General features: G+C 40.8%; 2 protein-coding genes and 1 long non-coding RNA gene across 16 annotated transcripts in view; 2 read left to right on the plus strand and 1 right to left on the minus strand.

Moving 5' to 3' along the window:
• The first annotated feature begins 75,040 nt into the window (after positions 1–75,040).
• On the plus strand, positions 75,041–175,045 carry LOC125182190 (uncharacterized). Of its 9 annotated transcripts, none has more exons than XR_007161368.2 (4): positions 75,041–75,859; positions 171,012–171,142; positions 172,643–172,767; positions 174,342–175,045. It is a non-coding gene; the product is annotated as an uncharacterized lncRNA (long non-coding RNA). The 9 variants fall into 9 exon arrangements; XR_010831780.1 differs by lacking the exons at positions 75,041–75,859; positions 172,643–172,767 and adding exons at positions 166,468–166,523; positions 169,760–169,860; XR_010831778.1 differs by lacking the exon at positions 172,643–172,767.
• A 6,212-nt stretch (positions 175,046–181,257) lies between these two features.
• On the plus strand, positions 181,258–209,897 carry EGLN3 (egl-9 family hypoxia inducible factor 3). Its single transcript, XM_048058753.2, has 5 exons — positions 181,258–182,000; positions 201,825–201,944; positions 203,867–204,003; positions 204,693–204,766; positions 206,111–209,897. Exons 1-5 carry the CDS (start codon positions 181,644–181,646, stop codon positions 206,146–206,148), a joined length of 726 nt encoding a protein of 241 aa, XP_047914710.1. The 5' UTR covers positions 181,258–181,643; the 3' UTR covers positions 206,149–209,897.
• A 22,880-nt stretch (positions 209,898–232,777) lies between these two features.
• Positions 232,778–288,358, minus strand: part of NPAS3 (neuronal PAS domain protein 3) — a 616,070-nt gene continuing 560,489 nt past the window's right edge. For all 6 annotated transcript variants that reach the window (XM_066998071.1, XM_066998070.1, XM_066998069.1 and 3 more), the window contains 5 exons: positions 264,248–264,441; positions 258,071–258,177; positions 243,174–243,321; positions 239,871–239,986; positions 232,778–237,046 (listed from right to left, as the gene is read on the minus strand). In XM_066998071.1, coding sequence (XP_066854172.1) covers positions 235,737–237,046; positions 239,871–239,986; positions 243,174–243,321; positions 258,071–258,177; positions 264,248–264,441 — 1,875 coding nt within the window. In that variant the 3' untranslated portion in view covers positions 232,778–235,736. The remainder of the gene's footprint in view (positions 237,047–239,870; positions 239,987–243,173; positions 243,322–258,070; positions 258,178–264,247; positions 264,442–288,358) is intronic.

The raw sequence follows: 288,358 nt of genomic DNA on the forward strand, positions 1-288,358 counted from the left end.
GGGATCAAATCCTTTGTGTTATGTACTTGTAAGCTTTTTCTGTGCAAGGTGGATCTTGAAGACACCTTAAATACCTTTTGGAGGCAGCTGGTCAGTTATGCTTTTGGTTTAAAAGGATAGTAACCTAGACATCGGTGTTTTAGATAAACTTGGAAAAGATAATTGTGGGAAGTATTTCTTTTTAGCAGGGAACAGAGTAAAATCTGAGCCCTGAAGGTAGCTTTATGTTTGTCTTCTGCTAGTAACAGCTCTTGGGGGTCTAGCTCGAGTCACCCGGAATAAGAGCATACCAGCTGTGTCACAGCACCTCCGTCAGACACCAGCTCCTGACAGCCAGCTGGGACCCCCCTGCCCACCCGCTCCCATGGCCAGCTCCGCCGGGGGGCCTGGCCAGGCACAGGCTGGGTCCTGCAGAGACATCGTCAAAAGCCTTTGGAGTGGGGGCTGCCGTCACCACAGGAGGAAACTGTGGCAAAAAATCAAGCTAGAAGCAGGTCTGGGATGTGTGTGTGCATGCATGTACGTCCTGGGTCGATTATTGTTGTGTACGTATATATATAAAAATGCGTAATTTCCACAACCATCATGATCTTTAAAATGACGGGTTGTTTTTCCCCTGAAATGGATCAATGAATTGGATCCCCTTCCTGGTAGATAATACCTTCTTTTAATTTCTTCCTCAAAGATACTTTTCTAAGTTCATGGGCTCAGACCAGCAATACTCAGTTGTAATGTCTGTGTGATTATTGTGCAGCACTTAATTTGGAGACAGAGGCTGTTGTTTTTTTTCTGGATCTTAAGTAACTTCTGAAGGAAAACACCTGAGAATCCCAAAGCAAGACTTTCTCACTAAAATTTAGCAAGAAACACTATTGTTTTTTGTTTGTTTGTTTTAAAGACAAAAGCATACAGCTTTCTGTGTCATTTCCATTGTTTCTCTGTTGGTTCTGCTATGGTCAGCCTTAAACAGAGTCATCACTGAGCACAATAGCTGCTGTAGCTGCTTTTTTCTTTCTTTTTTTTTTTTTTTGTGTGTGTGTGTAATGGTGATTTAAAGGAGAAAATTTGGCATCACAGTCCAGAGCTCGGTCAAGCTTCTTCTCCATGTAATGGGAACAAATGAAATGCTAGATCTGGAATATCCCGGAGTGGGATCACGGCAGACACACCTCTGCTTTTCTTACCAAATTCAGTACATCAGCACAAGATCCTCCATCTGTCTAAACTGTCACAGCGTGATTGAAGACTGAGAAATGACGACCATCCACTCTCCCTGAGATATCCAAACTCTGATCCAATCTCTAAAGTGGCATTAACATCAAGCTATTTCTTCACAATATTTTTGCAGTGGCAGCTTGTGTCTTTCTCAAACGCCGCAAGTGCTTCCAGCGAAGCAGAATGGGGAATTACGTTACGCAACATCTTATCGCTGAATGCTTAACACAATGTAAAATGCTGGGAGGCGGTCTTGGCTGGAAGTCAGGCTGTCCTGAGGTGGTTTTCCTGGTGAATCACTTCGTGGTGCTTTGTGGATTCCCTGAGCCAGTCTACAGCACATGCTTTACAGTTTGGCTTGTTTGTGAGTGGAGTTCTTGTAATAAAAACAACAACAGCCCCCCAAGAAAAAAAACAAAACAAAACAAACACAACAACATCAACAAAAAAAAAAATCACCATCAAAAAAAACAACAAAAAAACAGTTTTGAGGTGTAGAAGGCACTGGCTAGCTTTTCATTTTGTCAGTAGCACCGTTTATTTTAATAGCAACTAAGATGATACACATGTGCAATTCACGAGCTGCATCTGTTTACGGATCAGGTATTTAGACCTTACAATTGGGATGCATAGAAACACACTTGATTTCAGAAAGAGGCCTTTCGAATATCAGGGGCTCTGTTTTACACCCACAACAGTACTTTGCGTTTTGCTGTTGCTTACATTGTAGTGCTGCGTGGCTCCAGATGCAAGTAGCTCCATGGTGTTTTGCTGCCTGTTAATGACTTTTTATTTAAAGGCTTATTCCACTTTCCTATGCAGAGAGGGCCCTCTGTTAATTGCCTTCTTCATTCTGAAGGAATTTTTAAATGAGTTATAGTGATTCTAATCTAAACTTGGCTCGTTATGTGAAATCATAGGGACGTATGATGGAATAATATCAAACGAGAAGCTGAAAATGAAAATTTTGTTTGTCTTTGGACAAATGTCAGGGTGAACTGGGGAATTAAAATTATTTTACAAGGCTTTTGGTTTCTGTGGAGCTTCAGCTCTTGCAGAATGGATGTTTCTAGTGTTTGGAAAAAATGTAGGAGTTATTTCCCTCAACAGAAAGCATAATCTTGTTTTCAGGTGGCTGTGTTGAAATTTGACACAATCTGAAGCTGATACTGGTGTTAAACCCCCAGATTTACCGGATGAAAAAGTAAATTACTCATGTAAATAGAGCAGTTACCAAGGTAAGAACTTTTAGTTGCAGAAGAGTTGTTTTAAGGGGTGATAATAGCACCCTGGTTCTTGAGCTGCATGGTTGGACTGGGGGGTCGGACTGTGGACGTGTAGCCACGTGTGGGTTGGAGATCCTTCACGCCATAAAGGTACCTGCTAGCACTAGGAGGATGCGCCAGTGATTTATTTATTTAAAGGTTTGGAGGGATGGTGTTTGGGATTAGAAACTGAATAATCTTTCTACAGGCTTTGCAGTTTAATCTCGTGTTATATAAACCGGTGTTTTGATAAGATGTCATATTCCTGCGGCCTTGCCACCTGTCTTAGGCTGGACAGGTAAGCATGGAGCAATAATTGCCAAATTTAATGCAGGACGTAGCAGCTGCAAACCAATCAAAGAGTATCAGAAAAGACAATGTGTGCAGAGAACAGCCATCCTCCATGGTGGCAGGATCGTGATGGTGATCTATCACGGCCTCTTACTGGCTAAAATGGTCTTTCATAGGTTACCAGAAGACACTTGGTTGTCTTTTGTTGCTCTTTCTTAACCTTGGAGGGTGCATATTGTGTACCATATCCGTCTTGTCACAGCAATAGACTGGATTAGGTTGAAAATGTTTTAATGGTGTCTAGTTTAGTAGGTGGTGCATCTAATCCTTATTGCTTGAGCTTTGGAAATTAAACATATGGTTAAAGAACAACCTACTACTATCTTCCCACAAAGAAATTAATCATAGTATTTCTTTCATTTAATCCTGTTGAAGAGGTTATCTAGATAATGTTTGAGGAAGACGCCTAAAATTTGATTTCTAGTTGTAGATGATTGCTTTTTGAATAGCACCAACAGTTCCTGGATGTGAATCTTTACTAAGCTTGCATATTAAGCTGAAGTACAAGCTCCCTGCTCTAAGTTATCTTTGATAATTGGACCTAACATAATCAACACATCACTAATATTCATATAGTTACAATATCAAGTCTGATGCTTTTTTTTTTTTCTTTTTAATTTCCACTCTCATCTGCAGGTGAAATTGTTTTGGGGCATATCTTGCATGTTGTCCTCCCAGCAATGTGAGGTGGGCACTATATCTGAGGCCAATATTTCAAGATGAGAAGATGGCATTGCACATAGCCCTCAGAAAAATTTTTTTGGGGGAAAGGAATTGTTTTGGTGATGACTGATCTTATTTGTCTTTGGTGTGAAATTTGTTTGCTTATATTTCTCGGGTCTATTTAGGTAGAAAATCTAAGTATTCATGGTCACATAGGAATTTAAACCAAAAATTCTCCAGGCAATCTTTGTGTTCCTCTTCTGCTTCTATATAGTTAATTGTTCTCTTTTCCATTTGGATTGTTTTTCATTCAAGTTGTTCTTGATTCCTATATTTCAAAAAGCAAGAAATGGATGCCTCAGAATATGGTTTTGAATGTTGCTGCTTAATACACACCAGTAACATTATGAAATTCTGGAAGATGTCCTTGCATAATATTCTTTCTGGCATTATGGGATTGTGATGTCTGATCATCTGAGGAGTTAGTCAAATTCAGACCAAGTGTGTCTTTGGATGTCTAGTTACAGATACCAGATTTATGACAGCTTGTTCTTCTGCTTATGTTATATTACTGACTCAAAATTAACATTTTGGAGAAAAATCCCAGGGTATTGCATCCCAGGAATAGAGAAAATTATATGCTTTGGTAACACTTGCTGAATTTCAATCAGAATTATCAGATAGTTTCCAAACTCAGGGTTAGCTTAGTGGATGACTATGAAAATCTTTCTTGTTTATTAATCTTGTTCAAAAAAAAAAAAAATAGAAAAATCTTCAACACGCCTCCTGTGTCACAGAGTTATTCCAGTAGGCTAGGCAAAAATGTAGTGCTCAAAAGCTCAAATCAAACTGACAGAGTATAACATGCACAGTCTGTCATAGACCATAGAAGTAGGTTCCATAGGGTCTGCTGAATTCGTGGTGTCTAATCAAATGGAAAGGTGGTCTCCACTGAAAAATGAAGAAGCTATCTATACTCAGGGAATAGGAGACAGTTTCTGTGGAAGTGAGGCTTCCCAGGCCAGGACGCAGCTGCAGGTTATGCCTGCAGTGTGATGGCACCTAATGCTGAGATCCAAAAGTGCACTGCAGAAGGATTTGTGCAACGCTCTGCATTTACTTGGAAATAGTTACACGAAGTCATCTTCATGCTGAAAAGAGTGAAAGGGTGTGTGAGGAATCACAAACAAGCTGAAGCACACAGAGGTGCCGGCTCTCATCTCCACACAGTGCTGCATCGCGTGAGGTGGACAGCCTGTACGCATCTGCATGACATCTTGGTTTTCAGTACTGCTCCTGCTAAATGTGATGTGCATATGTGCTCGCAAATGGTCTGTCTTGTATCTGTGGAAAGTCAGGAGGCTTGTTCAGATGAGTGGCTGGCATAGTCCAAGAGTTTCAGCGTTTGTTCTTTGGCTGGTGACTGCAATCTGGGGAGCAAATGCTACGCGGGTTGGTGGTAAGTTGATTGATGATGGCAACAATCCTTTTAAAGCCTTTTAAAATACACATCCTGTGCTATACCAGTTCAATGAATGTCTACCTGCTGCACGAAGCAGTCCCATTGGGAAAACCTCTTTTACCTGGTGTTTCAGCAACATCAAAATTCTTCATTCAGCTACTGATAAACCCTCTGCACTGTGCATTACAGTGGTTTGTACCGCTGAGTGCTTTCTTGGATTACTTGAGGCCTGGGTTAGAAGGACAGCAGACATCAGAGGGAACGTGGATAAGAGGCACAGCAATTGATTTGTGGCCATTTTGTTTCACCCGGTGAGTTAATGTGTGTGTTTTGACAGTTGGAGACTGAGGTTACCAAAGGTAAATCACCGAAGTTGCGATAATGAAGGAAAACAAGATGTTGAAATGCTGACCATGCAGTGGTGGGGGTCTGTGGCAGACCCCCTGACAATGAGGGTGAAGAGGGTCAAGTTTCTACCAACACCTAACGTGTCACAAGACTGAAGGTCACAGACCTACTTCTTCATGGGAAGTCTGTTTGAACCAACTTTTCTGTCATTCTTCACAGACTGTGGAAAAGGTCAGTTTTGATGGGGCAGTTAGAAAGGGAGGGATATAAGAAGGAGCAGTTGCCAGGTGAAGGAACCATACCAAAAATTCACATGGAATATAACAGCAACTCAAGCAGCAGGCGTGAGGAGGAATGTACAGAGCCGCAACAGTTAACTGATAGGATGACAGAGTGAAAATACAGTGAAAGTACTGAGAAGGCAGTGGTGACATGGTCCCAAGATGATCTTTACAACATTGTATTTCCTTCAATGCTATTATGAGTCAATAAAAATTACAGTTAATAAGACCAAACCCAACAGAATAGAAAGCACTATCTTCTGAGCTTGAACCGAGGAAAAAAAGGTCAGGAAAGGCACGCACTGCAATATATTAAAGTCTGTTTCCTGTAAAACAGAACAGCTTGTGAGTTGGGCAGATTTATTTTCCTTCTTATTAGCTCGGTTTTCAGAATAGCTGTGTTATGGACTTGTCCTTTATTTTATTATTGTTGGTACAACATCAGTGACTTTTTTTTTCCCTGAAAATACATGCGATGAGGCTCCTGTGTTAGCCACCGGGGTCGAAGGTTGATTCATCCTTATCCACAGTCAGGGACTTTTGTACCGGAGGCAGTGTCATTGTCATGAATGACTCCATTATTAAGAAATCATAATGTCTCTGTTTTCTGTGAAGTATTGGTTCTGGGAGAGAGCAGAAAGAAGAATCTGATTTCCACTAATTCAGTTTGAAGCTGTTCCCTGTGGAACTTGAAAATTGCTTATTTATGAGAGATGATTGTTCTCATGAAAGGTCTGAAACTGTAAACCAGAGAAAGCAAGGACTGCTTTTGCAGTTATTTTCTTTCTTTTTGTTTATTGCAGGATTTCTGTAGATATTCTTTTTTGAATTCCTGAATGATGTGTGGTTGAGACAAATTATTAAAACGGAATACTTTGTCTCACTGTCCTGGATTTTCATCAACAAGAAAAAACACTCCATAAAGAACTTTTTTTTTTTTTTTTGTAGGTGTCAGAACAATTAAAAAATGCTACTTAGGAGCCTTCATTCAGGGATTAGACCTTCGTTGTGTGTCCTTTTGCTGTAGGTGAAAGGAGTGGGTGGGAGCTTCTGCTCTTGCTGGAGGCAATTTTTTAGCATCTTTGGGCTATAAGGGCTCTGAGATCTCAGCAAAACCAAGGATCTGTGTAACTTGCATTTCTGTTGTCGCCATGTCCAATCTCAAGGGTAAGGGATGTGGTTAGCCTTGCTAGCTGAAGCTAGCACCAGCTTTGGCTGTCTTGCTAAAATGAATATGGACACTCACTTGGGGAAACCCAGCTTTTAGTCCCTGTTATCACATCCAAATGAATTTAGGAGATTATCAGGGAGGCTATACCTTCCTTTTCCGCACGTTTCAGGCTAGGCATCCCACAATCCACACTGTGTGTTTGGTCCCATGTGCACTACTTCTCAGCTTTGCTTTACACCTGATTGAAAATTTCACTGTGGGAATGAGACAGGTTTCCTGGTGGCAACTCAACTGGTACGTCAGGGTAACCACGTCTGAACCCTGCAACCCCTGGCAACAACTCTAAACACCATGACTTATGTCTTGAGTGGCAGCACTCAAGGAATTAGAGCTCACCTCTACGTTGTGGGTGAAGCTTGCGAAAGTAGTTACTGCTCTCTGCTTAATTAGCCTGTTTGTCAGACCGGCTTGATGTACTGGTATAACAAGCCAGAATGTCAAGTGGATTACAAACATCAAGCTGCTACACTTTTAAGTGAGCTGCAAGTTTAAGGCTTCTAGCTCAGATCAACCTTCTCCCTCCTTGTGAAGCCATCAACCAAAGACACCCCAAGCAGTGCCCCTTAATGAGGATGTTTCCTGCTAACATGTGGTCAGTGAGAGCGGGAATCTGCACTGGTGGAAAGGAAACAGCTGATTCCCCCAGATGTTCCCAGCTGCGTGATTTTGCAGAGCTCTGCTCCAATTAGAGATTCATTTTCAGGACTGTTAGTACTACAAAAAGGAATGCAGTTTTGAAGGGAAGATAATCTGTTTTCATGATCAACAGTGGGTCAGCAGTTTCGAGAGCCAAAGGGTCTTCCAATTATTCTTGTCCTTGTGTGTCTGTCTTTCAAGATGCTTTTCATATTCATCATATGCGTATACAAATAAATGAGCAAAGCAGGTAAGCTGCTCTGGGGTGGGGCCGTATGATTTTTCTCATCTCTAACCACAACCCTGCTTCTATTTAAGCTTATTGCTACCTGTTCTGTACATTGTGTGTGAAGATGACTGATTGATCCTTTTTTTTTTTTTCTTTGCAACAGGTTTTTACATCCTCGAAGGCTGGAAGGATGGGGTGGGGATTTAACAATCTTCTATAAGCTAAACTGCCTCAAATAATTTCTCAAGTCTTTTCTGAAACTGGATGCTATCTCAGCTGAGGCCTTATCAGCATCAACTGAAACTGAAAGATTGTATTCTGAAAGACACATGAAATAATCCTGTTCATACAGCTTTGGTTGATGTTTGCCTTTCTCACAGTAGCATTATGTTGACTTGCCTTCTGATTGGTATCTATTGTATTCCCATCCTATAAGAGCTGTTCCCTAGCCAGTTAGTTGCTGTCCCAAATTCATTCAGTTGGTTATCACTATGAAAATTCAATACTCTACATTAAGTTCCTATTCAATTTGACTCTTTTTTCCAGATTGCTTCTCCAGTTTGTTTATTTTAAACTGTTTGTCTTCCAGTGTACTTGCAGTTCTCCCAACTTTGTAATATGCAAATTTAATAAGCAGAGTTTTTATTCAATTGCCCAAATTATTAGTGAAAGCACTGGGTGAAGTTGGAAGTGGTGCCGTTATCCATGAAATATCCAGTTCAATGCATCTTTCCTTTTAGACAGGAAACTGTGGATTACTACCCTTTAGGACTAGAGTCTGGTGATGTTTGCAGCCATTCTATAGCAGTTTGATCTAATCTTTGCTTCTGCAGCTCACTTATGAGAATGTCATGTTGGGTAACATCAAAGGCCCTTGCTAAAATCAAGTTTCGACATCTATTGCTTCTTCCCTGTCCACAAGGCCAGTTGGTCTGTTGTGGAAGGAAATTAGATTGGTTTGGTATGATTTGTTCTCTACCGTTCATCTGCTCTAGTGCCATCAGTGGGTTTATAGGTGGTATAGATTCATTTTACTAGTTTTCTGGTAAACGAACTTGACAGGTTTTTAATTTCCAGCTCCTTTTTTTCCTCTCATTGTTAGAGATGCAGTAGATTTTTTGTCTGTCAGAAGTTACCTATATTCTCTGATTTCTCCAGGATGACCACTAATACTTCTGAGGTTAATTTATGTTTTAAAAATTATTCTGGAACAAACAACATTATGCCCTACAGGTATGATGGCTAAGTTATCATAACCTATTCTTCTACTTGGGGCTTGGTTAAAAAAATCAACTCACCTGTGAATTGTTGCTTTAGTTTCATTAATTTTACTTACTTTTCACATATTTTTCTTAGAAATACTTGAGTAACTGTGCCATATGTAATCTTACTTTTTTTTTTTTTTTTTTCCTGTTGTTGTTGGTATAGTATTAACCGTCTGCATTCTGCTGATATTTCTAGTGTGACCTCCTATATGATGGCATTAAATATTTTGGACTTTTTGTGTTTTCTGATTAGTTTTCTTCTTTTCTGAATTCCTATTCTAAATTTCCTATTCCTGTAACTGGTGAGGTATTCCTGTTAATGTCCCTTCCTAGTTACATCTGACTTTGTCTTGCTATTTCTGATTTTGTCCCTAGATGCCCCTGCTATTATTTTGTACTCATCTTTAGTAGCATGACCCAGATTGTTTTCTATACACTTTCCCCTTTTTCATCCTAGGTCAATAAACAGCTTGTGACTTATCTAAATTACTTTTTTTTTTTTTTTTTTTTTTGCTATGCGTCTTCTCCTTTCCTGCTTTAGGACCGCTAGTGCTTAGGTTTTCAGTATAATTTATTTGAGGTACTGGCACCCTAATTTCTTTTTCCTTAAACTCAAAGTAAGAATTCAAAACGGGCAAGTTTCTATGAGTTTACAGAAATTACATGCAAGACAAGGCAACTTTTTACTCAGCCTTCCTAGGGATCACTCAGTCTATCACTTCTTGGTTGCTGTCACCTTTAGTTTCTCATCTGATTCCTCCTTATATGTTAACACAAATCTGCCAGTCCTTCCTTATGTTCCTTTTCCATCCTCCTGTATCAGAAAGCGTTTTTATTATTGCTACTCACAGGCCTATGTCCCGCTGTACTCCCCTCCCAAAAGCGGTCTGGGCAGTTATATCCCTGCAATTACTGCTTTCAGTGCCCTGCATGACCTTGCCAAGTGAGGTGTGTGTGCATTTTCACAGGAAGCCTCATCCACATAACTTCAGTAAATCCTCAGCATGACATCTTCGTCTTTCTTTTCTTCTTCAGTCATTGCTGTTACCACAAAGCAGGTTTAACTCTGGATCTCGTCCAGACATCACAGCGTTCTCAAAATAAGACAGCAATCTTTATTCTTTTTAATTTACCTGTTCCTCCAGAAGAAACTCTGCCATTCACTTGTCGGTGATATAGCAAACCACACGGCCTTGGATCAGTACATCTCCCTAGATGCCATGCACTCCACTTCATGCTCCTGTGAAGCCATGGAAAGCCCTTGAATTCGCTATTCATCCATACCAGGTCATGGGAGGAGCAGAAGATGGGGAAGGGAAGCGATTCATATCAGTTATTGAAGAGGGGATGGCATGTGTCATAAAGCCACTGAATACGTAGTGAATGGGTCACGTAGCCTAAGCTTTATCATTTCTTGCTCTCAGCCACTGAGGTATGAAATATTGTTTGGCACTGTTCTTCCCCTGTGGGATGCTACTTAGGCATCCTAGCAAACACCTCGTGTGCAATGTCTGAGGTAAAATGAAGCAACTTAGAATTTCTTAGAATATTAGTAATGAAGCTAAAGGGAGGTGATCCTCACTTTATATCATTATGGCTATTCTCTGAAGCTGGGAATGGAGCTTTGCAGATTGAGGTAGGGAAAAATGTCAAATTGTTATCAAAATTTGCAAAGTCTGCAAAGTCTACAATTTATGTAGAAATCCTGGGTGGTTTTCTGACATTTGGTGATAGAAGTACCTTTTTCCAGTGACTAAAGGGAAACTGAGTAGGGAGAGAAACAGTGGTGTAAAATCTATGGATTAGAGCAGTAGATTATACTTTTGTGACACTTTGTCTTTTTATTTAGAAGATTTTGTTCCGATTCTCAATGGGGCCACTGGCAAAAAACGTTTTGTAGGTTGTTTTGAAACTGCTGAATCTGGTAGGGGTAAAGCCTGTCATTTTGGGTGATTTTAAGAAATGGAGAAGCCCATGATGGAAGGAGCCATAAAGATGACTTGGCTACAATAGGAAAAAGCGCAACAGAAAATGTCTGCTAAACCACTGACAGAAGAAAACGCCTGCCAGCCTGGCAAGCCTGCCGGTGAGCCAGAAGCATCCTTGGGAAGGGGCAGCTGGGCTCTCTGAAGGGCAGCTGGGTACCTGAGAACCAGAGACATCCCGAGATGCCATTGATAAGGAACTGTATCATCTGGAAAGGCAAAAAGTGGTCTGGAAAAAGGGAAAACATATTGAGAAGGTAGGAATTGACAGCAGATATTGGCTGTTTTAGCTGAAAAAGACCAGAAAAGTAGTCTGGGAAAAGTAAAATTTCCTATGAAAAAATAGGAAACATCATCTATTGACTGTTTCAGGTGAAAAACAGAAATTAGCAGTATGTATTGACTGCTATAAGTGGTAGTGGTGTCCTACACCCTCTTATGTCTCTGTGATATAAAAATAACTTTTTAAAAAAAATTTAAAATGGAGCCTCTCTCTGTGACATCTTCCCATGCTGCAGGAAATTTTCCTTTTCCTACAGGACTTCCTAAAAAAAAATGGAACCTTTGCTGAGGATGCCTTGCAGACTGCAAGCTCTGTTACACAGATCATCTTCAAAATGAGTCTTTGTCTGTTGTTTCATTTGCCTCCCTTCTGGGACGGGTTTGATGAGGTAACATTTTGAAATATATATATATACATATATATCAAATCTACAAATATGCATTTAAGTAGTCAATCATAAGAATATTTGCCACTTTACATTGTAGTAACCTGTAACATTTATATGCGTATTTATAATATATAATTCATATCATATATTTATATATATATATATACACACACTCACTATCTGATATACTATTGACTGGTGCTATGCTATTGATTATATATACTTTCTTTGATGGTAATAATTTGCAATAGCTTGATTTATACTTGCTTTATTAATCATAGGTATACCTTCTAGTGGTGACTTCTAGTAATCTGTTATAATGTAAAGAAATTTAGGAAGTTAAGTCTTCGTGTCCTTGCATGTTACAGAATCCTGCAAACCTACTGTCACAATCTCTGTGTACCCATAGACCAGTTAATCCTTTTGGTTGCGGCAGCTTATTGCCTCCCCTCAGCTCTTGCTCTCAGCCCTGTGTCTTAATGACAATGGCACAGCAACAAGCTGTGGGTTGAAGACAGGTCACTGCTTGTCTTCAGTCAGTGCTCTTAATTCTTTTTCTTCTAAATTTCCTATCTGTCTTCAAATAGCGCAGGCATTAGGTAACTCTGGTATTAGTACTAATAACTATCCTGGTCAAAATGCTGAGAAATCCCGGCCCTGTTCAAGTCAGTGGGATTTGTGTCATGGATGCACAGTGTCAGGATTTCACCTTGGGGCATCTGAATTGTTTGGAGATACTGTGCTACCTTGCTTTCTGTTGTGCTGAGTGCAGCCTACTTACCGCTTATTCATTCTCCTTAAAATTCAAACCTTAAGCCAACTAAATCCACTGAAGTGGAGCTGAGTATTTGTGAAAGACAAGTGAAAGTCTCTTCTCAATGCATAAACATTTGTATTGTTCTTGCACTCAGTGTAAATGGCTCTGTGAAGTGAATTTAGCACTGACGAAGTGTGCATATTTGAAGGCTCTGATACTGGAGTTCTCTAGTCCATCCATCCGTATCACCTTCTGTTCACAGGGCGCAGATAGCCTGAGCTATGAGTGCTGTATGAGACTGTTCCGTCTGTGGTTGAACAGCACAGCTCCATGTGAGGGTGTTGTGTTTTTTTTTTTTAGCTTCTTATTTAGGGCCATTAGGTATGTTGAATGTAGATGAAGAATAGAATTAAAATATTTTTTTTCTGATTAAAGTCCATTTGCAGCACTTCTTGCTGAGTTTATCTCTGGCAAGCTGCCAGAAAGCTGCTCGCAGCTTAGATTGCGCTTTAGGTTGCACTCAGGTAGTTGGGTGGAAAAAGCTCTTTTCGTTCCCTTGAGAGACATTTGAGTGGGACTTGCTTTCATTAGCTTTGTGATATTGTTTCAGACCTCTCAAAGCCATAGGAAGCTCCACCCTGTACTTACTCAGCTTAGGCTTTCATTCTATCACCTGCTTTGTGCTCCACTGGTGATGATGATGACGGTACTTTCTGCTGACTCTCTGCTCTTGTGGTTAGCCAGTTGGCACCATGGCATGCAAACAAAAAGTGAAGGGTTCAGCTGGAGCATGCCCTGGAAATGTGGGGACAAAGGTTTCCACCGCTTACCATCTATTGCAGATCAATTCCTAACTTATCGGGGAGCCTGGAGACAGCTGAGGAACTGGAAGGTAACCAGGAATAACTGAGAAGGAAAAACATCAGAGGTAACAACAATCAGAGGTTTTAAATTCATGCAGATCTGTACTGGTGGTAAACATAGTCTCTTTGGGCGTAATGAAAATTTCTCCTAGTGTTGGATAATCTGATCAAATTATTTCCACACACTCTTTCCTTGTGCTGATATTAACTGTTCCAGGTTTGGTTAAAACAAGACATTAAGTTGAGCATTATTCAAAACTTTACTCCAAGGAACAAAGGCATTTCTAAGGGATGGAATGATTTTTGATACTTTATGTGAGACCATGTCTTTCCTACAGGCTTCTTGGCTTTCATTGGCATGTAGAAATCAAAGTATTTCTTAAAATAATGTGTTCTCCTAATGTTAATTATAAAGTTTATTTTCTACCTTGAACAGGTAGGACTTTTTACCATAGTCAGTAAATGAATGCCAGTGACAAGCGTCCATACATCTTAATTTTCCCTGCTCTTGATAGGATGCTTCGATCCTGACTCAAAGTGAAAGCTGTCTTATTTTATACAATATTGAAAAACCATTATAACCTGAAAGATGGGATTGCCTGGTATTGAATCTTCATGTCTCACTTGATGGAAGTTCAAGGAATTATGTTGGTAACACTGTGTCTCAAAATCTTGATGATTAGTTATTTCTTTTCATTATGAACCATTCAATAAGTAATTGAAACGATCATCTGGGGATGATGAAAACAGGAAACTGGATTAAATAAACTTCCTGTTTACAAAGCATTTCTGAATGGAGATGGAGCCTTGCATGGAGCATTGCTAACTTCTGTTTGGAAGAATCCACTTCTGAAGGTTGTGACCTGGCTGGAAAATGAGCACTTCAGGAAGCTGGCTGACTGGAAGTGCTGGGTTAGAGCCAAGCCTGTTACAGGCAACTTTGGCTGGATGGTTCATAGATGTCAATGCTACAGCATTATGCTTATGCTTTGGCTTATGACTTTGTATTATCTTGACTTACTTCAGTGTGTATGTGTATTTTTGGTCACTGAAATAATTAATTTTTGCACTTTGTGAGCATACTGGTTCTATGATATATCACGTCATATGCACCTGTGGATCAAAAGCAAACTCTTGATGCACTCTGGGTGTCTTAGGTGTTTTCTAATGCATGGGAAGCTGAAAAAAATATATTTTTTTTCTATAGCACCTTACTTCTTTGTCAGCTGAATTCATTGCCACCATCTCCTCACTGTTCCTAATCAGCTACAGCTCCTGTTGTTTTCTGCAACTGGCTCCCACTGCAGGTCTGTCCCAGTCACTGCAGCTCCAAAACTGACCTGAGAGCCGGACCTGTTGTGATGTTTTGATGACGAGTAGAAAGTATGTTGCATAACAGTGTGGTGAGTTAGATGCTTTTTTATTATGGATCTAAGCACTTATGGCCAAGCCTGGGCAAGCAGACACTAATAAGAGCCTAGGTAAAACTAAACAGCCTAGAAGCATGTAGCATTGTCTGGTAAGGAAGAACAAATATCCTGGCTTGACTGGAAGTTCAGACATATGGAATTTATAGACTATCTTTAACTGTGCTTTTATCTCAGGCTATTAATCCTTGACAGGGGAATATGGAGTGAAGGAAAAATTCTGGGCTCTGAGGACAGTGGAGCTGAGATGGGGGGACAGTCTGTGCAAACAAATGAATTCAGCTTTCCAGTAGCCACTGTGAGCTCCCTGTGTTTTCTTCTTGTGATGCACGTAGAGCAGAAACATTATTATTTTCCAGCTTGTGGGTTTAATGAAAGCTTTGGAAACCTGGCCTTGTTTTTCCCCACTCAGAGCTGGCTTTCAGATGCTTTTACTCTTTGGTTTGAAAAGCCTATCTACGTTGAAAAACTGCCTGTGTCGGAGTGGCATGAACCCATACTTTGTGGTTTATGTTTCAAGTCAAACCCAGGCATAGTTGCAGTGCTCAAAGTGTAGACCTGAAGGTAAATTAAATACAGTACTCCTTCACATCTCTCTTCTCTTCTTGACCTGCCATAGTTATTGCCACTGAAAAAGGTGACACAAGAATGACTCTGCCTGTGCACATTGCAGACAAATAATCTGATTTCATCGCCATATCCATTTTGCAAATATACCCAGAGCTTCGCAGTAACAAACTCTTATTTATTCAGTTCCTAATTCCCATTAGAAATGTGTTCTGTACTAAAGTTTATCTGGAGTCTCCAAAGCCTCATTTTAGGTCCAAACAGACATTAATTAGAGATGTTATGCTCTCCTCTGCTCCTGGGTTTTTCATGCATCACAGCTGGAGTTTGTTTATATTGCAACTCAGTGCCAAGCAAGGCACACCCAAGCTCAGGCTCTGCACACAGTCGAAATCTTTAATAAACAAAATGAGGTTAAACCCATTCTTTACTTAAGGAGGAAAAAAACCACCAACCTTTCAGTCTCTTGAAAGCCTACAGTTTTTATTTTCTTTATTTGTTTCCTTTTAATTATTTCATGCATTTTAGAGGCAGAATCCTGGTTTTTAGAAAGATGAGGAATGACAAGACTGCTCTTTTCCGTTGTCCTCCTGCTTACTGTTATTGTCCCTCTTTGCTTGCTCTTTTTCTTTTCAGTTTCTATACTCTTTTAAATTTATGCCCTTCCTAGCGGAAAGTCTGTTTTGTGGTACAGCACATTTTCTAAGCTTTTGCTTGGTTACTCTTTTCTTTGTTTTAAAGCTTTTGATGCAAAGACATCGGTATTTTAGTTCATGGATAATATCCTTTCCAAGTTCCAGTTTCATTTGGTTTGATTTTAACATACTATACAGAATAACATTTTTTCCCCTTTCTGCCTTTGCTTACCCAGCTCCCTTTGAACTTTCTCAATATCTGAGGATGTTCAGGAATGATGATCTCAGTGCGCTTGTATTTATTTGCTGAGGTTGTTTCTGTACTACAGCTGTAGATATTTCAGTTTGGAAAGAAGCGTGGGGTGCTAGTTACAGACTACCTGGGGGAGCTCAGCTGGTGAGCGAAGCAGATGCCAGTATGATGGCCTGTCTGGGTCTGCCATGACGTTACTCCTGGTTATTACTGGCTGCCTACACCAGTCCACAGCTTTTGGGTGCTGAGGGAGGTTTCCCCTCAATGCCTGGGAAGGCCTGGACAACCAGGTCGCTGACTCTTGTTGCTGGAAATGTTTAGTATGAGGAGGGAGCAAATGCCTACTTCTGTAGCGTTGTACAAGCTCATATAAGTCAGCTGCACAGAAACCGTGGCTCGTCTGGGCCTCGTCTTTGAGGCCGAGCTGTGCGTGCTGAGCCCTCCTGACCCTTTGGGGTTGCCATGAGGCGCAAGCCGGCCGGGCACTGTGAGGCGTTTGGTGCTGTACACAGTGTTTGGGCTGAGGGACAAGGGACTGGGGATGCCTGGGGACACAACCTCTGCTTCCCGGCCCCCACAGCTCTGCTCCTGGCTCTGCGCGGTCCCAGGAGGTGGTGGAGCCAAAGGAGGGCCCTGCCTGGCGGCAGTTCGGTTGCTCTCTAAAAATGGAGGTTGCTCTGGTTGGAAACCCAGAGGAAGATACAGCTGAGATCGGTCTTTAACAGGGAAGCTGAACAACACGGGGCAAAGAGATTATGAGGGAGTATCCCCCAGCTTTTTGTCAGGTTATGTACCCTGATGTTGACAAACCAGTAGTTTGGACTAAAATATGCTTTGGTGTCACTGTGGAGATGCAGGTTGGTTGGTTGTGCACCTTGCCCACAGCGAGCCTGTGCAGTCACCGCCTTGTTGTACCCCAGCCAGCTCTGCCAAAGCCAGTGATGGTCAGGTCTGGGGGGTGGTTACCACACCTCTAATTGCACAGTGGTTTCATGCCTAATGTGGAAGGTGTTTTTACCTCGCTGCTTCATCTTCAGTGTTCCAGCTGCTCAGAGGCAATGCACACAGCTGCACGGAGGGCACAGGCACGGGATACCAGCTTTGCAGAAGGGCAGGATCTGCTGTGTTTGGGCTAGACTGACATCCATCTAACCTGAGAGACGTCTTACTGTTATAGCTCTTCTCCTAATGCGTAAATAACAGACAAACATAATATTCCCTGCTGCAGTTTAAAGGGGGGAGGAGATTCAGAGAGTTAAACATTAGTTACAGTGGTCTGAAACCTGCAAACTCCAGGAACCATTTAAGCCTTCTCAGCAAAGGTGGTATCTTGTGCTGGTTCAAAGAATGAAACAGATTTGCTTATTTCTAAACCAAGATGGGTTTAGTCTTCTGTTGCCGGTGAAGTAAATCCATCATTCGTGTGTAATCATGTCTTCAGGTGAGGATTACTGTAAGAGATCCTGCCAATAATGGTGATGGGAATGTGCATACATTAATGAATAGATAAATACACCTTATTGATTCCACTATCACCTCCTCTTGGATTTTTGCTCACAGTGATGACCGTGGAAAAGGGAAGTGAGGCAGACAATACTGTGCCCAGGCAGTGCCTATCCCTTGTAGGGCCACGCTGCAGTCCCTAGGGTGGCCCAGTTGCAGTGCTCACAACGCACACTGTATGCAGTTAGCTCTCAGCACTGCGAAGAGTAGCTTGAACCTGCACTAGGCAAGTTTCACAACTTCAGATGCTTACCAGTTTCTGAACTTGACATTAAGAGATGGTTAGCTCAGTAACGGTGAACTTCACAGTCTGCCATAAAGCTGATGTTTTCTGGAGCGAGGTAGACAACATGTGCGAACTCATGCCTACTCAGCATAATGATAGGTTACAGTGTCTGCAGTGTTAATTGAAATTACAGCAAAGCCAGGTGTATAATATACAATTTCATTATCTACAGCCAATTAAGCTTCATTGTGAAGTGGCAATGAACGTACCATTGCAAATGTTTGCAAAACTGTAAACTGTGTGACCATGAGATTAATTTGTTTGTATTGGTATATCACTGTTTTTATCAGGCTGGCATGAATGGATAAGTTTTGTCTGAAAAAAGAAGACAACCCTTACCTAAACTGGGCTTTGGTTGTTGGTTTGTGCCTCTTCAAAGAGACCCATCATTTCTTTTCAGATGGTGGAAAAATAAGTTGGACAAATTCTCACAGAGTGCACACTGCCTAATTTTTACTTTGATAAGATTGTTGATATTCATAATAATCCGCATCTCTAGATCGTACTAGAAATACAGGAAATCAAAAGGGAGACAGTAACCCACAATCTATAAATGAGATTTATTTAATATAACTCTTGAAATTAAAAATCATACTGCTTAGGGTGGGATGCAGACTTTCTGGAGCTTCTGACTGTTCTCACTTTTTCCTATATACAGAAAATATCTGCTTTCTGGTCCAGGTGCTAATTCAGTCACCTGAAATGATGAACAGATAGGTCTAAATGACAGTATATGATTAAAAATGTGGTGATTGCTGGGGTCTCGTGCAGGAAAGGGAGGCTTAATTCCAGTGTTTGAAGGTTAGCATCATCATGCTTCTATCTACATCCCACTAACAGCTCATAAGAATTGAAATCTTCTAAAATGGAGAACGACAGCTGTGACTCATGGCCACTGTATCTTGGCATTTACCCTGATGAGGACATTTTTGTCAGTCGTTTGAGAACAGGCTGAATTCCCTAACTTGCAGTCTCTGCACCTATGAGAGTGAGCCTCTTCCTTCTCAAAATAGGTTCCTACACAAATTGTTCCTGTACAAAATCAGTCAATGTTTGGGTGACTCAAACAATGAAAATAGCAATGGGATCCTGAGCCAGCTGAAGAGTAAATGCAATAAAGACTGATCTCCTCTTTGAGAGTGTTCTGCCTCATATGTTGTTGTTAGAAAAGATCTCCCCTGATAAAACTCCAGGAGACACCAAAACTATTAAGTCTGAAATATACATGAGAGGCAGCTTGCTACCGGCTCATCAGTAGATTAGCCTAGGCCACAGTGCTTGTCATTTCTCCAGAGCATTGACACGTTGCAGCGAGGAAATGAGAACGATCTCATCTTTCCTAAGATATACTGGGAACAAAAGAGCAAGTCCTCAAGTGAGTGCCTTTTAGATGGTAGGTCAGCCTCATGAGCTTAGTCATATGAGAGGTGAAAAAAAGCTCTTTGACATATTGATACAGGCCATGTTTTTTCGTTAGAGCAAAACCGAATGTGTTAAGGGTAGCAGAACTGGTGCTAAGGCAGTTGCTCACGCTGAGTGGTTATTACCGCTGGCTAATGCTGTTATTCCTTTGCTCAAATCCTGCAGTTCGTTATTATTTCCCCCCTTCTCCCTGTAAAGTAAAAGCACTTGATCTGACCTTAAGTTTCTGTTCATTACAGCCTTCAGAGCCGCTGTCCCTTTGCTTATAAATCAAACTCCATCACAAATATCTGCAGTTTTAATGCTATGGCCATAGCACTCCTGATGTTGTTATAGCAACGGCGCATACTGTATATCTCAGAATATCCCACATTATATCCATGAAATAAAATATTTTGTGTCCTAGCAGGTATACAGTATTTGTGTTGTTTTAAAGGTTGTATGGAAGCTTCTACCTTCTTTCTCAGATAAGAGTCCTGTTTCACTGCACTTGCTGTATACTTCCTGGGTTTCTAATCATCCGTGACATTTGTCCCAGCAATGCTCCAGACGCTGATACATCCCTTTTGTAGTGGAGCAAGCAGAACTGCACGTACTGCGCCAGCAGAGAGTGAGCAATTGATTTATACAGTGGCAGCAAAGAGAGTGGCCACTCTCTCTTGGGATAAATGTCGGCAGCAAAAGTATTAATGTTCATAATTAAAACTGAGCAAGACCAAAAGAGAGGTAAGCTTGCCTGGGGGGAATATGGGATGCACGGCCAAATGTTCACATTTTACTGTAAGCTACTGGGATGGAGCAGAAGTGATGGAAGGACCCTCCTGTGCTCTGAGGATGGAGAACTAGGAGGTTGTCCTCATCCTTCTTAACTCCCATCCTACAGTGACACGGGGATTTCTTTCTGCTCAGGGCCTCTGCTTTTTCTGTACTTCTGAAGAAGCCTCCTCACTGTCACTTCTAGCTCTGCTAAGCACAACACAGCCCTCTGCTGTGTGTGAGTGGGAAGTCTTATAACTCGGCCTCCATTGATTTGCGCTAGCTGATTTTTCAGGCACAGCTCATATTGATGTTGCCCACCTACTCTCCTTTTTACTTCAGACTGAAATAGCGTTTGCGTGTCAGTTTAATGCTACCAAATATTTTACTTGGCTTGAGGTGAAAGTCAAAAATTGGTAGTTTCTCTCCAAAATTTCACAGATGAGAGCTCTTCACCCCCATCAAGCTTCTCTGCAAAGGAGAGCCTCAGCCCACACCAGTGTGAGCACACAAGTGTCTGCACACTTGTTGTCGCCCCAGGGGCCTCAGGTGTGTAGGGCAGTGCATGTGCTGCAGTGCTGGTCAGATGCTCTGGCTCTGACTTCTCTTCAGCATAGACTTTGTCTTATATGTACAGAACATCTCTTACACAGGGGACTTTTTTTTTTTCCCAGGCTGTGTCAGAGAATCTCAGGAGAAGGAATTGGAGCTGCAAATTCTGTGAATTTCTGTGTACAGAAGTTGCCTCAAATGTAGTATTTTCTGGGAGAAGACATCCAGTGTAAGTGTGACCTTCTCTGCAGTTTTACCGTTAGCCACCATTGTGTTAATAGTTATCTGAATTTACAAAGGCTTCATTTATGTCTGCCAAAGTAATACTCAAAGCCACTGCATGTTTGCCATGAAAGGGTGCTCCTGACCATGTGTTTCTGGCCATTCTCTGTAATGGACCTTTTTCTGTTCCTCATATGGCTGTATGGTGTTTCACCATACCTTTTCTGTGTGGTGAAAAAACAGAACAGAGCATATGGAAAATTTAATAGGACAGAAAGACTCTCATGTCCTTTGGAAAGTACAGTCGCTGGATGCCTCCTGCCTGTGTTCTGCTTTTACGTGCTTATAATACAGAGGTTACAAAGTTGCAGGAAAGCAGTGGGTGGACTAGATGACCTGCAAAGGGTCCTTGTCAACCTCAGCATCTCTTTGATTAAGGGGCATGATGCTAAAATCAATTAAAGCAATAGGAGAAAAAAATCTCTCTCACCCACACATGGCGGAGTAACAGCAAAAACAAAGGAGTGAAAGTTCCTTAGGTTTTGGTTGTTGCTTATGCTGATGTTATCAAACAAACCAGTGCACACTCCTTGCAGAACAGAACATAGGATAGGAGAGCCTGTTGTTAGAGAGAAATGAAGGGCTGGTTTCCAGCAAAGCAGATATATAATGGCACTTTTTTCTTTCCTGAACAACGCACACAACTGTGCTTTCTTCCTAGTGCACGTTTGAGGCATACTGAACTCTTCTGTAATTCGCTTGAACTGTAACATCTTTGAAAGGTCACATCAACAGCAGGCAGTTGTATGGAACTGGCAGCTTTTGCGTAGGATCAGCAGGGGTATTTCAGGCTGGGATGAAGGCTGCTTAGAAATTTATGTGGAGCTTGCTTATGTCATTCCAGGGCTAGTATTTTTTACTTTCGCAAGCATTACAATTCATAAGTTGAATATGTAAAAAAGACGGACATGAAACAAAACAAAACAAAAAAACCTTCCCAAAATAGGAGAAATCAAAACCTCAAGTTATTTACTACCTGGGTAGTAAGTCTGAGTATCTGTTTACTTGTCCTTTCCACACCATGTGCTTTGTTACATAAAAGGTTTTAATAGCATGCAGTGTCTTCTCTCTGAATTATGCATGACAGTGTGGTCTGAGTGGCAACCTACAGACTGCATGTGGTCCACACATGCTCCTGTCTATTCAATTGCTCAAACACTGCCCAGAAATCCAGACTCCTCCTCTGGCATGCATCCATGCTAGAGCTTGATCTGACATCTCTCCCAGTATGGATGGACAGGAGGTAGGTGCTTCCAGGTCATCTGCAAACCTGCTGTTGCTGCTTTTCCTGATGGCAGGGTGAACAGCAGAGCATATCAGCAGGCACTATGCAAGCTGTGTCCGAGGGAGGGAGATGATGAAGTGTTTAGGCAGTGCTTGTGGCTGTAGGTGTGTGTGAGGCATGAAGGTGTCACTGTACACGTGTGTGGAGGAGGGATGGTTGCAAGACCTTAGCAGCAGGAGCCTGGAGCCTCTGCAGTGAGACGAATCCCAGCAGAGGCCAGCTCCTGGGTACTCCAGCAGGATAGCAGAGCTCTAACTAGAAAGCCCTAATGAAAGGGCCACAAAGATAGCGAAAGGTAAGCCATCAAACTCAAGCTTCCCTGTGATCAACTGATCAGCTCTCAAATGTAACTGGTGCAACCTCTGACTTTACATTGCGGGCTGGTGCTGGACTCAAGTCCTTATATGCACTTAGGTCTGTTTTCAGCCTGACCTCTACTTGTGCCTCATTTTGCTTGCAAGAGTTGGAAAGGCTCCATAATGTCTTCAGGTCTGCTTACTGATTTCGATGATATAAATGGGTGGCGGTGTACAGTTGTAATCTAGAAGCCATCAGGATGAATCATAAATGGACCTTGCTGTCCCTTGAGATCATTATTTAATCTTAACTCCAGTCAAAAATGGACCTAAATTGGAATGCTGGTTCTCAGTCCCTCCAAATTTGGGGAAAGTTTGAATTTGGGCCTGGATTCTGGTGGTGCGGTCTCATTTCCAATCCTGTGACTAAGTAGACCAGGAATCCAACTTCTGTATCTCTCAAAACATTAATTTTCTTTTGTGTACCTGGAACACAGCAGTCAGACTGTCACTAGGTCCATTTGTTTCACAGTCATCTGAGGTGGCCAGTAACAGATGCTTTGAGAGAGATGCAAGAAACTCTGCACTGGAACAACTGGCTGAGGTTCTTTTTGATCTTTATTTTAAAACTTTGGATGTGGAGACCACATGGCCTCCCTGCGTGATTTTTACCACAGAGCCCTTGCTTCTCAGCCTGTTCTTCATTGGATGCAGCAGGACCTCGCAGGGACTGTAGCTCTGCTCAGTGAGCAATCCATCCCCATGACGTGCTTTCTTGTTCTATGCCTAGATATAATTTCTGCAGCCTGCTGTTAAACATCCAGCATCAGTTTGCTTCAGCAATGATACAGAAAATATGTCTGAAAGGAAGCTAGAGAGAATGAATCTCAGGCGTCACTGCTTTTATAGCGCATCTCTGCTATGCTTCTGACTTTCAGCATGTTTATTGGTTTATGTGGAGTGAATCACTGTACGTAACCCCTGGGGCTGTTGTCCAAATAATTGGACAGTCATCTTCTGCATAACAGGAAAACTAAAGGGAGCAATGATTTATCAGTTGTCCTGCCACCACAAATTCATTTTAGTATAATGATGATAGGAAATGTCCTGATTCTCTAAAATTAAATGAAACAGAGCAGTTTTAGAATGAATTAGATTGCAGCCAACAGATAGATTTAATTGCTACTGTTTCCCTAAAAATAAAAGTGCAATTCAGCCTCATGCACATTGTAACGGGACAACTCACATAAAAAGAATAGGTTAACAGCGGAACAATCTCTGGAAAGATGAAGCAAGTAAGATAAACACAAACCACTGATATTAACTCGCTGAATAACCTTATCCTAAAATCTGAATTACTTATGTTGTTGCTATATTATTTTATTTAGCTAAGACTCACTTTTAATGCTTTGGTTATAGAGTATCTCGTCAGAAATTCTGCTTAGCTAATAAATACACAAAAAGAAATAGGTTTCAACAAAAAAACAGATTAAACCAAATTTCATGGGAAATGCTATTAACTCTTGTCAACAACTGCTGGCTGTTCATGCAAGATAATAGATACCCTCCCTGGATTGTTTTTAACTCGCTTTGGATGTACATTTTGTAAAATAAAACAGAATTTCAGCTTGTGGCTGTAGGACATTATCTTGGTCTTCTTCAGCTTTTGTTTGCATCACTTATAGTAACTTCTGTTACCTTTATTAGGAAAAAACTGGTTAAAACTAGACATGTGTTCCTGAATACCCGCTCACAGCTTGAGGGGAATATAGCAGTGGTTTTGACAAGAAAAACCATTATTCATCATGCCTCATTTAGCAGGCATCAAATTTTACATTTTCCCTCTGCCAGCTATTCACTCTCCCGCCCCTTCTCATCAGTCAAATACAATTAATATCACCTTAGCTGACTGTTCACTTTGATTATCCAGTCTAGTAGTATTACTAGTTTCCTTTCTTGACATCAGAAAACCATGAGCAATGATTTATAACCAAGTTAAAACAATATTGCTGGCATGTCCATATACCTGAGCTTCTATTCTCTTTCTTACTCCACATACCTTCCAGACTAATTAAATGCTCCCCTCTTGTTTCCTTATCCTTTGACTCCCTATCAGCCTTAGTATTCCTCGCCATCTTTCACTGTGAATTCCTTTCTGCCATCAACTGTTGTGTACAACGCCTTATTGACCACTGCTCAGAGAAAATTCTATTTTTTGCAGTTTCTTTGTCCTTGCTTCTGGTGTACCTTCCTTGTAAGTTCGTGGTCTGTGACCTCTAAGATAACATTTTCTATGACATTTAGTCAACAGCTTTGACTATGTTAGCTCAATGGAGTCTTTCAGCTGATGTTCCCCCACCTCTCAGAAACAGCAACAAAAGAGTAGTCAGCTGGGAGTAGACAGTTGCTGAGATTAAATTAACCAATTTGGTAGGCCACCTGCTGGTAGCCATCATGCTGCTTCTTCAATTATACATTTTACTTAGATGTAGTCTGAACACTGCAAATATTTCTTAAATATTTGGATAGCCATTGGGCATGAATCAGCTCTGGGAGATCATAGCTGGGATCAAAGACATCAGAGGTGGGAAAGCCCTGAGGGAGTCTGGGTGGGTTTATGTCCCTCGGCCCACACCAGGGACGTGAGGGTTAGGGAGGTGTGCTGCCTTGGTGCTCTGTCCTGTTGTGTTTTCAATGCCCTGTGACACCCTCTTTTCTGTGAGTTACATGGGTTTTAGAAGCAATGATTCTTGCTATAAAATATAAACAGTCAGAATAAGGACCCAAACCTTTTACTGGGCATTTAGGAACAACGTTACACCATCTCTGTTTGAATTAGGATGTTCGCACAAAAGCCTCACCTGAATGAATTAGTCATGCTGCCCTCCTGGGAAGAGTGTTGTGCAATTGTCATGGAGGACTGTCAGCACTGGAGCCATTCCTTTGGCTGATGCCTTCTAAATCTGGAGTTGTCTTCTGGCAGCTGGCTTGCTGTAGGCTTGCTGGGTTTCATTTTGCACCGTAGCACTGATGGGAGTGCAGCAGGTAGGAGCCTCCACAGGTGGTGGAGGACTCGTGTGCTTCTGTCTTCCAGAGTTTTTGTTGCAGAACTTGCCATGCTCCACTGTGGTGGTGTTGTTTTTAATTATTTTTTATTCATTTTTTAAAATTCAGTTAATTCGCTCTTGTAACCATATATGGGTGAAAAAGGCAAATTTCAGTTGTTGCAAGAAAATGGTATGCTTTATGGCTGAATACACTGGTGCGCTCATAAAACTCAGGAGGTGCACTCATAAAACTCAGGAGAAACTTAGAAAGCAAGCTACGCTCCTATGTCTGGTTTGAATATAGTTTAAACTCTACAATGCATGGTGAGAACAGCTTGTGCCATATAAACTATTCCATCATTATCTAACCAAAGTTTCTCAAACTTTCTTAGACTAATTTAAACTATTTTAGAAGACAAATTATTTTGTGGATGTCCTTTATTTGTATTTCCATAGTTCTTGTACCCTTTCATTTGCTACCAAAAGTCTTTTGACAGTAGTCTATTACTTATGTGGGAAAGTAATGGTTAAAAAGCTTTAGTGATCATGTAGATGGCTTTAAGTGTAACAGTTAATATTAATGAATACTTAGAATACAAACATTAATTGGAAGAGGAACTTGTTCCTCTTTTTCAGGTAGAGGCTTTAAGGACATAGCTGCAGTTTCTTTCTACCTTTTGGCTCAAGGAATATTTAAGTATTCCTTGAGAAATTGACCAGCTTCAATAAAGTGGTATTGGTAGCATCCCAGCACTGAATACTGCATACCTATGACGTGAAACGTGTGAGTCTGAAATCTTGAGAGAAGTGTGGAGGGCTTGGTTAGCTGCTTCTTTCTGGAGGAAGCTGAAGGTTGTGAATCCAGACCAGAGAGGAGCGCTCCTCTCCGTACAGCAAGTTGCCATCATCATAGATCTCTGGTTTCATCGTCAAGTCTCTGGTTTGCGTTTGCTGTTACTGCTTCCATCTTGAGATGAGCACCTCAAGGCATCTACTTGCAGGTCCGTGTATGCTCTGAGGAAGGCAGAAGCCATGGGGCTGTGGAACAGCACCGCTCATAGCAGCGTTGTTTAGACCTGATTTGACTTTAAGTGACGGTACTGCTTGAGCCAACATAAAACACAGGGTAAATCTGTGACTGCCTGGAAAGCACAGATGCTTTGGGGTAACATGCTTGCTCACACTTCTGTTGAGTTTATCACCGGACACCTAAAGTAGCTGCAGATGTACCAGGGAGGTGAGGAGATCCGTAGGGTCCCATTAACACTTCCCAGCTAACATGTGCATGCCTTGTAACGTAGCACGGGTCTATTATCCACACTGTGATTGCTTTTGCCCAGGCAAAAGTCTCCCAGTGTGTTATTAGGAAAGCTGGGCACTTGAATTTTGGGCTCTGAATTCTGCAAGCTGGCAAAGAACCTGGGGTGCTGAGAAATTGAGTACTGTGTTGCCCAAAGTCTTTGGTGAGCCTATCTTAGAGATCCCTATCGTTTGATTATTTTAATTTCATGTGTTCCTGGAGGCCAGAGGGAGGATCAGGGTCTCACTGTGTTAGATGCTACACAGACATGTAGAAAGAAACTTGCCCTGCAGGTCTTTCAATCTGCATGCAAGAAGATTAAAGATTAGAGAAAAGGAAATACCATGCAAATATAATAATCATATGATAAGTAGTAAATGTTGCATTAGTTCCACATTAGACTTTCCCCCTTGTTTTCTTGTTATATTCCTTTACTTTCACCACCAAAGATAAGAGGTAAAGAAAGAGCTGATGTTTTCCACTCCTGTTAATGTATCCCACCTATGGCAAAAGAGCAACTGACATCTTGTTGGTCTTTAGTTATTGCAGTTCATTTATTTTTCCTTAAAATCTATTATTGTTGGAAGTATTAGCATCAATAATCATATTTCTTACTTTTATGGTGCCTGAGGACTGACAGAGCCATACTGGCTCTGTATAAACAGAGGAATAAGCACATTTCTTAGTTCAGCAGCCCTTTTTTTCATCTACATTGAAGAAAATGAAGATATTTAAAAAAAATAAAAATAAAAATTCAATAATTGAAGTAATATTATCTACTTAATCCCCAACCCTCTTAAGGGACAGCTGAATTTTGCAGTCTGGAGAAGTCTACATTTTCCAACTTATATCTATATGTAAAAATTTACGTACACAGTCTAATCTATATGCTTTCCTGAAGATTTTGCTTCACTTAAGTGAAGTACGTCAGTCAGCTGGCAATACTTGAGCCATGTATGAAAGAGAGTCAGTTTTCTTCATATATTCTTCTTTCTAATTCTGCCTATAGCTCCAACAGATTTCATTATTTGGTACGCCTGTGAATTTAGTAAAGCAAAGTACATAAAATTTACCCAAAGCCTCCTGTTGTATCAGCATCTGGTACTTGCCATAATGCAAAGTAGGAAGAAAGAAAGAAATCATAGTCCTACTGAAATCAAAGAGAAAACTCACCTCACTCCGGTGAGGACAGGATTTCATGCTATTCGTATCGTCAAGTGCGTGCCACTGGCTTCTCTTGGATGGTTCCACCTACAGAAATTTTCTCTTATGTCCTGTGTGAAGAGGGTCTAAAATGTAGTTTTTGTTTTTTATTGCTCAGTGACATTTTGGTCTGCTAAGGAGCAAATCTAACAACTGGGTCCTAAACCCTAATGGTGACCAAAGAAATGTCTGAAAAATGGAAGGAAAGAATTTTTTTCTTTTTTTTTTTTTTTCCTCAAAAGCTGAGTGTCTAAGACGTTCAGCGACAAGACCTTTTCCTAAGGCATGTTTCATACAGCCTCACCAGCATCAGAACGACAATTGTTACCCTTCACTTTTTCAAAGAGCTGTAAATGGTCTCACATTGACTTTTATTTCTTGTTGCAGCTCCATTCTGGAGCTCCACAGCTGAAATTTCCCTTGACAAATATTGCTATCACTAAGTTGCAGGTCTAAAATGATCTAAAGACTCAGTCTTCAGCAGGGTCTGGTGTTAGGAAGCACAGATCTCTTAGGGTAGTTTCAGGAATTTCAACCATTTTCCGGTTTCTCCTCCCAGCTTTTCACAGCAGGCACTAGATGGTGCTATGTTACTGAGTTTTTCTTTAGAAAACACTATTCAATTTTAGCCTGCTTTTTCACACATGGAGAAGAATAGGGCTTCTCTACCCACGTTTGAAATGTGCATATAATAAAAAGACCCTAACACTAAACTTGAGTTTTTATCAGTGCAGGGCCAGCTCCAAATCTGAACGTCATTGCAGCCCAGTCTGCTTCTTTGCTTTTCTTTTAAAAACGGAGCCGCTGTTGATGTATTTCCTTGGTCCTTGTGGAGTATGTGACGCTCACCAGAGACCTGAGGTTGGTAATAATCACAATATCCCATCTATTTCTTTAATCTCTTCCTGTAATTCTCCATCTCTCTCTCTCTCCTCTCTCTGTTTCTGTTAACTCACTTCCTCAAATGTCGGTTAAGAACATAAAGAAAAAACCAAACAGCTCTGTTTAATACAATTTGCAGTATTTTTCAACAATAACAACATAAATTAAAAGGTGGAGTGAATAGGTTCAAAAGAAAAAAAAATCCATATTGTCTACTGCACAAGAGAGTACAGGCAGGCTTCTCAGCACAATGCATCGAGTGCTGTACAAGGACAGTTCAGGCAGGCTTTTCAGGCATCTCCCATTTTGCTGCTTAAGTAATTGAGCTTTGTCTTGAAATGTGTCTGCATTTCTCCTCCTGAACTTGCCTGGAGCCAGTTCTGCTGATCGTATCAGTGAGAACAGAGGGCTTTAATTGACCCGGTCTCTTCCCAGCCCCGCCCCCCCTACAGTTTTTGCTAGTTTGAAATGCCAGGTTTGCTGTTGCATTGAGATGTTGTTGTAGGAGAGGTGCTGGTTCATGGGCTGTCCTTGCGTGGGTGGTTGTGGCCCTGTGTCCAGCTGATAAGGGAAGAGGGGGAGATGAAGGGTTTCTCTGGTGCTGTGCCAGGCCTTCTCCTCGGGCCGTACCCATCGGTGGCTGGATCCCCGGTCCAGCTGCAGGGATGGGGGCACGGGGCAGCCTGGGGAGCCCATCTCCCCCAGGAGACATCTGGGAATAGCCCAGGTGGGAACTCGTGGGGGGCGTGCAGAGGCAGGTGTGGAGCAGAGCTTACCAGCTGGGTGGAAGCGATCTTCAGAATCTTTCAAGCCTGTTTCTCAATAGGCTTTCTGCAACGCCATCCTTTACCTCTTCCAAACCTTCAGAACAGAAACAGGGAAGTCCATTCTCTCATCCCATTCTATCCGAGGATGAGATTGAGCTTTGAAGAAGGGTCTTTTCACCGAAAAAACCACCCAATGTATCTAAGAATCTAAAGTTATGTCTTCTAGGGCTTCTTTAAAGTTTTTCTTTTGTGTATGCAATCCAAAGTTGGCTGTATCTCCAGCCAACAAGCATGCAAGATGAGATATTGGTCCCAAATGCAGAGTTTGGAGCTTCTGAATCTGTCTCTACTCCAAATCCAGAGAAAATGTGAAAGCTGGTTTGAGATTTGAAGGGTTTGGGGGCCAGATTTAATTCCTTCAATTTTTCTTCCTTGGTCATATTTCTATTAGGATGGATCTTTGCACAACGTAACTTTAGTAGCAGATGCTTACACTACACCGAAGATCTAAAACATCAATCAAAATGAGAATATTTTCTCATTACTACTGACTGAGGTTACACACGGGTTTGTTAAAATAGATGGAAAAAAGCCATTGAAATGATCTGATCACAGAAGTGTGGTAAAATATGTTGCAATATGACCATTATATTAAGGAGGAAAAAGACAGGAAATTTTCTGTGACAGAGGCTGTGTGCGAGCTTGAGGTGCCCTCAGAATTACCTGGGCAAAATTCAGCTGAACTGTATATTTCAAAACCTGAGACAGGAAAAAGAGCAGTACATATTAGTCTCTCATCTGTAGGAAAATAGTTAAAATGACAACAAAGACAAGAAAACCTACATTTCAATTTCAATACATCTGTTTGAATTATGGCTATTTGGTACTTTTGAGAATAAATTGCATTTGAAATGGAATCTTTCTAATGACTTATCTTCCAGGCAGGTATTGTACACACCTTTTTAATGCATTTTACATGTTTGGAGGGGGGAAGAAAAAAGATGAATTATGAAGAAGTTAAGAGGAAAATAATTTCAGGAGGTAATGGATGAGCTCTGTCTGGAAGATTAATCAAGGCAGTTGCAAGAGAGTGCCAAAAGCATAACTGAAGTAGAACTAAATATCTGATTGTAATTAAAACTTTAGCCTTCTAATGGCTCCATGAAAGATATTTTAATAAACGTGAAATGCACTTTCTAAATGGCACGCTAACTTTTAATGACTTGGGTGTTTTGTTTGATTAGTAACCTGGACTGTTAAATTAAAGCCAACTGCAAATGCATGATAAAATATTGATGGTTTCAGGCAAATGAATTGGGGGAGTTATGCTTGACAGATTTTTGGTATCATTAAGGATTTTAACTGGTGGAAAATATATATTGCTGGTGCTTAAAGATAGTTAAAGAGGATCTCGTCATTTATATGCCCTAGTTTTAATTTTACAGTAATAATGGGAAAAAAATCTGAATTATTCACAGATGGTTGGTCAAGAGAGGTCACTTAATTTAAAAAGTGTTATTTTAATTACACCTGTTTCTCATTTCCGGCATAGAAAATTAAATATTTGGCGGTATTTGGTTATTTCTTTTCTTAGAATGCCTGGAGCTTTCTTGAGGCTTCTGTGCATGCTGTGTGTGTGTTAAAGAAGGATGACTGACATGGTAGAAAGACTTTTATTGTTTCTTGTATAAGCAGCTTTATTGGAAGTTAATTAAATTAAAAAAACATAATGGTGTCTGCAGGTTGAGGAAATAACACATGGGATTTCCAAACGAAGTGGGGATGGTCCTGGCACTCAGCCTCTTTTTAAAACAGATTTATTGTATTATCAAAATTCAGCAGCATTTCTGACGTTTTCACATTATTGAAGAGGAGAGAGTCAAAGGACTGTGGTGAAACAGGTAAAAGTTTCCGTGGTTTTTGTTAGTTCACATCAGCTTAGAGTGTGTTCTTATACCCAGAGTATGCTCTGATTTTATTATAATGCGCCAGACTTTACACAGACTTTATTCTCTTCTCTTCTATTCATGCAAAGAACATGGATCAAAATAAGGCACAGTGCCCAGAGCAAGGTTAATAGAGCAGTACTTCAGAGTAGTTAGAGTATATGAGAGTTCATTGGAGAGGAATTAAAAGCAATGTAATCTGCATGCATGTGCCGGAGCAACAATGAGACTGAAATCATACTTCCACTGAACTCAAAAGATACCTTGCGTGGATGTTCACAGGACTAGGCTTTTCCTAAAGCTGCCATCACCATTGTTATGTCTTTGTCTCCTCTCGTTCTGGTTTCTGTTTGCTGCACCCAGGCAGCTTCTCAATGCACACTCTTGCTGCTCTGTGGGGAGCCCACTTTTTCCTTGCAAGCTCTGCAGTAGCAGCTCTGCCTTATTTTCTGCCCTCTGATTTTCCTCCTAGGTGAAGGTGGCCAGCCTACAGCAAAGCATTGGGAGGAAAAAAGAGAAGTCCTCTGGCTGAAGCCACGCAGGAGTACCTTGGTGGGGTGTCACAGAATAGTAACTGTGGGCTTCCCAGCAGTTCCAGACCGGGTTTCAAACCAAATTTGGTTCCTGATAAGAGGGAAGCTGGGAACACAGCCTGTGCCATTCCTTTCTGAGAATGTCTGAGGCAGAAGCTGGGGAAGACAGGCTGAGGAAAAACAGTAAGTAACGGCAAAAGTAGGCAACTGCCATCTGAAACAGAATATGCAGTCACGAGAATCTGAGCTATCTTATGATGCCACCTGGAAGTGATGGGGAAATACCACAGATGAAAGAGTACTTAAATGGAAGCTCCAGTTTGAAGACCAGTTTGAACCTGTATAGGGAAAGCAGGAACCTCCTGCTGCCTTTAGGTAAAGTCTAATGGCCCCGTACTCCTAGGCAGAGGGCTGCGGGACTCAGTAGGCTGTGAACTAGTTTGCAGTGTCTTTTGACTGATATAATTTATCCTGGGGAGGAAGGACTGGTGAGTTAGTGAGAGAGAAAAATCTGCATATGCACTAAAAGGAAGCCCCAGAGAAACCCAGTACATCTGTGTGTCCATTTGCGAGAAGTTAGCTGGTTCTGGTATCTTTTGCCATTAAAGAAACCTCCAAACTGTGTACCTGTGGTGGTTGCTCTTCCATATTTCATGTTGTGTTCCACTTGCTTTGTTCCTCCATCGTCAGTAGACACTACATGATCCACTAGACACCTCAGGTTAATTTTATGCATGTGAATATTTCAACTAGAGCATTTACAAAAATCAGTACCTTGGAGTGCAAACTCTTCAGGGCCATCTTCTCATTGAGCCATGTACAATACTGAGTACACTGCTGGGGCACAACCAATAAATTATAACTCCCTGGAGACTCCCATTTGTCAGAGAAAAACGCATCCATGTTCAATAAAAGATTCTGTCACTCTATTGCTGTCTGCAGCTCTTTCAGATTTATATATTCAGCTGATGATGAGCCATTCAGTATGATGGGTGTGATGTGTCTTTCCAGTTGGACAGGATGACCACAAATGTTATTAAATTCCACCAGTCTGCTGATGGAAGACAAAATCTGTTCCCGCACAATATCAGTAGTACCAGCATAAGAGATAATGCAATATTTATTTATGTACAGGAGGCCGTAGATAAATTTCCCATATTGTGAGCCTCATGGAATGCTGAGCACTCATAAATGATGTACCAACTTTATCCTGGCAGGACTGGCAGATATAAACACGATGATATTCCTGACTGGCTCAGTTTTACTGTCGTACAAATGCTTTAGTATATAATGTAAAAGCATGTCTGAGTCGGTGAATGCCCATTTTTGAGCGTAGCCAGATGGATTTCTACTGTGGAGGCCCCTGTTTGGTGTCTAAATTTGCCTCCCACGCTCTCTCAGTATCAGCATGCTTGGAAGAAAACCTTGATTTAAGCTGTTTATGGAGGTTCCATGCTTGCTTGCACAAGTCTTCTGATGTTCAGCCAAAAGGCTGGCTTTATTCCTCACCAGGCTGAGACAAAAACACTTTTAAAATGATTTCCCTAAAAAAACCCAACAACATAGAACAAGGGGGAAGTGGAGTTTCTAATTGCTGATTTCAGCTGGTGGAACGCAGCCAGTGTGACATTCTTCTATTTCTTCAGTTGAGGAGGTGGATTTCTCTCTATTCCCTTTGAATAGCTCATCTGGATTTTTTAAAACTGTCTGAGCAACTTTTTATAACAAGATAGGTACCCACCTCCCTGGCAAGGATGGTGGAGACCCTTAGGGCCAGTTTGGAGGAATCTCTCAGACTTGGTGCGTATAACCATTCCTGGATACAGCAAGGATGTAGCTGGAACAACCCTTGGCTGAGGAATTTTTGACACCTCTTAAACTAAGGGAAATGAAATTCACAGGTGCAATTGTTAAACTGAGTACTTTTTTTTTTTTCCCCCTTTTTTTCCCCTAAAGTGCGTTATTGAAAAATTGGTAGGATTTAAAATCCATGATGATGCATGCTCAGTACTTCCTGCCCTATTCTTGTGGCAGTATTTTTTTCTCTTTTTTACTCCATTATTTCTTAACTCTTTTAATCCTTTTCCGTGCTCTAGTTGATTTGTTCTGGATCAGAACAAGAAAATAGTAGATCTTGTAAGTCCTGGCTTAGCCTCCTAACCATTGGGTTTTCTTTTCTGCCTGAGCAGGAGTACCTACCTGTAAAGGCCAATATGTTTACCTCTCAATTTCTGGAGGAACAAAATGGAAGGGGGCCCTTGTCCAGTTGCATCATAACACACCTAAAATGGTTGTAGCAAATGGTGCCAGTCTTGGCTTGCTTGTTGAGCATTTTATTCAGTCTCTCACTTTGCTATGTAATTTATATGAATTTCTAATTGTGACCTTTTATTCATTTTTCCTATCTTCCCCACCTGTTCCTAGCATATGTTCCTCTACAGCTAGACTCCTCATAATTTTGAAACTGCTGAATATTTTCCCCTTTAATTCTAACATATTTTTTTCTTGTCCTTTCCAGGCATCTCTTTCTCGTCCTCTTATTTCCTGTGTCCTGACACCTCCTTGCCAAAGTATTTTATCAACTTGATCTTAGTTGTTATCATATGGGTGCTGTGGCTCAGTCTTCCAGTTTTCCAAAGTCCTTCCATGTTATGCTTGCTGCTAAATGCCCTCTTTTCATCCCCTCTGCATCCTTTACGTAAAAGGAGTTGGTCTGACCCTGCAGCCTTCATCTTAAAGAGAAAAGGAACAGTGAGGGGAGGGTGGATAAAAGCCTGGGGACACTGGAGAATGCCAGTCTTTGTGGGCAGTGACCCACTGGGATTGGTGCCAGGATTTACTGTGCTGGGTATGACCTGGGGAGCTGTATCCCGTCTTTCTTTAGCCCTCGCTGCCTAGGGCTGCCCAAGCATGCTAGCACAGGGCACGGATGCTGCAATCGAATGTAATGTGGGTGCTGGTGATATGATAAGCATCACCTCTGGTCATTTTGTATTGCCTAGCTTAGAAATGCTGCCAAGACTTAGAGCCAGGGACCAACGTCCCAGTAGCAATGGGGTCTTCACTATTTATGGTTCTTAAGTAGCACGGGTTGAGTGTAGCAGCCTAAGTCCTTCCTGGGTCACTTTGATTTCTGTAAATTGATGTACTGATAAACTCCCTATTAATTTTCAGGCTTGGCAGTGCCCAAGGTAAAATAAGTACACTAAGCAGTGGAAAGAAGGGTAAGTGTATCATATGTACCATGTTTTGAAGTCAGAAGCTACTTTTGCTTTCATCTGATGGGAGTCCGAAGCCTCAAATGTCAGCGGCTTTTCTCCAGTCTCTGTAAGACTCCTTTCTCATTACACTAGCTGAAGGCAAATTCACAAAACACATACATTAATAAAAGATGCTGTATAGTGGCTATTCTTATGGTGAGAATGGAGACAATATCAAGCAAGTAGGTATGTTTCCAAAATGACCACCAAGTTTTGACCCACAGCTCTGGGTGCATAAAGATTTGCAGTAGAGTGCGTGCACTAGGGAGACCTCAGTTACCTGGATTGCACAGGGGCACCCACTTACCCATAGAAACTGAAGATTGTTTCTGATAGTGAAAACATTTGGAGGCAGAGTGAGAGGGCAACATCTGAGGCCAGCTAAGGGCCTGTAATAACAGCTAATGAAGCCAGAAATTGCCTTCTGCAAGGAGACACAACTATAACCTCCTGCCACCCCGGTCCATGTTAGACAACTGGAACTGCGAAATACAGTTCAGTATCTTGTCAAAATTCTCATGTAACACTTCTATTGAATCTGTTTTGAAAGTGTGGTCCTTAGTGGGATTAAAAAAAAAAAAAAAAAAGGGAATGAAAAATGTCCTGTCACGTTCCAGGTTACAAACTGTAGCTGGAGTAATAAAAGGTCACTTTGCCATTCAGCATCCATTTCCTATTCCTTTGAAGTCCAGCATTTACTAGCAAGTAAACCAAGATACTTCAAAAGTTTTACAGCAGTGTGGCGAGGCAGAGACATAAGTACACGAGTAAAATAACTGATTATCTGGTGCTGCCTTTGCTGCTAAACAAAATGGGGCCCAGCCTTGTTCTCTCTGCATCTCTGCACTGTGCTCTCCTTAGAGTTGTCTCTGTCTGGCCTTCTGTGCTGTATCTTTTTTACAAGGGTGCATCTCTTTGAAGTGCGTGGAGTGGAGGAAAAAGCCTTTTCTTGACATCTCCTTTGTTATGCAGCTTTCCTTTGCTTGGGAGGACTAGAGAAATATTTCATCACCTATTCCCTGTCCCTTTCCTCTCTCCTCCTCTCTCTCCCCAACTTGTCACATCACAAAAAGAGAGGAAATACCTAGAAAAAGATGTTTGCCATCCTCAAGCAGAAGAAAAGAATTAGGTAGGCTGCAGTGTTTTTTAAAAGGTAATTTCTTTTGCCAAGCTGCCCTTGTAATCAGATAGGAACATCTGGAAGCAAACAAGCAAACAAGCTTTCTCTGGTCATGGCTGGCAAACAAAATGTTATTAAAATCATCACAGAGTCTTTTCTCAGGGATGGGTGTTTGCAAGCACTGCTCACACTGCAGATTTTATGCCCCAGCCGTCCTGCGACATGCAAGCCCCCGAGAGCTCCTGTGCCGGAGACGATGCGACCCTTCAGCTGCAGGGGGCAATGCAGCCCAACCCAATCTGCTTCTCCAGCCTTTGCTATAATCAACTATTTCTGACAACAAAGGCCAAAATTGTGCTTGCGGTTTGGGGGCTGCGACGCTGAATTCTAGTGCAAGGATCAGGCTCCTTTGTGCGGTGATTACACATTGTACGAAAAATCCTTCATCAGCCACTGAGACATGTCCACTGCGTGGAGCGGAGATGTCTGCGTTGTCTGCAGTACGGGGGCTCACTCAGGTGAAGGACTGGTGCCAGCACTGAAGTGCTGCTCCTGGGGAGATGCTGCCATGCCGGGGCTCCCGCGTAGTGCCAGCAGTAGCAAGCATTAATGAAAAAGGAGGGCTCAGGAATCTGGTGTGCCGCTTTCTTCTTTAAACACGAGTTCTTTCACAGCCAAAAGTAGAGTTATTTGGCAAACAAACTTATATGTATAAGTGCTGTTGTTGGATGAGTCCCCCAAATTGGTCAAAGCTGTGGGTCAATTGGATAGTCGGAAACTTGTGCAGGAGTAGCAGCGTAAGAGCTGGTGCAGAGAGGAACAGCAGGGAGCCCCAAGAGTCCTGTTTTTTTCCATTTTAGTCCCTGACATGCTTGATGCGGTGCAGAAGTGTCTTCATGTGCTCCAGGTATGAGGCATTCGTTGCGTGGGTGATTTATTGGTGCTCAGGGACGAAGTTGTGGTGAAGGGCAGTGGCCATGCTGCTTTTGTGTCTCTCCTGTCTGCAGTGTGGGGCAGATGGGCTAGCAGGATGGGTGCTCTGCAGTACCCACAGAAAAGCCAAAAACAGAGGGGGAGAGGAAGCTAGTGGTGGGGATGCTGGATGTAGGGGTGGGAAGTGTAGTGGGGGGTCAGAAGCTGATGGTTTGGCAGTGGGTTAATGTCCATTGAGTAGAGACTGAAAATGGCATGTGGGAGGTGGTCAGAAAGGCTTGTATTAGCCTGCTGGGTCTGGCTTCTTTGCCTCCGTGGCATCAGCTGCTCTGGACTGTACTGCAGAGAGCCTGACCCTGCTCTGGTCCTGAGCCAGGCCCAGCCTGCACGCCTGCAGCTGGCCCTTGTGGTTCCCCCAGTGGCACAACACTCAGATAATTATTATTGCTTGTCTTTGTTCCTGAGTGATGTAGATGTTTCTTAGGCACCTCCTGATATCCAGACTCATGAGAGAAAGCACCAGGAGCTCAGCTCACCACTGGTCCTACAGGTGAGCGACAAGCAAGCAAAAGTGGCTATATTTTGATGCCTGTAAAAGTCACTGTATGGCTTGTGGTGTGAATATTTTATAAAGGTATCGCTTGAAAAGCTCTGCATGAGACTGTCTTTTCTGATGGTGATGGAGAGGATGCTGTTAAGACAGGTGTTTTGAATCCACGCAGGCTGGATGGTGGGGCAAGGAGAACTCTGCCATTTGGGTGCTTCTCTTCTGCGCGAGGGCATGGCATGGGACTCTAGCATCTCTTGCACAGTGAGTTCAGTGAACGGTGGAGTTTATTGCACTTAATTTGCTATGGATTTGTGTCTCGTGGTGAGGTTATTTCTTATCAAAGTGCAAAGATTGATCCAAAGCTTGATCTGCAGTAATGGTATGTAAAAAGTATCTCCGATGTAGTTTCTCTAACATGTAATGGTGCAATTTTGTTCCCACTAGAAACTTTCCTCAGCAGAAGCAGTAAACTTGTGTCAGATTTGGTTAAAAAAAAGACAACAGGTTTGGTATTACTGTCAGGAAGCAGAACTGGCAGATACAGACAGCACAACATGTCAACCACAACGCCTTGGAAAGCTGGATTGAAAAATAGTAGCTGATGTTCTTATTAGGATCCTTAATATGCAATGCAAACCAAAATATTAGCAAAGATGAAATCTAATATTTGAGCATGTAGAAGCCTAGCAATTTTGTCTGGTTATTTGCAATAATCAAGTAATGTAGAAAATTAAAAGTTAAGATTTGTGGAGCTTTTTATAGTGTACAGCTTGTCTAATGAATAACAAAGAAACACTGTTTTTTAAAATCAGAAAATGGATTTATTTGTTTCTTGTGTATGAAGAGGGAAAAAAAAAAAAGAAGTGACACTTAGAACTAGGATAACCTTGGATTTCCCAGGCGGCTCATTTGTAACATCCACCAGCAAGCCAGGCTGCTGGGCCCTTGACATTGAAAAAACTTGTGAGGAGCCCACTGCTCTCATCTGAACTTTTCTCAAGTCTTCAGAAGCTCCTGTAAAGGAGAAAGTGTTCGATTTCCACAGTTAGATTCTGTAACGAGTCAATGATATTACTGTAAAACTTCCAGCTTAAAAAAAGGGTTTTAGAAAGGATCTGTAATTTCAAACTCCTTGTATAGGGAAGCGTTTGCAGTTTGGGACATCTTGTGCAGCTAGGTCCTCTCCTGCCCCACCACCTGTCCCCCCACCACGTGCCTACCTCAGCCTGGGAGGTGCAGCTCACCCCTCCGGCTGGCTTCTGCCACCCTTCTCCTGGGAAGCAGTAACTCAGGCTTCAGCGGTGTTTCTGCTTCAGGTTTTATAAATTACTGCCCTCCCTGCACGGGGCTGGCAAAATGGAGCTTTCTGTTTGTGTAGCTGCTCTAGATACAATTTTATTATTAATCACATCAAGGGAGGCTCATAGGTTTTTAGGGCTAGAAGAGACCATTACAGTAATCTAGTTTGGAAAATTTCTTCCACGGTGTTTTTGGGTTTTGTCAAAAAGAAAAATGGTCCTTGTTTTCCCATGCCCTTAAGCCTTAAGGTGTAATTTAACTTTTTCATAAACCAAACAAGAACCATAGAATGATCATTACCATAGAATACAAAAAAGTGTTTTCATTTATGGGATAAATTTCTGAAAATTATTTTTTGCATATTAAAAAAGAAATCTACCCTAGTTTTAAATGGGAAGAAAGAAAACCCTTCTAGCAAAAATGCAGGCAAGCTTTTTAGCTGTGATGCCACGGGGCTGTCCAAGGGTGGGTGTACAGGTGCAGCACGGTCGGATGTGCCCCGTGAAGCTGAGCGTTTTGTCTGCGTCTGGGTAACAAGCTGAAATGGGTCATAGAGGAATTCTGCTCACATTTCCAACAGACAAAAAACTTTCAGCTATTCTTGACGTTCAACTCTTAGGACTCGCTTAATATTCAACACTAGTTTCATCATCAAAGAAATTGAGGCAAAATTAAAAATTCTTTTCCTGGGCCTGTTATTTTCACAGCTTCTACTTCCTTTCAATTTTGATACTGCCATCCATTCTGATAAAAGAAAATGATGTGTGAGGAGCAAGGCAGGCAGGAAGAGACAGAACTAGAAGTGCTTTTCAGCACTGACTTCACCTCTGCAGAAGTTTATAATAAGGTGTCTGCAGATCACTCCCTGCTGAAAGCTCTAACAAATAACACCCTTGCTCTCGGAAAGTGAATTAAACCAGTACCGCAGTGCACTGCTGCTGGCGAGCGCCGCGGCATGCTGTGATCTCCTAACAATCAGTCTCTTGTCTAGTGCCGTGGAACGACTTTCTGCTCCTTCCTATCGAGCACGGATGACTTCTGTGCCGGTTTTGTGTGTGCTGTGTCCCCCAGCCCTGAAAGCTTTTTGTTAGGAGGAAATGCTTCCCAAAGCTTGTTATGCGTATTGGATAGGCTCCTGGGGCTGGCTCCTAGGACCCAGAAGAAAACTCTTTTCAAGGAGCCTGGTCTGCGAAAACATCCTCTTTGCCATTTGATCTCCAGACGAATGGGTGAAGGGGGAGCCTGGCCCAGGTGGGCACTTTGAAGGGCGGCGTAAAGGTGGTGTGCAGCGTTGGAGGGAGCCTCTGAAGCCCTGAGTTACGGCCTCCTGAGTTACTGGATATGTCACCATTTTCCAGGTGATCTCAAGCGAGCCAGCCCGTTTCCCACGTGCAATGCTTGGGCACTGCACAAAGGATGGACCGGAGGACTTTGAATACATTTGCACTGCATTTATAGGGGCAGCACCTCGGCTGCGCTGACCTGGCTGATGTGTCCCAGCTGTACCCAGCGCTGCTGGGCTTCCCCCGCGGGAAAGCAGCGTATTGTGCCGTAGGGGTGTACCCGTGGGAAGGGGATGAAATGGGAGGTTTTCTGTGGTGAAAGGAAAATTGAATGGATTTGGGCCGCTGCTCTAGACTTCAGTAGGCTAAGTACAAAAATCAATGTTAATGCAACATTACAGCTGAGCTTTTAAACCTGCTGGTTAACCTGTGAGGCTCACTCTGTAATCTCACGGCCCCTTTTTGAACTCTGCCCAGGCCAGTATCTGAAACATTATTTATACAGAAAAATAGTGAGGTTCTTCACTTTTCTGTAACTCCAAAGGAGTTTTGCAAAACATTAAATAGAATTTGTCTCAGGACAAATTAAATATTTGGGAATTCTCACTTTAGAAACTGAAATTTTCAAAAAGCTCCCACGTTTTCCAGAATACGGAGAGACAGACAGCCCTGCTCAGCAAGTGTTCATTCGCACACTTGTGTTTCTCAAACCCCTCCAGCAGAAAAAGGTAGATCTCTAAATGTATCTTTGGACATGGTGCTTTGCTCTTTGGGTTAAGGATTTCCTTCTGTGGTCATACACTCATCGGCACGATGCTGCCTGCCCCCGCCAGGCCTCGAGGCATCGCTGTGTTAGATGGTATTGCTGCTGGAGTCGCTCTTGTTGCTGTTGGATGCTGGCAGTTAAGAGCTGTTTTTGTGATTTTAATGTGTATTCATACTCCATATGACTATCAGCAGTTTTACAAATACTGCTCTTTATGTGATACTGCTCTTTGCATAAGAAAAAATGCTTTAATTTACATAGTCTCTGGAGGGACAGCAAACAAAACCTGTAGCCTGATTCTTTTTCTTGTCATTATCTATTTCTCTGAGAACTTCTTGCATGTCAGTTTGCCAGTATAACCTGATAATTTATTGCAATTAATAGACATGAATCTATTAGCAGCAGAACATAGGGGGCATTTGCTGTTCTGGTGACCCTTGTCTTCTCTTCCCTAATAGCACATGCAACTCATACGGCCCTGGCTGTAGCTTTGGATCCTCCAAGACTGCAGAGAAGATAAAAGGCTGTGCAGCAGCCCGGAGGGGTGTGTTACATCCCCTTTCATGTGATCCATCGTGGGGACGGGCGCAGATGCACTTTCCTGTGGTTAAAAAAGGAAATATTTTTAAAGCTGCGTAGACATTATCATATCTCATGTGTGTGAAAGGGTCAAGCTAAGGTTGTCATGGGGATTGCGCCTGAAATCCTGGTGGCACTGATGTCTGCGGGAGCTTTGACAGCCACATTAATTGAGTTTTGCGGTTTGTAAGCCTTCTCTCCTAATGTTGTTGTTAATGCCACACACAGAAATCTGAATGCAGTGGAGTTCCCAGGAAGGGGCTGTAACAGCAGTGCCTCAGTGCCATTCATGTGGGCTGCGACTGGGCTGGCAGAGCACGTGAGTAGCCATCCGTTGTCTCGGTATCCTCTTCCTTGGGGCTGAGCTCTGGTGAGGTCCCCTTCTGGTTGGCTTTGTTTGGGATGCTACTATTTGGTGTGCAGTCCTCAGGGATGAGGACTTGGTTAACTGGCTGGGAATGGATGGAGAGGTTCCAGCTCTGAAGGGATGCTGTAAAATTGGCTTCCTGTTTCTTTCAGCCTCAAATTTAAACTCCTCAAAAACGAATCCCTTCACTCCCCAAATAAGCTCTTTACTTCTGCCTTTCAACCCTAAATAGCTTAGCATATAAGTAGCTTCTTTTTGAAAAAAAGTCAACGCTGTCTGTGTTTCTGTGATCAGATGCTCAGAGTGAATTTCAGTCTAATCCTAGTTTTGAAATTGATTCAGCTCAATGACCTTGGGCAAGTTACTTAACCTCTCGGTGCCCCAGTTTTTCCATTTGTAAAACAAAGAACAGAATATCTTTGTGAGCAGGGTAAATATGTCCTGAAGCTTAATTCAGATATGCCTGTTTTTAAAGGGCTTTGAGCTCTGTGGCTGGAAGCATGATGGAAGTGTAAAGCAAGCTTCTTGGTTGGGAGTTTTGTCTCCTGGCCCACTCCACGCATTGAGCGCACATCCCAGCCAAAGCGGAGCCTTCCTGTAGCCATGAAAGAAAACACCAACAAGAGGTTTGTACTTGCTAGGAGTTGTGCTAGAATATCTTGATCTCACCTCTGCTTGGATCTACAGCAAAGCAGAATCGCTTTGCCCCTGTTAGGCATCACGCTAAGGAGGAACAACGGAAGACGAAATGTCAGCTGTACTTGACCCTACTGATTTCCAGCCCTATTTGGTTTGAAACACGACATGTGCAGGCGGAGGAATTCTGGAAGCAAAGTGGAAGTGTTGGCATGCCCGTTTGCATACTAATACACCCCGAATGCCATTATTTTTCCAGCTTCCACAGCTGTGTTATGACTGTACTAGATCTGAATTCTAAAAACCAGCCAAAAGGTTTGTTTGCATGTATATGTGCACTGAGGTTTTGCAAGCAAAACTGGAAAGCTTTCTAGTTGTCGCAGTTGTGGAGGTATGTTTTTTTTTTAAAACCCAGCACACTTTTGTGCTTACACTAAAAATTATGGATCAGCTGTATTTTAACAAATGTCTGCTCCCTGAATTTATGCAGTTGATGGCCTCTGAGCTCAGTTTGAAAGGTTTTCCCCCCTCTGTATTGCAACTGGGATTTCTTCCATAGATTTTTTTTCTTTTTCTTTTTTTTTTTTTTTAAATAGAAACAGTGTTTTATCTTCGTATCTTTGTCTTGTATAAAAGATAAAAATCTATAGTAATTCTTTCCTATGTAGACTGCTCTATTTTTCCCGTAAAACACTCTTGCAAATAAGTCTGCAGATCTTTCAACACAATGCCTGAAGCATCACACATGATAAATCCTTCCCTAGTCTCAGCTTTCTGTAACCTTCCCCATTCCTCACAATGACACACACTTTCTCTCATTCATCTTTTATTACAATTCAATATTGTGCTTGAATATAATTAGTTTGTATGCAGTGTTCCCTCCCCCCCCCCTTTTTTTTTATTTGAAAAAGGACAAACTACTTGTTCCCATGCACATTCATCTGAAAATTCAGTGTTATAGGTTCCAATATATTTACACAACAGGTACAGAAAGGTATTGGGAAAAGAAGAAATATTTTTAACATCGTAAACCTCTAGCAAAAATATGTATGTAATAGAATCTGGTACTGTGGTATTACACACATTACAACTGTCACTGTGACTTACAGCCTTAGTTTAGCTGAAAGAAAATCTATAACCCTAGAAATGCAACAATGTCCGAGTCACAGTTCAGAGTAATAAATGTTTTTCACAGAATACTGTAATCCATATTTCCAAAGCTGATACAACAAAGGCATTTCTACTAGAAATCTTTCAATTTCATGGGCGGAGGCTCAGAGGGGGGGAGAGAATGGTTAGGAGAAATGATAAGCAATAAAATGCCTGTGTTCAGAAATATTAGCCCTCTGGCTAGTGCCTTTGGTTCACTGTTCTTGCCCCTGAATTACATCTTAATAAAGTATCATGGTTTTTGATGCCAGTATGAAAAAATAACTTTTAAAGTCTGTAATCTCATTTGTGGGTGATGAGCAACACTAGGCTGCAGACAGCTGTGTGTGAGCACTGTGGTGTTCCCCATATCATGGACATCCTGTTTCTGGCAAAATATGCTGAATGGCAGTCCTCCTGAGCAAGTGGTGGCATTCAGCTGAGATGTACTTTAGGGATGATATGGGCTGTTTTGTCTGATCAGGGCTCTTGAACACTCTCCTCAGGGTTTCGGTGTTGGGAGTTGCCAGCCACTTGTGCCTCTTTTGGGTCCCACTCAGGCATCCACTGCTGAGCTCTCTTCCTCTGTGGTGGGACATTGATGGCTTCATGCCTTCAAATTCTCGCCTTGGGAACCTGAACTGTGAAGGCTTCTCCCAGACGTTTAGTTTTGATTCACCTGAGCTATATTTTCATCAGGAAAAGGATTCTCAGACCAAAGGCAGTGAGAACCCTGGGGTGTCCTTGTGTCCCTGGCTTTGGTTTGACTTTGTGTATAGGGAGAGAACTTGACCACAAGCCAAAGCAGTGAGGTTATCCTGGCAGGACTTCCTGCTGGTGACAGCAAACAAATATATCACACTATATATTTCCTTTCTCAGAAGGGCATAGTTTGAGTAGCTAAGTAGCTTGTGTTTTGGGCTCCCAAGACCTTCATTTGTCTCTGCCTTCAAACTTCCTGGCAAGCTTGCTCATGTCTATTAATTTTCTAAAATTCATGAAAGCAAAAAAAAAAGAGCAAATTGCATTAAAGTAATCTGTAATCATTTGAGTTACAGTATGAGTGAAATACTCTCATAGCTGAGCAGTTAAAATGGAAATGTAGTGTTGAGAAGCTATATGTGCCATAGTTTATTGCCCACTCTACACATTGCAGAATATCAGGTTCGTTCCAGTCAAGGTTAGTCAGACATTTGTGTTTGGTTTTATGTATAACCAAAAAAAAGAAGAAGAAAAAAAAAAAAAAGGAAAATGGAGACACCAGTAATAGGAAAAGCCTCTGCTTTATTAGGCCCTCCATTCATTTGTTTCTTAGGAAATCGGAGCAGGGCAGATATGCCAGCTCCCACGACTGCCAGGCAGGGTGTGTTTCCCAGCAAGTGAGCAGGTGGCATGAAAAGGCCAGTGGGGGCTGGCCTGTGCTGAAGAACAAAGCTTTTAATCGGAAATGCAGAAGCTCAGCATATCTAGTTGTATTATCATCTTGAAGCATTGCAAATGCGTGGTATATATAGCACTAACATTGCCCCTACTATGCTGAGACATCATGCTTGCTTTAATGCACAGTACTAAAAATTTCAACTTCACATAAATTAGCTTTATTAGCTACTTTACTTAGTCATCATTCCTATTACTGCTTCATTACATATCTGATTCATAATCATTGACTTATGAAGAACAGATTGCGAAGAGTTCCCCCCGCCCTCTGTCTGCTCCTCACCTTCCCATGCTCTATGCTTCCGCTAATACAATGGCACGGCGGATAACACGGATCCCTTTTGAGTCTCGGTGTGGGACAGCCAGCAATGCTCTGTCCTTGTAAGGATGCGTTTCCCTCTCAGACCTGCTGCAGTCTCTATCAGTCGTGATTGGAGTGTCTGACTCACAAGGATGAGCTAATTTTGTTGGCAAGATCCTGCTTTCCTGAGCCAGGACAATCATATTTTTTCTGGTGCTTGGGTGGCTGTGATAGGAGTCTGAAATATTGCATGTGTGTAAAATAGTCACAGCATAAAAATATACTTATAAAACGTTTAGGCTATGAACAGTTTACTTGCCCTTGGTACATGGGAGCAGACATAGCAAGGGCATTTTTCCGTCTCACCAGTGGGAAGAAGCAGTTCATCACCCGGCTTTTGTGTTAGGAGGCTACATGGCTCTGAGGCTGGTTTTTACATCCACCGAGGCATGACTTTAAAGTTGGGTGCAGGATGTAGCTCTTCTGCTGAAACAGGCATCAAGCAACTGGGGTTTCAAAAATGCCCAGGTGGTGTCTGGGATTTGTCATGTCTGTTCCCTTGGATGTTAGGCTGGTAGCATGCTTTGGGAGCGTTCAGAGCATGAAGCTGTATGTTTCGGAAGGAGAAGGTAGGAAAACCTTCTTGAAAGAAAACTGTTCTTTCTTTGTGTTGTCTTTATTTGCTGCTGTCCTTTGTTTTTTGATTGCTATGGCAGCATTGTCTTCAAGCACTACAGAGTTTCTCCAGTGACTCATAATTTTGCAGCAGCGTACGTGTCACGCCAGCTATCCACGTGTTTCTTGTTTGCAAAGAGGTGCCTCTAGATGTTTGCCACTGCTTACAAGAAGAACTGTGTTTTTCCTTCAGTTGCCTGGAAAGAATTCTGCAGTCATCAGGCTATTCTTTTACAGGTGAAACTGGAAAATTGTTCTAAAAGACTTTTCTATGTAGCAGAAAGGATGCTGCTAGCAGGGACGTGCACATCACGTGGCTAATACTGGCACCCACCATGCCTCAGGTGAAAGGTTTTGGCCTCAGGAAGGGGTTTGTGCTAGTTTTGCTTGCTGCAATGAAGAGAAAATTTGAAAATCCCAAATGCCTTGTAGAATTCCTATGACCTTTTGGTAACTTTTTAGACACATGCACTTGCTAAGCTCTAATATGCATGTGGTCACTGAACTGGCACTCTTCAAAATTAAATAGACCTAATGCAAATTACTAATAATCTGAGAAAGCTTTGTGCTAAAGAGGCTGCAGTAAAATTTCACAGGAGAATCCTCTTCTGCAGGCTATGTTAAATGGCCTTGTTAGACATTTGAGTATTGAGTATCATTATGTAGTGATTTGAGAAGAGCAGAAAAAAATTGTAAAACTGCTAGTAAGATTCTCACGGCAGATCCATTATGGCTAGTCTCACCAGTAATAATTTAGAGTTTTAATTTTTTCAAGTGTCCCTCAGGTTTACTATATCCAGCCAAACGGTTCTTGGAAAAGTTGGCAGAATGGAAGCTTTTTTATGACTTGTCCCCACTGGTGGCTTTTTACAGCTTCCTCCCAGATACGTGTGTGCACATGGATGCACACGCATGCACAGACACACACAAGGAGTTTCAGAGAGCAGTATGAGGTTGTCAAGCTCCGTGCAGCTCCCAGCTTAAATCACACGATTCAGAAACCAGCAGCAGCTTGATGCTGGGCCTTTTTTCTTGGTTTTAAATATATATGAAAAAAAAAAAAAGAACAAAACCAAAGGTGGATTGATTGATACAGGAGCTCAAAGAGTGATAGCGGGTCCTGATTTGAATAGCCTTCCTGAAAAACCACACCTCTGTCTCTGGATTTTACTCATCAATCAATACCCATCTGTTTGAAAAGTGAAGCACCTGCTGAGAAGCTGGTAAGACCCCTGGCACACAGTGTAAATACCCTGAACCTTGGGATTTATATCAGCCGTCAGGGAGAAAAATATATTTTCTACCTAATCGGCACAACACAGACAAAGTTATCCTCGCTGGGTGCCGGGCTCGTGATTCAGAGCCATCTGGCGCAGACAAACGGGGGCTGGAGAGGTACGTGCCTCGGGGTGTCTGCTGCAGGGAGGCAGTGAGATGGTGCCCAACGTGCCGTGGTCGATGCATTCTCACCAGCTGGGATGCGGGTTCTGGGGCTTTCCCCAGCCCTGCTGGCCACTGCCATGGGCAGAGCTGGCCACAGGTGCGGTGTGAGTGGTGGGGTGGGCACCTGCACGGGTGATTTTACACGGACATGTTGAAATTAGCCTCAACATGTGCAAAAACTCTTTGACAGAGCCTCTTGCAGCAAAGTCCCCAGAACATGAATTTTGACAAGGAAAGAGCCCATTATTATCAGTGATGTTTCAACCATTATTTTATGAATATATTCAATGACAAGAACTAGCTTGTTTCCAAGACAACAAAATTCAAACCCCGTCCATGATTGCTCTAAAGGAGGCCTCCTGTCATTTCATTCCTTTGAAGAAACTCACAATTTGATGGGCAAAATGCCAGAAATAATTAGACAGAATAGCACCATAAACCCCAATGGAAGCACAATATCTGCTGTAAGAATTTCCCACCAGAAATCTTGAAAATCAAATCAAAGCCTGGATAAAATCTTTTCTGTTGAGGATATGAACCAAAAAGAAAAAAAAATGGGTGGGAGAAGACTATACAGTTTTCTACTTCATCAAAGAGAATACTAAAAACTGTCTTTGTGACTTGCTTGTGTCTTCTCGTGAAATAATAAGTGGGCAGGGCAATCAAATTTAAAGCAGTATTCCCCAAAGCAAGGTCAAAACTGCTAGAAATGTTCATTTCATTTTTATTTGCTTTTCCTGTGAGGTATCCACTGTGGCTATAATTTCCCATTCTTTATGGGGAGATCAAAAGATTTGTGCTGTGCAGTGTAGGAATCAATTCAGTTATCCTGGCAGCACGCCAATCTTTATTACGTTATTTGTTAACCCAAGTTATTGCAGAATAGAATAACTGTTCTATGGGATAAATGAGGGAGTTTTTCTTGCTTCCTTGACCTTGATTTCCATGCTCACACCTTGTCCTCTCAGCACCCACATGCAGATAATGATTGTCTGTGTTAGAGTGAATGAAATATCACTGCAGATCCCACGCCGAAGCAAATCATTGAGTCGGTGGCGTGTAAGCTAACCAGCAGCCTGCATTGTTTGCCTTTGCATTGTGCAGCATATAGAGCCTTAGGTGCTTCTTACGCTGGGTGGGAGTCTCCCCTCTTTACTGGCAGTAAAATGAGGCCCAGTGACGTGAGCTGTCTTTGCTCTTTTCTTCCTACTAGGCCATTTCTGTAACCCTTAAAAAGCTAAGTAAATCAATCAAGCGATCCTCTGTGAAATATTTTTTAAATCTTTTTCATTGTTTATGAGCATTGATCTATTTTGTTAGTTTGGGGGATGTACATTAAAAGTAGAACTTGGAGTTTTCCCTGAGTAAGCATCGCATTTTCAAGTCTACTGGTTCCTCACTGGGAATTTTTCATTTATATTTTCTCAATAGAAAATTGCAGGTTTTGCATAGTCAGATTTTTTTGTAGAGAAAATGGAGGGCAGGTTCTGTTTCGCATTCAGCTGAATTGGTCTAATTCAAAATAGGCTTGATGCCAATCAAATTGAGTAGCTTTGGGACCAAGTCAGCTTTTATCTGTGTCCCACAGAGCAGCTGCAAGGACCTCAGGTAGTGGAAATCTGTGGGTATCGTGCACCAGTGTTGCTCCGAACCTAGACCCTGTGGCCAGGTGCATTTCCCGTTCTGCACGGAGCTCTCTGATTGAAATTGCCGTGCTGGAAGCCACTGCCAGAGGTTTTTGGTGGTGTGTACTGCCGGGGGACTGAGCGTGGGAAGGGACAGACCGGAGATGTTCAGGAGCCTAAGGTAAGCCTAAGATTTAACTTCAGGGAGATGGGGTAGGAGCATGCTGATAGGTAGCGTGCGCTGTGAAACATCAAACTGAGTTGAACCCCCTAGGCTGATTTAACTCAGTATGGCAAAATTAGAGATTTCAGTACGGAAATTTTAGTAAGGGAGAGGGAGCAGGAGCAACACTTGCAGATTCTTTCAGAATGCTCTCTACTGTTAAAACCAGGTTGTTTCTTTTCTTTTTCTTATTTCTTTTTTAACCCTATTTTGAAATAGAAACAATTGTCAGAATCTCAGGATTTTTCATGGGATGAGTGTCCTTCACGGCAACAAATCCCAATTGCAATTTTTCAGACCAAAGTTAACGGCATTAATTGACATCAGAAGAGCGCAAAACACCAAAAAGTGGAGTGTGTGGTGAGAAAACCATGCTCTGAGACTGGAAGTTGGGAAACAAGGAAGAGTAAATACTTGCCTTTTGTTGTCCCTCCCCTAAAAGCCCCGTGGTGGCTGGGGAAATTCAGGAAATACCTGTAGGGATAGACGGTGCCAGTTGGGCTGCTGCTGTGCAGCACTGCGTCTGGACAGGGAAGGGCAAATGCTACCACACCCTGCGGGAGAAGAGCAGGGGATGGGGAGGAAAAGATTCTCTGCCTTTGGGGAGAGGCCCCATAAAGGGCCTTAAATGCTGACTTTCAGAGTATTTTTTTCCCATTTTTCTGCCATAACCTAAAAACGTTTCTGTCTCCCAGCAGGTTGAGACAAAGGTGTTTACAAAAGCACTAAGCCTGACAGTCCAGCCTCATAGAATCAAAATGGGAAACTTAAATTCATAAGCTTACTTCTTTAAACTGATGGAAATAGATCCAAACAAAACAAAGCAAAACAAAAGCAGTAAGTAAACATGTTGGAATGTACAATGGATAATGGATATGGAGGGATGATCTAGTCATGCATGCTAAACAGATACATTTATGAGTATAAATTTAATTAGCATCTGGAAATTAACAAGAATAGAAAGAAGGGCAATGTGTTCTTAAGTGAAAGCGATGAATAGGTACTGTTTGGTGCATATAGATAAATGAGGATTTAATTTGTAAGGCATAATGAGCCAGGTGTCCATAAAATACATACACATTTTTTTTTTTCTACTGGATATCACAGTGGATAATGATGTAACACTTCAAGGTCAGTCTGTTTCTACCCATTCATCTCTTTTGGGGGATTTGTTTTTTTATAAAGCTAACTAAAGTACATAACTAACTACTAACTAACTAAAGTTCATTTCCCTTGCAGTTACCTGTCTTCCCATGAAAGACCTTGTCCTTATCAGTACCTATTTAAAGCACATAGAAAGAAAAATTACACCCTATTGTGTTATGGGGGAAGCCATAGAGGCAGAAATGGAATGATAAAATCAAGTTAGAGGATTCCTTAGTGTTTAAAGGAGTTATACTTTCCTGTAGTTCCCCACAACATCGGTGTTGAATAAAGAATTAATTCAGATCTAGTTTGAGAAAAGAAGGTTCCCTACAATCACTGTTTGCATGGTTAATGTTGAAAACAGGTAAGTTTTTTAGCGACGCAATCTCAGGCAGTTGAGAGGGGTGTATTTCTGCTTACAGGAGAGGAACCCTTGAATAAAAACTATGATGAGTTTACTTTATTCTTATTCTTGCCTATTATTTAACAGCATATTTGTGATTACTGTAAACCAGTCTGTTTTTTTTTTCTTGTGTGTGTCTAGATAGCTTAAGATATTTTGCAACAGAGTATTATTTTATGTGACAAATAGCGTGTGATGGAAAGTCAGCTTTAAAGCTCTGCACAGAGCCATGAGCTGTGGTCAGCCTGAGACCGTTTTAAACACAGGAATGGCCATGGTGGGTCAGAGGCGCGGGCCATCTAGTCTGCTCTCCGGTCTCTGGTGTGGCTTGTAAGGGATGCATGCAGAAAGAAGTAGGGGGACATGGCAAGTGTGTGGCAATCCTGTCTTGGGTGTCTGCTTCAGCTTCCCTTGTGGGGGCTGGAGCACTCCGCACACTCGACACCTGCAATTTTTGAGGCCTCTATAATCAGCTTGTATTGGGAGCAAGGTATGGGGGATGGTTTTCTGCTAATCAAGATCTTTTCAGGGTGGGAATGTAGTGCTGTGTCAGCCAGACTGCACGTACCTCTCCCTTTCCTGCCTTGTAGAGAAAGAAAATATGTTCCAACTCTAAACTGTCAATTCGGTATCCTAAATTCATTACAAAACGCTGAATTAAGTATAATGCTCAGCAAGGACTGGGAAGGTAGCTGTCTGGAAGCCTGAAGGAGGGGTAGGCAAGTTTTGACAAGTGCATATGGATCTATAAATGAGAGCTTCTGTCTTCTCACCATGCCTAGGATCTTTTCCTTTCCATCAGTCCCTTTGCCTAGTACAATCTTCAAAACACCCAGACTTTGCATGTTTTGATGATCGTTCCTATTTTTTCTTGTTAACTGAGGAACTTACGTCTTTGCTAATTTTACATTTGAAAACCAGCCGGCCTTTGTCAAAGAGGGATTTAGTTGCTGCTTTGATTTTCATTCCTCAGTCTGTACGTTGACTGAGGCACGTTCCTGTGGAGAAATGCGAATCCAAGAGTAAGTCCTCGTATGTGTGTCCCTGCGGGAATGGGGATGCATTTCCAGATGCATAGCAACTGGAACTAATATTTCTTGATGCTTGAATCTGAAAACATTGTTTTAACATTGGTTTTAAAACAGAACTTTCTGGGTTTGTTAAAAAAAAAAAAAAGTTAAACCCTAAGTACTGTGTGGATCTATGAGTTCCCTTTTCCCTGTCACCTATAGGAATCTCATCCATCTCCTTAAGCATTTCAACAGAGACTACTACCACTTGGAGTGAAAAATTAATGACAGCAGGAAATCCTGTTGTCCCAGTGATGGATAGGACTGCAAGGGTTACATGTTGCATTTTGGTGATGTTCAACAGCGTGAGGAAAGATTAGTACAGTCTTTTTTTCTGGTTTCCCATGTTTCTGGGAGTGCCAGCACAGACCTTGTAGCTGGGTAGCAGAGCCAGCCTCTTCATCAACATTTTGCTTTTTTCAGGTGCTGCAGCAGCTTCTTGGCATCTCCAGCAAAACTGGGGTGCTTGTTTGTCTATTTGCATATTTGCTTGCATTGCTGCTATTCTTCAAAAATGGAAGACAGAGAAGAGAGAAGGTTTCTTTTTTCTTTTCTTACTTTTTTTTTTTTATTTCCTTTTTTTCAGCTGCTGTGCAAACAAAGCACAAGGACATTTTATGGGAGAAAGTAAAGGCATTTTTCCTCAAACCAGATATCATAGAGCTACTACATGCAATAGCTGCATGCAGATTTCTGCAGGAGGAAAGATTTTCTCTCTCTGTTTCTGTTTTACAAGGAAAGGTGTTAAGCACCCTACATTTAATGCTGGGAGGCATTGCTCCCAGCTCCTCATGCAGTAAGTAGCTATCTTGCACTGGCGGGCAAGGGATTCCACTCGGACTCAGGGACTATTGCAAAGGACTTGAGGAGGAGGAATATTTTGATCACTCTTTGAGTGTATATATATATATATATGTATATATAGTTTTGAATTAACACACCAGTGATGAACATATCTGCTTTAAATGGCCTTGTGGTGGCGGAGGGAGAACGAACAACTTCTTACTGACAGTTGTTTCGTGATAAATTTAGCGTGGCAGTAAAAAAAGGGTTTACATTTGTACGTATGTCTTTTATGAACAACAGTTTTCATCCATTTAATAATGACCTCGCTTTTCTCATGAGAACAGCACAATTATCAATCTGTCTGTATGGTTTCTGTGGTGCAAGATAGCACGTCCTGTTACACTTAATCGTCTCACCCATCTGTGGAGTGCTAGTCTCGCCGGAAGACACCTGCTTTCTCAAATGTTATTTTAAGGATCAGATCCATTGCAGTTGATTGTGTGATGCCTGTTACGGTGGTTGTGCTTGAGGAGAAAGATGGGTAAAAGCCAGACTTCCTAGCAGGCATGTGACTTAGCAAAAACAGCCGCTAATTAAAAAAACAAAAGACGCATGCACATAAAGCCTATGAGCAAACATCTCTCTCTTTGCATAAAGTATTAAAGTTCAGCAAAGGATTTGTCATAAATTGAAGCTAATGGTTAATTTAATACTTCTTCATGCTCTTTTGGATATGAAAAGTACTGTCTAGATTTGCTAGGGTTAAAATAAGCAGGGAAGGATTGAGACGTTGTCTGTGGTTTTGCCCACGAAGGCTTTGCTTTATTTTCAATTTATATATTTTTTGGTCTGAAAAAGCCCCAGCGTTTCAAGATTGATTCAGGATTGGCAGGCTGGTTTTTGAGCTTGGAAATCCTCACACTGACATTATGGAGCAGGAGAGAAAAGGTTAGGTACAAACGTCTTTGCACTTCCCTTACCCTCCTGAGGAGTGTGCTTCAAAGCCAGCACTTTGTAAATTATCTCTTGTCCAGGTTCCCCTTTTCCTGTGCTTTACCTCTCAACATCTGGCTGGCCAGATAGGGCTACCTGCACCGTCCTTCTGCCATAGGGGACAGAAAACCTTGAGAGTCCCCTGCACAAGTACCTGAGAAGTGCTGGAGCAGGTTACTTCTCGCTGAGCAGTTGTGCCATCCTCTGGGCTCCATAAAGAAAACCTGCCCCCCTCAAGTCCACACTCCACTGTTTTAAGTAAAGTCTTTTAACTGCAAAGTGTAGCTTACAGCATTATGTGTGTGAGTTGGTATACGTGCTCCTTAACATTTTCGTGCATTTCTGAACTTTAGGTTTGGCAGAAATAGGTCGCTAAGAAACCAGAAATTCTTGCCACGTAATATAGGATGCCTTAAACATAATTATACAGACTTTGGAGGTTTATATAAACTTTGGGTAAAAATGGTGAGATATAGTATCTATTCCTGAGCTTTGGAACTGTATTTGCCACCCATTTAAACAGGACTGCCACATAAATGAGGGTACTGTGATGCTGGAATGGGGTTACACGAGGGAGACTCTGATCCTGCCTTCATCTGCGTAAATGGTAAAAGCTTACATTAACCAGAGCCAAGTGGCAGCAGGGTAATAGGCATCAATAATTACTAATAACACTGTAGTATTAGCATTTTTTACTGGAACTTTGTTTTTGTGGAAAGGTGGCTTCTTGCTGGTAGGAAGGAAGGTTTTACTGGATTGTGTAAACCTAGAATGGAAGCTTAAAAGAAAAACCCAGAAAGGAGGCTTGGCTACTGAATTAATGGATTTTTTATTCACTTTCTTTTGGCTTGAATTGCTGGCAGGGTCTCAGGAATAGTGATGAATACTCTGTGTAACGTGAACTCCCAAAGCTACACTGTGCCATACCTCCATGCGTATGCAGCAGAAGTCAGGGTGAGAGCAGGGTGGTGGCACTGCCCCTCTGCCAGCCCTGCTGCGATGAGGGCATGTCCACTACGGAGCGATGCCACCCAGAAAGGATGTAAAAAGGGAAATAGGTTCAGAAATGAGCCACATGTGCAAGCGTCTGTTTAGCTACTTTGGAGGAAAGTTTAGGGTTGACTTGATCACAGCCTACAAGACCAAACTGAAGTTAGCCAAATTCAAATAAAAAAAAAGGCAATTCATGTATGTCATAAAGGATTTCTCATCAGTGGAAATTATTCATACCTAGAGTGTATATTGTATCTATTTCTAAAACACTATTATTTAGCTTAAATGGAATCCCGAGAAAACCTGTAAGAGGCCTGTGTTATTTTGGGACATCACAAAAAAGGCCATATCTATAAAATTTAGAATCTATGATCTCAGATTAGTTGTTTGCTGTGTTGTCTTTGACAAGTGGGAGGGATAGCAGTGTGCTGGGTTTTGCCACCGTAGGAGAATACTGAATGAATTATGATATTTAATAGTTCTGTAGGGAGACAGAGGGGTATAAGTGGACATGAAGGAAACTAACATTATCTTAGTCTATGAAAGAAGCACTACAGTAACAGGAAATAATAGGCTACTAAATTTGACTTTGGTTGCAGGCAAGTTCCTGGAGATTTTAAGAGCTCAGATCACAAAATATACAGGGAATTGTGCTCTGATAAAAGTTACCAATGTGGCTTCAGAGGGAATACGTTTTATATGGTACAGCTAGGTAAGTTATTTTGTGAAGCTCATTGAGAGGACAAAAAATGTGATGAAGGTAAGGAAAAGGAAACAAATGTAAACTGCTTGGATCTTACATTAAGTCAAACAGCAGTGGCTAGGATTGAGAAAAGGGACCCATTTCTGAGGATATGAGGCCCGTATGCATGACCACAGATAAGCAGAAGAGCAAGAGTGGCTAAGAACTGTGAAAGAAAATAGAGGGATGATCCTTAAAGAAGTAATTTTACATTTGGTGTGCTAAGGGTGCATTAACAAGCATTTATTACTAGCTTACCCATCCACACTGATGGCAAGTGGAAGTTTGCTTTTAAAGGAAACACTGCCAAATCAACACTGAGCACCTCTGGAAATTCTGAAAATGGTATCTGGATCCTTCGAGCTGAGAATACATCTCATGCTGCAAGGAACATGACTGTAACCTAGGAAAAATAGCAGGTAAAGAGGATTTAGTTTAGTCTCTATCTATAAGCATACTGAACTTACAGCAGGTGCAACTGTATCTTCAAAAAATTAATTCTCCCTCCTTCTATATTCCACTCCCCCGGCAAACAAAAAGAACCCCTCAAACAGAATTATAGGGCAGAGGAAGGTAGCAGGTAGGACAAAGTGTTTGGGGAATATGGCTTTATGAGATATTTCTCAGATGTCTGACGGAACAAATTCAAGCTTCTTTCTTTTCTGTTAAAGATTTAGTACATAGGAATCAGCCTTCTACAAATAAACTGTAAAAGGTATGACTGGAGAATATTATACTAGGATAGATCAGAGTCTTTTGTGTCCTACATGAGCGCTGGTGCACAGAAAGCAACACAACTCTCATCAACCCCCCTCAAAAATGTTGTGTCCTAGTATTAAGTCAATCAAAGTTGATTCCAATGATGATGTTTTCCAGGTCTCTAAAAACAGAGCAGAAACTGTTTAAAACCTGCCACATTATTGTGGCCATTAATGATCACAATTACAAGTTGAATCACATACTGATTGATTTCAGATCTTATTTCTACCCATTCTATTTCTTTGTTCATATCTCCATCAACACATCATGTTCACAATTCTTATTCAACTAATTAAACTGAAGACAGGCACAAGAATTAATTTGACCATGTGTTTTTATTTAATCTTGTGCTTTTTCCATGTAGAAGAGATACAACGATGAACAAGAAATGGATTATTCTAATAGTGAGGTTATGTCATGCTGCCAGTCTCTCATGCTAGTGAGACTTAACTGTGCAGCTGATCCACTAAGACTTGTTAGAAAGCAATCCAGATGGAACCAGAGGGGGTCTCAAAATGGGAGATTGACCTGTAAATTCATTGAGGTCCTGGACTGTGCTTGTAGACAGATACGTTGGGTGTTGCCTGCAAACAACCTACTTATCCATTATTCACATTTGTATTCCTACAGGGCATTGCTGTGGAGAGGGAAACCTCCCACCCCACTGGTGGCCAGCAGCTACTGAGCTCTTCCTGGCCTCTTGAGGCTGTCGACAGACATTTTGTCTTGGCTCTGGCAGCATGAGCAATGCAGGAGTGGTGGTAGGACAACATTAATTCAAACCAAATCCCAGCTCTGATTTAGTACACTGAAGTGTCTGCATACCACCCACACTCGGTAGAGCAATTATTCAGGATCCTCGTCATCTGCAATGAATATGTTAAACCTTTCTGAATTTTATTTGGGCTGTGTTTTACCTAGTGGAACCTCTCTGTCACCACTTTGCCTGCATCTTACAGTGGTCATGAATTGCATTTCAGTCATTTGCACTCTGAGAAAACAACAGTGATATTTTCAAAGCCTGGTTGTTCTCTGCTTGTATGTGTATGAGCAAGAGACCTATGTGAAGTATTATCTACCTTACCAAGTCACAAAAAATAAATAAGTACAGTCTCAGCCATAACATAAAGAAGCTGACCAGAAAACAGAGAATTAGTGGTGACATAGCAACTATTATTGCTCTGCAACTGAATGAATGGTATAGGAGCACAATGTATATTACTCCTGCTGTTATGGCTCTATTTCTTATATCTGTGGAGCAGCTTCTAACACAGGCATAGCAGAGAGCCAGCAGAAATACTGCTTAGCATAGCTACCCAGCTGGGGAAAAGCATTGAGTAATACAAACTCGGTATTGGCATAAATGCAACTTCCTTTGCTTCCAATTTAAACACTATTTGACCTTCTCATCACAAATGCTTCGCTTTCTGATTTTTTACCTTCCTTTTGTTTTAGTTACTTGTTAGATCTGTTGCAGGAAGATCACAACAACATTTACGATAGTGATTCATTTAATTTGAAATTTAAATGTAAAAAGTTTTGACTGATAAACAAGTTGCGTATGTGAATTGATTTTGCAAGCTGGGACACTCATATCCCTCTTAATTCTTTAGAAGATCAGAAAATCAGTGTAATTTCCTAGCTTTATTTATGGCTATGTAATAGATTACATACTTTCCTGATGTGTCTAAAATGCCATTATAAAAGTCAACGCGTCTGTAGAACCGAGAAACATGAACGAGAAAGGAAATGTTTGCCTAATTCAGGTATGTGTTCATACTAGGCTTACTTTTTGATAGTTGCTAAGAGCTCCTGGAGCTGTTTGAAGCTTGTGGGAGATGAAAATGCTCAGCAGTGCTGTAGTTTAATTTGTGTAATCTGTGAACTTTTCCAGCAGAAAATAAAAGTAACCTTTTGTTTTGCACAGTTCCTAATTGAATCGTGGATTTTTATTCATTTATTTATTTTTACCTAGGAGTTTGGTGGAAACAAAGACAAGCCGGGATTAGGTACCCTTTTGGAGGAGCAGGTCAGCTGGTGGTTATTAAGCACGGTGAGACTAGTGCAGCTTCTAAATGAAGAAGTACCTAAGTACTGATTCCCAGATGAGATCCCCCAGGAGCAGAGATGGTGGCTGAGGAGCTGGCTGCAGCCTGCCCCATCGGGGTCCTCCTTGCCTGAGGACCTGCCATCAGTGGTGTTCGTGTCAGACTGCGTGCTTCCTCTGTGCTGAACAGGTCGTGGTTCACGTGGGTAAGGAGTTGCTATCTCTTCCCATAGTTCACAATCAAATTAATGGCATAAAGGGCAGAGTTTATTCAAGAAGTAAAAGCAGACAGTTTCAGATTCCTTATTCATACACTGGAGAGTACTGTTGTAACAAATGCTGCAATAGGCTGTAAAGTTGGGTTCTGCGGCTTGACATAATGCTAGCGTTAACTCTGGCAAACAGAACTGTTGCTCAGATCTTCTGTGCTCAGCAATTAGCTACCGTGAATGCTTTTAAAAACAATTTTATATTAAAATAGCTATGGATATGTATTGGATATTTACCTGAGAATTTTGTTGAGGGGGGAAAAAAAAAAAAGAAGGAAAGATAAGCTGGGCAAAGCCATATCGGTAGATATGTGCAGAGGCACAGGTATTGCAAGTACACAAAACTTAAAACCTTGGTGTTTATCATTATTAAGATTTTAAAATCTTTATGAAGTATTTAATTGAGGGGTTTTTCTTTCCAGACAAGTGATTGCCTCTCAAGTTCAGTCTACAGAAAAAGAAAACCATTTGGTTTTGGAAATGACACTTTTTAGATTGTTGCTAGAAAATCTTGTTCAGCTCTTTCTTACTTTTTAATTTTGAGGTTGCATCTCTTTTATTGACTTGTGACTTGATGTGACAAAAACTCAGAGGATGTTTTCTGGAGTTTGGTGTCTGAGTTGAGCTTATCATCAAAATTAGATCGGTGTCTACAATGAGCTAGAGTAGCTTCGGTAATAGGTACATGCCTACAGTTCACAAAGTCTTTAAAAGATTTTGAATGCTACCCACCAAAGTGCACACCCCATCCACTTACTGCTCTGTACAGAAAAGTGGGATTTCAGTGGTACCCAAAATGGTATTCCAGAGACTGTAAATAATCAGGCTAAAAATGGAGATTACCTCAGTGGAACCAGGACATAGGAACATATTAACATGTTGTTATGACAATAAAGTGGAGTGGATTATTCCATTTTAAACCAAAAACTGCAGCGAACGAAGTTAATTACAGGAGCATCCTCATTATTCACCTAGCTCCCTTTCCTTGCTGTTGACTCCCCATTATATGAACGTTGTAAGAGTATAAGATGTCAGTGAGCACGAAGTGCAGTGTGAAGCTGTTCAGATACCAGTCCGAGAAGCATTCAGTAGAAAAATATGATAGAAAACAGTGATAACAAGAGGAGTTAGGTCTGCTAGTTAGTTTACAAGGACAAAGGGTTAGATTAACCTAAACCAAGTCAAACTGTTCTGATTTTAAAAAGCTGTGAAGCTGCAACCCGGTGTGTGGGACCAGCGGCAGCCCTACCCCAAAGCTGTTGAGCTTACAACTGGACAGTTGTGTCTCAGTCATCCCGTGCTTGCATGTGGTGGCCTGCTAGTGCACAGCTTGCTCATTCCTGCTCCTGTGGGCACACTTTCCATGGTGCAATTTTCTCCAAGTTTGTCTCAGGCGTTACCTCTGTTCATGCATCCACAGGCTTCTTGGTTGCTTCAGAAACCAGCTGACCCTTTTCTTGTAGCAGCAAGCTCTGCTTCCTCTCCTGGGAACTCTTTTGGCTGCAGACTCAACCTGTTCGAGTCTGTGTTACAGCAGGGATGTTTTCTAACTCTGTGGGGGCCTGTTTGTCTTCAGCTTTTTGCTTTCTCCAGCATTCAGAAGTAATTACCGAATAATTAACAAAAAAATAAAAGGTCCTTGAACGACACAGCAGACAGGGTGGGCTGCAGCACTTTTGTTCCTGGTTCTTCATTTGTTTTGTGATCATGGGGGAGTTGTACTGCCTCTTTCCCTCCCAGTCTTTATCTGCCTTATTTGTTCAGGCTGTGAATACCCCACATTAGGAACTGTCTCTGATATATCTGTATTAGTGTTTAGATCAAACAAGCACCGATTTATAATGTAGGTTCCAGGCTCTATTGTTGAATATATTGGATTTGCAGGCTGCTCCTACGCTATCCTGAAAGAGTGACCTTGACGAAAGATGATCTTGGCAGAAGCTGGCCAAACTGATGGGTGTGTGTCTGGCACGCTGGCTGATGTTGAAGGAGACACCTGGCTTCCTGGCTTGCTTAGCATCTGACTTACTATGCCCTGCACTGCCTCTGACAATCAGATGATGACCAAGAGCCAAAAAACAGTGGCTTTTTATGGATGTCCTTTTTCAAGAGAGAGTAAGCAGTGTAGGATTTTCACCATTTACACATAGTAAAACACTTAAGAGAATCTTCTTTGAGTCTATATGCATTTTCGGATGCTGCGTTTATCATCAATGCACCCTGTGCCAGGGTATTCTCTGCCCTCCCTGCAGCCTTGTTCTGAGCCTTTCCTCAGTCAGTGCATTAATGTATACGGCTGCTGCTCTAGGAACTGGAAGTGCGTTAGGATTTCAGCATTTATTATGGTAAAGAAGTATCTGTGTAAAGTAAGCTGAGAACATCCTGTAGAACAAAGCTGCTGTGTGTCATGATGCTCATTAGACCTCCATGCAAAAGGTGAAGCTGGTTTTATTCGTGTTGAGTTTTAACTCAGAGGACAAGCCAGAAGCAAATATCTTATGTGTGTTTCTTGACACAAATGGAAGCACCTGTGCACACAAGTCCTCCTTTGCTTGAACTCCTGTCTTGAGGGCTTCCTAACAGATAACTCATTCTCTGTCGTGAGAGCACCACATGCAGATTTGCAGATGCAGAGACTCTGTTTATACTAATCTGTGTGGACTCCATACACAGACTTTTGATACTACTGGTGACAAGACTGCTTTGATTCGCCTATCACCGTGTATGAGGTGGGCTAAAATGCCTTGTTCCATAGGGGCAGCACTTTCATAGAACATGTGCTTTCTCCTTGCCATGCTTAAATGTTTTCACATGCTCTCTCTTCATTAATCTGTCTGTTTCACTCTCTGGCCATCCACTGAAATGATTTCTCCCTTATGGTTTATTGGTATTTACAAGTATAAGACTTTCTTTTGAGCTGCATGCAATTCATTTTTAATAAGGAGTAACATATACTGAAAGCACTTATAAATGTTCCGAGCCTGTGATTCTTAATTGTGCTGTGTGTATTTTGTGAAATACTGCTATCCTTCACACCCTTTTTGCTTGCAGAGTTACAGTGCGTTATGTAGTAGCAATAAACGTTAAATAACCTGCCTGCCACCCAGTCCCACTTTGTGGTGCTTGTATAATTGCAGAGGCTTTTGGAAATTGCATTGTGAGGCTCTGATTTGATGGCGACATACAAACATTTCACTGTAAACACACTTTCATTACATGAGATTTCATTACCAGAGGTTTCGGCTCTAATATCCTCTTTCCTTTGAGGATCAGGGCCAACATCACAGTAACCACATTGTTAGCAAGAGCAAGGTGAGATTAAGAGTGTGGACTCCATTGATCGGAGAGCTTCAGAGTAAGGGTGCTAAATATTCCTTATTAAGTGGGAGCTCAGCTTGGCTCTATGTGTAATGACTGCACAGAAGCATTTGAATTATGTTGCCTTGAGCAAGTTGGGAAAAAAAAAAGAAAAAAAACAGAGTAAGATTGATATCAGATTCTTCACCATTTATTTATCTCTGTTATTCATGGGTAAGCTACTGATCTCACACAGGTGTCTTAGCACAGAGGCTGCCACTCTTCCTGGGAATGGGGCTGTGGCTCCCCACCTCAGGTGGCTGAGTTTCACACTTAGTACTCAGGCTGTAGAACAAGCACTCGTTATAGCTCGAAACATGCAAATACATTTCAAAGACCAGGTGTATGACCACAGAGTGTGTGGAAAGCCATGAACCCCTGCAGCTCCCAGAGCATCACATAGGCATCAGTGAGTGCTGATCAGAGTGCTGTTTATACCAGCCCAGCATTGGGCCCACTGGGCTCTGGCGCTTCCACAAAGCTCCTGAAAATGGTTCTCTTGTCTCCTAATAAAACTCTATTAGCATCCTTGTTACTCCAGCGTGTGCACCTTTGTAATTAACAGCTCACAGATGCTGTATTTTCTTCCTTGATGTTTCCCTCCCCTCTATTTTTGCCTTGTTTCCCTTTGTGAGTTGGTGAGGCAGTGCTGAGCTTGGTACTGGCTTCCCTTGACAGTAAGCATTAAGCTGTTGTAAGCGTCTCCCTCAGACTGTTAATTGTCTTGGAATAATTCATTAGTGAACGTGCTTGCTTTCTGCCAGCTATGTTTCATTGGTGAAAGCCAGGCTGGGCTTGTGCGCTCCTTTCCAGCCATGGCCCCTGCCCATGGCGCTAACCTCTTTGTTCAGAGGAAGAAATTGTTTTCCAGCCCATGCATTGGGGAAAGATTCAATTATACCAGTACATGGAGGGGACTGCCGCTACGGAGGGTGGCAGGCACTGAGCAGGTGCTGTCTGGCGTGGAGTTTCAAAGGTGGGCTGGAAGGCGCTCATTGGGTTTCTCCGCGGTCGTGTGTTGCAGGCATGCCAGGCATTTCAAGTGCTAGCTGGCATGTGTGAGTTCTGTGTTTCAGCTGCTATAGTAAGTTCACTTATTCTGCGTCTCCATATGTAGTACAACACAGATGTTCAATGGAATCTAGTAAAAGCTACAGCTAACCCTGGATCAGGGTGGGTTGGAGTGCAGATTCTACTGAGAATGTATCCCACCTTTTGGGGCTGACCTCTTTGTTTTGATCAGCAATGTCATCTCTAGCCTTTACAGCCATTTAATACTTTCAACTGTTTTTTTTTTTTTTTTTTTTTTTTTTTTTTTGCTTGAGGCCCTGATCTCAGTTCGCTATAAACTACTCTGCTTCCACTGACTGGAGTGGGTTTCAGGTCTGTCCCATAGGACCCAATCTGGGGACTTGCTTGTGTCGCCTAGAGCAGGGAAAGTCCCGTACTGAAAGATTGGGAAGAAAAGTCAGGTGAAGTCTGAGGCTGTGACTTGAGCTCTGTGCTCAGCCCCATATACAGCCCTGGAGTAGCTGTCCCTCTGGAAACAAATTGCTGTTTTGCAAGGCTGTGGGGTGCAGCCTCTCCTTGCTTCCTCCTCCTCCTCCTCCCCCCAAGACACTGCTGGGCTGCCTCACACTGGCTCCTACAGGAGAGCTGCTTTCCTGGAAGCCAAAGGTGGGCACAAAATCTGTTTCACAGATGCCATGTTGGCTGTTACGGGAGCCTCTATTTTCATCAAGCTCCTCGAGATCAGACATGGTAGGTTCAAAAGCCCTTTGCAATGCCTTGGGACCTCTCCCTTCCTTCACCTCAGAGCCATCCAATCTTACTGCAGCCTCATATCAAAGCGCCGCATTACAAAGCATAGCAAAGGTTGGGTGGTATTGTACGTACAGCAACTGCAGCTCAGCTTTCATCCTAAATATGTATATATTGTTTTCAAGTTCGCGTGAATGAGGAAGTTCTAATGAAAACTAAAAATATGAGTAGCGTTGACCTTCAGGAGATGTTTCCTATCCCAGCAGCTCAACTCAGTCTGCGGCTGCTGCTGCTTTTCCTGGCTGCAGACACAGAGAGAGGCTGAAATGAGCAATCAGCTTGTTTATGGCAGGTTTTAGTGCTCCTCTAGTATAATAAAAGAGGCTTTAGCAGAAGGGATTTGGTTCTTGTGTACTTCAGTGTTTTCTGCTCTGTTTTGCTCCATAAAACCCAGGCTCTTGTTTACAAGAATTAGCAGCTTCCCAAGGTTTCTGCTGATTTTGAGGAATCAACCCCTTGCAGCTATGTGACACCACCATGCAGCTCCCACTCCACCCGGTACTTGCAGAATGACTGTTCCCTACGTGCGGTTGAGCACTTGGATTAAACACCTGCACAAAACAATTGGCACAACCCAAAGGGCTGTTAGAGGCTCCATATCCTGTTTGGGAATCACTTCAAGTGAAATTAATGATTCTTCTCTGCACGCAGACTTTTTAAAAAGAAATCTGTTTTTATATGTGCAATTAATCCCAAGCAGTCCGTGTGCAGTATGTACTGTTACACATCAGTAAGACAGCAGCTTTATGGCTTTTAATTCCATAGGGTGTGTAGCGTTTTAGACAACAGCACTTAAGATAACAAAATCCTCACATAGGTGGTAACTGTGGCATGCACACATCCCCCTGTCCATTTACTCTTTAGTTTTGGAATGAGGGGGGAGAATTTCTTATTTGAAAGGCATTTAACACTGGCACCATCTGCGGTTACTGTGGCTCTCCCTGCATTACATAGGTATAGTACAGAGCTAAATTATTTTCATGGCAGAGATTCAAGAAAAGAAAATTTCCAGTAGACACAGTGTGCTGATTCACAGTGCTGCCAGCTCTTGTGATACTATCACAAGTCTTGTGATATTTGGTATTGTTATAAAGCTTCAGGCCCTCTCATCATGGGATTGTTTGAATCCCAACCTTCATTTAAAAAAAAAGGGGGGGGCTCTCTCCTAGCCACAGAGAAATGCTTAAAATAACATTTCACCTCCTAAGAGCCACAACATCAGGAAGCAGGTAAAGTTTTCCTAAACACTTTTTTTTTTTTTTTTTGGCCTCTGGATTTTTTGAAGCCCATCAAGCTTATTTATTTGGAGCCTGATTCTGGATTTCAAGTAACTGGGTTTGGTGTAAGGAAGAAGTGTGTATGGCCAACTTATATTTTTGTTTGTGGTTTGATACTTCAGCCTGATGTTCAGCTGAAGGCAGAATGACTTTATTTGTTACACGAGGATTGATATTTTACTACATTTGATTGCTATACTGTGGGTTGCTTCACCAGAGCCCTCTTCACACCAAACCAGTGCTTATCCCAGGATCTTCTACATGCATAGAAACAATTTCTTTTGGTTTGGCAAGTAATTTAGCAAATAACTGTCTCCAGACAGAGATGACCTTGATCTTGTCTTGTAGAGAGTTCTCATATCTGTGTCAACCAGCTGAGGTTAAGTATAATGAATTCTGGTGGATCAACTGTGCTTAGTGCTTCTACGTATGTGGTCCAAAATGAGCAGCAGTATTTTAAGCTTGTGCTACTGTGGTAGAAATCTGTTGTTCAGTTTTAGCTGACATCTAATTTCTGCATTTTACTTTTCTCTCCTGCAGCTCTGATTTAACTGTGCTAAGCAGAACTGCGTAACAAAAATGAAATTTTGGTTGAATATTTAAAATCAAACTGAAATGACAGACCCTCTGTGTTTTAGAATCAAGCTACTGAAATCCAAGGGCACTTCACAGATTTGCTGCTTCTTGTGAAGAAGCAAACCTGTTCGTCATCTGTTACCAAACTTTTCTCAGCCCGGTCTAAAGGGATTTTGCCCTGTTCATACTGAGCTGGACTATACAGTCTGTCACGGTGCTAGACATGCCGCTGAAGCCAAAAGATATTTATATACAGATAGTGGAACAACCTGCCTGACGCTAGTCTTAAATCAGGAAAGGCCTGTAGATGGTGCTGTAATCTAGCTGAAAAAATAGGCCTACCATGAGGCTGGCTGGAGTTTTCTTAGTTCTTCTTGGAAATTAAACTCTATTTTGTCTAATTTCATATGTGGAGCTTTAAGAAACCATAGCAAACTCGGATCACTTAAGATGAACAGGTATAGGAACCTGCAAATAGACTCAGGGGCCCTGCCACACCACCTTCCAGCTCTGAGCCCAACCTCACCAGACTGACACCATGGAAGTTTTCTGAGAGAATTGTGCCATTGACTCATCTGCATACTTTAATCTGGGAACAGGCTGAATGTCGTAAAAAATCAGGGCTCTTGCATAACGATAGACATTCTCCAGGAGAAGCAAATGAGTAGAGGAAGGCAGACAAAATGATTTGGGTTTTCCACCAGCCTCATTTTTCACCCACCCAGCCCTCCCAAGAAGCCGCTCAGCGATACCTTGCAGGTTACATTGCACCGGGCTCAGCTGTGGGTATACTGCCTGCAGGATCTTTGGAGTGCCAAGTTTACCAGTTAAGCAGATTTTAGGAGAAATAATTTTGCCAAAGAGTTGGCTCTGTCTAATTATGAGCCTCCCTCAGTAACTGCAGGCTCGGTGTCTCCCTCCCCGACTGTGAGTTATTATTGGATTCTTTACTCTCTTTCATAAACTGCTGATTGGTGGCAGATTGTTTAGCAGCTGCCACCTGCTATAGTGCTTGTTGAATAAATTTCCCGTTTTAGTTCTAGAATAGCCTTGATCTGGTAACAGCTCTGGACACATTTAAGGGGGAAAGGGACAGAGATAATGGTTTTCTGGCAGGGTTCAGTACTGGTTCAATGCAATTCTTCTGTGGGTCTTGAGTCCAAAACCAGTAAAACATGTAAATATGTATTTTGTGTGTGAATAATCTCTCTGTTCAGCAAGCATTTAGGCATGTGCCTAAGTCTGACCCATTTTTCCAGGATATAAGTGTTCTCCTGACCTGCAATTTTTGGTATTCTGGAGCCAAGCTCAAGTGCTCTGCTGAAACAGGGCTTTTGTGAATCCTAAATGGCCATTGGAGGTTGTTCCGAGATTGAGATGATACTTGAATCCTGGCGAGACTATGTAATGCCCAGTAATTTAAGGAGAAACTATAGGGAGAACACTTGTCTTTTGAGGACATTTATTTTGGGATATTGAAGTGGTGGAAGATGGTGATGCAGGAGGTGAACTCTCCTCTTCAGCCTCATCTAAGCACAGACAGCATTCCTGTGCCCTCCAGTCCTGATGCTAATCTCAGTGAGCCCAGAGTTAGTCACCATCTGTACCTGAAAAGCCCCCTTCTGCAAAAGGTCCTGGTGACTTTGAGAAGGAAGGTGCAAAGGGAAATGGCAGAGATACATCACAGAATCATCTAGGTTGGAAGAGACCTCCAAGATCACCCAGTCCAACCTCTATAGCAGCACATTTCTTAAAAATGCTATGTATGCAGGGGGTGGGAGGGTTAAGGGATGTCTGAGGAGACACCCATTTTTCCCCTGTATGTCTTGGCCGACAGGGTGAATCCTCCCAGCAGGTCCAACCCACTTGAAGCAGCTCTGAAGTCACTTCTTCCAGTAAAAAATAAAGCATCTCTTCAAGTAGGATTTTTTTTTTTTTTTCCCAGCAGAAAATCCAAGAGGAAGGAGAAAATTAGCATGTAGCTTTCCACATGTAGGTGGCTGGCCAGTGTCTTTGTTTCACTGTGCTAGGAACGAAGGCTGTTTTGGTAGGAATCAGGGCTGCTTGGAATCAAATAGATGGGTTGTGTGAGTAACTGATGGATTCATCTCTTGCAACAGCTGCCATCGCTTTTGTAGGGGAACTTCTTTAAAAATAAGAATAGGAGGGGGCAGTGCCCATTGTTCTGGCCAGAATCCAACTTGGATAATTGCATTCTGCCTACCTAAAATCGTAATGGCATGTTTATGCTTCCCAGCTCTGAAATGCCTGAGGATTCTTTGCTTGAAACTTGCTGTTTAAATATGAAGTTATTAGTTGAGTCATCAACATTAATTTTATTCTGTATTTCAATCAACAAATAATGTTTCTTAGTCAGGTAGTACAGACCCCTCATAATAATATTATTTTAGTGGATCCACGCTAATAATGGAATTTATACATGTCAATTAGAGTGTTTGTTATGGCCTGACTTTCTAAGATGCAAACACACACTGACTTAACTTGCAGCTATTATTACACAACAATCTAAAAATCAGGCCATTCACATTGAGTAGTTCAGAAACATCATGAACTGGCTTGTATTACAGTGTTAAAAATGTTCCTTTGTTTTCATTTTTAAATTAAGTTAACCTGCTGCTTAAATTACATATATTTCAATTTGCTAAGAAAGTAGTACTTAAATAAACAAAGATCTAAATAGAACTTAATCAGTTTTTTAATGTCTTGGTCAAGGTCATTGCTTTTAGATTTCTCTGGACTCCCAGGAAGATATATGGAGCCAAGATCAGACTAATAGATTCGTTAGGTTGTATCTAATTAAAAAAAAAAAAAAAAGAAAGATGTTGCACTGTGTTCATCTTAATTTTGATATGGGTGTATGGAGGGAAGCACAAATGCAGACTTAGAGTTTGCTGGTAGATTTGATACTGGTTTAAAAGTTAGATCCAGACAACCTCGCACTGCAGATCAGTGTATGGACCTTAGTTTTAAAGTGTCTCTCCAAAGCGTCCCCCTGAGGAACTTGTTGGATGCACCATGCATGAACTCTTCCTTAGGAAGTAGGTTCAGGCTGGGAACCTCAAAGCAGCTGTTCTGGCGAAGAACTGGAAGACCATTCTCACATCCACCGATGTCTCCACTAGTCTGTAAGTCCCTGCTGGGCATCAGACCTATCTCAAAGGGTCTGGGAGACTTCATGCCATGTCCTGGGCGGTGACCTTGGTCCTGCAGGTGCAGCTTGGCTGGTGCATGGCTCTGAGCCACCCCTCTGTGTGCTCAGGCCCACCCTTCTCTTGCGTCTCCTGCCTGTGGGGTCAGCGCGAGGCAGAGGCCTACTGTTCACTGTCTGCTCCTGCTGAGCGACGTGGGGCCTCCTCACACCAGCATCACTCTCTTCTCAGGGTCTGCTCCTTGGGGAGGTGCTGTCAGTGCTGAAGAGCCATGGAAAACCTCCCTTCGAGGCTTCCAGCCTCCTCACGCTGGCTGAGATTCAGGCAGTTGGAAAAGCAATCTGCATAAAAGAGCGAGGAAGCCTTTTTAAACCTGTCATCCCTGTTCATCGATCAAAGATTATGATCCTACTTTCTCATTGTTTTATGGAGAGCATTTGTTTGTTTACTACTTTGGCAGCTATCGGTACATAAGCAATGCACATACTATAAATATACCCATTATCCGGAGGCCCAGATCTGCAAGCACTGCCAAGCACAGCACTTACTGCCATGAAGTTGATAGAAGTGCTCCAAACAACAAGCACTGTGCTTGACAAGGTATTCAGATTTTTGTCTTTTTTTTTTCGTCACAAAAAAGAAAAAGATGGAACCTATCCTAACAGACACCTAAGAGAGAGGCCAGTCATCCATTGCTGAAACATGCTGGTGAAGGACAAGTGGGTAGGAAGCAGCACCGGGTGGGTGCGTGGAGACACAGCTCAGGTGTGGACGCTGGTGGAGCGCAGTGGCTGGAGTTGTGGCTGCAGCAGGCAGAGGCCATGGGAGAAGTCAGTGCCCTGCATCAGAAAACAGGTTGTGTGGAGCATTTTGAGGAAAATGCTAACAGCTGAAACAGAGCTCAGAAAGGAGGCAAAGAAGAGAGAAAAGAGATGGGTGAGGAGATGCCTGGGGGGTTGGGTAGGAAAGAATATTAGGCCTGGCCAAAGGAGAGGGAGATTGTGGGGTGCAAGAGAGGAGGTGATGAGAAAAGGAGCAGCTTTTGTTCATATATCCTGTTCTTTTACCTTTTCAGGGCTGTGCCTCGTACTGGGAGTGTGGAATCAGAGGGGCCTCACTAAGTGATGGGCACAGTGGTGATGCACATTTCACAGTCCCCTCTGTGAGGCCAAATGCTGAATCGCTTGAAAATATTAAAAACTCATAGAGAAACTTAGTTCTTTGTCACGCTTTGTGTACTTTGTCAGAGGGATTTTTCAGATGGAGATTTTGTTGCATGAAGGAATAAAACCATGCATTATGGTCACAAAGATTAGTTGTTAGACCTGTTTATGCACACAGCCATCCAACCACTGTTATTTGCATCCATATAAACAGAAGCTATGTTAAGGTCTGGCTGAAAATCAAACCCATTGTGAGCTGCCTAGAAGGCTTCAGCAGATGGGAGCCATATAAATAAAATGTGGTGTCGTTATTAACTGGCCTAGCAGTTCGACGCATTTCTAACAATGATTATTTGCAATGACGTGATGACTGTTCTATTTTGAAGGGTGAGTTTATCTTTTATACCGGACTGAGACATTTAAAAGCAAAATACACAGTCCTTCCTCTTCAGGGGCAATAATGCTTTGAATCCCATTGTTTCCTGCAGTGTATGAAAAAGGGAGCTGCTGCACAGGTTGGATTAACTTCAGTGCCAATTGTATTAGCAGATTCACGTAACAACTCTGTAGAGCTGCTTTAATTTACCTCCATCATAGTGTGGCACCTACTCTTTCACTCCTAGCCCCAATAACAGTAGTCTGTGCTTTCCTATTTTGAGATAAATATATAGCTAGTTTTAAGCAAAGCAAACTTTATTTGACAGTGATCTGTCTGCCTTTTACAGTACCACTATGTCATGCATCAGAACAAAATAAAGACTTGTACACAGAGCACACCAACATTTGGTTTGTGGAAAAAACAAGCTGCTCCTATACATGTGAATCCAGTGAGCAGAAATAAATAATTCGGTTTTCTCAGTGTGATACCTGTTTCCTGACCAGCACTAAAATACCCAGTTAGGAATTATCTCACAGGCTAGGCATAGCCTAGAATGGCTTGTGGTGACCAGACCTTTAAATCAGGGAAAGACAACCACCTATGCATACAAAATGGCTGTTTTTCATTTATTTCATATGTGACAACTCCCTCTTCTGCAGTTCAGCCCTACATGTTTTTCCTAGGCTTTCCCTTTCTTATTCAGGAGGTTGTAGTTGTTTCTCTTCATATTACCCTCTCCCACCAGCAGGATTGAAAAGCAGCTTTCTAGTTTTTTAGCCCATCTTATTGCCTGGGCATAGTTGCTCCCTTTGCATGTGTGTGAGTGTACATATATATATATATATACACATATATATATATATTTAACCAAAGGTGATGCTTCTCAACACTGAGATAGCTGTGGCCCAACTCTACCAAGCTGAATTCCCTTTCTGGAAGATTTCACAGTTTATTTTTGTTGAAAGAATCCCCTTGTAAAAATAGATTGAGAAACTGAGATCTAAAGTCTAATGACACTGGTAGACTGCAGGAGGAGGCCAGTGTTGCACCCGAGTTACTCTTACCTTGGTGCTGCTGGTTCTCAAAAGTGGCTTTTGCTATCTGGCCAAACTGAGACAAGTCTCACTTGGAGTTAGAAAACCTTTGGGTAGTACTGGTGAGTTCTTGGGTGATGGCTGTGAAGTAAATGATGGTAATGTGAGCTCAGGGAGGTGGGCAAGGAAAGTGTCATCTCCAGGAGAGCCACCTCCAGCTCTGCTGTTCTGATGTCTTCCTCCAGAGTGAAAAAATCTACCAGCTCTTGAACCACCATCCTATTAGTCCAATACTGAACTTCACACAGTCTTCTCTCCTGATACTCCTATGTGCCTTTCTCATGGAGCTTAGTATATATATTCATCAAATGCTGGGGGAGCTGGTGTTTAGGGAGTGCAGAACGGAACCCAACCTTGGCCAAGCTGCGTATTGCTTAAGTTGTCATATCCTTTAGCCTGCATCTGGATTGTTTTTTTTTAATTATTTTTTATTTTTTTCCAGCAGCACCTCAGAAACATAACCAAAATGACTAGTGCTTCACTGCTAATAAGAAAGCAGAGATGACTCACTACTACTAAAGGTGAGTTATGTAGAGTAATTATATTTTAGTGGATCTGTTTATGAGTTACTTTCCCAGACACAGACATATTAAAGCTCATCCTCACAGCCCTGGGTGCCATCTCCTCCAAGGCTGCAGAAGCTGAGCCTGCCACACCATTAGCACTGCCACTGGCCTTGGCACACACAAAGCATTGCATGCGTGGGCATTCACAAGCACATACACACACAGACACACACCTGGAGTACAGAGGTGAAGAATATTTTTATGACATTATTTTTATGGTAATCCATTTCGATGGTTAATTTAGTTTAGGGCACTGATTTATAACAAGTTTATAGATCTTTTTTACTATTCTTTGTTGAATTATAGAGGTGGCATGTGTGAAATGGAAGTACTTGGCCTATTGTTCTGCTCCTCACGCAACCAGTATAGTTGAGACAATAAAAAGATCTATAAAATTAATACATACAGAGAGAAGGGGACAGAGACAGAGAGAATATGTAATGCTTTAGAGTCTGATATCACATTTATCTCTCCTAGAGAGGTTAAGACTCAGAATTTACTTGTGGAAATACCAAGAAGATCTTACCCTCTTTTGTGGAGAGAAATTACTTCTAATCATCCAGAGTGTGATCTCCTTTATTTATAAAGCCAATTTTCATGCTGTAATTTTTGCCTTTTTTTTTTTTATTTTTCTCTGTAAGGCTAAAATCATATTGCTTTCCTACCTATCTGGAAGTAGGCCATCTATTGCTGGCGTGGAGCTTGTAGGCAGGCTTTTATGGGGACTTAACTACACTAAGATTTCAACTCCCAATTTTTTTATACCAGTACATTATATCATATTTAAATACACCTCAGTGTGAATGTATGCACTGTAATAGACATATATTTATACATCTCTCAATAAACTCAATATGTACTCACACATATTAACTATGATGATAGCATTTTTATCTTACCTGTGTTACACAGTGTTCAATGTGTACTAGTGACTACACAGCTGCACTCAGCTCTCTATTCTACCTCTACTGAGTTTTTTTTCCACTAGTTCAGATTATTGAAAAGTGATGTATTTAAGGTCTGGTACCTCTGACTATTTTAAGACTTACTGGCTTTCCCTCCACGTTTATAATAAAGTAGTATTTGCTTCTGGCCCTAGGAGATGCTAGTAGCCTTTCTTCCATCTGTATCTGAATGAGTAGGGAACAGGGGAATTTTTACCTAATTTTTCTTTAGAATTTTCTTTGGCTATTAGCCTGTATGAGATGCTAATGAGATTAAATGAGATATAAAACACACCCCAAAACAGTACAAGTCCTGTGCTTTGTATCATTAACGCAGTTCCTTTGATTTACTGTTGGTTTGCTCTTGTACCAACAGGAACAGCAGTGCTCTTTTTCTACCTTAGAGGTATACTTAGATAACTCTTAATCAGAGGTTTAAAAAAACCCTTGCAATGAAATATGAGCAAGGCAATTAATCCATATTAAAATGAAGTCAGTTCAGAGACATTGTGTCTTGCCCAATATGTGCAAAACTCACAGTTCTCCAGTGACATATTTGCAAGCTGCTTCTATTTTAGACTCTCTTCTTTTCCTAGTCTCTTCTTTCTGATTAGTTCTCTGTATGTTAAATTGGGTAAACAAATAGGTAGTGGGTAGATAATTGTGAAGCTGGTTGATGCCTTATCCTCTCATGTGCATAAAGGACAACCACCTTCTTTAATAAACCTATTCATGTACCATCCTTTCTTCTGCAAAGTATAAATATATGGTAATATGAGGTCTGTCTTCTTGTCACAACACGTCACCACTTCTATTTGTACAAAATAGAATAAAAACACCAAATATAATATTGCAGTAAAATGCAAAGAAAATTCGTGGTTTCCACTGTCAGAGAGGAAAGGCAGAACAATGACTTCAATAGAATTGCTGTTTATCTTGTTAGGTGTTAAAGAAAACCAATTTATTTCATAAACTGCAAGTCATTTAAAGGCTTCAACAGTTTTAACAAAGTTTAACAATTCTTTGTAAAATGGATATTGTTTTCTTCGTTTGGCATATCCATTATACTAAGCAACAGAAACCAGGGTAGTCCACAGAGCAGAGTAGCCTAGGATGAAAGTAACAGATACTGATAAATGATCAAAGTGCTAATTTTCTTTTTAATATACAACTTCCTGTGTGTTTTTTGTTTGTTTGTTTGTTTTCCACTCCAGAAACTTAAGTAATAAACCTGCAAGATCTGGCAAAGCCTAACAGTTGGAGGGAAAGGCCAAATGACATCATCTTAGTGCCCAGCAAACTACTGAAGATTATTTAGTGATAGAAATGGACATATGCTTGGGCTCTATCTATATCATTTGAAGATACAGACAAGATCGTCCAAGCATGGCTCTTTGGGGGAGTTGTTCTGTTAACTAACAATTCTGTAAAAATATTCACGATAGCTTACTGATGCAGATATCTTGAGCTAACAGTCATACATCAGAACTTTCCAATACATTTTTTTTTACTTCAAGTTAACATATTACTTCCATCAGATGCCAAATTCCAAATACGTGGAAGTATCGTAGTACTTGTAGTAGTAATACCATAGACTACAATCATAAGCAAGGCAATATTCAGGCGTGCAAAGCTTTGTCAGAGGGTAAATGCCTGCAGGTAGCGTAATGGGACAAAGAGGCTTGTATTAGCTTTGCCTTGTTTATTTAACTTTATTTGTAAACTTCTAACAGAACAGTTGTGGCTGGTTTTCTGAATGCATGATTTCCCACCCATTTAAGAGATTTTTTTTAATATTTTTTTTTATTATTTTAGAACCTGCTTGGTTTTGGGATGCAAAAAGAACTGCTTTCATATCACTTAAGGATAAAGTTTCATTCTTTATTTTTCACCTGAACCTAGTGTCAACAATTACTTTATAGTTAACTCCTGTCAAATTGCAATCTCTGGTAAGGTTTTGTAATACCTTACAGCCGATAGAAATTAAATGGTAAAGAACCAATTAGTTAAACACCCCATACAGTGATTAGGTTTGCTGACCTTGCGTCAGAACATTATCACAGAAATATGTAGTGGTGCAAATTGCTGACAGCTGGGCAGGATCACTCCATTATCAGGAGGCCAGAGAATCTCCCTGCCCCAGGAGCTATGGTAAGTAATATAAAGACCTCTTGGTTGGAGAAAGGACAGACTTTGAGTCTTTGGCAGCTGGGGGGGGGGGGTGCGATGAATTGATTATTACAACTTTGTGAAGCGTTAATATAAGATAAATTTCTGAGAGTATGCTAGCTTTAACAGTATCTGCAGCTGTATTTAGGACCCATGTCTCTTTGGGGGAATGTGTGCTTTAGCAGTTGGGTTGCTTCTGTGTCTGTTTGCTGAACCCCCTCGTCACAGGAATGAAAATTTAAACTCTGATTTGAATCAACTATTGGAAGAACCTATCAGGGAAATGGATAGGCTGATGGATATCAGCTGCAATCTCTACATCAAGGTGAGTCTTTCCAAATGTTATGTATTAGTCTTCCCTCTTTTACTTTTCTGTCTTTCTTGCTTTTTGAAGTGGTAGAAACTACTTTTTTTCCCCACTCTGCAGCAAAAGTTTTTGCGTATGTGGTAGGAGGAAGATGACACAAGATGAATCACTTTCCTTCTGTTAAGGAAAAATGATTAAAGTATCTATTAGACCTAGAGAGCGCTTATTTGAGTCCCGTTTTAGCCAGCTCATCTTTTAAAGAACTTGATCTACAGAGGTTTAGATGAATTCTAAACAACTGTCTTTGGCAAATCCTTAACAGAGGAGCATGCAAAGGTGATAGTTATTTTTATTTTGCTTCTGGCATCTGTCCTTTACTGCCTTTGATGTGGGTAGCTGCTTACCCCACCTGAGTCTTATCCAGCTATGATAAGATCTGCTGAGAGCCTTCCTTCTGGCTAGGTCAGGAGCTTATTTCCTTTGGAGTCTGTCAGCTGCATGATGACTAATTGTACTACAATAATGAATGCTGTGAGCTAATCACTGTCCACTTATGTAGAAAACCACATACTGTTAGTACATATCTGAATTATATTGGAGGTTTCCTGTTCTCACCTATGGCAACTTCTTTCTGGGAGCAGATACAAACATATTTCAGGGGTGAATGAATGGTGTCCAGAGCACGTTTCTTACATGCAGATGGACTTTGCAGGTGAAATTTATGCCTATCATCTAAAAATTTTCTATGCTCTTCTCTGTAGAATTCTTTGCAGGAGCCTTTAAACAACAACTTTGGGCCTGTAAGGGGCAAATAACATGAAACACGTTTCTAATGAGCAATAATTACAGGTTTAAATAGTTGGCACAATCAGTGTTCAGTGATTTCATTATTAGATGGCACTGTAATTTATGCTAATCCTGATAACGGTTCCGGATGAGAGAGGTCCAGACATAGGCGATTGCACTGCAATTATTTACACCCTGTATTTCTGAAACAATAGATATGGTAATTTGGAAATCAGATGACTGTGATTTCATTTATTCTGGTAGGAAACACATGTAACAAGTTGTGTCAACAGCTATAAAATTAAATAGGATTATTTGATTTCCAATTCTAGGTTTATTCCTTGTTAGCTTTCTCTGCCCTAAAAGACCCATCAATTGAAGGAATTTATGAGAAGGGGAAGGGAACTTTTTTTGTGAAGACGTGGAAATTTTAAAAATTTTTCTACCCTTTCATGAAGCTTGCATTTGGCTACAGGTTTTCAGTGCGAGCAAAAGTGGGGGTGAACCTCATGAGTCTACTTTCATCTATCTATCAGCTTTATGAATACTGCAAATAAAGTCAGTGTTCTACGTCTCCCAACCTTCTCCGACCATTCCTAAGTGATGGGTTCTTGTGGCTCATTGCTCCACTGTGCTCTTGGGCAAGTAACCATAAGTAAATTGTGAAATTTCAAATGAAGATGTACTAGTCCCATGAGTGGCAGGGTGCCCCACCAGCTCTGTTCAAGGAAATGTGGCTGACTACAGCACTTGAGGGGGAGTCACGTAAGGACAGCCTGGTCTGCAGTGGTTGATGTTTACTGGTGACTTGCAGCTGAGGGCTTGCATTGAGTGAGCTGCATTATTGCCACCTGGAGATGATGCTTGTGACTGCAGTCACATCCCTCCATGCAAATGTAGACATGGAAAGGTAACTGACTGCTAAATAGCCAGGTTATCGATAGAAATCTTGGAGGTTGAAAAGTATTAACAAATGACGGGCAGGCCCTTAGAACCAAAGTGCTGGGAGTCCTCCATAACCTTCTCTGGGTGTCTGTTTTCTTACATGCTGCTGACAATTGGAGCTGCCTCCCTCTTCTTCAAATTAACCCTGATAGTGAGTGTTCCCACAGGCCCATAGCTCAGCTAAATGTGCAGCAGGGAGTATACCACAGAGGCCTGGGGAAAAAGAAATGTAGGTTGGAGTGTTTTCAGTATGCAGGAGATTGGGAAACCTTTTAGCAGGAGCACCTGCACCCAAGTCTCAGCTTCATTCCTCAGCACCGCAGTCATGCCAAACAAGTCAATTAGACTGTTCAAGTGTTTAAAGTTAAGCCCATCCTACGTGCTTTGCTGGACTGGAAGATCAGGTCTTTGGTATGACTAAGTGGGATAATAGTCTGTTGATTGTTAGAAGTTCCTGGAACAATCAGAACTCTATTCACTCTGCCAAAACATTATTCACTGTAATTAGGACAATGAACATCACTAAACTCCCATTCACTTCACCTCTCATCCATTTCTCCTCTGGTGAGCTTGTACGATCTTTAATAAACAGACGTTTCAAATTTGGAAAATGCTATTGCTCTTAATGGGAATAAATGTACATATTCTAATAAGGATTTCTTTCTTCCCAAAACACAGTCTGGACACTGAAGACCAGCATGTATATACTGTATTTCCTTTCTTTGATTGCTGGGACTTTCCTGCAGTATCTGTGCTGGGAGGAGTAAAAGGAGGCATGCAAATTCCTTCTTCTACAGAAGTTTGCATGCATAAACGTTGATATCTGAGAAATTTACTTAGAGTTTCATAGAAACATGCAAAACTCTTGAGAAACTCTTGAGAAACCTTAATTCCCTTTGTAGATCTAGGTCCAATTCCTTCTATCTGTTTCCCAGCTTTCTTATCTAACAAGGCTGTTTGAGGGTAGCAGTGTTGGGGAGAGGGGAAGAGATGAGGCAGCTAGGTGGGACAGGTACCATAGCTGTTCACAAAAGGGAAGCATTGAATGCCAAAGAACTTGGAAATTTGCAAGTTCTTTGCAAATTTGACTGCAATTTGACTGTTCAGGCATCCTGGCACTGTTGTCCACCAAATCCTTGGGCAAGGATAAAGGTTAGTCTGTCTTGGGTGCCAGATTGGAGAGGCATAGTTTCTCCTGGGAAGCTCCTGGGGAACTGTGGGTTGGCATCATGAAACTGGACTGTCTGTGTAACTTCTCCCAGCAGAAAGGATGGGAAATGACTGCTGAACAACTTAGGGTCACGTATATATTTGACAGTGCACCATCATGGAGGCATAAAAATTCATATCCAGAGGCTTTGGTAAACCTTATGTGAACTGCCCGAGGTCTTTGAGCTGAGATGCTCACAAGGGAGTCTCTCACTGTAGTTATGGTGCTTGCTGCTTTTGATATAGTTGGAATTGCTGTAAATATCCAATCTTTATGGTATGTGAGTTTCTATTTCTGGTCATAGCCTGACCTGGAAGGATGCAAGCAAAGAAACTGCAACACAAAACAGAAAATGAAGCTATTAAACACTCTTAACCCTTGCTTTTTAGACCTGCTGACTCTATTCTTTTATAACATTGGACAGGTGAAGTTCCAGGTTAATTCCCTCTTTGTATGAAGAAATTTGCCTATATATTTTGTAAAAATATGAATAGCTGGAGGAGGAAATATGACTCAGTGTTGTACAGTATGCTGTCACTATTAGGATGGTAGCTGTTAAAAGCAGACTTCAATGCAATCAACTTGTTTTTGGCTTCATGTACAACCTATTAATAAACCAGCTTTGACTTGTATGGTATCTCACTATGTTTAGAAAAGGAACAGTCCAGCGTCTTGAACTCTTCCAGGAAAATTGCTTCATTTGGAAGCTTATTTTATAAATACAGAAGCCAAATCCAAAGATCATCTTCACTTCATAGGAAAATATTCTGTGTTTATTTACTGAAACCAGTGGACATAAAGCACTCCATGTCGGAAGTCTACAGCATGCAACTTTGAGTGAAGGGTCTGCTTTTGTCATCGTCAGGATAAACAAAGACCTAACTGGAGGAAACATCTCCTCTGGATGGAGCCCATTTTGGAGTTTCTTTCTGTGGAGATTACAAATTGCTTTGTTGCTCTGTAACATAAACAATTTTTCAAAATGTTGGTGTTGAGCTATCGGTATTTAAGATCACCTCATTAATCATGTTGGGGAGTAACAAAGTTATCTAAGTTCATGGACTGGCTTCCGAAACTTGATAATAATAAAATAGATAGCAGAGAAGAAGTAACATTTAAAAATATAGCATTAGTGACCCTTTGGGCATGATTAAAGATTGATTTGAAAGGACTAGATACATTACATATAAAGGTTTTATAATGTTGGAGAAATGATCTGGTCAAGGATCAGGTGTACAGCATGGGGAAAAAGAAAACAGAAAAGAAACAGAATGTGTGCAGTGGTGAGTGTCACGCAGAAGACTGGACTATACAAAAATGCCAGTAATAGACTTTTGGTTTTTTGCATGCATTTAGAGAACTGAGATGAAAAGCAGGATTAGGTTGGCCTCTTGCAGCTGTGAGTAAAAATCTGAAAAGCAAACTACTTTCTTGGGGGTGGGAAAAAGGTACAAATCTGACCCTTGCTGTCTCCGTGATTAATGTGTACTCTTGCAGGAAAGCTGCAAAACAGAAGCAGCTCAAGGCGATCTGAACTTATGCAAGATGAAGGAGGCAAGGCAGTTGCCAGGGTTAGGGAGAGGAATGAATTTCATCTACAGGAAAGTACGGGAGGTAGTCAAGAGGCTATGGAAGCATTCCGATAACTGAAATGGACCAGTCATTTTTTTAATGTTGGCTTTTGTCCCTCTTGTCACATAAAGGTGCTGGTGTGAACATGTTCTCAAATCAGCAGTCAAGTTTTCCATCTGTGTTGCCTTCACTTGGTGTAAGTGCAAAAGCTGTGAAAGGCCAGCCAAGGAACTGGGTGTAAATGTGGATATTTAGGGATGTGCTCAAGAGCTTGTGGGGAGGAGAAAAATGAGGACCACATTAAGAACAGAATAAGTTTGCTTTTGAGCCTGAATGCCTGTGCAAACCCAGAAATTAATATTATTGAGGAAACCTTGTAAATGAGATTGTTGTACAAAGAGAGGTTCCCAAGAATCATGCCTTCAGAAATGAATGGAATTCAGCTGAAGCTGAAAGGCTTTCTTTTATCACTGAAGCAGTATTGTCCATTGCATTCCTTGCTGTTCTGAGTGACGGGAAAAATCCCTGTTTGCTCTCACAGTATTTGGAAGTGACTCATGAAAATGCATAAACATGATCACACCCCTCAGCTCAGAACATGTAAAATGCTCAGGTGTCAGTCATTAAAACTGCTTGCTTTTTTTCTTATGGTCAACATTCAGTATTAAAAAGGGAAGAATGACAAAGGGCTGTATGCTCAAGTACCACCTGAAATGGTTATGATGAGGGGAAAAATGTGTAAAGAAATGTTTTGTCTGTTTTCCCTGATTATTTTCCAAAAGAAGAGATGCTATGTATGAAGGGATGTCTGAGTCTCCATGTCCAGCTAAGATGCATAACCACATCAGGATCTGGCCCCACCTTGTTTTGGGCAGCCTCAGGGCTATTGACTCATTTCTGTTGGATCCATGGCTCTCAAATGCCAGGTTTGGCATTGGCAGCCAGTGGACAGAATCATTTGAGGAATGTGTGACAAAAGAAAATGCAGTGTAATTCATGGATCTGCTTCTGGTATCATTTAATCCAGTACTACTTCAGTTTAATTCCATCGACATCAGCCGCTGTTTTTCCTAGTATGCAATTTAGGTAATGTGTTTAGTTTAAATGGAGCTTGGACTATTGGAAACAAACTGTCCACAGAAAGGTCCAATCAACAGGTTATTAGGTTATTCTTTTTTTAGGGCAAGAGACTGAATCAAAGTATTGTAATAAATTCAGAGCAGGCTTTTTGTTATTATTTTTTTCTTCTTCTCTCTCTCCTATAGTGGACTTGAAAAACTTCTTGTTGCAGCACAACTTTTATTGAGTGGATTTCCCCCGCGCCCCCCCCCCCCCCCCCCCCCCCCCCCCCAACTCTTCCAACTCTATATAGTACCACATATTGCACTTTTCTTGTATCTTTGACTGAGGGCAAGTCTGTGGATCCTGGCTTATTTAAGCATGACTCTTACTCCCATTGCAATCTTACACCACAGACTTTTTTGACTAAGGAGCATCTCTTCATCATGTGTCCTCAGTGTTTACCACAGTAGGATGCTTCTGCGTGACTGAGGTATCTGGAAGCTACCACAATGCAAATAATTAGTAGTAGGAATAGCAATACTTATATACCCACTGTTGCTACCTGCAGGAACACTTAGTCTATGGCCAGGATATACCAAAGCCTAGCCCTGGGTGGCCCCAGGAGGCTATAGCTGAGGCTAGAGGTGTTGCACAGTGCATAATAAAGATTAACACATGAGACACCCATCAGAAAGGAGGAAATGGAAAATATGCTGCCAGAGAATGAGGCAAAATGTTTATGAATGTTGTATAAGTAAAAAGGGAATGAAGGTGTGGTATAGGATTAGAATAAGTAAATAAAATGCTGTATTTGAAAATGTCGTACAAATAAAAGCAATTGATTCTACTTTGAGACTTCTTTTAAAGAGAGAATGATCATACTTCATGTTTTGATCACTGGCTTAGAGCAATCCAACACATTTTATAAATGCATGTCTTCTCAAAGTGAGCAGTGTATTTCTCTTGCATTTTTTTCTGCTTGTCTTTAAGAACCCTGATAGACGTTCAGAGCCATGGTCTGGCTCAGAAGCATTAGAGCACTGCTGTTTTAAAAATAATTTGAAACAATACTTAAAAACAATTCTAAAAACAACTTGTAAGATGTATTTAATGGCTCAGGATGGGTAATAAAATTTGAAGTCTTTCATTTCTCTATTTTAGCATTTAATAGGGGCCAGTTTTGTAGAGATAGAGGCTTGTGCACTTCATTTCAAAAATCAAACCCTGCAATTAGCATTAATTGTCCTTTTTAGATAAGTCTTTGGAAGAAATCAAAGGATTAGCTTAGGAGAGGGACTGATATGGCTTTTCCTTCTCTGGGGTTGCCTGAGGTCAGCAGGGAGAGGTTCTGCTCTGTGGTATGGGACCCTTGTACTGGGCAGCCCCTGCTGTAACTGCTTCACTGGAAAATCCAAGTCCTTGTTAACATCCGTGGTGTGTGTGTGTGTTTTTTTTTTTTTTTTTTTTTGTGTGTGTGTGTGTTCTCAACAATTGGCTGTCTGGACTGGATGCTCTCTTCTGTGTGGAGAATCAGCCTTCCTTGCTTCCTCCAGTCAAGTCTTCATCCTCCTTCTCCAGTGAGGTGAACATCTATAATATTTCTTTAATTACCCATGCAGTATTTCCTTAACATCATATTTCCTGTATATACTACTGTCACAAGTCATACAAAGCTGTCTGATGTTTTAAGGAAATAAATATTTAGAAATGCTTACCTCTGGGAAATGCATTTAATTAGATTCTTGCCCCTTACTTGAAACGTTTTTATTAACTTCCGAAAGTGTTATTTAAACTTATACCTCTCACTTTATCAAGTTGTGGACACATTATACATCAGAAAACAGAACTGTTCAGCACTGTGAAGAAGAGGGCCCAAAGAAGAGCTGTGGTAGAAGCACTGAAACAATCTAGTTAGGGAATGTGCAATAAAAATATTTTGGACCATCTGTGGGATTCTTAAATTATCTGTAAGGGAATGGCATTGTATGAACTTCTCTCAATGAAGAAAGGATTCCTTCTTACTCTGCAATAGTAGCTCTATTCTGGAAACCCAGTAGTATTCTTTCAGCAGAGTAGTAAATGCTAGGAACAATTTTGAGGCACAAAAAGTAAAGCTTCTACAAGCTTCTGTGCATGCATCACCCATGCTTAAGGGACTTGAACTCTTGCACCTCCCGTGTTTCTCAGCAAATAAATCACCCTGAGTGATTGCACAGTTCTGTGCCTAATCCAAAGTACTTGTTTACACTGCATCTGCACCATATCTCCTCCAATCTCCCTTCTCACCTGATGGAGGAAGGGGGGCTGACCTAAACCCTCCTCTGCTCACTTGTGCAGTCCATGGCTGAGAATGAGTTCCCTCTGCTGCTTTTTCTTGAAATGCTTAATCAAGATTTGTAGCATAAATGGCTTAGCATAAACAATTCTCTAGATGATAAGTACTCATTATCTTGATCTCTTTTCTTCCTTATCCCCGAGGGGATTTTTTTGCTTCTGTTATTTGGACTCTAAGGTTCTCTATCAGCTTTTTATAGTGCAGAACTGTTGAAACTGGGCTTCAAAAATTGCCCTTATGTGTGATTATCATGGATGCTAATAAGCCCACGTACACCGTCTCATTGCCTCAACATCATACCTCTCAATTAATGCTTTACTGAGAGGAATAAAAGCAAAATGCCTTATCTGGAAATCCTTCAACAAGAGGACTCAGCAGCATCAAGAGGAACCTTCAGGAAGGCTCTCCTCAAGCGATTTAGTTTCCTGATCCCATTTCTGAGATGGTACTCAGTTTTGCCACTTCTAAAAGTGCTTTTCTAACTTTCATCTCCTTTCTCATGGAGCTGCAGTCTCTTTCCTTACCTTGTTTTTCTTTTTTCTGCCTCAGGGTCCTGCTCTGAAAAGCTCTAAAATGGTAGCTGCTCCATATGAGAAGGCATCTCTGAGGCCGGCATTGAGTTGCTTTCTTGGACAAGGTTCCAGTGATATCATGCACTAATTTTTATATAAGGTGATCTGAGTTGTCAATCCTTGTTTTTTTGACACACACACACCCCTCCTTTCCCCACCACCTTTCTTATACCTTCTTCACTGCATTTACTCTCATAAAATCAAGCAGCTCTTTTCCTCAGATATTGTCCAGGCCCCTTTCTAACTAGATATGCCAAAGGCTTCCCGACAACTGTACAGAATGAAAGGTAAGTAGCTTCCATATAGAGACTTTTGAAATCTCTTTTATGTATAAGTAGTATCCTCTTTCTACTCGGGTTGTTATCTCATTCCACTAGGACCTTTACAATTTTCATGGCTGTCTTGAGGCATACCAGATGTCTGAAGAGCAGCAGCCCATTTTTCTGCACACATTAACAAGATGATATATGACCATACTATTTTGCAAATGTTAATGTTCTGTTTGTTAAACACTGTATAAGTATTATATGATCTCTACTGTTTCCTTGCCTGATGCAAATACCTGGCTGTCTCTTCTCCATTCAGTAGTCAGATATATTCTGAGCCTTAAACATAGGGATTGATATCTACTGTGGAATTACTTGTTGTCACTAGGAAGCTGTACCTTTCTGTGATACCCAAGCTAAATTTAAAACTTTTTGTCACTAAAACACATTGAAGTTTGCCTAAGGCACTTCTGAAAGCTGTACTAGAACTCTGGTTTAGTCTGACCAATACAATGACTACTTTTTACTTTTTTTTTTTTTTAAATATAAAAGAGTGCATCACTCTGATTTCTTCCATCGCTGATAAAATTACTGTATTTAAAAACTCGGTTCTCATCCCAGGTAGGTAGCCTTGTTCTCATTAGGGAATTTGATTTGTTTTGATATAATTATTTTTCTAGGGTGGATGCATAAGTCTAGCAAGACACCAAAATTACTTTTTCCTAAGCAATGCTTATTTAGCAGCAAAGAAAATAGAGTAAACCTGATGGCTTAAATGGTGAGTGCATGTGCTTGTGAGTGCCAAAGGAGGAGAGGCAAAAGAAGCATAAGGGTGTGCAAATGAGTATATGCTTCTGGGCAATTTTTATGAGGTTTCAGATTATCTTGACTTGCATCTTACCCTTTTCAGTCATTCCAGTGGGTGAAAATTATTCTGTTCTTCTCTCAGAGAAGTGTAGTGTACTAGTTTAGCTAGATATACTCAGCACAGAAAAGTGAAAAGTAACTGGAAATAGCAATTATTCATGCTGTTAGTCCTGGCTTTACTTTATAAAACTGTTTCTGAAGCTGGTACAGTACAGCAAAGGATTCTGTGCCTTCTGCTGAAGGGGAAGCTGACTGGAATATTGCTTTTTTGTGCCAAAGACACCTAAGCTCATACTCAACGTTTTGAAGGTATATAGGCCTTACTTGCTTAACGCACTGTGGGCCATATCCACAACATCTGAGCTGAGGGGTGTATTCGTGGCCTTAAGCTGACACTAAGCAAAACTGTCAACATAGATGATCATCTGGAACCCAGTATCAGGAGAATCTGGATGTAGCTGCAGTGTTGATGGCGACGTGAGGGATGATGGGGTGTTTTCAAGACAAACACAGGCACTCTGCATGTAATATGCTGGCTGACATACCCTCTTCACCTCACTAAATCTGCCTTCAAAATTCTTCCAGCAGAATACCTGTACAAGTCTCCCAAGCAGGTCTTTCATGCTGGTCTATTTCATACCAGTCTCAGCAAGTCCTGACTCTCTAGTTCTTTAATTCTTGTCTGTACCAGATTGCAAAGCTTTCCTGCAGTAGTTTAATAAATAAGTAGACATTTACTTAAGGGTTACTGAAAGGTCCCAGAGCAACATGCTTAGGAACTGGTGCATTTTGTCTGTAGTATGAATGGAGTTGGTACAAATTTCTCTCTGCTTTCTCTGCAGGGATGCCTGAGACCTTGTTTTTGAAGTCCTAGCAAATTTAGCCCTCTAGATAAATCAGCCATTAGCCTGTTGGTGAAGTTTCTATCAAGAGATGGAGTTCACTGACTGGAATTGTCAGCTCTGTATTCTTATCATTGCCTTTGTTACAGCCCTAAAGTTAGAGTTAGTTCTGAATCATTCACACTCCCATTTCATACCTCACAGAAAAGCTTAGATATGTTTTCCATCAAATAGGTGTTTATCTTACTCACATAGAAGAAGGAAGTTTCTTAAAAATTGGTCTTGTGTTGTGGCATGGAAGTTGAGTTGTAAATATTTCAACAGACGCTTATCTCCTTTGATGCTGCGTTGGTGGGTGTTGCAAAGTTGGCCTACAGTTGCTATTTGTGAAGCTCGAAGGAGGAAATCTTGTTTCTCAGGAAGGGTGAGAACGAAATCAAGATTAGGTGTGACTCCAGGTGAGTTGAATAGCTTTTGGTAAGGGTAACACCAGTATAAAATGTTCATCTAGATTGAGAAAGCACAGGCATGTAGGAAAAGAAGTGACATCATTAGAGTTCTGTACATATACATAATTAACTTAATTATGTACAAGATATCATCTTTGTCTGCCAGTTGCTTGCTGGCTATCTTGGACACAGCTTGTATGCATAAATATGCCAAAGGGCTAAATCCTGCAGTAGCAGAAAGGATGGTATAATTATTTTACCCATTTATGATATAATCACAAATAGCATTAAGTGGCTTAAAAGCCAATTTATGGTATCTCTCAGGATACAAAATGTTTTTGTTGCATTTTTTTTCTTCCAACGTTGTGCCTGGAGGTCCCAGCAGTCAGTATTTTGGTACTTTCTGTGTGTAAACTAGAAGTCCAGAGGGCGAATCTCCAGCTGGAGATACTGCCTACCTCAAGAGGACAGAAACACTTCAGTTGTCAAAATGACTGGCTTGCAGATCTAGGGATGCTAGATGACTCTCTGGTCAAGCCATGAAATAATATTTTCAAAATACTGAGTTCTAATTCTATAGTTTCTTAGGAGTATAAACCATTGCAGGAAGTTTGGGAAAGGACTTTTTTCTTTAAGAGCCACTGTTATATGGGTATAGATAGTGTGTGCATGGCTAAAAGGAGCAGATTATGGCCTGAAGGTGAAGTTTTCTTTTAATTTTAAAGTTTACTATTTTGATCTTCCACTTGTGTTCTGTGTGACTGATTCTCGGGAGGATTCAGAACATGAAAACGTGTGATCTGGCTGAGAGAGCTGGGACTGTTCAGCCTAGAGATAAGAAAGCTCGAGGGGGATCTCATTAATATATGTACGTATCCAAAGGGAGGGTTCAATGGATGGAGCCAGGCTCTTTTCAGTGGTGGCCACTGACAGGACAAGAGGCACTGGGCACAAACTGGAAGACTGGAGGGTCTGTCTGAACATCAGGAAACATGTCTTTACTGTGAGGATGACTGAGCGCTGGCACAGGTTGGCCAGAGATGTGGTAGAATCTCCCACCTTTTGGAGATACTCAAAAGCCATGTGGATATGGTCCTGGGCAAGCTGCCATAGGTGGCTGTGCTTGAGCAAGGGGCTGGACCATATGACCCCCAGAGGTCCATGCCAGACTCAGCCATTCTGTGAGTCTGTCATTCTTCCCTGAGGCCTTCCTGAGACACAGAGAAGCAGGCCCTACTTTGCTCCTTTGCTCTAGGAGGGACATAACATCACAAATTTCAGATTATTTCATGTTTCAATACTTGTATTTTGGCGCTTCTGGAAGAAATAAGCAGTGGTTTAAGAGTTCCGTTGCTGAAATGAGTTCATTAATTTCCATCTAAAGATTAAATGGAAGTGAATGTCCATATTTCCCAAGAGCGCGGAATAATTTGGTTGATGGCCAGAGGGTTTGGCTAATGAGTGAGCTTGTGGTAAATACAAATAAACTACTGCAGGATGCCTTAGAGCTATGGAAGCTATTAAACCAAAATTTCTATTAGGTATTCCTGCTGGACTGTCAAATCCCCCTGAACTGAAAACCTTCTCTCTTGAGACCCATGAGAATAAATCTGAATTAAGGTCTGTATTTACTGTATGGCTCTGATGCAGTGTCTCGGGAAATCAAAATATTAGTATTGTATTCATTGCTACAATAGGAAAACAGTGAAAATATTCAGACAAAGCATCAAAAAAGCCACAGGAGAAACTTGGTCTCAGGCATGGGGTTTCAGGAGTTAGTCATGGATGATAATTAATTCTTTAGCATATCAAACTGAATACTCAGCAATTGTTGGTATTGAGCAATGCTGAATTTTCAAATAGTGCTGGAGATACATCTGAGATCTATGCTTCCTTTGAAGAGTCCCAGCTTCCTATGAATGTTGTAAAAAACAAATATTTGGTTTCAGTAGCTTTAGTGCACTTCTTCTGTGTGGGCCAAACAAAGTCCCAGGTCCCTGAGCTGTAATTTGCTGGCAGCAAAACCTTGATGTTTCTTCAGAAGAGGTAAGGAAGAATCTGCCTAAAACTCAGTTTTGTTCCTGGCAGACATCAAGGCCAAGTCCCTATTTTACTTTCTTTCAAAAAATGTGGACTGAATTGTCATCCCACTGGAATAATTCAGGCCTATATATGGCTTCATAAAAAAAGAGCTGCAGGTATTTTTGGTTCTTGGCACAAAACCATGCAAAAGGTGCCTGAATTTTCTTTTAGTTTAACCACACTAAGGGTTGCAGAGCCCTTGCCCAATACAAACTCCTCATTTTTTTGTTAGTGGCTCAAAGACTATTATTTGGCTTACAAATATATGATCTGTTGCCAAGCTCCTCTGTTTATTTTTCACTCTTATTTCCCTCATCTGTGCGTTAGACATCTCATTACAACTGTCACTGACAGCCTGCAGTTTGACTTTTGTCCTGGGCATCTGTGAGGAAGAATCTTGTGAAAACGTTATGAAGTGTCTGATGCACCGACTCATGCTGTGTGCTGTATTCTGCTCATTCCAAAAGACCTGCCTCTTCACCAAACTGAAATTCACATTTTCTAATACACATTTTGTTTTTTTTTTTTCGGTATTACCAGTTCCTTGTTTATTTTCTTTTGCCTCCAGTTACAATGTGGGTTTGTATGTGCATCTGTCCCCACCTGCACAACTTTGCTGCAATATATTCTGAATGATTCATGTTATGTGAGTACACCTACAGCTTAGGTCTGAGAGACAGGACTGTCATTAGGTTAGACAATTCAAGCCTACAGCCCAAAATGATGTAATGATTTCCAGAAAGCAGTTGAAAATAATATTAGAACTGAGTCCTCTATCATTTATTTTTCTTTCCCAAGATATTGACCTTAATATTACAGAATGGACGTTGTTCTGACTAAGAATGTATTGACAGTAATACAGATAAATAAGCTATTTAATGGTAGAATGTGGGCTGCTGCTGTGTTGATTTTACCAGTTGCAAAGTCTTGTTTACGTTTGTTCGAATAACCTAGACCTGGAATACAGTATAATTTTCCTATCATAGCTTTGACATTATAAAACTTTGGAAGCTCTATTTGTGATATATATATATTTCCAGAGGTGCAGAGAAAGGATTTATTTTTTATTTTTTATTTCAGAGTCCCTTTATTTTTAGGACATGAGACAATAGAAGTAGCAATAATGTGTGGAAGAAGGGCAGGTGAAAATAATAAAAGTTAGGGTCATGACAGAGTGCACCAGTTCTATGCGGGAGCTAAATGTGACATTTGGGAGTAAACTACCCACTTAACACTCCAATAAGGAACAGTAAGAAAATAACATGGTTTTTGAACCCCTCCACCCCAGCTGACACTCAGTCAGTTACTCAGGGAGTTACACGAATCATGAACTTCTGAAATGCATCTTAACCTGATGTCAGTGCCTGTCTTTCTGTCTCCTAGCCAAACAGAGAGATCGTGTGTTGGACCCCAAGGCTTTCTGCTAGTCTGGGAACTTCTGACTATTTGGATTTCTGTCCTTTCTTCCCCTCAAAGGAAATGCTTACCCCTTCAGAGGGAAAACAATCCCCAAGCACAGGCAGAGGAGATGGCCAAGCAGAGAAAAAACTTTTGTGCTACTGTATGGACACTTCCAAAGACTGACTATATTTGGGAATAAATAAATAAATGCATAGACTGGATCCACATTTAGATTTTGCTTAGCCTTAATTCCAGGAGGTAAATTTGTGGTGAGGGTTGTCAATGTTCTCAAAACCATAGTGCTAGCATGATCTTCATGCTTTCTAACCAGTTAAAGTCCTCCTCTTGGCTCTGTGTCCTCATCAGTGTGAACCATGATTTGTTTGGCTGCAGTTTGAAGTTATTGAAGTAGCGATTTTATTTTTTTCCCTATGCTTGTTTTCTTCTGAGCCTTTGCACTTGCTTTCATTCTTATACTGATTTTGTCTAATTAAATCAGACCTATTCAAACTCTGAGATGGAAGAGCAAAGGTCAAAAAATGTCAGACACCCTTAACAACCTCTATTAAGCCTTGTTAAACTGAAAGTGCTCTCATTTCCAGTCTAGAAATGGCATCCTAGACTACAATAATTGATTTGACCTCCAAATAGCTACATTCTACTAAGAACTCCTCTGAGCAAAAGGAGAAGGAATAGGATAAATGAGCTTAACAGAAGCTCTGCTTCTCAACCTAAGCCCGCATGTAGAACTGGGAAAAGGTATAGTTATTTTATCACACTGAGATTTGAATGAAAAGAGTGATAGAAATAAAGCCCACCAAACTCACTGCATCTTCTATAGGATTTATTTTTAAGCTGGGCAGGGTGAGAGAGAAAAGCACTGTACTGTGTTCAGGGAAAGGTCAGCATGTCAGCTGTATAGTATGCCTTCAAAATCACGCTTTGCATGGACACAGTGGTGTGATACTGTGTGAGGGGAGCTGATCTGTTTGGACCTGAAAAGCAGCTAGTGTGATATGCTGTGAGACTTCCTGTAATTTTAATTGGCGCAGGCTGCTGTGTATGTGGAAAATAGCAGGTTAGGCAAACTGAAGGCTCTGATAAAGCCATTTGGTGCAGATGCTTTCCTGATAAGTGTGACAGCCAGGACTCAAGTTGCTTTAGACAGACTCTTGTAGTGAGAGAAAAAGAGATCTTACACCTGGAAGTGATGCCTTTGCCTGTGGAGGACACAGGATAATGGTGGCTTTTTTTCTAATGGCTGAGATCTGTGGATGTTCTTCAGTTAGGAGCTGAGTAGGCAACAAGGTTCTCTTCCTATTCTCTCTCATCTTACCAAGTCTTAAGGTCAGATGGTGTAAAGCAGCCTTTGCTCCTGCTACTCTGTGACTGGGAGCATTTCAGCTTCCCTGACAGAGCTCCCATTGCTGGATGGCACTAGAAGCAGCAGAATTTCCAGCAGGATCAGAATAGGTCTCCAAAACCAACCAAGGTGGTTGCCCCATGAGGGTGAGCAGAGGTTCCAAGGGGTAGCGGCTGCTGAATGAAGTGAGAGCCTGGAAATCTTCCTTCTTTGAGAGCACAAGAATTTGTCCTGTTTCCAAAGCACAGCAATCACAGAATCATTAGGGCTGGAAAAGACCTCCAGGATCATCTGGTCCAACCATCCCCCTACTACCAATGTCACCCACTAAACCATGTCCCTAAGCACCACATCCAACTTTTCCTCAAACACCCCCAGGGGCGGTGATTCTACCACCTCGCTGGGCAACCCGTCCCAATGCCTGACTGCTCTTTCTGAGAAGAAATGTCTCCTAATTTCCAACCTAAACCTTCCCTGGCAGAACTTGAGGCTGTTCCCTCTAGTCCTGTCACTGGTTATGTGCAAGAAGAGGCTGACTCCCAGCTCCCCACAGCTTCCTTTCAGGCAGTTGCAGAGAGCAATGAGGTCTGCCCTGAGCCTCCTCTTCTCCAGACTAAACAACCCCAGTGCCCTCAGCCGCTCCTCACAGGACTTGTGTTCCAGGCCCTTCACCAGCTTCACAGCCCTGCTCTGGACACGCTCCAGGGCCTCGGTGTCCTTCTTGTAGTGAGGGGCCCAAAGCTGAACACAGCACTCGGGGTGCGGCCTCACCAGAGCCGAGTACAGGGGGATGATCACCCCCCTGGTCCTGCTGGCTGCACTAGTCCTGACACAAGCCAGGATACCATTGAGCTTCTTGGCCACCTGCCCATGTTCAGGCGAGCATCAATCAGCACCCCCAGATCCTTTCCCCCTGCACAGCTTTCCAGCCACTCTGCCCCAAGCCTGTAGCACTATATGGGGTTGTTGTGGCCAAAGTGCAGGACCTGGCACTTGGCCATGTTGAACCTCATCCCGTTGGCCCCTGCCTATCGACCCATCCTGCCCAGGTCCCTCTGCAGGGCCTTCCTACCCTCCAGCAGATCGACACTGCCCCCAACTTTGTGTCATCTGCAAACTTACTGGGGGTGCGCTCAATTCCCTCATCCAAATCATCAATAAAGCTATTAAAGAGGATGGACCCCAGCACCGACCCCTGGGGAATACCAATGGTGACTGGTCACCAGCTGGATTTTGCCCATCTTTTCCCCTTTGTTCAAAGTGTTAATGAAAGCGATAAGAACATAGGAATGGCATGAGCGACACTGTGTTTGGCAGGCTTTAGTTTAGTAAGTGAAGTCACTGATGAAAGAAGTCTGCAAAATGGAGATCAAACATGAGCTATGGATTGATGCTGATAAGAGGTTTAGAAGTAGAAAAGCCTAGGACTATTTTGATCCTGTTGGGATAGAGGAGTACAATATACATGCCTGTTTGCCATAAGAGGCAGCTCACGTTTTGTTGGTAAGTTTCATCTCTCCCACTGACCAAAAAAGTTCAAAAAAGTAATGGATGTGGCCATAAGTAAACATAAACCCTGATGATACCAAAAATTCAGTAATTTAACTGAGAAAAATTTTGTGTTTATCCCAAGTGGAAATTTGTGTTTGTAGTTGTGGTTAAAAAAAAAAAAAAAAAGGAAAAATGCCTTAGATCATAAGGTAAAGCTGCACCATATTTCTGATTATTCTTTTTTCTTTTTTTCCAGTGGTCTTTAAACAAGGCATAAATCAATATGAAGAATCAAAATATGTCACTTTTTAGTTAAAAATCCTACCTAATAAGATGTGGGTTTAGAAATACAAAAGGTAGTGGCTTTTTATTATTATTATTATTATTTGTGTGTGTGCGCGCGCATGTTTTTAATTTGATTACCATAAGCTTCTATGCAGCTAGAATTTCTGTCAAGTTAGAATTCTATTTTATGGACACAAATCATGAAAACACTGAACTTAGATCACTCAAAAAAAAAGAGGGAGGGGAAGGGAACACATTTTTCTAAAATGCAAAGTTACTTTTCAGATGTTTGAAGCTGTAGCACAGCACTAAGGCAATAAATCTTTCTGCAATTCTCAAGTCTAGCAGGAATGGCAAAAACATTGGTAGTGTATTGGGAAGAGGAATGATAAATTTTGAAGGTCGGTGGAGCTTCTATTTACCACCATCCATGATGTTTCTACTAGATGGCAATGGGCTGGAAGAATCCCTAGGAATATACCAAATTACTGAGATAGTGGAATACTTTTCCACTTGAAATACTGCCAGCAGAGAAAGGAAAGACTGAGTTCATTTTTAGCCCAAGCAGCCAGTGAGGTGTGAGAATGATTGGAGTAAAATAAAAATGTTTTCTGACAAGAAAAGAATGGATTGGTTATGTACAGAAGTAAGTCATCTGCATAGAAGTTGAGTATATGGTGAGAAGCAGTTATGTGGAAAGCAGCGCTCCCTAGATGACCTTTAGATCATCATAGCTAAAGGTTCATCAGTTTAAAATGACTGTCTTGGATGAAAATGGCAAACCTAGTGTGCACCTCTGAAAATATAAGAGTATTTAAAAGTAGCTTTCTGAGCACTTGGATAGAAGGGCATTTGTAAAGAAGAGAACACCAGCTTGATAAAATGAGAAATGAAGCTGCCTCATCCAAGCATGTATAATAGCTATTGCCATTCAATACGGCTGAAAGGTTTTTTCTGCAGCTAATGGAAAATGAAGCTTCTAGGGTGTCACTAATTTTGACAGAGACCCCAGTGTCTTCAGTTAAGTCTCACACTTAAATGGGATGTGCAAATATTCTTTCATGTTCTCTTTTGTTTTCTTGGGTGTTAAATCCAAAATTACTGGTCCTTGGTGCTAAGACCATATTACCGATATTAGCTTGAAAAGTTGCCAGTGGTTAACCCAGTTTCTGCCTTGACTGCAAACAATCCTTTCATGTGATCTAATGCCTCTTCCTCATATCCACATCCTTGAAAAAGTTGTCTTCATTCCGGGACCTTTCTTGATTTTTAGAAAATTTCATCCAACTATTTTATTTTCTATTCTTCTCATACAGCATTATATGTCATATTTCCTATATTACATTTATTCATAAATGGATTTGTATGTGGTATGGTGTAGTGACTGTCTGAGGCTCAGGTTCATACGTGGTTTCCATCCTTGTGTCTAAGGGTTGACTGAAATCATTTAAGAAATCAGGTATTTCAGTAGACTTAGGAGCCTTAAGACTTTTATTTATGTGTTTGTGTAATATGAAGGACAATAAAATCCAAATATATTTTTTTTATATATATAGTTTAATATGTATTGTAAGGTGTCAGCATATGAATGCTTGGAATCAGTTTAAGCCCTCTGAAGCCACTGGCATGATGCTAGCTTTCGTGGAGTCTATCTGGCTTATCCCAATATTTTCGCAAAGAGAGGGTCAGACTCCTTTTAATCCTTCTATTCAAACTCTGCACTCTGGAGAACTGTGTTTATTTTATTTCATTTTTTGACTCAATTATCTTTTGTTTGTACAGCTCAGACATACCATTACGAATACAGCATTAATATGAAATGCTTGTTACTTCATGCGTGCTGAGCACACAATGTTAAATTATTGCACGCATTGTGAAGTGACAAGTTTAGTATTATTGAGAGGCTCTGCTCCACTTGTTTTTTTTACTTTAATCAAAAAACAGAGCTATCTCAATCAAAACATGTTTCTGAAATTTAAAAATACAATGTACAAGATTGGCCTGCCTGTCTCTGAAGCCTGGGGTGGGATTCTTGGAAATGCTAGACCAATTATTTTTTAAGTGGTCTAAGAAGAGGAGCCACATGCAGCAGGGCTTAGTTCTTAATAGACTTTTTCCTTCAAAGAGTATGTGAGGCCTCAACAAAGAGCATGAGTGTGGTCAAAGTTTGGCACGTAATATGACGAGTAGGAACGAGGTGAAATCAGGTAATTAAAAATAAGGGAGTGTAATAAGCCACAGAGAATTTGAATGACAGAACAGAATAGGGGCCATGCAGCAAGGAGCCACCTGTGGAAGTTACAGGAGAATAACTGGATGGATGGAAAAATGGGCTGCTTGTACAGCTGCTGCAGGTGACAGGAGAAAAATTAAGACCGCTTTGTCTAGATTCTGTGTTTTGGCTGTGGGTTTTTTTGTTTTGTTTTGTTTTGTTTTTCTCTCAGGCTGGAGGAAACTAACATACAAAACTCTGCAAGAAAGACTCCCCAGTATGAGTGTGGTCCTAGTGGAAGATCACTGCCAGGCTGGGACTAGGCTGAGTTATCAAAATGGGCTAAAATGCTGGGGAAGGGGGAGCACCAGGTCTCTTCTAAGCTGTTGGCAGAGGTGCAAAACCAAAATGACTGAAGGCAGAGCCTTAGCCAGTGTGTGGCAGGTGAGATCCTTTCCCTACAAGGAGACAAGAAATGGGGGAGGTCTGTTTTTTTTTTTTGTTTTGTTTTGTTTTTGTCTGCTGCTAAGTAGGGAGGGTCTGGATTCTGAGTAGGGGCGGTCGAGAGAAAGCTGAAGAAGCTCAAACAAACAAACCAACCAACCAACCAACCAACCAAAAAGTGCCTCATGCATTAGAATATCTTACAAGGACTATTCTTGCAAAGCAAATATCCTGTCAGTCCCTGCTGCAGATTCATACGAGAAGTGGCAGAGTGTGACTTCATTGTCCCAGTTTGCTGACATATTTATCACCTGCTTTTAAACAAGACAACCACTTGTTCAGATTTCCCTCTGACACCTATTTTCTGTTCCTGCCTTTCTAGAGCCAAATAGAGACATTTTCTGTTTTACAGAAATATTTTCTATTATAAAATAAACATAAAACATTCTATGACATAAAAACTATTTTATGTTTTCCATATAACATAACTACTATTATGTATAGCATTCAGTTATATAAAATATTTTCTGTTTAACCTGCATGTAAAATATTAAAATTACCCAGAACTGGGTCACTGGGTTTGAAATGGACATTTTAACAGTGCAAAGTGGTTCTTTGAGAGGCTGCGATTTTATTGGCTTGTTGTGGAAGGCTTTGTTACAGCTCCTGACTTTCTAGGAAACCTGTGACTTGATAGGTTTGATATCCCAGACTTTGTTCAGACAGTGCTCTTGCAATTCAAATAATTACATTGCCCAATAAAACCAGAGAGAAAAACAATTTTCAGAAACAGCAATCTGAGTTGGCCAGAGGGTAACTACTTTTATTATACACAGAGGAAACATGAAACCTGCTTGTATTCCAGGAAAAGAAAGGGATCAGAGTATTCTGTCATACAGATGTAAGACTAAGAAAACAAACTTGGCCTTGGTTTTCATAGCAGTCAGCACAAGATTTTTTTTTCTCTATAAATGTAATGAATGGGGCTACACACAGTCCAAATAAATAAATAAATCAGTATGTGTTACAACTTTGGCATTGGAGTTAGACCTCTGTTTTTATATAGCCCACAGCCAGTCACCTGGGTCTAGTTTGTCCAGAGACTCACCCCACTCTACCTCTTGAAAGAAGGTTTCTAGATAGTTTTAATCGTCCTGATGAAAGGTCAGCATTTTCATGCAGTGTAGCAGCTGAAAAAGAAAAGGAACAGACTTCTTCACAGCAGATCTAACATGTTTAAATTGATTATTTGTGAATTGTAACCATAAGAAATCAGGGGCAGTTATCCTTCATTGTGCCAGTGATCATCACTGGAGATATCTAGCAAGTCAGGACTCTGAGTGCTCTGTGTGGTAGCAGTGCAGCTCTTGCTTTGAAGAGGTCACAGTCCTGGTTAATGACATTGATGCACAGATTTGGGGTAGAGGAAAGTCATGTCACTGTATGAATACATTTTCTTCTGTGCTAAATGTACACATCAAGTAGCCTTCCATCTTCCTGGCTGCTTTGAGCAGGAATATGACATGCACATAAGTGAAGATCTATTAAAAGGAAGGGGATCAACAGAAGAACTTAAAGGCATGAGGTTGGGGGTGACATAACTGATACAATGATGAAGAGAAATGATTTTGACAGTCGGTGTTGACAAGTGAGGGCAAAGGTACAATGACAATGTGGTTTAATATCTTGGCGACAACGGTGGTAGCCTAATTTAAAAGGATGTGCAGAAACGGGTCACTCAAAGTGGAAAAGAAACCAGGGGAAAAAATGGTTGCAGTTTGTCTAGAGGTTCCTTTCAATTTCAGCTGTCCATGGACATACATGTAGAGATACCAGAGAAGACAGGTGAAAAACTGGGAATAGATGAAGAAGGATAAATAGATCAGTAGAAGAGAGGAACATTTGCAGCTGTTTGGCACAATGGCAGCGGAGGGACTTAGACGAGACTCAGAGGTATTTTGCGGAGGGGAGAGAGGCTGGAGGCTGATGGCATACTCAGAGGAGACAGTCTGGACAACCTAGAGTTGAATGATGTGAACCGCAGAACGAGCCAAACATTCCAGTGTTGCAGACTCTTTCTCTCTCTCTCTTTTAATGAAATTACAGGCATCAAACCCAGCAGATGAAAAGCTTGCTGGATCAGTTTCTCTGTAGATAAAGAAAAAACACTGTAGTGTCAGAAAAATATTATACGTGACAGCTTTGACAGAGAGCTCGTGAAATCACAGGGAACATGGACAGAATATAGCACTGGGGTTATCCTGGCTGCCCACCTTCATTTTGCTACCAATAGCTGGCTCATTCTTAGCAGCCAGTACCCAGAATCACACACACGCAGAAAGAACTGTATAAACATTTTCTGCTGGGTGAACTTTATGCAGAAAAGCACAAACCTATTACAGTTAATTACCCGAAACTCCTTATGCTGCCTGCAGCTGAAAAGAGTGGCTATCATCTTGCAGTGGGTGACGGAGGATGGGGTTTGATGTGCTGTAGATAAGGGCCCAGTACAGCGCCCACAGCTCTGCACGGCGGCGTGTTGCCGTGCATTTGGCGCTGGTGCAAGGTGATAGCCTGGAATTCAGTCGTGTTGTGGCTAGATTGGTTTCCTCAGAAGGAAACCAAATAGAAGGTGAGAGTAACAGAAAACTGCCTTTAGAATAACCTCTGACAGTCTGCCGGTTTCTGTGACATCTTAATATCAACATTGCACAACAGAGGGAGAAGATTATACCCATTAACGCAGGCGGATCTGTTGTTCAAGGCTTTTAACTCTTGCTCTGCGATGCAGGGAGTGCTGAAGCTTGCAGGTATCTGTGTGTTGTTTGTTCCTGCTGCTCTGGTGCGGGGAAGTGCTGTGAACGTGTGCTGCTGGCAGGGCTGGGCCCAGGGGACGTGAGCGGCTGAGGAACAGGAACTCGAGCATGGCAAAGGCCCAACTGGAATCCCCCACTGGAGAGTGGCCAGGGCACGTGCGAAGTCGCTGCTTCCCTGCTGGGTTTCTGATCGCTGCGTGCTGGGGAGTCGTTTCTGCGGAATTCTGACTGCATCGGGCACCTTTAATATTTTGGCAAAAGGTTTTAGCTGGCAGAGGGGAATGCTTCTTGCTTCAGGCTCTTTTCCGGAGATGAGGCAATGAAAGAAGGATGTGCCCAAGACACTGCCATCTTTCTTTTAAATGTAAATCAGGGTGGTTAATGTGTTTGCATAAAAGGTGCCCGTCTTGTAAATCAGGCATAAAGGGGTTGTTGAAGTGAAGCATTTTCTAGCAATCTGGCTTTGAGATGAAACGGATAGTTGTAGCTAGACCTGCTTGCAGAAAAAATGGCAATACTTTCCAGGTCAGTTGCACGTATTGGTCTCCTCTTATGGATCAAGAAGCATAATAGAACTGTTACCATGATGATGGACTTAACTTACACTTGCTTGATGCATTCCTTCAGTAAGGGATATCTGTAAGAGTGTGTGGAAGCACTAGCAACTTACTGTTAGTTCTGCTTTGTAACCCAGTAGACACCCAAACAGTTCTCCTTACACTCCCAATCAGATATGCATATAGGAGTCATAAGCTAGCTGTGTGCTCTTGGACAGACAGGTTATGATGGAGGTGTACCAAGTAGGTGTACTGACAGTAACACCCATTACTGATTTTTTTCCATTGATTAGCACATCGGCTCCGCTTGGGAAATTCCATCAGAAAAAAAAAATGATTTGCATAGAATCATGCTCTCAGATTTTACTTGAGATCAGGAACTGAACCTCTGGTACCAGGAACTGGTTGGAAATATGTCAGCCATGCTTCAGTCAACAATGCAGTAGCTTTGAACCAGCTTGGGGAGCACAGGCAAGAGAAAGGAGGTATCAGTAATTTCAAGTAGAAACTGGATTCAGTGTTTTCTTACCAGGCTCACTCATTAAGAGGAATATGTACTGAACTCAGAAGCTATTGACCTGAGGCACCTCTAGCATTTTAATAATAGCAGCTGTAAACAATCTAAGAAAGCTTTGTTTAATGTTTCTAAATGTTAGTCTCTCTTCTTGGAAGCATATCTGATTATATCTAAAATATTTCTTAACCAAATAATATGAATAGTATTAACTGGAAGAAAAATCCAGTACAGTAAATCCCTGTATGTGAGACAGTGAATGATCTCACAGAGGAAAAAACCCACTTGTTTTCACCTCTGTACAGCACAAGTTCTCAAAAAGTCTTTACATAAAAGTCAGCCAAATACAACTGAATGTGTCTGTCAGAATTTGCTGTTGCTCTTAGCCATCTTTTTGCTTATTTTGTTACCTCCCGGACTCTGTAAACCATAATCTCTGAAGAAAAAGGTAGTGGAAAGTGCAGTTAGAGGCTTCTGGTCAGTTAAGAAGAACAAAAGGCTATTAGAGGACCTGTCAGACATAATAGTTGTCTATTTCTTTTTGTTCTTTTCTTTTCTTTTTTTTTTCTTTTCTTTTTTTTTTTCTGAAGGCTACCTGGGAGCATACGTGTGTCTCCTACTTCCTAAATCACCTGATTAAGGGTGGGGTGGGGGTGGGGATGTCCTCACCAGCATAGAAATATTTCTACATTACAGTCCAGACACTCACTCCAGGTCTAAAAATAGTCCTGCCATCCACTATGCCGTCGCATGTAGGTATGCTAAGAGGATGAATACACTATGAAAAGTCCACTTTTGTGGAACTCCACATAATGTTCTGCTTGAAGTCAAAATTCAGAGAAATCTGACAGGCTATAAAGTACAATTAAAACTAAGCACATCAGTAATAAGAAGCCACAAAGCATGCATAATCATGAGATAAATGACCTCAATGGACAGATGATGATGAGCCAAGGAGAAGCCAAGGTCAATTATCAGAACTTCTAATTTTAATGTTATAATTAATAATGAATATTTCAAGAAAGAATCTTTAAAGAATAATTGTATTCTGCTATTAAAACCTGTTAAACGTTAAACTTATGCAATTTATGCAAATTAATCTGATAAGAGGAGACAATTAAGGTTTATAATTAACAGATAAATACAAATGATCCAGTGATGAAGGTCTTGGTTTCTCCTCTGTCTTATGAGACAATGTAATTGATTTTTATAAATGCTAATTTATATGCACTGCTAACCATTAATACATTGAAGAGATCATTTATTAAATTAAAGATGAATAGTGGTGTATGCGAAGATAATACCTGAGTTTTCAACATCTTAAAGATAAAAAGGAAGCAGGAAGAAACCAAAGCTTTGAGCGTGATTATCTTTTTTTTCCAACAACCTTTGACATGCCAAGTGCAAGGAATAGGAAAAAAAGTTCAGTGGAGACAAACAACAGCCTTTGTTCAATAAGTCTTTACGTGACAGCAAGAAGGATTTTTGGCACAATCCTGGCCTTTTAACATTTGTTCTCATGGACTAGAAGTAATGTGTGTTCTTATTTTGCTTTGCCTTGCTGTGTTCTTTCTTTGTGTTCTCATACAAGAAGATGGCACGTTCACCTTGGAATGAAGCTGCTTGTAACAGGGTGGGGGGGATTTTTTGGGGACCAGTGTGCTAACTTGGCATTCTGTTTCAAAAAGACGTCTCCTTTCTTTCTGAGGAGTTATGTTGGCTGCATGTTCTTTTAAAAATTAATAACTTCTTTATAGAATGTAAGATGGCATTTTGCCAGCTCCTATAATTATGAGTAAGTATACTAAGTCTCTCTCCTTTCTTATAGTTAAAGCTCTGTATTAGCTATAAAACAGGACACATTCCACATTATTTCTTGTATCCACCCTCAGAATTGTAATATCTCCTAGCTTTGTAAAGGCAGCTGCAAACACTAGTTACAGTTATGTGTAGCTTTATCATTCATAGCTCTTTCCCTCTCTTCCCCCCTTTATTTTTATTTTTTTTTATTTTTGTTTTTTCTCAAGGGTGAGGTTGTTGGCTGAATGCAGCACAGCAGGTGCTTGCAAGGCAGCTTCAGAAAGGTTGCTCCCCATGACCCAAAGAAAGTCCTAAAGAGTTGAGGAAGGGAGAATGAAGCAATCATGCTGCTATAGCAGATCTGACATTTAAGACTAAACTTCAAGCAATTATGGAAGATCTTTGCAAGATCTAAATATAATTACAGTTTATTTATTTATTTATTTATTATTTGTTTGTTTCTCTCTTGACTTCTATTCTTGGTACTGCATTCTGTGCTGAGCTGGGCTCTGTGGAACTGACTCAGGAGGTCAGTACTGTGGGAGCTTCAAAAAGCACATACAGGGGCTATTGCAGGTGTAGGCAAAACTTGTACATACTGATGCAATCAGTGGAAAAATCTGTGGTCTTTTATCAGGGACTGATGTTGCCTGCCGACTTCAGTGTGGTTTCATGATCTAAATCCATACAGAATTTAACTTCAAAAAGATGCATTCATTTATTGCCCCAGCAGATGAGATACAGCCCAAGGTATTCTCCTGGACATGTTTCCTGTGCTGTCATAAACAAGAATGGATCAGAGCAGTTATCTTTTTGTCTTCTCACACAGATCCTCTTCTAACATAAATCATCTGGAGATATTCACCATAAATCAGAAATATAGCCCTCTGCTTCTGGATGATCCTGTGTGGTGCTTCTCCCACTTGCGGATTTCCTTGAACAACAAGCACTGTTTACAAGCTACCTTTAATATTCTTTTCAGAAACCTTTTGTATCACCTTTTAGTCCACAAATTTGGCTACATAAGACTAAAAGCACGATTAGGAGGAGGGTGCATCAAGAGCTGGACTCACCTGGGGCTGTCAGGGATTCCTAACCCCCTGGTGCAGCTGGAGCAAGAGTGTAAAATGACCCAGGTCTCTGGGCTCTGAGTGGTGCTGAGCACCAGAGCAGCCTGGCAGGATGCTGGGCTGCAGCCCTGGCAGAAACCCCTTGAGGCTCCATCAGGGTTTCAGCAAGACTTTTGTTGCTGTTGCAGTCGCTCAGCATTTTCCAATGAAATCCTGTTTCACTGGGAAGTTGCAGACTGATTCAGTCTGAAAGTCTCTGTAAAGGCCTAGTAAGCAAGTGTCTTGGGAATTTTGAGTGTAAAGCCCTTTTTTTTTTTTTGTATCAAGTCTTTAATGAGCCTTAATTTAATTAATAGATTTGTAGTGAAAAAACTCGTTACCTTTGATTCTGGAGATGAAAGTCCAAATAGTCCCACAATATTTAGTTACATAGCAGATGCTGCCCTTGTATTAAAATGCAAGAACAGGGCTTTGGTACAAAAAAAGAAAAGAAGAAGCAATTATTTCAGGACACTTCTGAACAGTGACCTACTCCCCCTCCTTGCCTCCCTAAAATGAAAAAAAGGCACTAGATTTTTTAATTTTATTTATTTACTTCTTTATTTATTTATTTCATGTATCTGTATTCAACTACAATCACTTATTTAAAAGCAGCCTCTAGAATATGTAGCCTCTTCTGCAGACTGAGTACTCCCTGCAAACAATCGTTAAGACCAAGCTGCAGCCAACTTACACTCCCCTGACCTGTCATAAGGAGATAGATTCCAGCTACCCTAAGGATATCTTTTCCATTTCTACACTGATGGAAATCATGTAGTAAGGACTGCTTTTAAAATTATTCTTCCTGGGAAAAAAATGCTACAACATCATGTCCCTGACAAATGCACAGCCTGTTGAGTTCACGTAGTGAGTTGTCGGCTACTTTGGAAGCCAGGAAATGTGTGTCCTTTGCTGCTCAGAAATATGCTGGGTGAAATGATAACACATAATGCTGTTCTCATGATCATGGGCCTGGGGATGTGCTAGAAAGAAACCAAATCTCTGACAAAATCCTTGCTTATACTCAGACATCTTCTTTATGAACCATAAGAGGTCCTAAATAGCGTGCATGTATTTTTCCTGTGGTATCTTTTTGCATTGATATCACCTAATATAGATGTTTTGGTAGAATGAGCAGATGAGGAAGGCTGCCGCCAAAGCTCTCAACCTTCTGTGCGTACCAGAAAGAATTTCAGGGCTGCCACCTGCAAGAAATATTGTTTTAAAATCATTCTGAAACATTTTTATGGAAACAAAACCAAATCTCGGTGACGAAGCTATAAATGGGAGGGCAAGTCCTGGTGACAGAAAGGGCTGTTTACCTGTGGCAGTGACACAACAGAGTGAGACACACCGGGACTGTTGGATGGGACACCCAAGGAATTTGGTGGTAGAGAGCTGGCTCGCCCCAGCTGGGTATCTGCCTGTCTCTGGCCATGGAGAGGCAGCGAGTCCTCAGTCCAGTCCCTGCTGCTCTGAGCACTGGCACACGGCGAATACTAACTGGGTGTTTCCTAAGAGTGCGGAGGAGTGCATCTGGAAGAGCCTTAGAGAAAAGGGGGAACTTTTAACGCTTAATTCTAGGAGTATATTTAGATAGTAAATAGAAAAAAAATTTCACTGAAGTGCTTTTTTTTTAAATTTCTCTACTTTTTTATGACAATCATAATGAAAGCATTCTAATAATTTGAAAGTTATCTTCTGAACATGTTGATTTCTTATTATACATATATTACACCTCAATAGTCCTTTAGATGCTTTGTCAGTCTTTAGTTACGTTATGGGAATTAAGCTTAGAGGTGTTTAAATTTGGAAAGCATTGACTTTTTGGAATTTATCGTTACATGAAACTAATTTCAGAATTTTCCTTTGAAATTGGAAATCTATCTAAATGTTGTCAGAAAACCTTTGTTTGAAATTTCATGAAAATACTGGCAATTGTTTCATGTCATTTCAGCTTTATAGTTTACATAATCCATTTTGAGAAAACATCAGCCTTCTTCATTTCAGCCACCAGGAGACACTTGCTGTACAGAAGTGATAAGGCGCTTTAGCTAATATAAAGCAAAAGCTGCCCAGAATGATTTGGAAAATAAAATACAGTTCACAGCATTGCAGTTGTTAAAATGGGCCGTATTTGAGCTGCAGAATATTTCAAGTTGGAGACAACCTGTGGAGGTCGTTTAAGTCCCACACGCTGCCCCAGATCAGGCATGAACCTCTCTACAGAGATCCCGCAGCCTTTCCCAATGTGCTACTATTCCCATTGCCTTTTTTTCCCTTGTACCCAACTGATGCTTCTCTCGATGCAGCTTGTGACCTTTGTCCCAGGCCAGTTGCTGGGCACCTCTGTGAAGTGTCTGGCTCTGGTTTTTCAGGCTGTTGTAGGTGGTGGGAGCAGCCAGAGTTACTAGAGACTACTGTAGCAGAGACAAATGTCAACTTGTACTCCTTAAGCGTAACAAATGGGAATAGCGTTTTAGAATAACATTTTAAATCAGATTTTCATTTCTCAAAGTAATCCTTACTTTTTAATTTACTAATAAAAGATTGAATGGAATCTCAGCATTCCTGAAATTTTCCTTGGATTGAGAATAAGAATTGAAATGTTTTGGGAAACTTTCCATTTGTATGTCTGAAAAATCGATATATTCTTATATTGTAGTCATGGTAGGTGCATGCTGTTTTTCTGCTAAGGGTAGCAAGTGCGTGCAGGGCATCCTATTTCTCTATAGGAGAAAGGGAGGGAGGGAGGAAAAATCTAACATCTTTACCCAAGAGATTGCTTTTGCTCAGAAGAAGTTGATGTAAGTTTTACCAGTGTTTTCAATGAACTTCAGAAAGGCCTCTTAGCTTTTGGAATAAATATTATGAACTACTGATTTAAAGAGGATTTTTTATTTATTTTTATTTTTTATTTATTTTTATTTTTTAAATTTAAAGATTTAAAGAACATTGAGAGATGTTCTTGTGTGACAGAAAAGTGGAAAAAATGTCTGCTTTCAATGTAATAACATTTGTGGTACTGAATGCTGTGGATAGTGGAGGATCTTCAGTGCACATTTACATTCATCTCTGTTTCTGTGTGAGCATTGTTGTTTTGCCTATGATGAGATTTTTTTCTCTTTTTGACATGAACGCACCAGTTTATTCACCTTCAAGCAATTTTGTTGAGCTGCATTGCAGGTTTGACTGACTTGTTGCTCCTGCAATATGGCTGTAAATCACTGCACGGTGATACTGAAGGCATGTCAGCCACACAGGGCACAAGTACTCTGAGGAGGGGGAAGAGGAGTTCCCTTCAGTTGGCCCATCCCCTAAATCTGAGCATGGCCTTAGCTGGAAGGCCACGTACGTGTGAGGGTGGAAGTTCAATTTCCTCCTTCCAGTGTATTACTTGTGTAGGAGGTTCACAAATGCTAAATGTTCACTTGTTAAAAATTTTACCTGCTACAGCATTGCATAATTTGGGATTTCACTGGAAATCCTAAATGTTCTGTTAATAGTGTTAATAGCATTGAGTTAACCCCTACAAAAAATTATGCTAGCTTCAGAATGGACGTGTGAATGGAAACACGAATCCCTGAGACCTGCTTGAGTCACACGGGCAGAGTATACAAAGAGTATTTGACTTGTTCCTAGAGATATGTGAATCTGGCACTCGTGATACAATCCAAGGCCTTATTAATTTTGTGGGTGAATCAGATAGCCTGTTTTAAAGAAATTAGTGTCTGGAGAGAAAAAAATGCTCAGTAAGTGATTAATATTGAACTAACTAGTAACTTAGAAGGGGTTTGATGTTACCTTCTTGCACTTTGCAGGGGAAAGAAATAAACTTGAATTCTCATCTAATCTACTCAACAACAACACTTTATCACTTAAGATTGAGCATTGCTTTCATGTACTGGTTGTTTACTGATTGCTTTCAGCCACTCAAAACTCAGACGTTTTTATTGTGTTTGAGTAGCAAAGAAACATCACAGTGATGTGCTAGAACTCTTGACAAATATTTGAAAAAGAGTAAATTTAAGTTTCAAAGTGTAAAATGTTGAAAACACTACATTTCCTCTTCTCTCCTACAACTGGATGACCAGCAGACCTGCAGAAATGTCTGTGGCTCTAGTTGCCTCTCATTGCCACTATTGTCATTCAAACAAATGGCCTTTGCCATGGATTGGGAACGACAACAAGGACAAAGTATGTGGAAGTGCAGATTTGTATCTGTATGATGAAATTAGGACTGAATTTGATGTTCTAATGTAGCTTTTGGACAAAACTCTGACTTCCTTGTGTATAGAGGCAGATCCCACCATCTGTTCCAGCCCCACCTTCCCCCGAGGTATGCCGGTCTCTGAACCCGCAATGCTGTGTTGTGCGCCTTTACAGGCAGTATCTAAACCAAACACTTAATACCTTAATATGATCGGCCTACGCATATTCTGTTCCCAATTTCCGCAAGATGCACATTCCTTAGTGATGTGTTTTTTCGTTGATACACAACCTACTGACTTTCTTCTGGGTAAATTTTAATTAAGTTGTTTGATAGCCAGAACTATTTAGCTTTAAGTAATTGAGCAGATGATCGGATTCTTTAACCTTTTAAGAATCCTATTCTTTTCAACAACAGACTTAAATCCTTTCTCTTCTTCATATAGTCAAGAGATGTGTTTCTTAAAAAAAAAAAAAAAAGGGTCTATGGAATGCATTATTAATACTCACCAGGTGTGGAGCATGAGGTGAGGGATTGATTCTTTTGGGTATCTGTAGGCACTTACAGGATTAATATCACATTATAAAGTCTCAGTATTGGTCTTTAAGTTTTCAGCCTGTCATTTTAGAATGCCTAAAACAAATGAAAACAAGACAAGGAAACCTCTAAGTGGGTGAAGTTAGAGACCTATCTTCTGGCTCAGCACATACAAAGGCTTGTTTCCCACCAGGAATAAACTGCTTGGTTTAATGTGCTCTACGTTTCTTTTTCTGCTTTTCACAAGGAAATGCATTGTGCTCAAGTGGTGGCATTAGGCCTGTGGCTCGATGATAATATGCAGCATGTGTTTTGCATTTTCTGAAGTCCTGAGTACATGCTGAGGTCCTGAAGGAATCAAATGCATCCCTTCTGTGCCTGTCTGCAGAAACTCAGAAAGAAAGCAGAAAAGCATTTAGGAACTGGAAGACTGAAGCATCTGAAGCTCATCAGTCAGTGAGGACCAGATATTTTAATACAGGAGAAGGAAATAAAATTAGAGATTGGGAGAAATTATATATATATAATATATATATATATGTATTTAGCAAAATATGTCTACTTCTTTATAGCAAAGGGAGTGGTTGGTTGTTTTTCAGCTCTGCTTTTTCTCCTGGAAGAGAAGTACTTTGTGTGTTGTGCTTGCACTTGAAGGGAATCTTTGTCATAATGCATTAGTTCTTATCTAAAATCAAACTACTATGCTTGATTTTATGTGTAATGCTTTGCTCTTAATATTCTGTGTGGGGTTTCACTCACCCAAAGAGCTGAAGAGCAGTCCAGAGGAGGAGGTGGTAAGAATGTAGCTTATAAGCACCTCTGCACCCATGCAGAGGGGAAAGCTCAGACAAAAAAGGGGATAGAAAGAATTTCACTGCCTATGGAATGTGTGCGCATCTGTTCTGGAGTTTGCTAGGATTTCTTTCTTTTTTTTCCCTTCTATTTCTAATGAGCTGGAGCAAGGCTTGGGTTGGGGAAAAAGTTTGAAAATGAACTCTGCGGACTTTGCTTCTGAGATGTGGTTGCTGCATCCCAGTGCTGGCACCCCTGTGTGTAGGCACAGACTGCAGGTCCGTCTCCACAGTCAGTGGGAACTGGCAGTTGCTGCCCAAGGACTGCAATACTGGAGGACTTTTTCTGGAAGCTTACAAACGTGCTGAAATGGCTGAGATGCCATTTTCCTCAGGTGCCAACAGCGCAATGACATGCTTTACACATTGGATCCTGAGTAAAGAGAGACCTCTCTCATTAATGAGCTTATTAGAATGATATATTTCTTCTGCTAAAACAGAGGTGATAAATATTTGTGTGAGGATATAGCGGTAACAGAAGAGTTACTATGAGGAATTCCTATTGACAAATAATTTGTCTAAAATTTGCACAACTTACTATGTTGTACAGGGATTCTTGCTCTGTTTTTAAGGGGCTTGAATGTTCAGTAAGAAGCACAATCGGTTCCTTACCTCTGTGTTATATGCAGCAGTTTGGAATCCTAATGTGAATGAAAACACCCCAGGAGTTTCTGGAAAGCCAGAGCTCGGTCTACATTTCAGCCGAGAGGCGCATGAAGAAGCAGGAATAGTTACGCAGAATATTTATTATTCAGTACCCACTTATGTGCAGTCTGTTAATCATCTCTCAGATCCTCCTCCACTGTTTATGAACTGACCTGAACACCTTTGTAGTCTCTGCTGAACCTTCTTTAGCTCCCTTCCTTGATTTCTAGCCCTCCCAAATCCTGAGCCACCTTTTTGGCTGGAGACACTGCTTATGCTCAGTTGTCAGCTGGGAGGAGATCTGGGGAAGATTTCTAGAGTTTGCATTGCAAGTGCTGCTTCTGGAGGTAGCATACGTGTAAGTGATGCTATCCTTGTACTGCAGCAGTACCTGCTGCAGTCCTATGGTACCTGTGGTTCTGCAGAAGGACTGTGCCTTGCAGGACACCTTGTGACTAGGGGCGAGAAGTGGACACAGATGTTATGTCTGTCATCCTGGGGAAATGTGCTTGAGGGGCTCAAAACTGTCATGAGTTCCCGAGGTAGGAACTTCCCTTCAGAAAATAAAGCTTAGTTGAAAACTGAGGTGAAAACTGAGACATGTAGGAAACAAGGGGCACCCGAAGATGGGAATTAGGGACGCCAAAGTCCCATTTTGGGTTTCAGACTGAAAATCCATTTTCCTGTGCTGTTTACAAAGCTTGGGAAGCACTTTAGAGCCTTGAGGCATCAAATCTGCTGAGCTAGCTATTGGAAGGCATATCATAAACAAACAGTATTTCTGTACGTTCTGTAGGGCACTAGTGCTGCTTGCCATGAGCTGTTCTTCCAGCCAGCACTGCCACTTTGTCGGTTTGTTTTCTGCTGGTAAGTTGCTAAAAGAGGCTCAGAACAAATAGCTGTTGTGCAGGGAGCATTGCAACGGATGAGGGGAACAAATCTGTTTTGCGGTTTCTGTAAATGGTAATGAGTTCAGCTAGATAATGCGTTAGTTTTTAATTCAGATGCACTGTTATATGCTGGTTCCCTGAGCACTACTTGTACAAATTTTATCTGTCTTGGTAATAAAACAGGCAGTAAAATGGGTGTTCTACTTGCTAAATTGCTGCAACTGCAGCTGTAACAAGTGAATTGCAGCAGGTACCAACAGCGGTGCACCCTGGCGTGGCTACCCAAGCTTTATGGCTCTCCTACACAGAGGCAAGGTGCCAGAAAGCCAGTGGTTGTACCTCATACCACAGACTGCACGGGAAACACCAGATACGTTCCTGTTACCTAAAATAGAAGTACAATAAAGTAGTTAAAAGGATTATAGAAATTTGGCAGTGAAATCACACGTCTTGACAAATCTTTATCCATCCCTCCATACACACAGTTTCAGATGGAAGGTTGGATTCCATCATGGTTCTCAGATTAATCTTGGAAATGTCATCCTCCTTGATTAGCTTTTTGTGCTGCAAGACCTCAACATTAGAAGTAAATCAAGGTAAAGAGCACTGGGATACAATTCCTAGGTCTGCCTTAATGTTAACAGAATATTTGAACCAATGTTCCTGCTAGCTGTGGATATCTCAAAGCATAATTGTCCAGCCCAAGGTGTCTGTGGCCTTGCTGACAGCAGGAGAATGGCAGAAGTTGAAGCACTTTGTGAAATTCTGTAGTCCTTTCCCATCTCCCTAAAGAAAAGATGGAGGTGACTTTTATTAACTTTTTTTTTTTTTCCCTAGAAATTTATTCTGTGAAAATAATGTCTTGGTCATTACATATTAAAATTGCAAATTTTAATTGTGATTTAATTAAATCTTTCTGGAGTGGGGGAAGAGGCAAGAGAAATGAGTTTTCACTTGCAGTGGTGTGGTGGTTTCAGCCTTCAGGCAGGGAAGGGAAGCTGCAGGCTCCAGTTCTGGCCCAGCAAGTAAATCTCTGGTTCTGTTCGTAGCTGATGGGAGGATGCTGTGCACTGGCACCATCCTTGCGGTGCTGCTGCAGTGTGGCTCTCACAGGCAGGAACCATGCCTGCTTTCACGCAGGAAAACCTGGAGGGTTTCGTGGCTGGCAGAGTTATTCTCACAGCCTTGGTAAGGGGCAGCCCTGGCCCTGCAGGCTGCTGCTTCTCCAGGGCGCTTGAATATGCAGCCACCCAAACACGTCTGCCTGTATGAGGAGAGGGCGACAAGCTCCGTCAGTGTGGGGCTGGCTGTGTGGGCTGGAGAGCGACTGGAAAGCGATGTCCAGGTGTCTGCAGGGCTTGGGGAGCGAGAAGCTGGGTGGCCATGGGTGGCATTGGTGTCCACCAATGTCAAATCGAATGCATTGGGTGGTTAAGGAATGAGAAGTAGCATTGTGTCCTCTCCACAGCCTCTTCTCATTTCCCTTTCAGTGTGAAGGTTGCTCTCTATTTCTGTTGCATTGTTTCAAGTGTGTCTAGTATTCTCCATTTTGAACTGAATGAAAAATTAAATTCAGCCCAGAATGTTTTTTTTTTTAAAATTTCAGCAAGAAAAGAGAGACTTTTTTTTTTTTTTTTGGTCTCTTGGTACATAACAATTCCTCCGCTACTCTCCCTCTCTCGTACATTTGCGTAATGAATTTACACTACACCTCTGGAGTACAGGTCTGTAGCTATCCCAGACTGTGGTTATTCTCAAACAGTCAGTGAATGCTTCTCACACTGAGCCTTCACAGCTCTTCCTCAGTTTTCATACCCATAAAATTAATTCTAGAATATCTTGAGTTGGAAGGGATCCACAAGGATCATCAAGTCCAACTCCTGGATGCACACAGCACCACCCCAAAACCAGACCCTATGTCTGAGAGCATTGTCCAAATGCTTCTTGCACTCTGGCAGGCTCAGTGCTGTGACCAGTGCCCTGGGGAGCCTGTTCTGGTGCCCAACCACCTTCTTGGTGCAGAACCTTTTCCTAACACCCAGCCTGAAGACAAGGTATCATAGAGATAGGAAAGCATTTTTGACAGCTATGGGTAGAAAGCACTGACAAATGACAGTGTTTCCTACCTTTATTTTTTCTGCTTACTGAATCAGAAGGACTGGTTTTCAACCCGTTACCTGTCTTTTTTCCATCTGGAGACATTGCTCAGCCATTCTAGTCTGAGAATGAAAGAGGCATGTATAACATCCTGTTTAAAGTACTTTCATAAACATATGAAAAATAATGTTGAAAATGATTAAAATGAAGGACACACATTGCACACCTGACTGCCAGGTCAAGGCCAGAGCTAGTGGAAACTTTAACATAAATATTAATACAGCAGGCACTTTAATTAGCTGTGCCCTTCAATCGCTGGTTGTTTGGCCCCTTGGTATCCATCTTGAGCCTTCATAGAATAGGATGACCCCTGCTTGTCAAGTCAGATTTCATTCAATTTATCTAATTACTTTTGGGATCATTTTAATACATGCTCCACAGAGTGCTAAGATTGCCTAGCTCTGGCTCCTTTCCTGGACTCAAATACAGGATGCAAAATGCACATCAGAATTTCATCTTAACGTATGCATAGCCCACTTCAGATTGCAGCTCTTAATGATTCCTTGCTTCCATTCAGTGGAAATAGCTGGGGGTAACCAGACTTCATTTCTCTCCTGTTAATGCTTTGTCTTTATTTCAGTCTCCCTTCCTCCAAGGCTGCTTTTGCCCCAGAGTTAACCAATGCAGAACTGAAAAACTGTCAGAGAGCATAGCACTGAAGGGGAACCTTTAGGGAGGTGCTGGTACTGGGGAAAAATCACTTTTTTTAGATCTGGTCCTGCCACGTGGCAATGATTCCTGCATGGGTAAGCTGCAGTCACAGTCCAATTGATGTTTTTTTCCAGCTTATAGATGCCTCACTGTTTTGTAGTAGCAATGTGTACCTGTATGTAATACATCCTGATTTGAGAGAAAATAAGTTTTTTTTTCCTTAGCTCTCGTGCAAATTCTTTAGTAGTAGTCCACAAACCTCAAGTGCTCTGCAAATCACATTGAGAGTCTGGTATCCAATAAAGTTAAATGCTAGGACCACGTGAAACCTTCAGATTTAAAACACTATTCTCTGATTTAGTCTTGGATGAAAGCACATCCAAACACCCCTGACTTTAATGCAGTTGACAGATCCACCTCTGTCTATTTTCTCATCTCCCTCCTTAAGCAAAGTCAGAGTGTTTTTTAAGACTGATGTAGTGTGACCAAAGTGGGAGGTGAAAGGGAGAAGTGCCAAAAGGTAAAGGAGTCAGATTCACAAAAAGGGTTAAAAAATAAACCTTTAAGAGCAACGAGTGATGCCTTGTGATATGCAACTTTTCTTTTTTAATCCAAAAGCTCTTGTTTCTAAAAATACCTAGTATTGGAAGGAGAACAATTTGCTTGCTACAAGGGGAAGCAGGCCAGCTGCTTAACAGGACATGGCAATTCTAAACAGTCCTCATCAGGAGGTGAAGCACAATACGCTGCTCAGCTGAAGTTCAAGGGCAATTTAGAGAGATGGAAAATATCTATTACTCCAAAGTGAACTTGGCTAAATTATAAGGGATTATACTTTGACTGCGTGGAAAAAAATCTCAGTAAGTTACCGGAATTTACTGGCTCCGAGTTGTTGGAAGTTCATAGCTTTTGTTCCTGATTCCTTTATTTCATGTTTCAGAGTGTTCATGTGAAACGTGAGGCTTACAGCTGCACTGAGTGGTATCACTCATTGGGATGCTGGGTTTGCTCTGACCAATTAAATAACTGAAGTCACTTCCTGCAGAAGTTTCTTTAGCTTGTTACGGGTCTGTGTAATTAGTGACCTTCACATCTCTGGGTATTATGATTGCAGTCATATGATTTATAGTAGTTAAGAGGAAACAGAAGTATTTAATATATTTATTGCTCCCTCCCCACAAAAGTTTTTATTTTTCTGCCTCCTTTCCCCTCATCTCTCAGTCCCCTGCCCCAGTTGTGTGCACACACACATGCACACACAGCATAACCTCAGATCTCTGCACTTATTTTATTAACAGGATATAGCTCTGGAAGAGTGGTTGAACATGCAGAAACTGGAATTCAAATATCACAAATTCCTACAAGTGAGGCACAGGCATCTGCAAAAAGTATGAACTGTAATCTGAAAAACCTCTGGCAACAAAGCCAGTGAGCATCTCACTTAAGCATACTATTTTCAGTTTCTTTTGATACTTTTTATGACTTTAATGCTTTTCTTAATGCTTTAGTGGAGTAGAAGAAGCTTATGTTGAGAATAACATCAAGGGACGAGTCTATAAACTGTCTTCAAGTCTTCTTGATTCCTAGTTATGCAGGATGCGTTTCTGCTGTGATGTTGCTATATTTATATTGTGATATTTGGGTTGGCTTTTAAGAGTGAGTATTTCTATATGCATTTACTGAACGCAATGCTTAGAACATACTTGAACATATGCATATTTCTGCATGAACATTTATTAAGCCACATTTGCTGCAGTAGTTCTGATACTGAATTCTGCATCCAGAGAGTTCCTCGTGTCTTTCTAAGCTACAGGTGTGGCCTGAAACTTTACACAGGCTTGACAGCGATATATAGGGGCACCATATTACAAGATAATAGAGTTGATTAAAGAATGGGCAAAAAAGGGAAAAAAGGCATCTTTATGTATTTTTGTGTAGTCTTTATAGAGTGGTTATTGGATAGATGGGTTGTCTTTGAAATTACATAATTGATTAAAGTTGGTGAAATGTTCTTTTGAATGAAAACAAAAGACCAATTTTTGAAGCATCGATTCAAAAACCTGAGACCTAAGACTTTTTTTTTTTTGTCCAGAAAACCAGAAATATTTCTAAATTGTCAAACTTATGTGTTGTCGTCCTGCTGTGTAAGTCAGCGTCTTCCCCCGCCGGCAGCTCATGGTGTTCCGCGTGCGGTTGTCCCCATATGGAAGGCACGGGCAGCTCTGCTGGCAGGCCGGCCACAGAGCACAGTCCAGCCAGGGACTCCAGTACACAGAAGATGACAGGGACAAGGAAGCATTTGAGCTGATCGCTGAGTCAGTGTTTCCAAACCACCTTTTTCAAGTTTTCAGTATTAATTTTCAGCCTAGCACTGAGAATATTTTCTGAAATGTGGGAAGCGAATGTCCAAAAGTCCAGTGGTAGGCTCATTTATGCTCCTACCAGAGCTGTGGTGAAACCTTTGGACCTTACTGAAAGCATGTTTGGTAAAAGTCTGACTCAGTTTATTCACCAGGAGCTAGATCAGGCCCTTAACTAAAAGCTTTGAGCCTTTTCAGTGCTAAGTAGATGAGTTCCCTGTATTCCAGCCTGTAAATAGATTGCAACTGTGGCATAAATACATCACGCATGAATGCAGACTTTGCCTTTACTTCAAACCTCCAAGTGAAACCATCGGATTCCAGAAAGTTTAAAAATTACGCATCCTCCTTTGCCATTTTATGGAGAGCTGCTAATACGATGGAATGGGCACAGGGAGACTTCCCTGTGCCAACTTGAACACAAAGGTTTTGGCTGCCTTTCAGGCTGAAAATAGTAGGTGCTTACATTTTTAATCACAGAATGAGCAAGAGCTCACGTAGACACATACACGCGCACACAACACACACGCACTGACGTGTGAATGTGGGTCTGGAGGTTTGTTGTTGACAGCAGGAACACATTCAACAGTGGCTGTCTGATTAAACAAAAGTAGGCTACAGCATGGCAAACAAATTGTGCTCTGAGTTTCTGATCTATCAGCAGCCTTGCCAAAATGCCAGCCAGCTGAAAAGGAGATTTCATTGTTTCTAATGAAACATGCTGTGCTTGCTTGTCTAGTGCGTGCTTCAGGAAGCAAATGCAACATTTGCACTGTTCCCTCTGTGCTGCTGCTTCCTTTTCTCACACATAAAACAACTGCATTAGATGCTTCCCCAGTAGCTTTATATACACTTCAATCTTTTAAGTGTGAGGAAATAACTGTTCTACCCTACAGATGAGATGTGCTGATTTCTGTGCAATTTGTGGTTACAGAAATGCTAATTGCTTAGGAAGGGAGAAATCTAAAAAGAAGCATTGTGCCCTCCTAAGTAGCCTGCATTGTTATCTTGAGAAAAATTCCTTGCACACACATACAGAAAGCTAAATGTATGGGCTTAATGCCTTACGATTCATGAGCAGTATTGCATGAGTACAGCAGATTATCACTGGGATTTTTCTGTTGCCGAAATGCAAATAAGATGGTAGCTCTTCATGCTACTGTAATGTTTAGCTTCCTGCAAAGAGATCTGTTGTGGACCGAGACTCTTAAGATAAATATGGTAGACAAGAATCTTTTTAATCCAAGTGATTCTTATTTAACTGTGGAGTATATCAGGTGTAATAGGAAAGACGTGATCAGAAGATCTCCCTGTTGCCTCCAGGCTCAGACTGGTCATTTCCAAACCCTGGAGAATTATAGACAGGGAATCAGATAAGTAACATAAAGGGCAAATGATGCCAGAAGATCATGCAAGCAGAATCTGACCCTGCTGGTGCTAAACATTTGATAGTGGATGAGAGAAATGATCAGCAGTGACTACGGGACAGCAAGAACTGTCATAGGTTTAGAAATCGTGACCTGCGTGGAAAGTCTGGAAGAGCTGAGGCCGTCGAGAAAATAACTGCTTGGAGGGAGATGAACAACAGCATTCAGGTGGGGTGAACATGGTGCAAGCACAGAGTGGAAAGACCAACGCATGTGCCATGTCTGCTGCAGTGGTTGGCTAGAGCACAGCAACGGGTCCTTGCACTAAATGCTAAAGCTATTTTTCTAGCTATAAGATAGTCAAGTACTATGTCAAGTCAAGTTCTGTGCAGTCCCTGTCACTGGAAGTTTTGCGAGTGGCTTTTGGGACCCATGTAGAAATGGGCTGATCATCCTAAAGGGAGGAAAATATATGGATCAAGTGCCCTCTTAAGAAACTCCTGGTTGGAAATGGGGCTGTGATTTATACCTGGTGTTCATGTGATTACCAGAGCTGTTGCTACTGCAGCAAAAAGATCAGAGCAGAAGCAAAAGGATCAGAGCAGAGCATGACCAATTGGCTTTCCCAGTTGAACTGTCTGTGTTTCCAAGTCAAAGAGCATCCTTAACACTTTCCTTTAGATGAATAAGAAATGCGCCTCAAAGTGACAGCCTGTGGCAGATGCTTAGATTCTAGAACTGACTGCAGCAAAGATCAATCTTTGTCTTTACTGGAGGGGCTTTAAGAACTGCAAACAAATCAATTGCTAGTAAATGTTAGTGACGTGAATAACGTACATATTCAGGGGTCACCTTTTAGAATTGTTGGTGGGCGTCTTTATAAGAAACCTCCTCGTGCCCAGCTAAGTTCACAGTGACAGCGAAGTATGACGCTTCTCTAGATATTCATTCTTGTGGCTGACACTGACTTCAGCTGCTGCTGTTGAAGATTCTTCCTGTAGTTTGTTATACGACCACGTATCAGCATATTTTCAAAGAAGTGTGCTATTTTATCAAATGCAGTATATTCTTCAGAAATGCATTAGTTTTAGTAAAGTTGAAAACTCTTTTTCTTCCAGTGTTTTTACAGTTGAGTAAGGAAGTCACTGGCCTGAGATGAAAGTTACTGCTACTCTTTTCATAGCTTGCAGTCCAATAGACTCTCAGTTGCTAACAATATCAACTGCATGTACATTAGTGCTTTGCTGTAAGGAGAAGCTGATCATCCCTTTTATTCCTCAAGTCATTTGAATTAGGCCATTTATCTTTCTGAACCCAGATCTTGACCCTCTTCTAGCCTCTCCCATATCTACGCCCTAACCTTTACTTTTCTATTCCTGTTCTTGGACTATGAATTCTTTGGGGCTCTCTTGTTTTGCAGTGGGTGTGATGGACCACTGTTTTACAGCATGGTCTCACATTGCTACTTGGCTCAAAGATCGTGAGGATGGGAAAGGGACAGGACTGCTTTCCCAGCCTCACCTCCCATCTAGCATGTGACTGTCAAGAGTACCTATTTTTAGTATTGAATGTGTAGTCTGGACTAAGTGCATCTATGGTGCGTTAATAAAAGTATGTTGTGACTTGTGTTTCATTAGGATATATTTTAATATAGTTTCTTCTTCTGTTTTTGCCTAAGAGAAAATGGGTGGCTGTGTGGCTGGGATGTCGCTGTGGCACCTGCCACTGCTGAACTGTGTTCCTGAAACTGGAGCTGGGAAGGAATGAAAGGCTTTCTAGACTGTCTCCCAAACAAGAGGTTAGAGCTCTGCCTTTTGCCTATATCCAGCAGAAATGCATCTGTTGGCTTTATTCCTTGTTGACTTTATTGCTTGTTGTCTTTGTTTCTAAACTGTCTGTTTTAGGAAATAGAAAGCTCTTATGTAGGATAACCAGACATTATGGATTTTTTACTTAAAACAACACAACAATATCAACAACAAAACAATAACAAGAAAAAAACCAAACTATTCAACTGCGTTGTAACTTGAGATCCTGAATAGTGTTTTTCCTTTATGGGTCTAGAGAGCTGGGTTCCATGCTGTGCTGTAACATACTGTCACAAGAAGAGTTTTATTATTTATTCAATTTCTTACTTACTGAATAAACATTAAAATCCAACAAAGGAAACATTACTGCAGAGAGAGACAAGTAATGTTCATGATAAACATTTTGCCTGCAGGTCACCATTCAGGTCACCATTTTAATGTTAGTTTTTTTCCAGGCTTTAGTAATAAAAGATTATTTCAAGAAGCTTTTAAAATCATTTCCTTCATTTCTTTCCCCTATCACGTAGGACTAGTCTACACACAAGCTGATACGAAGAGCATTAAATGTGTTTTGGTGTTAAGTCTGCTTATAGATTGGTCTTTCCTCTTAGCTTTGAAGTCTTGCCTATACAAAGAAAATTACTGCTGATGGGTTGTGAGCAATATATGCAGTTGAGCTGATAATGAACATAACTTGTCTGCAAATGTCAACCAGGATAAACCACCTTCTACTCCTTGCAGGAATTGTGTCTGAAATACAGTTAAAACGAGAGATTTCTCAGTACAAGCATTGCTTTTTAACTGTGGACATTTGAGGATAGTTTGCTTTTCCTATGACTGTTTGCTTTCTGTGTCTTCTCATGCTGTTAGGGAAACGTAATGGTCTCCAAAGCCCTTGGGCCTTTCTAGCACTGCAAACACTACCCTGCAGGCTGGGGCAGGAGGTGATATCCCTGGTTCTGCAGGCAGACTTCCCACAGCTGATAAGAACTGTGTCCCCTTGAGACTGCGTGTGGATTTCTCAGGTGATGCATTTGCTAAGGTTGCTCTGGCAGCCCTGGTATGCATGAGTCAAAAAAAAAAAAAAAGTTCATTCTTGTTGTACATATTTGGTTGTCTTGGTAACCAGAGAGTAATTCATCTGAAATGCAACTGGATAGGATAATTGATATATTTTGAGGAATGCCTACAGGCAATAATAGGGATTTATCTGCCACCAACTGTTCCAGGCTTCAGAAAAAATAAGGCTAGGCTTTGAAACAGGAACAACTGTGTTTTCTACAAGCCTGATGTAAAAGCAATATTGCCCTTCCTTGTTCCTGTCAGGGATCCCTGATGGACTTCTTTGCAACTTCTGTACAGATCAAATTGCAACTATGACTTCTGTTGAATATGTATCTTGGATAATCCAAAGAGTTTAGGAAAAGTCTGAAGTAGTGAGTTTCCCATTGTTGTTTTGTTTCTCTTATCTATGAATGAAATGCGTTGCAGCAATCTCAGAGGCTTCTGTACAGGAAATTCCCATTGACACTGATGACCCATTATAACAGATGGTATTAACAACTGGCTGTCATGCATTAAGGCCCCTGATCGATTCACTGGAGAGATCCACAGAGACCTTATGAATCTTGATCACCCAGTACATGACGTTACTTAAACCACCTTATGTTTTGAATGCCCCATTAGCTTTCCTCCAAGCCCTATGCAGGACACAGTGCAAGACCTACTTCCCAGTGAATAAGAAGTTAAAATTTCATCTGCTTTCATCTCCTTCTGCACAAAGACTGTCAGGAAGGGGTGTAAGAATGGCATGGGAAACGGGAGAGTGCTTGTGGGAAGATTGAACAGATGACCCCAGGGTCCTGAGACTCTGCGGGTACGTACTGGAGCACAGTTCTTTATGACTTCATAGTTAGCTAATTTTCTTCTTGTAATACTAACCTCTTGAGAGCAACGTTTTTGCTGATAAGCTATTCTCCCAGTGGACGTGTTTTCTCACCTGACTCAGCTTGTCCCTCCATGACTGGTGTGAGATCTCTTGCTGGACAGCATAGGAACATCTTAGAGCTTCTCCCAGTAATTTCTTCTACACCCACACAAGAAATAAAGCTAGCATCTAACTTAAACAAGGAATGTTCAGCCTGGTTTAGGTCTGTGTATGTGAATTCATCAGACCCTTGACAGTTTAATAACATTTCTGGGATATAATATCAATTATTCTTGACATTTTATTAATTTCACCTTTTTCATTCTTGATACGGCATCTGATACCAAGAAAATTCTCCATTAATTTTAAACAAGCTCCGAATCAGGTAGAGCTGAGAATGATATCTGTATTCCTGGAGACGGAAACTATAACTTCTCAGAGTTTCCCAGGAATATAAATTCCAGTGGCAATAGATCACAAGGTCAATATGATTAGAAAAAGAAAATATTTACTTTATTATAGCAAGGCACGAAATGGTGTCTGCTTTCACCTTGAGGACCTTAGAAGGAAAATGTTTCCAGAAAAAGAAAAGTTAGAGCCCTAATGAAAGCAGAAATATTTTTCACTCCCTCAAGACACTGTTTATTGTGTTAGTATACAATCCATCAACAGTAGTAAATAGACTCAATAAATAAGGTAGTCTTCTAGCACACTTGGAGATTTTTAGCTAAGAGAAATATGATTCTCTTTCTAGTACAAGACAAGATCTTTCTTTAGTCACAGAGGAGGACAGAATGAATGGATAATACGCCTATTCCTGAATCTTTATAATAAAATTTGCATCTGGTTGGCTATTGAAAATCCTCCTAAATTTATCTGGGTAGGGCTACAAATCACCTGAAAACTCATGACCTGGAGAGTTCACAAGTCACTTTGCAAATCATGCCAATAGGTCGCATGGATTTCTTAATCAGGGAAAACTTAATTTCAGTTTGGTCAAACAGTTATAGGTTTATCAGTAAACAACAGAAATCAATAAGTGTTTCATTGAGAAAAAAAAAAACAGAAAAATCTCTCGGACTAGTAGAGAGGTAATAAAAATGTATAAATAACCTAACAGTCTGAAAATAGAAGGATTTATTGTGCAGATTATTATTATTATTATTTTTTTAAATTTGCTGATTTTTGTTCACATTTCCTCTTCCTCCTCAGCCAGTCAACTTTCAGTACAGAGAGGAATAAGAAAGAAGTGGAAGAGGAACTAATAATAATAATAGTAATAACAAATCAGGGCTTGGTCTAGGCACTGTTAAAATAATCAAAGATAGGGTAACTCAATGAGTGTATCTACATATTTATGCAGGGAAAAGATGTCTGGAGCTTTTCAACCTTGCTGACACAAGTAACAAGATCCAGTGGCTAGAAGTTGAACGTAAACAGATTCAACCTTGAAATTAGATGTACTTCTCTAGCCGTGAAACTAACTATACGCTTAGATTGTTGTCCAAAGGAAGGGAGTTGATTCACTAGGCTTTACTATTTTTAAAATGGACTACATGGACTTTATTTCAGGTTGTGGCAGGCATCTCACAGCCTCTGTGCATGGATGAGAGCCGAATATCTGCATAGCCCAAATTGCCCACTGTAGCCTGAGAGTCTCTGAAGTTGTGTTTCTGTCACAAACCCGTTCTTACGTGGTCCTCTGAGGAGACAGGCAGGAGAGGACTGTTTGCACTACTCTCAACATCCTTCAATCCTTGTAGCTTTGCAAGATAGCTATCATCAAATCTCATCATTCAGACTTTCACAAATTGCCTGCCTAGGTCAGGGGAAAGGCAAAGATTTACTGGCTTTTGCTTCCCCCTCATGTATTTCCCCTGGATGCACTTGAGTGAAGTTTCTTTCTTCGTTTGAATCATTAGAGATTACCTGGAGTGTTGGTAAGCACTAATGCAGTGAGATGGTGGCGGTGGGACCTTATGGTTACCTGCTTTGTCTTGTTCACACTTCCAGGGTCACACCGAGTGTCAGACTTAGGGAGTTTTTCCACAGTCTAGATTATCTGTGGTTTTGAATTTTTTCCCTGTTCTGCTACAAATTGGATGATTTACCTGTTGGATCACTGACGGCATGTTGCCTAAGCAACTCTGTGCAGGTCGCCACATAAGTTTTGGACACGGGTTTGTTTGTGTTTTTTTTCCTTTACCTGTAGCATGTGAGAGCTAAGTTGAAGTAAAATGGTTAAGTTTAACTAAAGTTTTGGGGTTTAGTGGTTTAGTACAGGGTATGTTCAAGAAACATAAAACTGCATGGGGGATGAGAAGCCAGATTAGACATTCTAATTGCTCTCTGCAGCCTCGGGCTTGAGTAAGCTGTAAATGCTCTGTACAATATGCTTGTCTGAGCTGGGGTGCCAGGCAGGCAGATGGCCAAGCACCGCAGTCCGTACAGCTCTTCTCTGTCTGACAGGGAAAGCACCTCTAGAAATGGGGTTTGCTCTGTTCTGAGTTGCTGCAACTGCTACAGACAAGTCATTCACACAGATGTGACCTTCACTTATTCCTGCTGATTTTTCCCTTGAGACAAAATAAATAGAAGTGGCTGCCTCTTACTGCTCTTGAATGACTCTCTCCTGGAGAAAGCTGAGAGGCTTGGGAAGAGCAATTCTTTGAGCTATTTTAAATCCTTTTTCCAGAAGATGAGGTGATCTGGGAAGAGAGAAAGAGTGCTAGAGCTAGTGAATGTGACCATGTGAGGGGACAGAAGAGAGAGGAAGCCTGACCATAGAAATTCAGACTGGGACCTTGTGGATGAACTGTATGGGTGTATTTTGCTGAGAGCAGGAGTGGTAACTGTACATGTTGAGGTAATCACAGCAGTGCCTTTGGTGAATAGGTTTATAAGAGCATGCTGTCAGTGCTTAACAACTACGCATCTGTACCCCTGCACCATTTTACTGCAGGTAAAGGGTGCAGTTTCAAAGTACTTGGATATAAACCACTAAGCTGTATCCTTGTAATGGCATGGGATCTTCCAGCTCATTGTCATGGGCAGCAAAATGAAAGAGCCTTGCAATACAAATTCCTTTTGTCTTAACACTTGAATTCTCTAATCTAGTCTCAATCACTTGAAAATTTGTCTCATTTTGTTAAGATACTTTCTAGCACATAGTCCACCAGGAAAACCTTATCTAAGTATTTGTGTACATTCTGAATAGAATATTATGTGTGCCTGTGTTTAAGCCTTCACCTCTGCAAGGAGGCCACAACAGTCCACTTATCCAATGTAATTGCTTAAGAATTTATATTTGCTCCTCTCCCTGAGCTGCCTCCTGCCCTAGAGGCAGTAATGAAAACTCCCATGAGTTACTGCACACCTGGATAGTTTATATCCAAGTACTTGGCTATTGTTCTCCAAATGGCAGAGGATTCAGGCTCAGAAGTATTTGGTATAAGTCTAGAAGTGAAATTGGTGGTCTTCACCCTAAAATAAGGACCATCTGTTGAGGAACTCCCCCAGACTGCGCTTCAGCTGCTCGCTTAATGCAAGGGTTACCAACTAAACACTACAGCTGCCCAGGCTGAGACAGATTCCTTCATTTCAGGAGGGATTACAAGAGTAGGCCTGAGAGAAGTCAGATAATGGTTCTCATTCATCCATTAGCAGAGCAGCAAGGCCCTTATAAGGTAAAATGTGAATTCTGGACTTTGGACCTAAGATAGAACAGGTTACTGGCCTCACAAGTAGCTTGTTGGCATTTGCAGTCCTTTAGCTCCTGTTAGCTCTCTATTTTTTATTTTTTTACATCGAGATGATATTCTCAACACAAAATCTCACAGGACACCTTTTTTTTTTTTTTTTTTTTTTTTTTAAACTGGCCGTAAGCAATCCCTGCTGAAGTTTACCGTGACTAGCCGGCTGCATGTGGGTGAAAACTGGAGTGTCTTGTCTCATAGCAGTCTTACCCTGAAAGAACTATTTCAAGCTCATCTTTGCTATAAAGCTAAAAATTACTGTTCTCCCTTCCTCCCTGGGTAATTTTAGGAGAGTTCCCTACATCTAAAAAACTGTGCAGCTGCCACTGGGCAGAATGATTTCAAGCTAAGCAGCAGGGCAGCAAGTTTCATTTAACATTTAACATATTGTTACAGACAATGCTATTTTCTCATTATGTGTGCATTTGTTTGACAAATATTAATTTCTAAATGGGCAGTTTTAACACTATTTTCAATTTATCCTTCCTCTGAAAGAGCACGTTATTGATAATGCTGGGTCTTATGGTATGCAAAGTTATAACAATATACCTATTATTTTTTCATTACCTTCCCCTTCCAATATATTTGAAGCTGATTGTCAGTATCCATAATAGCCTTTTAAATATTGTAGAGTTTCCTGGGAAATTGGTAGGGCTGAAGCTTACAGAAACTTACAGCTTCTTCAAAGACGAATATTAAAACAGTTATTTTGAAATCCAGTTGTGCTGTCTGCCTTGCTTATCTCTTGCAGTGGAAAAAGCCCCTGACCCTCTATGGGGATCCTCTTCAAAGAAAGCGGAACATGGACCACACACAATATTGTAGCCTACGTTGAATTATTAAGATAGTCTGCTGCTCTCTTGCAGCAGGGTCAGAAGTCTTCAGTCCAAGTCCATATTTTATCTTTCCAGGTTTTCTGTCTGTTACTACAAAACCTGCAGCTGACAATACTCAGTGTAGCCTCTGAAGGACTCCTGAGCACTGTTGTTATAGTTGTGTTCTTTGATTGCTTTGGAGATGCCATAAAATGAGTAGGGATAATTGAAAAACTACTAAAACAAAGTCAAAGGTGGCAATTTGAAAAGAGAGAGTCCTTGACTCTTTTCCAGACTGCTTCCAGTGTTTCAATCTTCCCTCTATAGTTTCCCTCTATGCAGCTATCTTTAGGATCAAGACAATGGTCTCAATTTTATTTCATGGGAAATATTTTTGTTTACTAGAAGTAAAATGAATTCGCTTGCACTATAGAGATTTCCTCTGCAATACTAGAGAGTGAGTGAGTAAGACCTGTTGAAAATACTGTTCCCGTGGACTACTTACTTTTGGAATTCCAGTTCTGATTAAAATGAATTTACAATGTGATAAATTTAGACAAATACTAACCTTAGAATTAGGAATATAGGTTTGGAGGGGAACTCCTGGATTGTTGGAGTTACAACTGAAGGTTCTGTCAACAGTTTGAATAATGGGGGGATGAGGAGACTAATAAACATCACCTGCTCCATTTGGAGTTCATGTTCTTCAGAGGTGGGAGCCATCAGCTAGATCTTACTAGTGCTTTGTAAGTATATGTTGATATTTTTTTTTACATTTCTCAAAACATTTTGCCTGATAAAATCCTGGTATTCCGTTTCACCCTTTCACATCTGAATTTTATTGGTGGCTCAGCATTCATGATCTTGTGCTTGGTACTTATGACATTCACCCCATCTGCCTCATTCCAGTCTTGAAGGTCATTCAGCTTTTTTCCAAGAACAGTATGATATTTCTGTGTATTGATGCCTTTATATTTGGACACACCAGCATTTTAATGGTACAATCATATTTTTGCACCAGATTCATTAAACAAATTTTGAATCAAACTTATTCTTAGACATAATCCTGAGAAACTGCCTATATATTTCCCTTTATATCCAGGATTTTCATTTCCCTGTGATTTCCCCTTTAGCCCGTTCTTCTTCTAACTTGTAATCTAATGTTATATTAGTCCTTGGCTTCTGATAGAATGATTCCTTTTTCATGCCACACCATACTTGTTATTGTACCAGTGTCCAGGTAGGCTGAATCAGCTGCCTCTCCTCAGCCTTTTAATAATTACTTATGTTTAGTCTTGCATGTTCTACTTTTAATATACCTGTGCGGCATTTCTTTTCACTTCCTTCCATGTCTGTAATTATGCTTTCCATCAAAGATTGTTCTAAAATGTTGTGTACAATTGTGGTCAGGCTAATGATCCTCTATTTAACCACGTTATGTTTCTTCCTCCTTTGTGGTTCCCTGGCTGTATGACCTTTTGGAAGATTTGACAATGAATTCTGTGTAGTGGACCTTCAACTTCAGAAACCATTTCTTTTGGGGGCTCAGAGTTACCAAGTAGAATGCATGGAGGTCTTTGGCCTCTCTCCACTCTGACAAACTACCTTTGGTTCCTATTTTTGTTCTTTTTAGCTGTTCTTCCTTTACATCCCTATTCAACTTTTCCATGATATTTGATAATTCACATAAAGACATCTGGGATTTGGTCTAAACGGTGGTTATCTTTAACTTCTATCCTACTCCATTGTGATTTCAATGCTTGCCCTTACTTTATTTTTATAAGCCTGAACATATTATGTTGCTATCTTTTAGAATGTCTATCCACAGTCTAATTTTGTCTGACTTCTAACAGAATTGTCCAGTTTTTCCCATGAGGTTTTGATTTCTGTAACTTAGAGATAGATTTTATGTTTTAAAGCATCTGGCAAAAGAAATACCATGGGATCAAAACAGTTGATATTTGTTTCTGGTTAGAAAGATGTCATATCAGATTACTGAGTTTTACCCACTTGGATATTTCATTGGAATTGGCAGCCAGGTGAGGTTTCACCTTCCCTTTCCTGAGTTTTTGGAGGATTCCTTGCATGGCTCATAAATATTTTGAGTTTTCTTCAGTGTTTTATTGGAGGAATAGAGAGGAGTAAAGCACGAAAGCATGATAAACAGGAATTTTCTCACCTAGTATCAGATGTAGCCCCAAAGCTCTAAACTCTTCAGCAATAAGGATTTTTTTTTTTTTTCCTTCTTAATCAACTTGTTTTCCATGGTAGATATGTTCCTGTTGTTCCTGTTATGTTCTGGTTCACCATACATTCCAATAATTTCCAAGGTAACAGAATTCTGAGTTTTAACATAAAAAACTGCACAGCTAAGAAAAGGATTAAAATAAAGGACATGATTTTTTCTTGAGTCTCATCTAAAGCAAGATTGATAGAGTGATTATTGTGGGGATAGAGACAAGAGAAGAAAGACAAGACAGTTCTAGGGCTATCTGATTGAGTTTGTGTACAAAAGATTTTCATTGGCCTTAATCCATTTTGCTTCAGTTTGGAACTTTGACGACCTTTTTTAAGATGGTATAGTTTTCCCAGGTGGTTAGGCCTCACCTGGAGTACTGTGTCCAGTTCTGGGCTCCCTGGTACAAAAAAGACAGGGATCTCCTGGAAAGAGTCCAGCGGAGGGCCACAAAGATGATACGGGGCCTGGAGCATCTTCCCTATGAGGAAAGGCTGAGAGACCTGGGTCTGTTCAGCCTTGAGAAAAGAAGACTGAGAGGGGATCTTATGAATGTTTACAGATACCTTAAGTGTGGGAGACAGAGGGATTTGGCCAACCTCTTCAGTGGTTTGTGGGGACAGAACAAGGGGCAATGGCCAAAAAATGGATCACAGGAAGTTCCGCACCAACATGCAAAAGAACTTCACGGTAAAGGTGACGGAGCACTGGAACAGGTTGCCCAGGGAGATTGTAGAGTCTCCTTCTCTGGAGATATTCAAGGCCCGTCTGGACACCTACCTGGGCAACCTGCTCTAGGGGACCTGCTTTGGCAGGGGGGTTGGACCCGATGATCTCTTGAGGTCCCTTCCAACCCCTACAATTCTGTGATTCCCAGGGTGATAAAACAATTACAATTAGCTTATTTGCACTGCTATCCAAACCTCATAATTAACAGTGAGATTTTGAGGCAGTGGTCTTTGTTTATTACATCTGTTGCCTAAGAGCACCTGGCGTAGTCCAGGAGGACATGTAGAGACTTAGGAGGAAAAATAAGCAATCCCTGCCTGAGAAGCTGGGAACAATCAGGGAAAGGTTTATGGAGTAATGTGCTAAAATGGAGTTTTGATATATATTGTTCTGGTGCATAAATTTTCACAGCGGCCTTCTTTCTTCACAGGGGCAGGTTTTATCTTGAATTAATAAATGTTGCAGTACCCAGTGAAATGAATATTGAGGGTCTTGGAGCTGAGTGGGCCATAAATAATAATAAAAAAATAGTGTAGGTGTTGTCAGCATGCTGACAAGGAGTGGTGGGAGGTCTCCACAGCAGCAGCAGGGCAGGACCTGGCAGCCAAGGCCTGTCCCATTGCCCCAGCCAGGAGTGGGGCAGCCTGGGGCACTGGCAAAGCCCCAGGCACCACTGGTCCCAGGCTGGGACGTGGGCTTGCCTGTGGGCCTGGCTCAGCAGGGCCCATGGCCGCGCAGGGCAGGGCAGGGCAGTCGGGGCCCTGCTGCGGCCTTGCTGGGGCAGTGGCTGATGGCTCTGGGCCTGACGTGAGGTCCTGGTCCTCGGCAGGGTGGGGAGAGCCCAAAGGGGTCTGGCAGGGACAGTCAAGCTGGTTAATCCCCTCAGGGCCATGACAGACATTGAGGCTGCTTGTGTGATCCCCCTAGTCATGCTTATTTGAATTCAGCATTCATCCAGATACTTTCTCTGACTCACAGTATATTTCAAATATCAAGTAAAATTGGACTAATTCAGTCCCATAAAATCTGTGATTTCTGTAGTTTAGCCATCAGAACTTGGTGTATTTATGTGAGCTCAAAGTGATACAGTGATAGGAATCATCTAGGTTCAGAAACTCACATGTAAAGACTCTGATCTGTGGTAAAAGCTATTAACAATTTAAATAAAATGTAATCTGGATTGGGCACAATGTCATGGAAATATCAGTAAGACAAAGCTGCAATAACAGAAGCTTGTATTTAATGTTGAAAGGCACTTAGAAGTACATCGTTCTAAAACTAAACATAAGAGCTATAAAATTCAAATAAAATTATTTCCCTAGCTTAGACAGATTCCAAATTTCATGAAGTTCAGACTTATCTCATTATGGTTTTGATCTTTCAAGAAAAAAGTGAAGAGAATGAGAATTCTTGTGCCTCCTCTTCTTTTCTTAATACTCTTTATCTTTCTTGGCTTTGAGTTACAACTGTGACATTCAATTAGGTGTTGAAAATGTACTAGTTGATTTGACACTGAAAGAAAAAATGTGAATAATTTGTCATAAAAATACAATTCCTGCAGGATTTCAAGTTCCTACTTAATAATATAAAGCAGATTTTTTTTTTTTTGATACTCTCCTGCAAAGATTTTGATGGGAATTTATAGGTATTAAACGTAGCCAGAGGAGGGAGCCTCTCATTGTCTTGTGGATGCAATGAAAACCTGTTGGAAATTAGCAAAAAGTGAGAAACATTTCAATTAAAAAAGCAAGGAAGCAGTGCCTTTGTTGATTCCTATAGATTTTCATGAAAATGCCCTCCATCTAAGCACCTTTATCGTTTTATCATTTTCAGTGAGTCGTTGCAATCCTACCATGAAATCCAGCACATGAAATGCTTGTAGCTGGTATGGCAAATGCTGCCCAAACTTCCAAACACCTTTCTGCCCTCAAAATTTGGCCTTTCCCCCTGTCACAGCAGAGCAGTGATTGTCCTTCTAAGCCCAGCTTTAATCCCCTCCCTCCCCATTTGACTTCTTTTCTGCCCTTCTCCTTCTTCCAGTCCTTTCCTGATCATGACTTTTGCTGCCTATTTATATGGCAGCAGGTTGTGATGGGGAGCCTGGCAATGGGTGCAGCTCAAAGGAGAGAGGTGAGACGGATGTAAGGTTGGTGTCAGCCCAGTTAAACATGGGGGGAAGCAATCCATGGGTGGTCATCTAATTTAGGTCACTCAGCTTTGGAGTGCAGACAGTGTTCTCTCCACATCCTGAGAATGATCTAATCTCTAGCTGATGATTAGTCATTACAACTGTTAAAGCCTATTTACAGCTTTAACCACGCTTCCTGCAAGCAGCTAAATATAGTGTTTGAGAAAAATTTTACTTTAAATTATAGACCAGAATAATTCAGTTTGTGCGTGTGTCTTTTCAGGCTGTTGCAGTGTTCTGAATCTTCAAATTGCTACACCTGTACAAACTTTTGATGTGATCAACATGTATCTTTCTCCTTCAGCTTCCTGAGCCTGGGTAGAAAAAACAATGAAAGGATATTGGACCAAAGGTTAGAAAAGTCTGAAACTGGGTTGTCTATAGGACTGTAATTCTTTCTCTTCTGTGTATGCATATAGTTCAGTTTTAAATACATGGTTCTATACCTTTTATTTTTCCCATGAAGCCCTGCCTGCATACTATACAGAATGGACTTGCCCTATGGGCAAATTGAGACTTTGTTCTGAATTGGGCAGTGGGATACAGAGTTCACTTGAGAAGATACTCAGTGTGGTTTCGTGGTTAAGATAACTGGAAGATGTTCTGAATAAGTTAGTTCCTGCTGCTACTACAGAGATCCATATGGTGTCATGGAAAATGACATGATTAAAAATTTTCATAAATGACCACTCCCTCTCTCTATTTTTCTTTGTGCCTTGTGTTAGGTTTTTATTCCACTGTACACATGCAAACATGTATAACTATATCTCAAGACAGTGTGACCAGGGTTTTCTGAACAGATGAAGTCCCGTGTGATGATAAGCTCTCTGGAAAGCATTGCTTCCAGGATGTCTACTTGGGTACAAAAATTATTGGATTCTTTTCAGCCATATGCCCTCATTTGCCATATATGAAATGAGGCTCACCCTGCTTCTTTCACTCACATTGTAAAACTGAATCTGTAAAATTTATGGAAATTCTTGGCTGGTGAATGGGGTGAATTGGAGTCTTTACCCTTGGAACCACACTGCTGTAATACTTCTCACAGGTGAGACTTCTCTTTAAACCTGTCCAATAATTATTCTTGGAGCAGTAAGATGCACCTGCTTAAGGAAGAGCTCTCTTCAGGTGAGTAGTACTTCCCACAGTGAACAGCCCCATTGCACTAACAGTCCTTTTGCTTCTGAAATGAATTAAAGTTCAAGAGGTTTTCTTCAATGGCAGTGCTTGATTCCATCACCTGTGTGCATCTGCACACTTTGATCCTATTTACAATACATTTTGGGCTTGTGTTTATGAGTTTTGCACAGAAACAAGAATGGCTTTCACTGCAGGCTTTCTTTTTCCCTTGCCAAAAATGCAGGACATACAGGGAATGAAAATAGGCACAGGGGAAACAGGCTTGATGGACTTCTTTAGAGCTTTCAGCAGCGGTTAAATGCTTAAAAAACTATTTATTGTTTTATTAAACAAAGTGCTTGTAATTATTTTAACATATATAACCATGATTCACTGAACAGCAATTAAACAGAAGCTTTGCACAAACTGGCTCAGTGATATCCCTCAGCTCTTCTTCACTGGCACATGAATGACTTCCAGCAGGATCTCCAGAGCTCAAAGAATGAGCAATTATAGCTTAAGCTAAAGGGTTAAGACACTGTGATCAAAAGCTGTAACTACCACTATCATTAATGGACTGGCATTGAAGGAGGATTATAATCTTTACCAGTGAGGTCACTTTTTTCCCCTTCATTTTGCTCTACTGTTCTCACACAGATAAGTTGTTTTAATAGCAATTTGTATTCCATTACTGCCTGGTTATGATCAAAGCATTAACATGCAGGGAAAATTTTCTGCAGAGATCCCCTCCATCTGGTGCTAAACACTTTCCATTTCCTTTTTGACTGGAAATCTTTTCCAGGAGTTCTTCCTGCATGCTAAAGATACATGATAAAATAATAATAATAATAATAAAAAAAATACTGCTTCCAAAACTTCCAGAGGAAACATTCATTTGACACTTGTTCATTCTGAGATTACAGGTGCCTGTTTAACTTCCACCACATGTGGTTTTAGTTTCCTTCTGTTTATTTGTTTTAAGGGATGTATCCAAGACATAATGTTCAAATCCAGATCTTGGATCTTTCCAAACTTGCGACTCGGTGTTTTGCTTTATTCCATTGCTGAAATTGAATTTTATTTTCCTGAGTAATAAGTGAATAAGGAGCTTAAGGAGTAGGTGTCAAAATCATACCTTCAAAAGTAGCGGTATGACTAAAGTGGTAATTTCACTTCGTGATAATTTTTTTTTCTTTCTCTTTTTTTTTTTTTAGTTTTATACCTCAAATAATCACCTATGCACTAGTTCTCAAATACAGATGTCTTTTAGCTACTGTAGATAAGCAGGTTTCAGACAGGAATCATGGCACTTTTCATGTTTGTCCTCTGAATCTGGCATCTCATCCTGATTTGCTTGAAATCATAAATTCAGCTCCTTCCAGACTCCTTCCGAAAGTCCAGTTAGATGTACTCAGTCTGCTGCAAGTGTTGCAAGCCTTTTACTTCAGGTTGATCATGACAGTTTCACTCAGCTGATGGCAAATATCAATTAATGCTCAAATTTCACTACTCACGTAAAAGAAAGGAAGAAAATGGGCTTGAAAATGTCACCATTTCCTTTTCTGAAAGCACTGCATGAACATGTCTTTGTTATACAGGAGTGAAGTGCCACTGTCTGTGTTTCTTGAAACTCACTAAAATCTTCTTAGCATGCTGTACCACAGACAAAGCTTTTCAGCGTTCAGTTCTTCTTACTGAAGTGTTTTCCTTCCTTGGCTCTCAGCCACAGATTAATAGCCTGTAACCGAGCTCGCTCTCAAAAATGTCAAATTTAATTGAAAAAGGAAAATCAGAAAATAAAAAGTTATCTGGCATGACTCCTCTGGGTCCCACTCTTACAAGCTCTGCAGGTTCCTCTGCTCCATTAACCAACCCTGTGTTTGAAGGCTAAGCCACCAATATTACCGTCCCCACCACAGCCACTGCCTGGAGCCCCTGGGGCAGTGTCCAGCCATGATGGCGCTGGAGGAATCTGGTCAGGTTCAGTTCTGTCTGCCAGGCTGTAAAAATCAGCTGTGGCACAGAACAATAACAAAGGACTGTTGTCTTTGTTCCCCTCCCTTCTCTCTTTCCTTTGTGAGTAAGCTGAAGAAAAGCAGCAGCATGAACTGTCACGTGGCTAAGGATGTAGGCTGCTGTCTGAACCCCGTTATTTCAATGTCCTAACACTTGTGCCTGCCATGTGGATGGGGAATGGAAGGTGCCAAGAATGGAAGGTACAGGCAGCAGAGCTTTTTGAAAAGATTATGGATAGAGTAGGCCAAAAGATTTACCAAGAAACAAAGGGTTGGGAAGGAAGCATTTGGTCCGGAGCCTTCTGGTTTGCTGTGCTCAGGGTGAAATGAGTTGTGAAATATTTGGACATCTGTCTTGATGAGCTGGGAATCTGAGAAGGTGGTGGCTCCAGCTCACTAGGTAGCTGTAGAACTGGGAGCTAGGAGCTGCAAGTGGTCTGGTCTGAAGAATTGTCTGCCTGGTCAATTTAACTACGTGCACAACCTCTTAAGCTGGTAAGAATGTGTAAACCACAATCCCACTCGTCTGTGAATTTACTGAAGAGCAGAACACTGTTTTTTTGGCTCAGTCTCATGCTGGGAAAAGCTGTCAAAGCAGAGAAGTCTGTCTAGGAAGCAGCTGTTTGTAGCTGTTGTGAGTGTGCACCAGTCTCGAGTTCGGTTTGATAGATAACATATGCCCTCAGTTACCGAAGCTTTCCAATGTTTTCTTTTGATTTTGAGTCCGGAAGACTTGCAAGATGTTGCAAGGAAATTTGCTGCTATAAGAACTTGGTGTTGCAGTAGTAGTGCCTTGACAAGAGAGGGCTTCAGAATAAAATGTAGTGTCACCCTGCCCTGGGAGGGCCTCTTCAGGTGGGCATTCACCTGGCTGCTGAATTTGGATGCCAGCAGAATCCAAATCATAGAATCGTAGAATATCTGAGTTGAAAGGGACCCACAAGGGTTATCGAGTCCAACTCCTGGGTCCCCAAAGAAATAAAAGTCAGATCATATGTCTGAGAGAGTTTCCACACACTTTTTTAACTCTGACAGGCTCGGTGCTGTGACCACTTCCCTGGGGAGCCTGTTCCAGTGCCTGACCACCTTCTTGGTGAAGAACCTTTTTCTGATATCCAGTCTGAAAAAAAAATACAGTTCCTGCTGCCTCCTGGGCATGCGCTGGGCCGCGCCATGGGAAGGCTGCACGGAGTAGGCCGGGCCAGGCCACAGCACCTGGCCAGGACATCTCGTCTCAGAACATCCATCTCCTCTCAGAACATCCATACGATCCCTATTTCTGGCTTGCAGAGACAAAACTGTTTTGGTCTACAAAGTAACATATTGTTGATGATTATTGATTCAGAGGGAGCACATGCACAATACTTTTTAGGTTGTGGGTGGTTTTTTTTTTTTTTTTTTTTTTTTTTTTTGCCGGTGACATCTGCAAGAATTCTTACCATTCCTTTCTGTGTTTTATCTTGGAGGGAGATAAAACAGAGGGAGCTAAAATGCAGCAGAGGAACAGCTGAAGCCAAGTTAAAAAATGGAGTTCTCAGTCCAAGGCAGGTGTGCAGTGAGTCCTCGGTATCCATGAAAGTCACAGACTTTTTTTCTGCCTTCAAACAGTGCTAAAAAATTGCAGTAGAGAAGTTTATAGCTGATCACTAGCCATTATTAGAACTTATTACATGCCTGTTTACAGTTGAATTCGTTGTGCTGCACAGATAACATTTTAAGGCACTAAGACTTGCACGTGTTAGGAATTTGTTAAGAAAAGTGTTCATTTCCTTAGAATTCTCCTTTTATTTTTATTTTTTAATATTATTTTGGGCTTCATACTCAGATAGCAGTTCTCCATAAAGAGATGAGAACACTTGGTACAGACACAGGAGGTCACTCTTAGGTAATACATTCAGAAATACAGCCTGCATTTTCCTGAGCATGATTTGGCTCTTGTTCTAGCCGGACTCATCCCTAGACCATCCTGTTGGAGGGTGGAAGACTGTGTTTTTGCTGGGAACCAAAGACAGAGAGTAGGGGAGGATCTTCAGGAGCCTTGGGACTTTCTCCATTGCTGAGTAAAGCAAGGAGGCCTCCCTTGACAGGACTGAGGGCTTTTGGGACTTTTTTAGCAGATGGAAGAGTACCAGAACAGAGATAAGGCCCTCACCCATGATCTGTATTCTCTGGCTGTATGCGGGAGTACTAGGCTGTAGCTGCCAAAATCCCCTCTTCCTTTAGGCCTGGAGGCTGTGCTGATTAGTGGTTGGAATAAGAGTGGGGTAAAGAAGGTTCTCCTCACAGGGCTGTCATTGATTCGCCTTGGGCCAGTTGCTTCACTTTCCTTATTCCAAAGTTTCCTAGGCTGTAAACAGTGAATAATATTTGTGCCTTTGCAAAGTTCTTTCAAGAAGTTAAGCAACAGAAACTGAGTATTATCCGTATGACTAGTCTAGGATTGCCTTCCTGTGGGCGGACAGTGTTTTTTCCCATCACGCCAAACAGCTGCAGCCTGTAATTGATAACTCTTTTTTTGTTCACTTCCTCATGTTACATCTCCTCTTCTAGAAGAAGTAGGTCTGTAATGTTCACTTTTGCTTAGCTTTAAATGTTCTGGTCAATGTGAGTGTTACTTTGTCTTGTCTCTTCCTTGGGGGTGCTCAGGCTGAGTGTTTCTTTGTCACAAGAGCTCAAGGCAGTTGTTCTCAAGGTTTCTTTTGTAAGAACAGAAAACAACCTGCACCAGCAAGAGCGGTGATGCAACACTTTTCTGTGGATGTAGAGAACCCCTTGCAGGTTCCCAAGCAGTCCCCATGTTCATGGAGAGCATTGCATTTTCAACCATTTCCAAGAAATGCTGTTTTCCCACCAAAGGAGTCTGATATGAGTCTTCTCATATCAGCAGGCCAACATTGACCAAATTAGAATCACTTTTACAGAAGTTTGTTGGTAAAAGTTGGGCAAGCTATTTTCAGTGAAATAATCATCCACCTGAAAGTATCACTCAATAAAAGCTGGAAAACAGCACACACATGCTACAAAAGACAAATAAAAGCCAGACTCTTGGAGAATATAACGTATTTTCAAAGTTACGCTGAAGGGCATTTAATGCCTACAAACATTTCTCAATGTGAGCAACTTCATAAAGGCCATAAGAACAGCCTGCAGGCATTTATAAAGGAAAAAAAAAACAAAACAAAACACAACAAAACAGTATCCAATCTCTTAAAAGATTGGAGGAATAACTAAATACATTTCAGTTATATGGCTACCTACTTTCCAAACTCCTTAATTGTTAAGTACCCTAAATTTAAGTACAGCTTTTGCAGTACAGCTCAACATTATGTCTATAAAGAATCTGTGTTTGATCCTTAACCCTGCAGATAGGATAGGAGGAAATGAAAGTAGTTACCTAACACTAATAACTGTTTCCTGATGAATGAGGACTGCAGCTGTCTGAGACAATGGGTTGTCTCCCAGATGCCATCTGGGTGACATGCCTTGGAAACAGATGCATCTTCAAGGTATCTTTGCAAGAGATAATATGGTTATGAGTCAAGGCAACAGTTTGTGGGTTGGAAGTGCACTATCACATCTGTTTATTCTGGGTTGTGGGATAGTGTCAAATCCATCTCCGAGGAAATAGGTCTGAGTCAGTAGATGCTGCAGAAGATATGAAAGTTATAAGGAACATCTTAGTTCAAGTACTCTCAATTATCCAACCAAAAATCTCTTAAGAGATTGGTGTTTCCTTAAAGCTGCAATTAATGTTGTTTTTTATCAGTATGTTGGACACAAAATGATTTGAAAGCTCATTCAAAATTGCTGCTTATAGTAATAGCTACTTTCTTCATTAATTATTGGAGAAATAACAAATTCCACTTCTCTTGGTGCTCTTTAATAAGGAAGAACAAGCTGTCTTTGAAGTACTAGCATCCCAGTTATTCCTCAGTGTTATTTTGACACAACATGTATTCATCTTCCCTCAAGGCTTTAAGCCCTTCTGTTTATCAAGAAAATCAGCAAATAAGTCAAAGCACAACTCTAAAACTGAAGCAGCCTTATCAGTAATACAGGAAATAGAATTCTGCTACTATTTTATGGCACACAGAGACATCAAAAAACACTCTTTATCCAAATCAGATAAGTTTTACCAATAGATCAACTAATAGTAAATTATGGAGAGAGGTAAATGTATGTGAAAGTGGGGGAAAAGTTCCAGATTTCAAATCTAACATGCCTCCACTGTGACATGTCACTGTTTCAAAAAGAATTTTGCCAAAATTGATGAATGAAAACAAATCTGAACATTCCTCTATAACCCAATGGAAACATTGTTTACAAATCTTCAGGCATTCGTAGTTGAGGTAGTTGTTCTTATTATAGCAGAATAATGAAAGAAAGCAAGGATAAAACAATGCTCTTTGGGAAAAGGCTGGTGCCTTGTCTACCTGGAGCTGTTTTGTTGTTTGTTTTATTTTGTCTTTCACTCTTACCCCATTTATTTCTGTGATGGTACTAGTAGATTTAGAGAGTCTGCCCACTCTGCTTACATTGGATTAGTTCCCAATACATAAGAAAGAGGTCCACGTCGCTCTGGACTTTCTCAAAATAATTGCATTCCATCCTGGGTGCAACGTCCCTTAGACTTTGCATTCTGGGGCCTTTCTCACTGCTGGTTCTCTCCTATAACCTGATGCGTTTATCAGTCTCGGGGTCAACATAAAAAGATCTCATGATTCCTCTGATACTGTTTCATTGTTCATGTGGTTTTAATGATTTCACCACCATTTTCATGTTGCCTAAGGACACAACTGAACCCTGAAAATCAGATAGTTATTACTGTGCACACAGTGGAGCATGCATACTCTTGAAGCATGGAAAATCTTGAATAATACTGAAACTGCTTTTACTGTATTTTTTTTTACAGTATTACAATAATACGGTAAGACATGAAGTGGGGGAAAAGCCATACAGGGCCTTCAAAGGTTCTTCTAGCAAAGTATGCTGTTCCCAGCAGTGACCTGACAGTTACGCCTAAGAACAAGTATAAAACAGGGAAATCATGTAATGACACTTTCTCAGCATGTTTCTTCAGGTTACTTTGTGCATTGTGAAGTTTTTTGATGCTGATCCATTGCTTCTTCATTTGGTCAAGTATCACTGATGACTAGGGAGATGTTTTGCCTGCAAAATGACAGTGATGGGCAGTGGCTGCGGAACAGCAGGAGCTGGAAGGCCCTTTTGCTGAGTGCAGGTCATCTGAGAGCATCTGTGACACAGCACCAGCCACGGGTTGTCTTTCAGCAGAGATGGGCAGCTGTCAACTGCTTCCTGATACTTGTTGCTTCTGAGTGCTCCTTGTTGGTTACAGAGCAGTTCAGTGCTGGTTTTTGAGCTGTTAGGGCTGTAGTCACTGATGGCAGTGCTGTTTTAGAGATTGCTCTGCTTTAATTTGCAACACCAGGTACTACAGGGATAATGAAGCAACAGATTTGCAAGACTGTGATTCCCATGAAACACGGGGGTTACCAATGGGACCTGGCTACCAGAACCTTCAATGTATTTAAGTGCTTAACTCTCACTGAAGTTGCCTGCTTATTTGTTCATATGAAATTCCAAAACATAATCTAAAATTAAACTTCTGTTTTTGTCTATAGTGGAAGTTAATTAGCGCATCTCAACTTGCCCAACAATATCGCTTTCATTTGGTGTTAAGAGCAAGTTTAGCACTTGAGTCTATTTTTTTTCTCATAGCAAACAGTCTGTGCTTATTATCATATTAAAGGAATGCCACTGGTTAAATCAAGCAATGAATATAAATAGCTGTATTACTGCCATCAGGCATCAGTGTTTATTTAGTGGATGTGAATCATGCGTGCCTCTTTGATCTGGCTTTGACTAAGCCATTGCTATTTTCATACAAAAAAGGTTATTTGCAAACACTGCAAGAGTATCATATAACATTAAAGATGGAACTAATCAATATGGAAGGCTCTCTGCTAGTTCAGCAGCCCTGTGTGCTGCCACGATGTCTTTAAGTGTTTTGAATTTCTCTGTGAGTACCTGGGTCCCTGAAGATGCTCTCAGATCTTTCCTAAGGACTAGAGAAGATCAAGATTGAAATCTGGGCCCCACTGAATTCAGAGACCATATCGCTATCAGGTCCCCATGAAGGATACGTATCTGGCAACAGAGAGGACAAACACAATCAAGGACAACACTGACTTATTTGTGGATTGGTTTGATTACAGTGCATGCCGGAGAGTATATGAAAGAGAAATCTGTGAATAATAAGATAAGCAAATAGACTCAAACCTACTAGTGCTTATTACTCACACAGAACTTTTTATTACTTTTTGCTAAAACAAAGCTCCTGTGTTGAATTTTAAAACTGAACCTGTGTGCCTCCCCTTCAACAAACCGTATGAAGACTGTTGTGTGCACTGGAAAAGCAAATGATAACCCACAGGTACTGCCAAAGTAATGTTATCACGGTCATTGTGATAAACAACTTAGAGTGAGACTCGTTCTGAAGCCAAGCATTAACCTGGGCAAAATAGCTAATAGGAATGGTGCTCATTGAACCACGAGACATGGCTGACCTCAAATGCTCTGTAATAAAGGAACTGGAGATGGCAAAGAAGTGAAAAAACGTAGAAATACCTAAACAATCAGGTGATTTTTGAGTCCCAAGTACACATCCCTTTCTTCCTCACTGTCTGTTACTTCTACCATAATATGAGGTCATTATAAAGGTTTTAGGATTCAAACGAAAGCTGAACCTCAAGGTTTTGGGGAAATTTGTCTTCACTCCTACATTTATAGCAGAGTCAGATTAGTTCTGCATAATTTGGGATTTTTTTGCTAACACTTAATGTAATTTTAAATATTAACCACCACCACCCCCATGTTTATCTGCAGGTGTTGCAGAGAAAGAGTTTTGAACTAATTTGCAATGTTAACTGTACTAGGAAAATGTAGTGGACTAGCAAGCTATTTAACATAGAGTCTTAGATATTGTGTCATGGCCTGACTTACACTGTAACTTTGTCTAATTTAGGAAAAATAGTGGGAATTTTTAGGCTGAAAATGAAAAGTGATCATTTTGAAAAGTGACAAGGAGAGAGTTTTGTGTCTGCTTTACAACTATCTGAAAGGAAGGTGTGGGGAGCTGGGGGTTGGCTTCTTCTTGCACATAACTAGTGATAGGACAAGAAGGAATGGCCTCAAGTTGTGCCAGGAGAGGTTCAGGTTGGAAATTAGGAGACATTTCTTCTCAGAAAGAGCAGTCAGGTGTTGGAACGGGTTGCCCAGGGAGGTGGTGGAGTCACTGTCCCTAAGGGTGTTTGAGGAAAGGTTGGATGTGGTGCTTAGGGACATGGTTTAGTGGTGATAGTGGTGGTTGGTGGATGGTTGGACCAGATAATATTGGAGGTCATTTTCAACCTTAATGATTCTATGATTTTGTAAAGATAATACACTCTTTATGTTGATGGCATCATGTTCTCTTGTCTGTGTGTTATTACAGCAAAGGTTTTGTCAAGGAAACCCAGCCAGAAAGGCTAAACAGTGACCTGGAGAAGAGTTCTTGTGGAAGCAAGAGAGATGCTGTTATTGGGGAATACCTTTTAGCTGGCTTCATCCCAAACTAGAATGATTTATTCTTCACTGGGCTAAATCTAGAGCCCCAGAAGTGCTTAAATTTATGAGGTTCTGATTAATTCTTGATACATTTTCTGTGGAGGGAATAGATTTTGCAAGCTTTCAGAGCTTAAATTGTGAAATAAACCAAATGGTTTGTTCTTTCTGGCCAGAAATGGGAACAACTAAGACTGAGGGGAATAAGGGGGCCAGGTCTCTCTTATCTTAAGGGATGTTCCTGATTTCATTCAATGCTGTATGAATCAATCAATCAAATCTTTGTAGAACAACTCTAAGTGATGTAACTATTGATTGAAATTTTTTCACTGTAGAATTCAGCCTGAAGAAAAGTAGTCTTAATATGAACTATGACAAAACTTTAAGGTATGCATGGAGCTGCGTGCCTTAAGTAAGAATCACATCTCTGACTTCACAGTAGGAATTTAGCTTGTTAAACATGATGTTACCTCAGGCTTCTGCTTCTTGCACCTTTACCTAGGTAAGGAAATGGCATGCATGGAAGAACGTTTCTAAAAACATGAATTAACAGTTACGTAGCCTGTTCTGTGTGTTCCTGAACAATTTCACTAGCTCTGTAGAGTAGACAGTATCCCAGATCGTGTGAACACCTCCTCACACCAGTACTGGACAACTGCTGTGCCTTTCGATTTTGTTACAGTTGCACTTTGCCACAGTAGAAGTAGGACAGAGCTGCTACAAACTCAGTCCATTTCTCAACACCTTTTGACACTTTAAAATATGTTTTCATCAGTCCTTTAATCAAAAGCTGTTTCTGATGAAAAAAAAATAATAAAAAATCCAGTTTAGACTTTTTTCCACCAGTCCTCCTTGTAGTGGCTGCCTTCCAGAGCTTCCAACCATGGTACTGAAGTTCAGATTATAGTCCCAATGGATGTTATAACAATTGACGCCATTACAAATGGTACCTTAAGAAACAGCCCTTTTTTCCCCATTAGTTCTTGATGAACAAACTAGTGGTGACGTTGTGAAACCTACCTTCAACCTTTACACTCAGCACTGCCACCAGCCCCTCCATGTGCTTTGGCAGCAGCTTCAATGGGATCTCGACTCAAATGGAGGAGAATTGAGCGGTATGTGATGCAATGAGAACATGTTAGTGCTCAGGCAGTGAGGCTGTTCACCTTGTCCCAATTCAGCTGCAGAGCCAAGTATTCTATAACATCATAAAACAAACAGCTGAAACTGTTGGTCACAAAGATAAATATTTGCTACGTTACAGAATCTTATCAGAGGGAATGTGTTCTTGCTGTTTGTTGGTGGGACTTTCCAGGAACTGGAGATACATAGGGTCAGAAATCCCTGTCAGCCTCAGAGGAGCTGAGTTTCAACCCTCAGTGTCTGCTATTTGAAACAACAGCTTGTTCTTTTTGCCTCTCTCTTTCTCTTTCTCTTTTTCTTTCTTTCCTTCTTTCTCTTTCACTTACAAAACTGTTCTGTTTCACTTCTCTATCAATTATAAGATGTGGACAAGGCACATAATTTTCATTTCTGTCCATGCCTAATGGACCTGAGAGCAGGTTTTGGCAACACTTTTTAAAAATGCATGATGCCTCGTGTCTCTGGACACAAGTAGCCATCCCGGCTCTGTCAAAACTTAGATCCTCTTCACAACGTGCTTCCCAAGAAGACTGGATTATTTATATGGGAATATATATAATTCAGCTGCTTTTCTAGCTGAAGCACACCACAATCATCAGATGATTAGTTAGGTCTGGTCCCATAATAAATTTCATTTCATGGAGTCTTTCTGAAGTCTGTGTGACTCTGCACAGGTGAATAGCTGTGTCATACCATATTTTATTGAAGGACTACAATCTAATCAGGTCGCTAGGACATACCTCATGAGTCTATTGTGCCAGTGAGAGCTTCCAGATAATACGATAGTGTCATATTGTGTTTAGATATCTGAGTATATGATCAATCAGTATCTTGTGGCACAGTTCTGTAAGTAGGTTTTCTACCTCTAAACCATTTCTGTTTCAGCCTACCCCTGGCATTGAGTTAATTTTTCCTTAATAACTGATGTTTTCATATTTTATTTCGGGGTGCTCTAAACACAGATCCCAAGAATAAGTCTGATAGAAATGCCTTGTTTTAGGCATTTTCTATAAAAAGTAGGGAAATAATTTTCTCTTTTAATTTTTAAACAAGTACATCTTTCCCTTTATATTTAGCTATTGCAAATTAAGTTCTTTGTGATTTTAGTGTGAATGTGCATGTCTCCTAAGTATTTAACACATGTCAGTTCATGGCTACTTGGTCATTGGATGTCCTAGAATCAGCCTATCATCTGTGCCCCTATCTTTGATCAGTTCCCAGTTGGAGGAACTTTCAGAAATCTCTTTGTACCTCACATTAGGGGTTAATCTCCTGTGGTGGGTATGGTTCCAATACTGTTCCTACCTGGTTTCTGCTCCAGTGAATGCTGACCAGTCTGTATTTGGAGAAAATATTAAGGTGGGAAGGAGTTAGCCTCACTTCATAATTATTTGATCTTTTCTGGAGTGCTTTGCTAATATTGTATGGAAGAAAGTGCTGGAATGCTACCAATGGTCTAAAAAGCTGTGTTGGTGCAGGTTTTAGTACATTGTTCTGACTCCAAAGTAGCCCTTTTACCTTAATGTTGTCACCTGGGCACTGCTCAGAATCCATACCCTGTTATGGGATGTTCTTACTGGAGATAAGCAGAGACATCCCAAAAGCCTGGTCTATGCTCCCTGCAGGAGTGAAGCAGGAGTAGGTTGTTTTTGTAATTACAAGGCTGCCTGTCCCCCAGGGTCCTCCATGATCTGGAACTTCCCATGATCTCCCTTACAAATGCAGTCTCCAACCCCAAGAAGGTGATGATTATCAGGGTTTTGAAGTTACAGTTATTCACCTTGAGGACAACGTTTTAATCTTGCAGCTCGCTGTCACATTCATAGGCCTGAGGCCTTGGAGCTCAGCCCTTTAGCTGCTGTGTCTGAGTTTTTTGGCAACAGCTGGGTAAGTTATATAGATGCATCTGCTTTTTTTTTTTTTTTTTTTTTCCTTTTTAACGTAGATGTGAAAATATGAGTGGTGATGATAGTGATGAGAATTTCTCCCTCACAAGCTATGAGAGGGAGAGAGGTGCAGATGTGATTGTCTGTTGCCACCAACTGCTTCCTGGCTTTGTCACACACTAAGAATCTCCTGATGTTGCAATGAGAAGAAAACAAACTGATTTATTCTGCAGAATCTTTATGTAAAATCTACAGGGAGTGCTGGGAATGAATGAATTTGTTGGCTTTATTGTTCTGAAGAGCTGAGCTGTACTTCATACTCTGAGATGCCTACAAGTGTAAATCTGTCTAGACTGGAGTCTGCATGATGAATATGTAGTGGAAATGAAGGGTCACTCATGGGGAATGGGGACTGGAACTGAGTGAGGGGTGTCATTTGGGTTCTGTACACTACACTTTTTTTTTCTTTTAAGTAGTTGTTTCCATTGGGAAATAGAAGTTCTTTAATTTCACTGTGAGATATTCTGGGAGATATACAAAAGGAAAAAAAATAATGGGGGAAAACTCTTCTTCTACTACTTTTTCCTTTTTTCTTCCAACTTTTTATTCTCTTTTTTTTTTTTTTCTTTTCTATTTCCCTGTTTCTTTCCTTCTCCCCCACCCCTCCCCCCCCTTTTTTTTTAATCAGACACAGTTTGTTCATTTCCATTTATTTCATTTCATGGATTTTCCATTTCTTACCAAAGTTACTCTTCAATTCTTTCACACCAGATCTTCATCCTTCAGGCTCTGGGCTCCTTTTCTCCCAACTCCAAAGTCCATCTCATTCTACTTTCTCTGTATGCCTCGTTCTCTTAGTAGTCCTTCGTCTTTTGATTAAACTTCCTGTTCCATCCAACACTTTTCTTCATGCCCTCACTAAAATCCCTACAGTGCTCTTCTTCCCAGTTCCCCTGTTTTTCATTTCTTCTTGTCACTTCAGAGCAGTATGCCCCTTTCCTCTTGCCTTTGCATCCAGAAAAAAACTTGTACGTGCAGATGTCAGTTGGCTTCTTGACTGCACACTTATTGCTACCTGCCTTGAGACTTCGCACCAAGGCTGAGAGTCTGGGACTTGAGCAGTACCCCTGAAAGAGTCAGATAGGAGTGACCCATCCTACTTGTGGACCTCAGAAGCAAACACCAAAGAAATTTTAGGCTTGCTTGAAATGCGTAGTTACTGTCAAGAACTTACTTATCTTTCTCATAAAATGTTTACTGTGAAGTAAGCTGAGTTCTGTGTCCAGCATTACTCAGCTGAAACAGTAATTCAGAAACTCCCTTACTGAGAAACTGCTCCCAAAGGGCTTTTAATAAGAGCAAGATGATAACTTTTTGAGGTTTAGTTCTAAGTGGATTATCATGCTGCTGAGACACAGGGAGAGGAGGGATGTACTTATTTTTTCACTTCTCATGAAGGCACAGAAGGGAGGCAAATATCTCATGATAACCACACCCCTTGTCATCCTCTATTAGTCACATCGTATACTTCCTGAACACAACACTTCTTTATAGTCCCCTGACATTCTGCACGTCTTACAAAAACAGTGACTAGTTATCATCCTCAGGGCTAACACCAACTCAAAATACAGTTCAGTGAGCCTTTACAAGAACCTCTAATTGTCTATGTACAATGTGCAAAGCTTCAGAAAGCCTGAATGTACTCTTTCCAGAGAGGAAATTCAGGTGAGTAAGATATGATTGGTATGTAAACCTTAAGTTTCTGCCATATCTGTCAAGAAAAGAGCTGTAAATTTTCTGCCTTTTAGTACAAAACCTCGAGGGCCACAAGCTACAGCTCTGCCAACTGGCACTTGGGGCAAATCTGCAGGGTAGGTAGGATAAAGGTGGCCTTCTGCTAACTGCTGATTCGCCCATGCCTTGTGTCGAGCCAGTCCCCAGGACAAGGACTTCCAGGTGGTGCATCAGGGGCTCTGAGGTAAAAGGGAAGTGGCTGTCTGGATGAAAATTCCAGTCTTGTCTTAAATGTATATGGCAGCCTGTGCGACTTTGAAGTAACTTTGATAACCAGGAGCTATTTCAGCTAATTCATTGTGTCATTTCTCCATTAAAGCCTTAGAAGATACAGCGTTTCAAGGAACCAAAGAGAATTAGGCACTGAAATCTCTTTGGTTTGTCTTGTGAGTTTAGTGGGTTTCCATAGCCATGATGGCCAAATGTTTCTTAGTCCTTGGGATTTGTATATCGTTCATTTTTGCAAATAAAACAGCACTATATTATCATGCTGTTCTGTCAATAAGTATAAAAAGGATGTGTGACGCTAAGTACTTCCAGTGTGAGCAGTATCGTCTTCACACTTCATGCCTGGCCTGGAACACCAAATATGATTTTTTCTTCATTTTTGTTCACTGCCACATTATGGATGGTGATTATGGATGACACATATTGAAAGTGGGCTGGATTAGGTGCTCAGAGCACTATGGCTCTGGTCCTTCTTCATATAAATGCAGACAAAGGGACTGCAAAGGACTCAATTTTTTTTTTCTTCCTACTTTGGTGATTTGAGTTAAAAATAGTAAGTTAGAACTGGGCAACTGTTGCATATGAAAAACACAACTAAATGCAGTTGTGGTTTGAGACCTGAACAAAAACACTATGTCCACACATAAGCCAAATACCTTTTCCTGGAATATAGGATGCTTTCTTTTGTGTGTCAGGCTCTGACCACTGAGTCACTTCCTGTGGGTTTGCATTGTGTAGATTAGCAGGTGCAATTCTAAGCACGTATAGAAACTTCCTTTCTTACTGCTCTCACAAGGTTTATCCTCAGCTTCCTCTGAAGTTTAAACTTCTCTGCTTTCTTATCCACAGTACATCTCTCTTCATGCATGTTTGTCCCTGCTATCTACTCAGGCTTTCTTCCTGATAGCTTCTTTCATTTATTTCTTTCTTTCGGCCAGCTATCTTAGAAAAAATAGCCAAGCTATTCCATTGACTAAGAAAACTAACTCTTTACAAGAAAAACTAACTTTTTATTCTGTGTTTTAACAAATATGGCCATGGCATCTGATATTCCTCTGGTATTACGTTGGCTGAGTAGCATTTTACAAAAGGAGGAATACCAGTGGAAGAGGTTGTCAAAGACAGACCAGTCACAGAAAAACAGTGGTTCAGGATTTCTACTCCTTCAAAACCTCTTACTGAGATTTTGTCTACTGTTTTTGTCTTACTGTTGTTTGTCTACACATCTTGGTACCAGGGAAGCAATTCCAGCTGAAGCATTGAGGTTTTCATCAAAACATCTAAGCAAGTAAAACCCACTGTGAATTCACATACCCCATACCACTCTTGTTCTGTTCTTCTGCCTGCATGGGAATAACTACATTAGAATGTCACCTTAACTATCCCAGAATAGGTAGCACAATTTAACATTTGTGTGCAGGTGACTTCTCTGTCTTGTGTTTACTTACCTTATGAATAAGTGCAGGTGTCCCTCATCCGGGTTGTTTTTCAGAAAAGAAAAGAAAAAGAAAAAGGAACATATGTCATTCTTTAGAGATAATTTCATTCCTTCTTCATTTCTTTTCCATGTTAAATTCTGTAGCTTAAACATGGGCGGTTCTTTTTAAGTGTCTCTTATACCTAGTTTTCTTTTAATCTACTTCACACTGGTCTGGAGGGATTCCCCTATATTGTGAAAAATGGAGCTTTCTTTTCAAAAAAGAAAGCTGGAAAAATGAACTTTCCCTTTTGAAGACATATTTTATTTGTAAGGAGTGATTGTCTTATACTCCACCAAACAAATATGAGAACATGGTGATGAGTTTGCTGAACAACAGCATGCCAAAATGGGAGGTAGGAGCCTGTTATGAAGAATGGTGTTGCAATTGTGCTGATATTCTGGAACGACAGTGTTTAAAAGTACAATCACAAGAGCAAATGGTTTCAAACTTTGCCAATGTAATGAGCACAAGGTAGAAGCTGAGAACAATTGTGCCTGTGTTCTTCATGTTTTCCAGAGCTTGCCTCTGGCCAGGGATGGGTAAGGGATGGGAAGGACCTAGACTCAGAAGTGTGCTGAATGTTTGTTTGTTTTTTCAGAGGAAAAGGAGAAGTGATTGAGATGATGGTGCTTCACATCCCAGAGGGAGTTTCGCTTGACAGATAAGCACCCTGAGTCATGAGCTGAATACGTGCCTAAACGGTTTAGAGGTTGAAGGAAATCCTATCAAAGTTTGCTGTTGTGGTTGAACGTGCTGACTCAAAGCACTTACTACGTGAGCTACTGGGGAGAAAATGTGGCTGGTAGTAAGTTGCGCAGTGGGCCAGGTGGAAATCAGGAGGCAGAAATTATCCTTCACACAAAGGGGAAGCAATCTGGGTATGTGAAAATGCAAGCTGTTTATTTCAATGAAGAGGCTGGGTTTGGCTTTACTCCCTGTAGTTATTTAAAGGCTATTGAGAAATGCAAATCATGATTTATTTTTACTATGCTGTGTAATGAGACTAGAACTTTAGAGGCAGAGAGACAGGTTTCTGGACTCCATCCATAAACTAGCTGAAATAATTAAAAAAAAGTAATCTCACAACTGATACATTTTGTTTAAAATTATTACAAATATGTGAAAAAAAAATAGTGACCTATAAAAGACAAAAGCATTTAATGCTCCTGGGGGCTGTCTAGAGAAGGAGATACACTTTGATCTGATGGACAGATGACTGTCTTCCAGGGGCTTTAGACTGTTTTTCATTAATTGAATTTGTCCCAGTATAGGGTTTTTCATTTCTTCCTCTCTTATATTTTCTCATGTAGGTAAGAGACATTTAATATGCTTATATTTTACACTCAGTTACCACAGACATCTCATAGTATTTTGTATTCTGGCTGTGAAAAGGGTGGCACAATTTTTGAGAGACAGGATGGAAAGTTTTTTCAGGTTACTTATAGTGTAGGTTATTAATTATATCCAGGTCCATAGAGAAATGCTTTTAATTTTATCATAAACCCTTTATCTGATAAGGCAAAAAGAATGAGAATTAACTAATGTATTAAAATGTTCTCTTAGTGAGAGGAACTAAGACAAACATATTTCTAAGATCATTCTGCTGTTTGATACCATTTCTTTCCATTTTACTCCAACACACATGAATGGTTGAGTGCAAACTTGAGAGAAAGTGTTAGAAAAACACAAATCATAGAATCACTTGGGTCAGTCATCTGGTCCAATCTTCTCCTTAAAGCAGGTCAACTGTAAATGGAAATACTTTAAACTTTCTGTCCTCTCATAATGCTTTCTATATTGACCCACCTGCCTTCATTGCTGTTTAAAAGACCTTAAGCACTAATGAGACTGCTCATTGAAGTTTGATTGACAGAAATATTCTTCCCTGAGTGCAGCAGGAAATTGAAATGATGCGATGTCAGAAGCTGAAGAAGGCACGTGCTTGCACATAATGGGGGAATACAGGGGCTTTGCTGGCAAACATTCCCTTCGGGATTCTTTCTCTCTGCAACGGCAGACACACAGTTCTGAGTTTTAGTCCAACACTGCCTGCGAGAACAAACCATGTTTTTCAGAGTACAAACGCAGTTGGAGCTATCAGACCACCCCTGACTTGGCCTAGGAGCCTCCTCAACAACACAGGCCTGTAGGTACAAGGTTGCCTGCTTCTGGGGCCTTGCCATTACTTGCTTATAAATGGATATACCCATATTTTCCAAGAAGAAAAGACAGGCATTAAACGGTTGGCATAAGCCTGTGTAGCTCTGTTGGAAATAAACTCCTCCACATTATACTGGCTGCACCAGTGATCCTATGTTCCTAATGCCTTTTCCAAAGAAGACTCCCCAGTGAAGGAGTGGAAGTCGCAGAGCGATATCTGCGAAATTTCCCATCCAAATTTCATGATCAGTATTGTTGGCCTTCTTCCAAATTTGTGAGTTCTTATTAAGAATTAGAAAGCACCACTAATATTCAAGTTAGGGTTTCCAAAGTCAAGCAAGGGAGAAGGCAGAGGCTCCTTTGGCTTATTGGTATGTGACCCCTAGTCAGATCCTGGTCACCTAGATATTCTCATTAGGGGTGAACTAGGAATGCTTAAATAGATTAACAAGAGCATTTACTGTTCTCTAGTCACTGCGATCTCCTTCATTCTCTGGAAATGCCAGTAATGAGCAGTTCAGACACTGTGTGGGGCAGCAAGACCACTCAGTAGAGACTGTAGGCACATTCAATTTAGCAGTGAGTTGGCAGCTGGCTGGCGCACACTGCAAAATATGCTGTATTTCTTTATCAAATCAACAATAAGTGTTCGTGTTTGTTCTGGTCTGTGTGCAAGAGCTCACGTATGCCTGCATACCTCATAACTCTGCCCAAGCAATTACATCCCATACTTCCCTTTTCTGTGTTGCTGTATTAAGAGTTACAACATTACATAGCTATACAGAGAATAAGCCTATCAAAATACATACCAATATACAACATTTCCTTTCCCACTTATTATTGTTTTGAAGCAAGCTCCAGCATTTCTTCCTACTTCTTTTCTTTACTTTTTTTTTTTTTTAATTTGTCTTTATAGCATCTTCTGTCTTTACAGTTATGCCTTTGCTCTCTGTCTGTATTCTGGAACTTGACTTTGAACTCTTCTCTCTCTTGTTGCTAGTCTAACAAATAATGGTGGAGACTTACAAAGTCTTTTCTAAAAAAGCAGAAGCAAGACTACCTGATGAGCCTGGTAGATGTTTTAGGGTCAGTACTGGAGTGCCCCAAAGTCAGTCCTCATGGTTACTGTCATGGGTCTTTGAATGCCAGAAATGGCATTTACCAGTTCTGGTGATATCCTAATTTTAAATGCAAACTAGTATTTGTTTAGCTCCATTTCATTGTCCTTGCAATGCTACTGCATGTTTGTTGTGCTGTTTTTAAAAGTCAGTTGACATGTGATTTCTGTCCTTATCCACCTTCCTGTTCTAGCACGAAAGAGGTCTTCTCTCGGCAGTCGTCCTTGTTAGCAATATGACTTTTCAAATTTGTCTGCTACTCTGTGGGAATTCTCTGTAACCCTATAATTATCCCTGTTTACGTGATGGAAGTTTTTTTGCATGTCCTATTTAGCATTTGCTAACTGCTGTTTGTGCTTGCCTCTCCCTGCTAACAATGGACTTCGGATTTTTTTTTTTTTTTCTGTATGATTAGGACTTTATTTTTAACTTTTGAGTTGTTGGGCTGAACTACTTAGCAAGCACTGAATGTGATGTTTGAACAGTTCTTTGCAAGTCACCTCTTTAAGAGTCCAATTTGAAAGCATCAGCTAAAATTGACCTTAAGATTATAGGCAAGATTGAAATCTCAGGGTAGTGCTGTGTGATATGAAACCAGATGGCAAAACTTTTCTCTCCATTTTATCTGTGCAAATGTTGGATTGGTTGACTGCTCCTCGCCCTAACCATGTCAAACTTGTTTGCAATTGGAGCTGCTGTTGCTACAATAGCACTGGATGCAGCTTCGTTATTGCTGAGATGGCTGCACAGGAGTGCATATTCTGCCCTGCCAACTGGTACAGGGTGTTTTTAACACCAAACTGGTGACTTGGGAGGGCAAGGTGACAGAAAGGGAAATTACATTTTGCTGAAGTCTACTGCTAGAGTGTGAAGAAACTAAAGGGGTGAAATACCTTAGAAGGACATTGGAGTGCTTGGGCAGGGTAATAATAAAAATCATCAGATCTGCATGTGCCCAAACATGGAAAATCATCTTAAATATGTTCTGTAGTGTGTTCTGGTTATTGTGATTAATTAACATTGAAAGGAAAAGGCTGAAATATGGTGGGTGAAAACAAGCAGGCAACTTACCTGGGGAGTAATCAGAGTGATATTTTCTCCCTTCATATTTGAACACCAAGAAGAATTGACGTAGGTGTGAATAGCCTAGAAAGTGACTGTGAACCTAGCTCCAGCCTGCAGGAAACTTCAGCTGTGGAGTCTGAAGTGAAGTTTGGGCTGCACTGGTCTGGTGCAGTAGATGTGACCACACTAGGTCAGCTGCTTTCTCTTATGGACTCTTGAATCCATGTCTACCTGAGGCCATTGTAATGATTTTTATTGCCTTGGGACATAGCTTTCACCTTGGATGGACAGGACTCAGGGAGATTTCAGTGGCTAGGAACAGCAGGGGTAGGGCTAGGTGGTGCTCTGTCAGTGATATTCATCCACATTGATATTAAAACAGCGTGGTTGGCTGGAGCAAGCCTTATCTAAACAGTACTTAGCAAGCACGTACGCAGTTCAGAGGACTTTCACGTGCTTCTGCAAGTTTTTTTTATGAGCATGCTGTAAGGAATGGTAGTTGAAAAGATAAATTTCTCTAAAGTAAAGGAAGTTCCCCAAATGCTTTCTGAAGCAGCATGGGAAAACATTTGAGGGGGTTTTATGCACCCTTGAGCCACTTTCAGTACCTATTTGAGAAAGCATATTTTCAAAGTCAGTTCCATTTCATCCTGTAGACCAGGCTACAAAGTGAACACACTTGTTTCTAGATCTCTGAGTTAGGTGGTGCAATGACTCAGCACGAAAACCAGTCACAGGCAGCAAACATTCCTCCTTTGAGCTGTGCATTTGTAGCAAGCAATGAAAATGAAGTGACACAAGCAGAGACAAGAAATGAATCAGCACCTTTCTACCTTTAGGCTGGGATTCCTCCTCCTTTTGCGTTCTTACCGCTTTTCTTTTCCGTGCAACTATCTGATAGATTTAAGAGGAAGTTAGCTTTTTTTTTTTTTTTTTTTTTTTTAATTTAAAGCCAAGGCAAATGACATGTTAAAGTTTATATATGAGGATAAATATTTTGTCTGTCTTGAAAAGGCCAGCCATGTAGATTCTTTAATTTAAGACTTATTTTCTACTTCCAATAAACCATTGGAAAATTTTGCAAAGGTATTGGATTAGCTGAAAAAAAAAAAAGCTTCCCATAGCAACCTGTTGAATGGTTCCTAATTCCAAAACAAAACAAACAAAAAAACATTTGCAAATGAATGACCAGAGTTCTGAAGTTTGATTAATGTTGAATTGCCCTAAATCACAGCAGAACATTAGAGAATATGCTGTGTATTATATTTCAAAAAGCACATTCATGACTTTCCTACCATGTTGCTTTCACATTAAATATGAGATGAGATCTACCTATTTGTTATTGAAGTTAACATGCTTCTTTCATGTGCTAGCAAATGGAAAGCATTCAGATATATTCTGTTGAATACAGCGCTGGGAGACTGCAAATGTGATTTGGTTCAGCAATGGTACTGCTGCTCCTTGTTACTGTGACAACAGAGTTGCAGCACTCTCTGAATGGTAGTAAATCTCCTAATTGTAATTATTTAGAAATTTGATACCCCGTTGGGTTCTTTGATAGTTTTATCAAGTATCCAGGTGAATGTTTTCTCTGTGTGTGTCTTTTCCCAATTGAATGTCACAGTAGTAAGATGTCACTGTGCAACTATATGAGACCTTTCATCCCACTGAGTTGCAAATGAAATCTTCAAGCTGTAATGTCAACCACTGAGGTTCAGTATGTGTAGGACAGTGTACTTCAAGGTTTGTGAAGGGCAGCACTGCAGTAATTTCACAGTAGGTGATAGAAGCACTAGGTAGTGAGTACCAGCTCACATCGAGGTGTCGGTATATAAAGCATAATTAAGTGAACAGGAAATTGCTCAGACGACAAAAGCGCTCTGGCTGGGAGAAGGATACATGAGAGTTCTCACAGGCATATAGCCTTAAATCCACTTTCAGCGGCAGAGATCCCCCATACCTTTGAGTTACAACGGTTAGCTCGTCAGACTCTGTTTAAGTATGGAAAGAGTGCTTGTGATCCTTCTTGAAGGAGATAAGGCTAGTGATTAATCATCCTCTTTCTGATTTATGAAACATCTAAGATCTAAAGATAGAACTTCATAGATGTGGAAGTCACTCAGGAAGTGTTACATGGTTTATATATGTTTCAGCCTTTTTCCTCCTAGTGTAGTTGTGCAAATCTCTTTGGCACAAAGCGTAGTTTTTAAATTTAGTAGCACAGCTTACTGAGAAAATGTGAATTTCTTAATTTTTTCTCTGCTTTTATTTGCTACTGTAATCATGACCTTTGAATGCAGAAGTCACTTACCTCAAAATAGGCAACAGATTATTCCAATTATTGATGACTGTCTCTGGTGTCCAACAGCAAGCACGGTACAAGTTTCATGTACAGATAAGGAACCGTTGGATTCAGCCCTTCAACCTGGAGAGAGTGATTCTAGATGACCTGGTGACTCTATTTAAGCCAAAAGCAAAATGTCTGTCAACCTAAGTCAACAACCACCTTTCATCCAGTGGGTCAAATTTTTCATCAAAAGCTGATAAGAGCAATTCCTGTTTCTTAAAATACTGCTTTCCTTGTTTTGAAATGGAAGGTACCAATGTGGCTTGTCTAGGTAGGAACTTCAAGACAGTACTGGGCATGGGGTCTTAAAAAAAATAAAACACTTCAGTCTGCTCTGAAACCCAAAGCAGGATCCAGTTAAAAAGCACTGATACTACTGTTGTAGTTTCAGTCAGATTCAGACAAAGTAAAGAGAAACAGCTCACGGATAATTTTTCTTAAGCCACCGGCACTCCTTTTACATTAAAAACTCCATTATTTAACAAACATGGCTAAATTAACTACATGTAACATAAAATGTTCTCTAAGCCCACGCATCCATTCCTCCAGACTGCGTTACAGCAACAAAGAAGAAAACATATAAACTCCTAGCTTGAGAGATGTTTTAACTTAAATGAACAAAATGCTGTTTAGCACGGGTATTTCTGCAGATGTGCAGTGCATTAGGAAGAGCGGGATGGACCACTTTTAAACTCAGATTTCCTCTGCCTGGTAAAGTTCCCTGCTGCTCCACTTGCAGCAATCTGGAATATAAAGTAAGTTGATCAAATGCAATTTCCACCGAAGTCAGTGGGAATTTTTGCTTGAACAAGAACTACAGGGTTTAGTACACAGGGTTTCAGAGTAACTATTTATTTTAGCGTGAAGTTTAATACCAATTGTAATGACCAAAAAAAAAAAAAAGTGAGGGTGGGATAAATTGGATTAGAGGACTTATAAGAAAGTTTCTGTGTTTGCCTAAAAAATTATCCTAGTTTTTTTTTTTTTTTAACTTTTTTTCCCTCTTGTAACACCTGTGTTGTGATAATCAAAAACAATGTTGCGTGTTAACGTTAGCTTGTTTAATTTTTTTTTCTTCCCCTATTACTCACATTTCATTTCCGGTTTTTATTATCCTGCCCCAATGGGGATTTTCTTTTAACTTTGTTAGAAAATAATTGTTAGTGTGCTGATATGAAAAGGCCACTGACCTTTTACTGACTGGTGAGTCAGAGGATTAATAGCTCTTCAGTCTACCTACTGAAAACAGTGGGAAGATTTCCCTTAATCTGTTTTCAGGTAAACAGATGTTGAAAACCCGACTCAGTATTTTTTCCTCCTTTACTATAATGAGTTGCATAATTGTCATGTTTTTATCAAGTTGGATGTTCTGTTTACTAGTCTAGTTAATCAGATATCCCAATTATATAGTGATAATGTAATATGCTGTATTTTGGTTTTAAAATGCAGACATTTTGTGCATTTTCATTACATAGCTTCCATAAGTGAAGTTATTTTGAAATGGTTGGTTAAGATCAGTCTCTGAACTTGTGAATATCTTCACCCATGTGAATAGTTTCATTGAAATGTATTAGAAAATCCAGAGCCAGTCATTCCAGCGGTCACACTAGTGGGAGCATAACAAACACAAAAAGGGAGAGGATCTTGCAATTATAGGCACAAAATAGGTAAGCATATAAGTAAGCAATGGAGGAGCAAAGAGGTTATGGCTTTCCTCTGTAATCCAGCCAGAAAATGCCAAAGCCAACATTAGGACTTTGGAATTGCTTCCCACAGTGATGTTTGGGTTGAATCAGATTAGTGAAATTTTTTAGAAGAATTCCTAATTTTAGAAGTTCTGACCACCAGCAGCTTTCTCTGAACATCATGGGAACTAAAAACTCCACCCCCAACATGTCACTTGTTTCAGGCACACAGTATGGAGACATCCAAAAGTGGAAGTCACTTGGGTAGGTCCTGGCCTTGACCTCTGTGTCTCTGAAACCATTCCATATAACAAGGAAAGGTTACGAAAAGTGAGAGGAACAGGGAGATATCGTGGGAGAAAGATATTTGGCAGTGGCATTTGCTGCAGAGAAAAAGAAAATAAGAAAAAAAAAAAGAGGGACACAAATAGCAAGGAGCTGTCTGGGCTTGGTAGAATGGGGAGTACATTGATGTAATCACCAGTTTTCAAATGGAATAAAGACACTTAGTCTGTCTTAACATCCATTTTCCTGGTGCATTATGAAGCCTATAGACAGACCTTCAGCAGTAAAGCACCATACCTAGTGCCTAGAACTCTGTATATAAAGTTTAATTTGCACATTATTTGATTTGATTTGATTTTTATCCCTTCTTAACGTTGTTTCCAGCAGCATAGGGCTTTCATTATTTACTGAAAGCCAGACTTCTTGTGAGTCAGATTTACTGAGAACATGGGGATAGACCAAGAAAGTGTATCCCTTGGCAACAGAAAGCAAGTTAGGGTTCTTCAAAACTTCTCTATTCATGTTTTCTCTCATTGTTAATAGGTCTTTTACAGAGAAATTGGCTCATGCCTCATTTCGAGTGCTTTAGAGACAAATTTTAGCCAGGTTTAATGAGACAATTTTGTGAGCTTCATTTGACACCAGGCAGTTACTGGAAATCATGTATAGGGTTATACCAGTCGTGCCGAAGGTACATACCACCTCAGGAAAAGGGTAGGGGGAGAGAGTTGTGTCGCTATTTTTGTAGGTATGAGCTAATCTACGTAACTAACACACAAGCCATAGACAGGATAGGCTGTAATTTAGCTTGCCTTCATATGCTTTGCATTAGTCAGGCTTTAGGCATTAAGAAACAGGTTGTCCTCTGAGATGCATCGGTTAAATGATTTCAGCTAGAAAGTATGTTAACTTTACAGCAGTTTCTCTTACAGCAACGGGCAATATTGCCTTCCTGTTTCAGGGGCTGTTTTACATCAACCACACAGCATCAGACACACGGCAACTACAAGCAGGCATGTCACAGGCTCACGGGTCTTATACCCTGAGATGCAGTGCATATTTCTGTCTCTCATCCTCCCCACTGGGCTCCCCGTGGTTGTCACCATCACAACCACCCCTTCCCACAGCCTCCCCTGTACTTGTCTGACTTCTGACAAAGGCACTGGATCCTGAGAGCAAAGGCCAGGGGACTTGGTTTCCACGGGTGCCCATCTGCCAGAGGGTGGCCCAAGGCAAGTCAGTCTTCCCGGTATTCCCATGCATTTCCCATGCACAGCAGCAGTTAGCACCTGGTACTTGTCCTCCAGCTGCCCAGCTTTTGATATTGTGTGGTTTACCACATCGGTGGTGGCTGATAAACCCCAAACCAGTACCCCTTATTCATATTTATCACAGTCAGAACCCAGCCTCTTAGGTATGTGTAATGAATAACAACAACAACAAGGAAAAAAAACCCAGACAGTTAAAAGGTAATGACCACCTTCATTCTCCCTGGTGTATAATAAATCATATGGCAAAATCACTGAAGACTAAATTGGCCAAGTAACACTGATAAGAAAGGAAGAAATTGAAGAGGAAAGAAATAAAATGGTTATTTGGGTACCTTTTCTTGTTAGTGGCATAATTCACTGCACTATTTAATTGTTTTCATTCTGAGTAAGCCTGTTATATTTTAAATGTTAAAAAGCAATCTCAGCAAGTTAAAGAAAAACAAGTCTCACCCTAAATATATTGCTTAGTTAAACAGAGTGTGTTGCATATTCCAACTTCAGACCTTTCTTTAAGTGTCTTTTCTGGATTGTTGATTCAGGGAATACTTCATTTATTTTCTGGCAATTTTCCTGAAAGGAAAGCCAAGGAACATCATCTGAATAAATAATTGTGGTTTATTTTGGCAATATCTTGTAACAGCTCAAGTGGTCAGGTATTTTGTTTTTTAACTGAAGCACTGCTATCATCTTGGATCCTTACCAACTGCTTTCTGCCACTTCAGATAACTTGGCTGTTTCACTCTGCTACCTGATCAGATTTTTGCAGTTCATGTGAGGACTTCTAGCTAATTTTTTCTGTTTCTAGTTTAAGATGTCTATCTTAAAAGCTGTAAGCTTAACACTATGAATAGTAATGTCTTTGTAGTTCACAGAGTGATACCACTGATATACTCACGGGCATTGTGTTCGTGGCAAGTTTGTAAGAGATTTCTATGAAAGAACTTTTGAAAACAATAGGCAAAGGAAAAGACCCACAATCCTTTGTATTTTGGTATTTTGGGGTAAAAGGATCCCCCCAAAGCCTCAGATCTTGGTAAGTTTTAAGCCAAAACACTGATCTGTAAATTTATTTTGCCTAAACTTGGGAAAAAATATTTCCAGCAAAAATTCACATTTTTTTCTTTGAAAGACTCTTTGTTTTCAAGAAAGAAAAAAAGAAAATAAAAAGACATTTCAGATGCGAGATCAGATTTTTTATTGGAGGAAAATTTTCATTAGAACAATTAAGTAGCCTTCTTGGTTTACACTTGCTTAAAAGATTGTGTAAGTGGGTTTGTAAAGGTAACTGTGACAGACAATTAAGTAAGCAAGTGATTGCATATGAATAAAAAAAACCTAGGCTGAAAGTCTGTCCTGCTCTAGCCCAGTCCTGGAGATACTCTGGAAGAAGATGATTGTTCTGAGTTCAAGTTCTGGCTTCTAACACACTGAATTTTACCTGATCCCCTGCTATTCCTGTGACTGTCTGATAGCATCAGCAACACCTGGGACTGTCTGTGGGCCAGGGGAGAGGTTTTGCACAGGATCTCTTGGCAGTACCAGGATGACGAACTGGGACTCCTGAGCTGAAGGAACATACTGTAATCTTGCTGTAATCTTGCCCTGATCTTGCCATAAAGCAAGAATTGTGCTAAGACTTCTTGGCAGAGCCAATTTTTTCTAAAGGGAGAGTCTGCAGAGGCACTACCTCACCATAAATGTCTGTCCTTCATTTCTCTTCCTGTGGATAGTCTTGGCAGAAAACTCACACCATAAAAGAATTTAAAACTCCTCGAGCAGCTTTTTTCCCCTTCCCATCGCTATTTTTTCTCTCTCTGTTTTCAAATACAGGGTTACAAAGTGTGAAACTGAAACTGTGTTCTGTCAGAGATTCTTTGAGTAAATTGAACTTTAACTGTTGGTGGGTCCTACCCTGGCCTAGCATGAAATGTAACCTTGACTCCTTTGTGCATTATAGGTCTGTTTCTTTTTGCCAGGAAAAGAATTTTTCCTAAAACCACCACCACCACCACCACCAAAACTTAAAAAACAGTCTTCTTCATAAAGAGGAGTGACACGATCTGTAATGATAAATGCTAAGTTGGGTGGGTGAGGTGGCCAGCTGGCCTGACCTTGGCAGTCAAAGGAGTCAAACTCCAGGTCTTTGACCCCTGCCAGGCTGTTTTGCAGAAGTATGTCTGTGCTGGCCATGCTCGTACACAGGACAAACTTGGTTTGTGTTTACTTCAGCTTTTACTTAAGTGGAAGTGGTGAGAGGCAGCTCCTCTAAGTTGGTGCAATGCGAGTCAGAGATGCGGGAGGTGATATTTCATTACCAAGCATGCTGCTTGAACCTCCCCTTCCCACCTCTGCCAAGAAAAGCTACAAGCTGGGTGCAAACACCTGCAGGCAAGAGCTGGGTGGGGAAGAGCTAGGTAGGTTGTACTGACCGAGCTGACAACAGGGTACTGAGGTGAGAGTCTGGAAGCCTTGGGCTCCAGTTCCAGGTCAAGGAGAGATCTCCTGTGGGAGCTCAGGCGAAACACTAAGTCTGTGCCATGAAAATAGACATCACAGTCCTTGCTGGATTTGTTGTTGTTTTTGTTTTGACCTCATTGTTGTTGTCTTTGTTATTTTAATAAAAGCTTGGGGTGTATTTGGATATAAAGGGCTTTGTGAGAATGAAGAATATTTTGGAGGCTGGGGCTGGGCAACATTTTTTTGATTTTTTTCTAGTCCCCTCAGTTGGGCAACTGAATCTTATTTTGACTGGAAGACAGGGGGAGGGTGGAAACAAGAATCAATGTGTTAAGCCACTAGTCACCAACGGCTGGAGGACAAATATTGACAAGTGCAAAGGTTTGGTGGTCTTGCTTTTCTGCGTGAGTATCAGCAATCTATCCCACAAAACTTGTCTGTACTTCCAGGAGGCCTGACCGTGGAAAACAAAACTACTGCAGTGTAATAGTGAGGAAAATGTTTAGACGTGGGTAGCACAGCTTCCACTGAACCTACATTACCCAATGTCTGATTGTGCAGACTTTTGCCTTGCAACACATGTATCATAAACATTCTGGTTCTAAAATGAGCGGCTTGCTTCCCTACATCATGCTTCCTCATAAGGACAGTCTCCTAAGTTCACATCTGATTGTTTGATTGTGGTACTCTGATCCCCATTTTTGCTTAAAAAACATCATATGCTCTGAGGGACGTCCCCAAGGAAGAATGCTCTGAATATGTTGTTCACATGCTAGGAATAGAATCGCTGTGGGAACTGAAGCACCCTGCAGTGAGATCTGTGAAATTGATGGTCAGTGGGCTCTAAACAGGGATCTGTAAGCAGAGGGGTAGACACTAGTCGCAAAAATCTTTGAGACACTAGTCTCAAAAATCTATGTCTAAAAGTCTATGTATAAAAAAAATAAAAATTAAAAACTTTCCACTCTTGCTAAGCCTGGCTAAGCTCCATCAGCTTGCAACACTGAGTCATTATATAGGATGAGTCACTGGATTCTGTGGGCAGTTTCAGATCCTTATTGATGAGACCTGCTCTGAGAAAGGCCAGAAGGTCTGGTGTTGGAGATGCCTGCAAGCTGGGAGACAGGTGCAGCCAAGGGAAGAAGTGTAATCTTGGTCCATCACGCTGTATACCTTCAGCCAAACTGCATGCTCATTGTCTCTTCTGCCCTCTCATTCCAAAGCTGAGCATCCTCGGCAAATATATCGTGTTCCTTTCTGAAAATGACAAATCCCTCTCTGCACAAAACTGTTTTCACCAGACTCCAAAACTCCCTGGAAGCACTGCTTTAGTCTCCCTTCCTAAGAGCAGTACTGCCGCAACATATATATACACTACCTGTACATAGCTGCAGAATAAGGAGGAACAGCATTAATTAAGACTTCAACAGTTCTGTTCCCAACCCAACTGTTAAAAATATGTCCGGAAAGTTCCAATGTCTTTTGGTTTTAGCCTTTTCTGGAAGCCATGCTACATGTGCTTAGCTGGGCAGATAGTTCCTCGGTGTTTCCATCTTCCTGGGCTGAAACTTCGAAATCCATGATGTGGCCAGATTCCCTGGTTGCTTTTACTTTGGCAATATGCATTTGTTACAGATGGTTTACCTAGCTGTTTTAGGAAGTCTTTTTAGGATTGTTATACATAACTCCTTTGGGTCCTTAAAATCTAAGGAGAGTTTTTAGTTTCAGCTAAACTTTTCTAAATTGTCTAAAACCACCATCCTTAGAAACAATCCCAATGACATGAATTGATCTCCTCTGAGTAATGGAGGCTTTAGCTTGTTCTTGTGCAAGTTGTATGTTAGATTCTCATTAGCAGAAACACACAATAATCGGTACTTCCATTCCTCAGTAGGCCTCCTGTGCTTTACTGTGTTTCGATCCATAAAGTTAATTCACTCCACTTAATTTCTTTTGCCAAAAAATGTCTTCTTCAATCAGCTGTGTTACACCATGAGTTACCTATCAGCTCTACAATAAATGTGTACTTAAGGGTCATGATCTGCCTCTAGGAACGGTGCAATGACTCTTATGCTTATGACCTTCCCTTGTGAAAGTAGTCACATTAATGTAAATGGGAATGTTGCCTGAAGAGGAGCTGAAAAAACTGAGTGAAGGGTCAGGATCTGGCTGGTGTGATGATTCATATGCATTGGGTCCTACATATACATCCATTCCAGCTGTACCACTGGAATTTAGGACATCGTCTCAATCACTTTCTAATGGTGAAGAGTGCAAGACATGCTCCTCTGCATGTCCTTGTACTAACAGGCAGTTAGATATATGCCTGCCATCTGTGAATATGCCTGGAAATATTTTTTAGTATGACACTACTAAAGTGTCATACTAAAGATTTTGTCATAAGTCTCAGCTAATAATTAAAGAGTCATTATAGTTATCTCAGGTTCTACGAGAACCACAGTATTCTGCATAGAAAAATGTTTCAGTTTAGTGTTGGGGTACTGAGAGTCATCTGTTTCCAGTACATCATCAAGAACATTTTCTTTCAGCCTACTATGCTGCGCTACCCTGGGATTTATAATAAGGCATATCAAGGGGCACCGTCCTGAGGCAGTAATGGACTACAGTTTCTAATTTTTGCCTGGGACTTACATCAGGAAATTAGTATCTCAGTGGCTGAATATCTCTAAGTTTATTTTTGTGTAATGTAAATTGTATCCTACTTCTGATTCTTAACCCCACCATTGTTATGAGGCATGTTTTATAGAGAGGAAGGTCATACAAGTTCTGACAAAGCAGCTACGATGCTTTGCTTTATTTGCAGGCATTAGGGTTAGTGTGGTTTATTTTCTTCTTATGATGCAGTGGGATGAAGCTTATCATTTCTAATGGGTTGAAAGGTCTTGTGTATTTAGAGCACTTGGAATATGTCATTGCACGTCAGATCTGTGCCCTTTCTGGTTATTTTAAATCTGTTCCAAACCATCAGGTTCCTCTTCTTGGGATTACCCTAGTTAGGGTTTACTGTTGATTATATTGTGTAAACACATTGCACCAGATAACTCCCATTCAGAGAGGGGGAAAAAAAAACTCTCGAAGGTTTTAAATTGTAGAATTTGTTAATGCTGTTTTGTCAGAAAAAGCACAAAGACAAAAGGTTTCTGGGGCAATGAGCTGGGGTTATTACTGAGATCCAGTGCAGCAGCTGATAGGGCAATATGCTCATTGGCTGGTGTTCCCCTTCTGAAGAGAAGCTGGGAATATTTTTCTAACTCATCCATTATTGTGAAGGGAGGCACCGTTTTGAGGATGAAATCCAAAACTTGATAGCAAAATTCCTGCTCAGTGAAATATTTTTTTCTCCCATGCATATTTTGCTGTAGATAACTTCTGTATAGTTACACACAAGTTCCTGCAAAAGATACGTGCCTTTCCATGGAAACTTTAAAGATACAGGACAGTATGAAGATGAATGCTGCAGGAAAAACAACGAAGTCCCACATATGAATAAGTAATGTATTCCTAGAACACAGACCACCAACTTTGAGATCACTTCATTATCCAAGCCACATTCTCCCAGTGGAATTCCTGCTGAGCAAAAGGATTTTCAAGGAAAGCTCTTTGCAGCCTCAACAAACTTCATCATTTTAGAAATGACACTTGTGTCTGAGTGCTTTCCAAATGAAAGGAAACAGAAAAAAAAAGTCTCAAGACGTTTTGCTTACCTGGTGCATTATAGTTAATTTTGCCCTTTTTCCTGCATTTTAGTTGGGCAATCAGTTTCTTGGGAAGTTTTGTGGGTTTTACAAAATGTGAAATCATGTGTTGCTATTTATAACTGCCCTGGGTTGTGAAAGCAGATGATTTATCACAGAGCACAGAGGCTGATGTAAACTGTTTGCAGACAATAGTGTTGGGTAGAGGGATAGTGGAAATGTCCTTTCTACTGCAACGTGTAGATTTTCAGACCTGCAGAAGATGCAGAGTGTTGTGAAAGGACACAGCAAAAGCATGAAATGAAAAGAGCTGTGTGTGTAATGGACGCTATGAGTCACATCACCTGTTAGCAGTTACAGCACCTGTAAGTAGATCAGATCTTGAAGCTGAGGTAAATGGCCACCAGTGGATATTGTGTGGGCATCGGTCAGGTGTCAACAGCTAGGGAGAACTCAGATCTGCTTAGCTGTGGTTTAGCTGTTTGGCTCTGCCCTGCAGCAGGGGGAGGCAATGGGTGACCTCCTGAGGTCCTTTCCTGCTCTTATTACTCTAATTCCAAAAGCTAAATGTAAATAGCCCGTGTTAAACCAAAAAAGCCATCAGGTGAAAGATGATGGCTCAGACAAAACCACTCGTAGCTCAAATGCTTGCTTTTGTTAGTGTAACCACAACAAAGCTGAAATAAAATCAATGGTGCATAGAAACATTTATGAAGGAAAACCTCAGTCTCACAATTATTTCTTGTATTAGTGAAAGATAATGGAATAAATGTGGAAATGGATGTACTTACATGGGAGAGAGAAAATAAAAAGATACTTAAGTGAAATACTGCCATTTTGTCAGTTTGGCTAATTGCCATACCAGTATGAACACGGACTATAAAAGCAGCACTGGCAATTCCTTCATTGCTTGGGTGCTTGAGCTCTATGAAGTAAGTATGTCATGGCGTAGTTATTACCTATTACTGCTTATGTATCATTGGGGAAAGCAGCAGTCACATTGAACTAAAATGGGAGTAGAAGCACTGGCCACTATAATGTCCATACAAAGTAATGGTGTATGACATAGCAAGTAATTCTAGTCGTTTGATAACCTTCATGAGTCAATAAACATTCAGGTGACAGGCACCCAGCAATATGCCCCATAACATACCCTACAAAGAATGAACAACACAGCAAATATAGCTGCAAAATAAGGTGTCTTATGATATGAGGCACACTTCTAATGCTGAAGAGGGCTTGACTGGACTAGTACCTGCATGGAAAAATCCAGAAATGTTCCTGTATATCAGGATATTTGACAAATCTGCATCAAGCGTGGTGGCTGAACAGTATTTATCCCCCTGTATGGATGCTCTTACTCGGAATGAAAGTGGCTTTAACATCATTTCTTCCCTTAGGGCTAGATTCAAACAGGGATTTAGAAGTGTATAGCTAGAGTTATTTCAAGACCAGTGTCTCAAGTGTAAGGAGCATTACCTGCTAGACAGTGATATCTTTCACTTGACAAGTAAGACTGAAAATATTTGGACTCTTTACAATTTGAGTCATTTGTTTTACAAGTGTTCGCACTTGCCCAGGCTAGATTCCAAGCAGTAGTAAGAGTGGATTTAAGGAAGGGGATTTGGAAGACGAGACATGTCCTCTTGCAAAGACTCTTGATAACCTGAATTTAATTCTCTGCTTAAACTTAGCTTTTCTTTGTCACCTTGGCATGTCAGAGTTTCTCTCTTCTTTCTTTGAGTGACTGGAGGATTGGGAATAACTGCATTTTTCAGAGAGCAATCCTATGAAGGCATCTTCAAGATCGTCAGGTATCTATATGGGGGGGGAGGGGGTAGGGGGGCAGAAATAAGGACCTGAAAGAGCTGAGAGCCTGGGCTCTGTGAACGATGTTGCACAGAGATGATAGTGGAAGTGGAAAGTTAAAAAGAAAAAGAAAAAAAAAAAAGAACCATGGGGCTAGACAAGTATATGAACTACGTTAGGGACAGAGAGAAAAAGTCTGTGGAGGAGAAGAGACTACAGAAGCTGACAGGTGGCTGCTTGAGTTTGTAAATGATAGTAGAGTTCTTCCAGTGAGCATGCTGGATCTGTCTCTCCCTGTGCCTTTTATAGCTCTGGAACTAATTTTACAGATTAACTATAGTGTTTGTCAACTCCGTGTATCTGGCACTGAATTTGTAAATCCATCCTTTCTATTTCAGTCAGGCATGACTGGGTGAACAACCTCTCTAAGTCAAAGAAGTGGCATGAATAACTCTTCCTTGAAATAAGGTCAATGTTATCCTCATGTGACTTGAGCTCTGTGGAATGATCAAAGACCTACATCAACCTGGTGCTATTAGCAACACTGGATGCAGAAAGATTTTGTCATAAGTCTCAGCTAATAATTACAGAGTCATTATAGTTATCTCAGGTTCTACAAGAACCACAGTATTCTGCATAGAAAAATGTTTCAGCATCAAATTCACCTTAGGATGCAAGAAATTTTAGGTCATTACAGAAAAATCCCTGTGTTATGCCCAATGTTCTGCTTTCATAGTGAACATTTACTAAAATGTTTCTAGGATGCATATTCTTGGTCTTTGTCACTGTAAAGCTAAACTTTTTCTTGTCACATTAGAATGCAGTTTATGGAATTTTTGTTTGGTTTTCTGTTCCTTTATAAACTTCTGACTTCCTACTCCAGTATATAAGACAACTGATTTGAACTGCTATTGTCAGCTACCTTTGCTATACAAATGGTATTTTAAATATAAAAAAATGGTAATGGTTGTCGCGGCCTGTTGCTCTTTTCAAATAGAATCAGAAGCAAATTTGTTTGTTTTTTAATATGCAATCTTAATCTATCTTAATTTAGTGTAGTAAACTTTGCCGTACCACAAAAAGAAATGGACAATTCTGTACATTTTTGTCAACAAAATGATGGAATGGCACCATAAAAATAGTGCCCATAAAAATAGCAAAAAGCATTATATCCTGCTAGTGGAAAATGACAGTACCTTTTGCGAAATTATCTCGCTTACAGGTTTCTTTGATCACTAAAAGTATTCTGGATCAAATAGTAGGTAATCTCTTTAGAGTTTACCAGTTTCGCTGCCATATTATATTTCTGCTTATCTGTCAATAGGTGTTCAAGATCTGCACTGTGTCTATCTCTATCTACTTAGAAATGATAAGGTAGGTGTTTTTACACTGGAAGACTATCTTCCTTATTTATTTGTAACAATTCTCAGCATAAATTAAACAGTATAGGTAGGAAAACTTGTTCTCATATATACTTTTTTTTTTTCATTTCTATGTATAATATTAAGTCTATGCTATATGACTTTTACAAACATGCTGCCAGTTTCAAAAACGTAGGATTTTAAAAATAGTTTGTGGAAAGCTTATGGTATACTATCAAATCAACATGAACATTCTCTTTACCGTACAGCCCCTGCTGTTTAGCATGGACTAAAAAGACCCTACTGTTATTAATAGTATCTCAGTCCTGCTCTTAGCCCTGAGTGCTTAGTGCAGGACCTGGGATATGGGAGCAAAATTCCTTTTCCATTCCTTGCCTAGTCAGATAGATGATGGTCCTGGCTGATTGCAGGGGTATGGCATATAGGGAATCTCAGCCTTGCAAGAGAATTCAGAAAAAAATGTTCTGTACTATAGATTTAGTGAATCTTCTCAGATTACCCAAGAGAAGCAGACATCTAAAATACCAGCCTATCTGGCAGATAACTGGGATGATTGGTTGTGAGGTGCTGCTCTGTTATGGGAACCATTTTTTAATAACTTATGGATCCATCTTCGCATTTGACTCTTCTAGTTTACCAAGTTTACGTCCAAGAAATTGAAAGGAATATGGGTTTATAGGGTTTGCTGATTTTACAATACTTGTTGATAAACTGAAATGCAGGTGTTTTCATTCCTGGGATGTGGCAAAAGTAATAAAAGGCTTGATTTGGCTTTTTTTTTTTTAATTACTGTTTTTGGATGAAATCTTTTTTTTTTTTCCCCCTTGTTGCATACATACAGCTAAAATATTTATAAGTTCCCTTTCTCAATGGTGGCCAGCTATTTCCAGTGATAGTAATCATATTTTCCTTTTTATTTATTTATTTTAGTCTAGTGGATTGTACAACTCTGGTTTTTCTTTACAGTCTTTCTAGGCATAGCTGTAGCCATTAATAGCATATTTGAGCTCTTGTATTCTAAAGGCAGGGAATTTTGGCCAAACTCATCAGTCACCTCAGTGATGTGGGAATACGACCAAAAGGCAATTTCTTATCCACTGAAAATAAGTCAGGAGATTAAAAAGGATTGAACAAACTAAGAGAGCCATTAATGTAGGTTGGAGAATAAATTCTAGATATAATAATATAGAAAATTAAGGTGGAACATATTTGGTTTTAGGGAACTGCAGTGATCTAGATCCTTTGCACCTTGTTGTATATATGATTGTTTACATAAGCTGTCTCCTTGGAAGACAGGGGGATTAAATTTACACGCAGGGTCTGTTTTTTTTCTGAAGAATTCAATGAATGTATTTTCCTTAAAGGCAGCGGTCCTTTTCCACACTGCTCCTTCTTCTGGTGACAGATTATATTTTAGTAATCAGAGAAAAAGAAATGAAATACTGAGTTACCTGTGCTACTGCTCTGCTAAACAAATTGTTCTGCAGTTTCCAGGGCCCTGCCTCCAGGGTCCAATGCAGGGCAGCCAAGAAAGGGACTTGCACATCCTAACAGAATTAGACTGGTGTTCCAGAAAAGAAACTGAGTCTGATCTCTGCATTTAACCTCACATCTGAACAATGAAACATACTGAAGCCATTAGCTCTTTAGCGCTAAACTTAGGAATGAGGAATTCCCCAGATGATTTTGGCATTCCAGGGCTGCTACCACACAACATTTGTGGGGATGTGAGGAAGATCCAAGATGCACATGAGCGTGCACGCACACACGCACATCTATCTGTAAAACTTCCATTACTCCCCAAACTGCCTGGTGAGCTAACTTTCTCCTTTAATGATACTAATAAGGTCTTGAAAAATTACCTGGTATCACAGATATTACTGCAGAGGCAATCTCACTGGCAAGCAAGAAGGAAATAGTAACAATGCTTTTGTTAATGTAACTGATGAGAAGGCTTAAACCTGTTAGTGTTAAAACTGGCTCTGATGTTTCATATTAAACGCTTTCATCCATTTCAAGGAGTTAATACTTTTTCCTGAAAAGAATCTTGGCAGAAACTAGCTGTACATTTCACGTAGGCTCCATTCCGTTCTGCCTTCATGGCCAAATGCCACCATGTCAGAAGGTGGATCTTTGATTAGCTGAAGGACACCAGATCACAGGTACTTTACAGTGATCTGGTTTCAGACCCTGCTGATAAAACACAGAGCAAAGCCTAGATTCACTCACCAGAGGGAAAGAACCATCTCTGATACAAGTGCAAAACAGCCACATGATATAATTTTCAAAAATACATGCGAGCAATGCCAGTGGCTATCCAAGTTTCTTGCCCCATGTCATGACCCACTCAGTCTCATTTGTTCTCCATTGCCTTCCTCTTCTGTTTTCTTCCTCAAACCAGGATCAAGGGCGTTGTACTTTCCAATGTCTTTATCCCCATTTGGTTAAAGATATTTACTCTTATAAGAGGATAAAATAACCTTCTCAAACTCTGGAAGAAAATGATTTAATAGCTTTACACAGCTGGGCCAGCCCACTGGGAGTATCTTGTCTGCCCACAGGTGTAGTAGAAGCCATCAGACTTTCACAGTGGTACTTCATGGCTTAGTCCTTAGCTTGGGCCAAGACAGGACATTACCTGGAAAGTTTCTAACCGTCATTTTTGTACTTCAAATTGTGGAACATTTGTTTCTGCATTTGTAAGTTTTTCCCCTTGCTGTGTCGCCTTATTGCTAACCTGAAATTGAAGCTTTGGCTTCTAGCCATTTTTCATATATATATATATGTTTGTATGCCAAATCAAAGACTTTTCTCACTATGAAGTAATACAGTGTGCTCAGACTCCCTGTAAAGCAGGTTTTCTGCCATTTTTGTCATTCTCTTCAGAAATCTTTCAATTTTATTTATTTATTTTTACATTTTCTTCTGAAACTATGGATGCCTGACTGTACTATTCCAGCCAAGGTTTGTCTACTGCTGTGTATGGAGGCTTCAGACATACCTCTGTTAACTCATGCCAGATGCTAATGCTTCTGCCTTTCTGCATCTCCTTAGAAATTTGCTAAAAATGCATACCAGTTCTCATCACCATAGTGGGAGTTGGAGGTTCAAACACCAGTTAAATCCATTTGTTAATCCAAATCCAAAGTTAAATCCAAACACTTTGTTAAATCCATTAATTTATTTTCCTGTCTCATTCCTGACCCTAACATCACCTGCGTGGATGAGGATGAAGCAGTTAAGCCCTTTCCCCCTGTTATGTCAGGATCGACCCCGCTGCAGTGGGAAGGACGCTGGTGTCTGTGCCCAGGGGCAGGCAGAGAACACAGGTGAGAGGAAGCAGCATGGCTGATTGTGAGTGCTGTGTTGGCAGGACAGACATACATTTGGTGAAATTGGTTGTTAATATTGGCCTGCAAGGAGAATGAAACCTCACGGTGCATCACGTCCTTGAAGCTGTGGACTTCCAGTGAGAAAATGTACATGAAGATCATAGGTCCCATTAGGACTCATTCCAAGTTCCTTATTGATCATGAGTGCTAATTTTTGTGTCATCCTCACCCACCTGCCAGGAAGATAACTGCGAGCTGGTATCTCACATGCTGCAGCAGGTCACAGGGGATGCCTCCATGCCATCTACCTGGGCTGGAGAAGTGCCTGGCAGCAGAGCATTCAGGAAACATTTGGCGAAGCTGTTAGCAAGGACACCTCCCATCCCCAATTGCCTCCCTGATATTCCTGACGCTAAGCAAGGTGCCCTGCCTGTCCTGTCATTTGCAGGCTGATGCAATGCAGTGCTCTCTTCCTGCTCAGAGTCCACAGGTGACAAGTAGTCGCAGAGGGTGTGGAGTAAGTCTGGGGAAAGTCGTCAGGCAAGTGGAAGCATCTCATAATATGGTTTAAGCTCAGCAGGAACATTACTAGACTACCTGGTTTTTGGTACATAAAGCTTGTGAAGCCAAAAGTGCTGTCACTAACCCATGGAAGAGTCCTAAAGAGGCCATCTGTTCACTTCTAGTGTGGGGGTATACTGCATTTCACATGGGGATGGGGAGTGCACCACTGACTTATTTTGACGGTAGGTGATAGCAATACAGTATTTCCTTGACACAGTGATTGTAAAGCTGCATGCTGGTATCTATCTGTTCTGTCTCTATTGTTCATCTCCCCTCTAGTGTTATGGTTATCACTTACAATAAAAGGACACTGATTTACAAAACAATTGAGATTTATTAATGAGGAATTGTTGTGGGATGAAGAAGTCTACTGAGAGCTCCATAGGAGGAAAAGGCAACCCAGTGGAGCAAGATGTACATATTGGCTGGTGGCAATGGCTCGCATTCCTTCAGCTTTGTAGCTCAAAGGTTGTATTTCCTGTGGTTGCCAGTGCATTCCCTACCATTGTTTCCAGTAGTTCTGTTGTATGTTTCACTGTCTGGATTGCATTCAGCATATCTCTGCCTTTCCTCTTCTCTTTCAGTACTTTGCCGTTCCCATAAGGATGCTCCTAGATGGGAGCAGAAGACCAGTTCCTCTTTGTCCTTGTGGCAGCTGTAGATGCTTTGGGAAAGAGCACAATAACAGGACATATTTGGAGGGATCCTTTCCCAGGTATACCATCCTAACTTGGCACAGTCAACACCATAGGATTTTCTGCTTCTTTTGGTGTTTTGTTTGCCTCTGGATTTAAGCTTACAAAATACACACTCACCACTCCTTTTTTACCCCATGGTTCAAACAATCACCAGAAATTTTGCAGGGGGTGTGGAAAGATATTGCAGAAATTTGTTCCTTGAGGTTACAAATGAGATGAAAAATAACCCCCCCCCAAAAAAAAAAACAGGACAGATAATTGTTCCTAGCCTTTTAGTTCCTCACTTAAAAACATATATTTAAGCCTTAATTAAGGTCTTGAAGCAAACACTCCATTTAAGGCCTTGGGTGCTGAGTATTTTTTCTTTTTACTGTGCAAGATCAGCATCTTGTAAAACTTCTCCTGGGAATACTGAATTAAAGGGATAGGAAAGGGAAAGCAGAGGAAACATTTAATGAAGGAAGTTAAGCTGTTCCAGACAGAATCCTTGAGGGAATATCTTTCAAGAGGAATCCCTGAGTGGTGGGACACAAGCTGGGAAAATATGCAGCCAATATTGTTTACAGCCTTCTGAGAAGTGCTGGTGAAATTATGAAGGAGTGTTTTCTTGGCACAATGAATTTTATTCCTCTGTGCCATATGAGCAAAGTGCTAAGCAGCCTGTGAAATACTGCCTTTAAGTACGTGAGTGATAACAGGCTTCAGTGGTTGTAAGCCACGGAATGGAGTGTGGCTACTTCCCATGAGCTTTTTTACAGGCTTCTGCCAAGCTACCTCCTTGCTGCTCTTTCCCATCCCTAAATAAATAATACTGTTATATGTTCTTGTTCTATCACATGGCAAGACAGACAGAGTGACAACCTGAAATCCGTGGGGCACAATCATGTACTCAAATCTGTGTCTGAACAAAAAAGGTGGGCTTCTGACAACATGCACAGGCACAAGACAAGTTTATGCAACTGAGGCTGAGTTTGTGGCAGAAAAAAAAATATCCTGCTGTATTTCAAAATTACATATATTATCTGGAAAATAATGTAGCTCAATTTCTGTAAGCCATCCTACATGCGTTTTCTCTTAGTTACTATATACATGTATCACATTTCATACCGCACATTCATTCATGAGCAAATGAACGTGTTCTGTGTGCACTTATAATTTACTCCTCTACTTTTCTATATGATGGCATTACGGTGAATTAGTTTTGTCATACTAACTGCATTACAAATACTGCATAATACGCTACATACGGGTTTAATATGTTTCATTAATTTAATTGAATTGTGAGCTTTACAGAGATCAACAAACTATCATTTGCTGTATCACTGAAATTAAAATGCTGCCATGAGTGCTGTCTTTTGCTCTTGCATTCAGCCTATGCTTTTGGCAATAATAAAGGTGACTTATTGGCTTATGTGAGGAGGGAGGAGGCCATTTGCTAGATTTTACTGAAGTTTAAAAGAGGAGTGACATGAGTTGGAGGAACCTTGTGATCCAGTTTCGGGAAACTATTTTTTTAGGCAGTGAATCAGAGAAAAAAACTTGCCAGAGAAGAATGGAAGATGATTTGGAAGCATGCTAATGAGCTGGGGGAAAGACAGGATTCCCACATTTTTACTCTTAACTACCTTCACCGGCTGCGAAGGTAAGGCTCAGAGATGCTCACTCGACGTTTAAATAAGTAAATATTACTTTGAATTTAAGGTTTTTGCTCAGGAAATTGACAGAGACTTGTGTGCATGTCAAATGTTTAGCTGAGTTTCCATTCTTGTGGAGTAATGAATATTCAGGCACCTGACTTTGGGCTCTGTCCCTAAGTTAGGATTTGGACTGGACCAATGCTGGACTTTCAGACAAGTCATTGTACTCATTCTTTGCCTCTTAGTCAAAGTCAAGCCATGGCTTCCTCTCTGCACCCTACCAGCCATGCTGCACCTGTTCACTGGCAGGGAATAGATGTGGGAGCACAGCAGCTCTTGCAGTATCATCGGGCCTTTTGGATTTCAGGTAGTAGTGCTCCAGAAGGTTACCAGACACCTGCCTGTTGAACGTAAGAAGAACTGCATTCGGCAGGCTGTGTGTCTCCATTTCTGCTGCTCTGATGTGACCCACTGGTAAGGGTTTGCACTGCTCCTAGAAAGGAGCTTGCCAAGTTGTCAGCAGGATGTGTCAGCAGCAAGTAGCAAGCATAGTGTACATGTGTCCCTAATGGAGCAAAGTAAATACTCACAGTGTAATTCCTGGGCTTAGACCAACAGCTCTGCCATGATTGTATCACTTTCTCAGCTGTGACCCTGCAAAGCAAACTTACTTTCCCTGACCTTTAAGGCCTTTTAAAAATTGCTGGAATATATAGATCCTAAAAGACAAAATAATATATATATAGTCTAACTTCTATGCATTAAAAAAATACATGCACACACAGCCCCTTGATCTCACCTATGCTCTTTGCTTCTTAGTGCATGAGTTTACTTTCGTCTGCACTAAAATGTGTTGTTAAATGAGGCAGGTTAATGGGATGATCCACTTTTCTCTGTAAAACCAGCCTACCCTTATAATTAATGCTGTAACTATTCCCGGTCACATATTTAATACACATGTGCTCAGACAGCTTGTTGCTGAAATAGCAACTTACCGTGTAAGATGTCAATTTATCTTTTCTGTCTTTCATGGGTAAAGGCATGGGAATTGTGAACAGAATCTCTGAGGAAAAAAACAAAAAACAAAAAACGAACATGAATCGATCCACTCTGTGACCAATGTATTATAATCTATAGAGATTCTGGCCTCTAGGAAAAGCAGTAACTCTTCCAGAAGAAATATGCGTGCTTTTCCTCACTGAGACTTTATTGAGGTCACATGCAAGACTTTAATGGGCTTTTCTTCAGGCAGTTTGTTCTTTTAAGAAGCAGAGTAACTCCTGGAATATATTGTGGTCCTAAGGACAGGGCCCCCAGGATAGACTCGTACCTAGAGCAAGCCGCAAGAAATCAGTGCAATCAGCCTCTCAAATTACAGCACAATGTGGCACAGATCTCTCTGATTCCTCACCCTCAAGCCAGAGGCATAATCACGTAATAATTCCTAGTTAAGCAAGGGTGTGGTCATCTGCTAAAATCTTTGTTTGCAAAACATAAACAAGTTTTTCTTCCTTAAGGAAGAGAGAAAAGGAACAATTTTCAGACTTTTTTTTTTTTCTTTCTTTTTCTTCTTTTTCAGGTCATAACGTCAGACCATTCAGAGCTCAGCAGGACAGATAAGAACTCAGATGAAGTTTCCATACACCACCACACAACGGGGAGACAAGCTTAGTCATGAGCATTCTTCTAGTGTTTTTCTCTTCCTTCCATACACCCAGAAAAATAGATATTTTCTCTCAAAATTGCTAAGGAATGTATTATCTAGTAGCTCACCGTGGTCCTACAGCCTTGAACATGTGCCTGTCTGCTCCAATCTCTGCATATGGCAATTACCCAGTGTCTGCTCATATTATCTTAAGTCAAGGGAAGCCTTCACTGAAGACAGTAAGTGCTCACTGAAGACATTAACTGCTGCTAGCTGCTTTAGGCACCCAGATTCCCAAAAGTAATGTTGCTGTGTGTTGTCTGGGCTTGAGCTCCCTTGAGGATGCTATTGAACCTCCACTGGGCTTTTGTCAGAAAATAGCTACTTACCCTCTGAACTGTAAACCTCCCCCCGCCCCCGGAAGGCAATGAAGGAACTGCAAAGTGGGATTGATCTGTTTGTTGACATTAAATAATAGTAAAATTTTGAACTGAGGCTAATTATGGCAATTTTTGTGCAGGAAAGGTGCGGGTTGTGTTCACCAGGTCTAGTGGTTTTATTTGGACACACCGCAGCGCTGCAACATGCTAACGTTTCATTGCCAAGCAGCCAGTAAAAAAAAAAAAAAAAAAAAAAAAGCTGATAATTTACAACTGGTCTCTATGGAAAGATGATGGAAAACGTGAATTAAGGACAATTGATCCATTGTAAGAATGATTTAGGAGTAACTGGAACTTGCTTTGGCCACGAGATTAGCTGTGTGAGCACTGTCTTGTCTACCAGATTAATGCTTTAAAAGTATATGAATGAAATCATAAATAAAATCAGCATTTTAAATAAATGGTGGCTTGCATTGGTTGTAGTATTTTGCATTTCTTTTGCTTCTTTTCTTTTGCTTTGGATTTTCTTTTCTGCATTGCTTTTTGAAAGGTTCACTGGGGAAAGACACTACTGGCTAAGTGAGAACAACAAAGTATATTTGAAAAGTCATTTTTTAATTACACTTGGTGTCTGTTGCTGAGCTGCAAGTGGGTTGTTCACTGCATAAAGGTGCCATCATTTGGCCTGACAAATGAGAGTGGGAGCCCCGTGTCAGAGACTGCACCCTGTTCAGGCACCAGGATGGGGCTAGGAGGTGAAGAGGAATAGCGGGCGTAGGATTTGCCAGATGTGAGCAGTGCAAGTGTGGAAGCTGGTGTGAATTCTGACTGTTAAACTTTTAGCTCACGATAATCACCTAATAACATCGATTTTTGTTGCTAATATGGGGCTGGGAAGGTTGCTATCAGCCCCTGAGGCAGGAAAAGATTAAAAGAAAAAAAAAACACAACCGTCTATCAGAGGATCAAATGTATGAACAAGAGGCAGCCACCAAGATCCTCAGAAGTGCTTTAGTGTCGAGATCTTAATTGAACTTTACTTACAAAAAAGCAATTCAGATTTTAAATTGAATAAAGCATATGTCCTGCCATGAGGGTGTTTGGAACTGAGCCCAGGAGAGGCTGGCTGCAGTTTGGTCTTAAGGCTGACTCTGCAACTGTTTGTATGTGTAAATTGTTAATTTTATAACTTGATATGAACATGTATTTTACATTTTAAGCAGCCAAAGTAATACTCAGACAGTACTTGCTCAGAATAACATCTGGCAAACATCTTACAAAATAGATGCCAAATACTACTTTAATTTCGTGAAAAATTTTATTAGAAACATTTTAAGAAAGGAAAACAAATCTTTGATGTAAGTTTTATTAGCAAGCCATTCAGAAGAGAATTTAGGGAATAGTACTTTCATGGTTCTGCATCGGGAGGAGAAATTGCTTTAATTAGATATGGTATGTGATCAATTCTGCATGCTATGATTAGGAGGACAGCTCTAGTAATTACACATACTGTAAGATGTCCAAGTCCATGAACATCTGTTCCTAATCATCAAACCCAGAATATAGAAAAAGCTTACGTTTATGTTCATTTTGTATCACAAAAACCCAAATCTAGAACTTTTTATTGTGATCTTTATGCAAAAATGTCAAATTTATTTTTTTTTATAAAATAAAAAATAGCAATGTATATGCCATATTTTCATCAACATAACTGAGAAAATCTTTATGAAACACATAAGCACTTAGGTAGGCAGAGGTAACACATTATTCATGACCTGGCTATGCACAACATTTATAATCTTTATTTTTTTTTATTTTTATTTTTTGACAAAATAATTATATTGGTACAACTACTGGTGTGGATATAATTACAGCAGCCCAAACATGCCTTATATTTGATAGAATTTATTCTCTTTCTAATTCAAAGAAATTTACATACTAGCTATATAAATTCACCAGTACTTGTGGGATAAAAAGAAAAGGGCAGAAATAGACTGTTTTTATTATCTTAAGTAATTCAGTGCAAGACATTTTGACTTCTTGCTCATGCAGTTCGAAAAACCTTCTTTTCATTTGTTTGTTAGCATGGATTTAACTTGGATGATACAGTACTGTAAAGACAAAGCCATAATTCTTCAGCACCATAATACTTCAGGTAAGGCATGACAGTTAAAAAGCATATTTGTTGAGCCCCTCCAAATTTTCTAGTTGTAGGTAGGAACTTTCTAAATAAAAGGCAAGGAGATGGAATAAACTTGAGCAGTATCACTGCTCACCATTTTGAACACAATGTTTTTGTAGCCATTTGGATCAGAAAAGTGGGAAAAGAATCAGAATTCTGATTTTTTTTTTTCAATTATAAGGACTTTTGCCATTTTCTGCTTCAGCAGCTTACAAAAAAAACCCAACCCAAACCAAACCAAACCAAAACCACAACAGAATGGACAAGATGATAAAGAGAGGAAATCCAACCAAGACAATTCTGATATCTTAGTGGTATTTCAGTAGGACAGTGACTGGTGAAAGCCAACTGCATTTTTCATTTGAGCTAAAGATATCCCTGAAATGAAGTTTGTCTGTACTGACAATTGCACAGTGGAGGCTTAAATCATAAAATTCAGATAATAAGCTATTGCTCATACATGAGCTAACAGAACTGGAAAAAGGGAAGTCTGTTCCCTAAAACTGACCCACTGAAGAGTGTACTGTGGGGAAAGACTTGCTGTAGATATTTATTTGTCCTCGGCATCAGCCCAGAGGTCCTTATTTATTTATTTAAAATAATAATAAAAAATATTTAATATCACACTCAATTCTAATTTTCTTTGGAAGCTGTGGCAGAACTGGAAGTGTGAAAACTCAACTGCAAACCAGCAAGGAAGATGGAGAGGGTGAGAATTGTTTTGATCGCTTTATCTATGACTTTCTTCTTCATCATCACCTATGTTGATGTTAAGTGACCGTGTAATGTCTTTGAGAAAGAAAAGGCACAGTAAAGATTTCAAAGCTGATCATTTCAGTAAAAATCCCTTTAATGCTAAGAACTTTGCCTTCTGGTGTGGCAAACTCTACATTTCTGAGGGTTTTCTGACTTGAAATCCCAGACAATGCATCTTAACTCGGCTCCAGCTTCAGTCTTCTGGTTGGTGGAGCGGTATTACCCTGGATGGATCCTCTGTGTTATTACAATGCACCATTTTAGGCAGACTCACTTCTCTGTCATTGGGATTCAATCCCAGGAAAACGTTGCTATCCTTGGTAGCGTGGGATATGGTCTCTGGAGAGAAATATCTATTTTAAAAATAAATCAGTTTTTAGACAATCAGAACATTATGTATGGTAGTTTATTATTTCCTTTCAAATCTAAGTAGTTGCCCTGAATGAAGTGCTTATCACTCAAAATCACAAAGGTGAGACAAACCTCTCTAAAGCAGGAAAATACATACATGGGTGTTGGCATAGTCAGATTCCTAAAAGAAGCCAGCAACTTAAGAACCACTGGATTTTTGGTTTACAGAAATATTGTATTAGCAAAGGTTACTGCTTTGATACAATTTCCCTGCTGCTAGCTGAGCTCCCTTAGTGCTAACAACATCAGGGGCTTGTGGTATTTATAGTGCTCTTTTTCCCAAGATGAGGATTTGGAAGATCCTTACTGGTGCATCTGTTAACACGCGTTAACAGCCTCCCACAGACAGGCAGTCTTCAGGAGATGTAAAGCTGATCAAGCCAAAGCCTAGCCTGGACTTTATCCTGTGTAACTAACCCCAAATCCAGAACACAGGATCCACCTGGAGCCCGAACGCAGGCTGCAGGAGGATGGCCATGAAGGGCAGGTGCCAGCTGGGGCTGAGCTGTCAAACCGTCCATGCCTGCCCAAAACCGGCTGGTCCTGGTGGTCCCCCCAGGTCTCTGCCCCATCCTTCACACGGTTCTCATGGGGTCTGGCCCCAGACAACTCAACTCACGGACCTGGCAGAAAATTACCTTACATTTAATTGTGCTGCTCAGGATTGCTTTTCCGCCACCTTAGCAAGCGGGACCGGCTGTGGGTGAGCCCAAAGTGTGCCAGAGAAGTGCAGAAGGGGGTGTGGGGGAAAAGGCGCTGAGCAAGTTCCTGGATCAGCTCAAGCCATGACATGTGCCTTTGCCCTCACATTTGCTTTGAGGGTGACATAATATTAAGGGTGCTGACAAAGGAGCCCTGGCAAATCTTGGTGTTGTAGCTGAAGGAAAAACCGCACCAAAAGGAGCTGCTGTGCCCCTCTGCCAGGAGCTGCTGGCTGCAGAGTGGCTGCGGGTGCCAATGCCTCAGCGGCCCCTGGATAAAACTAAGCCGCCAGCGAAGGAGGTGCTAAGGCTCTGGACTTTGCCCTGTTGAAGTGGCGGAGGCAGAAACACACGGTCCCTTCTATCAGCCCCACGGTGGGGAGGTCAAAGCTTCCAGCAGAGGATTGGGAAGGGCAGATGGGGATAGCAACCTCCTGAGCTGGCACAGCAAGGCTGGCTAGTGCTGGGGTGTTGGTCCCATACAACCACAGCCTGCCTCTGCAGGAGGGGTGGGTACAGCCACCCCAAAACTATCAGAAAACCTCCCTTTGTAGGCAGGGGCTCAAATGTCTAACTAGACGGTGAGGCCTCAGCTGTTCAAATCATACTGTGAGGTATAAAAAACTTATTTTTCATTTCTAACCAATACAAAAGATACTCTTCCCCTTTCCCACTTCTCTGGGGCCTTGGCAATTCAGCTTTTGGCACTGTAGTGGTCTGGCTTCTGGAGAAGAAAAATCCGAAAACAATACTCTCAATGTTTACAACTCTCTGCTCTAAAAAAATGTGCATCTGTAAACTGCTGTCAAAAAAATACATTACTGTGTAACGAGGTACCCAGACTTTACTGACACTTACCAATTGTTCCTGTCCCCTAAAACAAATCTCAGAAACACCCTGCTGAAATGATAACACCCTGTCACAGTCTCCCAAGCTCTCCCAGAACATACCGTAGGGGCAGGTGCAAGCAACAGATGCACACGACTCTGAAGAGTTTTGAAAAATGAGATCCTGGAAAAGAAAATAAGAAAATACAGAATTAATTTTAGAGGGGAAAATGCCAGTTTCTACAGCATAAGGGCAAACAGAACTTCACATGGCAGAGGAATAGCTCATATACAAGCCTAAGATGTAAAATGTTAATTAAGACGTGGTGATGCCTTCATGCCCGTGATACATGGCACTGTAAATAAAGCTTGTACATATCGCTGCCTATGGCGGGGGGGGGGGGTGTGTGGAACTAGACGATCGTTGAGGTCCCTTCCAACCCAAGCCATTCTACGATTCTATGGTATGATACCCAAAGATGTGGGCGACGCTGGGGATTGCCTTACTTCACACCCGTTTTATGCCTTTATGAGGGAAGCCACAACTTCCTTTACGAGGAAGCCACGACTTATCGATGCCTGTGGAATAAAAATATTTACAACTCTGTGAGCATCGATGTGCAAGCGGGGCTGTGTGCTCAGCCTTTAAGACTCATCTCTAGCTCTTCTAGGACGGCTTTTTCAGGTAGATGCCTAACCGCTTCAAACTCTCACAGGGATAAGAACAGAGCTGTAATGACAGACTTCAGCTACAGCCAAAAGATGTATCTCTGAGCCATTGCCTTGTCGAAGTGGTAGCATGGCATGTGATGGGCTTGCTGGTTGGCCTTTACCAATCCATACACGATTCTGGCACACCACTCTCCCCACAGGGTTGTGGGGAGCTGGGGGTCGGCCTCTTCTTGCAGATAACTAGCGACAGGACTAGAGGGAAAGTCCTCAAGTTGTGCCAGGGGAGGTTCAGGTTGGAAACGAGGAGCCATTTCTTCTCAGAAAGAGCGGTCAGGCATTGGGACAGGTTGCCCAGGGAGGTGGTGGAGTCACCGTCCCTGGGGGTGTCCAAGGAAAGGCTGAACATGGTGCTTAGGGACATGGTTTGGTGGGTGACACTGGTGGTAGGGGGATGGTTGGAGCAGATGATCTTGGAGAACTTTTCCAGCCTTAATGATTCTGCGATTCTATGTGTGTGGTCAAAGAACTTGAGGGGGAAAGCAGCCAAGAAGGAGACGTGAATTTTGTCACACCGGGGGTTTAACAGGCTACAAACGCATGAACACAGCCGCACAGCAGCGATGTTCCCACCACGGCCACATGTCACCCCGGCAGCCCCCCGCCCCCCGCCGCCCCCAGCCCCCGCCCCGCACCAGGGTCCCCGGGGCAATTCCTCAATGGCGATGGCCACGCCCGCCCAGCAGGTGGGCGGGGCCTACGTCTGCCAGGCCCCGCCCCCCGCGCGCACGTGTGGAAAGCCCCGCCGCTTGTTCCCCGCGGGCTGGCCCCGCCCCCTGGCAACCGATTGGCTGCCCAGGCGGCAGGGGGCGTGGCGCGGGCGTGGCGCGCCGCGCCGGGCGGGCTCCACCCACGTGCGGCGGCGGCGCCGCGGGAGCGGGCGGGCGGCGGGCGGGCGAGCACACATCCCGCACGTAGCAGGCGTATTAATCAGCGCGGGGCCATCTGCCGCCCCGCTCCTTAAAACGGGCGGGGGCCGCCGCCCGCCGCCGCTCCCGCACGGCTCCCCAGTAGAGCAGGCTGCTCGCACGGCGGCAGCTGCAGTAGCAGTAGCAGCAGCAGTAGCAGCAGCGCGGGGCTCCGTCGGCGCCGCTGTCCCCGCGGTGCCCGGCCGCGGAGCTGAGCGCAGCCCGGGCGGCCGCCGGGAAAGTTTTGTCCCGGCCTGACCCGGCCCCGAGCGGCGGCAGAGCCCCCGCTGAGCTCGGCCTGGCGCCGGCGGGCGTCGCCTCCCGAGGCGTCCCCGCCGCGCCATGCCGCTGGGGCACATCATGCGGCTGGACCTGGAGAGGATCGCCCTGGAGTACGTCGTGCCCTGCCTGCACGACATCGGCTTCTGCTACCTGGACAACTTCCTGGGGGAGGTGGTGGGGGACTGCGTGCTGGAGCGGGTGAAGCGGATGCACCGCGACGGGGAGCTGGCCGATGGGCAGCTGGCCGGCCCCAGCCGCGGCGTCGCCAAGCGGCACCTCCGCGGCGACCAAATCAAGTGGATCGGGGGCACGGAGGAGGGCTGCGAGGCCATCAACTTCCTCCTCACGCTCATAGACCGCCTGGTGATGTACTGCGGGAGCCGGCTCGGCAAGTACTACGTGAAGGAGCGCTCCAAGGTAAGGGGCTGCGGAGCCCCGCGGCCGCACAAACTTTCCGTGCCCGTCCCGGGCAAGCCCCGCCGCTCCGTGCCCGGGGACCGGGAAACGGATAGGAGCCCCCTCGCCTTCCCCTGCGGTTCATGTGTCGCTGCCGACCCCGGTCAGGCCGACCCCTGTGCCCCCATGTGCCGCCGGGCATCGCCATGGAGCGGGGCGGCTGCCGGCGGCACCCCGGGTGCTTCCCAGCTGCGGGCAGCCGGCACCGCCGGGGCTGGGAGCACCCTGGCAGAAAAAGCCTGGCCTTGACCATGGCTTTCCCTTGGAGGGCTGTTTGAGGTGGGCGGGAGAGCTCCCTACCCCTCTGTGTGCACGTACGCCGCTGGCATCGCCTCGCTTGGCTGCTGGCGCCCATGCGGTGGTGTTTTCCGAACTAGTTTCTGTGTTCTGCCTCCTGCCAGTGCCCTGCAGCTGAAGAGGCTGTCCTTGCAGCATCGGGGATGTGGCACAAAATAAGAGATGCTCTGTTTGAGCGCGGAAAACTTTGCTTTTGGAAGGGAAGAGTTATTTTTCTTGTAGGCTTTCTTCCTCAGGAGTGGAGAGGGCACAAGTATATTGCCATCATAGGTGTCTTTCCCAATAAAATGTCATTGCCCTTGCCATGTAGTTACTTTAGTTTGGGCTAACTTTATTTTTCGTACCTCATCTTGCAGTGGCAAAATGGACTGGCTTGGAACCAACTTTGTTTCATTGTCCTGAATGCTGAAAATGTCCCCGTTTCTTTTTTCTTCTGACTTGAATTCTGTAATAGACAGCATGCTTCCAAAACATTCACATCTTTTTGAGATGTGTGAGAAATAGTAATGATGAAACTTTAGAAAAGCAAACCAACAAAGAAACATGACAAAAGTGAAAAGTTAGGCATTTCTTTTCGTCCTAACTTGCACTGAACTACAGGGATATGTGACAGGTGCTGTGCTTGTGTTTTTTTTTTTTTAAATATATATATATATTTAACAAAAAATAATAAAAAAAACCAGTATGCTTACCAATTGCTTGGGAACACCTTAAGACCTGTGCATGTGCATGCACCTCTCTGCCCCTGCACACCTGCATGCAGTGATGAGAATAAGGCTGGAGCATTGATCCACTGCTTAGCCCCACTGAAGTACTGATCAATTCAGTTAGAGCTTGAGTAGATTTACTTTTGAATGGAAGCAGACTGAAGTTGACTTAGTTGTGGAAGGAGCCTGTTTGGTGTAGGGAGGTATAAATAACCAGTCGTCTCTGGCATGCCTGTAAGAACATCCTAGTTTGTTCTTCTGTGTGCCTGAGCACTGCTGAAAGTGCAGTGCTGTTTTGTAAGGTGTTTGGGGGGAAAACTCAACTGTGTGCTTGAGGGCTGATGGCACTGGCTGGGGAGAAGGGTCTTTTGGGGAGTGAATTTGGATTGTAGAAATGACTTTAAAACTGAGTTGTGTTCTTGCGGTCATTTTTGTACCAATAGTAATAATGCAGGACAGAGCTTGTTTTATAAATAGGTATGAAGTTACTTGCTGTAAAGTGAATTTTTTGGCCCTTGTTCTTTAGCAGGGAAGGTATCAGACACCAAACAAATGGTAATGCTGTACTACAGTCCAGGATTGAAAGGGACTCAATATAATTTGTAAAGCTGTGTGCAGAGGAATTTCCATCTGAAATTAATAGTAACCAATCCCTTTATTATAATAATAATAATAAATGCCATGGATATGGGAGTAGTAGCTGTCATCTGTAGCTGGCATGTGGGACACCTTCAGCAGGAAGATTTTTCCTGTGACTAACCAAATGACTACTGCAGTGCATGCAGGCTCCCACGTCACCTATGGACACTTCCCTTCTGCCATTAAACCAGCCTATGTTGCTTATCTTTTGAAGAGTTGTGAGTGCATGTGCAAAAAATAAAATAAAAATCAGTTTTAAATTCAATGTATTTTTCTTTTATTTTACCGATTAGACTAGAAGCTGAATTGGATGCCCAAAAAACTGCCACGTGTTTGGGAAAGGGAGTTGTTTCTGAGCCACTGGATCAGCACTGTGTAGATGGACATGTGCTATTATAATTTATTGGTTTGGGATGTGTGGGTCTTAGACAGATGGGACTAAGCATCCAGAGTAGTATATTGAAAGTGTGAGCCTTTTTAAAACAAAAGTATGTCTTTAATTTTCAGCCTAAATACTGGAAGAGGGGGAGAGGTTTGCTTAGCAAATGAACTTCTGTGAACTTATTGTCTGCTTAGTGTAACGTGCTTCATGCTTTTTTTTTTTGTAGCTACAAAAAAAACAAAAGGAGACAAGAAAGACTTCTGTACACTAAAGGAAGCTTTCCTTGCAGCTACGTATGAGAAATCAGTCAGTTAGGACTTTGCCATTTCCATATGACTTTCAACACCATTACAAGAAAGTTAAGATTGTGTCAAAGAGAATGGGTGGAAGATATGGTTTTACAACAGAGCCGGATACACTTAAGAGCTGTTGGTTGGTATTTGAGGGCTGATAATGAAATGTAACCTTTCATCTTTGCAGAGCAGTGATCCAAATTTATCTTTGGAACAAGCCATATTTAAAAATATTAGCTGACATGGTTAAAAGATAAAAATAACCAGACAACATCCTTCTAGAGTGCTACTCTGTTGCAGACCCAACATAGTGCCTGTTGGCTTCTGCATTCTCCTAGAGTTTCCCTTTTCTAGTAAAATAACACAAGGGTTGCCCACTTACAGAAGCTAAATGGATGAGGACCTCACCAAGGCATAGTTGACCAGGGTTCAGCCTTCTTGGTGCAAAAGGATTCACCTCCTCATACAGAGGGATGCTCTGACCTGAGGAGGAGGTCAGCCTGGTCCTGGGGACCTGTCTCCGTGCTGCAGGAGCTCTGGTGCTTAGTGGAGGGGCTGGGAAGCAAGGCTGCAGCTTGCTCTGCCAGGCCAGTCACCTGGAGTGCCCCCAGGGGCTGCCCATGAAGCACTCATGAGCTGGAGCTCCTCCTGTCCCAAAGTCCCTTCTCCCACAGTCCCTTCTCGGTGCTAGCTGGACTCTGCAGGGGCTTTTGGGGCGGTGGAGATGGCCCTGATTGAGTCAAGCTTGGGCCCACTTGGGTGCTGCTCAGGTGCAGAGGTGGCACAGGGGCCTGCCACATCTTGTAAAACTTTCAGGGGAGGGCAGTTATAAAGTTTTGTAGGAGGTGAGATGTCTGCCCTGGAGAATAATCCCTGTATTATAAACATATAATTGAAAGCAGCAACATTTAAAAAAAGGAGAGGTGGGAAAATATTCCAGAAAAGAAGCCGTGTGACAGCCTGGTCCCTGTCAGCGCTGGAAGTGCTGGTGCCTGCAATGAGGGGTGGAGGGGACTTCGAACCGGCGTGGCGGCGCTCGGCCTGGACTCTGCACTCTGGTCCTGACTGCGGCCTGTCCCGCCGCATGTCACTGGTACCCTCTCAGGTGCTGTCATGGCTTGAAATCCACATAAGGGCTGCCTCTGGGGACCTCGAGCTCACCTTGCGTGTGCTGGGTGCTGATGAGTCCTACTGGCTAGAAATGGGATTGAGGCTCCTTGCCTTATTTTCCAGGAGCTGATCTTTTCTGAGGAAAGCCTGTGATGTTTTTAGCTCAGAATCCAACTGCTCCTGTTCAGTATCAAGTATATGGCCTGAAGTTTAAAAAATATGTTTCCAATATGTGATTCATTTGCTTAGAAGTCCCTGTGGGATGTGAACTCTTTTGAAATGCATGCTTCAAAATCTTCATGTGGGCCTTTCTGGGACACTTTTTCTGGGACACTTTTCACATCTTCCACTTGTAGTTGTGACGCTTTCCTGCTCACCAGCACACTGATGGGCTTGCTAAATGTCACAGGAGAAGCTGGCACTTTGTGGTGGTGGCACTTGGTGGCTTGCGAGTGACAGCTGAAAAATGGGGTGGCTCCTTTTGCCTGCCATGAGATGAGGTGTTCTTAGGCAGGTTTTAACACATGGCCTGCCTAGCAGGACTTTACCAAGATTTCTATTCCTGAGGATTTAAGAAACATGAAATGTCACAGGCTGGGCTTGAGTGGCTTTCACCACATCCCTCATAACTCAGGTAATGAGGTAAAATATTGTTGTATTTATGTATGAAAGAAGAAAGCTTCTATTCTCTATACTCTTCAGAATTCAAATTCTGTCCATTGCAATTAAAATAATGTGAAACACACTGCTTTTTCTGACTTGAGGTGTGGATGTAAGGAGCAGGATAGCAGAGCTGAAGGGCAGTGCTGCTTATAGAAATATACTAGTTCACTGTACTTCACAAAGGATTTTTGGTACTTGCGTAGCAGCATGCCTTGCAATTAGTTTACAATGGGATGTCTGATGAATATCACCATCCAGAAGAAATATGCATAATTTTTCTTTCTTTTTTCTAATCAAATGCACATGTTCTGGCATAATGGGTAAGTTCAAATCTGTTCTTCTGGCCGGCTGCCGGCAGAGTCCAGAGCCACTGGAACTGTAAATACAACAGACAAGTCGTTTTATGATATCAGACTGAGGAATTCAGCATTGGCAGGGATCCTGGAGTGGTTGCTTTGGCCCTGTGTCAAAACTGATGTTTATATCTGTGTTTGTCAAGCAAGATTAGTTAGCCTGGTTAATTATACACAGGAATGTATAATTTTTACTTGACAGTCAGAGCAATAAATGAGTATAAACCTGGGTATATTAGCTCTTGTTTTTGTTCGTCATCAAATTATTCTCAATGACTTCTTAAAACTTTCAAAAGATGCTTTTTCTTTCTGGTAATAGTTATATAGAGAATCTTTCAGATTGCTTCTTTACTCAGCAGGGACAGGGTATTGGCAAAACGGGTCAATATTTTACAGTCAGTGATGCACATGCCCACAAGCAAGCTCAGGAGCATGGGTGGCCTCTGTGGGGTGGTATGTGAGCTCCTACTCAAGTGAAGTGGCTTAGAAGGATCTTAGGTTTGGTGCCTGTTTAAAAAAAAAAAAAATTGGGGAAAAATCTCACCATTGTCAGTGCATGTTGCACCAGAGGCTTTGCCAGCTGGGTGGCTGCCCTTGGTCCTCCTGTCCTCCTCTTGTGGAGGAGAGCACTGTAACCACCCAGCAGCTTTCCTCGAGGAGCATGCCTGTGTGCTTTGTAGTCGCAGTTGCAGAGGAGGGCAGAAGATGGCTAATCCTGTAAGAAAAGGAAGATAAGTGTGGGCTAGACAGTGTAGAGTGCAAAGCAGTCTGTTTATCCTTAGTTTGTGCACGTTTATAGTGTCAGGGCAGGTTGCTTGACTTTTTTCCTGCTGTCTGTAGCTTTGCAGTCATGCAGTGCTTGATGGGTCTTAATTGGACTCCTGAGCTATGTAATGATGGCAAAGCAGTGAGGTTTTCCACAGTCTGTCCCATACCTGTAGGACATCTTCCTCAGCACCTTCCCATCCACTGCGATAACTGCACTGGTACCAGTCCATCCCAGTGCCACTATGTCAGCTTGTAAAGCTGGAGACTTGCTGCGGGAGCTGTACTGGCATGCCTGCCAACATCCCTATTGCAAGCCCTAAGTAAATAGGTGCCTCTTGGTTTGTTTTCGTATGAGGGCTCATTGCATGTCGAGGTAAACCTTACCCTGTTCCTCCCCGCACAGCTGGGTAATGCAGGTGGCATTAATGCCTCTCGGTACACGGCGTGTTTGTCCTTTGGACTCCCAGGGGTGTGTGCGGCATTGCAAGGCAAAGTGTCCTTGGGAGAGCTGCTGGGGAAAGCTGCAAGATTCAGAGTTCAGTGTCCCCCCTCTTTGCCTCATCAAGCAGGCTGAGCTTGCACTTTGGGAAGGAGGGGAGCAGGTCCCTGCTATTAGAATCTGTACACAGCCTTTTTCCAAGGTGGTTATTAATGAATAATTGAGTTCATTACAGCTCAGTGCTAATAACAGTACATGCTTAAATGAAGATGCATTGATGCTCGTAACACTGATGCAGGACAACAGATGCACAACAAAAGTGAACTTGTTCCTTTCCATTAAGAACTCAAGCTGTCTGTGTTAACCCAGTGTCTTTACTTGATTACACAGTAAACACTTGGCTCTTTGACTTCCAGACTTACTTGGAAAAGAGTAAGTAATACAGCCTTATCCCAAGCAATTCTTGACTTAATCCCTGGAAGTCTCTTCTCCTTCCCTTGTCTCCTCCACTGCACCATTTTGTCTTTCCAGACAGACTTTTTTCCTGCAGTGGTGGTGCTGGTGGTGGGGTTCAGCAACTCCCTCAGCGGTTCCTTTCCATCTGTGGAAGGGGTGGGACAGAGGAAGAAGATAAAATCACAATGACCCAAATATAAAGGCATTTTTAATCAGATGAAATCTCGATGTTTGCTGAGCAGACTGGACACACTTGGAAAAGATCAATGCTTTTACCAAACGTTTCAAGATGATTCTTATGAAGTCAAAGTACTTTTTTTTTTGATACTCACTTTTTAAAAAGTTTTATATTTTCCTGCTACTGTTTCAGCTGGATTGCCTTTTCCCATTGTGAAATAGGTCAATGGCAACTTGTCCTTTGGCATCAGCAGGCTGCATAGTGCTCATCCATTTTGCACTGGGTGGCTTGTGAGAATTAGGAGGTCAGGAAGGGAAGCCAGTGAGTAAGTGTTGGTGGTTTTAGACTTAGGGAGAAGGAGGCTATCTATGTGCGTAACAACTTGAGGGAATTTGGAGCCTTGGGTTGGATTTATCATAACTGTAATCCTTCTGTCACAAAGCTGAAGATTGAAACAATGTCAGAAGGCTGCCAGCAACACGAGAGTCTCAGCTTCTGGAAAGGTTTTATTGGATTAGTAGAGGAGCTCTAGGGTAGAGGTGTTTCAAGAACTGCTCTTGGTATCTGTGCTGAGGGCAGCTGATGGCCCCCTTGGTGGGCTCGGGATGATAAATAACTGCTGTGTTAGCACAGAACATGGGGTGGCTTGACAAAAGGTTTTGATTTACACATGATGTTACACAGCAATTTGTTTTAGACCTTTCATTTCTCTGAAAAGAGATGACAGGGAGTTGGTCAGAGAAGCAGGAAGGTCTCTCTGGCTGTTCAGACAGTGAGGTGGAGGAAGAAAAATGATGGAGGCTCCTGCCAAGTAGACTGTCTCCTACTGCTTAACTATTCGCAGGCGTGCAGTTCCCTACTGCTCCTGCTGTGATCTGGACAGAGCTCTACGCCCCATTTCCCCTCCATCGCCCACTCACATATGCATCTCCTGCCTCTCTGACAGTAGAGCTTTTCTCTGCAGTTGTTTTTTCTCTTGTCATTGTGCTTTGGCAAGATAACATAGACAAAGAAACTTAGTGCCACCATGAAAAGCACTTAATGGAAAGTACTTTATTGAACAAGCTGCTTTTTGCTCTGATTTCGCACAAATGAAACAGTGCAAGAGATTTTACTGAACATAATAGTTCCGTGAAGGCTTAGTGAATGTTCATGCCGCTAGCCACCCAGTCTGAAATGAACAGTGTAAATCAGAGGAGTAGAGTATAGCACGCTATCTGCACAGACTGGAAACAGTTTGTCCAAAGCTTTGTAAGCTGGAAAGGGCAGGGTAACCACAACTTCTGGCAAACACCAGGGAATTGCAACCTACTTTGTAGCAAAAAGAACTCTTTTTATCATTATTTTGAGGCTAATATGTATCTAGTTAATATGAATCCTTTGGTCAGAGTTGTCTTTCTTTGCTTTCTTTTTGGATCTGACTGTCCAAACAAGAAACATTTACATTTTTCATGTCTAAGTCATACTAATAATTAATCTTTGCGTAGACCTTATTTCTTGCACTGTCATTTTTTTATACAATTTGATAAGATGTTTTTAAAGCTTTGGCTCTGCTTCAGGAACTCACTTAAGTACTTTTTTTTGAAAGACTCTTTGAAATCAATGGGTCTGAAGTACATCCTTTGGCGCTTGGCTTGGACTGTACTAGAATGTTTAGAATACTTCAGGAAAAGTTGCAGTGATCTCTTGTGCTGCCCTAAGTTTTTGTCTGTGTTTTGTTTTAGATTTGCAATGTGGAACATCTTTTACTTATACGGTGTCTTGGAAGGGAGCAAAGAACCCTTTTTGATGAAAGGTCTAACGCTAGCACTGTTCATGTTATAGATGTCGGTTACAATTTGTTTCTGACCTTTGCAATTAACTATCTCGTGGCAAACCTGCCTTATGCCAGTAAGAGAAGCAGTTATTGCAGTAATGCATACAGGGAAATGGTGCTGGGCTGCAAGGCAGTGTCAGGCAGTGGGTGCTGGCATGGGGCCTGCCGACTGCCATAGGCTTCAGGGAGGGGAAACATGCAGAACTAGGGGAATTTGGTAGGAGTGGGCTTTTTCTTTATTTTTTAAAGAAGTCTTAGTCCTCAACTTGACTATTCTGAGGTTAAGTCTTAGGATGTTGTGTTTGCTGCTGGACTATATAAAGTGTAACTGCACCTTTCCCTTCTGATTTCCCATCGGGAGTCTGGTAGAAGTGGTTTGGAGGCAGAAAAGGGAGGAGCTTCACTGTAAATGCTGTAGCACGTCCTGCTGTTGAGGCATGTAAATCGTGGTATACAACTAGCTGTGCATCAACAGAATAGGGTCCCTCAAGATGTATTGATAATTCTGTTCTTTACAGTATTCACCAATGCTTCCGTTTCCCTAAATGAACGTGTACTCTGCCTTCCTCTGTCTGTGCAGCATGTGCATGGTGTCTCTGAGGCCGGCCAACAGGAAGGGTCACTGCCTGGTTAAGTATTTTACAGACTTCCTCTTCACAGAGGAGCAATGAGAGGATTTGCAAATGCCAGTTCTCATTGCCAAATTTATTGTAATTCAGCATATGATAGTGGTCAAAGGCTGAAGTGTCGGGGTTGTGTGTTTTGCTGTTATAATCCTAAATGCACAACTTGGCATCTAGCTGGTGATTTGAAGGCTCAGTGCCTACCTGGCAGTGATAATTTCTGGGTGAAATGAAAATGTTGACCTGTCTTTTTCTGTTATTTTTTTTTTACACTTAACTAAGATGACTGCAACTGAAAGAAGTATATATTTTTTTCTTAGTTTCCACATGGTTTTTGCTGGGGCTCAGTTAAAAGCCTGTTTCACTGCTCACCATCTGTAGAAGGAATTGCTGCTAATGGTGAGCTATATTAGTGCGATGCCTTGGCTGTAGTTAGGAAAAGCACCCGTTGTGCTGATGGTGACCAGAGCTATAGGTAGACCCAGTGCCTACTGCACCCCCACACCTAATGATGCCGATGTACCCCTCCATCTCTGCTTCTGTATCTCCTTCCCCCTCTGCCCTTCCTATCACAGAGGAGCACTTATACCCCACAGCTCCAGCAAAGCCAGCTGACCACCTCACCAGAGGGTTTTCTACCCACCCTGCCCATTCTGCCACCTCTTGCATCCATCCTGGCAAACAGGAGGGATGGGGAGGAGGGCTGCTTGCCCTGGCTGCCCAACCAGCCGCATCGTTGCAGAGCAGCCCCCGCGGTAGCTCTGAGTACGTACCACTCCCGTTGTGCTGGCTGCCAGAAAGGAAGAGGAAAAAGGAGGGAACAGAGCCAGAAAGACCTCTCCAGGCTTTCTGCATCCTCAGGAAACATCCTGAGCTCACACCAGACTGACCACCTCCCTCCTCAGCCATTGCTGTGCTTCCTGCGAAAACCACCTTTCTTGCTGAAGACCATCATTACTTTGGGACCCAGCCCCAATTTCTGTCTTGAGAAGCCTCTCAAGGGCTGTTGCAGTGGGAATTGCTGGGCAAGGCTGCAGAGGGACAGTAGGGAGCAGAGTGAATGGAGCAGGGGAGGCATACAGCGGCCCATGGCTGCTGTATCCCTGCACGGGGCCACTGCCCTGGCCAGCAGGTCACAGTGGGTGGCAGCCGCTGCCGTACAGCCGGCCTGTGGGGTTGGGCCCTTCTGTCAGGTGGTGGCAGCATAAATCCGTGGGAGAGCTCTGACCAGTGGAAAAAAGTGGGAATTTGTCAGCCTGAGCTCAAACCTGGGCTCTGACGATGCCTGGCAGCTGTGTTTAGGGCCAGGCTTCCTCGTCTAGGGGTCAAGGGCTTTTGGCAACAGCTTTAAGATGTGCAACTGTGAGGGTTTGCAAATGTAAAGATGGAGTGCGATTTGCTGTGTGCATCACCGTGTGTATTTGTTTTCTTTGCTCAGATTTGCTGTTTGTGTTGACACATGTTTTGCTGATACAAGTAGCAACTGTGTGGATGGGGAGGGCAGGCACTACAACACTTGAACTGTATTTACTAATGGTTTTTATTGCCTAACCTTAGAACAGGTATGTAGCTATATCATTACAAAATGGCCTTGAATTTAAACGGCTTCTTTCCCTTTCTGCAGGGAAAGTGCTGTGTCATTATGCACACGTTCATCCCCTTTAATTGCACCCACACTCAATAGATCGTGCTGTTGTGAGGTACAAGTGTAGTCACGGCCCCACAACTTTATGGGCAGGCAAAGCCTTAGAGGTAAAGACTACACACGTTGTTTAAGCACAACATAAATTATTTGTGATGGTAATTTATTATAGGTAACTTTAATGAATTTCACCCGTATTCATTTCCACAAAATCCTGTGCAGGGATAAGTGTACTGCTGGCTCGGCAATGTCCTCCAGGAAGGTGCCGGGGGTTGAGCAGGAGATGGGAGGAGGGCGAGTGAGACAGCTTCACTGCGAAGTTAATATAGGAGACAACAAGCTTCATCAATTAGTCTTAATTCAGTGATACTACCATGAAAACAAATGTTCGAGAACCATTCATCTCTCTGTTTATGTACTGTGGGAATGTCTCAGCAGCTTCAGAAACCCAGACAACTTTGGGAGGACCCCTGAGGCACGTTTGGGGTACCTGTCTGGTGCAATGGTGCTGGTCTGGACCCTGCCTCCCTCCCTGGCAGCACGGAGGGACGTGTACTGCTGGGAAAAGGGCAAAGGAGAACATCTCTCTCCAGCGAGGTCCTCCTGAAAGTGGTGGTGGCTCACAGCCACCTCTGCCCACTGGCAATTCTCTGGGGCGTGATGCTCGCAGAAAGCACTGTGGGTGCCACCTACCACGTGTTGACAGATAGAGCCTTGTGGGCAGCGTTGTTCACTTGCCCTGGGCCTGCAGGTTTAAAAGTAAATGAATAGTGATGGAAAAAAAAGGACTTTGGCCAGCTCAGGCAGCCCTAATAGCATCAAGACTCCCACGTAGGCTTGCCTGTCTGGTGGCCATCTTTCGTGGCCTCAATGCACCTGGAAGAGCCTGAAAATACACAGAAGTCTTTAAAAGTTTCAGGAAAAAATGCGGTGTAATCTGCTGGGTGATTCCTAGCAGAACTGAAAAGGTCTTCAACGCTGACAACAGATGAAAGGAGAGAAAATTTAAGGAGCTATGAAATTCCTACCAATGAGGTGTTAATACCCTGCAGAGAACGTATTTGCTAGTTACCTTGCATTTATTCCCCACTGAGAGCCTGAACATCCAGGGACATCCTTCCAGATTTCCTTAATGAGCCCGCGGTGACGATTCCCCTTTCTGCATGGGTGGGGATTGTCCCCTGTCCCCGGGGGCCCGTTACACAGGATGCTTTCTCCATCTGCATCGGATGTGCGGGGTGCTTTCTCATTAGCGCTGGTAGTCCATGTTTGCCTCCCGAGGGGGAAAGGGGAGCAAAGTGGTTTTCTGGGTGACGAAAGACCTTCAAGCGCAGGCATAAATGATCCTCAAGTGCAATCACACAGGGTGTTTTTAAAGCACAGATATGGCACCGTGAGCGTATGGACGCGCTGCGGGGCCAGCGGGAACCAGAAAGGAGAAGTGCCTTCTCGGTGGTGTGTGCCGTGAGCGTGGGTTTTTTCCTCTTCCCTCCGCAGCTTCTCCGTGAAGTGCACTCTGGAGTAAAGTTTGCGTTTGATTGCCGATAGCCTCACGCTCCGCACGTAGCACTGTCATTAAGCCATCATCTCGCTGGCCGGCAGCCAGGGCTCGGCAGCCGAGGGGCGGGCGGTCCTTCCAAACTGAAGCAGCCTTTATTGATACACCGGCGCACTGCGCATGTTTACGGCTGCTAATTGGAGGCCTAATCTGAATATCCTTGAGTGGACTAATTCACTGGCAATAGCCTTTTAAATTTCAGGTCCTACCGCGATGGCATGCCTGCTCTTCACAGCACGTTAATCTCTTTGGAAGCTGTATTGTCGCTGCGTGCCTTGTAGGGCGCAACGGCTGGCTAACGTTTCAGCCTAAAATGTAGTTTTAGGTCAGAGGATGATGTGAAATAAAAATCTTAACCTGATTTTCGCCTTGCAGGATGTGAGACAGGAGTGCTGGGGAGCTGGAGAAAAATGTTAATTGATATGCATGCATGAGTATGTAGATTAATTAAACATACAAGAAAGGAGGTTAATCCTTTTAATGATTAGAAGAAGCAAAGCTGCTCACTGCAAGTACAGTTGGGATCCTATGGCAATTTTGGATTTGTTTCCTTAAACCTCAGTATTTTTTCTCCTGGCCATGCCTAGAGGCTGAAGACAGAATCTAGGTGGTGGTCTGAAAGCAAGAGGTGTTATTTTACTTTCGTCTTTTTTTTTTAAAGTTATCTGGACAGTATATGGAGGAAGGTGAATGCCTGCGACCCTTTCACCTAGGGAACTAAAAGTCAGATTTCTCTCCTCTGGAGCCTGGAGAACTTCTGTCTGTGTCAGGTCCTTTGCAGTTTCCTGAATAGCCTGTCCAACTTTGAACTCCCCTTGTTGCTGGTTACCTCCTGGGATCTCAGAGAATCTCACTGCTGTCTCCAAAGCTTGGTTTGCAAATGCTCCCCTCTCTCTTGGCAGCTACAGACAGCCATGGCCAACACAAGGCATAGCTGCTCTGTGCCTTCCCACTTCACAGCAGCATTACACTGGCATCCAGCTTGAAATTGAAGGACATCCAAACTTGTCTCTAAGTGGATGTTCTGCTAAGAAAAGAAATAAAATAGGCACAAGCTGAAGCTGTCCTTCACATTAATAGGACTCTTCAGTTCATGAAGAACTGAATTTTGTTGTCAATCATTAGAAAAGCTTCCTAAGTCCCGCTACAGATTCATATAATGGTGAGTTCATTTCTAAAGCAGTGTCAGTCTATGACCTAGCTTCCTTACAGACAAACTCCATGAGATCTGAAAGGGACTCCTTGAGCTACCACTGGGTAGCATGCCAGTTGTCAACAGCTGTGTGGTATGGTGAAAATCCATAAACAGAGCTTTCATGGGTAATTCTTTGTTTCTGTTTGCTTCCACCCAGAAGAAATTCAGTAATCTTCCATCTTAGAGAAAACTGAATAATAAACAAGAATAACCTGAGTATCTCTGCATCTTTTTCTGAAGATGAGAGCAATACTCTCCCTCACAATTCCCAATCTCTGGCTGGTGCTCAAAAAATTCTCCGAAATACATCACTGTGCACCTCAAAACAGTAATTGAGTTACAGTGGTGCATGTGAAAGACTGAAATGGAGTAAGAAGGGAGAGATGAACTTTTTGGTTCTTGGGAGATCTCAGTCTGATGATCAAGGTCACAGGCGTGTAGGGAGGAGCAAGTACCAGACTAACTGGCTAAAGTGCTAACCATAGCAACAGAATTTTTTGTATAGTTGTAAGTTCTTGCACAGCATTAAGGTACTATTAAAGAAGTCCAACATATAGTGCTTCAGACTTCCATAGATTAGCTGCCTACCAGTACAGGGTCCTATCAGTCTTTCATATCTAGTTTGCCCAGCTTCAAATAGATTATTGCTACTAGCATCCCAGGTACCTTCATGTTGTAGGGCTGTTTCCACAAGCTAATGAAGAAAGTCTTCGGCAAACAGTGCTTGAAGGTGAATTTGTGGAGTTTGATCTGCTTTGTGCTTCATGAAAGAAGGTAGCTGCCCTGGGGTTTTTATTGTTATCTCTGGTGGCTTTTTTTCCCCACTTCTTTAGATGTTTTCTGTACTGCCTGGACTTAGGCCTTAGTATGAAGACGAAAGTTGAAGTGAAAAGATGCAGATGGCTTTCCCTGCCAAATTCTAGCCCTTTCCCCAGTGTTTTTTAATTTCTGGAAACAGGCTCCTTCCTCACACCCTTCCCCCTCTCTTGCCTCCCCTGAGCAAGCAGCTGATCAGATAAAGCTAAGCTTAGCTTTGTAAATCCAACAGCTCATTTACTGAAGACTGAAAATCAAGTTACAGGTGAGGAAATGAGGTACTGTTTCTCATGCAATACTGCCACTGAAGCCCATTTCATGTCTTGCATGACTGAAGTGAGCAGAATTTCACCCTCCCACCCTCCTCTTGGAATTGGTGATTCCCTCTGCAAGAGGCACGAGGCTGTCTCTGACTCTGTTTTAACATAATTTTCTTCCCTCTGTTCCCTCCCATCTCTACAGACTATCAAATTAGACCAATTTTCCTAGTTCTTGTTTCAGTATAGCAGCTGGGTGTTTTAACTTTCATAAATTCAAGCAAACTAATATTTAATAATGTTCATGAATATTTTATACTTAACCATTATATGCTACACAGTAGAAAACACTTGGGCGCAATTGGGTGCAACAAGCAAGTACTTAAGAAACACCCCGTTGTGCCTGTGTGTCAGGCAAGCCTCAACTGAGAATCTCTCGTCTTTGATCTTGAAATGTCAGACTACTCATGTTCTTTTAATGTAGAGCATGCTGTGTGCCTTTCGCTTTCTGGCTGTACGCTGTGTGAGTCTGCAAACTAAAACCGGCTCGAGTACAATATGCATTCAGACCTAAGTCAATCAAGTGAACTCCAGTAGCCCTCATTTCCTAAATTCTGGTCACGTGATTTTTGTTTGCTCTTGAGTTCAGGATTGAATACCACTTATTGGACTGAAATTTGGTAAACTTGGAAGTATGCAGCCAAATAAACGTATCTGAAAGCTGTGGTGGTTGTAGCACCATTAATTCTTACTAATATCTTGGTTTTCCAGACAGCCACAATAACTGATATTGTGAGTCAATGTTGCTTTGTGTCTATCGAGTGCCTTTCATCTAACAGAATTTACAAGTGATTCTGAATTTAACTGTTTGGTGTACAAGCTGTATGCAGATATCATCAATGCTAGGGATCAAAAATGGCAGCTATTCAGCAATGTCCAGGAAGAATCTGGTGCAGAAAATGGAAGAAGCGTATTTTAGAGTGCTTAGGTAATGGGCAGAGGTGGCTTGTGTTGCCCAGGTAGAGTTGCACAGGTCAGCTTTCTCTGGTTGCAAAGGACACAGTTGGGAGAGGAGAGGCTGGGATCGGTGTGGGATTACACCACCACCTGCACAGCCAGCCCTGTGAGCATGTCAGGGCTCTGGCTTAGTGCAGGCAGGCAAGGAGGCAGGCATACCCGCTGCCGTTGCGGTTTCCTGTTCAGCAGTGTCCGTTTGTTTCCTCTTGTGAGCATCTTCTAGCTGGGGTATTCTCTGAAGCATTTTGTTCCAAGTATCAGTCCACTCCAGCGCTGCTTGTTTTATGAAATGTAGCAGAATGATGCCTCACAGCATGGTCCTGGCTATCGGCTAAGAGAACTTGTTTTCGCCTTCCTAAAAGCATTGGAAGGCGGGGGGGAAAAGTCTCTCTATGGAACTGTTGTTTTTTATCCATCTCCAAATTTCGTTGGTGTCTTGCTGTTTGACTTGCAGATTTCTCTGGCTGACTTGAGTGTAATACTTAAAACTGAATGATGAATAACTTATTTTTGCAAGCTTCTGTGCAGCATGGAGTTTAGTGATGATTTCTGGCTCCTTACTAAAGCTGGTAATTGCTGCTTGTTTAACCGGTGGTTGATTTGCACCCTCTTGGGAAAGCTAACATCTCTGATAATGACAATGCAGAAACTGCAGTGTTGATGATTTGCTTTTCATTTTCCAAGTTTTGTAGGCTTTAATTTCTGACTGTCAGCTAAACCACTAGAGCATTGGTCTTCAAACTATGGTGTGTGTGACTGCAAACATGGGCATCTGCATATCAGAGTTTTTAACTGTTCAGCTGTTGTGTAAGACACGCTCATCTGTTTTAACTCAAAATAAGGTGGATTGCTGGAACTTCCTCTGAGTGCTTACAGTGGGATGTTAAACCAACTAACAGCCATTGCAATGGATTGTATTGCCAAGTAAGAGAAGCTGGGCACACTTCTGCTCGCTGTCTGCCGTAGTTAGTTTAGGATTGGAGTTGGTTGATGAAAAGAGGTGCTCCCCAAAAAAGGAGTGTGCTTGTCCGGGCATGACGGTGAAAAAGTATAGGGAGAGGTTTTCATTGACACTCCCTCACCTGAGAGAGGCAGATGGTTTGATTAGCATGATCCAGCCTCCAGCTTTTGCAGCTAGCCCATGCGCTAAACTGGCAAATGCCGATGTTCACCAATTACCTAAATTAAGTCTGGGTCACGCATCTCATCTCCTGTTTCTTGTTTGCTTTGAATGAATCCAAAAGTACTGCTAACAGCTGGAGTCCCTGCTGAGGCCAGCTTGATCTGCTCTGGAGCTGCTCCAGACAGTGCTCTGATAAAGCTTGATATCGTTTCAACAGGCTCTAGGAGGACCAGAATGATTTCCCTTCATTGTTTAAGGTTTCGTTTTAAATATTCTCCATGCCAGGAAAAAGGATATTTCACTTCTGCTTTTCTCCCTTTGCTGCTGCTACTACTAAAAACTTTTTCCCTTCTTGAAGTTAAGCTAGAGTGTGGCCAGAGCTTTTGGATTCTGTGGGAATTGTTCTACCGGTTCATCCCCAGGGGCTCTGTATGTTGTGGTTGCAAAAGGTGCATGCAGTAAATAAATAAATAATGCATCAATGTCTCAGAGTCGAAGCACGAGTTCTACTAACAGAACTATGTGTAGGGGAGGCCAGGGAAAACTCTGGCCTTAAGCCCAGATTTCAGTGGTAAGCAGAGCACCTAAATCACTTTAACAATCTATCCTGAAGTCTATTATTTTTCAGCATCTTTTTGATTATGGAGTTTAAGAAATAATAGCAATATTGGGTAGTTTGGGGAGCAGTTCAGTAATCTTGCAGTAATGTTTGCTCTCCAAACAAAGGCTTCCTTAAGGTCTCTCTAACTTTGTGTTAACACCTTGTTTAATATGAATCAGTCAACAATGGGGCTTTATTCCCTCTGTGCATCACCCCTCTGGTGGGATCGGTGCAGCTCTGCGGAGCCAGACTGTGCGCTGGCGGCGTGGGCGCACGTCCTCACGGCAGCGGCCGTGCTGGCTGCGGGTGGAGGCCAGCATCCTGAAACCCCCGCCCCCTCTCCCTGCCCTCTCAGCTGCCTGGGTCTTGTTCCCTGGCGTGCAGGGACCAGGTTCAGCAAAGGGTTATTGTTTTAAATGTTTGATGTAATCCAGCTCGATAGGTGTGGGCCTGCATGAGCTGCTTCGCTGGCAGCTGGGACGGGGGGTTGCACGAGGGGGATTGGCCCCCTCAGACCACTTCATTGCAGGTACAGCTGACTTATGGCTTCCTCCAGGCTTGTCCCTAAAACAAACTTGTTTCCAGTGCTAGGCTGTAGACCGGCCCTTACAGCTGTTCTCAGGCTGACAGTGGAGTGTAAGCTCAGCTATGGAGCTGTTTATAGCGACAGAATGACGATAGAGCAGACAGGGCCTACGGCAAGGCACCTTGCCAACGGCAAGGCATGATGGAAGAGGGTTTATTACTGAGAATTAGATGCTTTTGCTGTTGTTCAACGTGATCTCCTGCCCCTGCAAGGCACCAGCACCAAAGCAGCTGTGGCCTGAGGTGCCTGGGTGAGGAGCGAGCTCTGTCTTACAGCTGCCTGCAGGTACCGCTCTGCTGGCAGCTGTGGGGAAGAAGCAAGGCCAATTCCTACATCACTTGAAATGCAGAGCCATATTTTTGTACCTGTAGGTGTGTATACATCCTAACTGGCCAGCTCCTTTTGCTCCTGCAGCAGAAGATCCATTGTGCTGGCTGACAGTGACTTCTGTCCAAGTCCCATCATGGCTTTAGCATGTGCTAGGAAGCCAAAAACAAAACCCTGGGGTTCTTAGACACAAACTTCAATTGTTCTTGGTAAATCCTATGCTGCCACATCTTCAATGCTATTATTGCTTGGTGCTTGGTGGATTATTAGGGACAGGTCGTGCAAGTGGTGCACAATCACATCCTCTTCCTGTGGGAAAGGCACGTACAATACTTCTGTATCTAAAGTTAGGATGTTATGGTCTGAATGGCTGGAAAACAATGGGTAAAAGGTGTGGTTGGGGATGGAAGGTAGTGGTTAGTCAGTTATAGTGTATCCAGGGGCTGGTAACAAATGCAGCACCGCAGGGGTCTGTCATGGGACCAGTCCTGTTAACCTCCTTATCAATGACCTGAAGCAGATGGCAGAGAGCAATCTTATCAAATGTGAGATGACACCTAGCTGGGTGGACCAGTTAATGTACTTGAGGGCAGGGCTGCTACTCAAAGGGACCCAGATGTTCTGGAGGAACAGGCCAACAGGAACCTTATGAAATTCAACATGGACATATGCAAAGTCCTGCCCTTGAGAAGGAAGAGCACCTTGCAAGAGTGCAGGCTGGGGGCTTCCAGGCAGTTCTGCTCCCTGGGGACCTCGGGGGGCCTTGGTAGGCAGCAGGCTGAAAGGGAGCCCACAGTGTGCCCCTACACAGCAGCATCCAGGGCAATATTCCCAGGAGCCCAGCCAGTAGATCAAGGGGAGTGATCATCCTCCCCCTACTCAGCCCTGAGAGACCACATCTGAATGCTGTGTCCAGTTTTCTAACCAGACTTAGCCTGTCGTCTCCCATCACTCTTGCTGCTAATACTGGAGAAACGGAGATGTTGGAGGGGTGGGAACAAGACTTCTATTGCCACATTTTTAGTGGAGTAAACGCCATGGAAGGTGACTGGTGTCACTACCAAGTAGTCCCCGTAGTGAAGGAGCGATGCTGAGACAAAGATGTGGAATCCAACCTGCTGTTTGGCCTGCTCTTCCCTGCAGCCTGCTAAGGGTGCTAATGGTGTTAACTCAAGTTTAATATTTTTGCTGTAAAAACCCTTTTAAGACCTGTTGTCTAGAATTCAGTCATGTGGTTTGGAATAATTCGTATTAAGCTTATCTCACCATTCAAGGTGAAATTTAAACGGTGAATTAAGCGATTATATCAGCAGCTCTGGAGATGATCAAAGAGAAGTATTCTTCTGAAAGCTGTTTGGTTAGTTCTGTGGCTCAGTCCATGAAAGCAAATGTGCCGCCCTGTGCAAACAGCACGAGTTGCAGGTTTTTACAGACTTTGTTCTGTGGACCCATACTTCCTGGGGAACCTCACTTTGTGTTGGACCATGGGGATGTATATGACAGAAATTGGAAGATATTAATAAAGGATGGAGGTGTAAGACGTGATGTCCTGGGATCACTTTCTGTTTTCATTTTGACTGGCAAATCAGTTTTGCAATGACTGCTTGGTTTTAGAAACCCAAGCAAGCTTCAGCTCAAACTGCTTCAAAGTCACGTAGCTTGTAAAGATCGAAAAGTTTGCGCCATACATAACAGTATTTTAGTTTCATTCATTTTTTTATACTGTGAAATACAAAGGATATTTATTTCCCGCTTGGAATTTCACACCGGCTGATCTACCCAGTGAGAGAAACTTGTGTGAGAATTCCTTCTGGTGGGGTCTGCTGCAGCTTTTGGATTGACCATCTGAAAAATGCTGAGCTAAATTGGTGGTGGGATGATCAGAAAAGGAAAAAAACAAATCTCTGAAAATTTATTTTCCACAATCTTTACCTTTCAGGCCATGGTTGCTTGCTATCCTGGAAATGGAACTGGGTATGTTCGTCATGTGGACAACCCAAATGGTGACGGGCGCTGCATCACCTGTATTTATTACCTGAATAAGAACTGGGACTCCAAGGTGAGTGAGCCACAGGGCTGAGGCAGACCATGAAAGGACGATTACTTCAGAAACAGAGCTTTGGAACTGTTGGCTGCTTCTGTGAACTGTGGTGAACTTGAACAGCTGGTCCATTCTTCATTGCTTTACATTTATTTTTGTGGTGTTTATAGCAACCCCTTGGAAGTAAGAATCTGAACTGTTTCCTTATCATTCTCTATCCCATCCCACACACATACTGTTTTGTTGTAATAGAATAACGCTTCTAAGCACTGGGCTGCTGGCACTTATACTTTGTTTAGAGAAGAGACTAACGAAGCACTAGAAAGAACCATAATCTACTAAGGAGTAAGTGGATTCTGGGAGCAGAATAAAATGACAGCCCAAATTTGTGACTGTAGCATTCTTCATGCTGTTCCTTCGAGCTGACCTACAGAGGATCTTCAGTCAGCTGCACTTGTGGTTTTCATCCTTATGATGTGATGGGAACAAGCACGTGGCTTGGTTTGTTCTCTGCATCTTTGACTCCACCAGTGGGTCTCCTGGCACAGCAGTGTGCTTGTTTCTGCTTGTATTATAAAACAGTGAAGTCAGACTGGAATTTACTGTACCTTGAAGTTAGGAACAAAGTAAGGGTTTGTAGAATCGCAAGATGTCCTTTTACATTTTTTGTTGCAATGCTGTGCAACCATTTACCATTACTAAAAAGAACCATTTATATGGTTCTTTCTGCAAATAGCCCTGTTTTTTTCTCTGACCTGTTTTGCCCAGTATAGGTGGCTTCTCTTTAAAGAAACATAAATATTATGAACTCCCAAAAGTGAGCTCAGATTTAGAGGACAGTGCCACTAAAAATGACGTGCTGGATGAAAACACATTCTTTTACAGGGAATGTGATTAGGAAACATCCCAATACAATGAAATGAAGAAAGGAGATGTGGAAGAAAATGCAAATATCTGATTTACTTTGTGCATTGCATGCTTACTGTAATAGTGAGGAAGCACCCAAGTGGACAATAAGAAACCTCTCTGAAACCCATGATGCAGATGGAGAGTAGTGCACGGTTGTGACCTGAATACTGTGCAAATGCGTGCTGGAGGAGATGCGCTATAAGATGCTCTATAACCATGTTGGTATGTGAAAGCAGCTGTGTGGCTTTAAAGCCAACCTAACAGTTTCTTACTGAGGTTTGCATGCCGTGTGGAGGTACCAAGTAAGGTCAGTGCTGGGTTGACAGCATCTTCCCTGCACTTTGTGGTGCAGCGGAAAAGCCTCCAAAAAGTCCTCTAATAGCAGCAGGGCTCATCTGCATCTCTTACAATTTCTACAGTGAATGCAGATCTCTAGACTTCTTCCATGAAACTGGCGGCAAATGGAAGGTGAGAAATGATGTGGTAGGGAAACCAGGCTATTTCATAAGCAGGGGAAAGAATGGCTGGAAGATTCAGGGAAAGTATTATTACACTGAATTCCAAATACAATAATAAAGACTTCATTCTTCCTAGGGTGTAAAAGTTAACTCATAAATGATCGGATATGGGCTCTGAAATACCATGAGCATCTTCCACTTGCTGGGGTGAGAGTCTGATCTCACACTGGTGAAATGAAACATCCTTACCTCCCCTGTGGTATCTACTGCTTCTAGAGATATGGCTGGGAACTCAGAAGTTTCCGGGCATTTGTGACAGGACCAATGTTTTCTTTATCTTGAATCATTTACTTTAGCCAGATGTTTATGCTGAAACATTACAAACTGTTTGGGAAAATCGAGGTGGCCAGGAGATATAGTGTACAGTTCCAGTGTTGTCATGTAGCTGTCTTGGTTATCATTAAATGTTTATTCTGTGTGTGTTGGGTGCTGAGGAGGGAAGAATAAGTCATTGTTCGCATGAATATGTGGGTGTTTATATGTGTAAAAAGTAACTTTTTCCTTCTCTTTCAGCTGCATGGTGGAATTCTTCGAATATTCCCAGAAGGGAAGTCCTATGTAGCAGATGTTGAGCCGATTTTTGACAGGTTGCTTTTTTTTTGGTCAGATCGAAGGAACCCACATGAAGTCCAGCCTTCTTATGCAACCAGGTAAGTAGTATATTTGAGGTTTGGCCAGGAAAAAGCAAAGCACTTTTTTGACCAATATCATGTTTTTTGTATCTAAAATTGTGGTATCATGTTTAAACACACACATGCATAAAAAAGATTATTAGATTTTGTATCTTTTTCTGATGGAAATATCTCATCAGGTGAGGAATAGCAGGCATGAATGATAAGGTTCCTTATGTGATGGGGGGGAAAAAAGCCCTCTGCCAGTGACAGGAGAAGTCTTGCAAGTCAGGCATAGCTATTTAGCTGGGAGATGCTGGGTTACACTTTTGCCCTTGTAACACTACAGGGATTCTTGGGGTTACCATCTGTCAGCAGGCTATGAAAAGCTGATGTGACGTAGGGCAGCCCCCAAGCTGCCTGAAGGCATCCCAGAACAGAAAAACATGCAGAGGTCTGTAAGCTACTTTTGCCCTCTGTTACCAGGGGCTGTGCACTCTTTTGTGCTTCCAAGCAGAAATTCTCACCTATATTTCTGTCTTACTTGATAAAATGGACATTTAAAATGCTGTCTATATTTGTCTTCAGATATGTGACATTTGTATCCTATTTTTTATTTACTAATCCAGTTGTTTTATTGTTAGATTTCTCTTTGAAAATAAAATTTCAGAATGGTGCTCTATTCTATTAGCAAAAGTTGAAACAAACGTAAGATTTTTCTTTTACAGGTATGCCATGACTGTGTGGTATTTTGATGCTGAAGAAAGAGCAGAAGCCAAAAAAAAGTTCAGGAACTTAACTGGTATGACTCTTAGAAAATGTTCACCTGAAATATCAAATTGCATGGATTTTTTTTTCCTTTCTTCCCCCAAGGCAGAGACAGACTGGGAATAACTCTGTAGCTAGATGGGTATGGCATTCACTTTTTTAGAAAGCTTTTTCATCTCTAATCAACAGTCAGTGATTTTTATGCCAAGTGGGAAGGTTGTGAAAGAAGAAAATTAAGGCCTGGCCTCAGCATCCCTGGTGAGGAATGTGGAAGAGGTGGCTCTTGATTTTTTTTTTTTTTTTCTCCCAAATGTGCAGCTGAGATTGTCTTACCTTAGGTAGCTGCTCCAGTCACTGGAAATCTCCAAGCTCTTTTGTTATTTGGAAGCATATTTAATCTCCTCCAAACGTTGCTTAGCACAGTCATGAGACTTGCATAAACAATTTCATAATTATGTTCTCTAAATGTTCTAGCTGAATAGGGCCTGTCTTCTGTATTAATGAAGGGCATCTGTGGACTGCAGTAATGCAAAAGGGTTTTGTCTTTTACTTACAAGTAATTTCTGTGTGGGCACATTCATAACAACCCCAGAATGTATAGATTATGAGTTGGAAAGAAACTAAGTTCAGAAATACATATAGGTGTACCTTTAGGCAGGCAGTTGCTAGCATAGCTGTGATTGTGGTGCACTCCAAGAGCTGCCTAGTTTCAGCTGGGTTTCACAGATGGCTGACTTCAGGCTCAGAGACATTTGTGCAGAAGCCCAGGACAAGCTGACTGCAGCTTTCCTAGCTGCAGTGTCTGGTACTGCACTACTGGCATGCAAGTAGTGGGCGAGTGTCTAGATGTGCTCTGATACCCTATGTTCATGCTCAAAGGTATGCTGGTTAAGTCTTCAGGGACTGCCGCAGGCAGTTCCTCAAAACGCAGTGTTGAGAGTATTCCTCTCTTTTCAAATGTGTGCTACACAGCTGGAGACTAGCAAAATCATAATTAGTCAAATACTTTTCAGAATAGACTGCTGTCATTTCTGTAGCTGGCAGGCAGAGCAGATAGAGGCTTCACCCATCATGAGCAAGGGGCCAAGAGAGGGGGGAAAAATTATTGCAAATCCAGAGTCTGAAAGTTTATTGGCTACTTGCATACTGCATGACTTGTATTCAGCTTCAGTGGGGTAAACGTACAAAACCTCAGGGTAACTAACTTGTTAACGTGTTGATTTGTACAAAATTCAGTCCATGTAATGAACTTATTTCAAGAGTCTCAAATAGGAAGTGCTATCCATTGAAAATAAACCAACTTTATTCTGTTTGATTTTTGTATGAACCTTACCAGAACTCTCTGACTTAACCATCTTTTTGTATCTTTTTGACGTAGACGCAAGGAAAAGAGAAGCGGCTCTTAATGAAGACTAATCAACTGTTTCTGAATTTTGTGAAGAAATAAGATCCCAAAGATGACTTCCATTTCCAGTGGACCATGGCACGTTCTTGTTATGCACAAGAATGCACTGGTTGTGTCTCTGTCTAGTGTGTGCATCTTACATTGACGGTACTTAAGGCAGCCTCCTGTCATGCCCTGCATCTGGCAGAAGGAACCCTTGTTTTCTGTTTACCTTTTGCTGGAAAAAATAACCAGGGTATTAATTTAAAAAAAAAAAAAAGGTAGTGGCTCAGCCAACTGGCTTTTGATCGCTTTGTAAGCAAGATAACAATCATTGGAACTAGTGGGAAAAACCTGAGTCTTATTTGCACTTTATAGAGAAAAAAAAAAAAAGAAAAATCTAGCTCAATGGGAAGGAGCTTTACAAGTTTATAATTTGTGGCAGACTGCTGATGGCAAGGAGAGATATTGGAAATGTGATACTAAAGTGGATTTTTGTAGAGTGTCATTTATGGTATGTCCCAGCTGAGCCTATCGATGGACTGCTCATCGCTTCGCTGTGCAGAACATTGGCTCAGCTCTCCTGTAGCATGACTTTCCAAACAGACTTTTGTATTCAGTCATCGCATTTCCTGGAGTTTGATCACTTTTCAAAAGTCGTGTTAGAGCTGTGCAGTTGCACTGCCCTTTCTGTCCCAGGCTGGAGGGGGAAGTGCTTATGCATCTGTCCACAGCTTTGTAAAACCATTTCCTTTCTGTTCTGAGCTGGATTGGTTTTATGTTTTCTATTTTCACTGTTTGGTAAAGCAGCTATTACCTCCCAAAAGTCTGAACTTGGAAGGCTGATGGCACACAATGTGTTGGTACTAAAGGCCAACAGTATGCGGAGTTTGTCATTTTAATGATTTCTCCATCTACTATATCTTGTATGACACAGATGTGAATCTGAAATGAAAAGATGCCTGGCAGTCTGACAAACATGAATAATGGTTGACTTAGACTTGATTTCTATGCTGCTTATCCTTAGTTAACACATTTGTTTATCTTTGCATGTGTATGTAATTTCAATGAAACAGTGATTCCGTTTCAATTGGTCTTTTATGCCAGGTAACTATTTCTGTTATGCTCAAGCCATGAGAGATACAACAGATTAGAGTTATTCAATTGGCAGAGCACTTTTTTCCTCCATTATTTTTCAGAACTTATTAACTCAGCAGTTGCTCATCGAGTCCATCTCCTATCTGCCTAAGCTTCTACAACCAGCACTTACTATGCAGTTCAGAACAGCTCTTAACGAAGCTGAGAGCTAGCTGTGGATGTATTTATCACTCACACTAATTGTTCTCAGCCTAATATGCTCACTGATACACATGCACTTGCATTTATTTCTGTCTCAGGTTGTCAGTGTACATCAGGCCCTACTATTCCAGATCCCTTCTTTGGTGTCGTGTATTTTTGTGCCACCTGCCCACAGTGGCAAAGGTGGTCTGCCCAAGCTGCCAGTCCCTGGACCAGTCCACCACACCAGGCTGGTAACGGGCTTGAGTCTGTTGCACCCCGGCTAGGGAATGAGCAGTAAGCATGCAATGGCTGCTATTAACCTGTACTGACAGAAGGGTAACAGCTACATAGGACAGAAAAGAAATAAATTCCTGGTCGTTAAAAAAAAAAAAAAGTAATAGAAATGGAGTATTTCTTAAGCAGTTCTGTCTTAGAAAAAGCTGGACATCCTTCAGCCTGTTTTTGAATTTTGAATGTAAATACAGTAGTGCTAAGAAACCCCTCATCCTTTCTGGCTTCTCCCAGAGATCCAGCTGTGGTCGTATGGACTGGACTTCATTCAGCCTGACCACTGTGCACCTTAAGAGAGGAATATGAGGGAACTTGTGACAAACACTCTTATAACTCAAAGCTAGAAAAAGACAAGTAGTTTAATAAATGTCCTTTGATGTTAAAAAGTTATTTTGCTATGCTTGCAACTAAATAACACATTATAGACTTGAAGGAAACTTGACCATAACTTGAAACTCTCATTCTGCAATGTTTGTGTGGAGAAAGTTAGGTCTCTTCCCCGAAAGTGAGAGGTAGCCCTCTGAAAGATGGTAGGTGTCATTCTCTGACAGGGGCAGCTAGGGAATTACTATTTAAAAGGCAGGAGAAAAAAAAAATCCCAGCCTGTTGTATTACTATGCAAAATTAATAATGGCACATAAGTTTTAAGCTCCTACATGATTTTAAAGGGAGCAAAGACAGCTAAAACAGAGCAAAGCAAGTCCTGCTTTGTATTTAGAAACTTTAAAACAGTGCACTAGAAAGAGATGTTAATAAAAATCTCATTGGAGCCTAGAACAATGGAAAAATGATGGGCCAGAAGGGGAGAGGACTTGTATAAAGTTTGAGAAAGAAAGGTACTTTGGTTACCACTGTAGCTAACGTCTGTCTTCAGCAGTGGGCAGCAGTGTGTGTCATGGATGGAGGATGGAACAGTATAGGTGCATTTATTGTAAATAAACTACATGTTTTCATTATTAGCCTATGTCTTCCTGGCCTAGATAGAGGAGGGAAAGTAATTATCCCATGGCAGAGAGCATTGCCTTTTCCTTTAACATGTATAATGAAACAGAAAAAGTTGAGGGCACAAGGCTCTGAAACCAGTTCCTGTCCTCCATTCCAGACCTCTGCCCCATTTCCAGATCAGTAGCATCATCTCCTTGAAGATGCTGTAGCTTAACTGGGTGGTGGTGGTGGTGGTAGGGAGTTGGTCATGTAGGAATCCAGTTGTGATGTTTTTTACGTAGATTTCTCTTACCTGTCTCTCAAATTGTTGCAAACTGCTCTGCGAGAACGTAATTGCTTGGAGAATCGTGGGGGCAGCAGCGTGCTGCGGTACAGAGGGCATTTCAAGGAGACTCTTTCCTTTGGGTTTTGTCTTCATGGCGAGGTAGCTGAAACATCTGTGGTCAAACAGCACTTGTCATCCAGTTGTGAAAAAGAGTATTTTCCTCTAAGGCATTTAATTTCTAGTCCTTTTGGTAATGTGCCTTCAACATTCCTATCTTGTAAGATGTTACATGTCATGTGCATGACATTTGAATTTATCGTGGCTCTTTAAGAACTATGGTTGCCTTTCCAAATGCAATTGCATTCAAGCTAAGGAGCTTTGGAAAATACACAAAGCCACTAAGCCACAATTTCCGACAGGTGGGGTTTGTTGTGCAGTGAGGAAAAAGGCCAGGAGACAGTACTGAAAATCAAGAGACTATTTGTATTAAACCTATAACCAAACTTGCTGGCCTTTTGGGCACAGTAGCCTCTAATCTCATTTTCTCTAGATTACTTATGGTTCTGTGATGAATGGCCTCAACAAAGTAGTTTTTAAAAACAAGATTCACTCTGTTTTCTTCTCTCTCTCTTTAAACAGTTCTAGTCCTTTACTATTGAGTTTTTTTTAAATTTGTTGGAATATTATATATAATATATATATTTGTTGCAAAATAGCTGGCTCTAACACCACTTGCATCTAGAAGAAAATGTATCTATTTGCAGGCAAATAACTAGTTTTACTTTGACTGTGATGTACTCCCAGCAGATATCTGAGAGTGAGTTATAACTACATCTTCTCTTGTCAGGTTGTATGCTGGTCAACAATGCTGGCACTTTGCATTGGATTGATATGGAAACCTGTAGTAGTATTTTATCATGCATCACATTTTGTGTTCCTGTTACTCTTTTAAAAAAAAAAAAAGGTGGCAGGAGTCAATAAACACTGGGTTGTGTTAAATGTGGTCCTGTGTAAATCTTTTCGGTCTTGTCTTACTGTGGCCAGGGTTGTGGTGGGCACAGGTGGTGGCATGTAGCTGGGTGAAGCATGGTGGCACTGCACAGAGCTGCCCCTGTCCCCAGCTGCCAAGGCAGCTACCATTTGCTACCGTCAGTTTGGTACATTCCCTTGGTCACTCCCTGCTATTCTGAAGTTATTTACTTTGCTAGTGACCCTCTTCTTGAAATGCCTATTTGTTTTCACAGTCTTGTTGAACCAGACAACATTCTCATGGTTCATTTGTCATATGATAGGTTTTATTCTCCCTTTGTCATCTGGTAGGTTTTATTTTCCTTGCTACTTCTCCAGGCAGAAGCCCACAGTTTTCTCCTGCAGCCACGGGGGAGCCTTCTCACCACTTCCACTGGCGTTGCAGCTGAGTGAAAGCCAAGACATCTTCACTCAGTTGTTGAAGTGTGGTGGACTTTTCTGGTGCTTTTGCAATATTGTGGAAGGTGGGATTTCACACACCCCAAGTAAAAGCAGGCTTTCTATGGTGGAGAGCTTGTTTTGACTTATTTTGCTAAAGAGGGGAGAGAATTCAAGATAACTTGTCACTTCCTTTAAACGTTTCACTTCCACTGAGGCGTGCTTAAAGCATATGGGGAAGACCCAGGGAATGCAGAGGGGTTTCTCTTCTGAGCTCGCTCTTCACTTGATGAAGCTGGCCCTTGGCCATCCAGCTGCCAAGGACTTCGTTGTCTTTTCTCTGAACTTGGACCAAATGAATATGTTTATAGTAAATTGTTATCTTGCAGCTATTTAGGGGTCTCTTTCCTCCCCCACCTACCCAAAGGGATATGGCTAAATATACTTGCACTGAGAATTCCCATGCCTCCTGAGAATGCATCTTGTATGGGAGGCTGCAGTGAAAATCACAAAGCAGTATGACAGTGGAAGAGGGAGTAGCAAAAATGGGTTCTCCTTTCCCACATAATAGTTTCATCTCCGTGGAATATTTCCCCTTCAGGGAGTTAGAAAAACTCCCATCACAAAGCACAAATAGAAACATTTTCCTGTCTATCAGAAAAGAGGATCATTTTATCTGTCTGCTTATTTTAAGCAATGCTGGAGATGCTAGAAAATAGGTGAAGGGCTGTCCCAACAGCAAGCTGGGTGACAAACCCATCCAGTGCCAGCATGCTTGTCTGCTCCTTTCCTGGATGTCCTAAGGGGTAAATCTTCTCCTGCAGGTGGGCGAGGAGGCATTTTGTGGTTCTTCAGTCTTGGCCGACAGCTCAGAGACTGATTTACCATGAAGGAAGGCAGGTGAGAGCGTAGCTACCCAGTCCCTGGGTTTGGGGAAAGTAAGTGGTGATCTGGCTGGCTTGCTGTATGGGTGGCTTGTGAGAAGCTTGTTGAGAAAGACCAGGCAGAGCGGATTAGTCTGAGCTAACAGAGCTCTGAATATCGGTTGTGATTGCACACAGCTATTCTTAGTTCCTTTAATTTTAACAGTTTCTCAGCTCGTACCTGTTGAGAGTCTTGTGCTGTAACACATCAGAGTAGCAAAACCAGAACTGAGCTCTAAACTAGAGCACTTGGGGGAGAAAGAGCTCCAAACAATAGAGCCAATGTGTTTAAACAGAAAGGCTTTTGGACCAGAGCATGTCCCTTTTTTCCCAGCTGTGTCACTTTGATAAATAAAAATCACTATCCCACCTTACAAGCCTTGCCCCTCTGATGTTACTCTTACTATTTAATAACTTCCAGCATAGTGGACTGTTCCCTTATGCCCCATGAGCTATGAAGCATTGCTGCTACATGATCTTTCAAACACTGTAATGCCGTGTGCAGCCCTGAGGAATCTCAGCTGAGAAATCTGCAGCTCCTCAGCTAGCAAATAAGCAGCTGAAGGGACAGCACTGTTCAAAAGCACTTCGAGGAACCACTTGAGGCCCTGCACTTTGCCCTATAGTGTTATTGGTGATGCTGTGGCAGGCTGGTTTGGTTGTGCTTGTCTGTTAATGGGACACATGACAGCAATAGGTGAGGGCAGACGCAAGAATTAACCGTAGGACAGTGACGTGGGCTTCCTAGTGTGATGGAGATTGCCCAGCACCCTGGGAACAGCAGCTGCCGGCACTGAGCCACCCTCTGCCAGTGTGCCCTGGCTGGGAAAGTCATCCTGGGGCTGTGGGAGAGCCTGAGGCAGCTGGGGAAAGTTCACCCCTGGTGCTGGCCGTGGAAACTGGCAGAGGCCAGTTTGTTTTCTCTTGCTGCATTCCTCGCAGCCAGAGGAGTGGGATCTCACTTCTGGGTGCAGGTCAGTCACTTACATGTCTCCCAGCCCTTGGGAGAGCCCCAAATGCCCGTCTGTGAGCACAAACGCATCCTGCATGGGCTGTGTGGGGGCAGCGGCAGCATTGCTGGTTCCCATGAGTGCCTCGCTGGGTGAGGCAAATGCTGCTTGGGTACCAGTCTGTGTAGGCAGACACTGAACGCCTCTCACAGCAAAGAGGCCAGCATCCCTCTGGGATTCACTTATGACAAAAAGCTGGTTTTATTTCAATTTTATTTTCGCTTCCTTCCTGTGTTCACTGCAGAGCGATGCTGTCCCTGCAGCTCAGCTGCAGCCAGCTGCCTGCTGTAGCCACGAACTGGCTTTTGCAGTGGAGAAAATCTGCTACTGAAGCCAAGCCCCAGGTACATCGAGCTGTCCTGCCTGGCGGAGAGCTTGCGGGCCCTTCCCTGACAAGGGATGCTGAGCTCTTAAAGTTTATGAAAGATGACGTTACTGTCATCGTTCCCTCTTGCTTGCTCTAATATCAGCACAAGGAGCCAGCCACATCTCCACGGTGCTCTAACAGAGACTCAACAGCCACTGCTTGGGGGAAGTGGGAAGATGAAAGCATCCAAGGCTCTGCCAGTCTCAGAGGGCTGTGTATGTGTGTGCGCGTGTGTGAGCGAGTGTTTGTTTCTCTGTGCAGCCAGAGGGAAGCGTGATTTCCAGGGGGAATTAATTTGAGAAAACTGAAAGTCGCTCCTCTGCTAGCAACTAATGTTGATAATAAAAAGCAGTCCTTTTTCCTAAAAGGACTGCAAAATAAAACCACATAGCGCATATTTTGAAAGAAGAATAATTTAGACAGTAGTAATTTTTCCATCAAGCCTTTGTTATGGCTCAGGTAACCTTCCTGGTTCTTTTCCTTGCTACTGCTACTAGAAGAAAAATATGCTACATTTTCAGTGCACAGAAGGGACTAATTCCCTCTGCCAGGGCTGACATGGGAACTGATCTATAGCTAAAAGCATTTACTGCTCAAGAAAGGCACATCTTCAAAGTGTGTTTTTTTTTTGTGTGTGTGTGTTTTTTTGTTTTTTTTTTTTTTTGGCTTAGGTAAACCAAAGGAGAGGCAGTTAGAAAAATACAGAAGCACGGCATCTGCTCAGGATATAACTAAAACTTACTAGAGCTGTTCTCATAAGGGACCAGGCGTGGGCTGGTGTGTAGTGCTGCAGTAAAACACGGCAGTGCTTCCAGGCTGCCAGGCCTCCCCAGCTCCATGTGTTTCACCCTCCTGCCCAGTCCTCTGCCAGCTGTTTTGCAGCATGGCATTACTGCCTATCACCTAGGAGCACACAAACTAGGAAATAAAATGGGTGCTATGTCCACTTGGTTGCAGTCTGTGGATTTAAATCAGCTGCAGCTCATCGCTCACCAAATGTCTCTGGTGCAAAGCACAGCCCTGGTCTCTTTTACAGGAGGCTGCCTGTGCTGGATCTTACAGCTCTGGAAAACACATCTCTGAAGTCCTCTTTCCAAAGATTTTAGTGCTCATACCTGGCATCTCAGGGCTGTTTCCTTCAGAAGAATGTGGCAGTGGGATGGCATGCTTCCCCTGTCCTGCTCAGGAAAACTGTCAGCAGGATGTCTGACCTGACCTTGTGACACTGATGAGAAAGGACCACCAGAGTGCAAAGCTGCAAAGAAGCTCAAAAACTTTTGAGATCCAGGGGAAAACTGCATAATACTTCCATATTTAATCTGAAAGGAGGAAAAAAAAAAAAGGCATCACATTGGACTGCTATTTGTGCTATTTCTAATGACATGCAAATCACCAAAGGTGCTGTGTTTTACCCCAAAGGAGAGAATATTCACATTTTATGTTGGAAAGAATCTTCCTGTCTCAATACACGTTGTATTCATGGGAGCTAAAGAGAAAGCAATCAAGGTTTGGTTTCCTCCTTGAACTTGAATTGAAGGCATTTCCAGAAAAGTAAGAGAAGAGGATTTAGAGACATTTTTCTGGCAGGGAGAAAAAACAGCTCCTTGAAGCATGGAGAGAATTGGAGCTCCCACGCTGCATTTAAGCACACCGCCTTGTTGGGTAGTCCACATGCAGAGCAGAGCATTTTTATACAAGATAATTACATGCGGTATACAGAGGGGATGAAGTGGCAACATCCTTGCTGTTTGCCCTTCTGTGTTTAAAAGCCAGTGCAGTGGCTGTCATGGCATTTTGTAGGACCCTTGTGTGTAGAGCTGGGGCTGCACTGAGGGCGTCTGTGGGTTGTCTGCCACAACAGGAGGACCACTTTGATGGTGGGGCCAAAATGATCTTAGGGAGTCAGGCAAAGACAAATACACACAGTCGTTCCCTAGAATTCACAGACTAGTGAAAAACCAAAAGCTTCCTGGTTCATCGTCCTCTTACACCACAACAAGGACCCAATCCATTACAATAAGAAGTGGCCAAGAGAAAATTAAGAAATGAAATAATAGTTTTCTCATTTAGTTATAGCAATAAACTGAAGTACTTGTTGGCATGAATTTGGGATTCCCTCATTTTTTTCTAAGATCCCTGACCGTAACAAGCTCTGTAACATCCACCTGGCAAGGCACGGCTGTGTTTCTGTTATTGAACATGGGTGCACTGCATGCAGTGTTGCACCTGATGTACACATGCTGGGGATACAGCCAAGCTCACCAGCTGCCCAGCAGCCTCATCAGAAAAGTACCAGCAGCTGGAAAACATTCAGATTGTCCACTCACATAATAAGCACAGTTTTCATTTCATGGATAAAAGATATCCCAGCAAGGAAAAGGAGTTCACAGGCAGGGAAACTTGGATTAATGTTCACCCTACACATGACCAAGAGGTTGGTCATCATCTTAAAAGGGCATGGGGATCCTCTATAGCAGCCAGAGTTTGTCTCTGCCAGGGACACGGTGCTGAACCAGGCAGGACGGGTGGGGTAACTGCGTCTGCAAAAGACAACCAGGTCTGGTCAGACTGTAACCTCAGAGTGGTGTCATGGCAAGCAGCGACAGTGGATTGCTTTTTATTTACTAAACACTGTACATCATGCAAGCTTTGACACTTGCCCCACCTTTATAATGGTTCACTGGGTGCTCTGTGTTCATCCCTGTGAGGTACAGCATCGCTCCATGCATAGCAGTGCTCCAAACAAGGAAGGAAATGGCTGTTCTTAAGACATAGCAGTGGTTTCTCTCATATGAAAGAAAAAAAAGAAAGGAAGAAAAAAAATAATATGTCTGAACAGACATTTAATAGGAGAGGGAACAGGCTTAACAGACTTAAGCTCAGCTGCCTTCAGAGAGTTTTCAAAAGCTCACCACAAACACTTCTGTTTCAAAGCTTATGCTCCTTTATCTATGAGAAGCTAAACACTGGCTAATTCTTTAATTTAGCTCCCAACAAGATGTTTTTCTCTGCAGCCAAGGCTTGCAACAGGATAATTATGTCGTTAGTTTAAAAACAAATATCAATACAGAAAGTTATTTTGATTTCTCTTTCTTCAAATATTTTATTTCCCCTTGTACTTGGCTCCCACTGTTGGCCCTCACCTGCAGTCTCTTTCCTTGATTTGGGAAAAGCTGATTGCTTTATTTTTAGCTCCCTGCTCTGCAATCCCAATGCATGGACGTGGTAGGGCTGAATCCAGGCCAGAGCTGTGAGCTACGGTGCAGTCCTATGAACAGGGCTCCTCTGGGAGCACGTCCTGGCCAGGCCTGGGGTGTGAATCCCCCTGGGATGGGGGATGACAACAGAGCCACCATCGGTCACACAGCTCAGCTAATGCACACTCCTCATTAAGCTAACCAGCATATACATGGCTCTGGGTGTCCAAGGGTCACATCACGTGCCAGAAACTACATTTAGAGCTTCCCACTCACTCCTTTCGGATCTAGCCTCAAGGTAGAGCCGAGAGCAGATTTTGAGCAGGGATCACATCCCATTTTCCTTCCTCCCCAGAACAGCAGCTGTGCAGCTGGTTGGGCTCTCTGTTTTCTAGGAACTGTTGAATTTTAGGTCATCTTCAATCATTCTTTATGAATGGAAATAATCCTGGTGTGTATGTGTGCATGTGTGTGAAAAATATATACAGCGGATTATCAAACTTTATCCTTTGAGAACATGTGAGATTTTGAAGGTGGGAATCTTCACTCTCTGCCCAAGTTAATGTTGTGATTAAAGAGAAAATGCCTGTAGCCATATGAAAGTCAGCATTTGCTACCTCTGTTGAACATTTTACTCCCCTTTGCAAAGCTATGTTAATTTCCAAGTATATTGCAAGTAAATTCTCACTTGAGTCATTAATTCTTTCAACACATCTGAATGACCATGCGTTGACTAATGTGATCGTAAATTCAAGCAGTTGGAATACCAGTGTTTGAGCCCAGATGTGTTCATAATTAATATTAAATACCATGGATCATTCTTGCAAACTTTTCTTTGACTTTTAGAACTGGCAGTCCATCAAAATTTTATATAAGGTTCAGACCTATAGTTTTCTTGCTGCTATAAATATTTTAATATCATAAGGCAAACATTTCCCCCTTTATTGTTACCGTATTTCCTTTGCTTAGTCTCTGTGAATGTACCCAGGGAACACACGAAAATTGCTGGCGTCTCGGCTTCCTTTCATTCCCCTTGTCAGCAAATCATGGCCAGAAGTGGGGGCTTCTCCAGCCTCAGCAGAGTGTATATCCTCTCCAAGCTGGGTCATCTCTTTGGATGGGATGGAAACCCACTGCCTTTCCATCTGGTATCACACAGGGCTGCTGCGTGTTTTTGGACTGCTTTTCCCCAAACTACCCTGCCTGCCCCTTGATAGCCTTGGGGCAGCACGTGCCAGTCCTGACAAGAAGCAGAAGTGGCCACCTCAAACTGTATGTACAGGTCCAATGCTCTTAAGTTTGCTGACTCTTCCCTTATAGCAAGCAGAAGTTTTCTCTTGCACATCCAGCAATTCCGGCAATTATTGATGTTATTGACATTACATCAGGTTTAGCAAGAGGAGCCCAGAGATGAGTGGGCAGGGACACTGAATGACCTTTGCCTGAAAAATTAGTCTTGCAGACCAAACATAAATTGCAAGAAAGGGCTGTGGAATAGCTGTTGTGTGGGCAACATGCAAGATTGCAGCTTTCAGGACCGACAGCTTGAATGACATTTGCATAGTACCTGCAATCTTAAAACACTGTTGAAATGGAGAACTTTGTGCAGTCATAGCCCTCTACACTGTCATTCCAGAGCACTTGATGCTCTGCAAGCAACTAGTCATTTCTTTTTTTCATGGCTCTGGTTGCACATTGGAAGAAATTATTTTCTGCTGGTATTTAAGATGACCTTGCTCTATAAGGTTGTGCAGAGATATTTCTGTGGCATGCAAAAGTTTCCTATTAGAAATGTGTAGGACCTAAAGCAACATGCTCTTGTAATCTGTTTAGTATGACTCCTGGACAGACAATAGTAGGAAAGTCATTCAAAACTTTTATTTTTGTTCTCAAGAGTAATTAATTGCACAAATCATTGCCTACCCTTGTTCTTTCAAGTATCAGAGGAATGATTATGAGAAGGTTCAATAAATCAAACATGGAAGTGTTGCCACCAAGTGGTACAAGCTGTGTTAGGCAATGCCTCTTAATTTATAGATCACAGTGATGAATCTGAGATGCTCTGATGTATTTATAAAAAGATTTTTTTTCCTTCAGTTAGTTATCTTTTTCCTTTTGTTATGGCTTTTATTTCCCGCAATGTTAAACAATCATACCAGCGCCCATCACCACACAGTCATGTGGAGAGTGCCTCTTCCTGCTCCTTGTGGAGCTGCAGGCACTGGGGAGGCAAATACGAAAGGTCCCCAGGGTGTCCAGGACAGTTCAGACTGCCCCGATGCAGTCCCCTGTCTCATTGGGATGCGGTGTATCCCTCCCTCATAACCTCAAGTGTGAGCAGTCCCGGAGGGGACTGTGCCCCCAGGCTCTGGAGACTGGCCAAGCAATGCCCCAGTCTGCCCCTGTCATTTCCAACGCAGCCCCTCCTGAGTGACTTTGACACCTCTGAAACAATTTCTGTGTTTATGTGTTTTTTTAATGGCACTTATGTGTGCATTAAGGTGTTTTGTTTTTAAGCCACTTTATTAAGTACACTGTACTTTAGCCACATGTTTTTCTTTGGTGTGCAGGAACTGAATAATGCCTTTTGCCTGCTGTTTCGAAAACTCAAATTAAAAAAAAAAAACAAACAACAAAGGAAGCATTTTGTGGAGACAAGACCCTTGAGAGGAACCTCTCCCATGAGATCTGGGCTCCCAAGAGCTGCTCAGGTAAAAGGACCTGAGGGCAACGCAGAGGGATTGCCAGGGTCTGGGGTACTTCTGACCTGGCCAGGGTGTGTGTGGGTGTAAGTGTCAGGAATTTAATGACATATTTCATTTTTATAGTAGTCAACTGGAAGCAGGCAAAACCTTTCTTGTGCACACTCTCACACATGCATGCATAGGCACACAAAGCCCCCCCCCCCCCCCCCCCCCCCCCACCCCCCCGGGCTTGCACATCGAAATCATCCGCACCTGGAGCAGTACAGGGGGTCTCCAGGTCCCAGCTTTTCCCTTTGGTGACCAGAAAGGTGCTGGTTCTGGTGGTCCAGCATGCCTGGAGAACTGAAAGTCATGGTGACCCTCGTACACTGGGCACGGCACGGTGCTGTGTCAGCCACATCAATAAACTGAACAATGGCAATAGGAACCCAATAGGAAAGAATTAGGTTAAAAAGATGCTTTTTAAAATTGACATATTTTCTCAGCAGACTCCACTTCTTAGCTTTCTTTCAACAACCTCTCCTTTTCTCTCTGTCTTTGGATAATTGCCTTTTGTTTCTTAGAGTGAAAGCTTGAAGTACTCTCATTTTATTTATTTATTTATTTTTTAATGTTGTCAGTGTTGCCACCATTATCTTCAGACCAAGAAAATGATAGCAAAAGGCAGAAGCAGTCACCAAGCTCCTTTTATCCCACATTTAGTCTCTGTTAACTACAAATCACAGTAGAGGAGTTAAATTAATGCAGCTGATCATCTGAAAGGAACCACTAGAAGAAAAGTGGTAAATGTGTGTGTTAGTGAAACCTGATGGGAGAGAAGGTCTCCAAAAATCCTTCTGCATAACTTCCAAAGCTTTTACAAGTGCAACTGTGAATACATTTCAATTTTATTTTTCCACATTATACTGAGAAAGAAAATAAATATAAAGGGGGATGTTAACCTAAACAACACATTGTCACCCTGAAGGAAAATATTGCAATTAGGATATCAGATCTACTTAAAATATGTCTTATTAGGAGAAGAGGAACTTGCCTGAAATGGCTTATGTTTCACTCTATTATACAGAGTATATTTAACTTGACCATTTATGAAGAGCTAATACTTTCCTAATATGATGACTACTTTTTAGACATCGCATTTGCATATGACTCATCCACTCTTTTTTTATTATTATTATTACTAGTGGCTCTTTAAAGAATAATTAACACAGATAAATCAAATGAACAATTTATTATAATGAATTCACAAGCAGATGAAGTAATTATTTTGGACATTATTATAGCAAATTGAGTTTTTCTTTATTTTACCAGTGGGGTTTTGCATGTGCAAGAGGCCAAATTTTTATGACAGCTGTCTGTTTGTACACAGCTATATCTGTTGTGTATCTGTATATCTGTGGTACCTGTATTTGTAAGCAGAATATGTACTTTTTTTTTCCTTCTCTATTAAATTATTTCTCATGCTGAAGATATAAAAACATAAATAGAAAATACCATAAATCCATGTTAAAATGAAACACAAGTTTAGAGAACTATGAGGAGTCACTGGAGAACTTTCTGTGACTTCAACTAAAACTGTGTCCATTGACAAAGAACAGTTTAAAGCAAACTGAATAAAATCTTTGCAACTGCTTAGAACCACCTTGTTTTTATTCAGACTTTACAAGGGCCAGGAAGCTTTCTAGTTGTTACAGCTACATTTGCTTATGGGCAAATGCCTTCAGTGAAGGTGTTAAATCAGTGAAGTGAATACTGTGCTATATCTCTGATTAAAAAAAAAAAAAAGAAAAACAAAAAAGAAAGACAAAAACAAAAAAGCAAGCAATACAGAACACAGAAAATACAAACAAACAAACAACAAAAAACCCTAAGTAATCTTGGTTAAGCAGAGAATGTGTGTTCTGTTGAGCAAAATGGCGGACCAAACTTTATATGGCTGTTTTGGCATGAGAACAAATCTGGAGGCAATTGACCCAAATTAAGAAACCCCATCCCCGGAAGTGTTCAAGGCCTGGTTGGATGGGGCTTTGAGCAACTTGGTCTGGTGGAAGGAGCCCTGCCCAGGGCAGGGGGGTTGGACTAGAAAGTCTTTAAAGGTCCCTTCAAACACAAACCATTCTGTGATTCATTCTATGACTAAAATGCTCATGAGCAATAGGCAACTCACTAGCATCAAAGACTTGGTTATTTCTGAAGCAGTAGGTGCCTAGGTGCATTGTGTGCCAAGATCTTTGTATCCAAATAAACTTTCTGCTCCTGATGGGCCCTGGAGGCAGGACACATAGTCCTTTGGGGGTGTTGGATTCACCACCACTGACTTAGGTGGCTACTGAGTAAGGTAAATAGTCTTCCACAATAATCTCGATGAGTCTTGACATTTGCAGAGCACAGCCCATGTCTGGCTTCAATCACCTTCTGGAGCTGCCAGCAACTACCCACTGGCAAGGCTGCGCAGGCTCACCTAAATTCTCCCCCAGCCCTGAGCCCGGTTGCGTCACTTGGTGTTGTCTTTTTGCTTTACAGGACTGCAAGTAACACTTAAACCTCAGCAACGACCTGTGAGGCGCAGCAAAGAGAAACTATTTCTGGCCCTGAGCACTTCACAGGGCCAGCTGTGCCTGGTGGCATGCAAGGCCCAGGCCTGCAGGCCTGTAGCAGCAGCCACAGAACACAGCCAAGTTCTGATCTCCTTGGCTTTGTCTTCTGCCCTGTTGCTTCAGGAAATGTCCCAACCTGAAGAACCCTACTCAGACATCTCCTGTTCTTACTTTCCCCAGTATCATTATATGCCATGGTCTATGAATAGTTTTCAGGGTTTGCTGCTAATTAGCTTTAGAAGAGACCTGGTTAAATGTGTTGAAGGGGTGCCCCAGAACAGTAGCTGCTGGCCCCAGCCTACGTTGGGATTTTCCAGATGCAACATTTGCTCCATTTATGATGAAAAGAACCAGAACAACACAACAGCAGTTGAAAAGAAAACTATAACTGCAATTTACTGTAGCCTTTCAGTAGAGATTGAACGTGTAATTTTGACATTACAGAAACTATAAATAGAGCTTCCAGAGCAGAAAAGTACAGGAAGGAAGAGGAAACCTCTAATAAATTATAGATCTTAAAAGGATCCAAGTAGAGGGCGGAAAAAAAGTATCTCCAACAACAGGAAAATTTAAAAGAAATTTATATTGAATATTATAAATACACATGAGAAAAATGACTTTTATTTTTATTTTTTTCTTCTCTCAGTGTGGAAAGACATGACACAAAGGTTTTGGTACATCATGCTTATGTGGGGAAAAGGTTGAGACTGAGAATAGTCCATGACTGCTTTTGCTGTATTGTGATTAACAAATCATGCTGTTAAAATTGTATTAAATGGGACTCCTGCCTTCTTGCTGCCACAGTTTTCAGAGCAATTGCTTCTCATTCAGCTTGTCCAAAGGCTTGTCCACTGAGAACCAGGCACTAAACTAAATGAAAAGTATTATTTAAGTTAATACAGCAGCCTTGTTCCAAATACCTACTGCTGTGAAACATGGACAAAGTAGGGACTCCAGGTCCAATTCTGTGTGAAGAAACCCAGATGAAATAGATTCCAGCATGATTGTGTTTACAGAGAGTTGTTATGGAAATCCAGCTTTCCTACGTGTGATGCCAGGGAAGGCAAATGCTCCCCTCCATGCACCCCAATCGAGAAAAGTCTTTGGGCTGTGACTTGCTGGGGATGCCCTGCAGAGAGCTTCCCAGCAGTCTTGCCTGCCCAGATAGTCCTCTGCAGGCAGATGCTGCTTTGAGCAGGATGCATGGCTTTGCACATGTACTGTGAGATAAAGCACTGTGCCCAGCAGTTTTGCTGGTGGACTGCAAGCCTAAGAACAGGACACAAATTTGAATGGGAGATGTGGTAGCATGAAGATGAAATTGTGTTTTCCAGCCTCCAGCCCAGTGCTTCTAAACTCTCCTGCTTCACTTTCTAACCACATTCCCCTAATAAACATGAAGTGAAAAAAAAGACATACGATATAAATTCACATGCACACAAAGCAAAGGATCATGCAGTTTTTACAGTCAAATTTGAAGATGAATTAGTCTTTGAGATACTGTCTGTTTAAGGATTATGTTGTTAATAACCTAAATTTGACACACATTTTTTTCCCCCTCAGTCACTACCTGCAAAGCCTCTCTGAAAATTATCTCTTATGAAGCTGTATCATTAATGGCTTCCTGTGAGGTTTCTTTTGGAAGCAGCAGAAAGGTAAATAAAAATGTATTAATATAGCATTTTGGGTTTGTAGGCAAAATATGCAAATATCTTACTGACAAAGCCTTAGTAGCATTAAAGGCTTTCAGATCCTATCCTTAGAGGCTCTGCTTGTGGAATCAGAAGCCTTTAGGCAACCTTTAACTTAGTTTATGTGTAATACACGCGTGCGCGTGCACACACACACTCTCTCTCTCTCTCTCTCTCTCTCTCTCTCTCTCTCTTCCTAATGTCCTCTTGGAACAATTCCCTCTGGTGCAGTTTTCAGCTTCACAGTTCATGAATTTTATTTTCAATCGATAAATAAACCTATTATCAAGTTTTGTATTCTCATCATATATTGCCATTTCTCATAAACCATTTCATTGTACGGGTCAGCTTCATTGAGCACATGCCACTCACCTTTATTTTTCAGCAAAGGGCTGTGCAGTATATAGATGGGATGTGCATGCAAATATAATCAGATTTCACTTCTAACTAATATTTATGAATAAGCCTGTTTATTATTATTATTATTATTATTAACCTGTTTTGAGACAATAATCAGCATTTTGATATTTTTGGAGTTCTTGTCTGTAACAGATTCTTATAGTATGGAGCAGAAATTGCCTTGCAGGCCCCCAAAGCAACTCATATCATCAAATAAAATGTTATTTCTGATGTATAACATTATACAATTTACCAGGCATTTTAGACAAGCAAAGAAAAGCTTCTTGCATACTCCTTTCAAGGTTGCCAAGTTCCCACTGTGGCAAATTATAAATGGAATCGGTCTGAGAGCTGGTGACCTACCGTGATGAAACCCTCCTAATTGCCCATGCAGATTTCTTTAGGAAGTATTAGTTTGGGCACTTCTTGAAGAGGCAGGCTGTCTTTATGGTGATCAAGTCCTTGGATATTTACTGATTTGTGCCTTGAATTTTATCTGTCAGTTCAGACAGAGTATTAAATGCTGCTATCATATACAGTTATAAAATGATAGTATTACAAGGTCAACAGACAAATAATATTTCAAAATGAAGCTTCCAAATTGCCCACTTTTCTGACCTCTGACAGTGTATAATCTTGTGTACAAGTGAAAAAAAAATGAGTCTATCAATGACCAGAAAGGGTAGAATCAAGCACAGGGAAAAAGAAGTTGAAAGTAAATGTTCCTAGTTGAGCAAAATCTCATGAACACAAGGAAATCCAGAAGTACTCTGGGCTAATCTTGATAACATTTCAAATACTTAATCTCCACTACTGCTACGGGATAATCAGAGTGATACTACTGCACCTCCTCCTACAGTACACCATCAATACTAATGATGCTAACACAACTTCTACGGCTAAACAGTAGCAGTATCATTACTAAGTAGCATCACTACACACTTTTACCTAATTAGAAGTGACTGTTTTCTTACATTTGCATATCACTCTCTCCACCATTTTTCTTCTTTTGAACCTGGCCAAAACAACAGGGGAGACGATTTTAGGATGAAGCATGAATCTCTCAGAGAAGGAATATGGTATTTCCCACTTTTCCGTGGGACGTATGGACTCCAGGGATTTACTTTTCCATTTGCAGTAGTGGATTAATAACCATCCTCTATGAGGAAGGAAGGCTTGTGTGCATATTCTAACTAAGGGTCTAGGATGTTATAGTTACTTCATTTAGTTTGAAAAAAAATCTCTTGCCTGTATTTTAAAATGAATTTAAGTAAAGGTACTAAACATATAGCTTGGTGACTAAGTCTATACCTCATTGTACCACTGCGAAGACAGAATGGTGTATGTGTGAGACAATGCACACCTCAGCACCACACTGTTAAAGCAGTGGAAGAATTTTTGAGCTCTGCACTCTTTTTCTTGAGTCTATTATTGTGACGTTAGTGAAGTTAGAGTTTGTGGGGATTGGGCAAATTGTTTTCATGGGTTGCTTTCCGGTTATATGAATTTAAGTATCCTAAGCATCTCAATTTCAATTTAGGTGGCCGCAAATGTCTTTAGTAATTCTGTGTTGTGCCCACGCACACCAGAATCAGTGTATCCCTCACACAACCAGCCAGAAACGATTTCTAGGAGGGACAGCGTGCAGAGCATGACAGTTGACAGTGAGGCAGGTCTGTGCTGGAGTCGTGTGTACCATGCTGCCTATCTTAGATGTCAGTTCCCCCCTTCTTCTCCCACTGACACCTTCTCTGCAGTGCACTGCAGATTCTTGCAAGTACAACTTACATGCTGCAGGAGAACATGGAGTTAATATAATAATGAAAAGATACTTTCTATTCTTTACAAAACTTCACTGTTGCTTACAAAAATATGATGGCAAGCATAGGCAGAAACTTACGGACATGATAGATAATTTTGTTTCTGCTTTTGTTCCACATATTTTGTTCACTTCTTATGATTCGTAATTTGTCTAGTCCTTAACTCCACAAATAAATCAAATAAATCGCACACTTATGGAGCAGATTCCTTACTAGTGTCAGCAAGGTCACTGCTTCATGGGGTCTTATGGCCAGAAAAGCTGTTAACATCATCTAATCTGTCACCCATGATCAGATTTGTTCAGAAAAATAACTGTACAATTTCTACTTGAAGGGTATGGCATATCACTTGCTGGCTGATGGAACTTTCTAGGGCGTATACCTAGACAATAGCTGATCTCTTAAAGACGTTTGGTGTCTTGGATTTTATGTGTAACTTTGTATTGTGCACTTGATATTAAACCATATTTCTTTGTGGGATTCTATATAGAAGTAATGTATCTTTATGCCATTGAATAAATTACATATGGTAAGTCTATCATCTTGAATACTGCCTTTTTTTTTTTTCCTTAAGAAATACATTATAGTTTAACCTCCTCTCAAAACTTCCCATCATCATAAAGTGTGTGAGCAATCTTTTCTTCTGAACAGGGAAGACATGCTCCAACTACTTCTTTATACCGTTATAACCCTTATCTTTTAGTTATGCCTCTCTACATTGACCTACTGTTTTTGCACATTATTTTTCTGAGCATGTTTGTACTGGCTGTTACAGGGTCAAGGCCCTGGAAGCAAGCCAAACTGGTTTCGGGGCCTCTTTCCTTTGTTTCAGTGGATGTTTGCCAGAAACTCTATGTCCTGCAGCAGCACTGAGTGGGCTGAACTCTCCCAGAAGAGCATCTCTCCACCATACATTGACTACTGCATTTCTGATTTGAAGGTACAAGGGAACAAAACACATGTATATAATAGCAATAATCCTCCACAGGGTGTAGATTACATGGCGCCTCGTGTGCAGGGTGTGTTATGAGGCAGGAGGCTGAAGGTTAGTTTTCTAAGGGTTTGTCTTTGACCCATCTGGATCTCATTACGCTTGATGTATATATTGTCAAACAAGCTCAAGACAGATTGTTGGGATCAAATTTTTTCCCCACCCAAACCAAAGAGATGGCAATTATGCTTACAGCATTGAGGGAGATGTTTCTAGTCACAGAGGCAGAAAGGCTAATAAATTATACCTAGCTTACACCTAAAATGCTTCCAGGATTCACTGCTGAGAGCCTTTCTTCACGCTGCTTCTGTAGGCTGTTGTCTTCATACCCCAGTCAGCAAGCAAGGGGACACAGAGTGTGATTTACTCAACACCTTGCAGACCCTGAGCCCACCACTTGTATTGTAAATCTCCATGGAAAATGTTGCTTCCCTGGCATCAGTCAGTAGGGCCATGTAGGAAGAGTGAGCACACTCTTTAGGAGAAGCAAGATCCCAATTGTCTTAATGGCAGTCTGATTATTCCCTAAGGAACCAGGACTAAACACCTATTCATCCCTTTCTTTCTCCCTCTGTACCTTCCCTTATGCAATTCTTTCATTCTTCTGTAAAGAATAGTGAGAAAACTTGCATTTGATGCAGCACCAGGGTTCTCCAGCACCTTGGCTGAGGCTTGCAGGTCTTGGTGTCCTTTTCTTTTGTACAAGAAACAAATACCCATGCAGACTTTTGACATATGCCTTAGATAAGGCAAATACAGCACTTTTTGGAAACCTGGGGACAATATTCTGTTCCCCTGTGAAAGTTGTGATGTGCAGCCACTCTTGTTTGCCAAAGGCCTTAAGTTAGAAGTGTCTTGAAAGGACCCATACCTCTCTCATTTTTTTAATTGTATTATTGTATTAGACTTGTTGCTGTTATTCAGTGGAATGGAAAGTGTTCAATACAAAGTTGAAAAGACACCGATACTGATTGTTTCATGAAGGAATTAATCTACTTCAGATCATTGTTTTTACTCATGTAGAAGAGCCCGTTTATGGTTATCTGCCAAGATCAGGAAGGGAGACCATGTATTCAAGGGAAAATGATTTTTTTCCATGTCTTTGTGATTTTGATTCCATCATAGATGAATAAAAGCAGAACCCAGTTCTTTCCACATTCTCAGTGATCACATTCACTTCTGCAATAGAAACATGCTAGATAAATGCAGGTAAAAGCTTTTTTTTTTTTTTTTTTTTTTTTTCCTTCTAGGTGAGTTCTGGTTGCCACTCCATGCAGGGAGCTGATCAATAGTAAGTTATTGGCAACCCCTTGGACCTGGTACCTTGGTGTATCAGTGATTCCCATGTCTCATCTCCACAAAAAGCAACCTTAGGTTGCATTTATATAGCAGGCCCCCTTTGAGTCTGTGTCCTGATTTAATACCAATCTAATATAGATTGGTTAGAGATAGCGCGGATTTACAAAAGGGAGGTCATGCTTAACAATCTTGATTCATTTCTCTGAGGAAGTGACAATGAGAGTGGACAGGGGTGAAGAAGGAGACATAATTTACTTGGACTTGAAAAGGCTCTCAATACAGTGCCACATAACAGATTAATTTATAGGTTAGCAAGTATGGGACTGATGGTACAATACTCGATTGGATATAAAATTGGCTTGGTAACAAGGGCCAGGAAGTGGCAGTAATGGTAATAGATCACACTGGGGAAGTGCTATGCACTGGGGGGAGGATGTTTTGAAGGCACTGCAAAGCTAAAAAGGATGGGTAAAGCCAAAATCAAAGGTGGTAGGAAAAAGAGAAAAATGATGCCATACAGGTAACATGAAAGCATGGAACTACATCTTTATGGAAAACAAATGATCGCATCAATGTGCAATTGGAAATTGCAGGTAATACTAAGTGAAGAAAACTATTTAGGAACTGACAGGGGCCAAGCCAGGCCTATCAGCTGCAGGTCTTGCAGTGGATGCAAAAGTATAGAGAGAGCAAGGATCTTTCCCTGTAAATAGGAAAGAGGAAAAAAACAGTTTGCTCACAGTGCCAGCATGCAATAAGTGGGAAACATATTCTCAGAAACTGGTCTTACCCTGCAAAGTCTAAGATCCCTTGGCCCTTGGTGTGGGAATGTATCACAGCATTTAATGTGTGTTTTTCATCTCCAAGTAAGTCTTTGGAGAATCCTACTTCTTTCCATTTACTATCATCTAAGGAGGCTCTACTTCCTGAACTGAAATTAGCCTTTATCACTACCTTGCCAGATGCTACCTTACATGCTGCAATAAAGCAGAGAATTGGCTAGAAGAAAGAAATGAAATTTTATCTGAAGTACAGAAGAGACAGAAAAGGGTGCTAAGACACCTCAGAGATTCACGGTATTGAACAGAAATTGGAAATCAGTTTCAGCGAATACTCACTTCCTTACAAGCTGCTGAACTTTCCCGCAGCTTGGACGATACTCCAAGAGGGTCAGGGAAGGCTGTGCAGGTGATATGGGTGTTGCCATCAGAGTTTGCACTGCTGGTAGTTCAAGAAAATACAAGCTTCAATGTCCAGCAGAGTTTCCACTTCAGACTCCTTTGGTTTCTTGTTAAAGACCCAGGCAACCAGTCGCCACTTCCACAGAGCAGGCATGAGAAAGCAGCATCTTTCGGACCTACCTATGCTTCTGCTTCACTTCCCACCCATTTTAAAGACAGGAACCTCTGGAAGGATCAGATCATGCCATTCAGGAAGACTTGGAAATACTTTTTAATTAAACAAAAGAGAACTGCCCTGTTAGCGTGCGAGTGGTGTGATACAGGATTAAAGAGGAAATCTGATGCATTGTACCAATTAACCAGGCTCATTTGTCTGTGGTTCATTCTATAGGCTGTGCTTTGTTATTTGCTTATGAGTATTGGCTCAAAACTTTGGTCCTATTCCTGAAGCCATTAAAGTCATTAGTCAAACTCTCATTGATTTGAACAGGACCAAGACTTGACCCTTTGTGACTATTCAGAGGACACCGATAAACTTTTAAATCAATCAAGGGTGTAGACTCATTCTGCTGGGGTCAGATGGTTAATACATCCTGTTCCTGTCATTTCCGCTATAAATCTGTGAATGCTTTTAAAACAAGAGGAAAACCCGATTCCCTTCCTTTTGCAAGAAAATATTATGTTCCCTTTTATTACAACCAAGAAAGGGGTCCTTTTCCTCAGGAAAACTTGTAATGGGAAAGGTAATATCAATACTTTCCGTGTCTCTAGAGCCAGTGAAAGGTAATTAGAGAGAAAGTACCAAGCAATAAAGTCTATCTGCAGAGCAACGTAAACCTTCTCCCATAAGCATTTGTTGAGTGCTGATGATCTTTTTGCCTTGGCATTCAGTAACTGCTCATTGTAACATTGGTGTCTATTAAAAGATCCCTTATTTTTTTGTATTGCAACTAGACTGCACAATCCCTACATGATACAAAAGATTTCAACTTCCTACCAATGTAATCAAACTCATAATTATTGACTTCATTTGCATGGCTTTTTTCCTGGGTTGCTAACTTCTGGTTTTACTTCTAGAGTGGGATACTTGCAGAAATTTGGTAATTTGTATGAAATAATTCTGAACTACTCAGAGGTTTTGTTTTGCTGAAAGACCCACCTCACTGTGATTACAGAAGTTAAAGCTTTATTATTGTTATTAGTATTAATTATTATTATCATTTACCCACTCTCTCCCTGCTGAATTTAGTGTTCTGAACAAAACTGTGATGGAGAATACCCATCCTAATCTTGGTCAATTAAAAGCAGAACTCTGCAGCCTATATTTATCTCAACTCCTGTTGCTTTCAGGAAGATGCCATTGAATCTGGTGAAGCAAAGTGTTGTATGTGAATAGGTATGTTTCACGAAAATTGGGCCTTGAGTGCTATTTGGTAATTTCAAAGCTGTTAGTGGAATCACTGGGGTGTTACTTCAGCCACTAATATATAGCTATTCATATGCTATGTAAACACTATTCAGGCTAAGAGGGAGGATAAGAGCTTCTACTGTTCACCCCTTCTGATAAAAAAGATGAAGGAAAATATGTGGAAGAGAAGAAGAAAGGACCTTTCTTACGCATATGTGTATAGGTATTACTCTGCCCAGTCTGAAAATCCAACTGGCTTTCAGAGGCAGCATATCATGTGTCTATGTGCATGCATGTGCATGTTTTATAAATGGTTTGATCTTACCTGAGTATCTGTGGCTCTGGTGACATCCTATTTGTTCACACTTCCGTGGGCTCCTCAGTGAACTCACTGAATTGATGACAGTTCATTAAATTAGTTGACAATGCACATCCAGCCTTTCCACCCTCCTCCCCCAGCCCTAAAATGGAAATAAAGAAATTACAATGGCAAGAAGGAAAAATACTATGCAAATAGCTCTGAAAGCACTGACACATTTAAACTAATGCAGTTCCAAGCATCATAACAATAAACATGCTGTCAGGGCCATCACAGTTACTCTAGTGACATGACCACCTTGCAACAGCACCAGTGCAGGCTGTCAGAGCTGATTATCTAAGTAGTCCTGATTTTTTTTTCCAATAACTGTAACTTTTCAGAGTCATGATGCTTCAAAAAAGCCCTTTTTTGCTTGCAATTCTTCAAGAGGCTCTTAGGTACCTGCACACATCACCTTGCAAAGCAAGTAGTTCAGAAACAAACTTTCTAGAGATGGCTATTAGTGGGATCAGTTGCTTTAGGAAATGTTCTTTGATGGAATGACTTGATGAAGTTTGTCCAACTTACTGCATGTTTTGCTTCCGAATATTATAATAAAAACAACTTAACCAACCCCAAAGAATCCTTTTCAAAGGGTTCAAGTAGTACATGTTGTTTCTTAAAGTTGCTGCAAACAGTAATTTACCAAATTAATTCCCCAGAGGTATATCAAGGCAACTGCATTGCTATAAAAATAAAACCACATAAAAAAATAAATATTTTTCGTTCAACTCAGAATCTCAGAGCAGTGTATTCCTGTTGACCATCAACTCTATGCTCTGATGCAATGTATAGACAGCACTGGTGAGCTTTAAAAAGGCTTTGTAACAGCTCAGAAAAGCCCCTCAAGCCCCCTGTTGGGATTAGTGGCTTTAGTTAATATTGGTTAACACTTATTTGGAACAGGCATGTTATTCTTCCATTAAGCTTTATCCCGGTCATTCTTCCAATCTCCATTTAAATTCTGTTTTCCTCTCTGCTGGCATCTGTACCCGTAGCTACCTCATAAACAAGATGCGTTGCCAGCTGGAACGCGAGAGCAGCGCTGAAAGCAGCACTGCTAACCTCTGCTCCCTTCCACCCCCTGCGAGTTGGAGACATATCAAACTCACTGCTTGGAGCCTGGGAAGTGGGAATCCTGAACTGCTCAGGAACGCAAAGACCCAGACTTCAGGCTATTAATCCCTTGGGCTGACTCGCTGAACTATAGCTGTGCATACATCTATTATAATTATTATTACTCCAGCAAGGACATGCTCCTACTTCAGCTGAGGATATATCTTGTGCTGTGAAAAGGTGTGCTGAAAATGGTGCAACTGATTGTAGAGTTTTACTCAGTACTGACTGCTAAGGCAACCAAAATCCTGTTCAGAATGGCTAGCCCAATGGTTTACTTTCAAAGCGGAGACACGGAGGAGAAAAGCTTTGGGCACCCAAAGATGCGTACAAGTTTTGGCTATGTGCAGCACCGCCTTGATTTTACATACCCCAGATTTGTGTTCTTAGGAGGAGGTAGTGCATACTCAGCAATAACAAAATAAAATAGGGAATATGGGAAGTTTTTCTTTGTCGCAAGTGGAGCAGGCACCACGAAGAAAACTGATGAATGACAGAGTACTGCAGAGACTGTGCGGGCGGTGGATGAGAATGCTCGACGTGGTAATGGGGCATCCCGCTGCCCTCCCTGGCCACAGCACAGCCCCTGCATGGGGCCACCAACAGCACATAGCCAGGGCCCCTCCATGCAGCACCTCCTGCCCCAGCATCTTCCCCCTGCATTTCTGTCCTTCAGAGCTTACGCAGGAGTAATCGCTGATGACTGGTCACTTCTGAGGTTCAACCAACATGTGGATAGTTGTGATCAAAACTGTACTTATTTTTTTTTTTTTTCCCGGTGTGAGGTGAAGGCTTTTTGCCTTGTCTTTCCTACATTGGTAATGTTTCAGTTTGTAAGGCAGGAAGCCTAGCCACATGTCACCAACAACTTACACGTTGCCAGTCTGGGGAAAGAAAGAACATATTTAAAAGAATCAGCAGCCTAGATAGGTAGGGTTTAATGTGACTGAATAGTTTCACTGTAACATTGTAGAGTACAAAAATGAAAATATAAAGTGCATTTTAAATGATTAATGTACAAAAGCTGACCTCTTCCAGTGTGCATTAATCAAGAAAAAATGCACACTGTCTACAGTGGTTAATGTTGCAGGTCCATTATTTAGCTTTGATAATGTGCATAAAAATGCTCAATATGACAATGAGTTGGGGTAGCTGAGAATTTAGGATGGTGGCAAGTTTGTTGTAGTATTTGGATTAGCATTCTTAGCCTACATCTTGACAGCTTCTTTTCTTCAGTTCGCAACAGTTAATAAAATCTAGCTGTATCCTCTTTGATTTTTGGTTATTTTTTTCTTTTTTAAATTTTATTTAAACAAAACAATTAAAAAGTACCTGCTCAAACAAATACTACCAGCATTCATTAGTCAGGATGGTTATATGTGAAAGAAATGATGCCAGATAGTAACAAATCCAAGAGAAGTTTATTATGAAAATGGCACCTGCGGGATGAAAAAAAATTAAGTTACATAAAGACAACCATGTATGACATGTATGAGAATCTACAAAAGTATAAAAAGAACCCTGTTGTAAATGAAGTATGTACATTTCTGATTTGCAGCATTATCAATGATCAATGAAAAAAATGTTTCAAATAAGCCAGGCACTCGAGAAGTTAGATTCGGTTAGCTTAACACAAAATAAATGTACCATAGCTGTCACTTTTTAACATTTTAATTTTTTTTTTTTATATTGTAGAGTTGGTAACACTGCTAAGATTTATACGAACAGAATCCCTTTCCCCATTATTCAGCTACTTGGCACCAGTCTCCTCATAAAAGATTTCATATATTTGTACAAGAAATAGTTAAAAACACAGACACAGTCTTCACAGGTAATGAAGTTTTTTTTTCATTTTGTAATTTTAAACACTATGGATTTAGACAGCAGCTGTGATTATCTGTTAGTTTAAATCACCAGAAATCATTTTGACACAACACAGAAACATTTATAAAAAAAACAAAACAAAACAAAACAACAACAGCTGTCTAGCTGTTCTTTGTAGCTGATAGGTGCACTCCTTTGATTGTTCAATAGCTAGAGTAGAGCTTCCAAAATTAAACTTTGAATTTCCCAATCAACTTTCTCACCTCTTTTAGTCCTATAAATCCTGCAAATGTAACCTTTAAAATCTCATTAATTAAATTTGTGGCATCCAATTCCCTTTTGCTATTATTCCACTGGCTTGGATCTACTTCTCAAATTCAAAGCTACTGGAGGAATTGACTCAACACAGTGAGTGATCAAAAATTCAAAGGACAGCTGAGTTAATATATTAGCATTGCACACATAAGCAAATATATATGACAATTCTAAGCTCAGTTTCCTTTTTAAATGACGTTGGTTGACCTTTGAAAGCATTTCCTATCTCACTGGTGATTGCTCTGTGTATTGCTCCCTCAGCCTACCTGGGAGAAAACCAAAGAAATGCACCCTCTGCTTATGGTTAGAGCACAAGGGACTCTGGGAATGTTAACAACTGAGGCTATATGGCATCAATTTGTTTAATATATCTGAGCATTACTCCGTAGTGCATTGTGTGGTACACTGGAAGAGTAAGTCATACCCAGAATTCCTCTGTGGGAAAAAATGGCTCCATTAACCTTGAGCTAGTTAAGAGTCTTTTATCTCTGAGAGTGAAGGAGAGAGAAAGAGAGGAAGAGAAAGAGACGGGAAGTGTGGACAGGGAGAGAGAAGAGGGGAGAGAGAGGTTGGAGAATACACAACAGCAAAGCAACAGCAGAAATTAAAAGGTATACAGACAGTGGAAGCAGCATAAGGTGACATTACAGAGGAAGGCCACCACACAAAAACCACTAACCCCCAAGAATCACTGGTTCACTAGGACTGCAGGAATGGGACTTTACCACTCCGGACTAGAGATAAAGCACAGAGAAGACAAAGGACAAAACAACTACATTAGCTTAGTATATACTGCATATAGTAACACACATTGAAACTGCAATGGGACTGACAGCCAAGGACACTTACACATTGTACACATTACAGTTCTCACATCTGTTATTAGATGCCTTAACAAACAGCTGCCAAAGATGGAGTGGAAGAAGAATTTATATTTGACAGTCATTTGGAGTGTTTGACACTACACTGTGATTTCTGGCAACAAAGACAAAATAGGAGATTTCTTTTCTTTTACTTAATGTGCAGTTTTCAGTTGTAGTTATCTATTTCAAGCTTATTAACCCATTCTTTAGTTTTAAAACATATTGGTTTCGACACTAGAAATAAGGAAAAAACAACAAAAAATACCCAAATCAAAGAACAAAAAGAAATTTACAACCTTCCCTCTATAATATTAAATGAAAAACAAAACAAAACATGTTAAATAGTTCTTCAGTTTTTTTTTTAATCCGAAGTGTTATTTGACGTTGCAAAATTAGCCTCAGTTACACTGAGAAAAAAATAAAGCAAAACAATATGCACCTAAGAAACTGCTCCTTGCATCAATTAAATTGAGTTTTTTGTTTTTAAGCACTTTTTGAAAAAGGCTTCCTGACCCATTTAAATTTGATATGAGGCTATGCTTGTTAGTTTGGAGGTAAAAAATTTAAAGTCCTGCAGCAAATGTTAATGAGGGCTTTTGTCTTAACTAACCAAGGAGACTGCAGCACCCGACTATAGACCAGTACGGAACACATTCTTTTCAAAAAACCCAGCCCACAAGCTGCATATTGTATGAAGACATTACAGATTAATAAATGATAGCACCATGGTTTTAGAAATTAAGTTAAAGTTCCAGTAATTAACATTTAGTCCAACTTTTCAACATTCTAGTCACAGGCCAGAAATTAACTTTTTAAGAACCCAAATTATTTTATGTGCAAGTAAGAAAATCTTAACCATAAAAAGAGAATTAAACTCTGCATAAAATTCTAAAATACTATCCCCTATTTTAAAGGAATTAGGAACAAAAACCCCTTTTCATTTGACTTAGTCAAACAGGGCACATTGTTTATGCTTGTCTCTTTTAATCTTGATCATATCAAGATCATTTTGAAGTAAAACCAATGGTTGTCACTTTAAAATCTCTTTACCACAACACTGAGTATTCTATGGCAGAGGCATACACATATTAAAGGCATCTTAATAAAGATGCAAAGGAAAAAACACACATCTTAGAAGAAGACAAAATGGCAGGCAACTGGTACTTCGACTCTCTGAAGGCAAAAATAAAAAAATATCTTTACATTAAAGAATAAGTCAAGTTAAAGAGAAGGGGAATGAAATGCGGACCATCATATTGAGAGAATAAGCTGACCTGCTCAAATTCAAAGTGCTAGAATTAAAGGTCTAAATTAAAACACAGTCTATGCCTCAGAGTATAACACTGAACACAGTATGTGGTCATATTTCAATCCTCTTTCCGTTCCAGAGTCTGTGTAGTGTGAATGCCATTGCTGTACACAGGAAATGGAAGAGTGGAAAAAAGTCCTTCGGCAGTCGTGAACACATTCCCTGCAGGCATTTGGGTCAGACTGGCCCCGCTCACAGCACTTCCAAACGGTCCCGACATATTGAGTCGGTGAACGTGGTGGTAGAGCATTTCCATCGGTGTTTTAGGATCCAGCCCAAAGCTGGGGCTGTTAACGTCAACAAAGTTAACAGCATGGGTGTTGGGGAGGAGGTTGCCCTGCATGGCTAAAGTAACTTCAGCTGGAGCATACCGAATAGTGCCAGTGGTGTAGACCCTCTGAGCAGCAGTGCTGGTCGCGGCAAGGGTTCCTGTTACCCTGTGAACCAAAGGAAGCACCACATTGCCTGCTTGTAACCTCTGAAGGGCTTCCAGATCCCCAGTGTACAACAAAGAGTTGGAAGTTGTGGGACCTCCTGGATGTTTGTCCCGTGGAGATGCTGAAAGCGGGGGTGACAAAGGGTCAGAGGACACAGGAGCCAAGGCTGAGTTGGATGAGGTGCTGAACTGAGTTTTACGGCTGGCAGTATTTTCAGTCCCTGGTGGGGTGAGAACAGAGTCTGGAATGGAGACATGTAAACTACTGCTGGCTTGAGGGGAAGGGAAGTGCTCGGAGCTGGGGGGCTTGGTCATACTGTAGGGTGATTCATTCCTTGAGATTTCCCTGTTGGGTGGGTAATTCCAAATACTGCTATCATTATCAAAATTGATAGGTTCTGAGATTTCTGTTTTAATTTTGAGCACTGAGGCACTGTTTGGCGACGAGAGCAGCTGGGGCTGGTCCACCAAAGCTGAGTCAAGTCCATTTGGGCTTGAGGTGCTTGACAGCCTTCTCCGGGTCATGCTGCCTCCCTTTTGCTTTTTTCTCCTCTTCTTCCTCTTTTGATGTTTGCTGGAAGACTGGGCATTTACTTCCCCTGCACTGTCTGAGTCCTTGGCACTGTCCGAGGTCAGTGATTCACAGTTCTGCAACCGCAGGTCTGACTCACTCTCAACATAACGCTCCACCTTGATCTGCATAGAGCCTAGAGTGCCAAAACTGTCCTCAGGGGCCTTTTGATTCTCAAAGTCTGAGTTTTCAAAGCTGTCATCACTGTCCCTGCTGTCCTGGTTGCTGGAGCTGTTCCCATCATCGTTACAGTTCATTTCATTATCCGACTGATTTCCTGACTTTTTCCTGTCGGATTCAGGGTCTTCACTGTTCTCTGACTGGTTTCCTTTCTCATCTGACTTTGAGTTCTCATTGTCCTCTGAAGCAAAAGGAAAGTGAAACAAACCGTTAGCAAAAAGAATGTAATAATACAGCCCAAGTCCAGGTTTCGACCTACCAATGAGATCTGATTGCTGTAAACTTTTCTGGCAACAGGTGTTCTCTTCTGTAGAGCCACATTTATGTACTATATTGTGTTGGGAGAGTTTTGATCACCAGGAATCTCTCTGACTCAGGACTGTCAAACACACTAAAAGCCTATGCTGCATGGCCTGAAATTTCTTTGAATATGTACTCAGGCACCTTGATAGAGGGGGCCTTTCCATCTGCTGTCTCGGCAGGAACCATTTTGACCACTGTGAGCACAACAGCCCTGGAGCTGCCTCATCCAAAGAGGAGTCAGTGAACAATCCCATTATGACCATTATGCTCTGATGATTGTTCTTTCACATCTGTGTTCTCCTAAAGTGGGAAGGCAACAAGATGTAGCACTATTAACTAATGAGGATTCTTAGTCCTCTCATCTCATTTTCCTTCACCTTTGCCACTTCCGAAGCGGCAGAGTGTCTCTGACTTCAGTGGAATTACTGCCGATCTCCTCCAGTGTGAGAGGAGAAGCAGGTCATATGTGTATAAATCTGAATGAATAAACCAGTTAAAACAATTTTGTTATGTTGCTAGACTGTCTTTTCATTTTCCCTTGAAGGGCAAGAAAAAAAAAAAACAGAAAAAAAGATTCAGGCACTGAATTAAGTTTTTGATTGATCCAAATCATCTAAGGGCCATTGAAAACAGCCCAGCTACAGCACTGAGAAACTGTCACTCTTCTTGCCTGAATTCTTTTAGTTGTTTTAGATTTCTACCTAATTCAAATACGGATGAGATAAACACTCTAGTCCACTGGACTCAGGCAGCCAAAGCAGCTCTGAGAATGAATGCTCTCCATTATCATACTATGTTTGAAAGGGTCATGAAAGGCTTCAGGAGACCCTGTCTTACAGAACAGCCAGAAATCTTTTGTTGGGAAATAAAAGATTTTTTTTTCACTCATCAGGGCCAAGTACTACCCTTTTCAGTATACTTGTTTTAGGGGGAGAGGGGAAGGGGCAGTTTTCCTTTAAAGATTGGTTACCCCTGGAACCATGTCAATACAAAACAGTTTGCCAGAAATGGTGGAGCAGGTAGGCTTGACAGGGAAGCTGCCTGAGGATTCAGAGCAATGGATTTTACATTTATTTCATTGAAGTTACTTAAAGAGACTTTTGCTTGAGTCCTTAGCAACAGAAAGACCTAAGACCTTCCATATTGAAAAACGAAACACACAGAAGCAAATTAACAGCCACAAAACCCTAAATTGGAGCCAGCTTTTTGTTCCATTTAGGGCCGAGTTTCTCTTACAGTTTTTGTTTATTTATTTATTTATTATTTTTTGGAATATACTGATTTTTAAAACTATGGTTTCTGGTTGGTTAAGTGTGGGCTTAGGGTGAATTAGTCTAAAGCTGCAAACAATTTGCTTGGGATTTTATCAGAGCTTGATCTGAACTTGTTGGTTGCATACAAGACGCTGTTCTGATTTCAGGACCCTTGCTATTTCTGTTTATTTTTTATTTTTTATTTTTTTGTGAGGAGAAACCTTCTGTTTCTACTGCCTACCAAAGCTTCCAGACATCTTCTGAGCAGTATACATCTGTGCACCTTTGAAGAATGCTCTCTTGCACTGTCAGCCTTAGGAGTCATGACTGCATGTGCACTTCTCACCTGAAGAAACTTACAGTGCACATGGGAAATGCAAACTTGTCACCATATCTGTGTTATGTATGTGGCTATGTAGGAACAAGGCAATATAAAGAAACACTCAGAATGGGTGAAGAGATTCTCAGTCATGGTAGGCGTCAAGCCTGTATAGGTGCCTAAGGTTGACTTAAACCATCAAACCAAGCTGTCAAAGAAGAACAAATAAATGCAAAAGATGAAAATGGAACAGCCATATCATGTAACGTAACATTATGACCCGCTCCTCTTGCTTTTGCTTGATTTATGTCAATGCGATCCATTTTCTCCAATATTTTTTTGAGTGTTATCATACACGTGAGAGATGAATCAGATATATAACGCATGCTACGGTAACATCCTCAGTTCTTGGGCCACAGGCAACCGTACTCCTTTAAAAGCCATCTGATCTGTACCTGTGCCTAGGTAATCACTTTTAAAACTAATGGAGAATGTGTGAACCATCTATGCACTGGACTATCTGTATGACTAATTTATACATTTAGCCTGACAATTACATTTAGCTTTTAAAAAACAGCTGAAGTCCCACACTCAAAGAGCTCAGAAGCAAGTGCTTGAACCCATACCTTCTAATAAAATCCAATTCTTTTAACCCAAGAAAACCCACAAATTTTGCAATCTTCACTGCCCCCTAGTGAGGCTAATAAAAAAAAAAAAGCATTCATACAGCAAAAAGGGTCATAAAGACTGACAGTAGAGATTTATATTCAGAAAGTATGACTACTTTTGAAAGATAAGAACTTGAATTATATTCAACAGTTACAATTCTGGGCCCTTGCATAAGGCACAGCACCTGTTCAAGAAGCTTAGCTGGGGAACCAATTATTTAGTTCAGTGCAATGTAGGCAAGAATATATCCACTGAATGAATAGAAAAACTGCGGAAATGGAGACACTGTGGAAATGCTGAGGCTATTAAAAGATTATGCTAGTTTTCTTCAATTTAATTTTACTGGATTTTTGTTGTTGAAATGAAATAATCCTTGAGAAGTATAAGCGATTACAAAGGCAACCATGTGGCTTTCTTGATATGGATCTTTAGTGGGTGTAAAGATGCACCATGTGTGTTACCTGAGTTGTCCTTTGAGTCCGATTCAGAGTCAGAGGTCTCTGAGGATTCTGAGGTTTTCTCTGGCAGATGAGGAAGTTGTGCAATATCCATAGGAGTGTCCTTATACTCTGGGTTACTGAAGAAGAGACAGCAAATATATACAAATTGAATGATTTGCAGTTTCATGTTTTTATCCTCTTGTCATATCAAAGTTCAGGAACAAAGAACATAAATAGGAAGAATAGCAGAGCAAACAAACAAACAACAAAAAAAAAAACATTTTTGTTTCCTCAGAGCTTTACAGCAAGGATTTTATGATGGTTAATTTTAATAGTCTTGTCAAATATTTATATTGACCAGGTTTAAAAATTGTTTCATTCTAGTGAAGTTTTAGAGCTAACAAAGTATTCTTACTCAAGTGGGACACCATGGCTTGTGTGATATCTAGTAGAACTACACTCTGTCATCATCCAAGAAGAGAATATCTCAATTTCAATCCCATTACTGTGCCTGGAAGGACAGGGAGCATGTTCTAACTTTTCCAATCTGTTTCTCTTCCACCACCAATGCCTATTAGAGTTATCTCTGTAACAATGTTCTTTATCAACCTTGCCAGAGCCCTTTCAATACCTGTTTTTCTAAATGTCCTGTCTTCCAACAGTTTAATCAAACAGACCATACATAAAGTTAGTAAGAAAGTGATCAGTTAGAGTTAAAGGCAATGACTACTGCTCTAAAGAGTTTGGCCAAGAAATAAGTAAAAATGATATATATTTTTAAAACGCTGCACACATGCATCCACATCACCAAGAAACCAAAAGCAACCACTCTAACTATATGACAGATGCACATGTGCATGTTAAGATGCATATGTTAGGGATAAAGAACTGTCAACACACCCATTATAATCATATCTTCATCTGCTCATGTGGTGCTCACCTGTGACTTGTTAGCAATGAACATGACTGCAATGTAAAAAAGCTGCATTACCAGACAAACTGAAAAAAATCCTGAGCTTTTTCTTGGTTTGCACATTCTAAAATGTTCCTTTCGCAAGCCAGTGCAAAGATAGGGGAACACAGACAGCTAGACTTAAGTGGCATAGGAATGTTGAAAATAAACAAAGTCTTTAACCATTTTTGAATAGGTGAGCATTTCTAAGCAGTTCAAATTCCAGCCCTGTGATAGAGCAGAAAATCTGCAGTCCTGTGTAGAACAATGTGAGGCAGCACTAGCAGTGACTGACACACTATCACAATGACATTGTGCCCATATTCAGCCTATTACAGTGTACTGTGAAAATTCAGAGTTCACACAGTTCACATTGAAATGCCATTCTTACGATTACCATCTTTATGGTTTTGTCCTGACAAAGTGACTTTATTCTGTTGCATCCCAGGGCAGTCCCCAAATTTGCCCCCTCCAAGCAAAAGATGTTTGAGGGCTTTCACACTGTGAATAACAAGTTGCTAGAACAAGAACAGCATTAATCCTCCCTGTCACTATAATTAGTCTATCCTTTTACAGACAGCTGAATCATACTTTCTAATGCATGGAAATGTATACAGACCAGTACTCCTGCTAAGAGTAGACCTAATTATGCCTTGATCTGTCATTAAAATATGGTTTGGACATTTGGATCTTTCATGGATTCCAGGACTGGGAGAAATCTAAATTAAAAACACAAATTCACTAAAGAAGTTAATCTTTCTCTAACAGACCAGCAAAGGGAATGCAGCAGAAAAATCAAGTTCTGTGAGCTGCCTTGAGTAAGACCACACTGCTTGTCTCTCTTTCTCTCTCTCTCTGTTTGATTAACTCTGTTGGTAGATAAAATAGATAAAATAATGTTTGTGGACTAGGCTCACTCAGTGTCTGAAAAGAAGCAAAGGGGACAGAGGGAACTGTTTATAATTTTTTATGGCACACTTTTCCAGCTGGAAAATGAGCATATTTCTGGGCAGTTTGAAGCCCTGCTAGGACTGGGACACTGAAGCAGACCAGTGCACTTCCAGTGCAGAGTTGGCAGGCTTAAGCTGAATTCTTGAAATGCTGCATTCAGCCCCTCTCGGTTAGGCTCAGCTAATGCTTCACTCTGTGGATGTTGAGTGTACACCTTCTTTTAAAGAAGAAGAAAAAAAAAAAGTAGCAGGGTAAGGATATATTTGGAACTGCCCACGCTCAACCATAGCAGAACAGAACCATCTGAGCCCCAGTTTACAGTCCACCACTGTGTAAGGTTTCCCACAGCATCCCTCAATGCTCTCCTGCAAGGGGTTGCTTCCATCTATTCCCCAAGAAGGAATCAGAAGTATTTCAACACGCAAGTTTAGGCAGGCGCGGTCTCTTCAGGGCTTGCTGGACTTGGCATAATAAGTCACAGTCTAACCCCTAGACATCACTTTGAACTCTCATGGCATCAAAGGGAATGTAACAAACCATGACAAGCAACTTAAAAGGAGAACAGGCCAGAAAATGACAATTGCATTTCACGACAATCTCAAGGTTTCAAATTTTATTTGTTTGTTTGTTCTGCTCTGGAATGAAACAGAAAATCCCCCAATCTTATTGAACACTTTCACATAACAGAATGTGCTGAAAGGTATTTTCAGATGAGAAAGGTCAGGTTTATAATTCACTGTCTCTCACTGACTGTTGGTCTTTCCTTGAGCTCAGTAACCAGCCCTTTAAAAACACTTGTGCTTGGTAAAAAAGAATTTCTCAAGGAAGAGTCTCTCATTATTTCTGTTTAAAATAGTCTTAAGAGATATTTTTGTTTGTGAATCCCAATTTACTTTTTAAGGTGAATGCTGTTTGATGTTTACAGGAGCAACGAATTATTTCAAGGCTTTTCTTCTGAAAAAATTCCTCTCTCTGGCCTGAGAGGTGAACACCTGTCAGAGACAGCTTTTTGTAGTATTCCAGGAAGTTTGCTTCTGTGCATTTTCAATAACCAAATAAACCAGTGCCCAAAACTTCATACCAGATTTGTAACACAGCCACTGCAAGTTGGTGTGAATCTTCTTCATATTTCGGCTGAGGTTGTGTAGATTTCAGGGTAGCAAGGCATGCAATAAGGATGAAGGAAGGTTTATTTGAAGACTAAAGCAGTATAATAATTCAAAAATATTCCAGTGTACCGAGGCGTGATCGATATCTCAATGCATTCAACCAAGTGGCATTCATTTTGAGGTGGACCATATGAAAAAGTTGTTCTCATTAACTCTCTCCAGCAGGCAATTGTTTTTTCCCTAAAAGTCTCACCAGCACAGTCAAGCAACAGAGAGAGCAGTTCAAGAGAGAGAAGGGACTCGAAAATGTACCTGAGAAGGTAATTGACCCAGATGATATTCTTCTCACTTGCGTTCTTGGCATTGACAGCTATAGTTGCACTAGACTGTATCCAGATATAACCTCCGTTCTTCTGCATCCAGCGGTAATACTTTGTTACACACTGACCCTTATTCAGCACTGAGGGAAAATACAAACAAAACAGAAACAAGATATATTGCATGTTAGAACTGTAGTAAAATGATCTTCACTGTTCAACATGCCACATGTATGAGCAAAAGATGCTCAACTTCTTTTAGGTTTAATGCAGCATGCCAATGAGATGACACACAGGATCTGAAGCTCAGTATAACTTGTTGTATGTTTTACAAGCTTTTAAAGTATAATTTTAATCTGTTTTTGGAAACTCTAGTGGAAGAAGAAAAGTAAAAAGAACTACAAATCTCTTTGGTTCACAGAATACTTATTGCTGTGTGGACATTTTCAATGCACTCAATGTCAGATTGTAAAAAAGAAAAAGAAAAAAAGAGGCAAATTTATATGTGATTTATTCATAGCTCCTAGGTAGACCTCTTTGAGATTCTGGATATTTGAAAGGTTTGGGAAGATACTCTACCCCTGCTGCTTTGATCATTTCTCCTTATTGCAGGCGATATCAACTACTGAACTTATACATCTGTTTCTTTGATCTTGTCAAACAGAATTTACAGTTCTCAGATGAACCAAATCTCCACTGGTCAGTAGGGGGAAAGTCTTGGGAGAATTTACTTTCTACCCGAGCAAAGTAAATCCACCAGCAGACTGAGAAAGAGGCCTAAGGGAGGCACAGAGTGACTTGGCTAGAGCCAAAGAGTGACAGCTCTCTCCAACGTTTGAAATATGCTAGGAAACAGAGAAATGAGTAAAAGCAGTCAGTAATGTGAAATGGTGTTATTATATGCTCACAGAAAGAAGGCTTAAAATACAGATGCTTGAAGTAACTCTTCAACCAAAATATTGCCATGTTGAAATGGATTTGGTTTGTATTTGATGCCTCGGTGTCAGGAAAGGGGGATGAAATACAAATCTTTCAGAGGAAGGATGCTGAATATTTTAAAGAAAATGTGAACTATACAAAATCTGGGTACTATTGTTACTTACTCTCGTCTGCATTTCTCACTAATCCCATAAAGCTTTGTGCACTAGAGGGCAGTGTGCATTCATATACACCTTCTGCTTTTGTCATGTCCTTGTCTCCGTCTGCTAAAATGAAAAACCTCTAACTGCTGTAATAAATTTGGCTAAATTAGCTGCTAAATGGTTATCTCAAGTAATATGTATTTGCATTAATCATCTTGCTCTAAACCAGAACAAGCCAGAGTCCTAAAGATGTAGTAAATTCATATTGTCCATTTAATTACGGCTAATAAGTGCTTCATATACAATAGTTTCATGAAGTACATTTTTATTTTTTTTATTTTTTTTTTCAGAGGGAAAAGAAAAAAGTCACTTTGGAAAAGAATAAGTATTAAAGGCAGTTAAAGTTCCTACCATAAATGTGACAAATGACACTTTGGAGCTTTCAAGTTAACCAAATGTCTATACCCCTAATTATACATACGAATGTAGCTATATCTAAATCCATGTACAACAGGTATCTACAGAAAAAGATATTTATAAAGACAGCACTAAAAAAACAGATTCTCTCTTACCTTGGAGGCCCACCCCAAACTCTGATTTTTAAACTATTGAATAAAAAAGTGCCTGTAAAAAGTTCAATGTAAGGTTCAGCTTCAATATGAACAAAGGTTTGTGATCTGGGTCCTGTTGTTTTTCAGCAGCCTCTAGTCAACTAGGTTTGTTTCTAGCACAGAATTTGTGGAAACATCCACAAGTTTCCCCATATTTTTATTTTTGCATTCCAAGCTCCAAATGTTCTGCAATGATAATTCATTGGCTTCAAATCCTCATTATACAGCAGAATAAAGATAAAATATTAACAACTGATTACCCAGCATTTCTGTCAAACCAATGTTGCATCCCATTTTAGAAAACAATCTCACATAAATTAGTCCAACTTTATTAGTTATGAAGAATAAGGGATGAAACTGCTGTAAGTTTTGATTACACTGGACTTTTCTATTTCAGTAAAATAGAACATTCAAAATGCTCTTGTTTGCAGCTGACAGTAATATTGATATGCCTGGAAGTCTGGAGTGATATTGTCTCTTTTCTTGAAAGCTGAACACCTATGGTTGCAGGCAGAAACTAGTAAATTCTATCTGCACTTGTATCTATTAGTTATACTGTCCTGTTCTTTATAACATTTTTATCTGAGGAGTTTACCATGCTGTACAAATAGTAAAGGATGAATCCTCGCAACTACCCACACACACATTTGAAAGTCAAAGTGAGACACTAGGAAGTGACTGAAGCGCACTGTGCAGTTCTGCACAGTGGTAACTATGGGCACCCAGATCCTCCAGCCCTTTCAAGTCCATTTCATCCTAGACAAGTCATTGCCTCCTCCAGTGCCATTTATATCGGTTGTTGCACTACTGGAAAAGTCTGTGTCATGAGCTGCACTGACCACTCATTTCAGAACTATGGAAAAAGGCAAAATTAATACCTTGCAAGTTATTTCTGAAGGAAAATGTGCTTGCTTTTTCAAGAAAGAGAATTCAATGCATCTGAGGTGCATGTGAGCTATATACAGCCAGAGTTCAGGCTCCCAAGTAGCTGTGCATCCAAAGAACATTTGAAATACTGTCTTGAAAATGAGCTTTACATGAAGTTCATCTACCTGCAAATTCCCACCCTCTATTTGGCCAGCTCAGATATATTACCACATATACAGAATATTCCTCCCTGCAACTGTCTAAAGCACGTCTCATATGAGAGATTTGTGGACCAAGCTCTGAAGGAAGTCCCACGATTCAATATAAAAATTCTCTCTGTAAAGAGATTCTCTGGCAGACCAGCTGTGCTGTGCTGCTAAATCTGGTTCTTATCTCCTTTGAGAGTGCACTAGACAGCCCCCAACCCAGGTCTGAAAGATCGTTCTATAGCTTGGTACGAAATTTCTCAATGTGCTGAAAGAGAAAGAATGAAAACATTTGAAATGCTTTCAAATTTACAGTATTTTTAACTGTTGACATTGCCAAGAAGCAACTTAGGAATTAAATGAGAACTTTGAGAAAACAGGAAGAGAGATCTGTCTGCTTTACTAAGAGCCTATTGTTACTGAGGAAATTCAGTTTCATTTTGAGGATCTTCACCTTGCAGGTACAGGGAGTCCATTAATAAAGTTACTGGTTTTGAGAATAAATTGAAGTACAGAATTAGTCCAACCTAAGCTGTGCTTGTGAAGTCATGTTTTGTTACTAGCAAAAGATCACACATTTCTGTTTAGTATAAACTTATGAAAAAGTAATGCCATTTGGACCACATCCTGAACTTAATCAGACTGTATTTAAGGCAGTTCCCTTGCTGAATTCAGACCTATACTTTTGTACACCGAGAAATGCACAGTTTTAAGCTTTTATTTGCTAGTGTGAAAATATACATGGAGTACCCAGTCTGGAAGACAGAGCAATACTGGGAAAGTGAGAGTTGGGACCACATCAGCAGGACGGCACAGGTAACTGAAGTTAGATGTGATTGTGCAGGACTGTGTGTGTCAGTCTATTTGTAAGAATAGCGGGGAAGGTGACTTCTCTTACAGACTCTGTTTCTTCTGCCAACAAATGCATGTCTCCAAAATGTTAATGGGAGTTAAATGTTTATAGGAAAAAGGAGAAAAAAAAAGATCTTGTTACTAAGCCAAATTGTGTGGAAATACAGAGAAATCTTTAAAACACTGGCTTTTCAGCTGAATAGATGTCAGGAGCAATCTTTACAATGAGTATAACTGTGAACAGGAGAATGAAACAAATCCTACACAGGAGGAATGAGATGACATATATAATTATATATTCATGTATACATATCTTTATAAACCCTTTAGTTAAAGGTAATTACTGAAGGTTAATATTTTAAAACTAGTTACCTTTACATCAGCTGCACACATATATTCTCTAAAATGGTGGATGCTAAACTTGAATAAAATTTGCAGAAACACTACCTATTTACTTAGTTTGAATTCAGCAGTTAACATGCAAGAAATGCACAGTATGTAATGCTAAGAACTAAAAAAAAAATCTCACTTCTTTGTCAAAGTATGAATATATTGCTATGTACACAGTTCCCAACAGAGGGATTTCAGTTTTCCTTGGTAGCTTTGCGCACAGCAATATTCTTGTAGTAGTGGAGTAAAGGAGGGGGGAGAAGAAGAAACAGTCAGTGTTCTTTGCAGGAACCTATTTCTGTTAGAAAATCAAAATAAATCAGTACAAGTTTGTCTTCAGAAATATGGTTACAAAAAGAAAAAGAGCATGGTTTCTTCCTGTAAGGCTGTTCTGAGAAATCAAAGCCAAAGCTTCTAAATAGTGAGTTGTGTTTCAGAAGAAGGAAGTAGCTTAATTCAGTTTGAAGAGGAGATGAAGAAACTGTATATCAAAAGCAGTCTTTTAGCAAAGTCTCTTACAAAAGGACATTTTACTCATGTGCATATGCATTTAAAAGCTACACTATATTGCGTATTCAGGTAAGTATTGAGTAAATAGGAAATGATGAGATCATCTTACATATTCACACAGCTTCACAAAGAGGTTCTTTATAATTGGTGAAAATATTGAGGTTACATCTGCTGTGCTATTCAGCCTTCTCCTTGAAATACCTTTATCAATGACTGTATGGTATTGATACTGAATTCCCCTTGTAATAAACTTATAAGAATGTTTTTTAATTTACTGCAAGAGGATGAAAATGCCATACTTAATACCACGGTTGGATACTTAGCTGCAGCCACAAGTACTCTTTCTACATTCACAAAACTGGCAGATGAAACATGAAAAGGAATACTGACTCTTTAATCTCCACTTCTCCACCTAGGGCCCAAGGCAAGCTGACAGGGTAACTTCGTTCTGGAAACAGAAGGTTTTTTTTTTTTTTTTTTAATTCTGGATTACTTTTTCTTCTGCTTTTGAAAACTGTGGGCTATAGGGGAATGAACCTGGCATAGACTTAAAACAAGAACAAGTTTCTTTATCTGAAAAGTTACAGTCCTTGATGCTTACAGGAAGGTCATTTTCAAAACCCACAGGAAAAAGAGCATCACAGCCAGAAAGAGTGCATTAAGTGCCTTATTTGCTTGTAACAGAGACAGTTTTTCATTTATAACAGCTCCAAGGATCAAGTGAGTCTTTGATGTTGTAAGGACTTTTCTATAGATTTTGCAATTAGTGAGATGTTTTAAATAGTAGGCATCCACAGACTGGATTTTAGCAATGAAAAAATAAAGTACTGAACAATATTTAGCAATGCTAAATGATGTTTGTTACTTGAACATCATTATGAAATAGATGACAGAGACATGTCTGTCATACTGTGAGCAAATATGTCACCTATACAATTCTTTGCAAACATTTTGATTTAGTACCTGCTATTCGTATGGGGTAAAGATGAGGGGATGTAGGCAAGGGCTGTGTGCAAATGTGCTTTCTCAACATCAGGCCAAAAGTGGGGCCAAGCAGATTGCTTGGAGAAGAATACCACCTTGCCACCACAAAAGTCTCCACGGGTCATGTTGCTCTACCTGCCATCACTGCAGACAGTTGCTTACCAGCTCTGGGTGACTTCAAGTCTCTCAACACAGTTCTCTTAAGAAAAATTAAAATATGGTAACTGTTTAGAAAAATGTCAGTTCTATGAGGCTTTAGAAAATATTTTACTTAAACTGTACAGCATGAAAAAGCCCTGAATGCCATACAGAGAGCATCTTTCTTAGGTCTGAGTAGAATGAGGTGTACTCGGTGTACCGTGTCAGTAACACTGACCTGAGACCTTGGCTGCTATCCCGCTATAGATATTAGACAGTAATAATTGCTGGACATAAATTCATCTTTTCCAAACTCAATCAGGAAGTAGCAGTTCATAGGCATGAGAGAAAACTGTACGTCACTGTTACCCAAACTCCCACTTAAATTCTCCATTCACCTGGATTACTTATTTTAAGCATATACATTTACTCTAAAAATGCTGTGTATAGCAACTGATTCATTGCTTACTTCTGCAGTATGGAATATTGTTAAATCTTCCAGCATAGAAATGTTACGTACATAAATGCCTGACAAATCAGGCACAAATAAGGATCAACAACCTTGCAGGGAAAAAAAAAAAGCAAAACCAAACCACTACTCAAACAGTTAATCAGCTGTTTAGAAAATCTGAGTCTTTTTTTCCCCTCCTCCTTTCATGATGGTTATTACATACCAGTTACCCATAGTCCATCATTTAAAATTGCAGTTTTCTAATCGTGAAAAACGCATGTTTAACAATAACTATTAACAAAAATATATAATGCCAGGTTGGATGTTTACTTTAAAACATTATGTGGGTATTAATCAAATGAAATGACAGAATCATAATATCTAATTCAGTGTATCACTAGATGCACACTTTTATAGAAGCTTACAGCACACATATCAGAAAACTATTCTGTTGTTTAACAGATAGAAAGGATGTAAATAAGCTAATTAAGTTTATTTAATAATAAACTGGATTGAAAAAACGAACTCTAGATTTTTCTACCTAGGATTCTCTAGGTTTTCTTCTCTCTTTCTTAACTTTTCCTCTTCCTCATGATTTGTCTGTCTCCCCATGACTTTTAAAACTTCAAACCTGCCATAAAGTGATTTCCTTCTGCTAATATTGAAACGGTCCTTTAGAAACCCAAGCCCGCTTTGAACACCAACTTCAGACAGAACTTCCATTATCATTAATGAACTCTGTCTGTTCAAACTGGAGGGGAAAATGAAATCCCAGATCCAAATTTTGCCTTCAGCTACTAAAATGCAACATCAGAGGAGAAATTTGGCCCTGCTTGCTCAAGAAGCTTAAATCTGTCCTCCATCTCTCCACTAATATTAATGTCCGTCATATGAAAATCTATGTAAGATTAATGACTTTAGAACATAACCCTTTCCATGCCAAATGTATCAGTGTACTATACACAGCTATATCTTCTATGAATAGGAAAGGAAAAATAAGTTTCACTGGGGCTGACCAAAATACAGAAGTAGATTGGCAACTATATTAATTTTCTTTCTGAATTGCATAGATTAAAGATGGTCAGTTGCAAGGGAGATAATACTGTCCCTTTACACATGCTTTCACTTCTGGATTAGGAGTCCCTATTTGGATGCTTGTACTGAGTGAAATGAATATGGTTTTCTCGGCCTAATCACTAGAGGAAAGGGATCCACAACACAGTGCCACGGTTGCATGGCACAACCGAATGTTCAAATGCCCTTAAAACCACCACAGAGGTTTACCATCATCTCGCTATTATTGGCAGTGAACTACATAAGACATATTTAAAGCATGTTGTCCCTTTTAAACCACTTCACTTCACTTGTAAAAAGAATAATAATTAAAAATCCCAACAAAATTTCCACCTTTCTTCACAAGCTTTAGTAGCCTTCATAGCTTAGTGCCAGTATCCTCCCGCCCTCTCCCAAAAAATCCTTGTAAAATAAAAACAAAATAACTTTCAAGAAAGCAAGTGTCTTACGATCTCAGAACCAATACCTAACAGTCTGTGGAGGTTAGGTATGAAGGTTTCAGATGTTTGGCAGAGCATTCTCAAAAAGCCCTTTGGACCAAAGTCCTAGACATCGTCTCATTTACTCTGTAAGTTTTCAGAAATCAAAAAATAACATTGATCCACCACCAGCCACATCACTCATGGATATCAAAGCCACAGGTGATTTAAGCAGGTTCTTTTAAATGAGTGCTAATAAGACCTATTGGCACATTATCAAGTATTTGATATATGTTATACATTTTACTGATAGTATTTTCATATCTTTCTGGCTTTGAAAACTGTCTCCCTCAGAGACAACAGGTCAACTGCCCAGACCTTTGAAAAAGAAAAAAAGAAGAGGAAAAAAAGAAAAGCAGCACTAATGTATTTCTAAAATTCTAGAAAGATCTGCAACAGCCTCTTCATACCCTCATTGAGTTTTGTTTTAGGATGGAGTATTTCACAGCATAGGAAGCTACAAAAAAATCCTTACATCATACCTGGATTTTCAATGGAGCAACACCCTGTTTCTAACTTACATAATAAAGAAATGTACACTTTTGGTCTCAATAATCTTGGAGCGAACCTCACCAGTGAAGGTAAAGGGTCTGTGACTCGTAGTACTTTTCCAGACTACCAAATGTTCTTTACCTGGCTTTCTCTTGAACCTTTCCTCTCCATGAAAAAACTCCAGAGTATGCTTTCATACACAGCACACTTTTCTCCCTTTGTTTTAGTGGCAAGTGACAAATGTGTGGAGGCCATTTTGTGTTACTTAGGCAGAGTATTTACACTGACTGATGCACAAGTGCATGAAGAAAAAGTGAGCTATGAAAGACAACAGAGAGCCTACAAACTGAAATGGGGATATACTAATCAGTATTGCATCAAACAGTTGGGTTTAATTTGAAAATGAAATAGCACCAGGAATTAAGTAAAAGTGTTATTGATGCAAACTGTATCTGAGGCAAAATAACTGTATATTGCTAAGCTACAGAAAGCAAAATTCTGCAATTAAGAAATGGCAAGTTCAGCAGCCAATGGTTTAAATAGCTTAAAGGTTTAGCTTTATGGAGTTTTCCAGTTTGTTAACTATCCAAAAGATCTGGTGCTTCTGATGAACTCTCTTATATACTTTACATACAGAAAACATTTACCCAACAGCACACAACTAGCATGTGAAAAACTTAGCCAGAAGATATCATAACGATTAGAAATTTATGGGGATTTAAGATAGCTGAATATTCATATGGATAATTAGAATACCAAATATTACAATAGTAATATTACTAAATAGTAATATATTAGTAATAATAGTAAAATAGTAATAGGAAAATTACCAAGCCTCCTCCACAAACAGAAATTTAGGAAGTGGTATAAATTCTCATCTTTTAAGCAATGAACCAACTATGAATTAATAGTATAGTATGGAGAAAAAAAGGGTGCAATTCATACATAATTGAATATTGCAGAGTGTTTTCCACCTTCTTCTAAAGTAACTGGCATTGGTCAGAGAGCAGAAAGTGAGCTAGACAAAGCAGCATCCCTCATAACTCAAACATTTGCAGGAGCAAATGCAACAGCTACAGGATTACAGAGCATGGCCAAAATACATGCAACATACATACTCTTGGTTAGGTGCAAAGCTCATGTGATTCCTTACGACTGAAAAACAAACACTAGGCATGGGCTGAAACCAAATTCCATTTTCCTTTTTTTTTTTCCTGGTATGAATCAAAACCCTGTTTTGTTTGAATGCTTCAGTTTCTTCCTTTTTTTTATCTCTTGTTCCCTCCTTTTGCTCTATCACCATCATCTCTAGTCAAAAGGACATAAGGATGGCAGTCTCCAAAGTAGAAATCTTTGTTGGACATCATGATATGGACAGAGAGGAAGATTGTGCAGGTGGTCAGACCAACACTTTTGCAATACTTTGACAAAAAGATACACTAGACTGTCATCAGGATGCCAGGAGGGCTTGGTTTAAGAATTAGCTAAACACCAGACATTCTATCAACCTAATTTAGAATCAATCTTGCTTTTTAGTGATGATAATAAACTTGTACAAACATGAGATTCATTTGTATATTTTAGCATTTTATTTCAGTCCCAGAATGCAAAACCTGACATTGGAATCAGTTTGATTTTTTTGGTGATTGAAGATATTAAGCACTACAAGAGCACTGAAATTTCGATCTGATTAGGATAAAAATTCCTCGGGATCAAAACACTTCTTTTTTTTCCCCCTACAGTTTTACTAATTGTGTGCTACTTGACATTGCAGAGTTATTCCACAGCATGATAGCAAAATATGTGAAGTGTATTTTACTGTTAGAAATTATCAACTCATTCTATTTGTTTTTCATGTGTTTGAGGTTATTAAGAGAATAAAAAATTATAACTGATGTGCGTAAGTTAAAAGGGTTAGTTCAACTACAGCTGGTAGGCTAAAGCACTAAGCAATATTTTGTAAAGCAATAGGATTTTTCTCCCGAACATACATAAAGAAATAATGAATATATAACTGATTTAAAAGCAGACTGAGGGGGTAATACCCCTCAGAAAACAGGTGAGCCATGAAAAAGGTGAACGTGGAATAGTTTATTTTCAGAAAGACTGGATTATTCTAACCACTGGAAACCAGATAAAGTAGATCAGAGGGAGTACTACCAAACATACTCATCAGAGACCTTTGCTTTGTGGGAAATGAACCGCCCTGGCTCACAGTTCCTAAGAAACTGAATATCTTACAGCTGTAAATCAAATCCTGGAGAAATAAGATGATATTTTCTATGCAATAGCTGAGGACAACACATATCTTTTTTGTCAGTGTCAGGTTTCTGAATTAAGACCTCAATTAGTATTTCAAAATGAAAAAGCAGATATTATATACCGATATATACATTTGACAGTTTTCTTACAAGCAACATATTCATTTACAAATGGTGGCACATTTTCCTATATTTGTCCAAAAGTATATTCATGGCTGCTTTCAGAGGGCTTGACCTTTATACATCCTCACATCTTTCTTAATGACCTTCATTGAACTGCAATAGCAAGTACTTGATATTACCGTTCAGTGAAGATCATTAATTTTTTTCAATTAAATGGAAGACACATACTCCTGCAGCATATGACAACCATTCGTTCTTAGCAAGAAATGTTACACAGAGCTAGGAACTGTATCTGAGCCACAGTACAGCTAGATTTGCAATGTTTGAGGGCTCAGATTCAAACACAACTTGTCGCATCTCAGCCAGGTGCTGGGTGTCAGCTGAGCCATCGGCCAAGCCATGATGCTGGACTGTGTACAGGCTTTTAGACTACAGCACATTTTAACTACAATCTCCGTGAAAGAGACTTGATTTATGACAAGCGATAACTGTCAGGATTCTACCAGCAATTTATTCAACAAACACAGCAAAGATGAATAAATGAGAAGTTTCTCTAATTTCTGAAACCATGAAGCATTATAAGATGGGAAACACATTAATAAGCTAGAATTGTAATACAAAGCAATTGGCTGGGAGATTTGTGAAAAAAGCATGATCACCGAAAGCTTGAACGAAACAAGATAGAAACAATTTCCCTCTTCTTTTTATTTCTGTTTGAAAAAAGCTTATGTTTCAATAACTTGTGAGATCATCACCATGCATTACTGTTTTGGGATAGATGCACTCATATGTGGAGGTAGAGTAAAAATGCTATTTTATTAATCCACAAGGACATTAAGCTATATGTAACATAAATCTCAAAGTAGAAAACTAGACCCCACTGAAACTATTTTTTTGTTATTTACTTCACTGGGGTCAGGATTTTAGTCCATATACATTTGCTTTTTTAGGGCATAATCCCCATGTCTACTGAAAACAATGAAAGATTTAACAATGACTGTGATGGACCTTTCATTAGGGCAGCGGGTACAAAGGACTGTTGTCACTGCTATAGTCTTGCGGACCTTCTTCACCATTATACTTGTTATGGTCACATTCCTGAAACGGCTTTTGTCTTCTTTTATCTGAGATAGAGTTAACAAGGTCTGTTTTTCAAAGTTTCTAATGGGCTGCTATGATCTGAAGCCATCAACAGCCCTCTTGATTTTTTCTGTGTGATTTTGTGCAACATTTTCTTCTTTGCTCGTTTTCCTCTTTGATGTCTTTGAATAACCTGGATGAGAAGGCAGGATGTACTGGTCTTACTTTTCCATTTTTTTTCTGATATGTTATCAATGAATAGGCAAGAGTAGCAATTTTATTTGTGCTTCTTTTTATCCGTATATCTACCATTGCAATTTGGGATTCTTGTCTTAATCTTTAAAAATTATTTTATCTCCTTTATAAATCTATCAGGTTTTTATATACATTCTGTGGGCATTCACCAAACACATCTTCTTCAGTATGATGCTTTCTCAACTCCTGCATCTACTTTTTCATAGGGTTTTCTAACCTTTACTTTAGCTTCCAGCTCTTCTTGAAAACATTGCATACTATTGCTTTTTATCCACTGTAATCTCAAGCAATTATACCCTATGTAGGACTGGCAAAATTCCTGCCTTGTCTATTTTGGGGAACAGCAGTTGTGCTGGGTCTTACCTTCTACAGCCAGTGTAATTTTAGCTTTTTTTTTTCTCCCCCCCCCCCACTGAAACAGGACAAGTTGCTATGAAGTATTTGGGGGTTTTGTGATTTCTTTCCCTTGGTATTTCTACAAAGTTCTCTTCCAAATGCTAGAAGAATTGAGCATCTCCCTGGGCAAAGATATGAACCACGTCAGCCTTTGCAGGACTTATAACGGGCAAGTATACTCACTGAGCTATTCCCAAGCCTAAGTTAAACTTCAAGATCATTCATCCAGAGCATGTGTTTGAACAACATGAAAAGACAAATGCAAAGTCTTGTACCTGGGACAGACTGACTCTCTGCAATGACACAGGCTGAGGACTGACTGGCTGGGTAACTGCTTAGCTGGAAAGGACCTGGTGGTCCTACTGGACAGCAGGCTAAGCATGAATCAGCAGTCTGCTCTATGGGCTGAACTAAAAAGAGGATAACCAGTAGATCACAGAAAGTCATTATTTCCCTTCAGTAAGAACTCTTTAGGTTTCATCTGGAAGAAAACACACACATTCAGGCTCCCCAGAACAGGAAAGATAGTGACAAACTTCAGAGTGCCATCAAGATGGTGAAGGGCTGGAGCACTTGCCTTGTAGAGAGAGGCTGTGGGATCAGGCCTGTTTAACCTCAAGAAGAGGTGGCTTTGGGGGACCTAACAGCATACCTGTAAGGAGGTTAGTGAGAAGATGCAGCCTTGAGCTGCACAATCAAAACAGTGAAATTCTAACTAGACAGAAGAAAAAAAAATCACTGTGATCATAATTAAGCCCTTAGAAAGGTCATTGAAGGTTTTCAGGACTGTCAGTATGGAACTCTGATGTGCTGGATGCTGATAATGGGAGGGATTCCCTGTTTATAAAGCCTGTAATCCAGACATCTAAAGCGGATGTACAGTGAGAGCAGAAACTGCCACAGTGAGGTGAAGTGATCTTCTAGAAGCCGCTCCTGTGTCTGGGGTCTCCTGAGTACTAGTCCACTGCTTATACACTGCACCACACTGCACTCGCACTGTCTGCATAGATCTCTGAGTTTTCTGAAGATGAATGTTTCATAAAGCATATTGTATTTCAGAGAGAAGTGGTCATTCAGAAGATTAAGGTCTTTTTCAAATGGGATGTTCATCTCTGCCAGGTGGTATGTTAAGTCTGAGTCATAAATATCTTTTATTTCCCTGGTCAGATAGTACAGTGGAAATGCAACTTGTCATTTTTGACTTCCAGTTTCAAGAGTCCCCAGTAAGTTTCTGAATTTGATCCTTCATTTTTAGCAACTGCCATATCCTTCAGGATATTAAAGTACCAAAATGTAAATGATGCAAAATTACTTTTTGTTTATCATTTTGTATACTTGATTGTTCCCCCCCTCACCCCCCAGAACTGCATCTAACGTGACCTTATATCAAGTGCACTTTACCTTCTAGAAACTTGAGGGACTATTTTAAAGCTTGAAAGAGCTTGATACTGTTGGTGGCTGCCATATATTATCATAGAAGTGGTTTCTGCTGTCCTGCTTCCAGTAGAAGTTATCCTCCTATCTCCCCTTGCAGATCAAGGTACTTTGGGACTAACAATTTATACTGCCTTCTATCATAGTTGTATTTTTGTCTAAGAACTAATTAAAGGTGGCTGGATTTTGGTTGCTAGCCTTTTATTAGTAAATGCTAACAGGACACAGTGCTGGGATTCTCTACATTCTATACATTGCCATTATAAAGATGTTGGGGGAACACAGCTATTCAAATCTGGGACTCTGTAAGTGGATAGTTTTTTATGTTGAGAAAAACACACCAGTCAATCATAAATGCAGTCAGGCACTGAAACTTCCAAAGAATTATCTGGCTTCACTGCAGGCACAGATAAATTAGAGATTATAGGCCTAAGTCTTTTTTCGTACCAGGGTAAATCAGGAGCACCATCACTGAAGTCAACAGATCTCAACAAGAAAAGAATTAGGCCCTATGGCTTTTAATAAGAGGAATACAAAGAGTTTAATTACAAGGAATCAAGCTGAACCTCCCTTCCCCCATACACAGACATATGCACATGCTTTCTTGTAAGGTTTGTCTCTTGTAACATTTTTGTACTTCTGTTATGCACATCCCAACCAGATACTACCAGTGTGCAAATCATAGGGGCTTAGATGCTACAGGCATGGGGGCCATTTAAATGTAAATGCGCTGGGTGGTCAAAACACTGGTGGAGCTGTAGCTCAGTTCTATACTAAACGACTTGGTGATATCCCAAATATGCTGCAGTTTTTGACCTCCATGTTATGACTCAGAAATATAAAACAATGAGAGGAGTTCATTTTCTGTGCTAGGGAGGGAGTATCTCACCTAAGCAATACTTCTCTGAGGGATTAAAATAATGCACAGCATATGTAAATGAACAGCTGCTGGAAACTCTAGTAATACAAATATAATTTTTTATTCCCACGTACGTGAACAATGTTGTATGTCTATAGAAAGATTTGAAAATAACTGATATGGAAACTCATGTTTGAGCCACCCTCTATGAAACCCTGTGACAAAAAAAAAAAAAAAAAGTAGCTGCAAGATGGAGACCCCCAGTCATGAAATATAAATATATAAATAATAGCTGAGGAACAATCTGGTGTTGTACCAGATTATTTTGACAAAAATGGAAGTACTTACAGTCTAAGTGACTATGCCTGATGCCTTCCACATCTTCAGCATGAATGAAGTGATAGCATCTCTTTCCTACAATATCTACAGGGGTCAGATCCATGTAATCACTAATCCTAAAAAGGAAAAAAATACAACCTATAATTCAAGAAGGAAAAGAATACAATAATTGTCAAGTGACTCAGAAAGTGAAATCTGCAAAACAGTTTTTCACCACTATAGTAATTTTGTGAAGGCTCCATCGTCATTTTGAATGCAATATCTACACAAACAAGACACAGCCTTAAAACAAGTAAAGTTTTTAAAGAAACCTTGAAATCATGTAATCCATTAAATAAGTGGAAAGTTAAATTTTAGTGCATATTCTTCCCAACGCATAAAACCAAGACAATTCCATGAAATTGTAAAGCATTTGTAACAATCCCAAATCCTCATTAAAAGACCGGAATGATTCAAGGTTACATAATAAAGTAAAAACATGTTACATTTATACCAAATGATTAGAGACACATTTCATTTCAACAGATTGGTCTTCTATTGGGTATATGCATGAAAAAGCTCTTCAACCATTTCTTGGCACCAAGTCCAAACTGATATTTCAAGGGATATAATTTAAATGCTGAGACATACAGATGCCTCAGGGTGTTATCTTTTTTAGTCTAATTCATTTGGGAACTCAGCTTTCACTCTGGGCCCTTTCAACTGGGACTTTGTTGTTTATTGCACATAGAGACTTTAAAATCTATTGTGCAGACCTTTGCGTGTGTGTCTGTGAGCCTGTGCACACGTGTGTGTGTGTGTGTGCATGTAAACTTTTGTCATTGAGTGTCAAGATGTCAAAATCCTTAAATGCAGTATGGAAAATAAAACAATTGGAAAATGCCTTGCTCACATCAGCATTTAAAAGTATGTCTGTTTTCTAGAAATTGAACGTTATTTTAGGTTTTAAAATACACAGTAATGATTGAGGTTAAGCTCCCTTTGCAGTCATAAGACATAACAGCCATCCATTTAACAGAGCTGTAAGAAACTCCAAACATCTTGCTGGAAGCAGACAGCTGAAACAGCAGGAGTGTGATCCCGAGTGCAGGCCAGCGAGGAACTGGACCACAGAGGTCTGAGGGGCTCCCAGCAGGCAGAGGTGGTGAGACACTGACTAGCAAAATGGTCTCAGACGGAAAGAACACATAGACAAGGAAGACTGAAGAAGGAGGAAGGAAGTATTAGATAGCACTACAGCAGCACTTGTCCCAGTAAACTCCCCCCAGAACCATGACTGATGGAGCAGGTGGACTCAGATACGCTAGCAAGAATTGTCAGATCAAGTATAGTGCAAAACACAACAGCCTTGTCCCACTTTCATGACAGAGCATGCTAAAGGATGTGCACTTTTCATGCCTTCACACTTAACCAGATGTGGGATACGCATCTAGGAACACCCATCAAACAAACCACAGCTGAAATGCATCTCTTCTGCCTTCTTGGAGAGGACACTATTCACCAGACAGAGATGTCTGGAATGGTGGTAGTGGGCCTCCCTCCTGCTAAGTTACTCCATTTTGTTTGCACAGTGAATTAGGGGCTGGTAAACAAAGGACCTGGGATCTCTGACCAGTAATAAGAAACCTCATCAGAGGGAACAGAGACTGAGAATTAAAGGTTCCTGTCCCCTGGACTGTATATATATACATATATATATATATGTATATATATCTATACTAAACAAAGTGTGTAAACTGTACCTGGAACAGGAACCAGAACTCAAGCCTCTCTCCCTCCCAGCTCTACACTCGCCTCAGTGGCACAGTTTGCTGCCCCTTTGCCTTTGGAGGTGGCCCTGCTTTAAGATCAGGGAGAAGAAATGCCCCCCTGCACAACCCAGTACATAGGAAGGGGCAATCTCCTGGCAGACAGAAGCTCTGTCCTTGTGTGATTGTTCCAGTGGCTGTGGGGAAAGAAGGATATGTCAGCTTGAACTGTCACATTTTTGTGAGATAGCAGCACAGATATGGACAGCTAGTAGAATGGGAGCAGTTGTGCTGTGAAAGGGGAAAAGCAGGTTGTGCAGTGGCACAGCCATGGCCCTGTGATGCATCCAGTCTGTGGGTGCTACAGTCTGCAGGGAAGATGATCATTCTGCTCTCCCCTCTGGTAAATTTGATTCAGCTTTATTTTGTTTCTCTGCAGCAACATGTTTGTGCAAAGCCTTTACATTTAAAAGTGAACAAAGCAAGGCAACTGTGGAAGCAGATTCACAAACACTTAAATTTCAGAATAATATTAATAAACAGCAGTTCACAACAGACATAAGATGAGGACATAAAGGATGTTTTTAGATTAAAAAAAATGGGAAAAAAAAAAACAGAAGAGAGAATATGAAGATATAAGTGATGATCACTGGCAAGCCACTACACCAAAACCAGAAGGAAAAGAAATTGCATCAAATAGGACACTCATGCTTATATCAAAGATGGAAAATAGATCATTCACAGGGAGAAAAGAAAAAAACATTATAATGTATCTTAGAACACTAGTTGTAACAGATCTTGTGGATCCTAAGCCCTCTGACAAAATAAAGCAACAGGTTGATCAGTAGGAACTTGGGTCTGCTGAATAGACAGACCTGATCCTGCAAAACATAAGCACAGGCAGATCAGCGGTTCCAATGACTTACAGGACTATTAACATAATTGAAATTTAAAGATAGGGATATGTGCTTTGCTTAATAAGGAACAAATTGTGCAGACACTTGTAGGCTTGAAGCTCTCTACGCAGGATTCTGCACATCTTAAGGAACTACTGTTAACCATTGTCATGACCAAATGGCCAAATCCCTTGCATTTAGAATACAGAGTGGATTATTTCTTTTTGGGCATGTATTAGCAGATATGGCTATAGCAGTCCACATCAAACTGGGCTACAGCCTCTCCCTAGACAGTCTCTAATCCCTAACAGTTGACATTAAAAACACAGAGACTGATACTGTCTTCTAGCAGCAGTCTCTTTATTTTGGTTTCAGTTCTTTTATCATAGTTGAAGAACAAAATATTAATTGATAGAAAGAGCCAGTGCACTAACTGATCTTGTCTCAAAGGGAAGCTAACTGTTGACCAGTTCCTGCACTGAGTTCTGGATTCTGATGCAGATCTCTTCATTCAGAGGAAAGTAACAAGATGCACCCAAAGACTTGGGTAATGTCACTCCTGCTCCCTGCTGTTGCAAGCAGGCAACCACTTGGAAAACCAGGAGTACTATTGATCTTGCCCCTGCTGATCCAATGGTCCACTGTGAGCATTTATTTCAGTTAAGTAGCATGTCTTCTGCTCCATACTCCCCGCGGCTGCCAGTAACTCCCCATTGCTCCATAAATAGTGCTTACAGCTTCCCCAGCATGGATCTATTTTTCTCTATTTTCATCAGTGTTGCACTTGCTTTACTGTTGCACCACAAAGAATTTCCCTGCTGCCCCCAAGTGCCACGAGTCAAGCCCATATATTCAGGACAGGATACTTAAGCTCCTTTTCTATAGCCCCAGAAAAGAGATCCCAACTTCCCTGACTCAGAGAATGGCCTTGGCAGATGCCCAGATAATTCATCTGACAGCTTCACATCAGCTGTTCAGTTACTTCCTTCCCTTCTTCTTCCCTTTCCATTCCTCCAGCTTTAATAGCCTTATTCTACTTTGTACATGCTATGAAATCCAAGACCTGTCAATCTAACGCTATTTTCCATCAGTGGAAACCCCGCTGCCTCAGTGAGCTAACGTTCACCTCTCACTCCTGGCAGAAGAGTTTCTACTATTTGAAATGCCTTTTATAATTTTTATAACGTTGCCACCAAGGCTTAAAATATAACTATTTTAAGATAAATTCAAGTACCATCGGATGCATTCTACCCTACCATAGGAAATAAAATCCATCACAGACAGGGAAAAGTGACTTTCTGATGTCTTTATCTTAACTAATGAAAAACATTATTAAGCTCAATGTTTTCTTTTATAAGTCAGCTAGCTTACCAGAGTTTACCACATTATCTGCTCTTTCTGTTATTACCAAACAAAACTCTATGTCTGACGCACCTTAGGTTTTTCAGTGATGATTTTCTCAAGTCATCAATTTTATAGTTTTATCGCTACATGACAGTAAAGGAAAACTTTGAGAAAAAAGTTTCATTAAAAAAAAAAGACATATACAATATAGGGTTCATAAAAATACCAAACTAACATCAGAGAAAGTGTAAATCTTTCTAACACAGTCCAAAAATTCATACCACACCTGACCTGATGAAATAGTTCATTTTTCACATTCATTTCATTCCTGGCATTTTTTTTTGTTGAGTTTGCCAGCAAAGGTAACAGTAAGTGCAGGTGATTTTGTTAAAAGGAAATGTATTAATTAGGAACTGGACAGATACCAGCAATTCATTTTACAGAGTCCATTGATGAGCTCTGCAGTGGAAGCAGTTTTCCATTACTAACAGAGTAGGTCACAGTCAAATCAAAGACTAAGGCTAAAGGTTTCTTCTAGATGCTACTGCTAAACCCCTGAGCTCTTTCACCAGCAGCCAGATTATACGGAATCTAGAGGCTCGTTGGGTAGAATCACAGGCAAAAAGCCAGCCCAAACTTTAATACTGCTGTCAACTTTCTCTGTGACCTTGTTCAAATCACTTTCTATGTCTCAATTTCTCCAAACTTCAGCAAATATATTCTCTTTTAGAAAATACACTGACCGTATTCTCTTTAATAGCCAAGTAATATTATTACTAATATTCGTGGCTGTTTAGCAACATAACAGCAAAGATAACCTCATAGTTGAAACCCAAGATTATTTTAAATTGTGTAAGGCCCTGATTTGACAAAGCATTTGAGTTTATGTTGATGTGCTATCCTGAACAGAGGTATTCCATTACTGTGCATACCAAAGAGCTTTAGCTCTTAATTCATAATATGCTGTGGATGTTGTCACAGGAAAAGCTTGCCTGAGTCATCTTGCTTGTTCTAGTTTTTGATGACAGGTCCTCATGACCCAATGTTTTTGGCTGCATTACATTCTTCTTTTCCAATCTTTCTCCCATATCTCAGACTTCCATCAACAGACCCAGACTTCCTTATTACTTATATTGTCCTTCTCAGATCTCTTCACTCTGCTCTACATACCTATTTCCTAGATTTTATTTGATTTTCTCAGGGCCCTGAGGGCACCAATAAGCATTAAAAGTCTTGACCAGGCCCTTTGGGGTTTCCTCCACCCTTCCCAGACTGAGGCCCCCACATCAGCCCAGTGAGGCTGCAGCAGGGCCGGGCTCCAGCTCCCCACAGCCCTGCCCTGTCTGGCCATGGGTCCCGCTGACCCCAACCCACCCATGTGCCCATGTCCCAGCCTGGTCTCAGCCTGGCCCTGTTCCCAGGGAGTTGCCCCCTGGTGCCCTGCTCCTGGTGGGACAGGCCTGGCTGCCAGGCCCTGCCCTGCCCTGATGGACCTGCATAGGGAGCACCCACTGCTCCTGGTGCCCTCACCACAGGCAGCAGACAGCTGAGGTTAAATCCTACCTTCTGCCGTCCTAGATCACTCACCCCTATCACTTAGAACATAGCCTTCCCCAAACAATTCCTCATCACCTGTTCCCATTTCACTGCTGCCTGTCCCAACATGCCCTTAAACAAGTTTATTCTACATTTTTCCCAGCTCTTAGCTGCAACAGATCTCACCTCTCTAGCCTACTATCTAGGCCATCTGTGCTTCTGTTCCATTAAACACTAAGCACAATGTGTTGTAATCTGCAAATTTGTTCAAAACCAGAAAACTTCAGGGAGCAAGACTGGTGGAGGGGAGGTCAGGGGAGCATAAAGAAAGCCATACAAGTCATACGAGAAGTCTAGTCCTGAATCTTGCCTCTGATAGGGACAATGGGAGATTGTAAAAAGAAAAGAAAACGTATAGGAAGCTTTCCTGATCTACCCTCCCCTGTTTCAGCAACATGTCCTGCAAATTATGGTTTTAAATTATTCTTTATCCTCTAACAATGCAAGGTACTGAAGGTGATGACAGTGAGAGTGAATCTAGTGCTCTCATACAACACCAGGATGACACTGCAGGAGTCACAGATTTCAAAACTTTTTACCAAGCCAATAGAATAAAGAATACACACAGCTAAAGCAAAGAAAAAATGAGCTAAAAGCTGTACCTATTTTCACAGTAAATGATATTGAGGTCCATATTCACACGAGTGACAAACATGTGGCAGTCAATCCTGACTTCATTAATTGTAGGAGGTGGCAAAGCATGAGCAACGACAACAAGTCCCATGATTTGGCTGGGTACTGTCCGTCCATGAGACAGTGACACTCTCAGACGTAACCGGCCTGTTATATGAATCACCTGGAAAATAAAAACAGTAAAAGAAACCCCAGTGAATTCTGGATGCAACTGTGACATCAGTTTCTTTTAAAGGATAACATTACTATACCCTACAGAGCACTTAATACAGCCAAAAATCGTAATAATTAACTGCCAGTGCCAGTGCTAGCTTATTAATATTGGTGGTCTAAATGTCCTCATGACAAAAAAGAAGACAAGAACATAACAGGCAAATGGTTCACATTTATCAAATAAAAGTTCAGAACTCCTGTGCTATTGATTTTTGTTTTGGTGGTTGTTACAAAAAGAGAAAATAATAATTAAAAAAACTAGAAATCCAACGAAAGGAAAGAGAGAAGGGGAGAAAATTGAAATAATGAAGGTAGAAAGGGAGCATTAATTTCGGAGACTGAATATGAGACAAAAAGATCAGCAGTTTTGAAACTTTTCCAGAATGGATTTAATTGAATTGCTAGTCAACTAACAGCATGGACGCTGCTTACAGCCTTGATTTACTTCTTTATGGTTGGCAATTTGAGAAGCAAGTGTACAAGTGATCAAATTGTTCAGCCACAGGATGGTCTTCTTGTATCTACAGCAAGCTTTTAAAGAGTTGGTAGAAATATAATGTCTTTGCTTAATGCACTATATACGTATTGAAGTGCTGATGGTCTTTCTCTCCCTATTCACAAGATAATGACAGAAGATGCCCAGGAGATCCAGTTGTACTCCTGGAGAGTGAAAGTGTAAGAACGCTGCATGAAATGGAATAAGTTGAAACTCCACATAAAGAATAACCCCACCATTCCAGCTTCACTCCTTCAGGAGTTCTACTGTGGAAAAAAATAAGGGGATTGTTTTTCCAATAAAATAAAAGGACCAATAATAAAAGCAGCCAGATATCAAACTGAAAATGGAAATTGAAGTTCCTGCATTCGTGCATAAGAGAGTCATAAGAACTCCAACGTAAGCTGGAGGCTTTCTCAGATTTTCACTCTCAGAGTGTGTTCCAGCATCAACATGAAGAACAGGCTTACAAGGTATCCTCTGTTGGGTCACTTTCACTGTGATCCCAGAGTTGGTACTCAGAGGTCTACAGAGATGTTGCTTGTTACTGGTGGAGGTGACAGAGATGGGATGTAGTTACATATCCACTGATACTCAACTCACTAAGACAGCAGCCAAGCTGTTTGCTTACTTCTGATGAGACTGATAGTTAATAGAAAGTGAGAGAGAAGAAACTCTTCCATTAATAAGACTGAGAACCACACAGTGCACCCAAATTCAAATCTAACCCATGCTAGCAAATCTGTGATCTAAGCCTTGAAGTGACCCCACTGCTTCATCCGCCACGTTAATTATTAAAGCAGCTGCCCTCTCCGCTATTTTACTTTTTGGCTCCAGCCAGTGTGGTGGATCAGAATGAGAAAAGTGCTTATCTGTTGTGTTTGTCCATTTCAGTTGCAGGTTTCTGACCACCCACATTGGAAGTAATTATTGTCTGAACTCACACTTAATGCACCTTCCAAGAGCAAACTATTCTATGAATATTTGAAGAAGTACCTAAAGGCAAGGATGCAAAAACACCATTTCAAACACACTTTTTTTTTCTTTTTTTTTTTCCCCTAGACCTCATTAACTAATGAAGAAATAGCTAAAAGAAATAGGATTAACTTCACAGGAGGGGCAGTAATAGTGTATTTTGCTCCTTCTAGCTAGGCTTGCATGTACATATGCTTTTTATCATTATCTGTCTCATTTTATCACGCAGTTTCAGCTTACTGCAAATACTCAAATCTGCAAATGCTTGGAAAAATGCTGATGGATAATGCGTAATAATGTGAAAAATAATCTTATGCTGAACGTGCTATGCAAAAGTATTGTTGTTCAGTTGTTTTTTCATAAAACTCCTTATGCTAATATGTTTGAAGTTGGCACTATCACTTGGGGGAATTTTTAAGATATATCATACTTAAAATCCATTTATCTCTTCCTTGTATTTTTTGAAACCTCCATGTCATTTGCAGCTAAATATCAACATAATTTATTTTTGAACAATTGTCTGTTCAATCAAAACTCAATTTTTTTTATTTTTATTTTTTGATTCGTCATCTGAAATACACCTTAGATATAGTATTACCCCAAGTGATGGTTCCAAACCTGCTACACACACTATATTTTAACGTTACTGAATTTCAAGAAAGTTTGCTTCCAGATTCAAAATTTTAAGCTTGTTCCTAGCTCTTTCATGGATCAAGATATGTTCTAAATCCCCACGTGACTTCAAATTTTAGGGGTCAGCACTCAACTGCATTCTGATTCTGTACACTGGGAAATGTTCAACAAACTGCCCTTCAGTTCCAGTGCCTGTGCGTCTCTAAAGAAACAGTATTTCCATGCCAGAAGTCCCTTTCTATGACAACATTAGTCAAACTCACCAAGTGGGAAATCTAATTGGTACTAAAAACAATTCTAGCTGTCATGACCTTGTCTACATTGTGAGTATTGCCACTTTTAACATTGGTTCATTTGAATTGGGATTAGGGGTGATAGGAATTATAGGGTCAATTATCGCCAGTAGCTAAAATAAATCTGTTTATAATTCAATCCCACAGCAATAGTCTATCATATCCTAAAGCAGTATTATGACTTTAATGAAGTTAAATTGCAAGAATAAACTGTTTTATGAAGGCCAGTACTTGGATGCAGATGTAAACATTTAACAAAAATTTGCTAGGAATATTCTGAAAAGCAAAAAAAAAAAAAAAAAAATTAAAAATGCAGCTTTCCTGTGCAGTTTTATTTATAAGTGCTTTCTTCTGAACAATTCAAATTTGTTTTTAAATGAAAATTGTCTTTTTTTTTCCTATTAATAATATAGAAATAGATTGTTACATTTAGATATCACAGTAAGAGAAGACGGTGCTACCGTGTTCTGTCAACTATAAAAAAGGGGGTAAATGCTATATTCTTGACCAAAGGGATATTAAGAAATTTTGTATGTGAAGAGCTGTACAAATTTCTCCAGCATTTCTCTGTGCACCTGCTAAATTAACAAGGTGCACTGAAATTAGAAGAAAGACTACTATTTTTATTTATTTTTTAATTTAATGGGAGCTGGACTGCCTTAACAGTTCAGAGACTTTCTTTTTTTTTTTTTTTTTTCTCCTTACAAATTGTTTACTGGCATTTGTTGTAACTTCCTTAATGATTTCATCATATAGAAGCAGAGGGAGATGCTGTGATGCATCTGTGTTTTGTGCAACAAAATTTGTGACCTGATCTAGACCAGGCTTTGACATAGAACATTCCAACTTGTATTGTTGCTTGTAAAGTAACCTAGTTGTATAATATTTGTATGTGGATAGACAGGTGGGTGAAACAAAAAGCATTCTGCAACAATAAAACTGTTAACCCTGTGAAATGAGTATAACACATACCCTGCTGTAAAAATGTCAGACTGAAGCAAAACAAATACTCTAAAAATCTTCTGTAGGGTTTAATTGCTTTGTTAAAAAATGTTAAATCAACTTTCCCTGACATTCCAGTATTGGATAAAAATCATTATTTGGCTTTTATTTTTAGCTGATTAGAAAAGGGATTTGCAAAATATTGTAAGTACATATAAACACAGTTTATGATGAGTGTGGGAGTGTTAACAAGCCACATTGCTTGGACAAATATATATTTCTTTTCCCTGCCATATGCTCTCTTTAGTCATCTGTTAGCAATAAGCACTCAGATGTGCTCTACTAATGTCTTCTCATTATAAACAAGCACATCACAAAGACCTTGATAAAACCTTCCCTCTGTCAATACTTAAGGAAAGGAAAGCCCAGCACTTGAAAAACACATCTGGAACCTGCTCATCATTCTTTAAAGCTAAATCTCACCTCTAGAGATGGAAATATTTTCTTTGTCAAAAGGCATCTTTAAATATTACAGCTATTTTTTTCACATACATGTGATGTAAGAGGAAGGACATGTATTACCAGAGGCAATAAAAAGCTGCAAGCATGAAAAATCTGTGAATTTTACCTTTCAGATGTCTCTGTGTTCTTCAAAAGTTAAACTTGCATAAAAAAAAAATTCTAAACTATTTCTTTTGTTCTCTGTGTAAATCACTATACCAATTTACTATGGCACTGAAACCACAGCACTTGCAGAATTGCCCCTTCCAATTCATTTCTCTTAATGAGACATTAAGTTTGAAGCCTTAAAGTTATAGCTTAAATTTTGACAAGATGGTCATGTATGAAAACATACTAATTTAGTTTATGTGTCTGGATATTTATTCAGCTGTCTTATAACAAATCACAGATACATTTATCCCCCTTTACAAAAGCAACTGTGATTCACAGGAGTTTATATATTTGTTTTTGTCTCTCAAAGGTGTTATTTGTATCTTTCCAAAATCAACACCTAAATCTTTAAAATGCACTTAATTTCAACTGCTAAAATTGGCTGAAGAAATATCTTACAACCTATAGCCATGTTCTTACATTAGTATTTTGAAGAGCTGTGTGCTCATTCACTCACAGATACATGAACACTCATCTCAAAACCTGCCTGTGACACTAGCAAGACAAGTTTTAATGCTCCACAAGATAAATGGTTTCAGGTCATTTCCAAGCTAAGACTGGACATTTGGAAGCAGGCTTTCCTCTGAACTTCCCAAAGAAAAGAGAGTCCAGTATTATATTTGCAGTTCACACAGTGATATCCTAAAAATTCTCCTTTTCTGACATCAAAGTAAATCCATGACTATCAACCTAAACTTTAGTAAAGGTTTCTTTATCCATCAATGCTGTCTTGTTTTCTCCCTGTACCCCACTGTAGTGCAGCATTTCTATTTGCTTATGTTTCTTCATGGTCAGAAACCATTTACTTTTGGGGTTTTGCTGCCTCATCCTCACTGAAACAAAAGCTTGCTCTCCCAGTCTTCAGGAAAGCTTTAGAAAAATATGTAACTTGCCTATCCTTATCATTCAGCAGCAGTTGGGCTCGAAGAGGTCCAGTAAGATCTTGTGTTTACAATTCCAGTAATACTTGCATATCCCTTACTCAGACCTACTGCTGACTACATAGTGAACACTGTATTTGCAGTGTGTGCTATGTAAAGTAGTTTGCACACAGCCAATGGCCACTCTTGGGGATTCCTGCATGTCTGGAAACTTGACAAATTACCCCTCAGATAATGACGTTAAAGTTTGTAGATGCATGCTCCTGTTGTATCACTGTCTCTTTTCCTCTCTAACCATCATATCTTTTTTCCCCTTGTTAACATCACCCATCTCCAGCTTTGTGAGTATCACCTACCTTACCTACCTTTTTGGGTGCCATAATAGAATAACATGTCTACTTACAGTAAATGTTCTCAACTCTTATTTGGTTCAGAAGTTTGCTGCTTCAGTTTTATCCTTTAAGAAGTGCTTGTAGAACAAAGGAAAATAGTAGTTAGTGCAGCTGTGAGTGAGTCATTCTGAACCAAGGTGGCTAAGAAAAAGAGGCTAGGCAGTAATCTCTGAATCCTTAGAAACAGCTTTGCAAGTAAAATGCAGTCAGTCTTAATTCAGTTATGCACTGAATACTACCTGAACCTCTGTTAAGAGTTGTGGTCTTGAGCACCCTTTCAAAGAATGCAAGTCTGATTTCAAGGAGGGTGAACATTATTCCTAACACATACATAGTTTCAAGGTCAATAGCCTCTTTTCCATCTGCAAGTACATTTCAAATCCCCTCAAATACACCTGCAAAAGACAGTCTGGAAATGGAAATGGTATTTACATTTAAACAGCATATTTGGTCTCGGGATGTATTTTATTGTTAAAAAGTCAATACTAGTTTTTGGAGACACTCTTGGCTTTTTCCCTCTTTCCCCCAATAACACTCTTTCCAAATAATAAGATTCAAAAGCTATTTCACTGCTTAAAACAGTCAGAGGCAGAATTTAGGCTAATCCTAAGGGGTTTAAAAATGTATCTGTATGAGACCTCAAACTCATTGGATGCTTAAAGACAAGCATCACATGAGAAACACCCTGGCTTGGCAGGCTTAGTTCACAGCTCTTGCTCAATACCAAAAAGGACCCAAATAGAGCATTATTTATTGCATATGAGAGCTATTGAGTCCAGTAGCAAGCATAATAGCCAGGGTCGCTTTCGTTCATGTATGCCATAGGGAAGAACTGATCTTCTGCACAAAAGTTAGTGTTTTGAGAAATCATGTGAAAAGCTGCTTGGATGCCTAATTCCAAGTCTTCCTCAACCTCAGGACACACAAGGTCTTATCTCCCACTTGTCTCTCACTAGATAATAAACTACAAGGAAGGGGATGGGAACCACTTTCTAACTCTCCAAATGACTGAAGCCGAAACAAGAATGTGACACTGCCCATCTTACACATATCATATGAAGCTCACTGATATGGAAATGGCTAGGTTAGGGTTATCTAAAGAACAGATTGCAACTTTGTGCAAGTAATGGAAGACTGTTGTATGAGAAACAACTCATAAAGCTGTCATTAAAAAAAAACCAACAAAAAAACCCCGCATATCTTCAAGAGTGTGCAATAGATTGTTTTTCAAGAGTCATCAAATTGTAACAGTCTAGGAAAAGAACAATAGACCAGAGGATGCTCAAGAATAATTAATAAAAAATATATCTGCATTTTCGATAGCATTAGATCAACACTGTTAAATCCTTAATTTATGGCTGATTTTTCATTCTGTTCCATAAGAGCACCCCCATTTTATTATTTAGGGTAATATATTAGGAGCAATTATTTAGTACAGCATAGCACAATGTCCTGCACTGTATACTGACACATATGTATCGTTATCAACGTGATGGCTCTTATGTCAGCACTCTGAGGCCCAGTCTTGCACTGACATTCACTGTAGTAGTAAAAGTTGTATGATCGAGACCCTCCATTCAAAAGCATACTTGTATTGTAAAATATGTTATCATTCCTTTCTTTCCTGTGTTGTGATTTTTTATTAACTGGAACATATTGGCAACCTGTTTTTCGCTAAACTAAAGATCATGTAAAGCCAACACTCCTGAAATCAGCCTCATAGCATAAGCAAAGCAAACATTGTGTTGAGTAATTATACATTAAAATTTTTCATTTATTTTGCCTTATACAACTGCAAAGGTGTCCATTTTCATAATCAGCCTCCTCAATAGGCACTCCGTACATTTTACTGATAAATAGTATCTTTTAAATATATGCAGTGTTAGTAATTCAACATGCCAGGTTTTATTTTAATACCTTTGAACCCTTTTCCTTTTTAAGATCTCTTATTAACAACTCAATCTATCAATGGTGCATTATTTTTTCATAATCCAAAACTTACAAGCATTTGAAGAAGGTCAGCTTAAGAAATGGAAAAAGAAGAAACTGAATGAGATCACCACACTGCAACCTGAAAAAGTAGCCATAAAAATTGGTTTTATAACAGAATACTTTTTGAAGTAATTGGCACAAAGACTGTTCTAGTGCAGATTGCTGCAAGAGTGCTCTTGGCAAGAACATCATAAGCACCAGCAAAACTTTAATATGCTCAAACAGCCAAATACAAACTGACACCAGGAACCCATGTGTGGCAACAAACAGGAGAAAATAAAGTATCTCAATTTAATACAAACCTACATACAAAGGGATCAATTTTTACAATTCGTGGTTTAGCATACAATAGAGCTATCCTCAGAGTGAATACAGAGTAGCTATACATAAGAAATTAGAATTATCAATTCAGGGGAATTTCTCAAGAGTCCTTTTGATATGTAATACAGCAAATATAATGACTAAGAAACCAGACATCAATGCATTAAATGAGATCAGGTTGAGATCTATTTAGAAAAGACAGGTTTAAGCTGGAAAAAGAATCTCTTTGATATGACCTCCAGAGCAGACCATTTGCAGGATTCAAGATGAGCAGATTTACTCTTGCATATCTGCTTACTTCACAGCTGCTTTTAAATATAAACTCTATAATATCTAATATTGAGTTATTGCAGAATTAAGTCTATATAGTAAAGAAGATTAAGAACCTGGGATTTTCTTATACTCCTAGCAAATGTTATAATGGATTTTGTATATTGAATTCAGAGGAATAAATGAAACATAGTTAATTTTAAAGCTAGCTCATATAACTAACTTATTTCTAAATGATCTATTAGAATCTGGCTACTGCTGATCTACACAAGGAATCTGGAATGCATCAGAAATTTTGGTAGTCTGTTTCCCTGATTTATGACCAATACTTCTTTAACTGAAATTCAGAAGATAGCTCCACTTTAACAGATTTTCTACTGCAAGTCCCTTGGTGTTCAAATGTGTTGCACTTCTTTTTTTTCTTCTCATAGAATGTTTGCATTCCCCTTTAAAAATAATGCCTTAAGGATATTTTTTCATTAATACCATTTAAAGAAAGTTGAAAGCATTTAGTTATTGAAGTGTGCTGCGTTCTAATAGAGGCATTGTCAACCCTGCCCATGAGCAAACTCCTGGAGCTTGCTATTCGAGAATTCTGGTGCTCCTGTGAGCAGTAAAAAATAAACTTGAGAAAGGACTTTTGTTGCATCAGTTCCAACACAGTTTATCGGAGTATCTGCGGGTAGTGGGAACTCGCTACATCATTTTGCAATAGAGAGGCTGAAAAGGTTTTTTTTTAAAAGTTAGCCTGAATCCTGTATGCCAGGGCAACCACGTCTTGTTGCATTAAAGATAGCCAATAATAAATATTCTTCAGATGTAGTGTCTTTACTTCTATCTTTGGAGAGAGAAATAAAGGTGTTTTTTTTTTCCTTTTTTTTTTCCCCCTCACATTTTTTGATGTAGTTCTTAGCAACCCAACAATTACCTTAGGTGATTCTCTGCACAGTGAGCAAGGACTAGATAAAACAAAATATCTGATATTAATGCATTTTTTTACACACACACAGAAAAAAAAAAAGAAAAAAAAAGAAAAAAGAAAATGATGTTGTTTGTAAAGAAAGAAATGGATTCCCAAGCTTAGCCTTGATTAAGACAGTAATGTTTATGTTTTACTCGAGCTCTCCACCTAGGGTTGCAAGCCCAGAATGCATTATGAAGATAGTCAAGAAAAGGCATATTCACTGCTCTTTATTTTGTAGCTAAATAGGAGGAAAGGTCTCAGCTTTAGCCACAGGAAAGCACGGACGCACTATGAAAAAGGTTGAGAACTACCATGGGAATTTCATTAACACCAAGTTTCCTCTGCTTGTGTTAATGGTGTCTGTTACAGGCTCTTATACAGGCAAGCACAACCATTTTGTTTACTGCACTGCTTGTATGGTTTCTCCTAGCATGGCACACTTTTCACTTGCTGTGTACAAACACACAAGTTTTCCTGGAAGATCTTTACTGCAAAATGCTACAACTGTGATGAAAGCAAAGGTAGAGATTGGCAAAAAAGGTGAATTTTGCCTAGTTATGAATGTGCTTTCCCCCCACCATAAATGACATGTATGAATTTAAACTCTATATTTTCAGTTTAGAAGGAGAAAGCATACAGCAAAGTATATGAGCTGATTTTTCAAAAAATACAAGTGTGTATGTATCTCAGAAAAGCTGCTACAGGTGGCCAGTAATTCCTCCACATCCAGACGGTGAAAAGGAATGAACATAGAATCATAGAATCATTAAGGTTGGAGAAGACCTCCAAGATCATCTTGTCCAACCATCACCCTACCACCACTATCATCCACTAAGCCATGTCACTAAGCACCACGTCCAACCTTTCCTTGAACACTCCCAGGGATGGTGACTCCACCATTTCTCTTGGGAAACCCATTCCAATGCCTGGCTACTCCGTCTGAGAAGAAATGTCTCCTAATTTCCAACCTAAACCTCCCCTGGTGCAACTTGAGGCCATTCCCTCTAGTCCTATCGTTAGTTATCTGAGAGGCCGAGCCCAGCTTTCCACTACTTCCTTTCAGGTGGTTGTAGAGAGGATGGGATACAGAAGTTCTCTGACCTGTCTGCCAACATCTAACCTCAGTAGTTCTCAGCGTTATATTTAAACAATTTTTAAAAGGTCTCGTAAGGTACTGATAAAGAAAATAGCTGGCATTCAAACAGCAAGCCCCAAGCCCTAAAATGTATTTACAGTGCCTGGCTGTAGGGGAAGGTTAGGTCACACCATGACAGCCCTTCTAGAGAAGCAACTGTGCGTCCTTATGAGCAGTTGTAGCGGGTCAAACCAAAGGTCAGCATCGTCTCATGGAATGGCCAATAACAGCTGACTAAGGGAGAGTATCAGACTAGGCAAGCATATAATGACATTTCCCTTGCGTATTCTCTCAGGACTTCCTGAGCTAACGGCATTATGTTAGTTTGGTAAGTCTCTGGTATTCAAAGTGCCCCCTGGCAATGAGTTTCACTATGGACCCGGTTAAGCGCCTCCTTTTGCTTGTTCTGAGTTTGCTATTTACTACTTTAATTTTGTTGTGCACCTTACATATTGAAAGACTGCAGAAAATTATACAGTATTGACCCTCTCTATACACTGATGCTCTCTGTCATGTGCCACCTTAGTCATCTTTCTTCCAAGCTGAATCTCCTAGGTATATTTTAGATGTTCCGCAACGTTGATCAATGTTGTCACTTTTTTTGCTGTTATATTATCTTCAGTTTGAGATGAGGTGCGATAAGAAGTGCACAAGTATTCAAGATAAAGAAACAGCATTGATTTGTACAGTGGTACAATGGCATTTTCTGTTTCAGTTTCCTTTTTTTTTTTTTTTTCCTTTTCCATTGCCAGCACTCTGTTTTCTTTCTGACCACTACTGAGCACTGGGCTGTTCCTTTCGTAGACCACACATTACAAGTCCAAGTTGTCTCTTCTGAGCCATAACAGCTAGTTTAGAGCTCATCATTGTATATATACAGCCAGGATTGTTTTTTCCCAGGTGCATTACTTTATATTTACCTGAACTGAATTTTGTCTGCTATTTTATATCCCCTTCACACAAAATCATGAAGTTCTTGTGCTACTGTTCACATTAGACTTACATTTTTACAATCCAATAAGCACTGTAACTGCCCTGTTTGCCTTGGTTTCCATTTAATTTATGAATATGCTGAGAACCAAATGCCACAGGAATAACAATCTTTGAAAAAAAGAAGTGACCTCTGAAATTGAAAAAACTGACCACTCTTGTATTTTATTTTCTTTCTTTTTTTTTTTCCTTCTTTACAACACTTACTTGTCCTTAAGAGGATCCTCCCCCTCTGCTGTTGGCAGTTCAGTTTGTTGCAGACTTTTGTTCAGGGACTGTGATTGGTCCCTTCTGGAAATCCAGCTATACTGGATATCAAATGGAAATCCCCCATAGACATGCTTGCTAGCTCCCTGAGAAAGCTGTGTAAAAAGGCTTTGACTTTTCATTGACATATTGTATTTATTTGGATATCTACCAATTCTATTTTTATTCTGTTTTCTGTAAAAGTCTTCCAGGTTATGAGCACCCTTGTGCAAAGATGCAAGGAAGATGTTGCCTACTGTTTGCACAAGGCACTATAAATTAATATATGCGAAAAGAACGTATATTAGGAGACATTCTTGCTGAAACAAATCTCTTGCCTTTGTGCAGAACATTACACCTCTCAAAGCCCTAGTTTGTCTCTATAAAATGTGAATGAGTATACAGACTTATTTTGTACAATTCTGTCAAATGCAATGAAATACTGATAAATTAATAGAGACATGCAAACTGTACGTTCAGTGACAGTGATAGCAATAGGTCATAAATGTTTGGATCTCAGATTTGAGTTACTTTTAAGAGACATGTGCCTGCAAGCCTGCAGTGCCATCCTAAGCCTCCCCTGAAATGTTTGAAAAACATGCAAATATAAGCACATATTTTCAATCAAATACATTTTGTGAAGAAATATTCAGTGATGAGTGTTTCACATTTCAATTACGCATTGTCAATTCACTCCAATTTTGGAAAAGATTTGTGACCCAAAATCCAGTTAATTTTGTGGAGAGATTTTTTGTGGTATTTCAAGAAACTGTACTGTCACTACTAGCTGAAGTCCGTCCAAACAAGATATGTGATTTTCTTTCAAAGAAAAAACTTTTATTCCACTTGGAAATGGATGGTCTTTGCAAAGCTCTGACCTTCTCCTTGACAGCTACAAATGGACTACTATTTATGATTTGTTTCTATAAGCCACTTAATGTAGCAAGCTAGATTATAGATGGCAATTTATTTGTAAAAATCATAATAAAACAGAATTGTTTTAAATGCCAGATGTGGATAAATGGGGAGCAAAAACTGATGAGGCAAAGTTCGTGTTCTTGAATCTACACTGAGGAATTGTGGCAGCCTTTTGGTTTATCTGCACTTAGAATCAATTTAGTATTTTTAATTCACTTTTTTTTTTTGTTGTTTGCTTAACATTTATTAATTGATTGTTATACTCACGCAATTAATTCAAAAGTTGGCAACGTTAACATGCAGAGATTAATTTTGTTTTACTCAACCACCCCCTAGAATACATTTTTTTGAACAACAGGTTACCAAGAAATTACCTCCACATCAATCACATTTATAAATGAGATACAGTAGGGGTGTTGCATGCCATCTGTCAATCCACAATGAACCTTTCTTTATATTTGACTAAGTTTTCCTATGTAATTTAATAAAATTACAAGAAAAAATTAGGACAGCTATTAGGACAGCTCCGTCTTTCACTCACTGGAGTCCTGACCAAAAGACAATTTGAATATTTAGGACTCATCCCTTGCAAGGCTGGAAGTCTCTCCTTTAAGAGTATGATGCACATATCAGGTCCTATTCAAATAAATGCTGCCTGCCCCATCATCCACTGGTCACAGAATTTGTACCTCTACAACAACCTTCAGGTTGCTCAGCTGTCAAGTGTTTCTCATCTGGAATGAGAGCCATTCATTTGCCCTTGATGTCACACTCATTTACGATGGCTGAAATGTTTATTCAGAAGGGAAGTAGAGATAATGAGCAAGGTTTCTTTGCTCTTGGTTACCAGGGGCTATTCACAAGACTTCAGACTCACTCACTGTGTTTCTCATTGTGACACAAAAAATGCACAGAAAAAATAGTGTTGCCAACTGTCATTATTTTATTATGACTTTCACCATATTTGGTGTTTAACCGAAAGCCTCAATTTCTGTGCCTTTTTTTCCTCTGAGTGTGATTCAGGTTGCTGCTGTAAACTGGATAAATTGACAAAATAGAATTTTTTATATAGACGGGCAAGGAATATGCCTTAGACAATGCGTTCTGTATAGGGCTAGAATGGACCCAAGCATTTTGTTCTCAAAATGAGGATTTTATATTTCTCACAGTCAGTACAGAGGTTCAGATAAATCTGCACAGTTAGGTACAAGAAGACACAAAGAATGAATTCAGCACTCAATGCAGACCTTAAGATACATGAGTGTGCAAGCTGTGATGCATGGAAGTGCTGCAAGGCTTCTAGGAACCCAACCCAGACATTTATTTATTTTTGCACAGAGAATAAAACATGGTCTTGGTTCTCTCTCCTGTAATGCTGGGAAAACTACGTAGAAGAAAACTCCAGTCTTTTCAGCATTTGAGTTAAAAATCTGAAGTTAATTCTTTATGTAACAAGCAAGGATTGTTACACATATTTCATATATGCTCCAATCACATGGCCAGTCCACTGATTTAGTGGGGCTATATCCATGATCTATGTGAAAAATAAGAATCTACGTGATCTTGGTATCTGTTAAGATTATGGGAAATTTATACAATATTTAACAAAACAGTATCAGTGAATTCCTATAGAACGTAATTGGAATCTACAAAAATAATGTCAAATGCCTTAGAGTAGTATCTTTTTGATAGGTTTTACAATCATCCTATGGAAATGCTTTACCAAGCACATAAATTCCCTATTAAAATATATGGGATCATTAAAGATACCCTGAGAAAAAAAAAGCATCACCTCATTCTTAATAAACCAGTTAGAACTTTTCAGTAAAGAGAGGGAAATAGGCTAGGAGCATTTGTAAATCTTGGATACATTTATATTTTTTGACTTGGTGAGTTAATAGTAGTCCACTGCATATTGATCTGCACCTCTGTGAAATCCAAGGATGCCTGGTATTGCCTGACCAGGTAAAATAGCTCAGGATTTGTCTCATTATCCTGTATAAGTCATTTCTATTAACATTTTTCCTCTTTTGTCATCCACTTATGTCAAGCACCTTCTGTAAATCTCAGGTGAAATCCACAGGACACTTTGTACAAAAATGCGCTTTGAATAATTGAGTGTCTGGTTTAGCTGCTAAATTCAAAGCAAGCCGGGCTATGGCACTGTATATTTTGTTGGATGTATTTTCTGGCTTTGTGGGGTATTGGCTGCATGATCTGATAAAAACTGAGGCTAAATGAACTCTACAATTTGTATTCCTACAGCCACAAGTTTATTGGCTTGTTTTTTTTTTTTTTTTCTTTGGCTCTGTCTGTAAGGTTCATTACTTACAGTTACTGCAGAATCAATTTGAAATGGCCAAAATCAGTGATGGAATTTATAGCACAATAAACGTACTGCCATACAAGTGCTGTTACACATGAAAGGGCCTGGGAATATTCTTTTCAGCAATCCTTCTACATAGCAGAGTGTTCTGTTTTTATCAATTTAACAGAATCATCACAGGCATATTCTAAGAGGTGTAATCCTGACAGCTACACAGCAGATTTTCTCTGAGGCAGATATTTTTACAGGAAAACAATATTATTGATAAAATCTTAGCATATCAGAACACAGAAGGGAAACTGAACACATCTTTTTCATTCTGCACATCAGGCATTTGAAGTTCTATTTCACCAAAAAAAACACAACAAAACAAACCAACAAATCAAACAACAAAACAACAAAAAAAGCAAGCCAATCCTGAACCAGAAACAGTCTATAAAGAAAACATTCTCACACTCTCGAGATAGATGTTAATTAGTTATCAGTTTAGGAACTCTGCAGTCTAAAGTAAGAGCACAGTAGGCACTATGGTCTGTGGAAAATGTGGAGGGCACTTGAAGCTAAAACATAAAGTACAGCATCCGGAGTTGCTTGTTTATGAAGTTTATAAAGATTTACAATTCTATTTAGTCTATTCTTCCCAAGTATCTCTATTACGGACATCTCATATTTTATGCCATTTTGAAGCACAAAAAGTTTTAACTTTAGCATGATACATTGTGAAAAAAAATACAGAAAAGACAGATGGCAGGCTGTCCTCCCCAAAACTCAATTTCATAATATGCATGTGATTGCTAATAGGCAGGCACTAAAAAACAATTTTCCTTGACGGAGAAGAGCTGATAAATTGTCAACATAAACTTCGCCTGTGGTTGCTCCAGTGATCTAAAGCTCTTCTGTGAGTTTTGTACCATCAAAGTCTGCATCTTACAACCATATCAAAATTTATGAATGCACATGACTATAAAGTGACTGAAAGCAACCCATAATGCATGTTTGCCTATTGTGAATCAGCTCCTTGCTTCTTCTGGAAAAACTGTGTCCAGTGCCCCTTTCTTAACCCTGGGCATGTGACTGTGGGAGAGCCAGGCTAGGTTCAGTGATGCCTGGTGAGCTAATTAAGACGGCTTTGCATTTAGGTATCTCATAATCACAGTGTTAGGTCTACTGGTAGACTGCCCTAGCCAACGTAGTCTTTGTAATAACACAACAAAGTGAATGATGACAAAAACTGAAAGCAGTTGAGTATTTAGGGAAAAATATGTACACATCTGATCATCTGAGCAGGGAGAAACAAATGAGAAGGCTATTAAGCTGGTGGTTTTCAAAAGGAGAAATGCTTCTCTAGTATTTCAGATAAAAACATGCCTAGACATTCTATATGTGAAAGAATTCAAAAGGCCTGTTGTATTCACATGAAATAAAATAAAGCACTGCATTCGTGCATGCACACATTCTTGGGGAAAATTCCTAAACTATTTGTACGTTGAATAAGAACTGTTTACACTGAAAGTGCAAAGCATTCATTTCAGATTTAAACATTTTACTATAGCTGGTAAGCACGAGTTACGATTTTCTGAAAGGCTTATAGCTATTAAATATCTATATGCCTGCAGGAATTAAGATCTTATTTCTCAAAATAACTGAGAAGCAGTAACTCAACAGCAGATGAGCTGTGTCTGCTCTAGTAAAAACATATTTGCCTGGAACAAAATAAGGTGATGCTCCCACCACATATTTAATTAGAAAATTTTCTTAAGTTTGATTGTGAAGACTATGAAACATTTTGATTGGGCTCTTCCTATTATACAGAGAAAATGCTGCTTGCAAGGAGGTGACTAATTCTGTAAAGTGAAGCCATGGGAAGAATCCATAATTCTTGAACTTTCTTTTAACTAGAACAATACTGTCAATATTAAAGTCCTGTTGCTCTAATTGCTTACAGTTTATATTGCTCTTCATATACCCCTTAAATTAAAAATAAAAGAACTGCAGTAGACCAAGAATAGATTTCAAAATTAGGAAATAATGCCAAACTTTGGCAGATACGCTCTTTTCCAAGTATATTTGGATAGAGCCACTGATGTTATATATTGTTTGGTCTAGGATGGAAAATTATACAGAGCCTAGAATTATAACTGAATATACCTATACAAGGGAAAGGGAAAAGTGGGTAGAAATGAGAGCTTTTAATGTGCTACCACAAACAAAATTGAAAAACATATTGTTTACAACTGATGAAACAGACCTTGACTGTGTCCTTTTAATGGCAAGCAATTCACACAGCAATGTGAACAAGAAGTTCAGAGAGAATATAATACCTATCCATAAAAGTGAAATAAAACTTATAACCCTCTTTAGTGTAACCTCTTCAGAGCTCAGACCTCTATGCAATATGTATGGATTGATAATACAGGCTCTAATAAGAAGTTTGCATGAAAATTAACACTCCTGTAATACACTTAATATTTTAATTTTTTGGGGGTCTTTTGCATGATTTTTAAATAATGTAGAAAATTAGAATAGATATAGCCTCCCAAACTTATTTTCAGATATTATTTTTCTTTAAGCAGGCACAAAATGCTTGGTTCTAAGGAGGTATAGCCAAAAAACATAGCAATAACAATTAAAATTTCTTATTTCATACTGGTTATAGATGTGTTAAGGTGTATAAGCTCCAGGGTCAGTATAAGCCTTGCTCAGCTTTCTTTAAAAGCATTGGGAGTAATAAAGACTTCCACTTTATCTTCGGTGAAATAATACTGCTGAAATATCACCTCATTTTTGATGTCAGCAATGATTTCTTTTTACCTCCATGATGTCAAATGGGAATTATTATTATTAGAACGACAGCTTCCTAATGATGCTGTAAAAAGGAGAAACTGAAATTCTTCCCACCAAACATTCATATTCTGCCTTCTCCGTAGGGTAAAGCAGATGGGCTCAACCAAATGCCACGCTGAATAAAGATATTCTTCAGCTAGTATCACTGCATAAAACAGAAGAATCAAGAAGCATGCCTGAACTTTTAGAAACAGAGGCATAATAGCATATTGGGTTATACAGTGGTGTATATGCACTTTAGACAATAGAGCAAAAGGACATTTGTACTGTAGGAAGACTGTCTGGGAAACATGGCCTAAAACCCGTGATCAATTTTCTGTTCTAGAAGGTAAATACAGAAAATTAGTGTGCAGATGCATCAGGTTAAGTCAACAGCTGTGGGGAATAAAACCCTCTTGTAATGGTCCTTGTTCTACCAAGGGCTTCATGTATAGCACACTGGTGCTGAAAAGCTCTGTGCCTGTTATCCCTTTTTGCTGCATGAGCAGGTACAGAGGAATCTTCCTTCTTATTAACAGCAAATTATATAAAAAATCTGGCTTTTGAGGAAATGATAGGCCTTAAACCTTATGAAGCTACCTATTTTTCTAGAAAGTCTGTGAAGAGCAGCTGTAGAATGGTACTGTCTGCGTGAGGGAGTGGGGCATTTTGACTTGCTAGTACTTTCACTTTGGTCCAAATATAAAGAGCTACAGTGCATAATGATTCCCTATAATTTATACGCATTCATATTACATATGCATAATGCATCAACTTCATACTAAATCTAATGAGAAGCTTGGAGGTCTTCAGTTTGGAGAAATCTATGGTGGGTATGAAACATATTAAGCAAATTGAAAAAAAAAAAAAGTCTCTCTATAGAGTTTATTTTGATATAAGAAAGGCAAGTTTGTAAAGAGCCAAGCCAGCTGCCAGCCCAGGATGTAGCTGCTGCCAGCCCTGCTCCTCTCCCACACTGAAGTGGCCAGAGGAGCAGAGTCAGGGAGTTCCCCTGGGCAAAATCCAAGTGGTAGGAAAACATGTTGGGAGAGTGCTTCTTTCTCTTTCTGAGGACAAAGATTTTGAAGTAGTTCTTCTACAGTCAGCGGTACCCCAGTGTGAGAGCAGGAATTCATCTTTTACTACGAGTTCTGCAAATGTGCTGCTAAACTTTGTACTATTTGATCAGAGTATTTTTTATTTGGCATCTCATTTTCCCTATTCAGGGCAACCATCAAAACAAAGGAAGTACCAGCCTGAGAAAATGAAGTGTGATGTGCCGGAACGCAGAGATGATTTGACAATATTCATGTGTTAGGAAGAAAGGCTGAGGATGAAGTACTGCATGCAATCACGGCTGGCTCTGACACGATCGGCCATTGTTATCTTTGGCAAGTTACTTGATCTCTTGGTATGTCAGCACTTTCCAGCCTCAGAGGAGTGTTGCAAAAGTACGTTCATTAATATAAATGACATTATAAGCAACAGGAAAAAGCCAATAAAAGATAATGCTTTCTGAAGATACAAACCTGCACAAAAAAGTAAAAGAAAGTTTTAAAAAAATGGGAGAGATATGGGTTAAAAATAAATGAGAAGTAAAGATGCTTTTCCAAGTTTAGGACTTGGTGAAATCATAACTCAGTGTTCACATGATTTTTGCACAATGTAAATAAATGAATGCAGTTATTATATGATGAGAAATATGAAAAGTAGGAAGCAAAAATAAAACAAGAACTTTTATAAGAATTCTGTAGGGACAACTTTGACAGGACAAAGAAACACATGAATTGTGGGCAGCTAACACATTTCAGCATGTATTGAGTAGAAGAACTAATGATGAAGGAAAGATTACTGGAAAATTAATGATGACAGTATTTAAATAGGGTCTTAAATATTTCCAGCTGTAAAATAAATATTCTCTGTTGTTTTTTAAATTTAAAAGGATATGTGATTGAAAAAAATATATGTTAATGAGACCCAGCTTGTGTAGCTGGTATGTAAAAGGTGCTGTACAACCTTAGCTGTTCAAGAGAACACACTGAATTATAGCGCCTTTGCTTTTGTAGAGTGGACATAGAGACAGTTGATAACACATAACCTCTTTACCTCCTTGAGTGCAAAAACTACAATCTTTCCTGGTGTCTGTGTTACACATGGATGATACATTTGAAATGAACTTCTTCTTTCCCAACTAATATAGCCTGTGACAGATCATAGTGTAATGAACGAGTGATATGTGAATGCAGGTACTAAATTTATGGAACTCCTAAAATATATTTTTGTTTAGAATTTTTGTGTACTTCTTTAAGTAAATATTTCCTTGCCAAGGTAACAGTGAAGAATACTCTCTTGCAAAAATGTGGTCTTAACCTTCTAATTAACCAATGACACTATTTATACAAAAGGTTAATACACGTGTTTGCGTAAGTTATCAGGATTATACCCTTATAATGTCAGTTCGAGATGTGTATTTTCTATATAACAGCTATCGATCTAATTTTACGATATCAAGATGTTATGCAGAATATGAGAAATAAATTTTCTTAAATGTAAAATTCACTGAAATGCAAGCCTTAGAACCTTCCTATTACTTTCATCTTAGTTCTGAATTTCATGACTGCTTCACACTCAATAAAGATTTACCAGTGGAGAGATGATACTGCTTCTGCAAGTACCACTAATGAGCAAGAAGATGTGCTCTTCTACATTAGCTTGATATTAGTTAAATTTTTTTCAGGGTATCAGCTTCTTGTCTTTTCTAAGCATACTTTGGAGAAAAAACTTTGAACTGTTGAAAGAGGTAAAGATCTTTAAAAAGCTACTACTGTCTGCATTTACACATCGAATACAATGTTTACATTATGAAAAGGAGGTGGGCCAAAATATCCCCTGGTGGCAGTTAGAAAAACAGCCAAGTGGAGCAGAGATGTTGGCAGCAGCATCTGCCTGAATTCTGGCTGGTGATTCTTCACAGAGCACCGTGCGGTTCTCTTGGCTCCTACATAAAGCTTATTCCCACTCACTAACAACAAGCAGTGGCAGACAACAACAGCTGACAACTTGAGAAAATTTTGGGAAGTGAAGTGAAGGCCTCTCTTCTTCAGTAGGCATTCCCACCTAGGAGCATGATACCTTCTCCCAGAGTGTAATAGGCGGTATTGTCTGCTTCCCACTCTGTTGAAATCTCACTGTTCTCATCCACCCTCACTGGTCTCTGTGAGGAGAAGGAAAGGGATTCACAGGAAAGGGACACTGGAAAGAGACTCACAGGCCCACTGCACTACTAGTTCACATTTAGATAAACAGTGCTACTTAGTGCTAATTAGTGTAACAACCTCTTTTTTTTTTTTTAAATCTCTCTGACTTGATAAAACTTAGTTCTTGAAAGAACGCCTGATTTGGCTTGGAGCTGATATCTGTCCATTTTGAATGTTTTGTTATGTATGAGAGTAAATCTTGATCTCATAGTTTTCTTTCGCTGTTATATTCACTGACTTTTAATAAAGGTACCTTCAGAATTATACTGCCTAAAAATCAGAATCAAAGGCATTTGCTGCTATTTTGGTGATGAACTCTTTTTATATCACTCATACTTTGCCAACAGAATTTATGAAAATAATTAATCTCTCAGAAAGTAGTCTGTGCTTGCTCAATTTTATGTTTTCTTTCCTTCCAAAACCCAGTCTGTGATCTAAGGTATTTCCCATTTATGCAGCTTGGAACACACTGCAACAAAATCACAACTCTGAAGTCATATGAACATTGAAGACACTATTTGAGGAGAAACAGATCCCGATATGGGTGTCACGAATACTACAGCTGCAGTCAGCATGAGGAATGATCAAAGTTTGAATGTGTCTTTTAAAGAAGGCTGTTATTAAAAGAGCTTTTATATAATAGTAACTGGTTAGTTTCCTTAGTACTACTGTAATAATAAATGCCTAACATATTCATGTCTCCAGATGATAGAACAGTTCTACAAATCATAGCTGAAAGATGCTCAGCCCTGAAAATGTTTTTTGAGAAGGTGGAGCTAGTAGCTGCTGAACACTTTTAAGAAGTTGGTTAATGTATTTAGATGTCAAGTGTGAACCAAGCTTCTCCAGACAGCTCTCCTAATAGAATCTCACAGCTCTGTAGCAAGGCATAAAATGAACTCTAGTCTTCTTAATCCTGTGGCAGACCATCTTTTCTTGAACCGTATCTTTATATCTACAAGTAGATACTTCATAAGTCTCAGATTGGCCCATTAGTATTTTGTTCTTTTATAAGTAATGCTGCATCTTTACTAGCTAAGAGACTTCCTTTTGACTAAAAGGTCATCGATTTACATGGGTGAATTCTCGATCAGTTCTTTCTCTCTGACAAATTACCTTTAAGTCTTCTCAATGCTGAAAAGTCTGGGGAATGCATGTGCTGACATTTAGAAAACTCTTCACATAATGCTTCCTGATGTTGGTTTCTTATTCCTTCTTCACTCAATTAAGGAGGTGTGGCAGTAGCCATGTGATGAAATACTAAATATTGCGTTTTCTTCCTACAGAAAAAGGTCAGGATACCTTTCTGGGACAGAGTGAAATACTTGACAAAAGATTTCAAGGGGGAAAAATAATAGAAGAGGAGAAAAGAATTTAGGCCAAGCTGGAAAGTGGGATATGTGAATTCCCTCAGGCTGTGGAGGGAATTAAATCTGACTCTAACATAACCCACATCCAAGCAACGCACTGATCATTAGACTATTATGCAAAAAACCAAGCCTCCTCCCTTTTCTTCTTTCTTTCTTATTCCCCTTAAATGAAAGGTGGTTTTCTGCTGTGTTCTCAACAAGCCCATGATTCTTAAAGTGATTTTGGCATAGAAACATCTGAAATTCTGAAATCCAGGTGAATCTTTCCCTTAGACAGGAAACAGTCATTTCAGTTTTAGATTGAATCAAGAGAACGGTATCACTAGGCAAACGTATTTGCACTAGGTAAGTGCAAAATGGCATAGTTTTGTCTCTCTATCAGAAATTTTGTCTGCCTTGCTCTCTTGTATAAAGGAACCTAAACGCTGCCAAAAATTGCACTTGAAGTGCACAACTGAGATTTCCAAATCTCACCCAACTCTTCAAGTCCTTCTAAAAAAATAATAATAAAAAAATAAATTTTAAAAATAAAGTAGTAATATATACTGTGAAAAAGGCTGCTAATAGAACTGTGATGAACATAAAATTGCAACAGTAAATTTCAATTTCCATCTTCAAAATTGTCATTCAAACAGTTCTAACTTCACTAAGATTTTAAATGCAAAAACCGAGCAGTTTCAGAAAATGTTTAATTTTAAATAAGATGGTAGAAAGATAACATTAAACAATACATGTATTCATATTTTTGTTAACTAGAATGACTAATTTGAGAAAACTTTTTTATGGAGTTTTAAATATTTCTCACATTTTCAAGTTATATTGAAAATATTTTGATATACAGTAACTGATGTATGAGGCATAACTAACCAAATTTGAATCCTCCATTGCTGAAATGTGGACATTTGATTTGTGACAACACATCAAATTTTCTCAACTAAGCTTGCTAAATCAAAACTTTTATATAGCAATTTACTTAATTTTATGCAGCATGTCAACTGGTATGTAAGATTATACTGTTGGTTTTAACAGTTCTTCGTGCTTTAATAAATAACGAATGAAGATAATTTTGCTTCCTTCATTGCAATTTGGTCAGATTAAGTTTGTGTATTTCCCCTAATAAGTTCTGTTACATATGAAGAACATCAGGAAAAGTAGGTGGAAATATCTGCTTTTGGCATTGATAAAAGCTGTGATTCTGTAAAGTAGCAATGCAGGGGTTACACTTGCCTCCAGTACTGACAATTCTGTGCCATACTAAAGGATTTCAGAACTCCTGTAAGTCATATATATACATACATACATGTATATATATATACACACACAGAAATTGCTGAAACAAAGTCAACTTCATTCATCTCTGTAGACTGTGTATGTGCTTTCCCACAAACCCAAGGTGCTTGTGAAAGACACCAAAGACTCACTTCATGGACAGGTATCCAAACAACCTTTCAAATATTTCTTTTCTCGATAATAAGGCTCCAAAGTCTAAGGTTATATGTAAGATTTTGCTCAGTGCATGATAGCTGCTCTATTTACTTCCAGTTACTGAATTGTCTGAACTTGTTGCCTTGTGACCGCAATGTTTTTGATGCTTTAGTGAAAGAAACATGCAGGCTGTTTCTTGTTGATGCTGAGTGGGCCAAAAGAGGCATCTAGGTAGCACAGCAGGTAGAAAGTACTGCTCCAAGTATTTCTACAGCCTACAGAATTTTAAAGATGACCTGTTCTCTGCTGATGGATAGCCAAGAAGGTTGATTGCCAGGTTCCTGGGAGATGGTGAGGCAGCAGATGTTTGTTATCCCAATTCAGAGATTGCCATGGTGACAGTAAAAGTACTAGGGAATCTGGATGTGCTGACTACTTCTTTATCCCATTAATTATGCTTTGTTCAAGAGACCAGTAACAGACCCTAAAGGTTTGAACAAAGAAAATCCTAGCACAAGCTGACATGAAAGAAAAAATGACAAAACA

Source organism: Anser cygnoides, chromosome 5, assembly GCF_040182565.1.
Source record: "Anser cygnoides isolate HZ-2024a breed goose chromosome 5, Taihu_goose_T2T_genome, whole genome shotgun sequence".
NCBI lineage: Eukaryota > Metazoa > Chordata > Aves > Anseriformes > Anatidae > Anser > Anser cygnoides.

Excerpts from the sequence above, each read along its gene's own strand:
- EGLN3 (XM_048058753.2), top strand. The coding sequence starts at position 181,644 with ATGCCGCTGGGGCACATCATGCGGCTGGACCTGGAGAGGATCGCCCTG. Across the intron at positions 201,945-203,866 it reads ATAAGAACTGGGACTCCAAG|CTGCATGGTGGAATTCTTCG; the intron begins GTGAGTGAGCCA and ends CTTCTCTTTCAG. Across the intron at positions 204,004-204,692 it reads CAGCCTTCTTATGCAACCAG|GTATGCCATGACTGTGTGGT; the intron begins GTAAGTAGTATA and ends TTTCTTTTACAG.